The sequence below is a fragment of the Oenanthe melanoleuca genome, chromosome 12, assembly GCF_029582105.1.
Source record: "Oenanthe melanoleuca isolate GR-GAL-2019-014 chromosome 12, OMel1.0, whole genome shotgun sequence".
NCBI lineage: Eukaryota > Metazoa > Chordata > Aves > Passeriformes > Muscicapidae > Oenanthe > Oenanthe melanoleuca.
Window position 1 is genome coordinate 11,659,670 of NC_079346.1, and position 204,234 is coordinate 11,863,903.

The 204,234-nt window shown below is 37.6% G+C and overlaps 8 protein-coding genes across 10 annotated transcripts; 6 read left to right on the top strand and 2 right to left on the bottom strand.

Moving 5' to 3' along the window:
* Positions 1 to 6,413: 6,413 nt before the first annotated feature.
* DENND6A (DENN domain containing 6A) lies at positions 6,414 to 29,384 on the top strand. Of its 2 annotated transcripts, none has more exons than XM_056501986.1 (20): positions 6,414 to 7,362; positions 10,104 to 10,142; positions 10,247 to 10,289; positions 12,967 to 13,079; positions 14,076 to 14,156; positions 14,525 to 14,630; positions 15,721 to 15,800; positions 17,244 to 17,306; positions 17,949 to 18,004; positions 18,348 to 18,470; positions 19,054 to 19,149; positions 21,181 to 21,275; positions 22,972 to 23,037; positions 23,127 to 23,191; positions 23,832 to 23,921; positions 24,614 to 24,667; positions 24,751 to 24,860; positions 25,409 to 25,511; positions 26,953 to 27,027; positions 27,500 to 29,384. In XM_056501986.1, the coding sequence occupies exons 1-20, from the start codon at positions 7,051 to 7,053 to the stop codon at positions 27,629 to 27,631; spliced, it is 1,902 nt and encodes a 633-aa protein (XP_056357961.1). In that variant the 5' UTR covers positions 6,414 to 7,050; the 3' UTR covers positions 27,632 to 29,384. The 2 variants fall into 2 exon arrangements, with proteins under 2 accessions (XP_056357961.1, XP_056357962.1); XM_056501987.1 differs by having other exon boundaries at positions 25,409 to 25,522; positions 27,500 to 27,588.
* Positions 29,385 to 30,805: 1,421 nt separating this feature from the next.
* On the top strand, positions 30,806 to 41,545 carry ARF4 (ADP ribosylation factor 4). Its single transcript, XM_056501988.1, has 6 exons — positions 30,806 to 31,239; positions 37,193 to 37,273; positions 37,751 to 37,860; positions 38,997 to 39,068; positions 39,583 to 39,708; positions 40,589 to 41,545. The coding sequence occupies exons 1-6, from the start codon at positions 31,173 to 31,175 to the stop codon at positions 40,673 to 40,675; spliced, it is 543 nt and encodes a 180-aa protein (XP_056357963.1). The 5' UTR covers positions 30,806 to 31,172; the 3' UTR covers positions 40,676 to 41,545.
* Positions 41,546 to 46,687: 5,142 nt separating this feature from the next.
* Positions 46,688 to 51,357, bottom strand: PDE12 (phosphodiesterase 12). The gene is made up of 3 exons (XM_056501990.1): positions 50,081 to 51,357; positions 48,982 to 49,060; positions 46,688 to 48,294 (listed from the first exon to the last, which is right to left on the bottom strand). The coding sequence occupies exons 1-3, from the start codon at positions 51,317 to 51,319 to the stop codon at positions 47,852 to 47,854; spliced, it is 1,761 nt and encodes a 586-aa protein (XP_056357965.1). The 5' UTR covers positions 51,320 to 51,357; the 3' UTR covers positions 46,688 to 47,851.
* Positions 51,358 to 51,468: 111 nt separating this feature from the next.
* Positions 51,469 to 108,153, top strand: DNAH12 (dynein axonemal heavy chain 12). The gene is made up of 75 exons (XM_056501989.1): positions 51,469 to 51,706; positions 52,141 to 52,215; positions 52,931 to 53,094; positions 53,313 to 53,403; positions 53,677 to 53,703; positions 54,618 to 54,807; positions 55,583 to 55,661; positions 56,492 to 56,650; positions 57,333 to 57,528; positions 57,949 to 58,137; positions 58,939 to 59,089; positions 59,201 to 59,292; positions 59,504 to 59,682; positions 60,925 to 61,060; positions 61,828 to 61,953; positions 63,632 to 63,766; positions 64,627 to 64,820; positions 65,773 to 65,986; positions 66,519 to 66,704; positions 67,060 to 67,260; positions 68,311 to 68,505; positions 68,721 to 68,842; positions 68,987 to 69,269; positions 69,805 to 69,924; positions 70,298 to 70,454; positions 70,676 to 70,848; positions 71,067 to 71,219; positions 71,628 to 71,867; positions 72,325 to 72,570; positions 72,871 to 72,990; positions 73,675 to 73,784; positions 74,406 to 74,589; positions 75,330 to 75,470; positions 76,384 to 76,467; positions 76,551 to 76,739; positions 77,374 to 77,493; positions 78,259 to 78,447; positions 79,083 to 79,234; positions 79,762 to 79,900; positions 79,988 to 80,154; positions 81,220 to 81,475; positions 81,667 to 81,966; positions 82,657 to 82,835; positions 84,368 to 84,560; positions 84,649 to 84,810; positions 86,121 to 86,315; positions 87,072 to 87,205; positions 87,443 to 87,605; positions 88,056 to 88,136; positions 89,196 to 89,372; positions 89,743 to 89,874; positions 90,276 to 90,365; positions 91,349 to 91,489; positions 91,623 to 91,864; positions 92,204 to 92,351; positions 93,220 to 93,365; positions 93,783 to 93,997; positions 94,891 to 95,083; positions 95,855 to 96,047; positions 96,485 to 96,657; positions 97,144 to 97,284; positions 98,410 to 98,568; positions 98,693 to 98,837; positions 99,673 to 99,823; positions 100,071 to 100,324; positions 100,875 to 101,015; positions 101,755 to 101,892; positions 102,733 to 102,966; positions 103,377 to 103,562; positions 104,072 to 104,175; positions 105,170 to 105,374; positions 105,556 to 105,693; positions 106,167 to 106,258; positions 106,570 to 106,637; positions 107,462 to 108,153. Exons 3-75 carry the CDS (start codon positions 52,931 to 52,933, stop codon positions 107,650 to 107,652), a joined length of 11,853 nt encoding a protein of 3,950 aa, XP_056357964.1. The 5' UTR covers positions 51,469 to 51,706; positions 52,141 to 52,215; the 3' UTR covers positions 107,653 to 108,153.
* Positions 108,154 to 109,379: 1,226 nt separating this feature from the next.
* ASB14 (ankyrin repeat and SOCS box containing 14) lies at positions 109,380 to 120,027 on the top strand. The gene is made up of 9 exons (XM_056501564.1): positions 109,380 to 109,636; positions 110,166 to 110,216; positions 110,586 to 110,722; positions 110,819 to 110,977; positions 112,693 to 112,938; positions 113,608 to 113,779; positions 114,643 to 115,186; positions 115,966 to 116,119; positions 116,214 to 120,027. Exons 1-9 carry the CDS (start codon positions 109,509 to 109,511, stop codon positions 116,405 to 116,407), a joined length of 1,785 nt encoding a protein of 594 aa, XP_056357539.1. The 5' UTR covers positions 109,380 to 109,508; the 3' UTR covers positions 116,408 to 120,027.
* A 1,230-nt stretch (positions 120,028 to 121,257) lies between these two features.
* On the bottom strand, positions 121,258 to 142,584 carry APPL1 (adaptor protein, phosphotyrosine interacting with PH domain and leucine zipper 1). Its single transcript, XM_056501563.1, has 22 exons — positions 142,466 to 142,584; positions 138,223 to 138,321; positions 137,700 to 137,759; positions 136,912 to 136,983; positions 136,064 to 136,151; positions 134,448 to 134,489; positions 133,618 to 133,676; positions 133,033 to 133,179; positions 131,543 to 131,625; positions 131,282 to 131,440; positions 130,343 to 130,531; positions 129,824 to 129,866; positions 129,144 to 129,200; positions 128,524 to 128,615; positions 127,778 to 127,960; positions 125,313 to 125,362; positions 124,732 to 124,906; positions 124,593 to 124,629; positions 123,135 to 123,281; positions 122,849 to 122,899; positions 122,406 to 122,495; positions 121,258 to 122,201 (listed from the first exon to the last, which is right to left on the bottom strand). The coding sequence occupies exons 1-22, from the start codon at positions 142,517 to 142,519 to the stop codon at positions 122,052 to 122,054; spliced, it is 2,127 nt and encodes a 708-aa protein (XP_056357538.1). The 5' UTR covers positions 142,520 to 142,584; the 3' UTR covers positions 121,258 to 122,051.
* Positions 142,585 to 142,713: 129 nt separating this feature from the next.
* Positions 142,714 to 149,264, top strand: HESX1 (HESX homeobox 1). 2 transcript variants are annotated; one of them, XM_056501555.1, is made up of 6 exons: positions 142,714 to 142,823; positions 144,654 to 144,732; positions 146,966 to 147,241; positions 147,350 to 147,555; positions 147,858 to 147,959; positions 148,816 to 149,264. In XM_056501555.1, the coding sequence occupies exons 3-6, from the start codon at positions 147,028 to 147,030 to the stop codon at positions 148,912 to 148,914; spliced, it is 621 nt and encodes a 206-aa protein (XP_056357530.1). In that variant the 5' UTR covers positions 142,714 to 142,823; positions 144,654 to 144,732; positions 146,966 to 147,027; the 3' UTR covers positions 148,915 to 149,264. The 2 variants fall into 2 exon arrangements, with proteins under 2 accessions (XP_056357530.1, XP_056357529.1); XM_056501554.1 differs by having other exon boundaries at positions 142,756 to 142,823; positions 144,654 to 144,755.
* A 10,822-nt stretch (positions 149,265 to 160,086) lies between these two features.
* Positions 160,087 to 200,831, top strand: IL17RD (interleukin 17 receptor D). Its single transcript, XM_056501852.1, has 13 exons — positions 160,087 to 160,312; positions 181,329 to 181,386; positions 184,493 to 184,618; positions 186,423 to 186,541; positions 187,208 to 187,328; positions 188,362 to 188,406; positions 188,501 to 188,652; positions 189,023 to 189,088; positions 189,950 to 190,004; positions 190,930 to 191,040; positions 192,658 to 192,842; positions 194,028 to 194,964; positions 197,200 to 200,831. Exons 1-13 carry the CDS (start codon positions 160,187 to 160,189, stop codon positions 197,313 to 197,315), a joined length of 2,217 nt encoding a protein of 738 aa, XP_056357827.1. The 5' UTR covers positions 160,087 to 160,186; the 3' UTR covers positions 197,316 to 200,831.
* Positions 200,832 to 204,234: the final 3,403 nt, after the last annotated feature.

Consider the following 204,234-nt stretch of genomic DNA (forward strand, 5'->3'; position numbering starts at 1 on the left):
GCCACCAGCCGCGGGAAGTTTCCTCCAACCTGCGGGGCCCAAAACAAACCGGGTCAGGCGCGTCCCTCAGCGCGTCCCCCCACGCCTACCTCGGCTCCGCGAGCGGCACGGGTGAGCCCCGCTCCCCCTTACCTTGCGCGCAGCCGCCGCCATAGCGTCTGGAGCCCTTCCCGGTGTGGCCGCGGCGGCGGGGCCGGGGCAGGGCGGGGCCGGGGGCGGGCAGCGTGCGCACCGGCGGGCCCCGCGCGTGCGCCGTGCTGGCGGTGAGGCTGCGGCACGGGCGGGCCCCGCCCCGCTCCGGGCGCGCGGGGAGGGGGCGGCGGGAGAGGCCGGGAGGGGAGAGGGGCGAGGGAGAGGGGCTGGCTGCTGTTCCTCCTGCAAGGGCACGGCTGGGACGTGCTAGCTCGGGGCAGCTCCCTGAGGTGAGTGAGCCCTGGCCCCGTGCCCTTGTTTGCCCTCGCTGTTCTCAGCTCTGGGAGGGAGGGGGCGAGCGCGGCCTGTCAGCCCGTATAAATAAGAGGGAGGGAACGGCCTGAAGTTGTGTCAGGGGAGGTTTAGGTTGGATTTTAGAAGGCTTTTCACCCAGAAGGTGTTCGAGCACTGGAATAGGCTCCCCAGGGAAGGGGTCCTGGCCGCAAGAGTGCCACTTCACACACCTTTTGTACAACGCTCTCACACACACGGTGGGATTCCTGGGCACCCTGTGCAGGGCCAGGAGTTGGGTTCGATGACCTGATTCCAAGTCAGAATGTTCTGCGGTTCTGTGAAAGTGTGGAGCTCAGAGGAGGAGCTGAGGTGACACGTTCTCAGCAGAGCTTGCATGAGAACTGCAGGAGCCTCCTGAACATCCTCCTGATCTCCCTGTGTGCGTCTGGTCGTTTTATGATCCCAGATTAAAGCCTGGGGAGCCGCAGTGCGGTTTGATGTGTCCTGGGGCGGGAGGAATGCTGGCCATGTTTGCCATGTCTCGTTGCAGGTTGGCAGCTGGAGCAGGGGCACTCCTGGAGCAACGGCTGCAGGGACAGGACTGAGGTGGGGTCACTGGTGCTGTCTTCCTTCACTACACCATGGAGCATCATCCAAGGTCACATTTTTGCCTGTTTTCTAAGAGCCGAGGAAAGGTCACTTGTCAAGGTCATATGGTAGGCTGGTGCCGAACGAGTCTCTCCAGTTCAAATACATTTTTAATTCCGTCATTCCCTGTAAAGCAAACATGGAAATTGTTGATATAAGATAGATGCTGGGGTCGTGCCAGCACTATAATTACCCTGTGACAGGGTGTTAGGATTAAGGATATGGGAGATGGCAGAAAGAGCTGGCTGCCGTGGAGGACAGGAGTGGAGCTGGGCCAGGCACTTCAGCAGTGATGAGGGGAAAAGCAGCGATCAAGGTAAGGCAGTGCAGTGTATGACACAAAGCATGATTGGTGCGTCCTTAGTTGTAGCACAGGGCTGTCTTCATTTATTTTCTCTTTTTTTTTTTGACTGCACTGTGATTTGGGGAAGGGAGGTTGATTCACAACAGACTAGTTTTCTTTCAACAATCCAGTGACAAAAATATGGCAAAATCAAGCTGTAGCATTTGTGTTTGAAACAGAGAAATGAAATCCAAGATTAAAGACGGGTCTGATTTTGTGAAGACAAAAACAAACTACTGATAGGAGGAATGTTTAGAACTGCTTATCCGTAGTTTTAATTCTCCTGACAGGGAAAAAAATATACCTGGCACATCACTTCATGCGTTTCATCAGCTTATGAAACGACTCTGATAAATGTAATAATAATTTGCTTTTACTAATTTTTTTAATAAGTAGAAATTCAGTGTTGCTGTTGCTTATAGCACACAAGGTGCCATAACTAATCAAAGGGAGAAGGAAAAGTATAAAAAGAAGATGGAGAAAGTGAGAATAAATTTAGGTCCATTAGGAGTTACATTTGAGGGAATGAGTTCCAAGAGTAGAACTAACTGAGAGCGCTTCGGAATTTCAAAGTGTAAAAAGTGGGGACAAAGGGTACTACAGGTGTTGGAATGAAAAGAATGTTTCTGAGAGCACTTTTTATATTTTTGTGTGCGTGTTTCATGGAGAAAGGAGTCTGGGAGTAAAATTTGAGATTAAAAAAGTCCAATACCATACATGGAGCCTAAGAGAATCAGGTAAAATAATAAACTGAGCAGTGGATACCTTTTTCTGATGTTCTAAGTATTTATAATAACGTAATAATAATATAAGTGTGTAACTTAAACTGTAAGCCACTGGCATATGTTTTCCTGAACCCTTCTCCATTCCCTGGAGAAATCCCACTCTGACAGTTTCATGGGGAAGCAATGGTATGTGCCAGCTGCCTTTCTAGATCTCTTTGGCACTGCCAAATGGCTCACGTAACAACTGAGCTGTACCCACTGCTCATCGAGGACATTAATTCGACCCTTCCTTCTCTGCTTGAGTGCCAGCTCTCAGTGGAGCTCTGTGGGTGTAGTTATGCCTCAGGCTTTTTAACTCCTTTTTCAAATTGCTTGATGAGTTCAGAAGTTATCGGGACAAAGTCATAGGCTAAGATGAAAATACAGAAAGCAGTTGCATTCTGAAATGAGAGTACCATTTTGGTATGGGTATTTTATGAGGTGTCTGCTGCTTGCCAGAAAGTGTCCATCCCAGAAGTGTGGAAAGCAACAGGTGGGTGAGGAGTTTTGTGTGAAGTGCTCGCTGCTGTGCTGTGCTGTGCCCAGAGAAGGAGGAGGAGGAGGAGGAGAAAGAGGAGGAGGAGGAGGAGGGAGGAAGTGTCAGCTCCTGCTTCGATTGTGCAAACGCTGTCACACAGCTGAAGCAGGCAGAGCACCTCGCAGCCATGTTGGGTAAGGGCAGCAGGAGCCAACTGTGTCCACCCTTTTTCTGGGCAGGAAGTCCATGAGAATGTTACGATAGCCATCATAGCTGAGGGCAGAAAGAGCCTGCTCCATGGCCATCTTGGATAAGGGAAAGGGAGGGGGGACTGTCTGTCACATTTGTCCCTAAAGAGCTGGTGGCTGTTTCAGAAGATGAAATGCAGCTGAGATAGTTCATGTGCATACCTGAAAAATATCTGGGTTTTGACTTGAGTCTGTCGAATGACTTAATGACTTGATGAAAAATGAGATCTTTTGCTGAAGAAAGCCTATCGTGAATTCTGAGCTAACTGTAACTGGCTGAGAAAGAAAAACACTGAGCGGTATTATAGGCAACTCAGTGCCAGATTTCTGACTACTGTGCAATGATGATCTAAAAGGCTTCCAAAATAATGAATATCTATCAGACTGAGTTTTCAGTGCAGAGGTATGAACCAGTTACTTGGAGGGTGATGCTGATTCCAGAGAAATTGTTGCATTTGAAATGACTGAGGCATGCTGTATAGCAAAAGTTCCATTTCTAGTGTAAAAAATTAAGATGCAAACTGATAATGAAAGCAGAATAAACAGGTAAGGAGAAAGTTGGAGATACAGTTTTCTACTGCATTCTCATCCCCGAAAACTCATTCATCAACAATTTATCCAATCAGTTTTGTACTGATTTTCAGAAATACAACAAATTCCTTGCCTAATTGCCATACCACATTTAAAAAATGACAGTCTAAGAAGGCATTTACTGCTATATAGAGCAGTGTGGAAATGTAAAGCAACATTTGAACTGTTACTTACACCCTTATGTATCTTGTGCAAAACAAACTTGCCTCAGAAGCAGCTTCTAAAATATTCTGAACCAAGCTGTCAAAAAGTTAGGAATGCTTTCAGAGAAGTTTTCTCCAGTATTAAAAAAATTGATTCTAATTATCACCCCAGATTTAGTGAAGGGATTACACTTTTTTATTTTAATGCTATTATTGTTCTTTTAGTTTCAGACTTATTTTCTGTTCGTGATCTTTTAACTCACTGACTGGTTATGTAAAGAACAATTGCATTATCTTTCAGCATTAATTTTAAAATAATAAGCAACAATACCAGTTTAATCCTCTCTTGTCAGGTAGGTTCTCCATTTATTCCATTTTCTTTCAGATCCTTCCCTGCTCCTATTTCTGGTTTGCATTAAAAAAAAGATACTTGAATCCAGTGTACAAATGAGTGTCTTACCAATGTAAAATTTACATTAATGTAATATATGTAGTAAGCATATATTGAATGTTCTATTCCATTTACATTATATAATAAATATGAATAGTTTATACAATTATTTAAAACATATTATTTATATGCTGTATATCCTATTTGTTTATATATACAATATACATTGCATAGCATGTTGATAATATATGTATTTGGTATATATACATAAGTATAATGTAACATGCTTACCATTAATACATGTTATACTAATGTATAGCTAATTTTACATGCAATGTTTTCTCATTTCAAATTAAATCAGGCAAATTGAAATAACTGGTATTTTCACTGCTTTATCATTTTAGCCAGTCCTTCTTTGCTTTTCCATTAATATATCAATTTAACAGTCAATATTAATATTGACTTTTTGAAATGTTTGATGTTTTCTGTGGCTGTTTGAAAAATGGAAAAGATGCTTTAACAATAATTATGAAATTTTGTGTGTGTGTTTTTTTAACAGAATATATTTATTAGACCAAATATAATTATAAAATACTGCTTTAAACTGAAATCACAAGGCGGGGGATGGAGGGGAGGATGAGATGAGCAGATGATGTTTATGCAGTTCTTTGGTGTTACTCTGTGGATGTGAGCAGTCTGCACAGTCACTCCCTGCTGAAGCTGATGGAACCTGGCCAGCCAGCAGCCAACACAACATTTGCTGCTACCTGATAGAAACCATCCTGCTGAGAGATGCAGGACAGAGCCATGGAGATCACAGCTGTAGGAGCAAGATAGAGATGGAAGAAAGCAAGGAGCAGTTGTGGATCTTTAGAACCCAGCTGTCCCACACAGGCATTTTCTCATTTTTATTCCAGCAACTGACATCACAGGGCATGCTTTTTCTAGAAGTCTTTTTTGTCTAAACTCTTCCAGATATTAACAGATGACTGTATTTCTGCAAAACAAGGCAGAGTTCCTGGAGTTTTGCAAGGGCGCATCCCATATTCAGAGCCTTAGTGTTTTATGAGGCTTTATTACAAGTTGCAGAAAAATGCTCTCAGTTAGTAGGTTCCCAGCTCTGAAGTCTATCTTTTGTCCTGCATTGATACTTCTTGAGGAAGAAAGCAGTCTCAGATGTTTCTAAATGTTACAATACATGCAGAGATATTTTTCTTTCTCAACTGAAGAAGATAGTCACATTTTATCAAAATTAAAATGTATTTTAAATGGCTAGCTGAAAATCTTTTCTGAAGCAGTGTTTCCCTAGTTACTGGGAATATCTCCAGTAGGTAAGAATCCTTTCTTCTGTACTTTTTTTACCAGAGATTATGTCTCTATTCTCTTAACTTTCTCCTGCCAAAAGATTATTTGTTAAGCATCCACTGGCATTAATTTACTGTTTAACAAAATGAGCAGAGCATATCACTCTTACTAATTACTTTATTCTTATTATTTTGCATAGATACAGATATACCTTTTATTCACATAAAAACTTAAAAAGAAGGACATGCATGATAATAGATAAATATATTGGTTTGCCCATAAAAATATAAACAAGAGGAATAAGCACGAATATAAACAATGGAAGGCTTATAAGAAGCAGTGACATGGAATCTTCTCTTAAACCAAGTGCTAAAAGCTTTTGGCCTGGCCATTTCAGTTTTTAAATGCAAACAGCAAATGGAACTCCACTGAGACCCATTGTGTTGAGTTGAACTTGATTAAGCTCAGTCTTAGTCATGTCTTTTTTTTAGAGAGTAATCTTCTACAGAATTCAGGAGTTAAGTACTTGAAAAATCTATGAGTCTTGCATGGTATCACTATAAAATATTTCAAGCAGCTGGAGACAGCGAGAACCTTCCCATAGAGCCCTGCCCAAAGCTGCACACTGCAGAGCCCCATTCCTATCTCAATTTGTATCTAACATTCTCTTTGTTTCTAATGGCTTATGATAACTGAAGGCTGCTGTATCTCAAATTATTACCATGATAATTTTGTGTGTTATAATTTCGTCTGAGTTATGTTTGTTCATCTTTTGTCTAGAAAATTACTCCAATGATCAAAGCATACTTTAATTTCTTGCAGTTTGTTTTTGATAGATAAACAAATGTTTATGGCCCTTAAGGAAACAGTGCATCTAAGGAGTCATACATTTTCTTTTAAGTATGTATGGATGGATTATCTTGGTTTTAATATGTGCAACTCCTGTTCTGCAGAAAAAATAGCATGCAGTGATTCAGGTAGCAGCCGATCTATACCTACTGCTGCTGAAACTGTTCTAATGGTAGTCAACCAAACGTCTGGCGTGAGTAATTAAATTTAAAACAGGTCAGAAGTTTGAGGGGAGGTGCATGCATGATACTTTGTTTTTAATTTTTTCTTTTGTTAAATTAAGTAGCTATTAGCGCTTTTAACTCTACAAAATGTTTCATAATGAACTATAAATAGCTGTTGGACTGTGCTAAAAGAATATTTGAAAGCTCTTACATTATTAAAGAGCTTGGGCTTTGGCTAAGGCACTAAAAGAGGGTTTAAGAGATTTGGATGCTTTTTTTATTATCCCAGTTTCCTGTGAGGGTGAAGCTGTCCAGCCATCAGCCAGAGGGGTTTTTCCGTGTCCCTCCTGTGCCGTGCTCAGCGGTGCATAGGACACGATGGAGACGCGCCCGGCAATTACTTGGCGGCCGCCTCGGCCCCCAGCAGGTGCGGTCACTGACCTGTAAAGAGGAAAAGAAAGCCGAGTGATCCGCTGCCTGCAGAGGCGCCCTCGCGAGCGCCCCGCTAAGCATCGCTGGGGCGGGTTCCCGGGCCGGGTGCGGCGTGTGCAGCCCCGGCAGAGGAGCCGCTGTCCCGGCCCGCCCGTCTCCGCCCGCCCGGTGCCCGTCTGGAGGGACCGGGCCGGGCCGGGCCGACCGCACCACATCCCTTCCCCGGCGGGCCGCGGGGCGGCGCTCCCTCCCCACACTCCCCGCAGGAATGGTTTGGCCTCCCCTCGGTGCCCGCTTGGCCCCTCCCACTCCGAGCAGCTCCGGGGGGAGCGGGCGGAGCGACGCGAGTCAGCTGACTCCGTGCGGCGGGGCCGGGGTCGGGGCCATGTCGCGGCGGGAGCGGGGCCCGGAGCCGGAGACAGGGCCGGGCGGTGCCGAGGCGGCTGCGGAGGATGCGGAGCCTGCGGAGCCAGAGAGTCCCGACCAGTGTCTGTCGCTGCTGCCCTGGGACCGCTTCTCAGCCTGGCTGCACTGCGTGTGCGTGGTGGGCTTCGACCTGGAGCTGGGCCAGGCCGTGGAGGTACGTGCGGCGGCGGGCGGGAGCACCGCTCGCCCGCGGGCTGCGGCGGGGCCGCGCCGGAATCGGGCGCTTCCTCTGGCCCCGGTGTTGCACAGAGGCGGGGGAAGCTCGGCCGTGCTTGAGGAAACGTGGTTGTGCGGAGCCCCAGAGCGGGGCAGTGCCCTGGGGAACCGGCTCGACTGTCCCGGGTGAGGCTGGTGGTTTTCGGGCAGCTCTTCTCATGGTGCTGCTTGTGCTGTCAGTGGGCGCTTTTAAATGGTTTGCATTGCGTCTCGAGATCGGCGTGAAGTATATGCTTTCTTTGCATACAAATAGCGCTGATTTCTGTCGCATCTAGGTATTTAAAAGTGTGATAATAAGGAGAATGTGAGTGATCTTCCTAATTAACAATTTTCCCCAGGTAGCTGAGGTGTGCGAAAATGTTCTTTATGGGTTTATAGCGTTTTCCTTCTGCACAAGCTGGATGCCGGTCCTTGTCAGTGTCACAGCTACGGCTGCGGCTCCCAGCTGTGCCCTCTGTGCAACATGCAGGGGCAGCTGTGGCACTGCTTTGGGAACACACGGACAGCTGTGGAACTGCTTTGGGAATGCACTGAGAGCACGGGCAGGGACAGCTGTGGCACTGCTTTGGGAACGCACGGACAGCTGTGACACTGCTTTGGGAATGCACTGAGAGCACGGGCAGGGACAGCTGTGGCACTGCTTTGGGAACGCACGGGCAGGGACAGCTGTGACACTGCTTTGGGAATGCACTGAGTGCACGGGCAGGGACAGCTGTGGCACTGCTTTGGGGATGCACTGAGAGCACGGGCAGGGACAGCTGTGGCGCTGCTCTGGGGATGCACGGGGAGCTCGCAGTGCTGGGAAACAGAGAATTACCGTTCAGATCAGTTTCACATCCAGTTTCACCCTGTTCATGTGACTGTGCAGCAAACTCCTTGGTCTGCACGGAAAGTGTCTTTTTCTATGTCTTGGCTTAAAGTAGTGCCAGCATAAGTGCATGGCAGACTGGCCTAAGATTCACCCAATCCTGCTATTGTAATATGTAAAACACATAACTGTTGGCCACAGAGAAATGCAGATAAAACCCCGGCATACTGTGCTAATTATTTGAATTCTCTTCCCTTGATGTTATAGGGTGATATCAACAACAAAGACAAGTGTTTCTGTATAACCTGTGGCTTGTGCAGCTGTTGTGGCTGAGGGAAGCACAGCCTCTGTCCTGGCTGCAGACTCCTCAGTTGACAGTTATGTTAGTTTAACTGAGTGCATGAAATGAGATTTGAAATGTCTACAGAGCTAAGGCCTGGTGTTTTTTGTTTGTTTGTTTTTCCAGTATGTAGCTGCAGGAAGAATAATTAGCTTCAGTTTATGTAAGAATTCTGGGAAGAAACACCTGCTAGCAAGGAGAATGAGTATGAATTCAAGTCTGTATGCCAATCTTCTGATTAAATGTGGATAATTTCAGCATCATTCAGCTACTGAAAGAGTTACATTTAGTGTACAGCTCCTTAGCATAAGATAGCAGAGGGAAGTATTAAGAGTTGAAAAGAGATCTTGATGGGTTACTATACGCAGGATGCAGGTGGTCCACTTGTCTGCTTTCAGCTTCAGTTGCACTAATAATGTCTTATACAGCTGGACATAGGAGACTGAGGGGGAAAAACGCGCTGGAGGACAGAAAGGTGCTTCATCAGAGATCAGCCAGTGGGGCATTTGTTGTTTTCTATAGAGTAGGATAGTGTTATCTTTTTAGGAGATGCATTTAATTTCATTTAGTAGAACAAGATTAAATGAGATAATGGGATGTTAGCTGTATGGTAAGATGAGGACTCTCCGTGAAGCTACTGTTCCTGCATTGAACTTCTGCTTTTCAACCAGGTCCCATCTTTGGAAGCCCTGAAACCTTCTTTAAAACATAATCCTGGAATTTGTGTCAAATTTCCTTTGTTTATAAGCTAGCCACCCATTTCAGGAGTTTTGGAGTGGGTTGTTTTGAGGGCCTTTTTAGGTGAAAGTTAGATGTCTGAGGTTTGTCCTCTTTCCTGTTTATTCTATTGCCACTTGCTTGCACAATCACTGATTTCGCACATTCTTTCTTTTTTGAAATAATGATGCTTCTGCATCTTATGTTGTGTTGCATCGTTTTTGATTTCTATATTGTGAAACTTACTACATGATCTATTTTTTATCTGTAAGTACAAAAAGCCATGACCTTGAGTTTACTCCTTGAGCTTCCATGGTTGTCATTAGGGACTAGTGTTCATCCTCCAAGAGCTGGTAATTATATAGATTCTGTTTTGTGGTTGAATTTTGGTTACTCCAGCCTAACTTTCGATTTCAACAGATTTCAGACAATAGTGTATGTTTGCTTTAAATGTAATTGTCTACTGCATTTTGCATGTACAAGTTAAATCTAAAAGATGTAATCTTGCTCTTCTTTGAGACCTTTTGAACCAAAAACCTCAAGTACTCTGAACATACGCTTTGAATATACCTTTTCAAATGAATGTGTGTGGTCTCTAACTGGCATCCAAAATACCTCGTAAAGATGGGTGATCAAGAAAGCTTAAAAGCATATGAAGGTAAGAACTGAGACATAATATTAGTAGCTTACAATTGAAAATGCCCTAAAGCTAGGAAGGTGTTTGATCATTGAATTGTTAAAATATTTGATGGACACTTACTGCTTATACCCAGTTTATTTTCAAATAAAATAATACTGTTCTTTTTTCCTGTAGGTGATATATCCTCCACATTCCAAACTCACAGATAAAGAGGTAAGTCATAGTTGCTATATATAATTTGGTTTTAGCTTAGGAAATATTTATATATTATATCTCAGGAAATGTAACAGCTCTCTTTTCTTTTTCCTACCCTTTAGAAAACCAATATTTGCTATTTGTCTTTTCCAGATTCTAATTCAGGTAAGTGCTTTCTTCACTCTGTAGTCATCTGTTGTTGGACTAAACTGTGTTAAAGAATTTGACAGGATGTATTCTGGGCTTTAGATCAAATATGTATTTATATATATTAATTATTATTGCAGTAAAGAAATGTTCCAGCTAAGGTTAAATATAAAACTGCAACTGTCTGCATTGCAGTAAGGTCTGAGGATTCTTCTCTGGTTTATGTAAGTGTGTAGGACCTTCCAGATGACATTTGTGCAGACATTTCAGAATACTTGGCAAGTAAAGAATGAACATCCTAATCTTGCTCTTTAAACAAAATAATAGTTTTGTCACTATAGAGAGGAGAGCAGGCATGGAATTTGAAGGATTTAATAAAGCAAATGGAAGTGCATGGAACCCTCTTGTCATAAAGGACTAAATGTATATTTTCCAAGTCCATAACAGTGAAACTGGCTTTTAAATTCAAAAGCATTTAGAAAGAACAGTTGTAAAGGGAAAACCTCAGCTGTCTTCTCCATTTTTGCTGTGCCTGTAGCTATGTGTGGTCCTGCTTGTTAAATTATTCTTGAATCTAAACTTCTGCTTTTCTGCTGCCAAAGAGAAATTTGGACATGTGGCTGATAGGTTGGACCACCTGCAAAAAGAAATGGCAGAAGTTCAGACACTTCTTTTCACATTTATTTCTATGCAAAAGTCAAAACATGCAGGACCAGCATTGTGCCTGTAACTGCATAGACTCTGTGCTTTTGGATGCTCTGCAGTATGACAACTTGGATAGAGGGTAATGCAGATGTGTGCTTGCAATGTATGTGAGCTCTCTCTTATGTAATTTTACAAAGTATTTTGGCTAGTTTTTCTTCTTGGTCTAAATGTCACTAAAATTAAGATATTTTCTCTGTTCTTGCTATTCTGTATATAAATAGAGGCACAGCTTTTCTTTGTGTTACTGAAATATGAGTTAACTGTATCTTCTAGTTACTCTCACTGTTAATGGTTATAAATATATTTAGTCTTTAAAAGGTATCTTGAAGGTACAAAATCATGTATAGGAAAAATATTGCTTTCTTAATTTTTGGAGTATTTTTTCAAATAAGGGTGTAGTAAAGTCATTTCAGGCAGAAAAGGTATATGTGAGGAGGTTTTACTTTCAGCAGGGAAAATCTCCACTTTTTTGCTTTTTATAATGTCTCTATTAAGAACTGTTGGTTCTTGATCATTCTTGGTAGGCTTTAGTTTCAAATGATGTAAGGGAATAACCTGTGTAAAACCTGCCTTTCACAGGGCTGGAAGTGAATCCTATCTGTTAGGATTTATTTTTTTATCACAGGCCTTAGCATAAAAAGAAAAGCTTTATGTAATATAGCAGTGAAGGAAGCTAGCTTGCAGCTAAATTTGTGGTCAGTCCATCCCAGGTTTTCATGGCTCAAAAGGTTAATTCAACATTTTTCTCTTATTACTACAAAGAGATATTATTCCAGTACTTGTAGCTGTGAATTTAGAGGAGAAAATGGATTTAATTGGCTACTAGAAGACTTGTTGTGGTTTTAAGCTGAATTTTGCAGTACTCTTATCTTTAAAATAATGCTTTTACCTTCTCTGCATGGATAGCTGAAGAAAAAATAAACATTTACCAATCTTTTCTGGAAGAGCTTGTTAAATAACAAGACATCATATTCTGAATGATATTTCAACATATTAGTGATTAAGAGTAATTTAGGTCTTCTGTATGTCAGTTTTTATAATAGTTTGTGAGGGTTATTTTCCTTTGGATGAAGGGAACGAGCTTTGAAAAGTTGAAGCAAATATTTCATGCTGTGTTATTGGCATGTGCTGTGTTTTTTCTTATAATTGCATCTGTATTGGTGAGTACTTGTTCCCTGTTTGAATTGAATGGTTCCACCACACCATGTTTTACTACTTTTGGTTTTGTCTCGGTGCATTGAGGGTTTGACTGCAGGTTCAAGGGGTTCTGAGACTGAGACCAGGGTGCTCTGGCCATGTCAGTGTTATTCTGCCAGTGCATCTGGCTGAGGGGTTGGGCTGTCTGCTTGCTGTAGCAGCAGAATGTGTGTGACTAAGGGATGAAAGGAACTTTCAAGTCTGGTGAAATTCCCTGGAGAATTAGTTACATTTTTCTTTAAGAAATTAATTTTGATAGAAACGAAGGGAAACTTTGCTCCTTGGGGATATTACTGGGAAGTCCTACTCAATTTCACTCAGTTTTCAGCAATTAGCTTTGCAGCTTTCAAAATGATAAATCCTAGACCTGCCTGTGGAATTAGAGATCAGCATAATGCACTCCTACAAAGTGACCTCTGTATGAACTGTATGGTGTCAAAATAAAGAGGCAAGGTGCAGCCATGTAGCAGAGGACTGACGTAGCTAAGATGATCAAAACTATAGAGGCATGCCAATGAAATGGGTACTGGCAGTAGGAGAAGAGCCATTTCACCTGTTGGAGGACGTGATAGTCACTGCAAGGCAGTGACTCTTTCCTTATTGCAGACAGTATATTTACTGTTGCCAAAGACGCCAAATTTTTGACTTATAAATATATAAATGTTCACAAGAGCAATGCAAGATAAATGAACCAAAACTCTGATATCTCTTTGACTGTAAGCAAGGGCTCATGTTAAACAAGGCTCAAACTCAGATTACTGTCTGTTTGTTGTTTATCTCTTCCTCCATGTAGGTTGTCTTGGGGACACACAATTTTGTTTTAGATTCCGACGGTCTCCTGGAAGGAAAGTCTCATTGTGTTGTTTTCTGGACCAATTGGATAGAGATCTACCAGTTTACTTAAAGGTTGGAAATGGGAAAAAATAAAGTTAAATTCCTTTTGGGTAATGTTAATTTATGGGCCTTCACCTTTAAATATAATGTTTGAAAAGAAACATCTCTGAACTGGATGTCCTGAAAATAAAAACTTACGTTTGTTATAGCATGTTACTATAATAATAATAATAATAGTAATAATAATAATAGGTTTCATTAACTATTCTTCATTTTATTAGTATGAATTTTGGATTACAAGGAATTAAATTAAAGCCCAGATCTATTTCATTATTGACTAGAAACCTGTAGATCAAATTCTAAGAACCATTACTGTTGTGGAAGTATGAAGTGCTTTATAACTCTAAAAATTCCAACCAACTTGGGCTGTCTCAGTTACCACCCTTCACTTTTTGAAGACGGAGCAGTTACCTGAAAGAGATGGTGGCCAAAAGTTGTTCTCATCATGTCTGTAGTGAATATTGAGGCCTCTGGGAGCCGAATTTTCAAACTCAATTTAGTTCTGTTTATGTGGCAAAAACTTGAATTCCTGATTGCAGGAAGGATGAAGCTGATGTCTTTTCTTTGAAATGTGAGAGCCTACTTCCTTAATATTCCAAGAATATTTTGTAAAACTAATACATTGAAAGACTAGGTTTTATCTCTCCAAGTAAGGGCTTTAAGATTTTTAACCACTAAAATCTTTTTAGTGCTACTTTGCAGAATTATAAAAGTTGATTTATTCCTCAAGAAATTATTTCTATTTTTGGTTTCACAGTGTGTCAGGAGAATGTAGGTATAAAAATAGTAAAGCCAGAAAGCACAGCTGTTTCCCCACGCTGATGTTTTCTCTTTGAAGTACTTACTAAAAAATATAATGCTAATAGACACAGTAATCCTTCTAGTTTATTGTATCTAATCAACTTTGGAGCTCACAGGGGAATAGGGCTTTTAAACTGTATGTTGAATGCTTCAAAAAGGAGGGCAGTAACTGGTGGTTGCATTGAATTTTTTTCCTTTCTTTTGCAGAAAGATTCAGCATATTACTATGGCTATGTGTATTTCAGACAAGTTCGAGACAAATCATTAAAAAGAGGCTATTTCCAGAAGGTAATTTCAGTTCTTTTAGGAAATTATTAATTTGGAAATTAATTATTTTTCAGTGACTGCAGAGGAACAGGAAAACTGTTTTGCTCTCTAATTAAATTATTTGTTAATTTATAGTAAATTGGTCAAATTTTACATCAGCTATGCTATATTCTAGCTCTGCTGTCAGAAGAGATAGTTTTGTGTCTATGTTTAAAAACAAAAAGTTGGGAAGTTTTGGGAGTTGTTTGTTGGTAGTTTTCCTGTAGTCAGGTGTGTGGTTGGCTTGCATGTGTGAGAAAAGTCCCACTTGGTGTTGTCTGAGAGTAAGAGGTGCAGTAGAACTGAGGGAGTGTTGACTTGAAAATCTGTTCTGTTGCTCTTCCTTCCAGTCGCTGGTCCTCATCAGCAAGCTGCCTTATGTCCATCTCTTTCGTACCATGCTTAAGCAAATAGCACCAGAATATTTTGAAAAAAGTGAAGCTTTCCTGGAAGCAGGTAGTGGTCCTATAATGTTGAAGTCTTACATCATCACATACTTCTTCTGGAGAAATAAACAACACTGTCATATTCTAGTTTGTGGTTTTGTCCTCTTGCAGGGTAGAGGATTGAAATTTTAGCAAACTGGCTTGACTTCTAGATCACTGAGCAGAGCTAATTGAATTCTGGATCTTCCCAGGGAGAGTTTGAGGTCCCTCCTGAAACACATCTAGGGTTGTGTGTATTTCAGGACCAGCTGTTGAGCACAAGAAGTTCATGGCAATCCTTAGTTTGCACTCTTCACCACCCAAGTCCTTTTGGCCAGTCTGACAACTTTTGCTAAGCAGCTGTACAATTGCCTTCTTGCTGGAGGTTTGGTTTCTTTGTGTGTGTGATTTGTTTGTTTTTTGACCAAATGGAAAAAGTGACAGAGCTGCACTGGTAACAGGTGCCTCAGCCTTACTGCAGAGCTGAAAGAGCTGCAGAAGGACAAATAGAAAAGTTATTTGCTCTTTGCCTGGAAGAATTCTGTCTTGTGTACTGTGCCTGCCCCATACAACTTTCATGCTTTTGTGTTTTCACTGGGCAACAATTTGTGTAAACCATGAAAAAATTGTGTTTTTTCAATCACCTGTTTTCTTGAGGAGTTGTATTATGAGCAAAATAAGCTCTGCAGAAACTATGAAAATTATGTATTATATTCATAATGGTTTACAAGAAAATGCTGGAAAGCTTTCTAGCCAAGCTACAAACCAGCTTTTTCCTTAACTGCTAGTGTTTATTGGTTCTGTAGTAGCCAATAGAGGTGTTCTGTTCACAATTTTTTTATACTGTCATGTTTTCTCAGATAACATTTCCTCAACTCTTTTTAAGTCTTGTTGCTACAAAAAATGGAACACCAGAGAACACTTTTCTTGAAAGGAAAATGTTTATAGTTCTAATGGAATATTACATAATGTCTAAAAGGCTGTAAAACTTGATTAGTGTGATCAAGAGACAGATGGAACTGCTGTGGAATATTAGCACCAATTAGAAGTTGCAGTGTGCACAAAGGTGACTCTGTGATCATGGTTTATAGCTTGCAGAAACTGTCGTATTTTTCTTTCAGTTTGTAGTGACATTGATCATTGGCCACCACCAGTTCCAGGGAAAGTACTGCAGTTGCCTATTATGGGTCTTATAATGAAGGTAAGAAGTCCTGCACTTGTTCTACTCTGAGGATGTTTTCCCCAACTTTTACTATACAGTTCCTCACTGCCTTGTGCCTTGTTTTCATTGTCCTAATCTTCCAAACAGGAGTAGATGTTTACAGCACTCAGAGTGAAGGTCTGGGACATCTTGATTAGGTGCTTTGATTGATGGGAGGAGGGGAAGATCTTTTATAGTGCTTAGGTTAATATTTAATTTAAGTAGCTACTAAAAAGTGATGTTTCAGTACAACTACTAGTTGCAGTGTCTGTATTATTCCTCTGGAATTCACATTCTAGGAGACTTCAGTGCTAATTATATCTGTCAAATCAAATATAAAGTAGCACTTGAAAATACTGAGAATTAAATTTCAGTCAAGCAAATAAAAAATATTGATGAATATCATTCTCATTCCTGGAAGTTGACAGTAAAGATCTTTTTTGTCCCACACACCAGAAATAATTGTTTGTGCTGGTTATATTTTTCAATGGCAGTGAAATATGTCTGAAGAAAGCTATTAAAGAAATTGTATCTAGTGCATAGGGAAGAACTTTAGAGTTTAAACAGTGGTTAAGAACTGGACCTCCGGGAGTTGTATTAATTTCATAATCCATATGAAATGCATAAATGGATTTGATGAAATCAGAGGTTACAGCCAGAAGTACCTTCTCAGCAGATACTCTCAAGTTTATGGAAAGACATGTGTGCATCACCAGGGAGAGAAAGAAGTTTCTGAAGCTATTCTAAAAGCAAAAATTTAATAAAATGGTTCTGGGTGCTGGGTGATAAGGAGTGTCAGATATGTCGTTTGGGTATTGCTTGCATTTACCTTATCAATAATTCTTACCCATGAGAACTGAAATTGTATTCCTAAACCAAGTAAAGCCATAATTACTGCTCCATAATTATTGTCCCTGGTTTTTTACACTGCTTGGAAGGTTTTAAGTGTTGTGTGTGAATCACATCCATTTGTGCATACCAGCTTCCAGTATGATTACATTTGTAGTACTCAAGACTTACAGATGCAAACTGCAAGGCCAGAGAAGCATACTTATGCTCAGACTATTTGAATTGTATCTCACTTGCTGGAACATTTTGATGTTTTAGGAGAGAATTTTTTCTAAAAGTAATTCTGTAGCATCTTAAACCCTTAAGACCTTATTTCAGATCATTTTTTCCAACATTTAGAGGTATTTTTATTGAAATTACAGTAACAGTTTTTACTTACTTTATCGATAGTCTCTTTTTAAACCGGAGTATTATTTTCATATTCTATTATTCAATTTGCAATTGTAAATTCTGTAGGTGGAAGTTCTGTAGCGTAAATAAGTATCTTGTTGCAGTAGATCCTCTGGAAGGATTACTAATTGTCTCTAAGTCAGCATTTTAAGTGTCTGCTGGATTCAATACAAGGGAAAATAAATCTTTCTTTTTCTTTCCAAGTTGCGGATTCCAACATATCGTGACAAGCCTGGAACAGCACCGATAGTACAGAATATGCACCAGGTAGTGATTAGATACTGATATTGTGTATAGCCACAAAAGACAAAGCCAGAGATCTGCTTTCATTCTTTAAACTTGTTAGAAAAGATTGGTAGCAAATCATCATATACTATGATAATAATGAAATCCACAGTCTTTGAAACTTTGAGTGGAGCAGTCCAGATTTGGATTATTCATAGAGGCTCTTCTAACCTAGTTACACTGAGCAGGGAGAGATATCCAGGTCCTGGGAGAAGATAGTTGGCTGACAAAATTACTAACCTGAGCATCCTTTTAATATTTGCATAGTTTGGGTTTTTTTGAGGATGAATTCAGAATTAAAAGTCTAGAGCCATAGAAGATGTTTATAAAACAAATCTGTCTGTGTCTTCATGTGCAGTTGTTCAAAACAGCTTCAGTATTTTATATATTCTCTGGACTGAAAGCCACATGTCTTTAAGTGGGAGGGGGTGTGTGTGTGTCTTGGGAGATGTCTTGCTCATAGAACACAAAGGTAGTTGTGGAGATAATGTACTATATATTGCAGCAGTACATAAATAATTAGACTATATACTGTCTACTGTCTGTAAGCATTTAAGGGAAACCATTTCATTTAATACCTAGGTGTTCTGATGACTAAAAACCAAGCATTGCGATGTCTTTTAGGCAGATGCTCTGATCTCCATGGCTTTACCGACTGTTCATGAAGTAGATCTTTTCAGGTAGGAGTTTGGACTGATTAATTCCTAGTTGTGAACTCACACATGTTTTTTGATTTGTAAGAGTTCCTTAACATGTCTCATGGCTTGTAAGCTAACATTTATCAGTGTTTGTTTTAATATTCTTTTTCTGTAGGGTTTGCCAAAACACAGTTTAGACAATATACAGGCTGAAACTGTAATAAATAAGCAAGTTCATTAAATGTTCCATTTTAAAGGGGAATTTCATGTTTTTCAAATTACTATTAGAATACTATCACAAACTTCTTTTTTATGCCTTTATTAACCAGCAGAAATACATATTTTATGATGTCAAATGTATTAAAATACCTCAATCTGGTTTTAGGTGTTTCTGTCCAGTGTTCTTTCACATTCAGATGCTTTGGGAGCTGGTGCTGCTGGGAGAACCACTTGTTGTGATGGCACCATCACCAGCAGAGTCTTCAGAAACTGTGTTGGCCCTTGTTAGGTAAATGTAGTAGAGCTTTCTAACTAGGACTAAGGGAGTCAGTGTAAGATTCCAGCTGAGTGGACATTCATTTGGTCTGAGTGTCATAAAATATTACAAATTTTAGATTGCTTGTGTTGATGTCTTGGGTTTTAGCTTTTATATTTGTCAGAATCTCTGCTGCTTAGTGTGTAACTCTGAAACTTCATATTAGATGTTAGTAAGTTCACTTCACAGAGTAGTTAGACAAAACAATTCCTTTCTAGCTAGAGAATCAAGGACAACTGGTACCTAAAAGGCATAAACAATGGTGAGGGAAAGGGGGAAAGCCAGAGGGCTGTGGTTGGATAATTGACCCCAATATGTAAATGAACCAAAACTTAAGAGTAAAAACTCATGATTGGGATCCATCTTGGATTTGATTTGGGTGCAGCCCCAGCCGGGCTCCTGCACTGCCCAAAGTGTATCCTTTCAATAAATACCTATTTTATTCGTTTTGCTCTGTCTATCCTCTGTTCCAGGTCAGCCTTTCCAGGCAACAGTGTCTTTCATGAAAGTTTGCACTGAATACATAAACCAAGCTCATCCTTCTTGTCCCTTGCAGCTGTATTTCACCACTGAAGTACTGCAGTGATTTCAGGCCATACTTCACCATCCATGACAGTGAATTCAAGGAATACACAACTCGCACACAAGCCCCGTAAGTAAATCCAACTCTCTGGAGAAGATGTTGCTCAATGCGACTCATAACCATAAATTTGTATTGAAATGCTGTTTAACTATTCTGGATTTCTATCACTAGAGAATTATGTTTAGACTTTTTTTTTTTAAAGGTTTATCTTGCAGAGTGCAGCAATTAGCTGATTTAAGTTTTCATTCCAGTTAGATAGGACAAAGAAGTTATGAAACAATGCCACAATTAAACTAGGCTTGAGTTTCATAAGATACTTCTCTACAGAATAAGTCAAATGGCAAATGGGAAACCAAGAATAGTTCCTGCTTTTCCATAAGGGTTTGTCTGTGCAACAGCAGCCCCAGAGTAGCTCCTTGGGAAATTCTTCCATAATTGATTTAATTTTTAATTAATTGCTAAACAAAGTGACTTGTAGAATTCAACATCCATACAGCTATTTTGTAAAGCTAAGTCAGTTGGTGTCCTAGTTGAGACAATTTAAAAATCAAATATCTCTTCACTAAATCTATTAGGTTATTAATGTAAATAAGTCTGAAATTAAGCTTATTTTTTCAAGAGTGTGAATGTCCAAAACAAGTGATGTTTCAAACTGCTCTAAGGACACATTTTCCCCCTTTTATTTTTTTTAAATCCTGCTCTTATTTTGAGAGCATACACCTCCAGTATTTCTTAATAGATATTATTTAATTGCAGCTTGATTTCAGAATGGAGTGCATGTATTAGATTCACTGATCTTTAATAGATAAATGTCTTCTAGTGTCCAAAAAGGCAAAGGTTGTTGATTTGGATTTTTTGTTTGCTTTGTTGGTTTTTTTTACTGTAGTTTTCCTCTCAATGGATGTATTGCCAGAGATAGAGCAGTGGAGAAACACATAAACATTGGCAATATGATTTAGACTGCGTTCCATGGGAATGGTTATGCAGTATGTAATTTAGTTTCTAAAAATAATTCCAGGAAGAATTTGGTTAAACTTTAGTAACCCATGTTTCAAAATTCCATCCACTCCTCTGTAGCAAAATAGAAAGGTTGGTCACTACATGGATTATGTTTGAAATAGAGCTGAAATTGCCCTGAGTTTCTTAGGAGAAACAAAAAGTTGGAAAGATTGGAAATAGGTTTTTAAAACCATGGCTTAAGAAGATGAAGAATCCAAATGATGCAGATTCTGTGAATTTTATTATCTTAGTAAGAGGGGAGCAGGGGAACTTATGGGTAGTGTACAGAAAGTGTTAAATTTTGGGATTTTTAAGACCAGTCTAACAAAATGATTATAACCTATTTTTAAGATAGCAGTTTCAGTGAGGCTTACTGCTATATTCCTTAGCTGGTGTTTGTAAAATGGATGGCAACCACAATATTGAAAAATATGTTAATATCTCATCATATCAGTGCTATAAATCCCAAATTTTGCAGCACTGTAGCAGCAGCACTGTGCTTTTAGTGCCTCTTGTTCCCTGTGTGCCGCTGTGCACCCCCAAGCCAGGTGCCAAGCACAGAGCAGGCAGAAAAACTGGCAGAGTGTGAGCTGGGGCACAGTGCTCTTAATGTGCTTGTGCTGCATCACTTGATAACTGCTGCTTAAAGCAAGTGGGTTATTAAGTGTCTCATTTTCTTAATGACATGCGCATTCAAGTACTGAGAGTTTGTTATAATCAAACCTTGAAAAGTAGCAGTTTGTTTTTCAAATATGGGTCAGATTCCTCCTCATTAATAAAAACAAACAAAAAATCAACACATCACAAAACCCTAATAACAGACACTGCTATTCTCACCATTGCAAGTGGGCAGAATTTAGCCAAGTCTAAGCAGATTATTTCATTTTTATTCTTCACTGTTGTTTGTGCTTTAAGATGCCTCAGTCTTATTTTCTAAAACATGGAAACTCTGCTAAACATGTGTGTTATGTGCAATTTAAAATGTGACTCTTAAATACCAAAGGAAAATAATTTCAAGCTAAGAATTTAAGTTGACCTTTTGTATTTTTTAAGGCAGAAGCTCTTGATGTCATATTTTAAACATTGCTATTACTTTTCTAGGCCATCTGTCATTCTAGGGGTGACAAATCCCTTTTTTGCTAAAACACTTCAGCACTGGCCTCACATTATCCGAATTGGAGATATCAAACTTCCAGGTAAAATAAAAGTGTTTTCTACAATCCTGTGCATAGGGATCTAAATGTGTGCTTATTTATTTACAAACATATGTAATTATGTTCTATTTTGTTTAATGCTAACTAAATTTTCCTGGATGTAAAACTGTCTAGTGAAATAGAATCTTGACTGCTCTGTCTTGTCTTTTCAAATCTAGTATCTTAAATGCAAAAGACAGTAATACTCATTAGTAAAAATGTTCTGCCTTTCACAGAGTCCTGATTTCGTATCTCTACCAATACGATATAAAAATAGGACATACATATTACTGATGTTAATTTTAGTATGAGTAGAATGCAATAAATCAGTCACAGACAGCACAGAATATAAGACCCACGTGAAAGCCATGTTTGAATGTTACAGTAATCTAAAAAGTTGTTGACATATTATCAAAATCATGTTTATAATCTGGCAGTATTCCAGTAATTACTAATTGTTCAGTCTGGATGATTTCCTTATATGATTGAGTAGAATTTTCACGTAATGTTTGGATAATATGTCTGTTGCCACCACTCTAATTATTGTATGTAATTCCTGAATGTGGCTGTTTGCTGCTACAGGTTCACTAAGCTGTTCTGACAGTGGGAATGCATAAACATGCAATTAAGATCCAACACATAAAATTAATTTTTGTAGAAGTTATTTTTAACTTCTGAGTACAGTGAATTAATTAAGGATTGCGTACGGTGTTCAATATAATTAGGCAAAGTTTTGCTTTACTTTAAAATGCCATGTCTGTCTATGGTCAGAATACCTGTGGTGGCTTAGAGCAGTGTGGGGAAGAGTTACTTTGTTGCTGTATAGCTAATGTTTGGAAAGTAGAATCTTAATTAAACTCTGAAAAGCCATATAAACAGGTCACCTTCAAATCTGATATTCGGTTTCAAGTATGAAATTCTACTTTTGATGTAGCTATGGGAAATGCTTAGTCAGGAAGTTGTAGAGATGTATCTGTCTGACCTGTCTCTAAAAATTTATATTTTATTTCTTTAGGGACAAAGAGGGTTCTGATTATTTTTTGTTAGGTTTTTTTTTCTTTGTTTTCCCCTGTGGTTCCAAGAGCAATTTAACTGTTACTGAGCATCCAAATAGATTTAGAAGGAAGGTTCTGCTAAGACTGCAAGACTGTGAACAGGTTTTAGGGTCTTCTGGTTGGAGCAGGATAAATAGAGAAAATAAAACAAAAGCCCTTAGTATGGCCTATGACAAAGGAGACTTAAATTCATTTTCTTACAATACTTAATCCTTGGCTACTATTTTATTTTCTTCTATACAATTTTTAGTTATGCCAAGATACCAAAGATTTGTTCCCAAAAGCATTTATACTAAGGAGGACAAAGGAAAATTAAATAAAAATATGAAATTAAGAAAATTGTTATTCTCTGCTCTATATCTGTATGTTACTTGACTGCTTAGATTCAAAAGATCATCTTTTGGCTGGTCTTGTTTGTGAGGTTTTTTTGGTTCACATTTTGCTAGTTTAGGTTTTTGTTGGTTTTCAGGTTGTTTTTTTTGTTTTCAACAAGGAATGCTTATGTGAAGTGAAAAGTCTATTTGCTGTTATCCATGTGCTTGCTGAGTGTTTCTAGATATATACTTGGATTCTTGTCAATGTTTCTAATGTTTCTTACAATATTAGATAGTCGTCAAGTAAGGTGGCTTTGTATCTTTTGGCAGGTGAAGTTCCAAAGCAGGTGAAAGTGAAAAAACTGAAGAACCTAAAAACTTTGGACTCCAAACCTGGTAATAACTCCAGAGTTAAATGGACAGTGTTTTCATTTTAAAAGGCATACCTTGTTTCTCCTTTAGCTATATGGTGCTTTTTTCTTTAGGTGTTTATACCTCTTACAAGCCATACTTGAACAAAGATGAAGAAATCGTTAAGCAGTTGCAAAAGGTAATGGTGCAGGTCACTTTTTAATGGTAGCTGGTTTGTGTATTTTGTGTACTGTAGTACAGTGGCTTCATATAAGGCTGCACTTCGTGTAATCCAAATAAAACTGGATTCTGATTCCTTTGCACCAGTTCATAACAAAATAGATGTACCTACACCCTCATTGTAGAAGGGCTGCTGCCTTGTTAGCAGCTTCTATAACCATATGAATGGTGGACCTCAATAAGTTAGCTTAATAATTTAGAGAATTAAGGGTATTTTATCTGTTTATCTCTGAGGTTTTCCATCCTCTGCTACCCCCACTGTGGTCTCTTTGGTCAAAAGTCTCACACATGAGGTGTGTAAGAATCAGAGCTTCCAGATTTTAACTGATTTGAAAACACTTCCTTATAGAAACATTTCTTTCCTTGAGTTTCTTTTCATGAAAATAAAAAAAATTAGTAATTGCAAAGACAAATATCTGTACAAAAGAACTTGATGCTATTGCTTTCCTTCCCTGGCTCAGGGCAGGAAGTGCTGTGTGTGGGCACATGGCAGATGAATACAGATTCATAATAAATATTCATAAAAAGTAAGCTCACCACAACTATCTACATACTTTGGAGTAACAGACTAACTGTTTTGTTGTTTTGGGTTTTTTAAGGGAGTACAACAGAAACGTCCCACAGAAGCACAGAGTGTGATCCTTCGGCGGTATTTCTTGGAATTGACGGAAAGTTTCATTATTCCATTAGTGAGTTCTTAGACTAATGGAGTTTTTACATAAGTAATGAGGAGTAGTTTTTCTGGAATTACCCTAAGTCCAGTAGCTCTCCAGTGTATCCTGGAATCAAGCCTTGCTCAAGCATTGGGCCCAGCTGGTGAGGCACAGCTGCCTCCTGCTGTCACACCTGACACTTGGTACTGGCCCCACTCCCTGTGCCTTGGACACCTGGGGCTCTGGCCAAGCCTTGCTAGAGCAGAGATGGCCACAACTCAGACAGTCTTCTGTGGGTTAATTCTAACTCTAATCTTTGAGTAAACGACTCTGGAAATCTCTCCCAAACACTTGATACAAAGTGTGGTTACTGTTTGGAATCACCTACAATACCAAGGTACCTGTGGACTGTTTCCAAAGAAAAGAGAGCTCGTTTACCAGTGGCTTAAGTTCAGGATATAGATATTCTATGTGTGCATTTGCTTCCTGTCCTTCTTTGCCTCATGTCTTTCTTGAACTTTACTGGCTTAATTTCTGGAGTTGGGAAATACAGTCTTTATAAGATAAGCTCCTTCTTGTCTTCTCATGTGGTAAATAAGCACAACTCCACCCTGTACTAACACTGGGAAGAGAAAATGCTGTGGTCACAAGCTATAAGTAAACACACATGTGGACTGCCTATCTTTCATGCTGGTTATGCAAACAACCTTTCCTTTTCCTTGCCCCAGGAACGTTATGTGGCAAGCCTAATGCCTTTGCAGAAATGCATATCACCTTGGAAGGTAAGGAAGTCTAATTTGAATGAGCTGGAAATTGGTAATTAGAGAAATTAAGGTCTGCTAATTTTTTTTTTTTCTTTCGGTAGAGCCCACCACAGCTGAGGCAGTTTAGCCAAGACGATTTCATGAAGACATTGGAAAAAGCAGGACCACAGCTCACCTCAGGTTTAAAGGGAGATTGGATAGGACTTTACAGGTAATTCTTCCATCAGCATAAAAAATTATGTAAATAAAACAGATCAGTAACATTAATGATGTTTTTTCCTGTGGAAACTTACAATCAAGATTGATTTGAATAACACTTTCTTTTGGAATATATGTTTTAATAGAAATTGATAGTGCTAAGCATACTTGCTTAATCTCTTTCTCTGATAAAATTACAGGTTTCTGTAGATCAGTGTTATTTGTAGTTTTATTTCTGGTTCTAGCTTGATTCCTCCTTCCAATCAAACACAAAAATTAGGCTATTTCAAACTGAGCCTTGATTCTTTTTTCCTAAAATTCCATAATCTTTTTTGTGTTTCAAACACGTTCTTCACATTTTTTTCTCAATCCTTGTCTTTTAATTAATAGAAGTGCCTGTTAATCTCTACTTTAGAACATTACATCTCTTTAAAAGTATATAGAGAAAGAGTTCTAATATTTTACTCAATCTGAAATATAATTACATATGATGATGTAGAAAACACTGTTACCAAATAGTACTTAAAATATAAAATGTATTTTTCTTTGGTGTTTTACCAGGCATTTTTTGAAATCACCAAACTTTGATGGTTGGTTTAGGAGCCGGCAGAAAGAAATGACACAGAAGTTAGAGGCCCTTCATTTAGAAGCACTCTGTAATGAGGTTAGAAAAATGTATGCTTATGATTTATTTATCATCTTGTAATAAAAATACATTCTCCCACAAGTACTTTACTCTGTTTTCATAGGTCATATGTGAAATTGTTGGCAGTTTTGTAAATCTTGATCTAGAAAAACATGATTTTGTTAAACGTACAAGCTAGAACTAACACAGAGAACAATATGAAATACAGTTCAGTTGTCATAACAACTGTCATGGCTTGTAAAACCTACCTTTAGTACTTTTTGTTTTGTTGTCCAGTTTAAAATAAAGTACATGCACACCCCAAGAAAAGCTTTTTCCTCTTACTTGACAGTATTATTCTGTTCAGCTTCCATCCTTGGCATCCTTGACAACATATTTTCAGTTACAAGATGGTTTGTGGCTTTAAAGGTAAAAATTTAGCAAATTTGACATTCTAATTGACAGCTAATTACATATATTTAGTAAATAAGCCTACAACTGATCCATAGTAATGGAAAGCTTAGAAGTGAAGTCTGTTTATTGCCACATAACTATTCTGATACTGTGAGATCCATTCCTTAATGAAGAAGCCAAAGTGGGTATCAATATAATTTGAGTTGGAACAACTGATAGAAAAAGGAATTGCAAGAGGACAACATGTTGTACAGCCAGAGAGGGAATAGTAAGAACAAAGACAAAGTAAGGCAACACCACAACTTTAAAACAAACAAACAAAATTGCTCTGGTTATTTCTCAAAAGCTATTTGTTTTTATCATTTGCCTTGTCAATTCCCAAACAGTACAAATGTAGCAAATCCAAACAGATTATTCAAATAGAGCAGAACAAATAATTTGCAGGTCAGTTATACAGCTTAGACTCTATCCAACTGTATTTGACACTAACTTAAAAGGAAATGTCTTACAAATTTATTACCGATTCTGCTCCTTTATTGTTTTTTCTTTTGATCCACAAAATAAATGCTTCTTTGTACATGAACAAATTTCTTTCACAGGTGAGTGAAAAGGGGGCAGGGGAGCAGAACTTGTGTAAGAAAATTCACTAGACTGTATCTTACTAGTTATCAGCTGTGATCTCCTTTAACGCCCTAGAAACAGTAAGCACTGCCCTGAACTACTTTAATACTGCATTGTGCTGGCAGTTCTGATTTGGTAATCATTCACTGCCATCTGGCATTGTAGATCTCAAACTAAGCCTGTTTGGCAGGATTTTTTTCCTCTTTAATTTATTTGTATTGTGTTTCTGTGCAAGTTTGCTGTTATGTGAAGTACTGAGCAAACATGCAAATAAAGCAGATTTTGCAGTTTACAGTAAAGATAGTGCATCAGTAAAATGAGGTTAGCAAATGGCATAGGAATAAGGAAAATACCTATTCTGAACATCAGGTATAGATTAAGATCTCTTTTGAAAATTTCATATGTAACCATAAATAATTCAATGCCTGATTTTTTTTATTTTTAGAACTTGGTTTTCTGGAGTCAGAAGCATACTGAGGTAGAAACAGTGGATCTTGTCTTAAAGTTAAAAAATAAACTGGTAAGTAACTGAATTGAACGTAACTTAGCTACATAAAAGCATTATATAGTTGGTTTTGCAAGTACATAAATGAAAATATTCGTCATTATGTAGGCAGTTTAAAGAGTCAATTCATTCAGGCTTTAAAAACAAAAACAGTCAATTTCAGCCATGCCTGAAAAGTTATTTGGCTTCCCAATATCATCTGACTGTGCTGGAAGCATTGTATTGCTGGGAGTTTTTTTAATTAGTTTGAACTCTTTGACTGATCTGAATTCCCAGGGAAGAAGACAAAATTTTGTTGTTATTTTTGAAAGTCCAAATCAGTGTTGTTTTCACTGTTGTGTGGTGGCTGAGGAAACCTGCTGTTGTCCAAATTCCTACTCAATCAGCAAATGAAAAATTCATTTTCCAGATTTTCTAATACATGACTGATATTTTTAAAGGTAAATTGCATTTTTAGTACAAATCATGTTTTCTGGTACCTTTGCAGTTACAGGCTGACAGAGAACATCTTCCTGTGAAAACTGACACGCTGAAAAAGCTGCAGACACACATCAATGATATTATACTGGCACTGCCAGATGACTTACAGGACATCTTGCTCAAAACTGGCACAACATGATTCCTACAGGGCTTTTTTGGTGCCAAAAACCAAAAGGCAAGTAGTCTCAAAGAAGACAGTGGCTTACCAAGTTTGGAACACAGCTCTAAACCAGTACATTAACACTACAAATGGACTGTACTAATAGCAAAGCCCACTATAGCATTTTCACTGCTTTTTCCACTTCAATACCAATGCAACTAAAGGGATTCTTGTGTCTAATACCTTCTGAAATAAGTGCTCTTAAAGAATAATCTGTGGGCATATGAAGCTGTGCCACAGTATAGGACTACAGTGCAGTGCTGGCATTGCAGAATGTTTTCCAATTGGTGCTGCTATACCAGTCCTACTCAGGGGTAGGCAATATTGATCCTGTACTGTCCTGTTGATGTAGTATCTGATTCTTTTTCTTTGTTTTTTACTTTTAGTTTTTAGCTAGTGGTAAGTCCAACTGACATATTGGTGATTTGGTCAGAATGCCTTATAATTTGAGGTATTTTACTGGTAAATCACAGCTTTTAAAAATGTTTCAGGAACAACTGAAATTATCAGATCCATTCTTAACTTTCTGCATTTCTCCTTCTTACCATCTTTACAAAATGATACTGATTTAGCATTTTTAAAGATGAAGAAAAGGCAGCTGACAAAAATTTCCTGAAGGGAAGTCTCTTCCACTCAATGTCAGTTATCAGGGTGCTCTTACATGCCTTAAAGTGATTGTATACTAATATATGATTTTAAACTGCTGATATCCAGGATTTCAACTAGATGACTTATATAAATGCAAGCATGCATGTTCATCACAGGAAATAAACACTGTGGTGTTCTAACAGGGATTTTAAAATCAGTGATTTTGGTAGAGTTAGCTAATACACAATCTCTTTCAGTTGGAGATCATACCAGTCAGCTCCAGTTAAATTTTTTAACTTTATTATTTTTAGCTTACCCAGTCAGGTGTTTGAGTAGGTGATGAGGCTGGAGGGAGAAAATGTTGGCTTCAGCTGAAAAATGCCTCTAGACAGGTCAGACTGACAAAAAAAAGATTGTAGCATTAAATTATGCTCAATATGTGCATACAGCAGACATGCATAAAGACTAATTTCCTTTTGCATATTAAGCAAAATGAATGGAATGTTTCATCTTCTTGAACAAGTTTCAGTGATATATAATAACTCAGCTGCTCCACATGCAGTGTTGTACTTTGACCAGTTTCAAGTAGAGTAAACATAATGCTATAGTGTACACACAGCATATACTTTTATATGTCAAGTGGATCACAATTATTTAAAAAAACCAAACCACTCTGCTTTTAAGTGCTTGGATAGAATTTTTTTTTTCTTTTTAAATCTTATGACATAATCCTGCTATAAGAATATGCTTTTGTATAACAAATATTTCATACCATCTTTCTAAAAATATCTTATTTAGATATAAAGTGTCACAACAGTATTTTTATGAAAATAATGTATTTTAATACATGTTTTGTATACAATAACTCATGACCAAAAGTTTAATGTATCTATTATGTTACTGAAACTATACCACTTCAGCATTAATTGCTAACTTGCAAATTTTTTTTTCTTTTTGCACACCCTGATGAAAAGAATTTCTAATACAGAAATTGTTAAGTGGCCATTCATACCCTAAATTATCTTAACTATTTAACCTGGAGCACTGTCATTTCTTGGAACCATGTAAACTGGTAACAACTATGATAACTAGCACATGACTGCAAAATGTATTTTTTTAAACAAAAATAAAGAGTTTGATTTTTAATTTTTTTTCTTTGGAAGTTATTTGACATAGATGATGGGTGTGTTTGGTTTGCTTGGTTTTTCCCCTCTCCTGTGTAAGCAAAGCTGTTGAGCTTGCAAAGACTGCTACTTGATGAAGCTGTACCCCTGAGTTGGCCAGAAATGTGGTGGAGTGCTGTTGTAGTTTGCTTATGCATCATGGTTGGAATATGACAAGAGCTGCAGGATCCTCAGCAAAGCAAATGGCAGGGCCTGGATTCTAAAGCAAATAAAGAACTGAAATAGGGGAATGTATCTATTAACAATGCAGATACACTAAGAATAGGCCAGCTTGGAGATCCAGAAAGTAACTGTCCTCAAGCACAGGGAAGCTTAACTTTTCTAGCCTCAAAAAAAGAAGTGTAAATACTGAATGCTCTGAACAGAAGATTAGGTAAATATTGGAAACCTAGAACTAGACTGCTTAGATCACAGCTTCCTGATTGTTTTTGTGGTTGATCAGGATCATATGAACATCTTAGGCATAAAGTAGATTTAAGGTATGATTTATTTCATTTATATAAATATATATTTCCCTCTTAATTTACACCAGGTTTTGGGTTCAGAAGAGCATAATTTAGAATTAGAATAAGGTTTTAAACATGATATGTAAGAAGACTTGTGGATGCCCCATCCCTGGAAGTGTTCAAGGTGGGGTTGGACAGGGCATTGCGTCCCTAGTCTGATGGAAGGTCTTTGTCTATGCCGGGGGGGTGGAATGAGATGATCCAGCCCTTCCAATGCCCAAACCATTTTATGATTCTATGAAAAAAACAGCCTCAGTTGTCTGACTTAGTAGCCAGATGTTAGGATCTGGTTCAGGACTATGATAATAAGGATAATTAAAGAAAAACATCGTTAGTAAAGGATAAGTAAATACCTTCTGTTCATAGAACGTTGACCGTAGCTTGGTTCAGTTTTACTGTGTGTAGTGCTCCCTGCCCAGCAGCGAGAGCGGTGCTGCAGCTTCGGGCCTCTGGGGAGGGTCAGGGCGGGGTGAGAACAGGGCCCTGCTGTGACCGGGCTGCCTAGTAATTACTGTAGTGCTGGAGATATATATATATATAATTAATAATAGTATTGTAATGTGTCACAGTGCTGTCTTTTGTTGGTTTGTTTCGGTTTGGTTTTTAGAGATTTGGGAGGGCTTGTTTGGGGATTATTTTTATTAAATGTGCTTTTCGCTGGTGGGGTTTGCATTTGGAGGATTGGTTTCACCAGTCTCTCCGTGCGTGCGGGCAGCGGGAGCTGTTTGCCGTCCCCCCCCCGCCCGGCGGCTGAGAGCGGAGCGTTACCGCGGCTGCCACCTGTCCCCACGGCCAGGGCGGGGCCGGCCGCACCCGGCGTGCCCCGCGCGACCCGGAAGCTGTGCGGGGCGGGTTGGTGCGCCCGCCTACATCCCCCGGCGTGCCCCGCGGCGGCGGCAAATGAGCGAGGCGCGCATAGCGGCGCAGCGCATGCCGGGAGTCGTAGTCCCCGCCTCGCCGGGGCCGTGTGGCGGAGGGTGGTGCCGCGGCCGGGGGATGTGGCGAGCGTGACGTGATCGTGTCCGCGTTGGAGCCGGGGCGGCCGCGGGGAGCGTGACGTGGCAGAGACCGAGCGAGGTCCCCGGTCATAAAGCACCCGCCGCCGCCGCCGCCGCCGCCGCCGCCGCCGGGCACCCCTCGCTCGCGGAGGGATCCGTGCGCGCACACCGGCCGGGCCGCGCTCCCTCCCGCCCTCCTTCCCTCAGCGCTCCCCTGCCGCCGCCCAGCGCCGCCGAAGCCGCCATGGGCCTCACCATCTCCTCGCTCTTCTCGCGCCTCTTCGGCAAGAAGCAGATGCGCATCCTTATGGGTGAGGACCACCGCGGAGCCTGGACCGGCCGGGGCCCGGGGAGAGGAGGCCGCGGGTCGCGGCGGGGGAATCGCCCTGTCCCGGGCTGCGGGGCGCGGACACCGCGCTGTGCCCGTCCCATAGGCTGGGTGGCGGTGGGGGGGGGGTCGTTGGGAGAGCGGTGGGGAGGGGAGGGGATGGGATGCGGATCGGGCTGTATTTGCCCTTTCTTTTCTCCCGCCGTGTGCCCGTTCTCCTCCCTGCCTCGCCCGCCGCCCCCCGGTCCTGCCGGGCACGGCGAGGCCGAGCCCCATTCCCGCAGCTTCGCCGGGTCGCGCGCGGAACAAAGATGGAATTGCGGCCGGGCAGGGCCGGTGTCCCCGGGCGGGCGAGCCCCGCGGCCCGGCCGTGCCCTCCTGCCCCGGCACTGCGGCTCCGCCAGCAGGATGTGACAAAGCCTGGTGTGTGCAACACCAGGGGCGTAAGAACTGCCGTATAATGGCCGATTTTCAGCAGCTGTAGGGAGCTATAGTGTCTGTATCTTGGCTCTTGTGAAAGGGCGTTTCGGTATAGCTTCTATGGGCATTAGTTTTGTGCCTCGTGTACAAACCGATAAAACTCTCTAGACAGCTCTTACTGTGCTTGCTTAGTCTTACTGTCTGCCCCCATAATTATTTACTTTTAATATCCATTTATTTTTAAATTATCTGTTCCCGTGATACGGGATAGGAATTCCTGTATAGGAATTGAAGCCAGTGGCTCTTGATGATTCTCACTTTCAGATTATAGTTCAAAAGGTCAAAGCCAGCACATACTGCATTGGTATTTCCTCCTCCGCTTTGAGTTCTTCCTTGCCTTCTTCCACCCACCTACCCACCCCTGCAAACTTTATGTACAAACAGTCCTTAGCCTCTAAATTTTTCTCAAATTCTGTTACCAAAGTGAATGGAATTTGGTTCATGGCCGTTGACTGTAGTAGTTTGTCCTAAGGAGCTAAATAAAATGCTCATTTGGAGATAGTCAGCAAGGGGAGCAGGTTCTAACTGTGAAACTTCCTGGCACACATCAACCCCTAATGCTGCCTAGATATGTACAGCAGACACAGTAGTACAGCTTTTTAAAATTATAATCTTTCAGGTTCTCCATATATTTTGTGGTGGCAAAGTTCGTTTTTGCATACCCAGTAATTTTTATTGTGTCTTATCTGTTTGAAATTAGAGACTCTCATCCGTTACAAAATAATCCTGGTAATTTTAGTCTTCAAGACAACTTGGTACATGTGCTGGTTTCAAGGAGGTGATTTAGTTGTCTCCCTAACAGCCAGACTCTTCATATGACTCTTAATGAATGAAGTCAAATCTTCAAGTGAGCTTGGCTGTAGGATGAGACAGTGTCTGTGGTATTTGTAGTTCTGTTACTTTTTGCAAAGTACTGAGAGCAGGAAAGTGATGTCATACAGATCTAAACTGCTTGCAAGGCTCTTCATTGGCAGGAAATCAGGTCAAATTTAGGTTAGACATGGCTTTGGAACGTGCACTTTGTAGCAGCTGGTTCAAATGAGCTTACTTTTATATTTCTTACAAAATTCTATTTTAAGACCTTGTATTAAAATGCACAGCTGGATCAGAGCACAGTACAGCACTGTATTTTTTAGGTAGTATAGGAGAGTAGAACTTGGGATATGTTGTGGTGAGAGCATGTTAGAAGACATAAACTGGATGTTTAGAAAGAGAATGTTACATTGAATATGACATAATTTGTGTATAACTGTAACACTAAAAATCTCATCATAGCATTGTACATCGTATATCGGCACTTTGAGGAGAGATGTCTGAATGAATACTGGGATAGAATTAGAACTTTTCCTCAGGATTATAATATTCAGTGTATGGTTTAAAAATGGTGCTATTCAAGCCCAAACATTTAAATTTCTGTATATAGAACACCAATTAAGAAATAACTTTATGGGGTAAAGTACTTAGGGGAAAAATATTATGTGAATTGATATCAACAGTTAATTAATTTGTAATTCTGACTTCGTCACAGCTTTCTTCTGTTTCTGCAGACTTGAAGATAAATTAGAATTAATTTAGCTCCTAAAACAGACTTTGTGTTTATTGAGTTCTGCAGAATGTAACTATTTCTCATCAGGGACCATTACCAACAGCACTCACTTATTTTTTACGTTCTCAAATTCCGTTTATGATAAGAAGAGGATATTTAATGTTATACTGTTACTTAACTATTTTTTTCCAACTATACACTTGTGTAACTAAGTATTTTTCAAAAATATTAAGTTACTATTTGGAAGAATGGTAGAATCTTCTAGAATAGAAGAATCTTCTATGAAAAGAAGATTCACATATTTTCTTTATAAATAGGCACAACATGATGGAAAAGAAAGAGCTATGGGATACGGTGTCTGAAAGTCAGGTTAGGTGACTGGGGCATTAAGAGTAGAAACACTGAGTCTTAACCCTGCATGTGAAACTACCCTGTCTGAGAAACTCTTCACTGATGTTTTTTGTCCTTGAAAAACAAGATACCAATTCACTGTGCACTCCTCAGTATCATAATTTAGTGCTCTGTCTTGGTGTAGTTGTCCAAGTGTTATATTAACTGCTCAGGAGGTTCAAATGCAAAGGTAATTATTAAATACATTTGGTGGAAAATGTCAGATTCTTAGGGAGTTGTGTCACTGTAACAGATAATAATCATTTAGCTGTTTTTTTATTTGGGCAGGTGTTGTTTTAGACAACTGTTGGTTTGCATGCTGTGCATATAGCTTTTATGAAGTTTTGTGCTGTAGTAACAGAGGCAGCTTGATATTCAGCCACCAGTGATCAAAGTTGGAAGTTGGTTAATGAAGGATGGATGTGGTCAAGGATGATGCTCCTAGGGACAAGTGGACTTTAAGCTTGACATTTAGAAACACAACTGACAGACTTGACTAAAACACTCTTTAAGAGGAGTAAAGGGCTTAGAACCACAGCGATTTTAGCAGAGCCTAAAAGCATTGTAGGTATTTTTTTCTCCAGCTAGAGGAAGAGGGTGTTTGATTCAATTTAGAGGTGTATGGTTGCAAGTACAGGTTTGTGCTTTCCATTTTTACTTTTTTTTGTGATCTTGGTGCTTTGCAGTACAATTGCTTAACTTTATACCCTTCACAGGGTCTCTTACATCTTGGTCTTGACAATGGTCATTCAGGCAGTAGAGTCAGTGAAAATGTAGAATTGGAAATTCACTTTGTTTTGGGATTTAAGATGTGGCTTTTAATCTTGGTGAAGTTTATGATGTGGCAGTAGCTCATAGGTTTACATTTAGTGTTCCTGTTCAAATGTAAACGTGTTTATTCTTGGATCGCTAAAAGCAATAGTTATACTTCCTGCCAGCTCAAAAGATGAAATGTGATTTAGTGCTCTGAAATTTTTTTAAAGGGTGGTAAATTGCAAATTGGAGTAAGAAATATGAATGGAGGTTATGCTTTTCATTACTTGCATCTTTAGACTTTGTAACATTTGCAGTTTGGCCAAAAGAGGCAGGGGTTTTTGGGAATAGGGTCACGGGGCTTTGCATAAGGCCCTTCCCTCAGTTAAGCTGCATCAAGTGTGAAGTGAGAAGAGGAAAACACTTACCCATAACCCCATAACTCAGCCTGCCTCAGTGCAAAGTCCAACAGCTTAATCAAGAGTTGTGGGTAAGAGTGGATTTAAGCAAAGTCTGGGCTTTGTGTGCTTACATAGGCACTGTAGCCTTCTACAGCACGACTGAGGTGCACAAGGATAGAGTGGGTAACTGGGGCAATATTTTTGTAATATAGGAAGTAGTTTAAAAATGTTGACTAGTTTCTAATTTCTTAACTCTGATCCATGTCTTCAAATGGATCTCGATACCCTGTATACATTCTTTGGAATAAGATTAGCTTTTTTCTTTGTCTTTATCTGTGTTATTAGTATAAACCTCAAATACACTCAAATAGTTTGTGCAGACAATGGCATCTTTCTTACATTGTTAATTTTAACAGCTCTTGTATTGATAATGGAGTAATTTTTTTGGTGGGGAGCAATAAGAGAAGAGTTTGGAGTAGCTGTAACTCTAATTGGTTCACTAAATTATCTTATTATTAATTTACTGGGAAAACACCCTATCATACATGTACAGGCATGATATGTTCTTATGAAGATCTATGCGTCCTAAAAGTGCTTACTTGAGGTTGAGCAGTGTGAAAATAGTGTTGGGCTTCAAGCCTTGTGCTGTGAAAAACATTGTGTTTTTGAGGGTTCTGAAGTCTGCTTAGAGAGTTTTGTAACGTGACCTGACACTTAACTGCTGTGGGGAAAATTGTGGCATTTACAAGTTTCATGACTTGAAAGTTCTTGTGTAACTTCTGCTGCACTGTGGCTTTTTTTGTTCATGCTTGTGTGTGGTTCTGAAGGAGACCAACACTTAAACAATAGCAAACTCAAACCCCTTAAATTTCATTTTGAGCATTTTGGGAGTGAAGGAGCTTTGGTTTTGATAGTAGATTCCCACCCCACCCCCTTTCTTTCATACATGCTGGCATGACATTAGGAATTAATTTTTTGGTTTTTTTATGTGCAGTGACATCACCTAAGAAACTGCATTGGTATGTTTAATCCTGTGCACTGTTAGAATATAGGACAATTATAGATAGGGTTTTTTTAATTAGTTTGCTGCAACAGCAGTTTGTTTCTTGAGAAGAAGGAGGTTTTTCAAGAGTTCGGTTTCATTCTGAATGAGCAGGTAATTTTGAATCCTGTTTTTTTGCAGTGCTGCGGAAACAGTTGTATTATTAATAGGCAAGTCACCAAACCACTTAGAACTTAATATATTGCAGTTGCAGAGTAGGAAGTTAACTCAGAATGCTTAAGAGTGTGTGTTATCCTTATAAAATGAGGATAGCATTTGGTTTCTTGCAAAAGTTTTGATTACTTCTTTTGATGGGGGTGTTTTTGTTTGGGAAAAAAGATAGATATTTTGTGCTGTTTAGTACCTATTGTTTATGGAGGTGCTTGTGTGCTAGGTATTGGGTTCTAATTTAAAGAATTCTCTTTTGCGATATATTTATGTGTTCTAAAATGCTTGACAATAAGCAGTTTCACAAACAGTTTTAGAAAACTACAATGTACACTTGCCATGTTGGTGATGTGTTAAAAAAAAAGTCTTTTAGGCTTCATTTTATTATACTTTATTTCTGAAGAATCCCATTTTTACCACATAGCTTACATTGAAAAACAGCAAGCTTAAGCAAATTTAAGTGCAGAAGGTCTTCTGTAACGACCCAACAGTTATTAGGAGGAGACTCCTAATGGAGGCATCTTAGTGGATCTGTATGGAAATGATATCCTGGAGAAGACCCACAGCCCTTGTGTGTAGTGTAGAGGGATGATGAGAAATTCCTGATATATGTGGTTTTGTGAGTGCTAAAGAAATGTTTTAGCAAAGGGAGGAAAAGTCTGGAATAAGAGACAAGACGTGTCTTTCATGTATAGTGCCAGCTTCAGCTGGACCATGTGCCTGTGAAGCTGAGTTTTGCAGTTTGAGTAAGAGGCCTTCTCCAGCTTAGTGAAGTAACAAATGTGTTACCAGTTAGAAACTGTGTGCTGCTTGTAGATTGTTGCTCTTAAAGTCTTCCTGATGGAAGAAGCTTTCAATGTGAATGATTAAGCTTAATTGACACAAATACTAAGGAGATTACTAGAAACTTGTGAGCTTGTAGGTTGTGAATGGAAGTGTCTTTCTTAGCTTGTTTTCTTCATGACTAGTTCTCTCTCACTGCTGGGTAGAAGAGACGGGGAAAAACATACAGTAGTTTATCAGCAATGAGTTAAGAGTGCTTACAAAGCTGTTCTCAGTGAAAAACCCCTAGTACTCTGCATGTAAAATGACATTTTTTAAATTAGCAAGTTGTAGTTTAGTTTGTGAACTAAAGCAATTTTTCTTTTCTTTCTAGTTGGTTTGGATGCTGCTGGTAAGACAACCATTCTTTATAAACTGAAACTAGGAGAAATTGTCACCACAATTCCCACTATTGGTAAGATCAGCAGTTCTTCCATCTTTAATCCTATTACTCTAAACCTGATAGGCCTCTGAAGGGTGCAGGGATTTGCTGTCTTTGCAGTTAGAATAAGAATCAAGACAAACATGAATTGTCTGGTACCTGCCATAACATAACTTGACAGACATCCAGACCAGAATCCTACTACTGACTGTGGCCAGTAGCAGATGCTCAAGAGGACAGGAACCAGATCAGTAGCACCAATTCCTCCAAACACCATGAGCCTCAGAGTTTGTGCCTGAAATATTTGCTCAGCCATTTGGACTTGGATTTAAGTGATTCATGTTTTTTCCCCCTTCAGTCAATTTTCTTCCTGATTTACCAGTTCAGTATTGATATGCCATTTTATACGTATTTGGGAGAAGTGTACCTTAGGAAGTATCTAACATGGTTAGAATTGTGTTTTAACACTAGAATCAACGATTTCTAATTACTAAACTCCTTCATTTTTAGGTTTTAATGTGGAGACGGTAGAATATAAAAACATTTGTTTCACAGTTTGGGATGTTGGTGGTCAAGATAAAATTAGACCTCTTTGGAGGCATTATTTCCAAAACACACAGGTAAGAGTACTCAAATGGCAATAGTTCAAGACCTATTTTGTAAAGCCTCATTGTGTTTTGTAGAGTACATATGGAAAGTTGTTTTCTTTCTTTCAGAAAGGCTCTGCACTACTTCCTGCAACTTCTGAGGGTATCCAGATTTTATTTTAGTTGAAGCTAGTTTGTTCCCCTGAAGGCTTCAAATCTAGTTGTGAGTGTAGCTTCTCAAGGATCAAGTCCTTTAGGGTCTACCAGTGTTCTGTAATGTGCCAGAGCAATTGGTTTGTTGTGAGGAATTCTTAAAGTGTATAGCTTTTACTATGCTTTATCAGTGTTTTTAGTAAGCTGAGCATCTAAAATATGGTAAAACATATTGTTACCAGTTGATTGAAAAGTGCCAGCTTCACACTGATGTGACTGCAGTCAGTTTTTGGGACATAGATGTGATACCTTTGGCTCTCAAGTAGTGAGGTAAGTTGCTTATTAGTGTCAGAAAACTTCTGGAGTGAGTTTGCTTGGAGTTTTTTTGTGTTGACTATAGAATTATTTCCATTATATATGTGTCCAGCATGATTCATATGATGGATGCAGAAAAATACAGGGGTCTGGATTGACAAAAGGGACTTTGTTCCACCATAATACTGTGAATAGAGTAATACTTAATTTCAGTTCCTTATTCTTGTCCTGTTACTAAATACTTCTAAAAAATACTTGGCTTTCCTTGAAGAGAATGATAAAAGCAAGGTTTTCAGATCGAAAGGTTAAGATTAAATTGTGTAAGAAGAACACTTGAATAGCTGAGATGCCATTAGAAGTACTGTTTGATGCAAAATTTTTTTAACAAATTCAGGCATTGCTTTAAGGGTGTGGGTTTTTTCAGTGAAATATGAGATGGTGAAGCATTTGTGATTTTCAATACACAGTGAGTGAAAGGGGAGGGGAAGGGTTAGTTTATCTAATTTTGCTGCCCTATTTTAAAGTTGAGACTTAGCTAGTTGTTCAGACACACATCATGCATTGTTTAAACATAAATTTATTTTAAATCTGTCCCCTTTCTTAGGTAAGCAATCACAATATTCAATATGAGTATTTTGGCTGTTTTAAAATGGTGCTGCACATTTACAATGGCTTTTTCAAATCTGCTTAACTTTCTGCAGGGCCTCATTTTTGTGGTAGACAGCAATGACAGAGAGAGAATCCAAGAAGCAGCAGAAGAGCTGCAGAAAATGGTAAATATCAATATCTTCTGAAGTATCATTGTTAGACTGACTTGTCCTGTTTTTTAAATGTTTGTCAGGCTCCCTAAGAGATTTAGGATTTTAAAGTTTTAGGGAGTCTGTACAGTGCATATTGTATTCAGCTGGTAATTCTGGGTCACATAGTGCACCGAGTTGTAATTTCCACTCTGTAGAGAACTAATAATGTGTCAGAACTTTTCATTCATGAAACCTTGATAGAAATGCAGCAGAGAAAGATTTTTGGAAGAACAGATTGGTATAGAGAATATTTCGTCAGCAAGGTGCCCATAAATTTAAACTTTTAAAATTGAAAGGTGGCTTCCTTAATTGCAGGAGCTCTGTTGTATACTGGTTAAGTTTCACTCAATATGTGCTAGTGACTTCAGGAGCAAAAATGAAAATATTTACAACCCTTAAGTCAGTATTTAGATTTTGTTAGTGTTTGTTGAAGTAACTGACTTACTTAACTGAGGCTATTTAATAATGTGCCTGTTTTTTCTGTTAGCTTCAGGAGGATGAGCTGCGAGATGCAGTGCTGCTTCTGTTCGCAAACAAACAGGATCTGCCAAATGCCATGGCAATCAGTGAAATGACAGATAAACTAGGCCTTCAGTCTCTGCGTAACAGAACTGTAAGTGCTAAACTTTCTGACTGATGAACTCTTTTCTCCCTCTCTTATATATCATAAACATAAAGTTCCTCTAAGAGAAAGGGTAGTTTTCACCTCTTTCTGTAGAAAGATGCACACACCTGCTGTTAAACTTTATAATGCATAATTCAGGTCTTTGTTCAAAATGAGTGATTTAGAAGTATAATCCAGTGCATTCAGCTGTTAGAGGTGTTTCATTTCTTACCTTTTTCTGAAAACTTTCAGACACTCCAGTATGTCATTGAAATACAGACATCCAGCATTTCACAAAGTATGTGATGGGTTTTCCTGTTTTCTCAGTATTCTGGGAGAACAAATGCATTCTGCATTCCCACCTCCAGGAGGAAATTACGTAGCTTCTGAAGCATTAGATTCTATCTGCTCAAGCTTTAGACACAAGTTTGCTTCACATTAACCTTCCCACCTTTTGTCATCTGAGTGTCTTTGTTGACACACTAAGATCCTGACCATAGAAGCTGTTTCAGAGGTCCATGTAGATAATTCCATCTTCACTTCCTGAAGAGCGGTCTTTCAGAGACAAGAAGTAGTTTTCAGCATATAAACCAAATATAAGTTCTGTATTTGTTTTTTGATCCCTTAAACTATGTTGTAGCCTTTACGAGGCCCACACTTGAGTCTCTGGATAATGTCTGAACCTCCTGTACACTACATGTACTTCTCAAAATTTTTAAAAGTACCATTTGTTCAGTCTTGACTCTACTTAGGACACAAAACAGTATTTAAAGAACACTGTTATAACACACAATTATAACAACACTAAAGAGTGACTATCACATACTGTCTTAACTTAGCTTGCATTTTGTCAGTATTTAAATATAATTTTTGTGTTCTGTATTAACAGTGGTATGTCCAGGCTACCTGTGCTACGCAAGGAACTGGTCTGTATGAGGGACTTGACTGGCTGTCAAATGAACTCTCAAAACGCTAATTCCAACTGGATGACACTTTCACCAGGGACATGTTTGATATAAGTGGTCTAGGCTTGTTACAACAAAATTAGTTTGCATCTTGGTTATTACAGTATCTGGAACTGATATTTGGGCAGGATATTACAGCGTTTCAACTTGTTTTGTTGCCAATTATTGTTTACCGAGCTACATGTTGCAAAGGTAGCAATATGCTTGGGTAAAAAATCTCCTTAACTTGGAAAAAAGTGTATCTTCTGATTTTATTCCCCTTGTTAGCCTAAATGCCTGAATATAGTTATTGTGACATCTTTAAGATCTGTTTTGAATACTCTTTGAGCCCAAATAAATTAATGTTTTAATTTTTTTTCCTCCCGCTACTCTTAGTTTACTGATGCCCTGTTTCATTCCTCAGACAGTCTGCTGATTTAAAAATGTAGCATTCCGTATATATTTATTTCTCTCCCTTGCCAAAAAGATTTCCTAATACTGCTTGTTCCAAGCCAAGGAAATGCTCTAAAACACTATACAAATCTACTGCACTGAGGAATATTTTATTAATCCTTGGGTTCTGTCAGCCCTACTTGCCTTTGTGTGAATTGGATTTGATGGGTAGAATAGTTCTGTGCTGGTTGCGAAGAGCTCATGTTGAGGTTGTTTTTAATATTCAGCAGATTGTCTTCCTTTATATTGTATCTTTTTTTTTTATGTTGCATGTTGCTTTTTGGTATCAGCCTGACTATTTTTGCCCAGTGTATAATAGTTCTGCTGAAGTTTTACTGTTTGTTGGTGAACATATCTTCATAAGGAAATTTTGGAAAATTCATCGAACTCAATGGATTAGTTTCTTCATAACCCACTTGGAATTATTCCTAATAAAATGATAAAATGTATAGTTCTGTGTATGCTCTTCTTGATTCCTGAAATAGTTGAATGCAAATTTTCACTTTTTCTTTCGCCATATACTGAGCTTTCCTGCAGCTTGAATATGAACACCAGTCTCAGATTTTCACTTGTTTGGAGCTGTGTAGAGTAGGACATGGAAGGGAGGCAACCAAGTTGTATACAGTGCAGTAGAGTAGCTGTCATCGGGGCTTACATAATTCTGTAATGTCTTTTGAAGTTGTAAATCTAAAATTCTTTCAAGATGTCCAGATATGAAAATACTAACAGTTAAAAAATTGTAATAAAACAAATTTGAACTGCCTGAAAAGCATGCATGTCTGTTTAATAGTTTCATCTTCATGTTAAAACCTACATGGGTCCCAGCAGGAGAGTCACACGTTCTATTGGTGGCTAGCTGGGAAGGTAACCTGAGTGCTTTAATGGGGATGTAGCAAATATTATAATAATGCTAATAATTGCCCCCAAAAATCATCTCTATACAACTGCTACTGTCTGTTTTCATTTCTGTCCCCTTACACCTTGGTAGTTCAAAAGGCGTAAATTAGTATGTGTTTTAAGGCTGCTACTAATGGGTAGTTTTGAATCTCTTTTTCTCTTGCCTGTGTGCTGTATAGAAACAAATACTGTTCAACCCTCCAATTAAAATATGCTGTCCTATTGATTGGATGTCTTTAGGAACCCACATCATGATTCTGTTGCAGTTTCAGGCTAAGTGCTTCTTATTTTCCACCCAGGTCGGTTACCCTTGAGACAAGAAATCCCAGTGACAAGGTCTGGTAAATTCAAGCTAGTTTTGCTTCAGAACACCTTCCTGGGCGGCTTCTGCTGTAAGTGAGGTTTAAGTTCTTAGGAGCTGCTGTTACTATGAGCTAAGCAGGGAACATTCCAGAGTTTTTGAATCCAGTTCTTGAATGTCTTCAATGTGTAACAGAAACCCAGGAGACAGTGTAAGGTGAGAACGGTTTTGCCTGCACGTTTAATGAATTGCTGATTACTTATTAATCAAAGCTGATATACCCATGCATTTGATCAGTAGGTGTTTATGTGCACATTTCTAGCAATGCAGTTCCTTGAATTAAACCTTAAAAGGTACACCTTGTTCGGAAGAGACAGCTTGTCCCTATTACAAGTTGGTTTTTGCAGTCCCAGTAGGTTAAAATAAACAATGCTTGTTACACAGTTAGAGGCAGTCTTTAAATGAAACAGTAGATACTTAAATTAGGTTTATTACCATGAAGGAAACATTCTGCTTGGTAGAGATTTAATTATTTAAATTACTAAGTGTTCAGGTTTAGGTGAACTCCGAGACACTGTGCTTTTCAGTTGCAGCATGTGTATATGAAGCTCATCTTTCAGAGTCATCACATTTGGGTTTTTGCATCAGTAGGTGTAATTCTGCTATAAAATGAATAATTCCTCAAAGTCAGAAAGTAATGAATATCTTGAGCCTCATTAAAGAGTAATGGACTCTGCATAAGGGTTAAGGCTACAGCTTGCACTGACATGCAGTAAGACAAAGTTAATGTTGTATATTGGTTACAATGTACTATACAGCCCTGTTCTTCAGAGAAAGATGAAATTCCATGAACGTGTAATTTTCTCAAGTCTGTTAAGAGTTTAGGTACTAACATGGTTTGTCATTTCCCTATCAGAAGTCAAATACCTGAGCTGAGCTGCTATCCCTGAAGTTCAAAATCTTGAACAAGCATGAGACTGCTAAAAATGTGTCCCTCATTCACAGTAGTGACAGGAAATCCTGAGTTCCAGTGACTGAAATTTCTCTTTGCGTACATTAACTTCTATATTCAAACAAATGGGTATGTTCTAGTGCACTGGGGAGTCAGTCAAGTGATATTTGTGTACAGGAGGCTTTATTTCAGTGTGTCAGATGGCCAGCTTAACTACTGAGAGCAAAATACTGAAGATGTGTGGGCTTTCTTTTATTTGACCATGGTGACAAAATTTATTTCTTGAATATTAAATACATGCATGATTTTACTTTTTTTCATTGCTTACAAGAATAGCCCAGGTTGTGTAAAACATTTGGATTTTGCCGGTAATGAAAATTCAGAGCCCAGTTATTAGTCCCTTGTTACTCTAAGAAATCTTTCTATAAACATCTGGACAAAAGCAGTTTGAGTGCAATATGATGAAATTTTGCACACCACCAAGGGTTTTTCCCACCTTAGTCAAGAATGAGGACTTAAGAAATTACGTTCCATATGCTGCCATTGGATTTATGAATAAAGCTGAGCTGCCAAAATGGAAATGTTTAAGGCCTTTCCTCTTACTGGGTAGGAGTCGGAAGACTTGAAACAAATTTTCTGTCTATGCCAAGAGTATGAGAAACAAGGCAGCTACACAATTTGACATGTTGAAAGCTCAGATGCCTTAGCATACTGGGTATTTTTCCACTTGGTTTTTTCATACCATTTTTCTCCACCCTTTTCTTCATCCTTCTCTCAATCATATTTGGCATCCCTGCTTGCTTTATCATCATACTTTACTTAATGCTTGAATTATATCTTTAAAATATAGCAATGGTACAAGAGATGTGCGAGAATTCAGTTACTGTCACAGGAAGAGAGCTCTTTGTCTGGAGCAGATATGGTCAGGGGAAATAATAATAGGAGTTCCAAGTTGCCATACCAGTCTGAAGGATCTGGCAGACCTTGGTTGATTTTGTATGTATCAAATACACAGGTAAACATTTCGCAATACCCAGAGCCTAAAAATGAGCCGAGTCTGCTGCCTCAAGAAGGTAAATGTTTTGTGTGCCCTTAGTTCTGTAATGTTCTTGTGAGTGATGAATTTGTCCACAGCAGGAGCCACTACGAAAGAAGAAACTTCTCCCTCCTAAGACAGCATCCAGGCAGGAGGCAGCACTGAGATGTGAAATTAAAGTAGAAGGCAGAGATTTTCCTTAAGAGGTGGTCTGGGAAAGTAGAGTAACAAAAACAAAGAAATCCCACATACAGTTACAAAGATGCAAAGCAAATACTACCCAGGTTTTTGTTGTGAAGGACATGGAGCTTTTCCAGTTCCTGGATGAGGAACAAGTACAGGTGAGTTTAGGTTTATGAAATGGAATGGAGACAAGTTGAGTGAGATTTGTTCTAGTGTAGGTTCTGGATGTAATTTAGAGAGGAAGAATTAATTGCTGGGCAAGGTCCAGAGGTGTAGGGGGAGCCAAAATGGGAGTTAAAATCAACATATGTGCAGTAGGAAGCACCATCTGTTTCCTTACACAGATGAAAATGCAGCTTGGGAGTAGGGGGGCTCTGGGCCAAAGGTATACCTAAGGGTTCTTTCACCCCAAAAAACTCAGGTTTTTTGAATTGTGCCTTTCCTAATCTAGACCCTAGCGCTGCATTCTCATTCCAGATGTGTGACAGGTTCCTGACACGTTGCTGCAATTGGCAGCCTCTGCTGCTGCAGTTTCCTAATTAAATGGAGGATACTGAGTCTGGAGATTGCCCAGCATCAGCTTACTGGGCTGAATTTCTCCTAAACCTAGTAAAGGAATATCTGCCATGTGCAAAGGCCTGTTTCAGTGCCGTGTTTGTCCTCACCACTTGCTTCCTGCACATTCCAGCTTCCCTGTGCCCTCCCTCTCCCCAGTCTGCAGGGAGACAGAGGCAGCAGCCCAAGTGCCAGCATAGCAAGCAGGAGGGAGCTGCTGTTTCTCTGAAGTGAGGCAGAGCACTAGGCAAGTCTGTTCTCTGAGCAGCTCCATCTTCTGGTTCCAGGGACAAGTTACAGACTTTTTAATGGTTTGGGTTTGGAAAAGACAAAGTAACCCAGTTGCAATGAATTGATACATAAAAATGAGGAAAAAAAACGTTCTTTGAGTTATAAGGGGAGCTCAATTACCCTATATACATAGTACAGTCTCACTTCCAAACTTCAAAATAGCAATCTTACTGTTCTAAGTGACTGAGACATTTCTCTTGCCAGCTAACAAACCTGCATTACTCAGTGGAGTATTTTTTCCCCTCATTGTTTTTTCAGAGCTGGCAATTTGTAGGCCTCTGTATTTCTTAACTCAGTTGTAATACTGTAATTTTCACTGTTTTCCCTGGTGTTGTTACTCAATTTTTTTCTTTAACAGATCTTCCAATTAATTTTTCTGCCCTTTTAGGATGCCATATGGTTGCAAATGTTACATCTTCAGGTATGTGTTTCCTCATTTACTAAATCAGTAAAAATTATTTGCCCAGAGGTCTTATGTTTTGATGTGTCATTGTTATGTTTTGAGGTGGATCTGCTGGAGCAGGTTAAGGTCTTGCTTCAAGCTTTCATCACCTCTTTCTACCCATCTCCAAGCCTGTATCTGTTCTTTGGGCACAAGTGGCTTTAAGGTGACTAAGTTCAGGACATAGAGATCCACTAAAATGATAATACAAACAAGAGAACTAAAGGTATTTTTAACAGGATCACATCCCGGTTTTAGTTTGGTGTGGCATGAACAGGAACAAGGAGACAATTCACAGGTAGTAGAGCAGAGAGAAGGTTAACTATGTTGCTGAAAAGCAGCTGCTTTCAAAGGACATTTACATGAGCTCTTTAGCAACATAGGCCTCTACAGACTCAGAACAGTGGAATTTGTCTATTTCCCTTTATTTGTAATGAAATACTGGATGGTTCATGAGATTTGTCTTCTCACATGATGCTGTTTGAGACACATTTGGAGATTTATGGGCCTGTATCATTTTAGTCATGTATGATCTCTGAAGGTAAACCTGCCTTTAGGGCTTTGTGACTGCAGCTACCACCATCATGTTAGATGCCCAGCCACTACACCAGTAAAACACAGCAGCAATTGTATTAGAAATAAAAGAGCAAATACTTAAAAGATTCTGCACACCACAACCCTTCACAGCATAGCAAAGGCTATGGCAAGAGACAGCACTAGCAACCCTCAGAAATATCCCACCTGAAAGTGACTTCCTGGTTTGAGTAGTGTTTAAACAGTTGAGTGAATCCCAGGTACAGCTACAGAGCACTAGAATGCAGGGGAGGTGAGCAGGTGTGCAAGTAGAGATTACACAGCTTTTATCAACCCCGGCAGACTTGTTCTGCCATGAAAGACACCAGTAACTAGAAAAAAAACCCCAAACTGACAACAGTGACAGACAACTGATAAAGGGAGTTTTATTAGGTGAAAGAGGAAGATCCAGTGAATGGTTTCCAAATGCTTTTTGTTTCCTATGGACTAAAGATGCAGGGCAAGAAGCTTGTTTAATTCAACCCACTCCAACACATTCAGTGAAGGTATGGGTAAAATACACTTCCCTGTATCCTACAAAATAGGGCAAACTAGGCTATTCCTAGAAAGAAAAAATGCATGTAAAAACACTTAAAAATTAAGGCTGTCTTTGTATGCAAGAGAGCATCAAAATACAACCATTGTGATAAAGGTTTGCAAGTCGTTTGTGTTTCTTTGAAAAGATCTAGGCACAGATAACAAATGTACCACACTGTTCTGTATCTCTCCCCACCTGGAAACAGATGATATTGATAAATATCCCTCCCACCCAAAGCTGGTTGTCCTGAACTCCAGTTTCTTTTATGGTGATGACTCAAACCAGAGGAGCATATGTTCAAAGTAGATGCTGTTTCTTCAGGTAGTCCAGTTTCACAAGGTGTTAACACTGTCCTCATCACCCATGTTATATGGGCAGACAAATTGCTTCCAAGTAAATTATAATCTTGAATTTAACATGGTTGATTATTGACAGAAAGTCTATTCACTGATAATTAAGAACATCTTTTCAGAAAGTTGGTAGGTACAAGTACATTGTTCATGCAACTTACTAGAGGTTGTGCCGTAGTAATGGTAAGTGAACAAGACAATTTACAGACTTAAATTATCATTACATTAATTGAAGTGCAGTCAGCTGAATCCATTTGGGTTTGGGTTCTGTGTTTATTTCTGAATTAAACAGGGTTCAACTTGTACAGTCTTACAAATAATTTTAAATTCCCATTTTTTTTAACAAAATAATTCTTAATCGTTTAAAAATACCACTAAAAAGGTATATAACCAAATTTTCAAAACCCTGTCTTCAATATATTTTTTCCCATTAGCATATAAAATAGGGGGAAATGGTCATGCAAATATTCTGTGTTTGTGACAATATTCAGTAAAGTCATAAAACACATGAACTCTTCATTAATCATTTTGGCTTTCCTTTTAGTAGGGTACAAGTCAGGATCTAACCTCAGTTTCCCAGCAGTACATTAAATTAAATTTATTTGAAAACCTCCAAAAGCACCATCCCAGAGCTACTCTATTTCCACTTCAAGTCACATATTAGTGCTATATGATCAGAAGGATGTGAAACACTTGGTAAAGCCTGATGGGTTGTTATTTCTTCGTGACTTGGCAATGGAATAACTTGTTCAACCTCTAGAGCATTTCCGTCAATGAAAATGTAGTCCAGACATCCATGAAACCCACCGACATAGTTTGTATAAGCAGGTTCTCCACAAGCACTTAGCAGTTTGAAAGGATGGCTTAGAGACATACTGCACCTTTCTTCCTCCCCATTTGAGACCCAGTCTTCATGATCTTCAGCAATGCCACCAGTGCTGATGAAACTGTAAGTTCCTGACGAGGGTGTGCTATTAAAATCTCCACAGAATATGACTGGGATACTGGGATACAAGTCACAGGCTACGTGCTTGATGTGAGACATGGCTACAGCGATTTGGATCAGACGGATGTTCCCACCTACGGACATAAACAAGTATTATTTCAAATAATGCAAAACAGCATTACTCATCTAAGAATATATAGCTCTGAAACAGCAATCCTGAATTTTAGAATAGTTTTCATGAATTAAGAAGCCTTTAAAGTTTTTGACTATGAAAGTTTTTGAGTGACAGACAATTTCAACTTAAACTCGCCCATGCAAGAACGCTGAAGCTTCAACATTCATATACAGCAGTTTTACATTTCATGGCAACCATCCTAAAAATATTCCCCAAAAGGTACAGAACCAAAAGAAAACTAACTGAGAAGAGAAGAATCTCTCCTAACAGTTTCTGGAGCCCAATCTTGTTGCCCTCCTGGCAGTACCCTGGGAGAGCTCCATGTTCAACAGGCCTGGGAAACCATAAGCACACACAAAGCTCTCTCTATTTTATGGTCTGTTTTTTGGGTGAATTGTGTGTAATGTGACTTGCCTTGCTTTCAGCTGGATTCTATTAACTCCCAGGCACACTAGAAAAATAAATACATAAACGGACCTAGGAGTCTGGCTTGATTTCATCTAGATAAGAAGTAAGGCAGGAAACCTTCAGTTGCACAAGAAAAGGCTATAGCTGCAAAAGAATGGTGGGAAATCTATTCTCACAAGGAAGAGGAAAAACCTTTCCAAACCCAGTTATCCTACATGCAGGCATGTGCCAAAATTACCTTTGGGGTGCCAGTATAGGTGGGTATTTGCTACACAAAGCTTCCTGGAAGGATCAGTTGTAGACTGAAGAACTGAAACCTTTAAGAGAAAAAGCAGCCTTTGTTAAGTCTTAAATAGATAGGTTATATATTTTAAAATGCACTATTTAGCTTTTGCCTTTGTGGTAATCCAGTTCAAAGAATCTGATGCTTATAACCAATAAACTCAATTTAGGAGGTGTACTTTTCATTAATCTTCCTTAAAAGCTGGGTATCAAACAAAATATTACCACTACATCATTTAACGAACATTCTTTTGACTTGTGTCTGGTTTGGCCATATTTTTTCACAAGACAGAGTTCAGGCGATACCATTCTAAAATACTTTTATTTTGTATTCCCTCTCTGCAACAGAGCTGGAGCTGCATCTCTGCTTTTAGCAAGCAAATGTAGCACTCCATAACTGTTGAACAAAATTGAACAAAAATTTGGAGGTGATTTCAGTTATTAAAGAAGTCCTGTTAGTCCAACTCAGTTCATAAGCAAGAAACTTTTAGCAGTTTTTCTGCAATTCTTTATACAGCCTTCTATCTCACACACTTTTACTTGCACAACAGCTCCGTGGGTAGACCCTCTGGCATCAGGAAGCTTACACACCTGTCCAACCTTATTTGTCTCCCTCCTGTCACTTGCTAAAGAGGCATTACAAAGCATACTCAACTAACCTACTTAAAACTGTTTTGTAAAATATATTCTGACATATAAAAGTAGTCAAAAACTGACTGCCAATACCACCAGCCAGGAATCACTACGTTGCCCAGAATCTCAACAGCTGTCTCCATTTTAAAGCAAAATAATACTGCCTTTTTTTAAACCAATTTGGTAATTCCATTTATGCAGTTCAGTAAGACCTCAATGTTTTGTTCTTGTTCCTAAGTTGATTTTCTGCTTTATCCATTACCTCACATAACAGAGAACATAGTTCCATGTTTCAAATTCTTAATCCCTCATCTCCCTTCTGCTGCTTGAGGCCCAACAACGCTGGCCCAGCCGCATCTAGAGATAGTGGGAGGACGAGAAAAGAAAAAAGAGGGGAAAGAGAAGAAGGCATGTCAAAGTACCTGCAGCACAGACGATCTCTGCAGCACCTTCTCCTGCACCAGGGGGTACTTGGCCAGCTGCTCGCACAGCTCCTTGTGCAGCGGCTCTGAGAGCAGAGCTTCGCTGAAAGCGATATCGTGCTGGCTGAGTAGGCTGAACTTGTCTCTGCGATAGAAAGTGGCCAGGCCTTCGTGCTGCTTCTCCTTAATCCTGAACAGCCCCTCCAGTCCAAAAGCATCTAGCGCCGGGGCCAAGCTGTCCAGGAAGACAGATTTATCCACCTCTTGCAAGCAGATAAGGTCGGCGCTGTAGCCCGCCAGCTCCTTCTTGAGCAGGTTCTGGCGGTAGTCGATCTCCAGGGCGTAGGGAGCGCAGTAGGGGTAGAGCACGGTGCGGGAGAACTCCGTCTGTGCGTACGTGTCGGCCAGGATGTTGTAGGAGACGGCGCGGACGGAGCCGTGGCCGCAAACCTTCTTGGTGTACAGGTGCCGGGAGTCGAAGGTGCAGGCGCCGGGCCCGGCCTCCACGGGGCCGCTGCTCTCCACCTCGCGGGCCGGGCCGTAGCGCTGCTCCCCGTCCCCGGGCGTGCATTGCAGCTTCAGCCGCAGCCCCACCAGCGCGTTCGACGGCGTGAACACGCGCTCGGCCGCCGCCGTCTCCACCCAGGCCTCCCCAGCCGCCTCCCCGCCTCCCGCGGGGCGCTGCTCGCGGAACCAGCGGAACAGGCAGTGCTGCGGCGCGGCGAACTCGGTGCTCACCTTGGGGCACACGGGGAAGCCGGCGAGGAGCGAGCGCGGCAGGCGGAGCTCGGTGAGCGCGGGCGGGTTGCGCTCCACGCGGTACCGCGCGTCCCCGATGTGCAGCACGGCGCCGTCCTGCCAGGCAGCCGCGTTCGGCACCTCCTCCGCCACCGCCGCGCCGTCGCGGGAGAACAGCCGCACGGCCGGCACCGCCGCCTCGCCCTCCGCGCCCTCCTCCGCCCGCGCCTTCTTGCTCTTCTTGCCCGCCTTGCCGTGGCCCTTAGCAGCATTGGTGGCGATGCGCGCCAGCGCCCGCCCCAGCGGCTCCGCCTGGTCGCGCTGCATGTGCCGCGCACTGCCGTCGGGCAGCACGAACCGCAGGCTCAGCTTGGGCTCGGACGGCACGCAGCGCACCACGGCGCGCTCCATGGCGGCGGGCGGGCGGCCGCCACCGCCGTGCGGGGGTGCGGCGGGGGAGCCGCGGAGGCTCCGGAGGGCGGAGCGGAGCCGACGCCACATGGACCCGGCAGCGCTGCGGCTTCCGCGGGGCGCGGCCGGAACCGCCGGGTGGGGCGGGGCTGTGCCGTCGCCGCGCGCGACGGGGGCGGGGCAACGGCCGGGACGGAGCTGCCGCTGCCGTCAGCGCGAGCGAGACAAGGGGCGGGGCCGCGCGGGAGGCGGGAAGCGGGCGGGCGCGCGCCGCTGGTCGTGAGGCAGCGCCACCTCCCGGTGCGCTCTGCACTGCTCCGGGCTGTGCTCGCTCCGGTGCCTTCGCTCCGGTATCCGCGCCCCTCGCCCCGCCGTTAACCCGCCGACACGGCGTGAGTGGGGCCCACCGGAGAAGCAGCGGGTTCGGTTCCCTCAGCAGCCAAACCTCCTCCCCTCAGCGCAGCTTTCTGGCAACAGGTGTGCGAGGCGCTCGTGGGCCTGCCCCGTAACGCCCCGATGCTAATTGCCGATGGATAAATCCTTTAACGTCAAGGGTTTGTGTTCTGTTCGTGAAAAAACAGTTTATGTCTGGGTTGAGGCCTCACGCTGAATAGTCCCGGGCTGTGAGAGCCATGCTTGGAGAGTGCCCAAGACTTTGGAAAACACACATAAAATTCCCTCCCGCTGCTCCCGCAGCCTCTGCGTGTGGGGCTCTGCCCACACAGACACAAAATCAGGGTTTAAAGTCTCTTTTGTCAAATGTGGGCAAGTGTGTAGCAAATCTGTGAAGTTCCATAAAATTTCCATTTATAGTTGTACAAAACCCAGAAACCCAGCAACTGCCACCTGATTCTTGAGGGTATTATATTTATAGTTTCTCAAGCATTCTTGCTGTGATCTGCTTGGTGCAGGCAGAGGCTGGAGCAGACTGGACTTTCTGACTCGCTCGGGTTGTACCAACCCTGTGGCAGACCGGGACGGTAAAGGTAAGGTTTTCTTTTTTCTTTTAGTTTTGGCACTGCTCTAGGCAGGGAGAGCCCCGCCCTCTGCTCCGGGGTAACCGCGCGCCTGTCCCGAGCCGGGCCCGGGGCTCTGGGAGCGCTGAGGGGGCGCCGGGAAACGGCGATATTGTCCCGGCCGTCCGTAGCTGAGCTTTGTGTCCTTTGGTGCATCCACCACCGCCCGGTTTGGTGCGTTTTCAGGATGTCGCACTGATTTAGGAGGTGGCTTTGGCTTTCTGCTCCCCTGTGGGGAGCTGTTGAAATGCAGTGGTGAGTTTGTGCATCGAGTTTCCAGGGGAACCAGACCAAGTCTTTGGAATAGTTCTACTCAGACAATCAAGCAGCCATAGAAGAGTAAGTCTTTTAGTTGAGCCTTAGCCCAATCGCAGAACACAAATTTGTTGGATTTTTTTTCTTTCTTTCTTCCTTCCTTTCTTTTTTTTTTTTTTTTTTTTTTTTTTTTTTTTTTTTTTTTTTTCTTATGGCAAGCTCTGTATGTACATGCTCTCCCTTGAACTTTGCCATTGTATCATATAAACTGTTCTCTTCTTTGAAAGCTCAGCTGTCATACCTACACTGTGGCATACCTGCGGTGACCTCATTTTAAGCCTTACGTCCATTCAACTTAATAGTTGCATGTGTTAAACTCCTTTGTGGAGGGGGATTGTATTCTAGAATTTTGGTTTTGTTATCGTTTTAGATGGAGCACTCAGATGAAAAAACTTCCAATAAACGGACTTTGAGAACTTTGTTTCGTCCTGCTGCTTTACCTTCACCAGTCATATCTGAAACATCACCATCACAGAAGAAACTATTGGCATACCACAGAGACAAGGAGCAGCAAGAGATCATTAATCAGTTATTGTGAGTTTCATGTAGTTCAAGACATGTTGAAATTCAAGTGAAAGAGACATTACACATTTGACAAATAATGGTGTCTGTTTAATATAATTATAGTGGGATTAAGTGATCAAGGAGTTGGTAATTATGAAAAAATAGGTTGCATCAATTAAAGTGTTAGTGTTATTTTTACTATATTATTTGTAGTTTTTCTGCACTTCTGATGCTGTGATTTACTTTAGAATTGATCGAGCTCTTGAAGTCTATTACATAACCATGGAAGAAACAGAGGAGAGAGGTGCTGCACCTCCTATCACAGAACTGCATTCCACTGTGAGAAAGCATTTCTTTATTAAATCTTGCCTATTAAGTTCTTTTTTATTTGGATATTTATTTTCCTTGTTAGAATTTACTTCAAGATACTTGTTTTGCTCCTCAGTAATTCATAATTGTATTTGTATACTCAGGTAATCCAATTGAAATGTATGCCTGTATATCTACAGAATAAAGTCTTTGTTTAGGAATAATATTTGCTAAATTGTATATTTCCAGTATTTTTGTTTGTATGTTCCTCTTATATAACAATTTTCCTTTTTTTTAATGCAGATGGATGATAAAGAAAGTCAACTAAAAGTGAGTTCAATTCTTACATTTGCTTTTTTTGGTGTAGAGAGTGAATGGTCCCTATTCAGAGAAGCTGAGTATGTTATGCAGAATTATTGTTACTAAACAAGAAAAAGTAGTTTTGGTGGGGGAAATGGAATAGGAGCAAAATAGGAACCTTGTTTTGTGATCCTGTAGAGGGAAAGTATTTTTCTTTTTTAGAAAGTGCATCTATCAAGAATTAAGTTAACCTAAGTTAAAGATCATTACTTAGGAAAAAACGTAACAGCTTCAGGATTTTTTCAGTTGAGGTCACAGGTTGTACCTTAGCCTGTAGGAAAAGTAGTCTTTGACATTGTTCCCTTAGTTTGAAGAACATGCACTAAACTTCAAATTTGTGTATAGCTTTTAAAATAAGACTTCATCTCTGAGAGCCAGTTGGAACTCAAATTGCCTAAGGTAACACAAATTTTGCCCAGCTGTTGTTAGGTCAACTCTGTAGACTGTGGAGATTTTATAATAAAACTGTCGATCACAAGCAGAAATACCTTTTTATATTTGGCCAAGACCTAGACCTTTTATGAAGGATGATTGTCCACACTTTTTGCCAGATAAATGTTTGTCCAAAGAACAATAACCTTAACCTTGAATTATTTTATTGTTAGCCATAAACTTCAGCAGAGAACCAAGGAAAATGTTATACTGACAAGTACAATATTTTATATTTAAACATTAAGACAGAGAGACCATGCTACCAACCACAGAGCAGCTTTCAGGGTATTAGTCAGTGAATACTGAAAATATTAGACTAAATACCCTACCCTTAAGGAAATTAAGAAATTTTGAAATTAAGAAACTATGAATAAAAAGAGACTTTTGCCAAGCCTAACACAGAAATACATACATAGGTAGTTATTAGACCTCTGAAACTCTTGTCCTTCCAGGCAGACTACTTCTTTTTGAAGAAATGTGTGCAGAGAAATCCCATGATTCCCATCCAGCAGCAGTGGCTCAGGTCCATGCTTGCCATGGTGCCACAGTCACTTATGGAGGGCAAAGAGAGAGAGCTGCTCACTGAAGAACTTTTAAAGGAGGTAGTAAGAGATTATGAAACGAGCATACAAAGATGTGTGTGTAAGTACTATAAATTACTCAGCACTTATATTACTTTTAGTGTATAAAGTTCCATATTCACTGCTGAAAATAATTTTTCTGGTTTGTTCTTTCAGCCAGGCAGGATCTTTGTAATTAACTACCGATTTAGCTTTTCCTGCCTCATCAAATGGGTGTTGGCCATAAAGTTTAAGGCAAAACTTGCTTGTTTTATTTGAACCAATAAAAAGTTAACCAGCTGAAAGTATAGTTCAAGCAAAGACAAAGACAGCTGCAGACCTCATGTCAAAAAGGTTGTTGCTGATGATGTTATTTCATTATGTCTTTAACCTAGCTAGTTAATTTGAAGCAAGAATCTATTGCTCTTTACTGTTAAAGTCATTCTTTCTCCCTCTTCAGGAACAGCAGCTTTTTAAAGCTATTTATTCACAAACACATTCATGAGTTTTCTCATGGTGCATTTGTTGAATGGGGAAGCTCACGATAAAAATCTACAAAGATAATTACTGTTTTCAAACATGACTCATACAACTCAAATTTTAAAACCTTTTAAAAAGAGTACTGAACTGGAATTTTGGAAGTGCTTTCCCTTGAAATCATGTATTTATTTACATTTGTAGTATCTAGAATCTGAAATTGAGCCCAGTTTTGTTAATATTTTAGTGAGTGGCTGATCTTTTTAAAAATGTAGATTAAAAAAGAAACAGTTTAACATTGGACTAACTTCTTCATAATGTCATCAGTGGCATTGAATATAGCCTAATTTTCTTCTCATATTCCTGCATTTTTTTCTTAGTGAGAAGAGTTCTTATTAAACCAGACATAAAAGAACTTGATGCATTGGAAGAGGAGGCACCTTTGCCTTCATTACCTCTGTGAGTGGATTAAGTTAGCAAATAACCTACTGGCAAAACAACTGAGTTACATGAGGGGCCATTCTTGTTGAGCATGTAGACAGAGTTACGGCACAAGATTAATTCTGGAGCCCCTTACTGGGACATTTTTAAATCTCTGTAGAGGATCTTGCATTTGAACATCCCTGAATGCTCCACAAAGTTTTAGCACTGACTGTTTTATTACAGTTGTTACAGTTACGTAGAGCAGCACTCATGACCATGAATTAAACCTGGCTCTGAGTGCCCAGACACCAAAGTCACAGTGCAGCTGCCTCTGGAATGAACTGTGTGTGCATGGAGCAGTTTTCTGGCAGATAGCAGCATTATACAGTACTTTGACAAACTAAAACTGTATATAGTGCCAAGAATTTATGTGATTTTGATTTTATGAGATGAAACCTTGAAAGGCAAATCTATTATGCCCTCATGGAAAAGGAGTTCAGGTAGATAGGCTAGAAGTACTCAAATTGCATAATTTGCTGATGCATCAGAGTGTGTACTATGAAAATCTGTTGATAAATGCTTCCTGATGGTAGTTGGTGAAGTTAGGAATTTACCTTGAATGGCCTTCTGTAAGAGGTGGTCTTAAAATACCATGGAGGATAAAGCATGTTTTATCAGAGTATCTATGACTTCCACTGCATGGTAGTGAGAACATGTGTGTGGCATTTAATAACTATTCACACTAGAGAATAATCTTTTGGATACTACCTTTATATATAAAGTATTTTATTCAGGTAGTGCTTGAGCTCTTAATGTTTGTTTGTGTATTTGTTTTGGTTGGTTTTTTAATGGTTTCTCTTTTTTAGAGGCCTGGATTTTTCTAGCACATGGCATGACAGTTACATCAAAGCAAAAATGCGAATCGCTTCCACCTTGTATATTTTTCACCCCACAATGAAAACTCTACTGGATTTTGGTTATACAGCATTCTTTAACTTTCTTGTAGTAGATTTCTCTGGTTCCAGGTAAGGTCTGTTCTGCTGAATTATTGACCCATATAGGTTTTCGAAGCTGGAAAAGGTGAGCTTGTTCAGTTCTATTATTTATCATAGAAAATTTATTTGATGCACCATTTTAATGTACTGTGATTATGTTACTCTGTGTTATGACATATTATGACTTTTCTTCTCTCTGTTACATATTTTATTGTTGTTACTAAGTTGTTGGTGATATCAGACCTTTTTTTTGTATTTTGCCTTTAATTATTTAAATTTCTCCCCATTATTCACTTATTCTTAATGCTTAATTCCCATAGAAATCTGTTTAAAGTAGTATTTGAAAAATGAACTTCTAGCAGTATTATCATCTGTAGGGAATTCTATGCTAACCCTGAAGATCTGACTTCTTGCCGATTTTCAGCAGTTGAATTTTCTGTTTAACCTTGGAAATTTAAATTTTCATAGTTTTCAAAAAGAAAATTTTCAGAATATTTTTCCTCATTATTTTTTTCTGGCAATTGTTCTGTAAATCTTGGAGTTTGAGGCAGGCTTTTTCTTTCTTTTTAGTCTACTGAAGCAATGCTTAAGTTCCTACTGTTCTTTCTGCTAAAGACTGGATTTGTAATACAAAAGTTTCTATTGTTACCTTACTCCGTGTTTAGTTTGTTTCAATTTTGTGTCTAAAGTTGCCTGTAACTTACTTTTCTAGATTGAAAGGACCAGTTGACTGTAAATCATTTAAAACTGAAGCATCTCTAAGGTGTTCCAAAGCAGAAGATGAGATAATGGGTACGTGGTACCAACGAGTTTTTGGTCTCTTTACTCAGTCAGAGGCCTTGGATGGTGTCAAATTGGATCAGCTTGAGTCTTTTTGTAACTGTGTGGCTGTGCTTTTGTCTAATCAGGTAAATATCTTTCCTCCCTGTGATGAGCTTATTAGGATTAAAACATTATTTGCTTTGTAGAAAAATAATGGGACAGTAGTCTAATCAAATAATTGTAATTTGAAAAAAATCAGTCGGAGGAAAATGTATTCAAGATATTTCATTTCTACATACATGTATTAGTAATGGTCTTACTTTTGTAGCAAAAATAAATACATGGATATATTGATAAATTTACACATTCATTAGTTTTCATCATTTTAAGGGTTGGGACTAATACCCACTGGAGATACTAAAAAAAAAATCACACTTCTTCAGTTATCCATGAATCAGGCCAAAAGTACTAAAATGAATGAAAATCTTGCCTGGCTTACTGGATGGATGGAAAATGGATTGGGCCTTTTTTATGTCAACTAATAGGTGGTCTATGTTATTCCCTAGGTGAAAGAATTGTTGCAAAGAACAACTGAAGTTTTTGTGAAACTTTTTGATCCTGAAGACAGAAGTCGTCTGCCTTTATTTAAGATGGACTTGACATTTGATGAAAATAGAATGGAGTTTTATCCAAGCTTACAAGACTTAGAAGAAGCAATTCTGTTTGTAGTTGATTGTATAGGACAGACTCTGCAGGTGCGCTTTTGTCTTTATTTAAATATGTAATTGTTATGATGTTCAGTATGTGAAAATACTTGTGATTTAGGGGTCTGACCCTGGCAATTGGATCAGAAGGCAACTTTTATTTATTTTCCATGATCATTGTACAGGTCACATCATGAATTTTGATGCCCAGCAGCACTCCAGGCTCTGAAGTAATTTTGTAATTCCTTGTTTATAAAAAATTGGTGCACCTGCTATTGATTGTTTTTGTCTGGTCTTTGGGTCTGCAATTATAATAATAACTTCTTTAATTATATGTGTGATGATTTACAATAAATTTGCATTAAAGTTAAGATCTCCAGAGAAAGACAAGGAAAATTAGAGCTGATATTCCTTTTCTTTCTAAAATAAAGAAAATACTCTAATCTGTAATATATACAACATCAAAAGATTGATGTCTTGGGAACCTGTCTGTTATTCCAGGGAAGAGAGCCTTTATGGAGGCTTTAGATGTGGACTGAGTATTGGTCACTAGTTACATGTGACGGTACTTTCCGAGAAGTGTTTTGGGGTTGGTTTTCTGTATTTGCATGTATGACATAATTTAATTTTATGCAAGGTTGGATTATTTTTTTCCCCTTACATATTTCCAGGTCAACTTTTTGCTTCAGGAAAAGTCATTCTACATGTGTATGAAGCATATTAACTTGGTCGTGGTTAGGGTCTCATACTTTTGTGATCATGTCTTCTACAGATTGCAACTTACTTTTAAAGTATATGTATCCTAGCACCACTTTCTAAAATGTAAATAATCAACACTTGCTCTACTTTTAGAATATCCAAACAGTACGTGCTTGTCTAACGGGAGGCACTGCAACTGTGGATACTGAGCTTCCTGCTCACATTGCACAATGGGCCAAATCCACTCTGAAAAAATCTATCAGAGACAACTTAGAAGGCCCAAAGGAACATTTTAAAGGTTATGGTAAGTGACAGAAGAGTGTGTAAATAGCTGTGTCACCTCTTTGTAATAAGTAACTTGCTGTATGGCATATATGCATTTTAGTAATATAAATACATTGTAATTGAATTGTAGTTGAAAGTTATGGCTGGCTTGTAGATGGAACTGCAGAGGAACGGATAAACAGATTTCTAGCAGAACAACCCAGTTTTGATGAGTACACTACTGTAAGTTTTAATTCTACATTTTATAAATAATTTTTACTATACATACAGCAATAATGAAAATGTAACCAAGAATTACAGGTGCTTAGCCTTTAGCTAAAAGCTATGGACTACCTAAAATGTGACTGATTTTTCCCCTAAAAATTTATGGTAAATAGAAGAAAGTGTTACTTTTCTGTTGTTCTTTTCTGTTACTTTTTCTGTTTTTCTGAAGTTCATAGGTGAATTTTTCACCCTCAAAAAGGAAATCATGAGTTTGCCAGAGGTGATTTATTTCCCTATGGTCTGTTTGAATTGTGAGGATTTAAAGCAAGGTTTGGCTAATTGTGCAAACAACTTTGCAAAAATGCTAATGGAAAAAATATATACAGATTACAGAGAGGAAAATCAAAGGTAAGTAGAATTTTTCTGCTTGTGAATGTTCTATGTGTTAAATGCATAGTAGAAACCTGTAGATGAAATGCAAATATACCATACTTTATTTACTGAAGGTTCTTGGCTAACTAACAATATAATGCACTTTACACCACTTGTTGCATTTTTCTGCTGTTTTAGTTTCAAAAAGAGGTAGGAGAAAGTATTAGTATAGACTTGGATAACGGAGGAGCTAAAAGATCAAAGATCCAAGAACTTTATTACTGTTCTTGATTTTTAAGTGTGAATTATAGTGTTACTACACTGTCAAAGAAACAGCTCTCTTATTACCTGATAGGTACCTCAGCAGGGCTGCTCTCTAGCCATTCCTCCCCTTTTGTATTTGTGCTGGGTGTTACTCCATCCTGGGTGCAGAATCTCCACCTTCCATCCCTTTCATCATAGTTAAATGTTTAATTCTGCAAGGTGTCACATCCTTCAACGGAGTCAGCAGCACCTCACATTTGTAGGATGAGCAAACTTGCTGATGGTGCATTCAACTCTTGCATCCGAGTCATTGTTAAATACAATGAACAGAACTGGTCCAGAAGTGAATCCTGAGGCATGCTGCTGGTAACAGTCACCAGCCATTTGCAAAGGGCTTGCTACAGCCCTTTGAGCTCTGCACTTCACCATTTCTTCACCCAGCACACCATAAACATACTCATCCCACACCTGGACAACTTGGCTAGAAAGATTCTGTGAAGAACAGTATCAAAAACCTTATTAAAACTGAGAAAAATTTTATCCACCCTCCCTTTATCCTCTGCATGGGTGAACTTACAGGATATCAATTTAGTTAATCAGGAGGTTAATTTGCAGGTATGGATTAAATAATGAGGAAACTAGTTAAAGTGAACAATTTTGGCCAAGTTTTATAGTGATTCCACATTACCAAAGTGAGACAATATTTACTAAGAAAGTGTTTGTGTGTACACTAATGATAGTTAGAAAGTTATTTTCATAACAACAGGTTACTAAAGCATTTATTTCAGAAGAATACCCCAAAATTCCAACAAAGCAATTATTGCAAGTCAGAAGCCAGTATTTGTCTAGACTGGCATGGTCGTATTGCTCTTCTAGTTTCATAAATAATGCACTTTGTGAGTGGAGAATACTTAAAAGAAGTAATTTGAATTTTTAATTACATTAAAGCTGAACTGGAAGCCAGTCAAACTAAAAACTTAAAATGTTGGTATTTTATGTAAAATAAAACTATAGGATTTGCAGCGAATTTGAAGCCATTAAGGAAAGTGCATTAAAAGTTCCTGAGTCAACAGAAGAAATGGTAGAAATAATAGATTACATAAAGATAGTCAAAACCCAAGATTTTCCGGACCTGGTGCGGAGGAGCAAGGTAAAAGGCTATCCTTTGATTCTTGATATTTTATTAGACATGCTGGCCTATACAAATAGAGAATTCATTCCAGAGTGCAGACTTTTTTCTGCCAGTGTGAATAAACTCAGTGTTACTTCAGGCAGGATTAGGAAGTCCAGCTCATTCTTTGCCATATGCCTTTGCTTTATGTTCCCATTCCTCTGTGTTCTGCAAGTCCATGAGGAAATGCAGCTTTTAATAAATCACTCCATTTATTGTTTGTACCTGAAGACTTACTTCAGGACTGCTTAAAGATCTATTTGTGAAAGTGTAACAGACAAGTATAAAGAACATTTTATGTGTAAAAACAGTCAACAGACTTTGAACACATGAGAAACAATTTACTCATTGAGCAGAATATAGGTTATGTTACATTAGGAGTAGTTTGTGTGTGTGTGAATATGTATCAGATTTTCTGTTATGGTAATAGGTCTATAAACAGAACATGTTATGTTTATATGTGCAGAAATTAAATTCTGTTTATTTTTAATAACATTAGGATTTCTGCATATGGATTCACAGTTCACAGGAATCATATTGAGAAACAAGCTCATGATCAGGGCAGGGATTTGAAAAATGTTTCACATACTTTTTGGAAGTTAATATTCAACTGGCTGAAGCAGCTCTGAATTCTGAAAAGTTCATGAAATGTAGATTTTTATTTTGTCTTTGTAGATAATATTATCCTGCCCGATATTTTAAACAGACTTATCATACCCGAAGTTTTGTGGAATCTCTCTTTGTAGGAGTGCTGTCGGCAAATGAGTTACTTGATAGATGTTTTTCCATTTGCTCCTGAAGACATCGAACTAAATACACGGGCAATATTATGGCCAAAGAAGATTACTCTCATTTTTAAAGAGCATGATGCTGTAAGAGCATTTTCTTAGTTTATGGTATATTTTGGCTTGTGAGACTTCTCGCTTTAATTGAGCTATTTATTTCCTCAGCGGACGAATGTATATACATATATAACGTGAATCATACTAATTTAGATGTAATTGAAATACATTTTTCCAGATTTTTGTAACAAAAGTGGGCTTTTTGTGACTAATTTTTAAAACTGTCACTGTAACTTTAGAGCTTCAGCAAGCCTTATTATCCTAATATGCTTGTGGTCAGTACTAGGTAATACATGGGCAGATGAAAATTCACTACACTGTACTTGTCTGGTACTGAAAATATAACTGTCAGGCCCTTAAAAAGATTGAGTGTTTGAACAGCAAGTTATTTAGTTAAAATGGTATTTTGTTCTGTCAGTAAAAGAGCAGTGGAAACAATGTTTTCTAGCAATCATCAATAGAAAATATGCAATATCTCATTTTCTCTGTATGACTGTAGATTACTTTTCTTCCACTGTCTGTATTGATCTTGCTTAGCATGCTTTGTCTCTGACACAAGTCAAGCCTTTTATGTTCTCTTGCCTCTCTGTAGTAATTTAGTATAGATTTAATAACATCTTCTAAAATTTTTAATGAATTAATTAATAACATTTTTTAAAAGTCAATATCTTTTAAATAGTACAAGTAAGGATTCCTGCTTTACTTAGTTTTGTTTAGACACTGAGGCATATGTCAAGGGTAGTAAGTATGCCTGTGACTGGAAAGATACCCAGCTTGGGAGACTGCTGTCTGTAAAATACTTTGTTTGCCTGTTATCCCCATGCAAGCAAAGTATTCTTTTAATCCCAAAAGGAAATCGGTAACATTAATTTTCTACTTCTACACAGAGAGTCCATGATGCTTTTTCTAGCTCCTTTTCATGAAAATGGTAGTACAGAGTGAGTCTCACTACTTAGTGAGAATCCCTCAGCAGTGGGACCCTGTAGCTGGCTGTCAAGTGACTTATATTGTGCCAGAGGTTGAGACAAGGGAAGTTTAACATCAAGTTTTCATGTGTCTGTATAGTTGCATTCTATACTCTCAGATATGAGCCTATTCTTATTCTAATGCAAAAGGAAAAGGCTGTTTCCTCTTTTGGTGAAATTCTGCTTGTCTGCTTCACAAATTTTGCGTGGTAGTAGGTGTCCTTGTCTTAGGAGATCTCTCTCCTGATTGATTTTTTTTGTTGGTACCTTAAAACAAGCCCTTGAGTGCGCAGACCCAGTGCTTTGAGGTGGTCTTATGTTCTAAAATTTCTGTGTTTTACAGTTACAAGTACATGTGGGATAACATTGGTTTTCAACCATTGTAGGTGTCCTTTTTGGCAGTAAAATACTGAATCCTAAAAATGAGAATATCTGGGTTTTTTTCTGTAATGCTTTACTTTCTGGTTTCTGATTCCTGAAGGAGGACTCGAAGGCAATCCTAACTGCTATGATTATTGAGATGAGGAGTCCATGCTAGCATATAGAGGTTGCACACCCTGAAGTTGGACATAGGAAGAAGAAAAAATTTCAGTTGTTCCAAGGATAATCATTTATCTGTATTGTTAGTTTTCTGTCTGTTTGCACTAACTGTTTAGATGGTAATATGTATGCTAATCATTGAAAGGACTTACAACCACCTTTGCATTGCTTTTTTTGTCAATAAAAAATCAATTCTTTTGTAGCTGATTGAACAGTCTAAAGCTGAAAGAGAACAAGAAGTGCAACAGAAATATGATAACCTGCATGCTGAATTAGAAAAGCTTTATGATTCTGTGACAGAATTAGAAGAATACTCACAACTGGATTGCATGCAACAGGTTTGATTAATAGTATAAAATCAGTAGAAGTGTTTTATGTGTTTAATACAGAGGGATCATGTAAAAAATTGTAATTAGAAGTAATCAGTTTAAAAATGTGAATTAAAACATTTATTATCCTCTTGCCACAGTGAACAAGCTCGGTCTCCCTCCCATTTTTGTTTTTCATTGGCAATTAACATTTTGTTTAGAGGAAAGTTTGCTATAAAGTTGTGCTTGAATTAGCTGATCGATAACAACAACAGCAGTTCAGAAAGAGTGTTTGCACCCATGAAAATAATTTATTCATTTACCCTCTTCACCACAAATCAATTAATGCAAAACCAGCACAGGTAGCAATTTGATATTTTTTTCATGCAAACTTCTAAACTTCATTGTTATGCTAGTGAAGAGCAGACCACTGGCTCCAAAACTTTGTGGATTTCTAGCAGTATTTTTTAGTTTTCAGAGCATATCTCGTGCTTTAATTGGAGGATATTTCATAGTAAGAAATGTTGATTTTTGAAAAAGCAAAACATCTGAAAACACAAAACAGAAATCCTAAGCTAATAAATCCTGGTTACCGATATGATATGCCTTGTACGTAAAAAAGTGTGTGCCTGCCTCCTAGAATAGTGAGTTTTAAAGCACAAACGTTTTGAAAATACTCTAAAGTTCAGTAATGAGAACCAATTTTATTTTTCATAATGTTCATCTGGATTCTTCATAGTTTTTGTACTCATCAATAAGCAGACAAGTTTTTAAATCATGTTTTCTAAAATTTTAATGTGAAAGCTTATATTTTGGTATCTTATTTTGATAGCTGTTTTGATTGTTGTTAATTTGGTTATTTCTCAAGACATACTATTATTTGATTTCAGTATGTGACTGACGTGAGGACTTTACAGAAAACAATACAAGACACTGATGAAATACTAGCTGCTCTTAATCAAGAAGAGACTCTGCTCGGATGGAAACCAAGTGAATTCCCAGTCCTCAACAACTTAAAAACTGGGATAGAACCATACCAGAAACTCTTTAATCTTATACTGAGATGGCAGCGAACAGAAAGAAGGTAATTCAGCTCTAAATGCTATTAGAGGAAGGGTGAGAAAAATGCTTGTGCTGGTCTTGTTCACATCAGATGTAGAATATGGATTGGTTTTCTTGATAAAATGTGTTACTAGCAAGCAAACTAAAAGGCTAATTATAACACATATGAGGCGTGCTATTTTTAATTCAGCTAGGAAAAATGTTCATTTGTTTTTATTTTTAAAATGTAATCATGTAATCATTGGACTTCCTAAGCTGGAAGGGACCCATAAAGATCTTGAAGTCCAAGTCCTGGTGTTGAACTGGACAGCCCCAGGAATCACACCATGTGCCTTAGAGCACAGGAGTGTATCTCAGACTGGATTCTAATTCTAATTGGTCATGCTGGTGGAGCCTGTAGTAAGACAAGCTCTGTGAAAGAAATGTATCAAGAAGAAAGATTGTGTTATGAGTCATTTTGTGTTCCAGAAAAGGAAGAAGTTCAGCTAAAGAGCTCATCATCTGCATGTAACCAAAACTGGTTTTAACCTAGCGGATGTCCAAAATGGTGGGTTCAAATGGTTGTGTTGGTTAGATCATACCATAAAAATTGTACTCTGTGTATAAATTAAGGGAGATTGTTTATCATTTCATTCCTTCTTCAGAAGTTATAATGTGCTATGTCTGGAAGTGTGGGGGCTTTGAAATTACAAGATGAAATGTGTTTTCAAATGTCGTATGGTGACCTCTGTCTAGAGTTTAACTTAAATATTTGTCTGTTCATGCAGTTACTCAGTTTCAGTATGTGTCTGACTTAAGAGAATTATAAAAATACACAAAAGAGTGTGATTGAGCCACTTTTAGTTGGGCATTAGAATTCTGGAAAGAAAAACAATAATATGGAAGAAGAGCTTTGCTTTAATTTAAATAGCTATTCATGTGTTGCAAAAGAATGTGATAGTTATTCTGCTTTGTGACCTTATGTTTTTTGTCAGATGGATGGATGGGACCTTTTTGGAACTAGATGGGGAAAGTATGGAGGCTGAGGTTGATGAATTTTACAGAGAAATGTACAAACTCTTAAGACTCTTCCAACAAAAGCAAAAAAAAGCGCTAACAGAGAAAAGGCCAGCGAGACACAAAGCTGTAACGGGTAATGCAACTCTTACAATGTGTTCTTCAGTTCTGGATCAAATTAAAGAATTTAAGGTAAGAAAACTTGAGGAATACTAATATCTGATACTGAGGGACAAATGCTACATTCAGGACTCGGTACATGTAGATGATGCAGTGTCAGAGATAAAGAGACTATTCTGAATCCAAGTTTCCAGATTGTACTGTCCCATTTATTTTAATAAAATTGGATTTAATTTTTTTTTTCATAGTTTTTGGAATTGTAATGAGTGAGCACATACGAGAGAAAAGTCATTTTTTGATGCAGAAAAACATTTAAGGCTGTAGTTGGGAATTTTGAAATGGGACTCTGTTATGTTAATAGAAGCAAAATTTAGCATCACTGAAAAATTATACTTAACCATTTTTTATATTTTTTCTTCAGTACTTAATATAATTATTTAGAAAGGAAATTGATAACTGAATGGAGCCATCTGTACTTTTTGGAAAAACTTTTCATGTCTTCTGCTACTGTAGCAGAATTTTAGATTCATGTGAACAATTATTTAAAAACTAAGAAATAATGTATATGATGATATTTGCCTTATAAACGTCTTTTCTGAATTAGGAGCATATTCCCACTGTGATTGTCTTCTGTAACCCTGGCATGAGAGAACGTCACTGGCAGCAGATGTCAGATATAGTAGGATACGACATAACACCAGATGCTGGAACTACCTTGAGAAAAGTTTTAAAGCAGAATCTATCCTCTTACTTGGATCAGTTTTCACCAATAAGTGTGGCTGCAAGCAAGGTAAGCACAGAGATTTGATAGTGACAAATATGACATCAGGTGTCTTAGTGAATACTTTTATGACTTATTAGCATTATTTGTCTTTGCTATTATGCAACAGAAGAGATTTGGTGACACTTTGGCCCATTATATGTTAATAATGAGTGTAAGCATTTGTATCTCATGTGACATCATCAGTATTTCCCAGGTGTGCTGCGTTCTGTGTGCAGGAAAAGGATATACTGAGGAAAAATAATAAGTAGATAATTTGTGCTAGAGCTAAATAGCTTATTCAGCTAGATATGATTATATATTGAATTAGAGAGTTGGAAAAAAATATTCAGTGACTAGACCAAGCTATTTTCTTTCTAAATAGGAATTTTCCTTGGAGAAAGCAATGAATACCATGAAGGAAACCTGGGATTCGATTTCCTTCACCACAAATATGTATCGTGAGACTGGTATTCATATTCTATCTTCAGTGGATGATATTCAGGCTCTTCTTGATGATCAGATTATGAAAACTCAGACAATGAGAGGATCACCTTTCATTAAACCATTTGACAGCGAAATAAGGGTACAATGAATACTTTTTCAACCCTTTTTATTTGTAGGATAGCTGTAGTGCAATAGTATAGTGGTTGTATTACAACTTTATTGTTTGAATTGTTAATGAAATGCTTTGATTTTTCAGCAAGAATCTTTTGAGTTTGTATGAGTCATAGTTACCTTATTTCGGTTTTGGAATTCTCTTTTCCATTCAGATTCAAGTGCAACCAAGAGACAATTATTTTTTCTCATATTTTGGAAAATCACTATTTCCATTAACCTTGCTTCTTAATAACTGGAAATAATGTTTCTATTATTGCTAATAAGAACATTTTTTTATTTATTGAGTTTTGGACTCAAATTTTGAACTATAGTATTTTCCTCAGAGTAAAGGAACAACTTGATGGCTGGGAGAATATTTTTTAATCAGGCTTCAGAGCAATGATGACAGTGCTTTACACCTGCTTTTTGAATTTCAGGACTAGAGTAGTCTTTGTGGTGCTAACACCACAGCTATTGACAGGACAGAAGCTGGTGGAATTGCTTTGCAGTTAGGCTCCCGAATTTGTTATTGGTTTATGTGGGAAATGCTCAGGCTCAAGCAGGCTCAGGCTTACACTTTACAGGCAGTTTGCTCCAGTGATATCTGCTATTGTCCTAGCAACAGGATGCTGGACTTGCTGGATCTGTCCTATGAGCTGTGTTGGCTTTTCTGGTATTGGGTCCCTGCTGCCATTCAGCTGCAAGAACCCTTGCTGTGGGGAGATGAAACAGAATTTATCACTGGTAGCCTCCTGGCTATTGCTTAACAATTAAGTTGTTGAAAGTTCATAGCACTAAAGTGATAAATACATTTTGGAAATTTATTTCCAAGTAAGTAAAAATTTCTGCTTTGGCCATCTGTATATGTGGAAGAACTTATACTCCTAAATATTTTTCTTTCATTTTGTATATGGTAGACATTTTCTTTTTCTCTTTGGGAGCTGGAATACTGCAATGTCTGCCTTTACTGAATTTGTTGTCTCTAACACTATTTGCTTGGAAATGTCAAGTTAATATTCTTTAAACATTTATTAAGGAATGGGAAAGCCGCTTGATTCAAATTCAGGAGAATATTGATGAGTGGCTGAAAGTGCAGGTACAGTGGCTGTATTTGGAACCCATCTTTTCTTCTGAGGATATTATGCAACAGATGCCAGAAGAGGGGCGGCAGTTTCAGACTGTGGATAGGCTTTGGAGAGAGGTTATGGAGTTTTGTGCTGAAGACCCGAAGGTAAGGGAAATATCCATTACTAACAGGAAACAAACTTCTCTTGCCATTTTTTTTGGATGGAGGGGATTCTTAGTTTTCAGAATATATACAGTGAACTATAATTTCGGTTCCCCAGGCTTTCTAGAAACAAAGTTATGTTGTTCCTTATTTGATTAATTTCTACTGTTTCAAATCCTCATTTATAACTGACAGCTTGCACATGTTTGTTGTTACAGGTTCTTGCTGCTACTTCCTTGCCAGGATTAAAAGAGAAGCTTCAGACTTGTAATGAACTTCTTGACAAAATCATGAAAGGGCTTAATGCTTACCTTGAAAAAAAGCGTCTCTTCTTTCCCCGGTATGATGAGCTTTGGTTATTTAAACCCCACAGATTCTAAGTAGGGTTTTTTTGTTGTGAATAAGATCAATCTTACCAATAGCTTGATAATGCAGTTGTTTTTTCTTTTTTTTTTTTTTTTTTTTTTTTGCCTAATTTTTTTAGCTTCTTTTTCTTGTCTAATGATGAAATGCTGGAGATTCTGTCAGAGACTAAGGATCCTCTTAGAGTTCAGCCTCATTTGAAGAAGTGTTTTGAAGGCATTGCTAAGCTGGACTTCCTTCGGAATTTGGATATTAAAGGAATGTATAGTTCTGAAGGCGAGCGTGTGCAACTGATTTCAAACATTTCTACTTCGGAAGCTCGAGGTGCAGTGGAGAAGTGGTTAATTCAAGTAGAAGATATTATGCTGAAGACTGTACGTGATGTAATTGCCAGATCAAGAACGGTATGGGGTTTGTGATAATTTAAGAACTGAAGCTTTAAGAACTGAACCTGCCTTTCTTTTATGTCTTTCTCTTGGCTTTCTAAAATTCTTCCTCAACACAGGAGTTGATGAAGTTATGTGGTCAGGACCAAGTTAACATGACTTATATTTATAGGCCAGTAATATACATTGGAGTTTAGTTTTAATAAGATGCAAGTAATTTTCCTTTAACACTGAATATAAATTTTTCTAAAAGTTTCACAGCAGTACTATTTTACAGGATATATCACCTGATGTAATAGTTCAGGTTTCTTAAGAATTAGAAATGGAACACTTGTAATATGCTTGATTCCTTTCAAAAGAATCATTAGACAGAAAATGTTTCTTTAAACCTAAAGGGAAAAGAGCATTTAAAACTCCATTTGGACCTTGCAAATAGGAAAATAGTGTTCTTCTGCAAGGAATATTAGTAGGATCACATTACAAATATATACGTATTACATTGTAATATATATTCCCAGACACTCTGTTTGTATGATATATGTAACTCTTCCAGGCATATCTAGAGACTGAGAGAAAGCGCTGGGTTCTGGAGTGGCCTGGCCAAGTAGTGTTGTGTGTGTCTCAAATGTACTGGACAAGTGAGGTACATGAAGTTCTTCACAATGGACCCAAGGTACTGTGTAATGCCTAATTTAAAAATATCTTAGTTCTTCATTTCAGCTGATGTGTTTTGCTTAATCAGTTTTTTGTAATTAAAATTTGAAAAATGATGAGTGTGTGTGTTTGACATGAATTCATGTACATTAATTTATGTACAGTGGTTTGTACTTTCCATTCAAATACTTGAATTTTTTTTTTTAGAGCAATCATAACTTTGCAACATAAATGCATAACTGTGGATAAGAGAGAAGTTGATGCAAAACCACGACAATATAAAAGAGTAGCTTAATAAGCAACTGCTGTTAAGATATCTAATCAACATGAAGAAGTCTGGAACACTTGAAACTGTGATATAACCAGTTTCAAAATTACCTTTTGTCTCCTAGGGCTTAAAGGATTATTATGATACACTTCAGCTTCAACTTAATGATATTGTAGAGCTGGTAAGAGGAAAACTATCAAAGCAAACCAGGATTACACTGGGTGCCTTGGTTACTATTGATGTTCATGCTAGAGATGTCATCAAGGAAATGATTGGAAGTGGTAATTATATTTTAAGACATTTTTCTTAACACATAGTTAATGAAAAATCATTAACCAATCAGATTTTACTGCCTAAAACAGTACAGTACCAAGATGGGTTTGTGAGTATTTGGCTACAAGCATCAACATTAGTAATTTCAAGGCTGTTTTATATTTAATTGTAATAGAAAATCCAGCTATCTACAACATCTTTTACGATTGCTGTCAACTCTGTTTGCCAGGGGTGCAGAGTGAAACAGACTTTCAGTGGCTGGCACAGCTGCGCTATTATTGGCAGAATGAGAACGTTCGTGTGTGCATCATTAACTGCAATGTGAAATACGCCTACGAGTACCTCGGGAACTCCCCACGCCTGGTGATCACTCCTCTCACTGACAGGTGTTACCGCACCCTGGTATGAGCTTCCTCCTGGGGTACTCACATTGTATTTGCTGTGCTATGGTATTGCTTGCACCCTTCAGTGCAGCCATCCTTTTAGGGTTTAAGGTTTTTGTCAGACTGCTATTTCTGCTAGAATGAGGTTTCTAATTTTTACGGAATATTAAACATGAAAATCACTCATAATAGCAAATCTGTACAAAAAAATTTCCATAAACTATTTCTGTGCTTTAGATTGGAGCCTTTTATTTAAACCTTGGTGGTGCCCCAGAGGGTCCAGCAGGAACGGGTAAAACGGAGACCACCAAAGATTTGGCTAAAGCTCTTGCTGTTCAGTGTGTTGTCTTTAACTGCTCTGATGGCCTTGATTACCTGGCAATGGGAAAGGTAAAGAGAAAATAAATATATGTTGTATTTTATCTTTAGCATGAAAATTTTAAGATCACTATTTTGCAGACACAAATAACTGTGGCACCTGCGGTCTGCTACACTTGGATGCTATATGCTGTTCTCTTCATGTTTCATTTCTGTGTTTTATGAAAGCCTATCAGGATGTTAAATAAAGCATGAAAGAAACAAGAGTTCATGGGATTGGGATCTGATATAGCTTGCTTTAGAATAAAAAACTTTGTTTATTACTATGTCACTGATCTATGGTCTAAACTGAGGTTTAAGCGTTATTATTGTAATTGTATTTTTTAAATATAATTAAATTTCCATCTTTATAGACTTAGTTTCTATTGAATCTTCTAAGGCCCTGTTAGCAATATTATTGGTTTCTTTCTTCATTTGCAGTTTTTCAAGGGTTTGGCTTCATCAGGTGCCTGGGCATGTTTTGATGAATTCAATCGCATTGAACTGGAAGTGCTGTCTGTAGTGGCACAGCAGATCCTTTGCATCCAAAGAGCCATACAGATAAAGCTAGAAACATTTGTTTTTGAAGGAACTGAGCTGAAGCTTAACCCCAACTGTTTTATAGCAATTACTATGAATCCAGGTTATGCAGGACGCTCTGAACTTCCAGATAATCTGAAGGTAAAATAATAAGATAGAAGCGTCTGTGATCTTTGTGATGGCTGTTTTGATGGGATGTGCTGTTTCCATGAGGAGGCTTTGCTAACTGAAAGCAGAGATGGTGCAGCATAAGGAGCACACCAACTGCAGATTGCTGAAAGAAGGGAAGTGCATTCTCTCACCTGCTGCGGACCGCATTTTCCTTCATTACTGCTGGATGTATCTGTGCAAGGGGCAAAGTGCATTCTTGAGACAGTGCTGAGGGAAAAGAGCTGAGGGGGACCGTGTCTTTTCTGCACTGCATTGTAGGTCAAGATGGGTATTGGTGGTAGCTTGCTTAGGTTAACTTCGTAGGGAGTCATAAGCTGCAAATATTGATAATTCTGTTTTATGATAGGATGAATACTATGAAAGTTCAGAATTGCTTTCCATTCCTAAATTCATTATTTAAAGATATTTCTTTGGGTATGTATTTCAGGTTCTTTTCCGAACAGTAGCGATGATGGTTCCAAACTATGCTCTGATAGCCGAAATTTCCCTCTATTCTTACGGATTTTTGAATGCTAAGTCACTGTCAGTGAAGATAGTCATGACCTACAGGCTTTGTTCAGAGCAGCTTTCCTCTCAGTATCACTATGACTATGGCATGCGGGCAGTCAAAGCTGTGCTGGTGGCTGCGGGGAATCTGAAGTTAAAATTTCCCACAGAAGATGAAGATATATTGGTGAGTTCCTGAGGGAATATTTGTTTAAGGAGTTTCATAAATACATGCAGTTCTGAGTTCTGAGAGCAGTTCCAGCATATCTTGTCATATCACTGATCCATGTTTTGTGAAACGAAGATAATAAAATACATGCTGCATTTTCCAGAGCTGTGCTGATGATTGCACAATTGGGCTTAACTTCTTATCAAAGGCCCCATTTAATTAATTCATCTTTGTTACATACTAGATTATTTTCATCGCTGAACACTTTATGCTCTGTCTCTAAATAAGAACGGTAAAATGCGTATTTGTTTCTTCTAGCTTCTTAGATCAATTAAAGATGTGAATGAGCCCAAATTTTTGTCACATGATATACCTCTGTTCATGGGTATAACCAGTGATTTATTTCCTGGAATCAATCTTCCTGAGGCAGACTACAATGTAAGTACTCTTCTGATTTTTCCTTGGTCATGATCATTGTTAATTGTTTTGTGGTGATTTCCTTTTTAATCAGGTGCAATTAATGCAGTGAGGTATTTCAAGATAAGCAAAATTGCTGAATGTTTGCAATGAAACTTTGTAGCAAAGAGAATTCTTTTATGTGTTCTGAATACTATCCACATCTGAGTTCCCTTACATTCAGGAGGGCGTATTACAGATTGGGAATTGACCTGTACATTTACCAGGTTTTAGGCTTTCTGATTTCTTTCCTAATTTTTGGACATAATTAAGTGAGATTAAGGTTTTGGCTTGTATTTTACTATTAGCAACACTTGAAGCAATCTTTGTAGGAGAATGGTTGCAAAGGATGAGTATGTTGGAAAAACAAAGTTGGATTAATTTTTAAGTTTTCAGTAAATACTACAATTGTGAAAAAAGTGCATGGTTCTGAAGCACACTGTTGGTTTCCTGAGGGTGATTCGCCTTCTCCTTAAGATAAGAATTGTAGTTAAATCCTAAATTGGGAATTTTTTCCTCCAGGAAGTTTGCTATGTTCGGACTAATAATATTTCAGTTATTAATTAATTTGAAACCCTTTTTGATGAGTATGAACTCTTCTGTTGTTGTGCGGGACAGTAATTTAAATCGTAGCAAAAATAAGATTATGATTTGTTTTGATTTTAGGATTTTCTGGAATGCTGTAATGAATGTTGCACTCAACATAATGTCCAACCTGTACCAACTTTTATGCAGAAAATTGTACAGACATATGAAATGATGATTGTTAGACATGGGTAAGCTTCTCATCACTGCACTATCTGTTGTAATTCTGACTTATACTGTAGCAGTTATTTATATGAAGTTATAAAAGGCTTTGAGGGTAGCATAATACTCCTCTTTGTTCCAGTCATCCTTGGAACAGCTGATTACTGATATTGCTTTTGCATGTCCCAAAATTCTTGTGCATATATGTCTGAGGAATTGTATTCTTCCTGATATTAAAAGCACATGATTTTAGGTGCTGATATTATTATGGTGAAAACTTAGGATGGTAAAAGCTTATTTGTATTAAAATATTAGTTGTAAGATCTGTGCCATTTTATTCCTAGCTTTTATTGCATAATAGCAACTGTGTGCAGGAAATATATACAATATGACATTAGCCATATGATGGTTAATATTCAGCACATTGATTAATATTTTCCATAAGATCGTGCAGTTTGCCTGTGCAAATAAGTTGGGTTTGTGGAATAGATTTTTTTTATATTCAAAGAAAATTTACTTGCTTCACTTTTTGAAAATTAGGTGAAAATTAGCTTTAAGCATATGTTTGATACTGTTGCTCCTCATATGATCTGTAAAAGTCTAAATTGCAAGATAAAATTATTAATAGTAGGATTTTTTCCATCTAACAGTTTCATGCTGGTGGGGGAGCCATTTTCTGGCAAGACCAAAGTTCTACATGTGCTGGCAGATACACTGTCTCTTATGAAAGAGCGTGGTTATGGTGAGGAAGAAAAAGTCATTTATAGAACTGTGAATCCAAAATCAATCACTATGGGCCAGCTTTTTGGGCAGTTTGATCTGATATCCCATGAGGTAATGTATGTTTAAAAAATAATGTTTCCTGTATATTATGTTTCTTGTTATTATGGATAGTAAACTCTTCATAATTCATAATTTTATGACTTTAAACATGGATGAGAACACAATTGTAAACTTTGCTTTAACTAATAATTTTGTGGCCTGTTTTTAATTAGGATATAAAAAATGCAGTACTATGTGTGCCTGCAGTTATATAGGTTTAAATATGCAAAAACCCCACAATACTTTTTTGAAGGTCATTGACTTCTTAAAGTCACATCCATGCTGGGAATTCATATCAAATATAATTGTATTAATTTTTCCACCTTTTCTTAAGTAGTATAATCAAAGTAATGCAGAAACTCTCTAGAAAAATCTATGAACTCATGGATTCCCAAGTGTGAATCTTAGGTTTGGAGAAGGAACGATATGAAGTTGTAAATGTGAAATAGTGAAACATAGGGTGACTCTGGAGAAAAACAGATGAAAGGCAGGGCAGAAGTGCTTTCTAAGTTTCAGTAAATTGCATTGCTGGTCTTTTTCGTATTTTTTCAAGTGAAATTATTTTTTTTTAATTTGCTGTTTTAAGACCCTTAGTGGAACTCCAAAGTTACATGCTGCTCTCTGCAGCACAGGAGGAGAACAGTTAAAAGTGAGGGCTAATGGAAAGCAAAGGGAAGGGTTTCTGTGGCTGGCAGCTCAGGCTGAGCTCTGTTCTGTGTCTCACTCCCCATGGCCATGTCCTCCCTGGTCAGTGGACAGACGGGGTTGTCGCTACGACCTTCAGGGAATTCGCGTTGTCCGAGACCCCCGAGCGCAAGTGGGTCATCTTCGACGGCCCCATCGATACTCTGTGGATAGAGAGCATGAACACCGTTCTGGATGACAACAAAAAGGTACCAGTCAGGGAAAAAATGCCTGAATAAAATTGTGACCTTTTGAAAATATTCTACATATAAAACCACAAATACAAACTGCAGTGCCTGACTTTTGAAAAGAGCAAGTGCAAGATGGAGTTGGTGACAAATTGTGAGCTTTTTTTTTTTTTTTTAGTTGTTTTTGATTGGTTTGTTTTTTGTTTTGTTTGTTTGTATTGGAGTCATAATCACAATATCAACTCATTGCTGAAAGACATCAATTATACAGTATTTCCTTAATGCCATAATGTAGTTTTCAAACATAAATAACTGACTTTTAAATGTCAGAAATTACAATTAATTATATATTATAAACTTCATTATTTCTAAGACTGAGCAAAGACATATATTTCAAGACAATCCCGAAACACAAAGGGTTGCATTTTGAAAACAATGGCTTCTGAAGTCAAAATTATAACACCACTGTTGTAAATGGGCCCTAGTTATCTCAAAGCAAGTATAAAAATTAGAGACAATATTTGAACTTTTAAGTTCTGGATGATAATGTCTCAAAATACTCAAACTGAACTCTTACTGTAGTATGAAAGGGTAGTGTCTCCAGCTGGAATGCTTCAGTATTAGCAGCAATAGCTGCAGGTATCTTTTGTCTTTTCTTCTTGCTGTCTTTTCTTTATCCTCTCATATGCAAGATTGATTGAAGTAATGAACTTACTGGTAGATTACTTTAGAGTACTATAGTTTAAGTGGAGAATCCAGCTAAAGCTTGATGAGAATCTATTGCTACAAGTGGTTAAACATTTTATCTAATTGACCTTACCTTTGATTTTACTTGATTTTGCCTATTTTCATATAGAACTCCTATGTTTTAGGAAGTGTAATGTAATACTAATATTTTTTTCTAATCTTGCATATTATTTTTTCATCTTTCAAGCTTTGTTTGATGAGCGGGGAAGTCATCCAGATGTCTCCTGAGATGACTCTTATTTTTGAAACAATGGATCTTTCACAGGCATCAGTAAGTTTTGTATTTAATGAAAATATAAACCAATATTCGGTCTATAAAATGCACAATAAAATGAATTTACCATTTCTCCTTAGCCTGCTACGGTCAGTCGTTGTGGCATGATTTATTTGGAACCTTCTCAGCTGGGCTGGAGGCCAATTGTTACCTCTTGGCTGAGTAAACTGCCTGAGCCTCTGAACTCAGAGGAACATCAAAATCTTCTGCAGGGACTTTTTGATTGGTTGGTACCACCTGCATTAAGAGTCCGTCAGAAACAGTGCAAGGTATTTTTTGCCATTTTTTCCTGCAGTAGTTAGTGGCCGCTTCCAATCTGTTACCCTTGGCCGGAGGTGACTGTTCTCTCATGACAAGCACAGTTTAGAATGAATATGCTGCTCCTAGACCAGTGTGGAGAGTTAAAATGAGAATGTCAGCTAAGGCTTGAAATTTGATTATAGTTTTCATTTTCTTATTTTCAAAAGTAAAGTAAGTATTTAAATACTGATTAAAAATTCTTCCCAAGAGAATTTTGTACTTTTCTTTAAAGGTGCCATGTTGTATATGGAAATACTTTTTTAAATTTTAGGGGAAAAGTGTAGTTCCTTGCAAGCTCAATGTGTTATTGCTTAGAATTTTGCTCGTGTTTTGCTGTAGTTACTTCTGTGGGTTTTGTTTTGGTTTAGGATGTTTAATTGTAGTGTTCACTTGGTAGCCATAAACATGGTTAACAAGCTAAAGGTCTTGGCATTTCAATGACTGAGGAGACCAAATGATCTTTCATGTAAAAGTCAGTGTAAGCCTTGCCTCCTAAGATGTGTTCAGGATTAGCTAGTGATCTAATTGTTTTAGTATTTTGTCTCCAAAAGATAAATTAACAGAGCACCCAAAGTATGACATCCAACCTTTTGAATTTCTTAGGAACTAGTACCTACAAGTGAGATCAATGTTGTGGTAGCTCTCACACGGATTTTTGAAATGTTGATCTGTCCAGCTGTGCAAGAAGATCCCACCAACAAAAGCATCCGTTCCTGGATTATGGTTGGTTTTTTAACATGGAGTGAAATGTATATTTGTTCCTCTATATGTTGGTTTTCTAAACAATTTTACTAATCCAAGTAACTTTTATTTATGAATAAGAGACAAGCGAAACAATTTTACTACCTCCTTGCTCTCTCTCCCCATACTCTGGAGGTACCTAGATGAGGTGAAATTCTTACAAGTGACAAATATGATTAAAAATTTTATTCTTTACAATTAAATGGGATAGTGTTTTTATTAAATGTGTTTTTTAAGTAACCAAGAAGCTAGCTAAAGCAAAGGGTCTTCTTTCTCTTAAAGGAAATAAATATTCACACAACACAGATTGGCTGTTTGTTTGAGCAAAATTTTTATGTAAGAGGGTTTTCTGACAGTTATATCAGTTGGATCCTCTGTCTGACTTTATACGATTATTCTTATGAAAAACTGAAGAAAATAGAAAGTGAAAGTAGTTATTTAAAATTAAATTAGATCCTGGTTTGTCATTAGAACTTTTCTCAGGCTTTGTCACGTAACATACTGCTGTATGTAATGGCCTTTATTTTATGTTTTCTCTCTCTCTCTCCTTCTATCCTTGAGTAAGGTTGTGTGCTCTGTCTACAGTCAGATTTTTAAATCTTTTTAGGCCAGAGGTATTCAAGGGCAATTGCTAGCATCTCTTTGCTTAATAATATTTTTTAGAATTATGTTTGTTAATCATACTGTACAACGTTCATGTAATGTGGCAATATATAAGACAGTTACTAATTTTCTTTGCCTTTGCAGGGATGTTTTGCTTTTGCCACAATCTGGTCCATTGGTGGAACTTGTGATGGTGACAGCAGGACAATCTTTGATAATTTCTTGAGGGAAACTTTGTCTGGGACATCTGAAACAAATCCATTACCAGAAAATTTGGGGAAATGGGAGTGTCCCTTAGAAGAGAAAGGCTTGGTCTATGACTACGTGTATGAGGTAGGATTGGCTTCTGCATCCACTAAATAGATTCTTGAAGTCCATAATAGAAGGAAAATTCTGCCAGGTGAGTATTTTAACTTTACGAAGCCCGTTGAATGTTTTAGATTGTTGGTTGGATTAAATCCCAGAATACATTTTTCATTTCGTTTCCAAATACCAGTGTACTGACCAATTATTTAATAAGATACTAAGATGTACATTTCAGTTATTTGTAATATAGCCACTGTTTATTTCTTCTGTAAGTCAAGCTCAGTTGACAGATTCAAATCTGCTTTTATAGAGAACTGTTCAGAAAGAAAAGAGAATATTAAGCCTATAGGTAGTTTGTGTCACAATTTTTGTATATAGTGCCTATTAGACTTCTTTCTTCTCATTTTTTGTTGTGGTTTTCTGCATGTGTAGTTTTTTGTTTGTTTTCACTGAACAAAGTTTTTAAGAAAACAAAGGATTCTAAATTTTCATATGTGCTTTAATTCTTAATTAATGAGTCAAAGCAAACTTAATGTGTGAACTTTTCAAAAATCAAATATTCATTCATTTATTAAAATCCTTTAATTTTTCAAAAGTGAAGTAGTAGAGAAAACCCTTCACATGTATAACACCAATCTGTCTACATCTGTCTTTCTTCCTAGCTCAAAGGGAAAGTAGGTTGGAATCACTGGAATGAATTTATTGAACAAATCAGTTACAGTGATGAAAATGTGAAGATTCAAGATATTATAGTCCCAACTATGGATACAGTTCGCTACACCTATTTGCTAGACCTGTTCATTACCCATGGAAAGTAAGTTGCTTCACTACAAATTTCTGAAGTGAAATTTGATCATAGGTGGAAATATCTCTTATTCTTTCCTTTGAGTTCATTGTTTTTTATCAAACCCTCAGTTTATGTGGCATTTTAAAACAGACATTTGCTACAAACAAAAAAATTAGCTTAAAAGTCTGGTTTTAGTTTTTTTTGTGAAACCTTATTATAGTCTTACTTTAGTATAGTCTGATGATGCTCTTAGGACAGCCCAGAAATTGTTGCACCCTCTTTCTACCTTGGCAATTAAATACATATTTTAGGATTTTTTTTTCTTTGATTAATATAATCAAAATCAGTTATATTAGCCATGGTGTGAGCATAAAAGAGAATGAAATTAAAATAGCCTCAGGTTCCAAGGCTGAGAGCTTTATGGAGTTTGAATTAATGAAAGGCCTATCAGGAGAAATTTAACTCCTCTGTGTGTTCATATACTCCAACACCAGTAGAATGATGGAATGAAAAATGTTTCTTTCTCCTTCCATTTTATTGTTGTCTTTGTGAAGGCCACTGCTTCTAGTGGGACCAACAGGAACTGGGAAATCTGTGTATGTCAAGGACAAGTTAATGAACAATTTGGAAAAGGAGCGCTACTTCCCCTTCTTCATTAATTTTTCAGCTCGAACCAGTGCCAATCAGACTCAGGTTAGTAGAACAGGTAATTTTTGTCTCAGGGAGATTGTGGACATGAATATGTAGTCTGTGTTCTGAATGATCCTGTTTGCATTGCAGAACATAATTATGGCTAGGCTGGACAAGAGGCGCAAAGGAGTTTTTGGCCCTCCAATGGGAAAAAAGTGCATTGTTTTTGTAGATGATATGAATATGCCAGCTTTGGAGAAGTATGGAGCACAGCCTCCTATAGAACTTCTAAGACAGTTCTGTGACCATGGATTTTGGTAATTATTTGAAATACAAGTGAAATTTTTTTGTTGCTGTGTTTGCTGTTAGACTTATTTATTCCCTTGAATTTTATTTTCAAAACTCTTTTGAAGTGGTTTGTAAATGTTAAGGTAGATTTAGTTTATATAAAAATACATTATTTAAAGTTTAAGTACTTGTATATTATTCTCTAAGGACTTCTCAGGAAATTCACAAATTCATTTTGAGTATTTTAGAATGTTCTATTGCTGAACTTCAACAGAGTTAGTATACGTTAAATAAAATTATTAGTTTACAACTTTATTATTTAATTTGTTTTCTAGTGCAGTTTCTTGTTCTTTTTGCTTTCTCTTCCTCCCTGGAGTGAGTTGGCAGTTTTCTGTACATATCTATATCTATATATGTGCAGTTATATAAAACTTCTGATTTTGTTACTTATGTTGGTTACCCCTATTATCTGTGTTTCTATTACTCACTAATTTTTTTTAACAAGATCTTAGAATGTTTTTTTAAAATTCAGAGGGAAATCAGATCTGATAGTAGACATGAAATAAGTTGAAAGTCTTCCCTGCTTTTGAGGTTTTTGGTTTTGCTTATATTGGAAAATTGGAACAGGTGATTCCCTGAGTCTGGATCATTCTATGATTCCAGGCAGTCCTCAAGTACAGCTACTCTTGTGATTCCAGGCACTGCTCAAACATCTGTTGTTCTTGAGTAGAGATAATATATCTTGACAGGTTATGGGTTTTAATACTCAAAATTTCATGTCAGGTTTTACAGAATGCAATTTAAACAAATAATCTTTCCATCAGGCCAGAAAATGACGTGTTGAGATTAACTGGTACACAATTAAAGGACTAATTGTTTTTTTTTGTTTTGTTTTTTTAGGGAGGAGGGGTTGTTTGTTTTTAAAAAGATAAAATGTATAGAAATATATTATATTACATGATGCCTACTATGTTTTTATATATTTTTAAATACTTTTGTTTTGAGTGCAGAGAGTGGTCTGTCATAAATACATCTAAAGTGTAACAAATGTGTTGTATCTGTATTTAAGTGTCACATGGCATTTCATTTTGAAGGTATGATTTTAAGGACACCTCTAAAATCAGCCTTGTTGACATCCAGTTAGTGGCTGCCATGGGGCCTCCAGGGGGTGGAAGGAATCCTGTCACCCCTCGGTTCCTGCGACACTTCAATGTTTGCACCATCAACTCTTTCAGTGATGAAACAATGATCCGCATCTTCTCTACTGTAGTAGCTCTTTACCTAAGGATTAATGCGTTTTCTCTTGACTTCTACACAACTGGAAATCAAATTGTCACTGCCACTTTAGAGGTAAGAGGCAAATACCTTACTGGAAGTTCCTTCAATATATTCAATGAAGTTCCTTTGGCTCTACAAAAATGTAGTGTGGAAGGGATTTTTTTGAGAAATAACATTTTTATAAGGCATTTAGGAATTATGATAATAATACAGTCAGTGTTACTTTTCTTTATTTTGTTGTTCTCTGTTGTTTTTATCTGAAGGTGTATAAGAAAGCCATCAAAAATCTTTTGCCCACACCAGCCAAATCTCATTATACCTTCAACCTGCGTGACTTTTCCCGGGTTATCCATGGCTGTTTGCTCATTAAGAAAAGTGCAGTTGAAAACAAGCATGTGATGATTCGGCTGTTTGTACACGAGGTGTTTCGTGTCTTCTACGACCGCCTGGTGGAAGATGATGACAGAGCCTGGTTGTTCGATCTAGTGAAAGATATTGTGAAAGACCATTTCAAAGAAACATTCGATAAAGTTTTTGCACACCTGAAGGAAGGAAAATCACCAGTGAGTATCATGTTCAGCCTGTTGCAAAATAGTTTTATTGAAAATTTAGGACACAAAAGTTCATATAGGTAAAATTTTGATTCAAATGCACGTGAAAGTTTGAGTTGAATTTAGCAAAATGTCTTCGTGAGGAAAAAAAGTGGAACTTAAAATCGGGAGGGTTTAACTGTTGTACGTAAGCATTCTTTTCAAAAAATATTACATTTAAAATGTGAGTAAACTTACTACTTTTCCTTAAAAGAAATTTATACATCTGCATCCTGTCATTGTTATTAAAATTTAGTATCCAAAATTCTGTACAATTGTTTCATATTTTATGCCTTGTCTTCATTTTTTTCTTGTTTGTTTTTTTATGGCATTTGTAATTTCTCTCATGTATAGAAGAAATAACTTTGTGGTCTTAGTTGTTAATTTCATAATATACATATGTATGATTTCGGTGTAATCTGAAGGTCATGGTTATGAGACTGTTAGGGACTATTTGAGCCAATTGTTTTCCAAGAACAAATTAAGAATAAGTGTACAGTTCAATGCAGGAAGCATAATTTTGAGGGGGTTATTGTCTGTGTGTCAAAATATTGTGTCTGGGGTATTTGTCTGAATTCTCCTTTTTTTTTCTAAAATTCCAGTGAAGAATATATTCATTAAATATTAAACTTTACTTCATAATTTGTTGAATATTTGCCATAGGTAACAGAAGAAAACATGAGAAGTTTGTGTTTTGGTGACTACATGGTTCCAGAACTTGAGGGAGATGAAAGACTTTATGTTGAGGTTCCAAGCATTGAGGAGTTCAGTTATGTTGTGGAGCAGTGTCTGGATGAATATAACCAAACTCAGAAAACAAGAATGAACCTTGTTGTTTTCAGGTGTTTATGATCTGTTTTATAAAGAGCTTTAAGCGGTAGTTGATAATTCAGTATATTCAATTTTATGGACTGTGTTTTTTTATATATCTCCTCCATTTTATGTATCCTTAAAAGGGTTAGTGGTGTTACACCTTTTTTTTTCTCTTATGCTTCTCTTTTTTCTTTCTAAAAGTAGATAATGAGAAGCTTTTCTCCTTAGGGGCTTTGAATACTTTCCTTAGTTGTTATGGAAACATTGTGCACTGAGTAGTGTAGGTGCTGTACTTCTCCTAGGCCTCTGTCACTGGGTGTCACTGGTCTTTCTTTCCCAAGGACATCCCAAGCATCCTGAGAGGGAGATGTTCACAATCATAGCTGTCTGTCTGCTCTGTTGTTATGTAGCACAGCCATGCACCCAGCTGGTGCTGCAGCTAATCCTGTAAAATTTTAGATTCTGCAGGCCCTTATTGTTACCTTAACTTGTGATCATGCAGAGCTACAACTGAGAGAGATTAGGAGGTCAAACTGCTTCCCCCTCCCTTTGCTAGAGATTACCACCTCTTCATATTTGCCAGGGTGACTTGACACGTAGATACTTTGTGAAGGTGATTAGGGTTACTTTAAACAGTTCTAACAGCAGCTTATTTTAGTCTAGGTCAGTTTGCTGAGCTGGATTTCTGAGTGCCTATATGTATAGCTAGGCTCTCAGTTTGAAGAGCTGGCAGCCTCTGATCAGAGGCCATTTCCTGGGTGTAGAAGCAATATTCCAGTGACCTCACTGAACAGCAGCCAGGAGAGCACATTTGATTGCACCTTAGAGTTTGATCTCATGGATAACATCTGAATTTGTTTCTTTCATTTTTCTAACTAGTAAAAATAAACAAAAATTTATCTTTCCTGAAATGTTTGAAAGTTTTTTTTGAGACTACTTATAATAGCTGCTCTGCTTGCTTTAATTACCCCATGCCCTGTGCTTAAGCAGATGATCTCCTATAAGCCTTGCTTCATTTCTGAGATAAATCATGCCTGAGTTTTGACAAGGCCTCTCAGTAATGTGCAGATACTTCATCCTAAGGATGTTCCAATGTCAATTCCACATATAAGTTATAAAACACTGTTAGTGGTAAAGGAAAGGGGGATGTTTGTTGATATAAGCCATGTCCCCCAGTGATTGCTTTGAAAAGATACTTAAATTGCTGTTTTTCAAGAAAGTTAAAATTGGTACTACTGCTGTTATTTTCAAGTAGAGAATTAATGTATTTCTTTTCCTTTCACATATTTATCATTATAGTGCTCCTGTTCTTACCTCTGCATGCTCTTTCTAGCAATTTGTAGTAATTTAGCTAAATACTGATATTTGCATAATAGAAGAATTGTAAGTTTTACCTTATTTTGTAGTTCATGCCCCTCTCTTTCTTCCTCTCTACCCCACTCCACCCTGCATTCAGGAATTTGTTTCGGAGCTGCTACTCCTCGATTTGTCTCACAGGTTTATAGGTGCACAGATGCACATGTATTCCTGCTCTCTGGTAACAAGCACGTTCCCTATGCAGGTACATGCTGGAACATCTGTCTCGGTTAAGCCGCATCCTGAAGCAGTCAGGGGGGAATGCTCTGCTGGTCGGAATGGGAGGAAGTGGGCGCCAGTCTCTGACTCGCCTGGCAGCCTTCATGGCAAGAATGTGTGTCTTTCAACCAGAGATTTCTAAGACCTATGGTACAAATGAGTGGAGAGAAGACCTGAAAGTGAGTATTAATAACCTGCCTACATTTTGACTTAATTTCGAGGAAGGATGTTTTGGAATATACAGTTTTAACTGTCTTGCTTTTTCAGAGACTTCTGAGGAGTGCAGGTGTTAAAGGCTTGAAAACTGTATTTCTAATCACAGACACACAAATTAAAGAAGAAAGCTTTTTAGAAGATATTGACAGTGTCCTCAACACGGGGGAGGTTCCCAATATTTTTGCAGCAGATGAAAAACAAGAAATCATAGAGGTATCTTTAGAAACTTCCTTTAATTTCACCTCCCTTTTGCTAAATTCAGTGTGAAATGTGGCTTTTGGACATTTGCACTTAATTCTGTGTCTTCTTTTTGAGATCTTAGATAAATCAGCTTAGTGAACTTATGGAGTAGTTCATGCCAACTACAGGCTTTAATTTTGACTTAGCACTCTGTTCACAAATGCATTAAGTTGAGGATGTAGAGATCTTGTATTTTTCACCAATAATCTGTGGCCATAGTTATTTTTGTAGTGTATTGTGTAGGACAAGATTGTGAATCATAATGTTTTCTTTGATCAGTGAAATGCAAAGATGTGACATTTTTATTGGAACATGTGGTTTGCCTTTGTCAATAGACTCCTACTCTCTGGGGCACTAGGGCATTGCTAGACAGAATTTCATCGTACTGACACTTCTATTCAGAGACAGGGTGGGCAAAGGTGCTGCATGAATTTAGGCTTAGAAGTAAAGATGCAATGTACTCAGGCAAATTAAAAACAAAATTAACTAAAATCAGACTTGGATTTTCACAATAGCAGTCCCAATTTGGGAGGGAGGGTCATCAATCTTTGTATGCATCAAGTTGGAAACTTAATGTTAGCAAGCAATATTTGGAACTGTACGCTGTGCTTTCTTCCTATCTCTGTGATGTTTTTACTGAATTAACTAGATATGCTTCTAGTTGACTTTCAAAGTGGTTATTAGTACACACACAGATGTTCTTTATTAAAATATCTGTATCACTTTATAGATGTTACTACTGGTTTTTCTTGCACTGAAGTTATGGAGCATGTTGATACCTGGATTCATGTATTTTTCAAAGAAGTTATTTATAATTCTTATGATCTTTCTATTTCATTCTTACCAGGTATATAGTGACAATCTTAAAATAATATGCTCTTTTCCAATTCTGCAGTTCATGTGAACATATTCAGTGGGTGTATGCTGGATCTTGGTTGCTATCCACAATGTGCCAGCTGGAGCAAAGTTGGTTTTTACTCACTTAAATCTGCTTCCTCCAAAGAATTCTTCTTTTACTCTATTGTCATGATCTACTCTCAGTTGCTCAGAGCAGCAGATGATAATTTCTGGAATGATTTGTCAGGGTCACAGATAAGTAGTGCAGTCCTGTTCTCAGACAGTATTTACTACTTGCTCTGGTTTTCTACTTTATTTTTCCTGTTTCATTTCCACTAAGAAATTAATTTCCTGGTGATGCTACCATTAATAGGATTGCTATAGGATTTCAGATGTACTTAATGAGAATTTATATAACATTTTTTATTGTATATGTTATTCCTAAGGGTGTTCGTGCAGTAGTTCAGGCTGGTGATAAAGGTGAAGAACTCAGTCCCTTGGCCTTGTATGCACTTTTTGTGAACTTGTGCAAAGAGAATCTCCATATTGTGGTGGCATTCAGCCCAATCGGAGATGCTTTCCGCAATCGTCTGAGACAGTTTCCATCACTCATCAACTGCTGTACTATTGATTGGTTCCAGGTATGGGAAAATATGTATATTATTTCCTCAAAAATCTGTTTCAGTTCTCTAACACTCTTAAGTGCCATTAGATTTTTCTTTTGTCTTCATTGTAGAACTACTCCGTGTTTTTCAAAATTTTAAAACTACATAAGCCTTTTCTATAATATTTTGGGAGCTCTTTGGTGTGTGATCTCAACATTTCTACATCTAAATAAAGTTGAATTTTGTTGCTACACATTTCTGAAGTACAGATAGTCTTGGCAATTTGTAATTTTATTACATAATGTGTATGTTCTAAAGGACTAGAGAAATAATTTCATTGTGACTGTAAAATTACCTTAATTGTGGCTTCCTGTTAAGCAGGTCATCTATTGTGGGAATGACTAGCAAATACAAATCCTATTGTTCATCAGTAGATCTTTTATAGCAGAATAAAACTTGGAGAAACAGTATTGATGTAAGCAGTATTGCTCTCAATAAAGCACAGTTAACTCTATGGCTTGGCCCAGTGCTGATGTCAGTTAATTTTTCTACGAAAGTATGAACAGATACAGAACTTTTTGGATGTATATCTTTGAGCTAGAAGATCAACCAGGAGTTGCCAGAAAAGATTGCATGGGTGGTGACCTTGCTGCCTGAGCTAACCAACCCTTTTATCAGTTCATTGTTCTTGAGACACAGTTGGGTGGTTTCAATGGTAAAAACTGATTTTTACATTTGAAAATTGACAAGAGTTGAATTTTACAAATTCTTTCCTCTTCACTTCTCCCTCAGCCATGGCCTGAAGATGCCCTTGAACGTGTGGCTAGTAAGTTCTTAGAAACACTTCAGCTCTCAGACACTGAGCGTCAAGGAGTTGTGCCCATCTGTAAATACTTTCATACTTCAGTTTTGCAACTCTCTGAAAGGTCAGTCTATGGCTTTTGCAAACAATCATAAGGTAATAAGTGACTGAGTTTCAATGCTACTCATTTATATATTAAAATTTACACAGCTATTTGCCTTCATAATAATTATGTGAACTCCTTGAAATTGTTAATGCTTATCAGTTACATAACTTTGTTAACAATAAACTAAAAAAAAAAAAAAATCTAAAAATAAATCAAAATTTAAAGTTACTCTTTCTTTTTTTACTTTTTAAATAGGTATTTACGAAGTCTGGGACGGTATAATTATGTTACTCCTACTTCTTATCTTGAGCTTATTGCTGCATTTCAGAGACTTCTTACTGAGAAAAGAGACAGTGTAATGAAAGCCAAGAAGAAATATGTGAATGGGCTAGATAAACTAGCTTTTGCTGAGTCACAGGTGAGTTACAACAAATACGGAACTGAAAATAGAAAATATTTGTCAAATGCAGGTCTTTTTCTGGAGAGGTCAGTCAAAAGTGGTACTTCAAATTTTATTTAGCTCAGTCTTCAACTGTAAAACTAACAAATGTTTTTTTGCTTTTTATTTTCTACAATCACAGAACTTGTGCTAGAGCCACACATCTCTGAGCATATATTGTTGAGTAGTATACAAACAGAGCTGTCATTTCTTTGGTGGTTAACAGGTGACTGTAAGTGAACATAGTTCTTAAAATTAGACATTGATGTAGGAGATAAAATAAGTCTTCGAAATGTTTTGATTTGAAACTGAATGCTACATTCTTCTATCAATAAATTAGTCACTAGGTAAGATCTAGGTCTTAAAGAAATTGTTGGAAATTGTGCCTGACCCTTCTGGATCCCACCTGATTCTCTTGTATATGCATAGGTTGGTAGGATGAAAGTAGAATTAATTGAGCTGCAGCCCAAACTGGAAGAGGCTAAAGTGGAAAATGCAAGCATGATGCAGGTAGAGTTATACAAATACAGCTTTGTGGCTTTTAATGTAAGCATGTGTCTTATTTCATTGATGTTGGGCTTTCAGAAAGTAAGAGTTTTATTGAGGTTTTTGAGCTCATTTCTTGTTTAAAAAGGTTTCCAGTATTCTGAAATGGGTTATTTATGTTTATATCCTTAGAACAGAAAGAAAATTTCTTTATATAAAATACAGTCTCTGGGTATATAGTCGTTGCCTAAGCTCCATGCTGAAGGATGTTAGAGGAGCTTTCATGCTAATAGTGATTAAATCAGATTTCCCAAGTTGATTCACAAACATTGTGAAAACCTCAAATAGTTTTTTCATATGACTAGATATGACAAAACACACAAGAACAGTTTTGCACAGTCTGTCTTTGCCTGCAGAGTGTTTATATGCTTGATTTATCAAAGGATCCTAAACGCAGTTAATTTCGTGGGAATTTAGTGATTTAGGATCAAAAATCTTGGGTGTTTTGAAAATTCCAGTATATGAAAAGACACACATACTTATTTAGTATGTGACTGTTGCATCACCAAAAAAGCACTATTTAATTAACATGTTATGCACTTGTTTCTGATTCCTAGCTGTTTTTACAGATACAGTGATATCTCTTCTATCTCTAAGAAAACTGAATGTCACTCCCCTAGAACTGCAAAGGGAGTTGGATAAAGGCTTATCTCTGAAAAGAAAATAAATTTCATAGTCAATGTTATAGACTATGAAGCTAAAACTGCCTGTTAAACTCATCCATTTTAGTTACAGCGTGATGCACAAACATGAGGAGCTTCTTGTCTCCTGAACTTCAAACATATTTTGAATAGCTGTTATTGAGAGTAATCTGATGTCATGCAGTTCATCTACTCCATGATGGTGTTGCAATATGCTAAGAAATTATTCCCTTAACATAAATTGAAATTATGTTAACATATTAAGAAACTTCAATGTTCTCTTTGTATTTGACAGTATTCTAAAAGTTCTAGTAGGTGATTTCAGTTTATTTGATCACTCATGGCACAATATAAATAAAGCCCACTCATGGCTTTTCTTTAGATTATAGAAGTAGAATCTGCTGAAGTAGAAGAAAAAAGAAAAATTGTAAAAGTGGATGAAGAAATAGCTACAGAAAAAGCTAATGAGGCTCAGGCACTGAAAAATGAATGTGAGAGTGACCTGGCAGAGGCATTACCTGTCATGGAGGCTGCAATTGGTGCTCTTGACACTTTGAAGGCAAGCTAATCTGAATTTCAGCATTTGAAAGTGTTATTTAACTCTCTAAAAAGAAGTAGGAATTTAGAAGAATATGAGATCTCTTAGATGACACAGCAGTGTATCAAATCTGACCTGGAATATTTAAAACATGATTTTATTTAATCATTAGTTTACAATTTATTAGTATTAATTTAATTTTTATTTCCTCTTCACAGGGAATATTAATAGATATTGTTACTTGTGATGGTACCATTGTATCATCCCTTCTTAAAGTCCTCTATTACCACTTAATGTTTATTAGTAATGGTGTTATAATTCCTCTTTTTTCTGTCAGTTCATTTATTGAGTGCTGTTACAGGCATAATACTTAATGTATTTTTTGTTTTAGCCTTCTGATATAGCAGTTGTCAAAACAATGAAAAATCCTCCATCTGGTGTCAAACTTGTCATGGCTGCTGTCTGTGTCATAAGAGAAACAAAACCTGAAAGAATTCCAGATCCTTCAGGATCTGGAGGCAAGGTAAAATGGCAGACAATAGTAATAAAAATAGTAATTAAAAATGTAATTCATGTTCTTCTCAACACTTATGCAAGAAACAATATAACCCAAACTTCATTACCCACGATTTTACTGAAAACTTTCAGAATTCTTTATTTTCCAAATTTTGTAATGCACCAGATTTAATTTGCTTTGTGCATTTCTTGAGAATAGATAATACATAAGTTCCCTGAGACACTGTTTACTTTTTGGCTTAAAGTATGATTGGAAGGAAATGTTTGGTTTGACAGACTTTATGGTTTATTGGCATGACAGGGATATACTATATGAAATATCCATGAGTTTTAATTAAAATGAGGTTTGTAATTTTTTGTATGTTTATTTTTTAAGGCCTAAAATATATTTCCTACTATGTTTTGTAGATTTTGGATTACTGGACTGCAAGCCAAAAAATGCTTGGCAACATTAATTTCTTAAAGGATTTGAAAGCCTGTTCCGAGAAACCCATTCCAGTAAGGCTTTTTCAGTAATTTTTACTGTGTTGACACTTCCTTGCAGGGAAAAAAAAATGAAATGAGAACATACTCTGTTGGAGACATAATTTTTCCAAATCAATCAGTTTCTTCTGAGCCTGTGTCCTTTTAGCCTCATTTCACATATTCTGTTTTGGGAGTTGATTAGGGTTTTTTGGTGGAATCAATTGACATTTGATCCATGTCCAGCCTTCCTATGCCTTTTTGTTTTGCTAGTTTTACTGGATGAACTATTCAGCATAATAAACTTTTTATAATTGGCTGCCCATTACTGCCTTTCTTGACATCTTTTTCTAATTGTACTTTTGTGATTAAATGAAAGTATGACTGATGACAAAATGGGTAATATTTTGTTGATGATACTGGCAGATATACAATAAATGCAGAAATGTACTAGCTGTATAACCTTTCAAATATGATAATTTCTCCCAAAGGTCTTGGTATCCAAGAGTGTGATTCTTGCCCTTTGCCGAATTAATTGTAAATTGAATGTGCTTTGTCCTTTATAGAATATGCTTTGCCCTTTATAAACTGATCCCCAAAATAGGCACAAGCAACTACATTTTGTATTACATTAGGAGAACTGCATTTTTATAGTGACCCCCAAAGTTGTGTATTGAGAGAAAGATAACAAATAATGGAATTGGTGTGTTTTACACAAAGGGCTGTATAAATTAAGGCTTCTATGTGTCTGTAATGCTCTTAGCACTTAGGGAGCTGCCACGTGGAAGATTCAGCAAATGCATGATTAGAAAGCATAAGGATAGAATTAGAATGAAAACAGAAAAAGAGTATGAAATATGATAGGAAGATCAAAACAATCACATGAGCAGTGATTTCTACAACAATTAATACGGAATAGTTCTTTCTTATTTCATTGTGTAGAGAAGTGGCAATGAATTTGTTCAATTTTGAAGTGTCAGCCATGAGATCTGATGGGCTCTAATGCTTTTGTTATCCAGGAAGCTGTCATGCAGAAGATTAGGACTGAGTACCTGACTAATCCAGAGTTTGATCCACAAGTGGTGGCTAAAGCTTCCTCGGCAGCGGAGGGTTTGTGCAAATGGATTAAGGGAATGGAAGTATTTCACAGGGTATCAAAGGTGTGGTTTTAATCCTTGCTCCTTGGTGCTATGGCATCTTCCTTTGCTCTGTGTATTCACCCTAGGCTTTGTAATTAATAATAAAGTACAAAAACATACTAAAAGCATTTGTGTATTGGTTGTAATTGAATAGGAGATTGAACCCAAAAAAGAACGTTTAAAAGTGGCAGAGGAGTCCTTGGCAGTCACAATGGAACTGTTGAATCAGAAGAGAGGAGAACTTGCAGCAGTTGAAGGCCGCTTGGCTGCTTTGGAGAAAACCTTTGCTGAAAAGACGGAAGAAAAGGCTCGTTTAGAATTCCAGGTTGATCTGTGTGCAAAAAAACTGGAACGAGCAGAGAAGTTGATTGGAGGCCTTGGTGGAGAGAAAACAAGGTCAGGTTAAAGTTCAAATGTCAGATAAAACAACCACTGTAGAAATAGAACTTGAAATTCCATTCTCTAAGCTTTCATGCTGTATTTCATTCTGAGGACTGTCACATTAGAGAATGTCTTACACCTTGAAATATTCCTAATTGTTTGTAATGTAAAAATATGGGCAGCAACACTGGGAGAATTGTAGAGGAAATCTCTTCAAAATGAGAATAGAATACATGAATGAGATTTTCATATTTTTCACCTATTCTTACCTAAGATGAACAAAAACAAGTTGATTTTTAACATCAATATCATTAATGTGGAGGTTTCAGCATGACTTTTTTCTGCTTGTCATAGATGGAATCAAGCTGCATGTGATCTTCAAGAGGAATATGATAATCTGACAGGAGATACTCTGATATCAGCAGGTGTAATAGCATATCTGGGAGCTTTTACTGCTGGATTTCGACAAGAATGTACCAAAGATTGGAGTAAACTGTGCGAGGTTAGAGGGTTATCTTAGAGTTAAATAAATGTTTTGGTTTTTTGAGACTGCTGTAAAAGGCTTCAAAAATCCTTTGTAATTTATTTTATATTAGTCTAGTAAACCTCGTGGGTAAACCAATGGGATCAGTTCTGCAGATCAAATATTTTGTAGAATTGAATTTAATTAAATCAGTGAATTTACTCCACACTTACACTTTACTCCACGATAGCATAATCAGAAACTAGAGACCATAATTCATTTTGTAAGGCTTGATTGTTACTGAAGTAAAATCTCATTGTTTTCTGTATTTTGCCTTTAAATGAAAGAAAATTAAAATGCAGTTATGTGTAATGTAAAACATTCTATAACTTACACTAACAAATATTTGTATGTTAATTGGATGGTTGTTTTTGTGGTTTGCAAAGGGACACTTCCAACATACTTATATGAATGCCATAATTCATAAATTAAGTGATTTGGAATAACTTTAAAATGCATTAAACAGTAGCAAATCAGCACTGGATTGCTACACTGAGTTAATGGAAGATTAGGAAGATAGGTATTTCCAACTGTGTATTAGTTTCTTAAGTCATAACTTTATGTAACAAACCTCCCACATTATGGATGTACCAAAAACTGGACAAATCTTACAAAATATGAAGAGAGAGTAAATATTTAGTGGGGAAGTGTAGTTAATTATTGAAATTATAGTTTTATTTTCCCCAGGAGTTTTACTTTACTTATATACATATACTTATACATTACCTATTTCAGTCTCTTAAAATGCACATTGTCATTTTTGGATTGAAGTGGCATTTAATAAAGATCTAAAGAAACACAGAATAAAGAAAAATATTTATTTTGTTGGTTTTTTCCCCCCTTTCAGGAGAAAGAAATCCCTTGTTCTGAGAATTTCTCTTTGAGCAAGAATCTTGGTGACCCAATAAAAATAAGAGCCTGGAATATTGCTGGTTTGCCAACTGATGTATTTTCTATAGACAATGGGGTCATTGTTGACAATTCAAGACGTTGGTAGGTGACAAAAAGGTTTAATTTTCAAATCCAAACAAGTTCCCACTTTTAAAAAAAGAGTATATCTGGAAACAATGTAGCTTCTGTAGAGCAATATAATAATAATAATATGCAATATAAAAAAGGAGTGGAATCTTTATATTGCAGTGGGGAGGTAGAACAATATTTCACAAGAATTCTGCATGCTGGTTGTTTTATGAAAAATATTAAACATCTTTTGCAACTTTTAAAGCTATTTCTGCTATTACTTTTCAAATTATCATAAAACACCTATGCATCCATTATTCACGGATACCTTAAAATAATGTAGTTTAATTCTGTCACTTTTTCTTGATAGTCTGATACAGAAACATGTAAATAGTTTAAAATTTTGAAAAATACCTGCAAACACTGAGAAAACTGTCCTGTATTTTCTAGGCCATTAATGATTGATCCTCAAGGTCAAGCAAATAAATGGATCAAGAATTTTGAGAAGGACAACCGTCTGAATGTTATCAAGATCAGTGACACAGATTATATGAGAACTGTGGAGAACTGCATTCAGTTTGGGACTCCCCTACTGCTAGAAAATGTTGGAGAAGAGCTAGACCCATCTCTTGAACCTTTGCTGCTTAAACAGACATTTAAACAAGGTACAGCAGAATTAATTTAGGTCCCTGAAACAGGGAACATGAATGTTCAGTTTCTAGTCTCTGGCACCACCTGATGTTTTTCATATTGCTCTCTTCTTGCCTTGATTCTGCCTCTGGTAAGAGAGGGGTAATTGCACAGCAGCCTGAACTTCTACTTTTTAATAAATGTCATTCCTGCCTATCATGATAATAGTTTTATATGCAAACCTTCACCAGACCACTATAGGAGACTAAAGAAGTTCAGTAAAGGAAGCATTGTCAGTGAAATTGTTTTGCTTTTTCATTTGTTTTAGTCTAATAATAACATTTGCTAAATTTTGCAGAAATCAAGGTAAGCTATCAAGGCATTTTGCTTAAGGCATAGTTTACACTGTACTTAGCAAGTAGCTATGAATTTGGTTTTCAACTTTTCCTCCTGTTAGATGATAGAAAAGTGCACATAAAAAAAGATATGTTTTACCTTTCTTCTTATCTAGTTTGTCTTTACTGGTTTTCATGTCCAGAATGAAAAACAAAAGGAAAGTAAAGCTCTAACACTTTTTTTTTCTTTGTGGTTTCCTCTTTCAGACAAGTAATTCAAGGAAAGAGTAGTGTGTAAGAAGAGAATATTTGGGAATAATTCCACACCTCTCTGTTGCCATCTCTAGTTTTTGTATATGGAAATTGGAAGTATAGTAGTGATTGAATTGATTTGATTTCAGCTGCTAAGAGTGATAAGTGGCCCCATTGAAGTCTGTGAGAATTTTTCAGACTATCAGATTTATTTACTCATTTTTCCTTCTCAGGAAATTTGTCATTGATGAGAAGTTTGCTGTTATTTAATGACACAAGTATTTTTGATATTAATAATTAGAGTAGATAAGTTTTCTTCATGTTTCTCTTTTTAACTTTAGGAGGTATTGACTGTATCAGGCTTGGTGAGAACATTATTGAGTATTCCAGTGATTTCAAGTTTTTTATTACCACAAAACTAAGAAATCCACACTATATGCCTGAACTTGCTACAAAAGTTTTACTACTCAATTTTATGATAACACCAGAAGGACTTGAAGACCAGCTGCTAGGTATTGTTGTAGCAGAAGAAAGGTAAGTCTCTATGGTAAACAGCCATTAAAGGTTTTTATGGCATAATTCTGGGGAAATGATAAATTAATTTATTGCCTAGAAAAATGGATGTTGCATGGTGTAAATGTTGCTCAGTAACAGCTTTAAGCTAAAAATTTATTATTTAAAAAGTTTATTAGTAAAGTGTTAGGGGTAAGTGCCCACAAGTTAATATAGCAGATGTGAATTCATTGTTTTTTCATGGCAATTTTCTCCTGTAATATTCCATGAATGTTAGAAAGCTGTGTAAATATTATTTGAAGTTTAAATCATTACTGTTATTTTTTCAATGTGACTGAACTGCCAGACAAAGGTGCAGAAGTAAGAGGATTTCATTTTAATATTATATTAATTAAATGCGAAATACCTCTGAAGCTGATTATGGAATGTATCTGAGCTCTCACAGAGGCACAGAGAAGTGGTGTCTGGGCTGGACAGACTTGTGTCTGCAATTGGGGTAAAGTATTTGCTAACAGAAATGTTTTCAGCAATAAACTGGCTCTGCAAATCACATGGTGGTGGTTTTTTTTCGGGCAGCAGGGGTACAATAAAGGAAAAGTAGGATGCACTGCCATTTGCAAAATACTAAGATGTTAGAGATTAGACCATCATTTCCAAATACTTAGTAGAAGTCATGCAAAGAGATCAAATAACTTCCTGTAGGAAGAGGGAGGAATTTTCATGGACATCCTTTGCAGCCAGTGCGAGATGAGCATTGACTCATTTTTGAGTTTTTGTATTTTTCTTCATTAGGCCAGATTTAGAAGAGGAAAGAAATGCTCTCATTGTTCAGTCCGCAGCCAATAAAAAGAATCTACAAGAAATTGAGAAGAAAATTTTAGAAACTTTAGAGTCATCTGAAGGTGATATTTTGGAAGACGAGACTGCCATCCAGGTCTTGGATTCTGCCAAAGTCATGGCTAATGAGATCACAAGAAAACAGCAGGTATGCAGCGTCATATGTGTGCTTCCCTCAATAGTACTGAGAAATTAAATGTAAAAATTTGCAGCCAGCAGGAGGTCTCTGATTTGGATGCATAGCACAAGGAGCAAATTCTATGCTTGTGAAATGGGAAGATAAATAAAGTTGGATCTGTTCTAGAATCTTCACTGGTAGTTTATTCAGTCTTTAAAATGTTTTCAAGTATGTGTATCTGTAGTGCAGGTAAATAGATCAGGCAGTACTTGAGTAGGGCCAAGTGCTTGTTTTACCTACTGGGGTAGTGCCTGCTGGAGCAGAGAAGTTGCGTTACTCTGTGTGCTGTTGCTCTGTTGCTGTATGGAACCATTCTGGAAGTGTTAGTGAGTAGTAGTATTTGTGTAGAATGTGAAGAGTATTAGACTCTGAGAAGCTGTTGTTTCTCCCCTGCCGTGGACGTGTAGATCGCAGAGAAGACGGAGCTGAAGATCGCGGAGTCGCGCGAGGCGTACCGGCCCGTGGCACAGCACTCAGCCGTGCTGTTCTTCAGCATCGCTGACCTGGCCAACATCGACCCCATGTACCAGTACTCCCTCAGCTGGTTTGTCAATCTCTACATCAGCTCCATTCATGACAGGTAAACTGGGCCTGGCTGCAGAAAATAAGGGTTTCATTCTCTTCTTATGAATTGGAAACAATTTGGCCTCTTAAAAGCAGGCTTTTGAAGGAAAATAGGATTAATTAATTAATTAAGTGTTCTTTTTAGTTATTGTTAAATTGTGAACTGTTGGCATGTGCTACATTTAAGTATTTTTAAAGGTGGGGCTTAGTGTGAAGTCAGGTTCTTAAATAGGCTCTGTTTTGAAGACTGAGTGCCACCATTGAACTGTGGTAAATTGATTTCAGCTTATTATTTTGCTTGGGACTTATAAAAGTGCTACAGTCTTTTAAAAAGTCAGGGAGTATGGTTGAAATTTTGGGGGAACTGGCACCTAAGTCCTTTGTGGAGCCTGTGGATCTAATATAAATCGTCCACAACCCTAAATAGATGAGATTTCTTAACGGATTATCTATGTTATTCAATTTAAAGTCTTAGTTTATGACTTCTTTTTTTTTTATATAGCAATAAATCCAAAATTTTGAAGAAGCGACTTCAGTATCTAAATGATCACTTCACCTACAATCTGTACTGCCAAGTCTGTCGTTCGCTGTTTGAAACAGACAAGCTGCTCTTCTCGTTTTTGCTGTGTTGTAATCTGCTCATGTAAGCTCATTTTTGTGAAGTCTCTTACTAACAGAAACTAATGATTTTATCATGGAAGCAAGTACTGATGAGATGGAATATTCTTGTGCACATTGATAATAATGCCTTTGGAGTAAGGTCATGAATACTTCCTGCTTTCTTAGATGTGTAATATTAACAAATGGAAGAGTCTGTGAGTGCATGTATCACTACTACAGGACACATTATGAAAAAAAAAAGTGTGCCCATTTGTCAATGGTTCTGTCAATGATAAATCTATCTTTAAAGGATCTGGGTAGTGTTACATAGCATCCTTATGTCAAAAACAATTCCTTTTATTTAAGAAAACATTTTAGAATGAAAACTTAAGCGGCAATGTGTAATGCCAACAGCTTCTACGTTTTTGTCTTTTTCATTTTTTTTCTTCCCTGTCTGTTACCCTTTTGTGTAGCATCATGAGATCTCAGATGCAGTCTTCTCCTTTCCACAAACTTTTTAGTTTTCTCTTCCTAATTTTGTGTGAATACATCATGAAAGGAATGATACGTTCAAAATTGCACAACCATAATATGCATACTTAATTAATTGCAGTGTGTACTCATCTGTACATGATGTTCTTCCTGGGCCAATTTGTAAGGGTACTGTAATTGTAGAACATATTATTTTCTGCAAAACCTTTAAAAATCAGGAATAATTGCACTTAATATATATATATATATATATATATATATATATGTAGGTATTAGGAATGAGTTCTTCACTAAAAACTTTGTCAAGCCTGGTACAGGCTGCTCAGGGCAGGGGTGGAATCACCATCCCTGGAGGTTTTTAAAAGCCATGTAGATGTGACACACATGTGGGACATAGGTTAGTGATAGCTTGGTACTGTTGGGTTAATGGTTGGACTTGACCTCAAAGGTCTTTTCCAACCTAAATGATTAATTGATTCTAAGATTTACCTCTTTAAACCCTTTAGTCTTAATAATTTTTATCATGCAGTTTTTAAATAATATATAATATTGAGATCTGATCTCAGCTCTTACTGCAGTAGAAGAATTCTTAATGGGCAGTGAAGTCTAATGAATTTAAAACTACTATTTGTATTATTAAAATTTTATCTCAATTACTGCTTTTTTTTTCATTAAGGGCTGATAATGAAATAGAACAACAAGAGTTTATGTTCTTGCTGACTGGAGGTGTGGGTCTCAAGAATGAGCACAAGAATCCAGATCCATCTTGGCTATCAGATAAGAGCTGGGATGAATTATGTCGTGCAAGTGAAATCCCAGCTATGAATAGACTGAGGTATGGTAAAATACTGATGTGAATTGGCCTTAATTGGTTTTGACCAATACATTTGTGTTTGCCTTTGATAAACATTTAAAAATGACTCCAGGTATTCATAGTACTTGTGGTTTTTTTTCTCTAGGAGTCATGTCTCTGAAAATATAGGTGAATGGCAAAAAATGTATGATAGCAAAGAGCCTCACAACTTTCCATTACCAGAAGAGTGGAACGATACATTAACTGAATTACAGAAGATGATAGTTCTTCGGTGCTTAAGACCAGACAAGGTAAAATTATCTGTTATGGCATGTTTATAGACTGTGCCATACCTTGTAGCATAGTTTGCCCTTCCTGTTCCATTAATTAATCTGTTCTTCATCTTATTTATTAAGAAAGAAAATACTATTTTATTTTTCAAGTGACCAATATAAACACCACAAGCATCATCTGAAATCTTTCTTTCTGATGTGATTTAATGAATCTTTTTGAGGATTCTCATTGTTCTAGTTCTCTATTTTTTCATGGAATATTTATTCCTGGTGCACCCAATATACTTAAGGACAGGACATATTAGCCTGAAAAAATACACAGGTTATCTAATACCATGTGCTTTCATGCAAATGACTGTTAAGGCAAAAAGAAATAAATTGTGTTGATTCAAATGACAAAGATGAACTTTTAACAAATTCTGCCTTTGCTGCACTTAACAAATTGTATTGCATATTCTTTAGGAACTATCAGTGTTAGAATTTAAGGCACATTGCATTTGCTCCCTTGAATTAATTAAAAATTATTACCTTAATATTTCCTAAGGGTGAATGTGCTTATCCTCCACATCAGGAAAAGCCTGAATCAAAGTCTTAACGTTATTTAATATTATTTATATAAGGTATGTTATTCTTTATTTTCTAAAAACATTATTGTTCTGCTTGTAAGGAAGATTTAAGGGGAAGGTGTCAACAAGAGGTGAAACCTTTTTTTCTGGATTGGTCTGCAAGACTGGTCTCAAATCTCTGCAAATCAGAGAAGTTTCTGCAGGCTTGGGAATTTGGCGTGAAGACAGTGTCAGATGTGCAATTATGTCTATGTTAATAGTTTTTATTTACTTTTTTTTTTTACCAGATTGGTCCAGCTATAACAACATTTGTTACTGAGAAACTGGGAAAGAAATTTGTAGAGCCACCTCCTTTTGATCTAGCAAAAAGTTACTTAGATTCAACTGCTACAGTCCCTTTAATATTTGTGCTGTCTCCAGGAGCAGATCCCATGTCTAGTAAGTAAACACAGAAAGAGAAAATAAGGACCTCAAATTCCTTTTCAATACACAGAGAGGATTATTTTGCACTTTCTGCAAGTGGATTTGAGTGCATTATGTCAGACTGGTGGAATTCTGTGCCCTTTCAAAATGGGAAGTTGTATGTACATGTAAACAAAATAATAATAGAAGTTTTTCAATTTTTTTTTTTGACATAACTTCCTTTTAATGTATGAGTGCTAAAATCTTATGCTTTCTGTTCAAGGCCTCCTGAAATTGGCAAATGACAGAGACATGGTAGGAGATAAGTTTCAGTCCATCTCATTAGGACAAGGACAAGGACCAATAGCTACAAAAATGATTCAAACAGGAATGGAAGAAGGAACATGGGTTTGTTTACAAAATTGTCATTTAGCTGTCTCCTGGATGCCAATGCTGGAGAAAATATGTGAGGAGCTTGACAGTGAAAAATGTCATCCAGAATTCAGACTTTGGCTTACAAGTTACCCTTCACCAAAGGTATATACGTGGCCCCATAATCTCTGTTTCGGGAAAGGGAAAGTTGATGGCATTTTTAGGGAATTTTTGTATACCTGAATGAGCTGATAATACAAAGCTTCTCTGAAATGCAATGAGGCTTTGAAGAAATAATTTAACAAAGAAAGGACATTTTAAAAATAATTATAAAAATTATAATATCAAGCTTCCTTTGTAATATTTTGATACTGTGATTTGCAATATTTTGTGTATTACGCAATGGAACTACAAATCTGTCAACATGTATAATTAAGAAGGTTTTTTTGCTGTCACATAAATTCAAAAATTTAGTCTTGCATTTGACTTACGAAGTCTTGAATACCAAGACAACATTTTAAAATACAGATTTGTTATTTACAGCAGAGTCTTACTTTCTTGATGTCTTGGAGAAATTTTAATAAGCTGTTGCCCTTTAAAATATAATTTCTTGCAGATAGTTGTTTATGTTAAAAAAACCAGAATAATAGTATATTGTTAATATAGGATCTATTCCACCCTTTCTGAATGCAGTTTTACTATTTTTAATTTCTAGTTTCCAGTAACCATTCTGCAGAATGGAGTGAAGATGACAAATGAACCTCCGACTGGTCTCCGTTTAAACCTACTTCAGTCATTTCTTTCTGATCCTATTTCTGATCCTGAATTCTTTGCTGGATGCCCTGGAAAGGAGCTGGTAATGTGCCTATCTCTTGAGTGAATAATTACGAGCTAAAATTTTTACTGTCTTTTTACTGTGAATTTAAATTTTGCAGTGATAAATATCATTAGTTGAGAATTACCTCTGCCAGGTAATTTAATGTAGCATTATTTTAAATGGTTTCTTAGGCTTTATTAAATCCCTTACCTGCTACAAACACATAGTAAACAATGTACATGGACTCTGAACATTGATTAGAAGGGCATGTCTGTCATTATTGAGATGATAAGCACTAAGAAGATCTTTTCTTGCTACCAGGGACCAAATACTACAGTGCCCATATATCTTATTGATATCTGGTGAACAACTTAGCTAATCATTACCTGTGAAGGAAGTGAAAAACAGTGGGATCAGAGATATGAGTTATCAATATACATAGGTGTGACTGCACCTAAGGCCTTGCTTTAAAAATACATTTGTATTTTTTGTTTGTCTAATGAACCTTAAAAATAAATACCTGGTGCTATTGGAATTCTTATGAAGTCAGTTGCCCTGTACATTAAAGAATATCATGGTACTTGAGGACCTGGCTAAATGTGCTTGCATATGGGGCACTGTGTGTACTTGTTCCCAAAAACCACAAGGTATTTAGTGGTGGCCTGGATTTATACCTGGGTGGGGAGAGGTAACCCAAGGGTGCTCACTACACAAGCTGCACACTAATATGAGGTTATAGGTTAGTTAATAATACATTTTGCTTTTGTTTTTCTCAAAGATATGGGAGAAACTACTCTTTGGAGTTTGTTTCTTCCATGCTCTTGTTCAGGAGAGAAGGAAGTTTGGGCCCCTCGGTTGGAATATACCCTATGGATTTAATGAGTCTGACTTGCGAATCAGTATCAGACAGCTGCAGGTAAAATCACTGATTACCTCCTAAACTCTGATCTTGCAAAGCAAGGAGCAATACACTGAAATTACCTCAAATGTTCATAGATAATCAGGACTTCAGCTGTAAAGGCAAGGAGTGTCAATCATATAAATATTTTCAAAATTGCAGATGACATAAAAAGTTTCGATTTTTACAGACATGTGGAATGTAATGAATATATGTGTATTATAAAAGTTGAATGTATTATTACAAGACCTTACTCTTCTTTAAGTAGCACATATCAATGATAGTTACCTATTGGAATAGCTAGTAGGGGGAATTTTTTTTTTACATGTTTATTGGTAGTTAACAGAACCTCAGACTATTCTCCTTCCCCAAGATGAGATGGTGAACAGTCCTTGATCTAGAACCCTTTATAGGCACTCTGTAAAAAAGTCAGGAGAGTTAAAACTGAATTACAGAAGTTGAGGCGGAAGATTTGAAAAAGTTACCAAGAAGTTAATGAATGAGATTGGAGGAAAATTAAAAGATAAATTAAGTGAAATGCATTTTTATTTCTGGTGCAGAAAAGTGTCCATCTACAAAGTTTGAACTGTATAAACCATCCACTTACAAATAATTCAGGAATGACTTGGATGATTGAGTAATTTTGATATTCATAAGAGTCTTTCAACTCGTCTTGATTTTAAACAATAATTTTTACCTGAAAATAAGATTTCTGAATTTGGATTCCCAGCACTTGGGAAGCAAACTCCATAAACTGCAGTTTACACATGCTATAGCTTCCAGCCTTTTATCTGTTAGGTCACATTGTTGTTTAGCAGATACTGCAAGTCTCTGGAATTGCTCCTATTTCTGTTTCAGTTATTCATCAATGAGTACAGCCATGTTCCTTTTGAAGCTGTCTCTTACCTGACTGGTGAGTGTAACTATGGAGGTCGAGTGACAGATGACTGGGACAGACGTTTGCTGCTGACAATGCTGGATGACTTCTACAACCCAGATATAATTGAAAATCCTCGTTACACTTTTTCTCCCAGTGGCAACTATTATGCTCCACCCAAAGGCACATATGAGGAGTACATTGAATTTATTAAGGTAAAAAGTAGCAACAAGATTTTGCACTGTTACAATAATGTGCTGAGAAAGATATCCTTCAAGGCTTAAAGAGGTAGTTTTGCAGCACAATTAATTGTGTGCTCAGGTTCTTGCCTGGCATCCTTGTATGATCCTTGCCATGATCTCAAATATTTTGGAGAGGGAATTAATGAGTAGATAGGAGGATGTGTAGCATAGATAATTGAAAATTCCTTGGAAATTTGTTTTTTTATATGAGAGGTGGTGGCTCTATCAGCAGTAATTATGACTGCAAGTACCTGCCACTAAGGTCCTCACTCACCTGCAGTTGAAGTCAGTTGTAGTTTTTCACTCGACTTCTTAAAGAAACCTTGAAGATTCCTTCTGCTTTATGTCACCCAAACATTTTTTTATTTTTTTTTTTATCCTAGAATCTTCCCTTTACTCAGCACCCAGAGGTATTTGGCTTGCATGAAAATGTGGATATTGCAAAAGATCTTCAGCAAACTAAGACCATCTTTGAATCTCTGCTTTTAACACAAGGAGGAGGCACTCAGGGGACTTCTGGGGGTGGTGACAGCACTCTTTATGCAATTGCAGATGATATTCTTAGCAAGGTATTGTATTATACAAATTACTTCAATTTGTCTTTGTACAAAGCAGAATTTCCTTTACTAGAATCTTCACTGTAAAGTAGATTTCATGTTGAAAGAAAAGCGTTCTGAAAGGAATTTAGTGCAACGTGAAAGTAAGAACTTGTGTGGCTGTAACAGACCACAGCTATATTTCAGTTGAAAGAAATTTTATTAAATAGGAAGAAGACAGGAGAAAGAGAGAGAACTTGAAAGAACACTTGATTAATTCACATGAACAAATTTAAAATAAATAAATAAAAACATATTCATAAATTTTCATTATATTAAAAATTCCAGGTGTTTTTTAAGAAAATGAGCATTAAAATCCCTCAAATTTTTATTTAGATTGAACTAATGAATCTTGTATTACTAAGATACTAATCAGAAAGTTTAGTGGTTTGTATTGCTCTGCAAATTTTCACATTTTCATGCCTTTAATGTATAATCATAACGATGTATGGAATTATTTCCCAATGTATTGTCATTTACAGCTTCCAAAGGATTTTGACATTGAAAGTTGCCTAATTAAATATCCTGTGAGATATGAAGAAAGTATGAACACTGTGCTGGTGCAAGAAATGGAAAGATTTAACCAGTAAGAATGTTCTCTTTTAATACATTTACCAGAAATCATTACAAATCATATTCTGTAAGCTCTGTGTTGTGTGAATTTTTTTTTTCTTCCCTTCTGATTGCCTGCAGTGATATCTGCAGTCCTAACACACTTGCTTCTTGTGGAGAGTCAGATTGTAGGATTGATGTCAGGAAAAATGAAGTGGCAATATTAAGTGAAAGAGAAAAGAAGGGAGTATGAGGAAGTACTGGGAAAAGAGAATGCAAACTATATATATATATTTTTTTTTAACTTCACTTTCCTTTTCACCATCTTTACCCTCATTGTATTTTATTTTCCTCATATTTCTGACCTGTAGGGTAAAGGAGTTAGAGATTCTACATGCACAGTTATAGTTTATGAAATGTTTTCTGTAATTGAGATTTTTTTTTTGTTTCTTAATTTTCTCATGTGCTTCTGCTTGAGTTTTTTTTTAACTGCATTTATTTTTCTCTTTGGGTCCTCAGTCTCTTTTTTGACTTTGTTTCCTAATTTTCTTTCTTATCTTCGTCTGCCTGTCCATTCCTTCTCTCTGGTTTTTCTCTATCCTCCTTATTTCCTATTTGTCTCTTTGTATCTCCTGCTTAATTTTCTCACAAGTGCTCTCTGGCCTTAAGTCTCCAAGTTATCCTTATTGTACACCCTATCCACCTCTTCTTTTGCAATCTAAACCTTTTTCCTTCATCTAGTATATAGTGAATACATTTGGCATTCCAAATTTGCCCTCTTACCAAACAATACAGGGTATCAGAGATAACAAAAGAATTTATTACTGTTCCTAGTCTTAAATAAATCTGCACTAATGCACAAATCCATGACTTTACAGATGTGGCTTCTTGTGCAGACTGTAAAAAAAGCTGTAAAAATTCTATAGATGCCTCCATAATTCACTTATTTTATTTTTTTTCCAGTGACATAGTTATATTTAACAAATCATGCAGAATGTGTGAAAATTCTTTTGTTTTTTTAATTCTAGTTTAATCCGAACTATTCGCATTACTCTAATTAACCTGAAGAAAGCCATTAAAGGACTGGTTGTTATGGATGCTGCCCTGGAGGCTCTGTCTGGCAGTCTCCTTGTTGGAAAAGTTCCTGAGAAGTGGGCAGAGCATTCATACCCAAGTCTAAAACCATTAGGGAGCTATATTGTCGATTTGCTAGCAAGGCTGAAGTTTTTACAGGTAATGTACAATAGGCAGTGCTGCCAGTTGTTCAATCTACTTTTCCATATAATTTGTCTTTATTGGGAAAGAAGTGAAAGGCTTCATTTAGATTTTCTGAGTACAATTATGTAGAAAATAGTCAGAGAGTATGGGATTCCTCTCTTTGTGGTTGTTCAATGTATTGCTTTACTCTCTCCAGGATTGGTATGAATTAGGGAAGCCTGCTGTTTTTTGGCTGTCAGGATTCTATTTTACTCAAGCCTTCCTAACTGGAGCCATGCAAAACTATGCTAGGAAGCACAGGATCCCTATTGACCTTCTAGGATATGAATTTGAGGTATGGATAAACTATAAATTAGTATTTTATTAATCTGAGTCCTGATGTTGTGGTAAAATATAGTAAATAAATCCAAACTGGAAGGTTAATTTTGCAACTGACTGCAGTCTGAGGACATATATTTGGTAAGACTGGCAGGCTAAATAACCTCTGTAGAAGAGGTATTCTCAAAGTGATTAAAAGCAATTCTATCACTGGACCCAGAACTCCACTCAAGAAAACAGCCTATTTAGTGTATATTTTTCTGTGTGATTAAAGCCTCATTTTATAACCTACAAGAAAGATAATTAGCAAACCTAGAGAACAGCAGAGAAGTCTGCTGTCTCTACAGATATGTATAAAAGTAGCACTGAAAGGAAGGGTTACTATATTATCCTCAGTTTGGTCTGGTCTGAAAATAGACAATTGGCATAATAGCTCAAAAATGAAAGAGCTGTGAGAGTTTAATGACTTGAAACACTTATTTCCTGCAGGTTATTCCTCAGGATACTGCTGATACTGCACCAGAGGACGGTGTTTACATCCATGGGTTATTTTTAGATGGAGCTCGCTGGGACAGGAACAGGTCAGTAGCCAAGTGCTTTACTGTGGTTCTGGAAAGCTTTTTGCAGTGCTCAAACAAGACTGGTTTAAATAATTTAAGTGATACTTTTCATATTATTAAAATAACATACCAAATTAAGTACTCTTTCTTGCTTGGAAAATGAAGAACAAAAAATGGAAAAAACAAACAAACAAGCAAGTAGCAACCAAAAATGTTCCCAAACCCCTGAAGCCACAACTAGTTTGCATATGTGGCTCTGTGTGTGCACTTGTTCCCATGGCAAAAACCCTTTCTCCAAAAAAAAAAAAAAAAAAATTCCTTTCTCTTTCCAGGGGAATGTTAACTGAGCAGTATCCCAAAGTGCTCTTTGATGCCATGCCAATCATTTGGATAAAGCCAAGTGAGTATGGTTTCTCTGATGTGTGAGCTATTCTTCAAGAAATTGTAACAGTGGTTTCCTTTTTTTACTGAAGATCACTGAGGAGAGTTTTGACTGACTGACAGAGACTGAGTGTTTTACCTTATGTGATTTAACAGGGTTTGCTCAGGTTATTTTAAGCTCTGTGATAGCTGTCCTTCAAACTAGTAAGATAATTTCCACAACTCTTGTTTTCTTTGATTGAGAGGAGTAAATCCCTGTTTTTATTTATGTACAAAATCAGAACTTGCTACTGCAACTGTTGCAATTTCAGCATTAGTAAACAGACAGTATTAAAATTTGCCACTTTCTCTGCTTGTGCCTTCTCTTGAGGTTGGATGAATTTGTTCAGAACTGTGTGAATTTATGCTTTGCACAAGTTCCATGCCAGCAATCTGGGCATACAAAGAGTTCCTGCAGCTTTCTGTTCTTGGATCTCAGATGACTTGAATTGCAGTTAGATTCTCTGGCAACTAGACCAGTATTCTTGTGGAGCTGTGAAAAACTCATGTATAAGCTGTGTATTAAACTAGGTAACCATTCAGATTTTAATGTGTCTTTGAGTAGTACAAAGCTGGTACAATCACAGGAAGGCACCAAGTCCTGAAAATAAATTTTAGCTAAATTAGCTGGGTTTAAGAACAAAACAAAACAAAAAAGATAATTTTATTTTGTTGCTCAGAAAGCAATTCTGCGTTTTTATTGACCTTTAAAGGTGTTACTGTAAATGCTTAACACTTGCATGTAGAATTTGTTTCCACTAATAGATCTGCTGAATGTAATGCATTATTTGGGGTTTTTTGAAGCTGTAAAATCGGACATAAAGAAGACTACTGCCTACGTTTGCCCACTCTACAAGACAAGTGAGCGCAAAGGGGTCCTGTCCACTACTGGGCATTCCACAAACTTCGTCATTGCTTTGAGGCTCAACACAGACCAACCAGTCCAGCACTGGATCAAGAGAGGTGTAGCCTTGCTGTGCCAGCTGGATGACTGACTGTGGATTCACATACAGACTTCACAACGTCTTGTTCTCTTTGCTGGCTTACAGAGGAAGTGGGATTTAGTGTGTAAAAGAAACATCTGGAGGTTTTAGTGTTGTAGGAGGGCATACAAATACTTTTTGACCCTCAAGCTTTTGTATTAAGTATGTATTATTAATATGACCATCTTTACAATCTGTGAGCAGTACAACTAGGATTTTAGCCCTTGGTGATATTATTAAAATGTGAACATCTTTTTTGTGCATTAGTTGAATATCACAAAATATATTTTAATGGGAAATGAAAGTAGTCTGTGGTTTCTGACAGAAACATTGCAGGTAATAAACTTGATTCTGCACTTTTGTTTTCTTTAAAAATAATTTTAAAACATTACTCAAGCATTCTTTCTACATCTCCTCTAGCAAAGAATGGTTTCCACCTTGCATTCAGATACAGGCATAATCTGTTCTGTATATGGATCCCTCTATCAAATACAGTAAGAATAACTGAAGCACATAAAGGTCCACTCCATCCTACCATCACTATTGCAACTGAGCATGTGTCTCTCACTTCCCTGCTTATTGGGTGTTGAATCAGTATTAGTCTGTCTTTCTGTAGCTGCTTTTCCCTTTAAAAATTCTATTTTTCAATTGCTTTTCTATTTATATTTATGTGAATTACGATTAAGTAATCAGGAACATGTAGTAATTTTAATAGGTGTTTTGCTTGATTATTTTTTGGTTTTGTTTACTTTTATTGTTTCAGGGTTTGTTTTTTTTCTGCTGTCTCACTCTTAAGCAAGCTCCTAAGACCACCTTCAGTTTGCTCTCCTAGGACAGCACTAAAGAATTTTCTTTTTATAATATTATACTTACTGCTATAGTTCTGAAATTCTTATTCCAAAAATCAGAAGTATTTTTACAAGGAAACTGGTCATTTAATTCCTTCTTTTGTTGGCACCACTTATCAGGTCAGATTATTAAACATAACTGACGTGTGTGAGAGAAACGTGGAGAAAGTCCCAGAGTATCTTATGATCGGGTATTTATAGTGAGCTATTAATGGACATTGGCTCTGCAGAGATTGTTTACAATCCTGAAAATGTCACTTTCAACTTAATAATCGCTTCTTCAAAGGCTGAGATTTTTCCCTCTTCCAGAAGGTGAGTAAACCCAGTATATTTTCTCAATTCTTAGCAAAATTAGTAGGATTTTTAGGAAAAAGTAGTCTAGATTTAGAATATTGAGCCAAGGTAGAATCAATTACTAACAGTTTCTTGCTGTGTATGTTGCTAATATATTTCTCTTTTTTGCTACATATGCAATTACAGAGCAAGGCTTTGCAATCACACATTAGGTGGATCAGGTGACAAATTAAATTACGCAGATTTGCTGTGAATTACTGCTGCCCAACTTTAAGATGTTTCTAGAATTATTCCAAGCTTTGTAGTTGGCATGTTAACAACTTTCTTAAATTTCCTGTGCTCATTCATTTTGCCAAGTTATTTATTAGCTTTCAGTTTTATTTATTTATTTTATTTTATCTTGCCCTGTAGTTTTGTTTTCTTTTGTTTTTTCAGGGCAGCTCTCTTGAAAGACAGAAGGGGAAGTTTTGGTAAGGTAAAGCAAATGAAAGGTTAGAGCCCAACAGAGCATGTGGGATCTCGAATATGCCAAGAACAGCATGACTGCTTAAGCATATAGCAGGTTTTTTTAACTGTTTATTTTAAACTATGTTTCATTTCTCTTGATACTGACACAGTGATTGCTATTTCTATGACTCCAGATTTAACCTGAAGATTTAACGTGTCTGCTTCGAATTAAAAAGCAGTGTTTCCATACAGAAGTGATCCATGTTGTGCTGATTTGCCATGAATAATTCTGTGTATATGATTGATGGTGATTCTGATGAGGAAATCTCTACCCAGCGAGCTATTCAGGAAAGCTTACAAGATAGGCATAAACTTGAAACAGGTGGCAGTGCAACAGAGATTGAAAGGTAATAAATTATTATTTCTTTTTTGGGTACTTTCTTGGCATTATTGTAAGCATTTAGTAGACCTTATTTTCCTTTGTAACTCCATATGCTATATTGTGCTGACCTTGTCTCATAGATACTGGAAAGCACTAGTAGCTCACTTGTTCTGAATTCTCCCTGAAAAAGTATATGCATTTCCTGGAAAATATGGAATGTATGAAACTTTCAGGTGATGTTTTACATTAATATGTAAATTATTATAAGGCTTTGTGAAGAAGATCAGTAGGTAATGTAAAAGTAGATTGGTATGAGAGCTTCTCCTCATGTTAGCATTTAATTGTTGGCCTTTGTATGAAAAATGCACTATTTACAGTGTCAGGGAAAGACCAACAAAAAAAGTGTTTCAATGTGTTAAACCCTCACAAAACCAATGCAACTTAGAGAAATCTAACATACTGTCTAAATTAGAGTATTTAAAGTAAGATATAATTATATCCTTAGCTTCATAAGAATTTTTACTTCTCATCTTATTCTTGTTCTGTTTATGTAGTTTCCAGTGTACTACAAGTAAAGAACATGGGCAGATCATTGCAGCGATTCGGACAGTTAAGTACAAATACACCACACTAAGCCTATACCCCTGGGAATGGCTGAGCAATGCCTACATTTTAGGGGTTTAGTCACCTGATTTAAGTGCTGCTTTTGTTTATATAATCTTGGGAGCAGTAAGGAAACTAAAAACAAGACATCACAAAGCTAGTTTATTAGATGGGATCATGGAAATGGGATGGGTTTAAGTGTCATCCCTTTCAGAAATTCCAGTGCTTCATCTCTTAAAATTAGGGGGAAATTCCAGGCCTTTCCTTTAAAATTGTCAAGATATATTTGTGTGATAAATGGTGCTCAATGTATTAGTTGCCTGAATTTTGTCTCATGATGAGTAATGGGATATGTGTCTCTGTTAAAATATCACAGGCCAAGAGGAGGCCTTGAAGAAGCTGGTGAGGCACAGTTCTGCTTTTGAAGAAGCAGATCAGCATGGCTGGCTTCCTGTGCATGAAGCTGCAGCACAGCTAAATAAGAACATCCTTGAAATAACTTTAAAAGGTACAAAGTCCTTCTAGTTTTCCAACAAAAAGTTTTACAAAATAGAGTTTGATGAATCATCCAACTTCAAACGTGTTCTGCTTTTCTGTATTTCAGCCTCCCGTGACATTACGTGGGAACAGTCCACTCTGCAAGGGGAAACACCTCTCTTGGTGGCAGTAAGAAATTGTTTTGTGGACAATGTCCACTTTCTCCTGCTCAATGGCTGCAATCCCAATGTTAAAAATGAAGAGGGAGATTCTCCTTTAGTAATAGGTGAATACTGTTTTTAGGGGTGGAGAGGTGAGGGAATGAGGTGAGGATATAGTTACACATTTTAGGTTTCAATTTTTTACTTAAATGTCTAAAATATTTTGCTATAAGGAGAAAAAAAAGAAGTTAATCTCAGCACTGAATGTGTCTGTCCCTGTCGGGTTCTGTCAGATGATAAAAAGCTTTCTCCATGAAGTGCAGAATGTCATCCTCTCTTTTCCTTGGCATCATTTCTGCAGTGGTGCCAAGTAGTGAGTCCTTCTGCTTCTTCATGCCATTACTGCCCTTCATGTCTGCAGGCATAGAACTTTCATGTTCTCTGCCCACATATCTCCTTCATTGCATCAGCCTTTTTCTCCAAAACCCATGGTAATTGTAGCAAACCAGCCTGATTTATCTGCAGTATGTGGAGTGCTAAGCAGTGTTTATCCCTATTTAGACATTACCAGCATTAGCCCAAGGTCGACAAGTGAAGAAGACAGGCTGACATTCTCAGTTCACTTCTCTTTAATATTTTGTCATTTAGGAATAAGGTCCCATACTTGCTATAGTCCTAGTATAGTCTAAGCCTACAATCTTTGTGTAAATGCCACTTTTAATTTGATCATGCACAAGAAATGCAATTCATTATTTCTAAAGAACTATATTTTGCCAGAATGTTTTTCAAAAATGTTCTGTGTCCATTTCCTTTGCTTCCCTCAGTCTGGGCTATGATGACTTCATTCTTCCTGAATCCTACCCAAAAAAAAGGAAAGTGTCTTCCCATTATCTAGATTCTAAAGGAGCACTCTTAAGTTTCTTGGATGATCCCATATATTGGAAGGGTGGATTCTTTTTCCAAACTATTGTTAAAGGAGGAGATAAAGGCTTACCAATCATGTGTAGGACCCTCAGTCTATATTTGCAAAATGCATGCAGCTTCAAGTCAGGGCCATCTGCCTAAAAAAATATATGGAACTCCTAGATACTTTTGAAGTGCACGACATTAAAATGCACCATCCCCCAAAAAGGAGATGCATGGGATTTGTCTAAAGTAGCTGTGTAGGTTACTACAGATAATGGGACATCACAGTTTCTATCACAGGGGCTGTCACTGGTGTTCAAGCAGCTGTGGCATATGAAGCTGCTCAGCCCAATCTGTCTTGCTGAAGGACACTCACTATCCTGCACAGCCTGGAAGATCAAAAAGAGAAGGAAGGAAGGGTGTTGCCTAATCATTCCATCCACTGGAGCTAATGCAAATTTCTCTTTTAAGATCCTTGCTGACTTAAGAGTTCAGGCTTATTAAATTAAGAAGGCATATGAAAGAGTAATTATAAGCTTTGTTTCATATTGTGGTAATGTTCGTGGAGATTAAACAGAGCCCTGGTGGTAGCTCCTGAATACCAAGGCCCTGGGTGTGGTCTCCATCTAGTGGCAAGGAAAGCTGTGTTCTATTCCATTACCAAATGCAACAGAGAGAAAAAAATCTAAAGAAGAAAAAGTGATTGCCACGAAATTACTCATTTACATACTTAGTGCTGTCCTGGAAACAAAGAACAGACTTGCTGGTGAGTTACACCTTTCAGTGTAGGGTGACATTTCTCATTGCATAAGTAGCACTGTCAGGAACAGCTTTCCTGGGCTGCCATGTAACAGAATAGCATTGAACAACAATCCTGTCTGATGCTTTGCATGGAATAACAATCCTGTCTGATGCTCTGCTTGTCGTCCTACAGCAATTAAACTTGATTCCTATGACATTGCCTCTGTGTTGCTGCGATGCGGTGCCAGAGTGAATTTGCGCTGTGTCCATGAGAGAACTGCTCTGCATGAGGCAGCCAGACTGGGCAGGAAGGATCTGGTACAGCTTCTCCTGGATGCTGGAGCAGATCCTGACCCCCGCAGTGGATATGGGCTCACACCTCTAGCACTGGCTGCACAGATGGGACATACAGAAATTATGGAGCTCTTACTGCAAAAAGGTGAGACTTTATTATATAGGACTTTATAGGAAGAGAAGGCTTCAGATACGCCTTCAGAAACAGCAGCAGAAGTAGATCACCTTACTAGAGAAAATTAAATGCCATCTGCAATGAGGGTTGTGATGTAGTGAAGGCTTGATAAATATAAATTAATATTAATATTTTAGTGAGTACTTATAATTGTTTTTTAAAAACTCTATTATTTTCTCATGTGGACAGGTCACCCTAGGGCACACTTGACAAGATATTTATTGTGGGGAATTTTACCTTATAGTTCAGCAGCACTTGAACTGAATTGCATGAACTCTTTGGATACTGGGTGCTCTCATGTTTACAGTTACACCTGCCTGGACTTTGTAAAGTAAAAGAATTGAAATTCACTGTTTGTAAGCCAAAAGCAATCAAAACAGATGAATAGGAACCAAACCTTGTGCTGGTGCAGTTCTAGGAACAATTCTTACTGTGTTCAAAGCAATTTGGACCTTCTTGTTCCCAGGATTACATAAATACATCTAAGATCAAGGATCCAACATTAAGATTTATGGCCACAGTGGTTCTATTTGATGCAAAATAGAATTAAAAATACCATATCACTTGGGGATTGGATATATTAATTACAGCTGGATATTTACAGTGATTACTGTGAAAATCCTTGCTCCTTCTTTGCAGGTGCAGATGTTCTTTCACAGGCAAAGGACTGTGCTTCTATATTGTTTGAAGCAGCAGGAGGAGGAAATCCAGATTCTGTGAGTCTTTTACTAGAATATGGGGCTGATGCCAATGTACCAAAGCACTCGGGTCATTTGCCAATCCACAGAGCTGCATATAGAGGACATTTTCTGTGAGTTAATATACTTAAAAAAATCAAATAATAGTGACACCAGAAATATTAATTTCACCTTATTCAAATCAAGCAGAAAATCTGTAGTTTTTTACAAGGAATTATTTTTGACTGTGTAAATATGTGTGTTCTGTGTCTGAATGTAAGAGACCAATCAAGATAAAATCTTCATGATTTTAGGAGTTCCATCTTAATCCCTATAATATTCCCCCATTTGTCCCAAGTAGTAACACTGTCCAGTCTGATGCTGAGGTTCCTGGGACATTGTCACTCTCTTTGGGTCAATGTCTCATCTTCCCCCACTAGAGAAATGTGAATGGTGAATATACTAAATAGACAGACTTAGAGAGTAAGATTTATCCCTATATTAAAGAGAGTAAGACTCCTGGAAAATATTTATGCTGAAATCACAACTAACAAATGAGAAACAAGCACCTGAGTATTCTTATTTTCTGTATTGATATTTTCTGTATATTAATTGTTATATTTAAACTTAGATGTATATATTCATGTTATACATATTCTATTAATTCCCTAATCCCTATAGGTTAAGCTGTGCTTTCAACATTCAGTAAAAATTTCTATTGGGAAGAAATCATTAATTCCTATAGCAAGGAATGGGTTGATCGTGAATATAATAATATTTTATGTGTAGTAGGTGTAAAGTCAGTATCCATTGCTGGCTAACAATTTCATTGTTAGCAATTCAAGTCAATGCAAGCCATTGTACTGACTTGGTATATTAAGACTATTCTAAGAGTCATGATGAATTCTGAAGCCCAACAACACAGAGAATTTCAAAGATTACTTAGGTGAACCAAAATGTTTAAGGTTCTGAGATGCTTCTGATTTTAATTTTTCAGAGCTCTAAAATATTTAGTTCCAGTGACTGATTTTGCTGCCATTAAAGAAAGTGGGATAAGTCCAGTTCACTCAGCAGCAGCAGGAGCACATCCTCAGTGCCTGGAGTTTCTCCTCCAGTCGGGTTTTGATGCCAATTTTATGCTGGCTCAGAGAGTTCGCAAAGGCTACGACGACCACCGGAAATCAGCCCTGTACTTCGCTGTTTCCAACGGGGATATCTGCTCAACACAGCTGCTGCTCAACGCTGGAGCCCTGACTAACCAGGATCCCATCAACTGCCTCCAAATAGCCCTGAGAATGGGCAACTACGAGCTAATGAACCTGCTGCTCCGCCACGGGGCCAACGTCAACTACTTCTGCCGCGTGAACACCACGCATTTCCCCTCGGCGCTGCAGTACGCGCTCAAAGACGAGGTCATGCTGCGGATGCTGCTGAGCTACGGCTACGACGTGCAGCGCTGCTTCGACTGCCGGCGCGGCAGCGGGGCCCACGCCCAGAACGTGACCGACGGCTGGACCTCCACCGTTATCAAAGACACCATGGTACGTGTCACACTGCTACCAGGGGCCTTCCGAAAACTAATGGAAAGGGGCTTAATGCACTGACTGAAAAAGAAGTTTTGAAGACAGTTTACACATAAAGAGAGGAATAGACAAGGCTTTAAAATTAAACAGATGTTGTTATGAAGCCTGGTTCATGACAGCAAATGATTGTAAACAGTAATTTTGAATTTTGAAAATATAGCTGATGATATACTAATGATCAGTATGGAACTGGCTCTCAGTAAGGAAGGGCAGTGCTGCCCATGCTGTGAAAGCAGAGATTTGCAGGCTGGCTCTCTGCATTGTCCTGTACCAGAACACCAAGACTGGAAGGCTGTTGAAAGGACCACTGGAGCTGGTGGAATAAGCACTGTGCAGAAATTAGCAAACCCGAAGAGCTTCCTGGAGGCACTCATCAGTGTCATTGTTTCACAGTTTGTAAAGTCCATTTGAACCTAATAAACCCTTCTTTAACGTAAAGATAAGGAGATGATGCATGCACTGGGCTGGTGGATCCCCCTGTTAAGCACCTGGGACACAAGTCTAAATTCCACTTAAGAGTGGTAGCACTTCTTTTTAAGCACCAAGTCCCCAAAAGACATAGCTGCTTAAGTTCATTTTTGGATCTAGTACAAAATAACCATCTCTCAGATTTTTAGATCCTACTAGTGAGGCTTAGGCAAGCTGTGGCAAATTCTAAAACCCTGCTCAAGGAAGTTAATTGTTCTTATCCTCAGAGACAGAAGTAATTTACTGCAGTATTGAATGTTTTGTTTCAGTTTTGTGAAGTGATAACCTTGTCCTGGCTGAAGCACGTGTCTGGGAAAGTAGTGCGAGTTATGTTAGATTATGTTGATCACGTTAAGATTTGCTGGAAGCTTGAAGCTGTTCTCAAAGAACAGGAACTCTGGCCAGACATCCATTTCATTTTAAGTAAGTATCTGATAATGTTTTTAAGGAAAACAAGCTGGTTTGGCATTGGGGCCTTTTGGGTTGGTAGCATTTTAATCTTGCTTCTCCGTTCTAGCAAATCCTCGCTCTCTGAAGCACCTTTGCCGTCTGAAGATCCGGGCATGCATGGGACGGCTGCGCCTCCGCTGTCCTGTCTTCATGACCTTCCTCCCACTGCCAAACTGCTTGAAAGACTACATCCTCTACAAGGAATATGACCTTTATGGACAGGAAAACTTCACAGGCATCTACAACCTCAACTGTGCATAAATATTAATCCTGTTCTTTGAAGGGAATGTAATGTGGATAAGACTGTTAGGATTCCTCCTTTTGGGATTTTCTCTCCTCTGTATATTAAGGAATGCCAGCACTCTCCCCTCAGCCCCTGAAGAAAATGGCAAGAACCCCAAAACGTGAGTATTGGTGATGCCATTCTAAGGATCTACTGGACTATGACCTGGAAGTTATTGCAACAGTATTTTAAATGCTTAGTTTGACAAGTTAAAGAAGTTTAGAATACAGGGCTGCAGGCCTTGTGTTATGGCTAAGTTAAAGCTTATCATATCAAATACCACTACCCCCATTCCAGGGTTAAACTCAGGGTTTAGTTAAAGGTCAGGGATTTGACTAAAACCAGGAAGGAATGTAGTTTTCTCTTGTACTTCTTCCCTTCTCTTCACAAGCTTTTATTTGTGAAGTCCTACAGTGAAGTTCTAATGAACAGCTTAAGTAATTCTTCTCTTCACCCAATAAAGCAATCCCCAATTCTAGGCAATGAAATTGGGATCAAGCTTGAGAAACCTCTGCTTGTCACAGCAGGTAATGTGACAAACCAATGTTTCAACAAGGTGGCATTTCTGAAAGCTGTTAGTTCTGCAGCTCCTTCTCAGGTACTGGTATGTCTCCATGTCTCACCATGAACTTGGACTAGTCTCACTAGAACTGTGTTTTCCTTACACAGTGCTGTCCAAAGCCATGCTTGCAACTTTTGGAGTTTCTCTCTATAGAGGTGGAGCTTAAACTTTTGGAGCCCTGTCATTTTAGGAAGTCTTGCAGAAGTCTTAGACTACAGCATGCCTGTTCCCGCTAAAAATACTGCAAATATCAGTTCCTATTTTAGAAGAAAAGAAGTTCATCAACACATTTGGTTTTAGTAGTATTTATTCCTTCATAATCAAGTAAGCATAGATGTTTTTTTTCTAGTTATACATGCATCTTTATCACAGAAGTTACATAATTCAAAAGTCTGCTTTTCCCCAGAAAAATCTACAAACCTTATAAAATACAAATTTAACCATAATGTGGTTATGGCCCATGGTTTTTTTACATGGTGTTTATCCCATAATAAACTAACTCAGCCTGTGAAGATATGTCCAGTGCCCATGGTAGTGGTTGTGCTGGTAGAGCCTCTGCACCCGGCTTGTTCTGCAGAGCCCTCACTGCCCTGTCCCTGCACCACCATGGGCCCTGCCCAGCCAGCTGCCACAGCTCCTGCTCATCTTCAGCCTCTGATTGTTGCAAAAATAAATTTAGAGCATTCCCAAGTGTAACAACTTCCTCTGAGATTATCTGGCTAATACTATAAAAATTAAGAGAACTGAGCTACACTTGACAATGACTTCTGCATGTCAGAAATGGAAGGGAACACATCCTGTCACCAATAATGCTACTTCCTGAAAGTCAGTGTGATGAAGAATGCAGGAAGCTTTTGCTTTTTTGCAGAAAGTTACTATAGCTAAGATTTTATTTAAAATATAGAATGCTGACTGGAACCCTGCACAATAGGGTTACTATCCATATTTCCAAGATTATGACACAACAATCAGAGTTGACATAAATATGCCATTGGTTGTTCTTAATATAGCTATTCAGAGAAAATGTGCAAGTCTGTCTCAAACACTGCAAAAATTCACTTACACTTCACCAGAACAGACCAATCCAGAACACCATCATAAGAATTTGACCACTCCACTCTATTATAAAAATGACCAGAAAGATTGTACAAAATCCTCGGCTTGCAATATAAACTTCAATAGGAATACAAGTGCATTCACAATGATACACTGACTTACTGGTGTCATGACAACTTAGATACCACTGTGGCAGGGAAAAAAATGTCAACTTAGTGCTTACTTAAAAACAAAAAGCCTTGGGGACTAATTGCCTTGCAAGAATTTTTGTAATATAGAGCAAGAGAAAGAATATAAAGTATCAGGTTTTGCTGTTACACCAGACATTATCTCTACTAAATTCACTAAGCAGTGGCAGTTTTCTTTCTCTAGGTGAACTATTTCCTAAATAACAAGAGACTATATTATAGCATAGTTTTCACCATTGGCTTGTCCCAAATGCTGTGCTAATTAATCAGAATTTACCTTAATTCTGAATTTACCTTAATTAATTTATCCTAATTAATCAGAATTTACCTCTGTTTTAAGTATAGAGAGAATTTACCTTAAACAGTCACATTTATTTCTTTATATTCATCAATTACAGCTTCATAAATTGCATCAGCTGTTTCACAATTTTCAGCTCTGGGTTTACATCCATATGAAGAGGAAATCTGACAGCCCTCTAGAAGGGGACTGTTTCTTAACTCTGAAATATTACTTTACTGTTAGATAGTAAATTGTCTTGATACAATTTCAAATTCAAACAGATTAAGGAAGTAAGACTATGACATGCAACTGACTCTTCACCACCTGATCATATCCAGTTAGATATGTTTAAGCAGTACATGACTTTGACCTTGTCCTCTGGTTCAGACTTGGCCAAATCTAGCAGTGACCACAGAGGAGTGCCAGCTATCGTCTGTAATGCAGTAAAATGCACACCCATAAGCACACCTGATGTATTTGTATATTCATGCCGTTACATACATATAGAATGTATGTAGCTTGAAACAGCTGACAGCAAGACTGGCTTGGTCTGCAGTGTGTAGATCTACACAGTGTAACAAGCTTCATATCACCTTATTTAAGGGATAAAAGTCTGGCAGTAATTATGAGGCTGCAATTAGCAACATAACAAGTTAGTCCTGAACAATAGTGCTAATTCAGTACCTACATGAAGTCACTTCAGAATCATGGACTTGAAAGAATATTTTCAGGAGTGACTGAAGTGATAGTAGATGCACATGAAGCAAACTACAGCTTCAGCCAAAAGTGATTGAAAAATCAGTTTGTGAATAGAAGGCAAAAGGAAATAATAAACAAGAGAGTTTATTTAACATCCTGTAAATTAGGAAAGGAAACCATCCAGTATTTTAGTTACAATAATAAAATACGCTGGTGGTAAAATACTACCACAGCAGTTCCCAGCAGACCATGAGGTGTTCCCACTAAAGTTATATACTCTCAAGGAAAATACCAAACATCATTCTGATTTTTTTTCAATAAAGCTGTTTTCTAGTAGTTCTAAACCTTAAAGGAAAAAAGATACCAAATAGCTTTTCCTTTTGGGAAGAAAGACATGGATAAAACCTCAGCAGCTGTTTTTGCCTTGAGATAGTTCTAATTACAACCTGTGTGATCCTCCCTAGACAAAGCTCAGTAATTCTCACCCCCCTGCTATTCAATCATCATTCCTGTCTGACTTCCCCCGCTCTGCTGACATACTCTTTGCTCTTGCAGCTTTCATCATCAACCATCCCACATGCCTGCTCATTTTACACCAATGAAATGCCCCTAAATAAGCAAACAAACACCCCCTACATTTCATTCATGCATATCAAACTTTTAGTGGTTAAGATGAGAATCATCCAAAGTAAGTGAAATGTAATTCCTACTCTGTTTTAGAAAGCTACATTTAATGGCATATATGGAAAGTCTGAAAAGCAAATGTGATATTATGTGATAGAAAACAAGTATCAGTTAGCAAAAACAAACAAACATGAACTGGAATAATTTGCAGAGACAAACAGCCTTGCTACTCTCTGTAAGCCTTGATTTAAGCACAAGAGAAAAAAATTGGATTTGGTGCCTCTCTGTACATTTTTGTTGACAATAATAAAAATAGTCTCTTAAAAATGGGAGCTGAGAATGGAAGCCTAGATATGAAATAAAAATGCCACTGTCTTTTAAAATAAGCCTCAGTTTGCTGTGGTCCATGTGGCACTGTGCCAGCCAAATCCAGCCACAGGGCAATACTATGTAACCTAACTGGGCAACAGCAAAAGCAGGTATTTCTACAAGTGACTGGCTACTCTGGGGATGAATAATGTACTGGAACAGGACCTGGTAACTAACTAAGGAAGAGAACCTGGCAGCTCCCTGTTCCTCAAGCTCCCCCCACTCCTTTTTCAAGGCAGAGCCCTTTGGTGGCTGCTCAAGGCACTGCTGCCCTTCTCTCCTGTCACAGGAGCTGAAGCCACCAACTCCTGCACACCCAGTCACATTTCCAGCACAAGGGCAGGAGGAGGCTGCCAGCTTAGGCAATGCAGGGCACTCCCCTGAGTTAGCAGAGCCCTCTGTGCACCTACAGCCATCCAGAAGACACGACCTGAGATTGCTCACTTATTTTATCAGCACTGAGCAACTCCAACTAGGAAGGGCTGGGCCACCACCAGCTGCCAAGGAGATACTCTGAAAATTGCTTCCATTCCTGAACACCAGAAATGCCCTGCAATGAACTGTAAATCACTCATAACTGTTATAATATAACTGGAATATATAAGTATATTCTTTTCTCTCTACATATCTCTTATTTTCATGCCACTATTAGAGAGCTATCTTCTGTTCCTCTGGATTTTAATATTTATAGGAATTAGTGCAAAAATAAATATTTCTCTTCAAACAAGATTTCTCTTCTGGATCAAAAAGTGAATGCACATCTAATACTATACAAAATAAATATTACACAGGGTATGGAATATGGAGTGCAGATTACAAGCTGTAAACAGACACTTTGAAAATGATTTCCAGAATTGACTCCAGGATGTAGGATTAGTGTCATCTCTTACTTCAAAACTGGTAAATTCTGTTTGCAAAATCATAGAAAGACTAAAGAGCCTCAACTGATCTAGTGTACTAGCAGCAAGGCATTTACATATGCAGAAGATTTTTCATATGACGGAATTCAATATATTCCTGCAACTCTAAGCATGTTTTATAAAAATGAACTCAAAGGTTTACAGCTTTTTATTCCAAGTACTGGGCAAAATCCAAGAACATGGCACTTGTGCTACAAGGCTATATACATTACTCTTATAATTTGATGAAGAATGCTTTTCCATATGCAGCAAAATTCAATTGCATCTCATCAGTGCTTATCTAGGTCAGACAGTATCTTTTTCTCCTGTTAAAAGAAGATTTTGGTGTTGTATTCACAAAAAAAGAAAAAAAAATCGGGACAGTATCATAATGTGCAAAATGAAACAAAAAAGATCCTTTTGTTTAGAACTATTGCACATCTCACTGATGTTAATGGGGATTCTTCTTCCTATATCTAAGAACAGGTATGTGCAACAAACTGGGTAAAGCTTAGCACTGTCTTATTTGGACATCCACTTTTGTTTCCAGCAAGGTGTTCTCCATACTGCAGTGTAAAGAACAAATTTCAGTGGTACTGTGAAAGCCAATGACTTTTCAGTTTTCCTTCCAAAGCAGTCAGTTGAACAAAAAGTGGGGAAAACCCCCACATTTTTTTCCATACTGCAGAGAAGCCTTGAGAAAACATGTATTTGTAATAAACATGGCAGCATCACCATGCTTCATCTGGCATACAAGAGAAATTATACTGACAGGAAATGGAAATCATTTGACTGAGAAAGAAAAGTCAAGGCGTAATAGGGTCTATACATTGTGAAGTCTTTTCTATAACACGACAGACCCTCCACCTACATTTCACCTCTTGTAGAACTTGTGCCATTTCACCAGATATATTCATGATTCCAATTTTAATGAAGCAGGCAATGTTAGGCTTCAGATTCTCTCTTCTTCTTTCCATCTTCTCCTAAATCACTGTCTTCTGACTGACTGCTGCTAAGGACTACAAACTGTCCTTCCGTGCTGCTCTGGTTGGATCTGCTGGAAGCTGCTATCAACCGGCTCTGCTCCTCCAAGTCCTACGTTGGGAAGGGGGTTGGAAATCAAAAAAAGAGTATTACCCTCAAAGCCATCTGCAATAGACACAGGATACCATTATTACAATTTCTAAATGATCTCTCAATACTATCAGTGGACAGCTTTGGACTGGACAGCTTTGGACAAAACTGCAAAAGAAAGTAAGTAGAAAAAAACTAATATTAAGAAATAATGACGAAAGGTACCTTCTCAATTTGCTTTTGTTTATTCAGTTCTTTTTGCTGTTTCTCTTTGACTCTGTCTATTTCTTTCTGCTTTTCTGAGGCTTTTCGATCCTAAAGGGCAAAAATGTAAATAAAGTCAGTAACAACAGCTTGAGACGTTTGAGACACCACTGATTGATATGAGCTTGCTCAAGTCTGTGACATCACTGCTTTAATTATTCTGCTTTTGAAGGACTGGTATGGTTGTTAAAAGTAGCAAAATTAATCCTATATTGAATATTGTTACACAGTAGATATTGGTCAGTCTTTTCATGTGAATTTAAATTATAGGAAAAAAAAATCCCTTAAAATACACAATGGTATTGCTGCATCTAGAAGCATCTTGCAGAATGCAATCTATTATACATATTAAGTATACCCTTCCTTCCATTCCCAAGCATCCTTTGCCCCAAAAAGAGTCTTACCAGTTCTGCATGAAAAGCTATCTGTTTGGCCAGTCCAACAGAGTCACAAATCTAAATACAAAATAGATAGGAAACAATTAAAAATGCCTTTAAATTTAAGCCAGCATCCCAAATTAGATACAACAGCACATTAAAGCATTTTCAGGCACTTAAAATGACAGGTTTAACTTTTTCAGTAAAAAATATAAAAAATATTTTCATAAAAAATGCCTTAGACACCTTGAATGGATCTAGCATCTTGGAATCCATATTCACAACTAATACAAGTCACAACCATCACCAATACCTTTTCCCCTTCATTATTTGATTCAAATATATAGCAGATGGAAGTCTGGCGGCTCTCCACTCTCCCTCCTGAGGTTCTAAGCACAAATCCAAACAGACGCTTATTCTCCTGGTGTGTAGCATACAGCACTACATTGGGCAAAGGAAACTGCCAAAAGGATCAGATATGGAAAGATTAAAACTGATTCCAAATACTTGCCACACAAGGTTTCAATACACTGCACGTTAATTAATGAACAAACACAGCACAAGAAGTTACCTGACCAAATGTAATTACGAAACACAAACAGATTAGACAGCAAGGACTAAATTATTTCAAAGACAAGCAAATGTCAAAAAGCACACTCCAGGTAAGAAAAAGGGACCACATTTGCTGTGTGAGTCTGTCATCTTCCTAAAAGTGGATATACTCCTGTTTTATTTTGTTTTAATCATTCATTACAGTTACATTTGTGACTAAGCTTTCAATATTTAGTTCCATGTAAAGGCACTACTTCTCAAAAACCTTCACTGCAATTAGTTCAGCTCTCTTAATTAAATAAGCAAGGAAAAAAAACCCCAACTCATACAAATCACATACTCTCATTAGTTTGTTACAAGAAAACTGTTTTCCATTCTCATCCCTAAAAGAGGCTGGACTTCAAATTATCTTTTTAAGTTTCAAACAAACTTAAAAATTCTCAGAGTCCCTACCACAGCTGCTATAAACTAACAGGATGAGTTTTTCCTAGGATTAGATGTTTGCATTTAGCATATGGGACACACTCAGTTGATGTACCCCACCTGTAAAAGGTGACAGCTTTGGAGCATTTTGAACCTAATGTCAAACTTTAAATATCAAGATATGCTCAAAATTTTCTTTTATGAAAAGGAAAGCAATTCAGAGCCTCCAAAAACCAGTGTTTTTAAAAACACAAAAAAAATTAGATGACAGACCATTAATTGTGCATAAAAAAGGAAAAAGGCAGTAGTTTTGAAGTATGAAAAATAAAGACTGCTATTATGAAAGAATTAAATTGGTCTTATTTGATAGCCTAACAAGATCTTTATAAAAAAAATACACTTGAAAGGAGTAAGTAAGAAGAAAAACAAGAAATCAGAAACCATTGAATACCCTCAAGGCAATTTTGTATTAAATACAAAACCCCAAAACAAAACAGAGAAACCAAAAAGCAAACAAAGCCTCTTGGACTTGAGAATTAATGTGATTCCATCATTACTGTTCTCTCTTTACTATTCTACCCTCTCAGATCACAGGGGGAAGGGAGTCTCAAAAGCCAATATGACTTATTGAAATCACTCCCCTAAACCTGATTTGCATCTAAATGTCTGAACTGGAAATTTGGCTGAAATATCATGCTATCACTGATTTTTGCTATCATCTAAAAATAATATTTTACTTTAAAAAGTAAAAGAATGACATTGCTGGGTATTTATCTTAAAATGGAAAGTTACTTACTCGTAGTCTTGTAACTTGTGTCTGTGGATCAATTAACCTAAAAATTTGTTTTTAAAGACAAACCAGAAAGTAAATTTTACCAAAGTGAAAGAAGATAATTCTGTAAATAAACATCAGTAGAAGTCAGAAACAAACTTACTTTAAACAGTCACAAGTGACTAACAAGTGTGATTCTGTCATCCTGAAAACGTTATGGATGGCACGAGCTGCGAGTATTTGACGCATTGTTTCATAAACAACATCTGGGCTTTCATCAGACTTCACTTCCATAGAGCCAAGAAATCTTACAATAAATAACTGATGAAGAATTGAATCTAAGAACAAAGAAAATTATTTAAAAAAACCCAAAAAACCAAAAAAACAAAAAAGCCAAACTCAATTTTGGTTTTTCCATTCAAAATCAAAGTTGGCTGCAGTCAGGAAAACTCCAAAGTCCTCCTAACTTGGAAAGAGATGGCTCCTACTTTAGCAATTAGAGGTGCAGTTACTACACAGCACATCACACATCTTTTCATTTGGTTAATAAATACCAAAGATGCAATGAATCATTTTTACAGTAGATTTTCAGACAGATTTAACTTGACTTATCAAATACCTTGCAATGTAACTAAGCATTTTTAAAATGGTGTTAAATTAGAAGAGAGACACTAGAGATTAAAACAGAACTGTAATTGTCAAAATTTATTTTTATTTTGCACTGAAATGAAACTTTTGTTTTACCTTCTGTTTCAGGTTTTGAGCCTCCAGATTCACCAAAAGGATTTGTGCGTCTATTAAAAAATGAAAACATTAAACAGGAGTCAGATTTCAGGAACCGTGCATGGATAGTGCAGTAGTCTCATGCTGTGTCAAATACCAACATATAATGAGTTCACAAATTTGTAATCTGGAGGAATAATGTATCATGAATCATAAGGAGAAGCAATTTTACCAGGAGTGACACATAATTTGCTGTATTTGAGGACTCACATTATGGGAAAACACCAGATATTATTGTCCTATTGCTGCCATGGAAAGTTTTGCTCACTTTTTTTTTTTTTTTTATGTATATTTGAATTAAGCCCAAATCAAAACTCTGATAATATTTGAAAAGGTGTAGTTTTAGGGGATGAAATTTCACAAAACAGCCTCAGGAAGCACAGCCAAAAGCCAGACCTTTTCAGTACTCCACAGGAGCACCCACTTCTCATCACTGTCAAGGTGCTGAATTACTTACTCAAGAGAAGCCCTGGGTTTGCTTCAAATGCAGCTTTTTCAAAACATCACTGGGGTTTTACTCCTAGAGGGTCAAGAGAAATGTGGCTATTTCTGGCTCTCAGAGACAGAATTACTATCAGTTACAGAGAAAAGTGAAAATACTCTAGGCTTCCAAGTCTGCATTTTTCAAAAACAGTAAAGGAATGAGCACAGGAAACGCGGATACTTTATTTAAAATTGTAGAGGAAATTACCTGTTCTCTGTGGCTGATTGGTAGCTGAAAAGCTATTGGCAAGGGCTCAATATAGTTCAAATTAGGTTTATTATGGGATTAGTGAAAGTGTCACCTTGAGAGTTAGTGTTCTAAAAGCAAATTTCAGAACTATGAGAAAAATACTGTTCAGTCACACATACTGACTGCCAGTTTATTTTATCAATTATCAGAAGTGTTTTAACTAACTGATGTCTGGTTTAAAGTAATAAAATTTTTCTAAATTGAAGCCAAGATGGCATTGCTACAATGTTTAGATAACATGGACTCAATCAAGAACCATCCATTAAATGCTGACCTCTGTAATGACAGTAAAAGGAAATTCTTTCTACTAGCATCTTCTATTGCTCAGAACTTTTCTTGTCGTTTCATATTAAACTGGAACAGTAAAAGCAAAATCTCACAGATCTCTCAAAAGGCAAAAATAAAATTTAAATATATGTCATCAGTATCGGAAACCAAGAAAAGTACTTTCTTAATAACAAACATATTACCTATCTGTACAAACACTGCATTTCTTTATTGAAGGTAATGGTTAACTGAAAATACAGAGCTCAACTCTGTAACTTCTGCTATGAAAAATACTATTTTCTAGTCTAGAATTAAAACTGATGACATCACAGAATATTCTGAGTTGGAAGGGACCCCCAAGGATCATTGAGTCCAACTCTCCAGTGAATCGCCCATACAGGGATTGAATCCACAGCCTTGGTGTTACTGGCACCTTGCTCTGACCAACTGAGCTAGACCAGGCTACTGTAACAGGAATTCAGACTTAATTCAGTCTTAAACTTTCCACTTCCTGCAATACAGTTCAAGTCTATTTTAAAATCAGTGTAATCTGAAGTATCTAGTAGGCCACCTGCTTATCCTGCTATACCAAACAACAAAAAAACAAATTGTTGAAAAAAGGAAAAAAAATAGTTGTGTATATATAATTTCAATTCTTACATCTGTGAGATGCAATTCAAAATTCAAGTGTTTTCCTAGAGGCAGGGGGATATAACACATTTTTGTGAAAAGTGTCACAAATTAGTTTTCATATCTTTGGCTGTTTTTGCTGGTTCTGCAACTACATTTTCTTAATATCTGAATTCAATAGATATAGCTCTAGAAATGCAGTGATGATTTACAAGTCTTTGGTTTTTAGCACATCTCCCACTCAAATATAATAACAAGTAGGAGAAAACGTTTTTACGTTTTGGATGAACTCTTATATGATTTTAACTTGTCTGTATGTGAAATTACTCTAGAAGCCTAGACCATTTTCACTCACCTTTCAGCTTAAGAGGAGTCATCGTATGCCATCATCACCTGGAGTTAGGGCTACCAAATTTCTCTTGAGTTTCCAAGAGGAAATAACCCAAGCTGCTGGGTGAGCAAGCAATAGGAAAGGAAAATACTTTGTGAAACCAAAAGTTTAAAATAAATCAATAAATAAAAGCATTGGCTATTAAAACAAGAAAAGCTGCTGCAAAATAGAAAACTACACCTTGACTCTAGTGATGTAATTAAGCCTTTTTTTTACAATTCCATTCAACAGTTTAACAAATTGTTTTGCTTCACTGGCCACTGCAAAATTTGTGACATCAGTCAGGGAAAAGGCAATGTGTGTGCTGGAGCTGCATCTTAAATGTGGTTTTCTTGTTTGGTTTTTTTTTTTTTAATTAGTAACATTAATTTAGGGATTTTTTCCCCTTCTCTCCACATTTCCTACCTGCCCGATTGCCCTGATGATTTTGCTTGGCCAGGCAGATCTTCACTGACTGGAGATATTATGTCAAATTGGATGGGAGTGTCAGGGGCAACGAGGGAATCCAAGGAAAGTGCTGAGAGAGCTGTTGAGTCAGATCCCAGTGACCCTGTGCTGCTGGTACGAGCTGCAGGAGGACGAGATTGTCTACAACAAAATCAAAATGGCAAAGTTAGACTATGTGAGCTCAGCTTGCTTGATAATGAATTAAACCATAGGGTTTAATTAACCAATACAATATTCCAGAGCTTAGATGTAAAACAAAACAAAAACTAAAGACTGAAGATTGGGGTATAGCAAACAAATCCATGTACCTAATCAAATTTAAGTTAAAGTTACTGCCTCCATTAATAATTGCATCAGATTGTTTTAACATCAATATATAATCACATATTAAGTATAATACAGTCTGAGGAATGCTTCCAGGAGTTGGACACATGAAGAAAAATCTCATCATGAAATCATACAACAGAACAGTTATGATGAAACCAACCAAAGTGTCCACCAGCTGGCATTGGGATTACTTGTAACAATGGATGCTCAACAGTGCTTCAGCAGTGAGAGGTGTGTTCAGGAAATTTTCCTCTGATCCATCAAAGATTTAGTTCTGACCACAGAAACCTCTATAGGCTATTTTTTCCCCCTGGAACTTTACCCAGGATTTTGTTTTTCTAAGTACACCTCAGATGGCCTCTGGTTAGTTCACTTACACAGCTGGCCTCATACTCTCGTGCCTCTGCTGAAAGGAAGGGGAGGGAGTGACAGCCTCCAGAGCTGACTGGTTCACACGGGCAGCAATTTCCTGCAGCAGAGATGGGAAAAAATACTGAAAACAGTCTTCGCAAAATAAACTTTCAGATGTGATTTATATGCAACTGGGAGATGTTATAAACTCAACTCTTCATGAGAATCTTGCATTCTCACATTTTTTTCCAGCATGCCTGCAGCATTTTCTTCTAACTTCAAACACATATCCTGATGTTAACTTTCCCAATTCAAATGAGTATGTTTGCCTTACAAAACTGCCAATGCTAATAAAAGGCAGCAATAGAGAAAAGTTCCAGTGATAATTCTGGCAAAATAAGCAAATGTAGCCAGGAAAACCAAAAGAAAAATCTTATTTGAGAAATGCAGCCCTCAACTGTGAGCTAACACCCATGAAGACACACTTGATATAGAGATACATGCTCTATTATAAAACAGTTTTGATTGGGCCAATCCCCTAATTTAATAGGCAAAAATCATTAAGTAAGTTTGCATCAATGTAAATTTATTCTATAAATATAAGTGTTAACATATTACTGATAACTATACATTTTAGTAAAATTACCTCGGGATTTTCACTTAGATATATCTGCTTAGATATGTTGTTTATGGTGCATATCCACTGAAAAAGAGGAAGAAAAAAGAAAACAAATTAATTTTCCATGTTTTCTAAACAAACTTGATTGAATATCTGAGTTGCTAGTTTCAGCACTTTTTCTACTTTCTTTGTACATTCAGGGTGCCAAATATTCTGCACATCCAGCTTGTCATTAAATTCACTGCCACCGGCAGACTGCACCTTGCACTTTCAGATATTATTCACAAAAATTATTTTAGTCATATTAAAACTCAACTAAAGAAAGCTTAACTCACAATTCTAAGGAATTTTTTAAAAACCTCATCAGGATTCTCTGTTCTTTATTCTGTGCTGCAGATGACATTGTTTCCTCAAGACATTATAAAAATTCAGTTTGGCTTTTGTGGAATTTGCTCATTTCTTACATCTGCAAGCTAGAATCTGCTTCCTGGAAAAACCATTTGCTCCTGTTCTTGGCTTTTCTACTTTTATCTCAAGGAGGAAACTAACAGGAACACTAAGATAAATAAACAAGGTGTTACTAACAAAGACAATTTATTAATAAGTAGAAACAGAAAAAATATGCAGTATCCAGCTATGGTTAGGAAAGTATTCTTTCTGTGCAGCAGAAAATCACTAGCCTCCATGCACACCTCCTATAAGCTTACCTCTTCATAATCTTTTTTACTTTCTGCCTGTAAGATTGAAGACCTGAAAGAGGAAAATGGAAAACACAGTTTTGTGTATTTAAAATGGCTCACAAATACAGTCAGTCAAGAAATTATTTTTTCATATTTACACACTGAACAACAAGTTATGAAAGGCTGAAGATTGTGCTTAGTGCAGTCAACACTTAATTAGGATGGGAAGGAATCTATGCTTTCCTTTCAACAGGAAACAAAAGAGCACCACAATTCTGTGTCCATGCAATACTTAAGTATTCAGAAAATGCAACAATACGTGATTGTCAACTGATTACCATACTCTTATTCTGAAATACTACTCAGCTACATTAGAGTTTATAAACAAAAATCCACTTAACACAGTTAAAAGGACATCCCAGATTTTGCTTCTAAATATGCACAAAATATATCAAGCTAACATCTGGCCAAAGGCAGACCATCTCTCTGTTTCTAATTAGTGAGTTCAGTATTTCTTACAAGAAACAGCAACGTAAGACCACTCACTTCTTGCCATCAAAAGACGTTATCTGAAAACAGTATCTTCTGTCCTCACAGTCCACAGCCATGACAGAGCAATTGTCTATGTCCATGACAAGTCCCCCAGCCACGTCACCTCTTGCCTGGCTCATCAGATTTCCACCTTGAGTGAAGTAAAACTGTCTCTCCCAACTGGAAGACACCAGCCCTGTCTTACTAAGAGATAAAAAGAAGTCCTCAGTTAGCCTCCCTTTCTGCTCAGAAACACTATAATATTAGCTGCTGCAATTGTGTTCTAATACAGAAATTCATGCCTCATGCAGTAAGTATTTTACTTCACCTGTTGTTGTAATCAACTTCTTTTTTTAATTCCTTTGAGCTTATTATATAAATTACAGTTAAAAAATCTAAATGTTACAACTTATTTTTAACAGCTCTGAAAAACAGCTGTTGGACTTCTTTAGAGTCATAGCTCCCTCCTGTGGACAACGAGCTACTGCTGCATGGAATCCAGAAGCTCTTTCCAAAGGTATTTTGGTTAACAGTGTTTTGCCTTGTTTAGATCAAAATTATGATGTTTTATTAGTAACTTGAATCCCAAAGCTTTAACAGACATTTCCAGAATAATCCGGATAGATGGAATCTTGTTACTTCCCAGGTAGGATACAGAAAAATTACACTCTCAAGCCTTTTTTAACACACTGTGAAAATTCAGGCAAAATTCCACCAAAATCAGGATAATTATACTTTGCATACTTTGAATGACATTATGTCAATGTAGCAAATGAATTTAATACTAATTAGGTGAATAAGTCCAAAGAAAGAAACAGAATAGCTCTTATGTGACTTATTCAACTAAATTTCTAAAATCAGCACAGCTAACACCTAAAATAAATTTCATCTTCTTTAGCTTTCCTTTCCCAAAATTAAATACTCTGGAATTTTTAAATAACAAGTTACTCTTACTTTCTTGCATTGAGATAGCCAGCCTTCCGTGTTAGATTCCTATGAGCAGGAAATTTTGTAGGATCAGGATCAGGCAAATACAGTGGATCACTGGCTACTTCCAAGTCCTCTATTGTTTGTTGCATGTTTTCTACTTCACAATCCATTTCCCTGCGAACACTAAGATTAAAAAAAGTGCTGTTAACAAAGATAATTTATTAATAAGTAGAAACAGAAAAAATAATCTTGATACAAGTTCAAAATTCAGCGAAGCCAACTTACTTTTGTACACTTGTGCCAATATTGGTCAAAAATTCTTCCAGTTGCTCTGTAAGATTTTCTGAACCCATTTTAAAAAAGCTTATCTTTAAAAAAAAGGAGGAAAAGGGAGATTTTAGTGATTAATAGAACTACATTAACAATGAACAGATGAAGTCATAGGTTAAAGTTTCTCAGAGAAGTCTGTTTTCATCCCTCATTCCCACCAAAGCCTCTTACAAAAAGCAGCAGAATGTGTGTTTGTGGCTGCAGGTGAAGGCTGCTGCTGGCACTGCAGTGGGATTTGTGATCACAAGGACATGAACAAAGCTGCCTGGAGGAAATATAGAAACACAGGAACTGCCCTGGAAAAACTCCCAAGGTCTCTCTGTCCTTTTTCAAGCCCACCATTCTGCTCACTGTTCTTTTTTGGGGATCATAAGAGAGAATGAGAGGATTTGTCCAGGGCCATACATAGGGAACTAACAGCAATATGGATTTTAAGCACAGGGTACTCCATAGCGGGACAGAAAATCTGTCACAGCTAAGTTGAGGTTAGCTGTGAGAAATCTCAGAACAGGAAGCCCCAGTACATGGCCCTGCCCTTCCGTTTCTTAGATTCAGCAGAAAGCTCCACCTCAGCAACAGGTAGCACTTACTTTACTGCACAAAACATGCAGAACTTGGTCTTACATACAAGCTGCAAAGTTTTGAAAGAAAGCAAGAGTTCTTGCCTTTGGAAAGCTTTCAGACAGCATGTAGAAGTTAATTTCTACTCAGGTCACTGTAGCAGTGCCAGATGCTGGAAAGCTTGACTTGCAAAAAAAACCCCAAAGCCCATGCTTAATGACATACTTCCAAAAATACAAATTAAGTCTGTCCAAATATCTTTATGACGGTTGTATTTTCTGTTGCACCCATCCTCAAGTAAACCAGTCATGAACTTATTAATCAAAACCAAACCAATGTTTTTTAGCATTCTGGCTCTTCCACAGCCTTGACTGAATACAGTAGTTATGTGGCCTTTGATGATTATCTCATTCCTATGGCAGCTGTTCTGAAATGAGTTTAACTGTCTCCATGTTACTTGCCAAGAAGGTTAACTTCTTTGTGGATTTGCATGAAAGCATGAAGAGCTGATTAGCTCTTCCATTTCATGGAATCAAGTGCCCAGCAGTGAAAATCTAGGCATTACATCAAATCTAGCCAGCTGGGTTTTGAGTGAAAATTAACCATTATATTTGTCACCAAGACTTTGCTAAGAGACACTCTGATGGCAGTGAGAGCATCTCATGAAGAGACTCCTGCAGTGAGTGGGCAATGAGCAGTGCTAACTGATGGCAACATCAGGGCAGCAGCTGTAGAAACTCAGAGAAGTGGATGGGTGGGGTCTTTTTCTCCATTTCCTTCCTTGGACTGCAGAAGAGGGCTTGCAATGGATTTATGTACATCAAACTTCATGAAGTACTTATACATCTTCTTTCAGACCTACAGCTTTCAGAATCTGAAATTACCTGAGCTTGCATGTATCCTAGCAAGGGTTCTAGCAGAGAAATTTTCTTTTTGTACTGGAGAGTATTTAATGCACAGAAATAATGCATCATAGTCTGATGCTGTTTTTTCCTTGAAGTATATACATCTTCTGTAACTTCAGCTTTGATCTGAAGAGACACAGACAAGGGGAGGGGAAAAAAAAAGAATGTTCGAGACTTGACATTGATCACATGCCTTCTGGACAGCCACAGTCATGTTCTACCCTCTATCACCAGCTTCTACATATTTTGTTTTGCAATTCTGCTTCTCTAATTTAAACATGACATAGTGAAAAACAAATACAGCATTATTTTTACCTGGAAAGTGTGGTTATTTCTTCACAAAAACAAACTGAATATGATATCACAATATTATTCCTAAAGTACTATCAGTGTTACAGGACAGTCATGTATGGGTGAAACCTGCTTTTCTGTCTAGACTGCTAAAACAAACTATCAAATGCCACACAGAACCTGCCATACACTGTGTTCCATCATAAATAGATATAAGATGAAAATTATTTATCTTCTCTAAAAATCTTTATATTAAGATTTTGTTTTACAAACCTTTTCATTTTCCTTTCTTTTTGACAACCGACTGTATCTGGTAATGGCAGCATCATGGTCTAAGCAATCAAGAGAGAATTTATGATTACTTTCATAAATTAATGACTTATGAAACAGCGTAGAAAACCTTTTAAATCAGTGTTACATAGCTGAATGCAAAGTTTTGTCATATTAACACCTTGAGGAATTGTTCTTGTCTGTTTATAATCCCTTCACTGCAACAAATACTTGGGCTGAAGAAAAATTCTAACGAGATGCAAACGTTGACAAATTGTTACAAGGTTCCTAAACATCAAGTATTTTTCAAAGAAGAACTGTACATAAAGTAGAGAAACCTCACATTATGAAAACCTGTATCTAACCTTTTTTGCTTTCAAAAAAATGAAACAATTTTCACTGAGAAATAGAATCTTATTTAAATAGTAAGTTCTCTACATGGATATATTAGAGGCAGCTAAAAAAATAACTTCTGAAAATAGGAAAGAGAACCATGAAATTCACTTTAGGAAGGTAAATTTTTTAATTGAAAAAACTTACTTTAAGAAGCAAGCTAGCATCTTACTCTTTTTGTAATTTTGGTAGCATAATCATATATACACTTAAGGTGCTGTAAAAAAACCCTTTCAATTTGCCTTAATGCTTCAGAACACACAGCAGGGATTTACAAGTGAACCAGGGAAAGTTGAGTGCCTAAGTATCACTCAGAATAATTACACCTTAATTAGTTACTTGAACACTATAGGCTTAACTCCAATAGTTAAGTACAAATAATAATCGACAATAATACTGTTGTCTTGTAATATTGATAATATTAAGTACTTCACACTTACCATTGCTTGCAATTTGGAAAACTTCTTTCAGAGTTAATATCTCTAAAAAAACAACATATCACAATTTAAATCAGTTGTTATTAATGTAACAGTCATGTATTACAGTTTCTCATGTAATGTTCCACTACAGAGCAATTGCAGGTAACTCCTTGTACCATACTGAGCTACCAGCACAGGCACTACATGGCCAGGCAAGTCTGCTCCTACCTGGGGCCTGAGGATCGATTCTGTGCTTACCAATTGAAAAAAAAAAAAAAAAAAATAAAAAACAGTACTGTAATACTGTAAGGAGGAATTTCTTTTTCAAAAGTCTTTGAAAGTCATCATCAATACAAATGTATCACCTGTAGTTCCAATCTGGGTTCTGGTTTGAGCTGGGAAAATGGAAGCACAGGACATGGGAAGTACCAAAGCCCAGAACACACTGGGACTCCTCCTAGCTACAATCAGCCAAGTTCCAGCTGGTTATTGTCTCACTGTGTCAGGAACTGGAACCAGCACAATACCTTACACCTGTTCTGGTCTTGGTTGTGGTTTGTGCCATATTACAATACAAACCAGCAAAGAGCCATGGGCAACTTTATGGTAAAGCAAATACAAGAAAACTGTCCAGGAAGTGCCTATGAAGTCAGTGAAGAAGTGTAGGGTCATTACAAACTACAACAGCTGGTGGCTAAATCTTCCAGTGAGAAAATTTAATTTGTGATTATTGCCTCAGGGATGCCTCTTTAGTGAATACTACAGGAGATTTTTCAGGTCCTGAAAAGTAATATCAGCCTTGGGATAGTCATGATCCTTTGCTCAAAAAAAGCCCCTAACAAACCATAATCTTTTCAATCCTTAATTTTGCTGTGAATTATTGCCAAAGAAGTATTTTCCAAGATTTGTGAAGAGTTAGAAGACTTATGAAGACTTGTAATTTTTAGTTCACTTTAGACTTCAGATATTTATATCTTAGATATACCCACTCTAGAATGTTCACAATAGGGATATTTAAGTTACTCGAGGTTTAACTCTTATAATTTCTACCTGGAAGCCCATTTGCCACAGCAGTCTGTAATGTACATGTGCTCTAATTACACATTATATGTTATTTTAAACCAGGAACAATTATTACAAAAATAAGAAGCTGGAAGCACTTTATGTATACACATAAGCAGCCACCTGTACTACCAGCAGGGTCGAATAACCACATTACTAAATCTTAATATAGTAAGTACTACAACTTTGGCACTTTGCCTTTTGAGCTTAGTCCAGCAATTACATTGATGTTATGATCTGATATACAAATCTTTCCTGAAAATGCAAATTATCTGAAAATTATTCTTTCCTAACATTCTTGAGTAGCTGCTAATTGTTCGTCTTGAATAGATGATAAGTGCTTCCCTAATAGAAGTAAATTTTTGTTGAAACAATAATAATGTTAAGTTCAACTGTAATACACTCATGAATAGAAATAACTTACTTTTCTTTTAAAATAGGGAGATGCATACTTTTGAGAGCTAAAAAAATAATTGGTGTATTTTATTTAGTGAAACAAGAGCTATGAATATCAAATCCTATGTTTTTATTGTTGCTGCTATTGATAAAAAACAGTATTTGGTCAAATTCTCTACCTTTTAGATCCCTTTCTTTAAACTGGGTAATAGGAAACATCATTGCATCTGCAAGCTGAGTTGAAAGTACTGCATGGCAAGAGCTGAGCTGAAAAAGACAAAAGAAGAAAATCTTAAGAAAGCAGTGCTGAGACCAAATCAAATCACAATAGGTGGACATCAATGTCACTCGAAGATGACATGTACAACTCAAACACATTTTTGCATGTTCCTTTTTTTTGCTGCTACTTCTTTCTAGGTTCCATATCTTATCATCAGCTTTCTACAGAAAACCTTTAGAGTTTAGTTTCTGTCTGAACTTCCAAGTTACTGGATCCAAAATCAGCCTCATTCATCCTGACTAGTCAGTTTATTTCTCCAGTTTCTCTCTAGCTATGTCATAGCCCATCTTTCACAGCTCACAGAGGTAAAGCAAAATGGGATCCTCCTCCTAAAATGCTGTTTAAGTGAGGAGAGGAATCACAGCAAAAGTCCTGATTCAGCTCTTAATGGTGCTCAGTTGTGTGACCTAATAGAGACAGCAGGAGGGTCCTCTGATAGTCAGGTACCCGAAATTAGGCAACACAGATACCCTCATATACATAGTTGCAATCTACCACTGTGTAATGGTTTTGGCTCTATCTCTAGTAATTAAACCACATTTTTTTCTCAGCAGTATATCCTCATTTTGGTGAATTCATTCTTTATCTTAAGGTTACATAACTTTAAATAGATGCTGCAATACACCATTAATTGTTACCTTGTTGACAAATTAATGCCATTTCTGTACTTCCTGGTTTAAAAAAGGAGTAATTAGGCAGTTAAAGTCTGTACCTGACAGCATTAGCAAAGCATATACAAGCACTTACCTCATCAATCACTTTTGCAAATTGCTGCAGAGTGGAAGTCATGACTTCATCATCTCCCCCGAGCGGAAAACGCTGAAAAGGCACAAAGAGTTATACTGTTTGCAGTCTTTTCTGCCATTCACAAAACCGGATTAATCATCTCTGAGTATATCAAGTATCCTATTATTTTAAAATATTACACAGTTAAGATACACTGAAGCAGTTCACCTCATTAGGTGGAAAAGGAGAATAGGGAGCAGCAGCCTCTTAAAAGAAGCAAATTTTTGTTTTTAACATTTTTACCTTTAGAAAAGGGGACCCAGCACCAAAGCTACAAACAGAGAGCCTTTCATATTACAGGTTAGAAGGGAAGAAAGTTATGGATTCCACAGTCTGTGCTTTCAGAGATGGAATTATGCTCACTGAGTAAATGATGGTTGTAATGTGGAGATTGCAATGCAATCTGTTCTCTTTGTGGCTATTGATATTTAAGCACTTAAGGGTAAATAGGTTTATAAAGTAAAAACAAAACAGAATTGCCCTAAGCAATTCTCAAAAAACTAATCCAAAAGTAAAATATTTCAGAAGCTATTAATATCTTTCATGGTAAGAGGAACTTGATTCTGGTTTGGTTGGAAGAACTACAATAAAGACAGTAGATTCTTCTGGCAACAATTTGAACCACCAACCACAGCAGTTAATTTTATCTGGACCAAACCTAAATATATTCTACACTGTGCTGAGGGAGATAAAAGACTACAAAAATACACAGTCCTGGCCACACACAGACAACATGATTTATCCAGTACCTGTTTCTCATATTCCTTCAGAAGCTTTGAAGTCAGATGAGTTGCTGCACTTAATTCATTCTGATTAAAAAAAGGAAACGTGAAAATCAATAACAAGTCTAACAGTTAAAGTATATATAAATCTCAAATGTTTAGAAAAACATAGAAAATAGATTCTGGCATAAAAGTGAAGCTATTTCTAGATGAGTGAAACAGCAATATATTGTGGGTAAAAAAATAACCTCCCACTTGATACAGACTACTATACACATAGATCATTCTAGTGTGTACAACATTTTAGAAATACTTGGGAAATACACTGGAGTTACTTGGAGCACTTGTCATAAGAAATTCTGTTGCAAAAAGAATCACAAGAATTTAGTCTTTACCACTCCCTAGCATTCTTACTTTATTTCACTTCTACGTTTAAAGAATATGGAAGTTAAAGAAAAGCATATTGCTCATCATAATGTCAAAAAAACCAAGAAATACGAAATCTGGCTCCAAAGCTTTATAATGCATTCAAGAATTTTATTAACACTACCTGAGCATCATATATTCTGTGCATGGCTTGAAACAATTGATTGATGTAATTGGATATTGCAGCAGCATCTTCTTCAAATACTCCCAGCAAAGAGCGGGTCTGTAACAATCAAACAGCCAAAACAGGAACATGAAAAGTTAGAAGAGAAGAATTTAAATATAATGGAATTTCAGACTTAAACACCATTATTTCAAGTTTCATTACTGAAAATTTTATAAACCTTCCAATACTCTTTAAAGGAATGCTACCTGTTGCATGCCAAAGAATCTTAAAAATATCCAAGCTCAGCCTTTACTCCTGCTGTCAGCCTCTCTCCAGGTTAATACGCTTTCAGAAAGGAAAGGGCTAAGGGAGATGGACAACTGTTAAATGCTGAAACTGTGGGCAACTACAGGGCTCCCTATGGTACATCCCTAAGGAGTAGGGTAAAGATTACTGGTATTAAACAGCTTGCCAGGTACACACGTTTCCTCTGCAGTGAGATCCAAATAAAGGCTGTGACTGTCCCATATTGTCCAACCTGAACACAGGCAATTGCTGGTTGTGTTTGGACCTATAATTTATCTGTGGAATAACCATCAATTCTCTGATCAAAAGGTTGAGGAACTGCACCAAACCAAAACTAACAATGCAACCTGTGTCTGATTGTCCTCAACATACATGCTTCTCACCACTGAAAGCCAGTGAAAAGATCTGTCCTTGTGTCCTCACCCCAGCCTGTCAGTCTGTCTGTTTTTTAGCTGGTGTCACCCATAAGCCTGATGATTCCTGTGTCCAACTGCACTGCCTGCATCACTCATGGTGCTTAACAACATCCACTTCAAAAATCAACCTCTTTTATAATTGGCCACCTATTAGACTAAAATGCTCCTTCTGTAAGCCCAACTATCCAGCCAGTTTTTCCACTCAGGTCAGTCCATACCTCTCCCTTTTGGCAAGAAGAATGTTGCCAGACCATGTCAGAATCCTTGCCTAAGTCAGGGTGACTGACATCCCCTGCTCTCCCTTCTGCCCAAATGACTGACTCGATAAGAAGGCAATCAGGTTGCTCAGGTGTAATTTGCCTGCAAGCTTAAATGAGATGCTGACTGCATGTTCTTGCATCCTTTTTGCACTTGGAAGTAAGGTTATTCCTCACCATGAGGATTTTTGAGTAGCTTCCTTCCACCAAGACAAAAAATCCCCAAGGGGGAAAAGCAGAGGATGTACCAGAAACTCTGCACAGGCTACACTGGCTTTTCTGAAAACACTGGTTGGGATGCTTGGTTGTAGAAATAAGAGCAATGCTTTCAAAAGCCACAAAGAAAATACTTGAGCAATGTTTCTGCAAAAGGACCATGCTTTGTTTCTAGGTTTACACAAAAATTAATGTCCAGACAGAACACTGAAAGAATCATAAGCACATAATTGTTTTTTTCCCCAAACTTTGATTGGTAAACACTTGAAATTGGAAATTCTATTTTTTAGTTTTTCCTAGGCTGTCTTAAAATTACTGAAGTCTTTATCCATCTTCTCTTTGAAGCATAAAGGTGTTTTTCAGCTATTTCTGATTTTTTGCTTTTAATGATAATCAAAGAATACATATTAAACCAATACAAATTAAATTATTTAACAATTCTTTTGATGTAAAATGCTTTCATCTAAATTGCATTAGATGCCTGGCTGTATCACAACTACTGTCATGCTATATAATGTCTAAAAGATATTTAAATATTAAAAATTACAATCAAACAGCATAATCAACACAATAAATAGCTTTAATGCTGTTTCTAGTTTATAAAACAAGTGGAAGGAGGTGGAGAACTCAAATCTTTGCCAGGTGTGGCAACATGTGTCTACCTAACAGCCTTGATTCGTCCATTAGACACACACGGAAGAATGCAAAAGAAAAAATTAGATGGTGCCATAACCAATGAATTACATACTCATGACCTTTAAACCTCAGCTTGTAATTTTAAGAGAGTACTAAATATGGTTTCTGGATTACACTTACTTTTAAAACTGAACATTGGAAAAGAAAAGTCTATGTTTTATTTTTAAAATGTCAGTTATTGATGTTTAGCTGTCAAAATAATATCATACTGATGGAAAATTAACCTGAAACTGTAAATAAGTTACGGCAGAGTTCTGCTTAGCAGAAAATTGGAGCAATTGCTTACTTATGTTTTTAATAAAACTCTGCATCATTTTGCATGTTCTTTAGGATTCTTTCTACCCATGATTGTGAGCAAGCAAACAGGAAAGGACCAGGGAGAGGCTGCAAGAAGAAACCCCCGGTTAGAAATCAGCGTTAAGCCTTCTATGCCATCAGATGGAGGGCACTGCAAGTGACAGGAGACAGAGCCTGTGCTACCAGTCTCTTGGCTTTTTGTGCCAAGAATGCAAATGACTGTGAGCAGAAACTCTCTCTAAATACACAGTGAGTATGTGTGTAATATATGTCCTAAGTTAATACGTAAATTGCAGTGTTTTGCATAGCAAAAGACTAGGTAAACTTGGAGTTTGGTTTAGGCCTGACAAGCACAGTGGTTAGATTTTTATCCTAGGACAACAGGAAATGAATGGTTTGGACATTTTTCAAAAGCCTTTCCTTCCCTCAGACACAGAATAAGTTTGATATGATGTTTATATATCTACAGTCAGTGTGTAAAACACGAACTCCAGGCCACAGTGCAGCACTACACAATGACCCGGGCTGATGAGCTTTTCAATATTCCAGCATCAATGTATCAAAGTCATGAAAATTCCTAACAGAGGGTTCTGCTTTTCCAAGCAACATTTGTTGCCATTTCCACTGCATTGATTTCAAGTAACAGAAATTAAGTAATGTAACAAATGGACTAAACTAACAGAAAACCACTGAGTTCTTACTACAAAAACTGGTTCCCAGAATTCACCTGAAATATTAAATTGATTGAAAGATGGAAATTTTCTACCTAAAACAGAAGACGATATTGGCAAATCCAATTACTTAAGCATCTCAAACACATTGAGATGAATTAGGCTTTGCTTGCCTGTAAACAAAAAACCTCACATGGAAGATTCTAGAATTAAAATTCCAATAAGTTGCATTTTTTTATGTGCTTCCCAAATATCCTCAGATCATCCTAAGTTCATGTTGCATTTGACATTTCCTATAAATACAAATAGCTCTGACTTCCTTATTCTAAGAACAGACTTCCAAGAAATAATTTTAAAATCAGTATTATTATAAGACTTTAAAAATGCTTTCCTCTTCATGAGATGACAGCAGGTTTGGCCTCTGGACCAGAACTCACATTAGAGGCCAGATCTCATCTCACATCCAGCATTTGATCTATTTGGGGCACTGTCCTTTGGAAAGCAATGATTGCTTTTCTGCATGGCCTTCTCTTGCCTTTCTTAAGAAGTCCATCCATTTGATATAGAATTCTTAAAATGACTGGTTTTTTAGGCGCCAAATTGCCCCTTTCAACAAGTGAAAGTTTATCTTCCTATGACCAAGGAATTAAAACTACCAACGCACAGGCTATTGCAATGTAGGACATCCTGCTCACTACGTAAACCATGCATGAAAACAAGCATCTTAATTCAAAAGGCTGCCATAAAAGCAAATACATTGCAAACTTCTTGTCCACATCTAAGAAGCACAGTTCAAGGACTTGCTGTTGCTACTGCCAGCAAGAGAAACCAGAGCAATTGAATAAAGCATTTGCTACTTCGGAAAGAAACTCCAGTGCACTACAGAGCATCGCTGACACAGATCAGGCAGCAGCAACGCAAAAGAAGAACGGGAGCAAGGAGAGGCCTCCGGGCACCATGTGCCTCCCACCTACTCTTCGCACCAACCTCACCCAGCACCTGCTTTTCATACGGGTCTATCGAACCTTAATGCACCTTTGTGAAAAACAAAGAGGAAAAATCGTTTTGAGAAGGCAACACGGGTTTTGCGGTCACGAGGTGCCCTGACGGAGCTGCCGCAGCGCCCGCAGCGCCGGGCCCGAGCCGCGGCCCCCTCCCGGCCCGCAGCACTGCCGGCAGCGGCGGCGGCGCCGCGGAGCTCCGGCCGGGCGTTCGCAGGGCACGGCCGGGCCGGAAAGCCCGAGCCGAGACTGTCGGAGCGCCGCGGGGCCGTGCAGGCAGCGTCCCCCACCCTTACGGCCACCGCCGCGGCTCTCCCGGGGCCGCGAGCGACAGGGAAGCAGCGCTGGGCCCGGCGAGCAGGGGGCTGGGCCTGCTGCAGTCTCCGCCGAGGCTGTCTCACCTGCGGACTGTCCTCCAGCGTCTCCTCGATGGGCAGTTTGTCGATGCCGGGCATGGCGGCGGCCGCGCTGAGCCCCCGCGGCTCCGCTCCCCCCGCGCCGGCCCGGCCGAACCCGACCCGCGCCCGCCCCGCCCGCCGCGCTCCGGACGTCCCGCCCCCTCCGCGGCTTCCCCATTGGCCCGCCCGCCCCCTCTGCCCGGCTGCCATTGGCTGGCGGCCCCGCCCGTTCGCGCGCAGCCGCGGCGGCTGAGGGCGGGATCTGTCCCGCGCGGCCCCTCAGGGCGGAGGCTCCGGAACCGGCTCGGGAGCGGCTCCGTGTGGGGACCGGGGCGAAGCAGCAGGGCCGCGTCTCGCTGAGGTGACTGCCCGGCAGTGCGGGTCATGGCTTCAAGCGAAGTGTCCTCCCAGCCCTGTCTGCCTGTGCCCTGGGGGTTGCTGCGTCTCCTTATGGACAATTATCTTGGGGGCTGCTCCACAGCGAGGGTGGCCTGTTGGGTCCCTGACGTTATAGAGCATCTTTGGCGCTCTTGTCATGTTGTCTGGAGCATCCCTTTTGGCAAATCCCCTCTTATTCCTGCCATGTGGAAGCCAGTCATTTCTACTGTGCTTGCTTCCTCTGTGCAGACAGGAGGCCTTCAGCTGAGACAGGAGAGATTCTGATTAGATATTAGAAAAAAGTACCTTTGCTCTGTTAGACTGAATAAGTGGTGCTATTGCCGGTAAATTTAGAATGCTTAAAACTACTATGAGGGCTCACTGGAATCAAAACAGATAATTGGTTGGACTTGTGAACTGATTCAGCTCTGAAATTACTTAGAATTGTAGAATCCCAAAGGTTAGAAAAGACCTCTAAGATCATTGAGATCGTGTTGTGTTCACCACTAAACCGTGTGCCCAAGAGCCACATCCTCACGTCTTCTGACCACTTCCAGGGATGGTGGTTGGCAGTGCCTTATCACCCTGCCCAAAAAAAAAAGCTTTTCTCAATGTCCAATCTAAACCTTTCCTGGCACAACTTGAGGCTGTTTCCTCTGATCCTGTCACTTGTTACAGAAGAAGAGATTGGCCCCCAACTGGCTCAAGCTCCCAACCTCCTTTCAGGTAGTTTTAGAGAGCAAGACTTGGTACAAGACTTGGTAGATTTTATGATAGCTTTTAGCTGGGGAAAAAAAAAAAAAAAAAAAAAAAAAAAGCTGTTTCCTTGTTGATTTTGCCTTTTTGGGACCAGGTAAATTCAGTCTAAGACCAGATTAGAAAGTGCATGAAGTTATTCAGCAGAGCAAATGATTAATGATTGTGCAGTCTTGCTATGGAGACCGTTCTTTATGTTGTATCAGGTTATGATTTACCTTTAAAAACAGATAAAAGACAGGGCTGGTGTGCTAAATTGCAAACAATTAAAGATTTTTGAGATTTTTTTTTTTTGTTTGTTTGTTGGTTTAGGGTTTTTGTTGGTTGGTGGAAATTTTTTTTTGGTTTTGCTCTTTTGTTGTTGTGTTCTTTTGTTTTTCCCTGTAGGGAGTGGTGAAGAAATTTCTAAGTTAATACTGTTCAGTCAATAAAATTACCAGCTCAGCTGGTGATTCACCTGACTGAAGCAAGTCACAGCACCTCTCCCATCCCCTGTCAATAGGGGTAATAATTCAGAGTTATCTTACAAGGTGTTTTAAAGTCTAAGTCTTGTATCTGCAACCATGTGACAGGACATTAACCTTGGTTCATGACCTATAAATATATGTGCTTTCTGGTTTTGAGACAGTTAACTTATGACCAAGCTTTACAACAGTCTCCTGTAAGAAATTAGTCTGTTTTATATTGTATGATCATTTTCCCAGCGGAATTCAGGAAGGTAGTAACTTTAAGTGGATTAGATTTAGGTAGCTTTGTGAATTTACAGCTGTAAGTGGCAAAGCAAAAGTTTTACTTGAGCTACTAATTTGACTGCAAACAAATGTGATAGTAATGAATTGAAGAATCCCTCTGCTTCCTCTAGTGTGGTTTTAGTGTTACACTATTTTCAGCATTGTAGACCTTTTTTTTAGTGTGTGAGGGTTTTTTTATTGTTTGGGCTTTTTGATTTGTATGGCTTGTTTTTTTGTTTGGTTTGTTTTGTTTTAGTTTTTTCTGCAAATAACTACTAAGAGGCCTTAAAAATGTGAGGAGCTAACACTTGGCACTTTGTCAATAGGGACAAGAGCAGTGAACAGATCTTTAGAGGATGCTAGATGTGTGCACTGATGGAAAGAACATTTTGCCTCTGCTGGAGGGTAAGAGAAGCTGTATGGATAAGGTAGGCTTTAATTGCAGTGTGTCCCACTTTTTAACACACTGGTTCTCATACTTTTGCTAGTGACAGCCTTGGATTAACCTTGAATTTACCTGCATTCACTCAATCTCCCTCTGTCAAAATAGCTTTTACTTCAACCAAGAAATAGCTAACTGCTTTTGTCTTGTGAAAATCAGTTACCATTTTGAGGTGTTCTTGCTTTTAAAAAATTTGGGAATTTTGAACTTGACTTTGAATATAACACTTGTTATTAATGTTAAAAACATGTTTGAAAGAGAGCTTTAGGCAACATGACTTCTGAGGTGATGAAATACTGGTAGGTAAAGAGGTTGTGGGAAAGGTGAAGTGAAAGGTGAGTTTTTGGAGTGTGATAAGTAAGCAAGAAAGATAATACATACCATTTATACTTTTCTAAAAAGCTGAAAAAATATATTGCCCAGGCTCTAGTGAACGTTGACCCAGCAGTGGAGTAGCAGTGGGTGAGAAGAGCAAAAGGCAGCAAGAGTAAGAACTGGGGCTTCAGGCCAGAGCTCCCAAGAGCTCTCAGTGTGGTCCCCTCAGCTGGTGTAAACAGTCTTGAAGGCTTCCCATCTCTGAAGAGCCAGAGCTTCATCTACTAAAGAGATGAACTCCACTGTCCCTGGGCAAAAACCAGTGGTGCAAAGTCTGAAAGGGAGATTACTTTGCTGCCTCATCAAGTATGTGATTCTGTAAGAGGATTGGATTTGCATATCCAAGGAGCAGTGAGTTTTCCTATTATTGATTACTTAGGAATCCCAACTTAGTGTTTGCTGTGTTGCTCTAATTGCTTCTACCAATGTATTTAGTTAAAAGTCTTCAGGTAATTTCAAGTGCGTTGCAAGGTAGTATTGGTCAATACTAATGGGCCAAAACAATGAAATACAGTTTTCAAGAGAAGGATTAAGGTCTATAAATGGTGACTGTAGTTTGCAAGTCAACATTGCAGGTGGATGCATGCTGCTTCAAGATCTCTTGATATATGTGAGAAGTGTCCTTGGTAATGTCACTTCTGGAATTGTCACCCTTTTAACAGTTTCGTTTGACAAAAATCTTACTGTACAACACAAAATCAGGCCAGTAGGAGGGGTAACTTTTCCTTCTGAAATAAAAATATTGTTTTCATTTTTGCTTGTTATTTTTGGACAAATCCTGATTTTATAGTGTCTCTGCATAAATTCCTCCTTTTCTTGTCCTGAACCAAAAGCTGTTTTTGAGCATGTGATGTAAACTGCTGAGTGACTGACCAATGAACTCGAATATAAAAATGTTATAGTTGGTTTTTGTCCTTTGTAATGGGTGAAATCAGAATTCTGTCAGACTTCAAGCCCCATTACAAAGCCTTTATCTCCTTTCTTCCCATGACTCAGGATTTTTTTGTGATTCTAAGTGTTGGCTCTGTAGGATTTAAATATACTTCTGTTTGCTATAAACCTACAAGAAAAATGATGCTTTTAAACGTGTAAATTTGAGTGTACTGCTTCTATTACTCGAATTTTTGCTTTTCTGTAGTGAAGTTATCAGGAAATTTCACATCTGGTGTGTTTGAAAAAAGGCTGCAACGAAATTATTTTAATAAGAAAAATGAATGCATGAATTATTTAAAATAGTTGGTGCAACTGTTCCTATTAACTAATCCAGGCACTTGGAAGGCAATTACACTGAGCTTTGACAACACTGCCAACCCACTGCACAGTGCCTTATGCCAAAAGCTATTGTTGTTTTATTGACCACGTTCACCATTACATATGCATATGAAAAAACAGAGGCATTTTCATCGGGATTACCCTAATAGCATTAAGAGATTATTTTTTAAATTTCCTTGGAAGGAAATTCACTTAAATGAGATTACTTATTACTTGACTGGTTTCCTATCATGCTTCCATGTTTAGGTAAGTGGAGTCCATTAGCGTATAAAGTTTTTTAAAAAATTGATTTTATACATTAATGATTTTAAATAAAAGAGAAGTACTATATTTGTGCACAGCTTCTTTTGAGAAAGTTAAGTCGATGCTCTGGTTAGGAGAGATAACACTTTTTGTCCCCCTTGGTGGCCCCCCTAGTGTCACCATTAGTTGCTAATTACTTGCAAACAAATAAACAATTAACTCCTCGTGCCTCTTGGTGGGAGAGTTTTCATTGACATGCTAAAACTTTCTAATAAAAGATTTTAATTAATGACGTTGCAAATCCAGCCCCCTTGTCAACATAGCTATAAGGAGGGTTTGTGGAGAAATGCAAGTGCAGTGCCCCTGCTATGCTGGCTGAGGGTGAAGGCATGGCTAGCCCCTCGCTGTGTGCTGCCACCACGGCGGCCTCTCCGGATCTGCACAAGGTGCCCGGCTTTGGAGAGAGTAAAACCGCACAGTGCTCCTTTTCAATTGAGAGTATATTGGGACTGGAGCAGAAAAAAGATGGCATTCCAGCTGGGAAACCTCACAGACCCTGGATGGATGCATGCACCAGCTTGGGTAAGTCAGTCTACTCTGTAACCTCTTAAGCTTTTATCCTTTAGAAATTCTGTCATGTTTCTACAGCAAACCAGTAAATTGAAGCTCTCCTTTTCTTGCTTTTTCTAGTTTTAGGTGATGACAGTAATCCCCATCTGCAAATCCCTGTTGTTTGCTATGAAAATCCATTATTTCATGGTAGAAGTGATCCAGTCCAAGAGGAAAAAGTTTTGAAATGTGAAAAATATTTTTCAGTCACTGAAAGGCTGTCTTTCAAACGAGAATTGAGCTGGTACCGGGGTAGAAGACCAAGAACTGCATTCACTAGAAACCAGGTAGGGCTTTCCTTAGCATTTAACAAATGAGTAACAATGTAGTTTAGTAAAATGTTGGAAGAAACCTCTAACAGCTGCTAAGTTCAGCGTAGTGTACATCTGCAGAGAGAAATGTAATCAGGAACTAGTGTAAGTTAACAGGAATGTTGCTAATTTCACAGATCTGTGTTTATGCATGAATTGTGCAAACACTGATCAGGAGTCTCCTGTTGAACAAACTAAGCTGTTGTTTTATTTATTTTATGTATTACTGCTATGAGCATAGTGTTAACTATTCAACAAGTATATTTTAATCTCCTCAGATTGAAGTCTTGGAGAGTGTTTTTAAGATGAACTCCTACCCTGGCATTGATATTAGAGAAGAGTTAGCTCGCAAATTAGATTTAGATGAAGACAGGATCCAGGTAATTAAAATTTTATTTGAACTTTTCTTTAATTCTAGCTATATGTACTCTCAGGCTTTATATGTAAGTAGTTTGATATCAGTAATGAGAATGTTAATATCTCAATTTAAATCAATGTATATACATTAAACATGCCTTCAATGATTTGAAATTAATCTCTAGTTATTATGTACAGAACTTGATAATTTCCTTAAAATAATTTTTATATTTTGTCACCATATTTGAAAATTAAATTTGAAATAGGTATGGACATAATTTCTGTGACTGCCTACGTATTTGTGAGACTGCCAGCAGAGCATAGATGTGTTAAACCAGTGTTTAAACCTCGTTAAGTCTTTATCTGGCCAAAAGGAAAATCTACTCAGGGATGTTAGTTACTGATTTCCAAGTAGTTCAATGTGATAAGAGGCATACTGTAAACATGAGAATTTGGGCTTCACTTCGTTGTTTATCAGGCTTTTGTTGCAAGTATTATATTTGGCTTGATGGGAAAATTGATACTGCAAATAGTTAAGCAGCTGAAGAAATAGCACTATAAGACATCTGTGAATTCCAGATGTTTGGGATCTTCCAGGATCTGATTCTGTCACTGAATTTATTGCCAGTTTTTGTATTAATTACAGTGAAGCTGATCTCACTTTTCAGGTAACCTGGGGATATTATTTTCTTTGTTTGTGGTGTTAAAATTACAGGTAGCTACATGCTGGCACCTGCAGATTTAAAATTTATATTGAACTTGCGAAATGCCTTCGTCACATAAAATATTGTCATGCTATGTGAATACTTTTAAGTTTCAAATATTATTCTCCTTCCACTCCTTTATTTTTGAAAAGGATCTCTTCTCTTTCCATTTTAGATCTGGTTCCAGAACCGTCGTGCAAAGCTGAAAAGATCACACAGAGAATCTCAGTTTCTAATGGTGAAAAATACTTTCACCTCCAGCCTGCTAGAGTAGAAGGAAGGATGGCTTGCTGTTAAAGTACTAGTACAGAAAATGAAGAATTATTCATAACCTGTGTTAAGTAATGATATAGTAATTATGATTTTTTGCCCAGATTTGAAAATTTATTATAATTTTCATTCAAATAAACTGTAAATACTTGAAGTATTATAATAATCGACTTTTTGTGGAAAAAGTGAACTTTTCCTATATATTTGAGTAAGTATTTTCAGAGATTTTGAGATATTTTTGAAGTTTAAAACAAAGCAAACCCTAAGTTGCACAAGAATTTCATCTACTATGAATTACTGCAGATGACTTAGCAAAGCTTTATGGTTTTAGAAGAATGCTGTTTCAAGTCGGAAATAAACCATATGCAAAATAGATTTTGCTACTGGAGACACTTTGTCACATTGGAGTTTAAATAGCTTATTTATAAAGAATATGATAGTTTTCATAAAGAACATAATTTTTAGAAAAAGATGTTTCCAATGAAAGGAATAGTATTCAACTGACTTCAGTTGTAACAATTGCTCAGTTAAAAGAATCTGACAATGATAATATTTTTATTTAATTTTAGTTAATTTAGGTTATTTGCCTATTTAATTCTTTAAATTGGTTATCTCCTCTCTGGTCAGTATAAGAGTTCCAGTTATGGAAGTTGACCTATTATCTTTTAATGACAGAATGTAGCATTTCATGGGATCAGATCAGTGGGGACCAGACCAGATATTCACATTATTGCCATTAATTTTAGGGTGTTAAATTAATTTTTATCAAACAGTACATGAAAGTTAATTATCTTCCTATTTGATATTGAGCCTGAAGTCAAGGAGAGCCATATATGAAAAAAAACCCACCCAACTCTTCATGGCCACACTGTAGTAAGTGCATTGTAAGTACAGGTTTATGCTGTTCTTTGTTCAGCACAGCTTTGAGCACAACCCTCAGGTGCTGGTGGCCTTCAGTGAGGCTCCAACCCGTGTTTCTTGCTAGTCATAAATTCTATATTATCTCATGAAAAGACACAGTATTGCTCTTCCTTTCTTCGTGCTTGTATCCATATCTGTTGTACAATAGAATGAAAGGTAAGTTGAGAAAATGGGTGATAGACAAAAATCATTTTATGTAGTCTTATACTAGGAAAAGCTAAAGGGAGGGATGATCTGACAGTCCTTACTCAGTATTTTGAATTATAGTTTTAACTATGAGAGTTTAAATAAAAAACATTTCTATATTTTCTGAAAAATATCACTGAACAACTCTATTACTTTAGACCTGGGTGACAGATATTGGCCCTTCCATGTTTTTAACTCCGTTGCCTTCACTTTTATGCAGAATCCTAAAAATCTTGAATTGTTTGGCTTTGCTCCTGGAAATCTTATTTTAATATGGAAATAACAAACTTTTATCTGATATTGAAACATTATTTTTTTTGTGCTTTATTTGATTTGGGAAATAACATTCCTAACTGAATTTTGTTGTATCCTGCATTCCAAAATACTTAGGAGAGCCACAATTGAAGCAGTTTAGATGGAGCCAGATCCATTAGGAATAGTTTTTAGAGAAATTGAAATCTCAATTCAGATACTTGCCTGATCTGGTAAAGGCAAAGACAGTATTGGGAATGCATTCATTTATTTTGTTTTTCTTCACCCCTCAAAATGTATATTGCCCATAGCTTAACCTTACTGGAGGTAATCTGAAACTATTGTCTACTTTGCTTCTGGAAACAAAGTTTCTAGCAGCAGCAGATTAGACTAATCTGTACAGATTGGTTGCTTAAGAACCTTACTCTATTATCTGGCAAATACCTAAATACACCTAATGTCTGCTCTAATGGAACTTGTCTCAAGTGACGGAAGTCTGACAGAGCAATTTAAGAGAAACAGTAGAACAGTAGCAGAATAATAATAGCACCAGTCCTGGTATCCTGCTCTCCATTAGCAAATGTTACCAGCAGGATCTTTAGTGTGACGTACTAGGAGTGTCCCACACAGTACTAAGGGGAAAAGAATTTAAAAGCAGAGTTGCATTATTTGCTTCATTTGGCTTAGCTTGTTCTTCCCAGAGTAAAGGAATCAACAAGTCAAAAAAGCACCTCTCACTTTACATTTATACCTTCTTTGACCAGCATGGGTTTAAATTGTGCCCATCGCTTTCTCAAATACAGCTGGATTTTTTTCCACTTTGAAAAGTATTAGTCTGGACTTTCACAGGGTGTTTGTCCTTTCGTTGCTGGCAATATATGGGGCTCTCTTGGCAATGTATGGGACAGGAAAGGGCTACACACAAAATATGGAAACCAGTCTATCTGTTTTGGGCACCCAAAGTTGATATTGATGGGGCCAGCAGTATTTTCAGGAGAATTCCAGAAAGAATGAAGTGTTGCTTTGCATGGCACGGTGTTATCACTGAAGTTTTGCTTTCTTAGATTGACAAGCAGGTTGGAAAATGAATCGTACTTTTTGATTTTAGAAACAGCAATAAATTTGATTTCTTCTAATACCTGTTTTTTTTTGCAGGGCACTGTTTATTAAGCAAGGTAAGAACATGATCAAAAATGCTTAGGGATATACAGGCTTTGGTGTAGCTGGGTGTGATTGCCAATGACTTTCATACCCCTAGGTATGTTTTATATTTGATCCCATGGATGTGCTGTGGGGCTGGTATTAGAGTGACACAGTAAGTACTCCATTGCTTGTGCCTTAAAATAGTAAAAAGAATAAAAGAGAGTGAAAGTATAGGTTTTGTAAGTGTGTTTTGATCCATGTTGGTAATCAGTGGGTGCAAAGTTCAGCATCTTGAGCAAACAGAATATGTTGTGGAATCACACAGGTAGCAAGTAGGGCTTTTGATATTAAATTTCAAACAGGGTCATCTGGCTTGAGATGTTGTGAGGATGTGTATGTGTGACCAGTAAAACTGATACAACATCTAGACTTAAAGAGAAATAAGTATTCCTTCTTTCTGCATTTATGTTCCAGGATCTTTTTCTCCTGGCTCCTAAACCTCTGCCACTAGGATGGCCTGAGAACACCATGAGTATAGTCTGTCACTCTTTTCCTTAATCTTGTGCAATTTGGAGGTAAAAGGACAGAATTAGGCAGGTGGTATATGATAGTGCCCTTCATTAAAAATTATCTATGTCATTAATCTTGTTATTAATCACTATAAAATGTTGGGACTTTGCAATTTTTAAATTGTTTATGTTTCAAACTCGTTATCTCATTGTGACCTTTAAAAAAAAAAAAGATCCATAACCTTGCATCAACTCAATTGTACGTTCTTTTTCTCTGATCCTTTCTTGCTGTCTTAGAACCGAGTTTTTATTTTACCTGTCCATGACATTTTACTACTTCTAAGGTTTTAACTGCCTGACCACAATTTCTAGGTTCTTGTCTAAAGGGACATTTTCTTGTCTGTATAACCAAATTATGTTTTATATATTAAACTGAAATTATAAAATCTATTTTAATGATAGATTTAATACTTTTAATCTTTAGAATTTTATTGTATGGACCATATACTCCAAAGTATCTTGGTATTCAGTTTCCATGAATGATGCCATATTAAGGAAATTAAGATAGCAGGTAACGTATTCTGCACTAAAAATTTCTGGCTATGTATTTGGCTTTTTCATATAAAGACAGGCTTTAAAGTCATAAATTTTGAAACAGTTTTATTCTGTAGTCGAACTGCCTAGAAAAGTGCTGTGCTGCTTCTTCCCTCTAGTGGCTGGGTTTGGTAATGGCAGTCCCAAGAGTTCCGGGGATTTCATTGCGCGCTCTGCAGCGGGGCTGAGGTCACGGGATGCCCGCAGGGGACTGACTGATCCTTCCAATTGCACAATATTTGTTACCGAACTTATGTTCTGCACGCATACAAATGCTCCATGTCAGGCCTGATTTTCCAAAGCTCTGAGTGCTCAATATTGAACAGAACTTAGTGATGGGTGTGTGCTTGATATTTTTGATACTCTGAGCAGCCAACCTTTTAAAATCTTGCCTCTAAATGAATACATGCTGCTGTCGTGACTATGTCTGTAAGACTGCCCAGCATTGTCAGTTTATGGTAAGAGAATATTTTCACATTCCAGAAAGGAATTCTAAGGAAGAATTTCTTCACAGAAAGGGTTATTAAACATTGGAACAGGCTGCCCGTGGAGATGCTGAAATTGCCAAGAAACCACTGGATGTGGCATGAAGCAATGGTCTGCTTCATAGTGTGATGATTGGTCAAAGATTGGACTCTATCTTAGAGGTCTTTTCTAAGCTAAATGATTCTGTGAAAGCTTTTGACAAATTATTCTTCAGTTCTAAAATAACCCCACTCATTATGGTGCAAAACAGAATGACTTCTGGTACAACATCTACTCATATAATTCTTCTGTGATAATAAATACAGTGTTGTCAATGCAAATACTTGCCAGGCAGAAACACTGCCACCAGATTTCCATGTTTCATTGTTTCATCACATTAGAAGGATAAGAAATTTGCACTGTTTAAACACTGTATATTTCTTAACCATTCTTAGTGCTTTTCAAAGCATTCAGTCAGACCAAAATATGTAAAAATATGATAGTATCCATCTGTCATTCTTTGAATATTTTTAGGATTCTCTAACTTCAGAGTTGCATCTCATTGTGTGCTATGGGATGTGGCTATCTGACAATATTTCTGCAATTTGCTCTAATTCATTTTGGCAGAGAAAGGAAGTCAGAGGGAAGCATTCTCAGGAGGCATCAGCACTGCCCTTAGAATGCTGAGACTTTTGTAAAATTTAGGTTGGTTACATGGAAAATCTTTTCTTGGGGATGTTTTTGCTTAAATTAAAAAAAGCTGATTCAGTCTTTTCCTTCTTTCCTCTGTGAACACATGATTCTGGGCAGTTAGTTTTATCACAATTTATAGTTTAGAAGAACTGGTATTTTCAGTGGTTTTTACTATTATAATCTAATTAGAAAAAAATAGCATTAATGTATTGTAAGTTACCCTATTAGCAAGCTTTAACTTTCCATGGAGTCTTAACAAATCTTGTTCTCTACATTTCAGTCTGTTATTATCTGTATATTTATCTTACTCTTTCCAAAAATAAGCAGCTAACTCAATCCTGATATCCAACTGCTTCAAATTTGTGTTTTAAAATAATATGCCAGACTGTAGAGAAAAAGAACCATGAGTTTGTTTTTTGGAGAGGTAGAGCTGCCAGCAACAATTGACATTCCTAACAGGGCCCTTCCTCTGGTTTTCTTAGCCCAGTCATGTAGAATTGCTGTTCATTCTTTCATAAATCTGTTATAAAGTGTTTTAAAATTACACTAGAATATTTTGGGGAATATCAATCATATAAACAACAAAAATAAAGCAATTTCCATATGTCTCCAGCCTTTGTACTTTCTTTTGTTTGTGTTTTTCCCTTTGTGGGAGTAGAATGAGGTGCTATTGACAAAGGGCTTTCCAGTCTTCTTCCACACTGGTTGCACAATAGTCAGATTCTTCCAATCATGTTTCTATTGTTCTGCAGTTGTATCTGTTACAAGTGTCTCTATGCAATTTAATTGCAAAAAAAATCAGAACATTTTCTTTAGCCTTAATTACCTTTAGCTTTTGGCCTCAAATAACAAATGATGTCATCCCAAAGTGCTTGAGCAAATAGCTCTCCCTCAGTTAAATAGGAAAGGGTTTAAGGCAGGTTATGCTCAGTGAGGGGTCCCTTAGTGTGCTAGGATTAATTTTGCAGACATTGCAACAGGATGCTGTTGAATTGTACAATAGACTGTTAAATCAGGTTAGGTTGTTCTCCCACCCCACCTCCCTCTCCTGTATTTCCCTGCAGAAGGAAAATGACAGGCTGTCTGCATAGGAAGCATTGTGCTGCAGTAAGAAAGGGTTGAGAGTAGAATTAAAACTGGAAACTTTTGTAAAGACATTACTTCATTATAATTTCTGGCATTTATTCAAACTGCATTGTGAGGATCTTGGTTTGCATTTTTAATAGCTGCTTGAGATAAAATCTCTATGTTGCAGAAATACATTATTTTAAAATTGAACATTACAAATTATTCACTTGTTGTTAAAGAATAAAACATGGATGACTTTGGGGATACAGTTGTTGGTTCAGAATAGTTTTAGTTCAACAGAATTTTTATTGAAAAATGATTAATCCATGCAATTTGAAATTTTCTTTGCGTCATAAATCTACTTTTCTTTAAAAGTGCAGTTTCATATTACACCTAATCCAGTGTAACAGAAGACTGCTGCTGAAAGATGCAGTCCTGCCCTGCTCCCTCAGAACCAACATGTGGCCACAGGGTGAGTCACTTTGGTGTGCTTTTGGAACAGGGAAGAGTGTGCTAGTGGCACATCACTAAGTTGAATAATCTTAGAGAACTTCCTCAATTATATTCATATGAATAAACAGATAAAAAACTAAACGGAAATACAGAAAATTGACATTTGACTACAAACATTTTCTTACAGTAGAAGAAGGAGCCCTCTGTACAATATAGGGAACTGTGAGGTCTGGAGAGGCGTAACATTATATGAAGATTTGCATCCATGGATCACTGACAAATTGTTAATTTGATGGTGATCAGAAGTAATTTTCATATAATAGCTGTTTGGTTTAGTTCAGTCATTTCCTTTTCACTGTAACATACTCCTACATCTGATGCTGACTTGAGACTCTAGGAATACAGGACTTAAACTTCTCTGGTCATTAAGTGCAATTTCCTGTAGAAGAGATTAAGTCATCCAGAGGGGTTATAAGACCATTCACTCCCTTCTCTCTGAACTCTGCAAGCCTCAAAACATCCCCAAATATCTGGAGACAGACTTGAGATTTTTGAGAAAAATCTCAAACATGACACTGTGACAGAAAAAAAGTGAGCAGGAGAGAAACATCCCTGCTGGTACACTCTGTGGGATTCTGGAAGCTCTGGCTTAGTCAGCAGGGAGGACTGGATGTTCAGTTTCAGGACCTGTTGCAAAGCATCTGGATATATAAATGGTGGCTGCCAGTGAAATAGAATTCATGCATCTAATTCCACTTTCCCATCTGGACACAGCAGCAGCTACTCCAGAAGTGCCAATAAATGTGTGGCCACAGCAGGAGGCAGCTGACTGCCAGGACAGCCTGCAGGGTGCTCTTTGCCATCCTGAGAGAGAAGCAGCCACTGGAGTGGAATTGTTCTGGAGGCTTGCACCCACTGGTACCATCTGGATGACCTTAGCAAATAGAGTATGTCTCTACAGAAACCAGCAAATTAAAATCAAAGAATGTTTCACACAGGGGCCTTGCCCTGTTTTACTGAGACACAGAGTCTTTCCTGACTCCAAATCTAATTATTGGTTTAGCCCTGAGCATGTGTTCAAGACATAAAAGCAGGCATCTTTATGACTTGGTGCTTAAGTTTCCCCATCTATAAAATGAGACAGTAGGACAGATTTTTCTTTGAGAACTCTGTGATTCATGAATTTTGTCACATTTCTCTAGGCATAATGATTTAACAGTTGCCTTGGAACAAGATGGGTATTCATAACAATTGATAGATTTGATTCAAATTTCATTTCAATTTTATGGCTTGAGGTTGATTTCTTATCAGTTGATTACCTTTCATTTGAGCCTGGCTAAATCATTTGAAACTATGGCATTGTTATAATACAGAAGATTCCATGGAAATAGAACTTTTGTGACCCTGACACAGGTGGGAATTTTCATGCCCTTGCTGGGAGTGTCCACATCCATTTCACACTTGTTAGATTTGTTCTTAAGGTTTGATCCTGGAAGATGGTTCTTCCTCTATTTTATGCTTGGTGCTCATCCCATAGATAAACCTTCCCCATGGAAGTGGGGCAATTTTATGCAGATATGTACTTGAAAAAGATCTGATTTTCTGTCTTCAGGTATCTGCCAGATGAAGTTTCAGAAGACCCCCACATTGAGGGATTTCTGTTCTGGAATCTCTTTTAGCACATTGTCTGCTTGGTTCACTACATCTCATCTTCATTTCCTAACAGTGGGCAGCGTGTGTCTGTAAACAGGAGTTATTGACTCATTGCAATAGTCATGATTGTCTGCCAGCCTGATGCATGCTTTCTGCCCCAAAGTGAGCTGTTTGAATGATTTCTTTTGCAGCCAAGGTCAGTCTCTCTTGGGTGAGAATTCAGTGCTAGAAATATGAACTATGGATGGAGCATACAGCTTCCAAGTTCAAGAATAAATTTTTGCTGAGCAATAGAAAGATTTGATAGGGAATTTTTAACCATATTATCATAAATTTTTGGTACATGGGTTTTCATGTTTTTATAGGAATTGCTGAGTTCTCACTGTCTCCTCCATCTGGGAACAGCTGCTCAGAAAGGGGAAGAGAAAAAAAAAAGATTTTAGCTTTAAGCAAGAAGGGAGAGTGGCAACCAAATCCAGCTGTAGAATGCAGGATATTGATACCCATGACTTTTGGATATTATGCATTCTATACTACTCAGAAACAAGAGACTGTTGTAAAAAGGACAAAAGAACCTATAGACAAGCAGAGCCCCCACAGCCACTTTTGCCCTTCCATGAGCTTGCAGCAGTTTAGAGACTCCAGTTAGAAACATTAACTGCAGTTGTTTGATTCCTTTCTCTCCACTACTGTTTTCCAATAAAGATTTCAGTAGCAGTTATTCTAAATGGATCCGAAGCAATGCAATACTTCTGTATTCAGCCAGTGCACTCACAGGAAAAGTTGGACATGGGGCAGTAAGGAGGAATTGTTTTGCAGATGTGTCATTTTGTAATTAGCTGGGGCTGAACTGTTGGGAAGGAGGTATTAATGCTGGTTTTGTCAGATGACATCTTTGCTTTGTGCTGCTAGGTTTGAGGTGTCAGTAAATATGACCAATCATTTTGTTGCTTTCTGGATACTGCCAGTGTAACCTGTGGCAGCTGTGATTTCTTCAGTTATTCTGCGACTAAGGCATTGGCACAATTCGTTGTGTGTCTGTTTTTGTTGAAAATATCATAGGCTAATACATCAATAGCTCAAATAATGGTAATTTTGTCCTCACTTAAAAATTACGGCTTCTCCAGCAGTCTAAAACTCAATTAATGGAAAAAGCCAAGCCGTTTTCCTCATGGTTTAGAAGATTTAATTGCAGATCAGTGGCATTATGTTCAACAGGGAATCCTTGCTTGTCATAGGTGGTTATAGGAAGCAGAGGTATTTACTGACCTGTAAATGAACTGTACATATGTCTTTCTTTCTTTAGCCATGATGCTGTGGTATTTTATGTCCTTTGTAATTCATTCAAACATAAAAGGACTAGTTATTTACAGGTTTTATGCAGCCTGACTTGATTTGAAATAAAAATGCTCATATAGTTTTCAAGTGTTAGATCACTTCTGACTAATGCAAGCAGAAAGTAAAGCAAGAATACCCAGATAGAAGTGTGTGGTGTACAGTGAGAAAATGTGCTAAACTTCCATTTTGGCCTGGATGTACTTGACCATCAAAAAAATCTCATCATAAAATCAGTGGAATTCCACCTAGAGACTTAATATTACCTTTTTCAGAACTCCAGCCTGCAGGGGCAATGGAGATCAAAAGTAAGAACCTTTTGATCCCAGAGCTGCAAACAACTAATCTCAAACTTTCCCAAAAAAAAGTTTAATGAAAAAAATGTAATTCCTGTTCATGTCACAATGAAGGACTATAGCCATCCTAAAGTCACAAACCTGTTTTCAAAGGTAACTGTGAGTGCCAGGGTTGTGATCCATCAACTTAAACAAGCAGTTTAAGAAAGCTTTTATTGTACTATTTTCACCACTAGTCACAAAGGATGGAAAACCTATGATAGGTGTAAAACCAATAGTAGTTAAAAATTACCAGCTGGTTGTGTTTCCTTTCAACTGATTGCCTTAGTGGTGATTTTACGTACAATTTTAATCCAAACTGTAATGTCTTTTATAAAATACTGATGTGTTTGTCTGTTTCACTAGGATGATGTTTATGTCCAGGATCAATCATAGCAAACAGAACGCACTAGAATCAAGGTTTTCAAAATAACAGGAGTTAAGCAATACGTAAAAGTGATGTATGACAAGGTCCTGGGCTATCTCATCTAAAAGTGAACTTAGGGCTGCTTTGAGCAGAGGGTTAGGCCTGGTGATCTCTGAGGTCTCTTCCAAGCTGAATTGTCCTGTGCCTTCAAAGGAACCTTGAGCTGCTCTATCTCTTGTATGACTTTGAGGCAAAGGGGTGGAAATTGATGTAACTTACTGATATATTAGACCACCTTGCATTTGATATTTATCAGAAATGTGATTTATTTTATTTTAAAGAAAAGTGTTTTCATCAAAGCATGTAATATCAGAATTAATTCCAGTTGAAAAAGCTGAAATATTTATTGCAACAAACAACTTCTTTTGCATTTTCTGCAATTTAAAATTTCATGATAGTATATTCTTTCAGCTTGTCTTCCTTAATTAAAAAGTAATTAGAGAGTAGCTGTGGAAGCTGGTGGTGTTTAGCCTGGAGAAGAGGAGGCTTAGACCTTATCACCATTTACAGCTATCTGAAAGGAGGTTGGAGCCTGTGGGGTCTCTTCTCCCAGGCTTTAACAGGACAAGAAGACACAGGCTTAAACTGTGCCGGGGAGGTTGAGGTTGGACACTGTGAGGAATTTCTTCACAGTAGGGGTGATTAGACTTCGGAATGGACTGCCCAGGGGGATGGAGGAATCAGTGTCCCTTGAAAGTGTTTAAGGAAAGATTGGACATGGCACTTGATCTCAGGGGTGTTTTCCAAGCTAATTGATTCTGTGATTCTGTAATCCGTGAAATCATGTCAAAGATCTATGACTGATCTTCCTTGATACCTCTCTTCCTTGCAATGTAGAGAGTGGATCAGGAATATGGTACAGCACCGCGGAACGGAGATGGGAATTCGGCCAGGTGCTGGCTAGACCCCTTTACTTACAGGAAGGCAGCAGCAGCAGCAGCAGCCCACCTCAGTCCCGGGGAACGGGGGCCCGTAAAGTGAGGGCTCCCGGGAAGGGAAGGGTGCAGAGCAGAGCAGCCGGAGGGGATTCCGCTCCCTCCCATTGTTGCCGTTTGCCAGGACTGGAGCGGGGCGGGGGCGGCGGGGCCGGGGCTCGGGCGAACCCCCCGCCCCCGGGCCGGGCGCGCATGCACACAGAGGCACAGAGTCAGACACCCGGGCAGAGCGACAGACCGACACACCGGCACACACCGGCGGCAGCACTGCCGGCCCTGCCCCGCCGCCGCGGGCTCGCTGCGCACCATGGCCCCGCGGCTGCAGCTCGGCCCCCTGCTCCTCGCCCTCGCCGCCTGTCTCGGCGCTGCCCGGCTCGGTGCCGGAGCAGCCGGCGGCATGAGGGGCCCGGCGGCCGAGGCGTGCGCAGGGAGGGTGAGTAGAGCGGAGCGGAGCCGGGCCGCGCTTGCGGGAGATGCGCGGAGTTCCGCGGGCTCTGCAGCCGCTCCGGGCGTGCGGGAGGGAACGAGAGAGAGAGGGAGCGGCTGCCCTGGGGGCACTTCTGCAACAAATAACGCTGCCCCGGGGCTCTGCATCTGGAAGTTAATTGCGGCCGGGAGAGAGGGTGGCATTTCCCGGCCAGGGATATTTATTGGTTTCTCGCCGAGGGGGGAGGCAGCTCGGAGCCGGCGAGTGTGAAGAAGTCACTCAACAGGTCCTTTACCACCAGCGCTCTCCACTTCCCGAGCCGACCTGCATAAAAGCGATCGCGGGGCTTTGTTATTTTAATGATTCGAGGCCGGCTTGGGGTTTTAGCTCCGGGCCTGATCATTATACAGAGGATGTAGGAAATTTACGGGAGGGGGAAGAGGGGAGGAAGGTGATAAACGTTTTGTTACTGGTCTCTGCCTTTTGTTCCTGTTTCTGGTGTGTTTTGCTGTCAGACTTTGCTCGATTGATTCTCATACTGTTTTTCTTTTTAATTTTTAAAAAATACACTTTTAGTAACTTTCGAGTTGTGTGTTTTGGTTTGTTCCTTTCCTTTCTCGTGATGTCTGGTTACAGGTTTAGTTGAAGCGTGGTGATCCGGGAACGCTGGAGGGAACACAACTGACTTTCATTGATTTTCCTTTTTGTTAGACTGTCACTAAGGATTTTCTTGGTTTCAGATCAGGTCCTTTGAGAACGTTGCTGAAACACAGAGTTCAGAAGTTTGTAGGGCATAGTTTTGAAAGGCGAAAGCATCGGGAAATACGTAAAAGAAGAGCGTGAAAAAAAACAAACTTCAAACTATGATAAAGTTTAAGATCTAAACCTTTGTGTTGGATGGAATAGTTACAGGTTTAGATTTCCCTGTTAAGTCTTTTTAACAGAGTTAGCAGTAAAATATTTTGGCTCAGTACATCTATTGTGTGTTTCACCACGGGCAGGGTACTCCACAGGCTCATAAGACCACTGTATATTTGTGTCAAGTTTTGCATCTTGTATTAAGTAAATTATCACTATTACAAGTCATAGTACTTGACTTGTAATGGACTTGAATTAATGTATATTGACGTTTATAGAAATATGCTGATGCAGTTTGTTCTGGGTTTGTTTTTTCACTTACATAATTAATGTCATTGTGTGTTGAACAGGAATCTACCACAATATAATTATTTTTATTCAATGATTTTGACTTACTTTTAGATCAGCAAAACTTACACTCTATCCAATTAGCATAACCCTCCTTTGTCTTTATTGCTCACAACTAATGTACCATTTTAGCTTATAAAATATTTGTAAGAGTTGCTGGTTTTATTGTATTTTCAGCTTCAAGTTCAGACTTCCCTAGCCAATTTATTAGATTCCTTGTCTTACTGTGTAGTTATAATTTTGTGGTCTGATTTTGTAATACCATCCTTGCACATGACTGCCTCTGTAATGCAGGCAGGACAACATTTATTAGAGTAATGACTGCAGGATGGTCCCCATTGTCTCAGTTATGTGGTATTTATCTTGGGCTGCATGTAAGTTTTGAGTAGACTTGACATACTATTAAATGACTGATGGCCCCTCTAACACATTGTCTGCTCTGGAGCAGGGCTGCCTTTGAAGTAGTACCCTGTAGGAAGTAAAGAGACTATTTGCTCTATTAAAATTCCTTGGTATTTCCTCTGTTTAACCACAGGCCACTTCCCCTCTGCCACTCTAAACACTGCAGGGACACTGACTGATTGAAAAGACACAAGCCCTAAGTAATTGTATCCTATTCAAATAGTTATTCTTATTGCAGGTTATTTATAAGTAGTCTCTAATTAATGTATATTAAGGGCATGAATAAATCCTAACATTTTAATAGAGAAAGTAAAAATCTCTAGTTTGTATTAAATGAAGTGGTTGAACTGAGGTAATTCTCAAGGGCATAAGTAATCTAAAAATATATAATTTAACTTTTAATGGTTGCTCAAGGAGAAATAAAATGTAGCTACTTGGGTTTGTATGTGCATTTAGAAGCATGCACATTGACTATTTTCCTCCACTTAAATGTGGATTGCAGTTCTCTATGGTGAATCTTTTTTTCATCATTTGGATGTTATTTCTGAGAATCTGTGTTCCATTTTTCTCCATACACACAGAGTTAATATACATGCATGCACATGTAATGCACAAGTTTCTTTCACTGTACCAAATACAGTTTGAAGCATCCTCAATATTTTGTAGCAGTAAAAAAGTGACTAAATGAGAGCATATTACTGGACTATGGTGAAAAGAATTTGATGAGGAAATATTTGTTGGCTTTATTCATAGCTCCTGAAATTGTTAATACCTAACGTTTTCAAAACTAAAAACAAAATCACATTCTAGATGTGATTTTTTGTTTGTTTTACAACTTCCATTAAAAATATATTTATAACCTGTATTATTCATCCTCTCTGGTAATACACTGGCATTTGTCTTGCAAACTCTACGTATGTCTAGCAGGAAAGCAATTAATACCAGGACAAGTAACTTAACATTACCGTGACTAAGAACTATCAGATTTCAGTAGGTTTAGGATTGTAGAATTTGGATTGACTTTGCTTGGTGTAGGATTCCTTTCACTGATGTTTAATAGAAATTTTGATATATTCCAACGCTTAATATTATTTCACATTAAGGTAGATGTTTGCTTAAAGTAGAATAGTATTGCAAAGTATTTTTCCATATGGATCATCTTAGGACCTCATATGCATACCTTTATCCAGAAAAAAAGTAGTTCAGAGAAGGGCCTGTTTTAATCTAGAATAAGTGTGTCCACATAGGGAGCTATTCTGGAAAAGTAGCTCCTGAATTTTTCTCATGCTGTAAACAAGCCACGAGGTGCACAGAGAAGACAGACCTGTGATCTGAGGATGATTTGAATATATTTCAGATTCATTTATTCAGTGTTAAACACATGAGCAACTTTACTCAAGTTGTTTTGTAGATTCTAATGGGACTACACACATGAGTAATTTTTTTCATATGTTTAATTCCTCTGAAGTTCCTGGCACTGAACCGTGTTCAGTATAAAGCTTAAATTTAATGTGACTGCATGATGAGGAAGAATAAACAACCCAGCATTTTACCAGCCCTCCCCTCCTTGTTAGCACAGAGTTGTACCTTCCTTTGCTCTGCTAAGCAAAGCTTCTCAGGCAGACTGGAGGGCTCTGTTCCCGTGCATTCTCCCTGAAACTCCCTGTGTCCCTTTCTGTGCTCTTTATGTAAGGAACTTTTTATTTCCTTTCCACTTCAGAGCAGGGGCACTGAAGATTTCCTACTGCTCCACTATTTGGAGCTCTGCCTGCCTCATTATTCTTTAGGCTCATGCTGCTATGTCCCTACATTTATCTCCTCAAGTATACCAAAGTAGACTTATGCTGCTCCACAGTTAGGAATCTGCCAGGCACAGAGCTAGGCCATACAGAAATACTTTTCCCAGCTAAGATCATGTCTTGGGAACTTTATTTTGGAGGAAAAATACCCTGTAAAATGGTAAGAAATTACCAAAGTTTAAATTTCTTCCTTCTATTTCATGTTATTTTCTAGCAGCTAAAAATCCCAGTTTTTCTCTTGCAGAGTATTTAAAAAATTTAAAAGGTGCTAGGCAGAAGACAGACCTGAGATGGAGCATGGTGGAAGATGTTAATGTTTTCCATCAGGGTGTACTTTAATCTATAGACAGTTCCAGAGCTGCCTTAAAGCTCTGCAGACCAGATGCCAGCAGTTCACTACCTCCCATTTTTTGGGAATTTATAGAATCAATAGATTCCTCTCTGGCGTCCAGAACAATGTGATAGCATTTCAGAATTGATGAGATGTGTCACTTAGAGCTTCCTGAGTTCTGTGGTTAAATACAATGCAACATGTCGAGTGCAAGGCTTTGCAAGCATGGTCAGTCATGCAGGTTGGCATCTCTCCTTTAGCTTAGTTTGGCTTCTGGGTCCCTCCAGGGTTTGTTTTGGGGTTTTCTTTTGAATTTAATTTATTGAGTAACCCAGCAGAGAATGAGACCCCATTCCTACTCTAGTGTCAAAAGGTGTTGATAACCATCTGCCTATTTAAATGAATTTAAAAATGCACAAAGTAGCATAAATATGTTCATTTTTAAAGGAGCAGGTGACTGTTTCCTCAGGAACTGTGAGGCTGTACAGTTTGATGCTGTGTTTTCAGAATGAGCATTCAAATACATGACCTAGGTGAAAAAATATGGAAACATATGTTTATGTAATTGAAATTAACTCTCAGTATTAACAACAAAATTGTGTATTTCCTTATGTGTTTGCATGAAACTGGGCAATCTGAATATGATGGTAATTCATCAGCTGATGACTTCACAGGGCTTCTGCAGTTGAAGTCGCTTGGGACTGTTACAGATTTGATTTCATCTCTAAAGTGTCCCTTACTTTAGATACTGACCTCCACTCCCTATCTTACTTCCCCTCAAAATCTGCTTTTGAGTAAGTACAAGTGTAGAAACTGCTGTATCAGGCTTGTTAATTTAAAATCTTGAGACATTTATTTAAGAACAAGTTCTGCTTTAATGGATTAATACTTTATAGTCCACTAGTGAAAGGATGTTAAGCTGTCATGATTAGATGATACTAGCTTTTCTTTTGTTAATTATTTGTTAATATTTATATAACATGGATGTTACTTACTTAAAACTGCAACATTTAAAGGGTGTTTAATAAGGACCGGCTGTCTTTTCCAACAGATCAGTCTAAAGATGATGAAACAAAGCTTTGATGTGAACTTGCCTGCTTAATTATGCTCCAAAGCTGAATTTTACCCATAAATTTAGCATGTGTTTTTAGAAGTAAACAAGAGGAGTGTGAAGTATTGCTACAGAACTGTTAAGCTTGAATGCTGTTTTTAGTTTTTAAAAGTAAAAGTTTTTTCAAGTATATTGCTTTGATTTTATATTTACTGCTACCAGTATAATGAGGGGTATTTGAAATACATTTTTTCTAAATGTTTAGGTTAGTTCTGATGTTCCTATAGCCTTTTTTACATTGTTGTTTTTATATTTAAAAATTAATATCATGCATTAATATATCACACTTAGGAAAAACCACATAAAAGTAGTATGACTTACTTGAATGCTTATTTTTTATATCCTTATCTCTATATGAATTATAAAAAAGGATTGAATGTAAGTGTAAGTTACAGCAAAATAATGTTAGGTCAGTACATCTGAAGTACTTAATTTTAGGTTATGGTGATGTGAGACTTTATTTAAGGGTCAAAATTTAAGTGCAGACTTGAAAAACTATTTTATTCTTTTATGCATATAGTATTTTATAATTGTTTCACTGTCCTGTTTGTCCTCCCAACTCTCCTCAAAAGCAGTGGCACATCCTGACACCCAATATTTCTATGTGATATTATCATGAAAACTTTGACCATATATATAAAAGTAAAGTAGTGAACACAGGCATATGCCAGTAATGAATAGGCTCATTGCAATATTCATACAACAGAAACACAGGTATTATCACTCTGGTTAGCCAGCCAAACCAGGATATAAATGTGTATTTTTACATGCTTCAACTTGTTTCTCTTAGTAAATTGTACTTTCAATGTCATGTCTAAGACACCGTTTATGGAATTTAAAGACACATTGTTCTCCTGTCACCTCTCATCTCTGCATGGAAGAGTCCAAGAGTGTGAGGAAAATAAAGTGTGCAGGTTGGGATTTGTTCTCCCAAAGTTTGATTTGATTATTAAGAATACTTAAAGCTTGGATTAGAGTTCTATCAGGCATCAGCACATGTTCCAGGAGATACTGTATTCTCTGAAATTCTTTCACTTGAAGGATGTTACAATATTTTGTCACTATTGGCTTTGAAGAAGTGTTCCAGACATTCTGTTTTTATTATTCCTCCTTGGGCTGTTATTCAGCAAGACAGTAAATCTGTTTTTTGAGGCACATCAGCCATACTCCAATAAGCCCAAATAAATGGGAGAGAGCTTTGTTCTAGGAGGTTCCATGTACCTCAGGTATCACCTGAAAGCATAAACTCTGAGATGTGTGTTCTGGTTGATTGTGGAGAACCAGAGCTGTGTGTCCGTGACTAATCTGAATCAAATTTGTACCTCTTGGTGCTCAGCACACAGCAGTGCCTGTTCAGTGCTGCCCTGTGTGCACCTGGTGCACCTTTTGAGTCTCTCCCACTCCTTCTCCTTCTCCTCCTCCTCCTCCTCCTCCTCCTCGTCGTTCCCCTTCCCCTTCCCACTGCAGCAGTGCCGAGGGCAGTGCAGGCTCTTGCAGAGCAGTGCTGCTGGAATCTTCTTCTCCAGCCTTTGTATTCAGAGGATCTCACACTGGAGGCAGAGCTGGGTCTGTGCTGAGCCCTGGGTTCACAGGACAATGGGGGGCTCCTGAGGAGTGTGTGGAGTTCAAAGGGCTCCAGCTAAATGTGTGTACCGGGCCATGATGGCTGTGAAAGGTGGGTTTTACAGCAGGACAGCATCAATCAGACCTTGAGGCTGCTGTCTGGAGAACATGATCTGCAGATCTGCTTGGAGCTGCATATTCTGGGCTTTAGGTTTCCAAATGATTGGTCTGTAATGATCTATTCATATGGTCCTTTATCTCACAAAATTGTGTGTAATAACCATTTCTATACTCCCTGTTATATGGCCCTGCTGGATTTTCCTCATGGTTGGTGGGCAGACTTGGATTTTAATTTCTGACCTTGCCTATGTTCTTCACTCTTATATCAGTGGGAGTGACTAGGTATTTCTGATCTTACTTCTGACTACATTCAAATCCAACCAAGCAATCAATGACTTCCCTGACTTTTTTTGTATACGGCTGTGGGAAAATTCCTGGTTGGCTGGCTATGAATTAATGAAAATCCTTAGAGTGCTTCACTAATGATAGCTCCTGTGGCTTTAAAAATGCTATTCCCTTTTTTTAATTTGAGAGGGGTCACAGAGGTTTACAGAAACTAAGAAAAGAAAACATCTGGTTGTGCTCTGTAGATGACTGCTTTTGTGTGAAGAAAAGTTATGGCATCGCCTCAGCATCAAACACATTCAAGGTGATCCTTTCTGAGAACCCTTTGCAAGAGCCCTCTTTGCTCAAACTGTGTTTTCTAATTAACTTTGCTTTGTATTTTCAAATGGAGGATTCGAGTTCTCCATGGGAATCCCAAACTCATTGTTGCTTAAAGTTCACCCTACCTTTATAAAATTTATTTTCCTGAGTTTTGTAATTATAGAATAACAATATTTCCATATATTTTCTAATATTTTCTTTTAAAAGCTATGGAACTCCAAGAAGAGCAGACTACTGGGTTGGATTCTGAAATTCATGAAAGGAAATTTGTTCTGTGTTTGCTTATCTATACTGAGGTTTCAGTTATCTGTATGTAAAATACTGAAGAGTAATCTGGTTTGTGAAAATCCCATCTTTAAAACCTTAATTTTGCAGGCTAAAAGAGAATGTTTTTTTTTCCCCCAAATAATGCAGATTAAAATTATATGTGAAGTTAGCTCAAAGAAAAGCATAATATGAGAATGTTTAGGTCCAAACAGTTACTCTTTTAAAGTGTTAAAATTATAAGTTATCAGCTGCTCAGGAAAAAATCTGTAATTCCAGGTGTGACTGGCCTGGAATCAGAAAGCATTAAAAAATACAACTTTAGAAACTTGGAATGGTCACACGTTCTTTATATATTGCACAGTGATTTAAGCAAACTCCAAGCAGGCCTCTGTCATCTGCTTATAGAAACAACACCCCAATCCGTTTTCCTTTCAAGCATGGAAAACTAAGGGATTTCTTTCTGGTTTTATTGGGCTGTTTTGTTTAAAGATCTAAAACCCTACCTATTAAAATCAGTGGCAGCACTTTGGCTTCCGTTTTGATGGGGTTTTCCTTCATTCTTCAGATGGCTTGATGACTTCATGAGAGCTGGGCAGTGCAAGCCTGTCCTGGTCCTGGGTGCTGCTTTGTGTCTGTGGGGATGTTACTGCCTGGTGATGGAGGTCACAATTCCCAGTTCACATCACTTCCCTGGTGCATCCCATGTGGGGAGGGTTTGGGTTTGGGTGGTGTCCTCAGCAGGGCAGTGCTGCACAGAGCCACCCTAATGGGGAGCCAGGAGCTGAGCAGCAGGAGTAGGACTGGGCACAGCTGGCCCATAGCTGGGCAGTGGCTGGCAGAGCAGTGTCTGCTTCTTAGGCTTTGTTGATTATTGCTGTCTTCAGTCTCACTGAATATTGTGTTGGTGTATACTGGAATAACCCATGTATTGTGTTCCTGTGGAGTGGGGAGTGTGCTGTGAAGTATCTTTGTTTATCCCAGAGGAATAACTTCCTGGATTCCAACCATAATGATTCTGGGATTTTTCTCCTCCTCAAATGTACCAGAGTAAGTTTGGTTACAGCTGCCCAGCTACTGATCAGTTCCATTCTTTTCCTCTGTCTGAGCTGTTAAGGTGCCAGTCTGTGTCTTGTCTCACAGCCCTGCCTGCTCTGCTTTCTACTCCTCCAGTTTCTGTGGAAATCAGTTTTGTGTACCTGTCTGGGCTTGTCCCAGTTGTAGGCAGTAGTAACAAAATGGATGGAAGTTGAAACTGGCAAATTGTGCAATTTTTGCTGAACATAGAGGGTGCTCTGTCTGGATGAACTTTAAATACGGTGTGGGAAGAGGCATTGCTGGATCACACACTTTTTTGGCCAAGTTTTCAAGCTTGGCCTTGAAGTTTGAGAGATACAGGGTGTAAATGGGTGGTTTAAACTTCACTCTCTTAAATCTGAGCAGTCCCTTAAAAGCTTGGAGTGGGATTCTGAAAAAGAATTGATTGCCTTAACTCCTATTAACTTTTAAATGGGAGTTGTTTACTTTTGTGGCTCAGGGGTGTAGATATGTTTTATATTGACTCAGCAGTGAAGCTGGTTAGTGAAATTCTCACTCCCATCTGTTTCCTTCCACTTTGGTGTTTGCCCTCCCCTCCTCATGTGCTTTAATGCACCTATTTGTGAGCTGCAATGTAAGTCACATTTTTAAAGCAGATTGAATTGAAAGTATCCCTAATTTTTTTTGTTTGGTTTGGTTTTCCGCTTTTCACAACTGCAGTAATTTCAATGACATGGATAAAATGAGGTGTCCAGGCATTTATGTTAAGTATGTATTCAGAAACAGTGAACAGCAAGGAGGCAGAGGAGCTGGACAGGGGAATCAGGAAATCCCCAGGCTAATTTTGTGTTTAGGCCCAGTGTTCCATGTTGCTATTCAGATGCTTTTGACATTTCCACCTTTAAGTTGTGTTAATTTTGATACTCTTAAAGGTATCTCACCAAAGAGTTTGAGGTTAGTATAATGAGCATATAAATTATTCAACATTTTTCATTGAGTGTTTTTTAACAGTGAGGTTTTCACGAGCAAGATGATAATGTTTCAGAAATCACTTCAGCATCTGTTGAAGTGCAGCCAACTCCTTAGTGGAATACAGAGCTCACAGTAATGCTATCCAACCCTTCCTGCCAGGAAATGAAGAGTAGTGTATTCATTTGTAACCCAAGGGGGGCACTCCACCATCCAGCCTATAGTTTGTGAATGCAATTTGGACATGTTACCACTAACATTACAGAAAGACCCAGTGGATCTTATTAACTCTATTTCTTGTTTTGCTCTGAAGACAGCATCTCTTACTAATACAGGGTCTATGAGCAAATTTGTGTAGTTAGGGAGTGCAGTTAAGTATTATTCCCTATTATAAGGAGCTTTCATTTTGTTTACTCTGTCAAAATTTTATCTGAGATCTCCTGGCACTGTTCACAAAGCAAGTGTTAACAGTCCCAAAAGGAGAAAAGGCCAGATGTATAGCCTGATCCTTTAGTTATGAAAGAATATCTAGGATTTTGCTTTTTCTGTTGTTTAATACAAAAAGTTTAGCTAAGATGCTTTTCAAAGAGCCAGTAAAATGATTTGTTGCATAGTTACAGCTTTGCTTTAATGTTTAATTCTCTATTTTGAGCAAATTATGTTGGTGGTGTTTAATTAGCTGAATTTACCTTCTTACAGGAGGAATAGATTAATTATCAAAAGAGTTGAAATAAGAAACAAAAAGAAAAAACAAACACCTAACTCAGCTAAACCCTTAACAGGTGAAAAGTTATTTTTCCATGCTTCTTCAGAACATCAAAGGAAACAAAACCTTTATCTTTTATTCATTAGCTAGGAATAATGCAAGTTGGGATAGCTTAGGTTTCTCTTTATAGTTGCATTTGTAAGAGTAATTCACTAATCATGCCATTCACTTTTGGGGTTCTTTTTCATTAAAGACCACTGGCCGTGAAATGTCATGCAGAGGTTTGAAAATGGGACATTCAGCTCACTAAAGAATGAGCTGCAACGACAGAAGTTTCTTTTTATTACCTTTTGGCAGTAAATGTAAGAATCAAAGCTCCAAATAAGTGATAGAATAACATCCAATATCATCTAACAATGCTGGTAGCTGCGGATGATGACTGCTCAGTGTAACCACATTGCATTTGGTTTACATCATTTAGTTATTATTTATTATATTCCATTCAACCACTGAAGTTCCAGCGTACAAACTCCAGTAGTTTATCTACGTGCTTGTCTGTGACTCAGATTTCTAGGTGTGATTCCTCCCTCTTCTCCCACTCTGGTTAGGTTTTACTGCAACAACAAAAAAAATTGTTTCCATGTTTGTATTTTACTGTTATATCCAAGTAGTATTCCTGTTAAAAGCTATCATTTCTACTGGAAGTGAAACTTTATGATCTTTGGATCTACTTCTCAATTTACTACAATAATGTGATTGTATTTTACTTACTCTTCAATGTTTTAGGATTGGCTATATATATGTTCAATGTAATGTTGATAGAAAGAAGTCAAGTGAAAGTTTGTGAGAAACACAGGTTCAATTTTACTTTTTAATCTGTGTATTTAAATGCTATCTTAAAACTTATATTGCATTCTGACTTCTTAAATAAGATGAATGCCAGAAGACAACTTGTTCATTTTTGTTCTGTAAAGAGACTTCATTTCTTAGAAGTGACTACTTCCTGCAAAAAAAAATCAGTTAGAGTGTGTGTATCTTTAAAAATAAAAGGTTAAACAAATAGGGTAAATGCTTTTCCAGGCATTTTTAAATTCAGATGAAATTTTGTCATAATTCGATCAAAGTCACATAACCTGTGGCTCTGTTTTTGTTACACATGCTGATGGTCTGTGGATAACATTACATTTTTTCAGCATGAAACTGAACACTTCAAATCCCTAAAGCAGGCTCAAATTTATGGTTAATAAAAGAATATATTGTACTGGATGTCATCTGTTATATCACTCTGGGAACAGAAACTGGCAGTGAGTGGACAGGAAATATTTCCATTTCAAATCACTTCAGTCTATGGTCTAGGGTGAACGTGTCTGATTTCAGGAATATCACTGTGAATATCCATGTAATAGAAATATTTAAGGAGAGTATAAGCTTTTTAAAATATGTTTTTTTGCTTTATAGTATTTTATGAGCAGATACTGCTTATTAATGTCACGTATTTTCTTTATTTCAGTCTTGATCCCTTAACCTTTTCAGGGCAGAAGGAGCAGTAGAAATGTGTATTCAGGTACCTCTGCATGCCAAGTAAGCAGCAATTTGATGAGTTGCTGTGCAGTGGCCAAACTGCCTCAAAGTCTCAGAGCTTTGTTTGTAATTGGTTGGGTTTTTAAGAGTGTGAATTCCTATGTGTTGGTTGGGTTCTTCCAGCTCAATGCATTTCTTCAGGTTGTCTCCTCTTCAAATGTATTATAAGGTGTGAGATCCATGGACTGTAACTTTATTAATGGAAACTTCAAGCAGTCAAGTTGAAATTTTGGTATGTTTTTCATGTGTTAAGTAGTACTTAAACAGCTCTATGTTTTGAAGTATTTAAAGCATTTCAAATAACTACATTTTAAATGAACATGTTTGCCCAAGGAACATGAAAACCAGCAGAAAAAAAGATTTAATTTTTTTATCTTTATCATTATTGAATGGCATCCTGTTAAGGAAACAAGCCTTAATAGGGTGAAAGTTTATTACTTAATTTGTGCAGTTTGGAAAAGTTTTATTATCTGAGGTGTAGGCTAAAAATGATTAATTAAATCTTTATGTAAAAAGAAAGCACTTCTAACTTTTGAAGACAAGAAAAGTTTAATCCAAGGATTCATTGTGAAACCTGTTAGTTACTGTGAGTATAATTGAAGGACATGAACTGAGAGCTGCCTCTAGTGTGCCGTTGTTACTTGTGCAGCTCATGTGCTTGATGTAGGATTCTAGAAGGATTTTTTTTATTTCTATGTTTTTATAATTTAATGAGATGGGTGAAATGGCAGTTTAGGATACCCCCCTCCTTTCAGGTTCCTCTGACTTGTAAGGACAGTGTGGAATGAGTCTGGATCTTATTGGTGCTGCTTGTGTGGAAACCAGAAGTATTTCTTTAGTGCAGCACAGCAGGGGTATTTTTCCTGAGGCTAAATTGACTTTGTACCTTTCCTGCATCTTGTCAGAGTAGCCATGGCAGAACAGATCCATATGTCAAGCCTGCATTTGTACTTCAGACATTTGATTTTTAGGGTTCTTGTAATTTTTCCCACAGGATGATTTCCTGTTATTATATTAGTCAGTATTGAAATTTATAATTTCAAAAAAATTGTTTTGAATGAAAAATTAGATGTTCTCAAGATATAGATTTTCATTGCCATGGGTTTGTGGTTTTTTTTAGTCAGATAATTCAATTTTAACCAATAATGCAAGAACAAATAGAGTTCCAAGGTTCTAGAAAAAGATTTGGAATTAAAATCTTCCAGGAGCTTAAATAGTAGTTAAGTAAATGGCACCAATGAAGCAATTTAAAGCCCAAGCAGATTGTAGTACAGGTTGTGTGAGTCTTTTAGCAGATAGCACATTTCATGTCAAGTACTGTATTAATTAGTCTGAAAAGAGCAGTTTTGAACTGGCCATGTACCGTACAGATAGGATGTGTAACCTTTGCTTTGGCCAACTTTCAAAAGCACTTAACATGCAATACTTAGGAAAAATGGATCTCTTAAAGTGTTTAACTTGATCAAGTATGTTGTAAAGTGGATTATCCATAGGGTGTGATTTTCAGTAGTGGAAACTGAATGCAATCAGACTGGAGTTTCAGTACCATTTCAAACCTTAAAGCTCTGTTTTAAATATTGTGTCTAAATTCCCTTTCATAGTAGTTAAACAGTGCCTGGGACTTGATAGCACAGAATGCTTAAAGAGTTTGCCAGTATAGATATACGTAAAACACACATATTTCCCTGATTTTTTTTCCAACCGTAAAATCCAGTAATACTTAGTGCTTTTTTAATTAAACTTCTGAAGATAGATGAGCACACAGGAAAATTGGAATGTATTCTGTCTATTCTTCATCATATTTTTCATTGTGAGAAGCCTCAACAATCCAATGGCAGAAACAATTCAGTGTGAAGGAGTGGTTGAATCACAGAGTGAACTTTATTCAAGGTTGGTGGTTCTCAGAAACATTCTCGTGAATGTTTCCTCAGAAAACTCTGTTTTGGATGGCTTTATTTTGTTGTATTCAAATTCTTGGGGTTGATTATTTGGTGGAGCTTTTACTTCTGCCTCTAAGTGGGGGAGCTCCAGTTTGCCTGCAGAGATGGGCCGGTATAGTTGGAATATTTTACTTTTACTTCTTCCAAGTGTCTTTCAGGTAAGCAGGAAGTGTTTGTGCAGCTTTGTGTATATTTCTGACAATTCCAAATGGATTTTTTTGGCTGCAGATATGGTGGCTTTACTCCATAGAGGGCAACCAGGGGTGTAAAAATTCCCAGGCAGCCAAAGCTTTAAATCTGCAGCCACCAGCTGTATCTGCCTGTGTCTCTGAAGTTGAGCCATGTACATCAGTACACAGCAACACTGGACCTTCTCATCCTCTCCGTTCAATGTATTACTTCTTCAGCTGTGGAGTAATTTTCATCTTCTCTGTGTACCTGGACTAGACAGAGGCTTTGAGAAGAAATTATTTCCTAGAAGTGTGTAGTTCAGCAGTAAGAATCACGCTTGGCAGAGATTTTGGGGAGATGGGAGTAACAAAGTGTAGCAGCAGAAGAACCAATGCATGTCTATAACCCAGCTGCAGGAAAGGCAGCACTGAGGCTTGGGTCTGCCTGCAGGGAGCAGCTTCTGCAGCTTGTCCATAACTGAGGGCAGGGAAGAAAGGGAGGAGTACTTGATTTCTTCCTAGGATTTTTAGGGAAAGGTAATTTGTTTTATTTGCACAGTTGATGTACAAGAACATTCACTTCTAACCCAAAAGTATTTTTAGTCATTGTGTTTGACACAATGGCCCCTCCATTTTTCTGGTTTGTTTTTTTCTGCTCATCCACAGTAAAAAAGTCTGGAACAGTCATCGTGCTGGTGTGTTCTGAAACTGCAGCAATCTTCCCCTCACTTCTGATGAGCAGACTGTATAACATGGCTGTGTATGGAATAAATACAGCACTTCTTGTGTCCCTCCCGATGGTGAACTTACCTATTTCTTTACATTGCTACTGAGTAGATGCCTATCACATTTCAATTCCTGGCTTCTCATTGCCCAAGGCCCTTTTAGTTCTGTAGCTCACAACTTTGGGAGGAGATGCTTTTAAGGAAAATTGTTTTTTTGCTTCACCTCCTGTAAAAACAAGTTTCATGTGAAGTGTTACAAACATGGAATGGTAAATGATCCTTTAAACCTAGAACATGGGGGTTTGGCAAGTAAATCATTGGTTATTCCTGGGCTAGAACCATACTTCTTATGAATTCAGTTTTAAATTCTCATGGATGAGTGTGTGTTTCTAAACAATTGTGTGTTTCTAAATCCCTAAGAAAAGGTTTGTATGTCCAAAATAATTGTGTTATTTCAGAGGGAGGGATTAAGATGGAAGAATTCCAAATTCTATCTACTTTAAAAGTTTTATGAGTTCTGTGGCACTTTAATCAGTGCAGTTATTGCTGAATTACCTAGCCACCATATCCCCCTGAGCCAAGCCTTTGGTCTATTTATATGTTTATCCTACAAAACCAATGTACATTAATATTCTTTTCAGTCATGGTCTCTTGTGAGTATGTAATGCTTTCTGTCCTTGTGCCTGTATGTTTCATTCATGTAAGTAAGAACTAAAGAGAACTTTCTAAGAACATTAATTTCATATTTTCTGACGACAAACTCTCAAAGAATTTCAGTGACTTTCAAATAGTACAGGAGAAGTATCTGGGAGGAAACATTGAATACACTGAAACAAAATAGATGTGCTGTGTCAAATTTTTCACATTCCAACATTTATGTGATCTTCTGCTTTAAAGATTTCCTTGCAAGCAGCTGTTCTTACCATTTTCAGAAGTTAACAATTGGATAAACTCACCCTGTACTGCAAATAGAGTATTTGTAATCTGCTTACTCTGAGGTCGTTTGCAATGAATATGTCCAACATTGTAATAAATTTGAGATTAGAATTAGAATTTTCTGTAGGTCAAGCAGTTATGAATAAAGCAGTTAATGTCCATTTGATCACAGTTTCCTGGGGGATTTTTTAAAATGTGTGTATGCACTTTGGCATTATATTGAGAAATGAAGAGTAAAAAACCCACCCTGAATTAGTCATAATTACGAATTGTGTTCTGGCTGAAGCTTGAAACTGAACCTATGAAGTCAGTGCTAGTTACTTTTACAGATTTTCTATTCCTTTGGATGAAACATGAAATCAAACAAAGAGCTTGTGCTAGGAGTCTCCAGACTGAAAGGTAGGAATCTGGCTGCAAAACATTGATCTGACAGTATGATGTGCAGTGTGTTAAGCAGTAAACATCCACTACAGGTTTCATTAATTTCTTCTCCATTATTTCAGATATATGTTATTCTGTTTGTTGTTTAGAGCACAAGTTAGTGTTTCTCAAACTAATTTGTTCTTGGTTTCCTCTAAAAGCAGCTTTATCATTTGTAGCCCCCTTCCTTCCCAGTCATAATCACTGCTCCTGCACCTGTCTTGGCATTGCTTTTTCTCCCCCTTCCCAAACACCTCTTCTTTTCTCGGAATTCTCCTGCCAGGGGTCATGTCCCACAGTTAAGAGAACACTGCTTTGGCTACAGACTTTTGGCTTTTGTCCAAGTATCTTGAGACCAGCACATTTCAGTATTGTTTGTGGGAAATGGGCTGTGTTTGAAAATATTTATTCTGTTAACTTCTGGAGGATTTTGTTTGTTTTTAGAAAGCTTTTAATTTACCAAACATTATATGCACAAGAATGTTGGAAAAAATAAACTGTGTCAGTGCAAACAATAGAAAACTTCTTAGGCAAACTTTCAAATTGCATGAGAGAAATCAGAGCTGATACTGATTCTGTGCCTTGCTTTGCTGCATTAAATTCCTGAGTTTGACTCAGAGATTTAAGATTTTCACGGTAGGTGGTGAACAGTATAGATTAAATTTGCTTCCTTTGTTGTTAAGTTGTGCTCCCAAGAACTGCCTGTTCCTTAAAGGAACCAGTTCCCATAATTTCAGTGAACAGCTGCATGGAACAGTGCTGCATCTGAGGAGTTGTGCTGTAAATATTTCTTGTAGTGCTGGACTGTTACAATGGTTTCTCACTTCTCTGTCACACAGCCTGATGTAAGACAACCTTCCACTCTGCCTTTTTAAAGTAGAAACTAAACCAGGCAGGAACAAGGCATGTTAAAAAGGCATTTTTACTGGTTTAGTAGATTTTCTATTTTCTTCTGTTCAGGTGGGATATGCTGTGGCTCATGCTCTTCAGCCAGTGTGTTTCACATCAAAAATCCCCAAAGACCCCATGAAATGAGTATCCATGAATACCTTTCAGGACCACCTCCTTCCCTGGTTGGATTTAAGCCAGCAGCTGTTCAATTCAATTTTTTTTTTTTAATAGGAGGACATTGAGAAAACCATACCTAGTTGGAATGGCAGAAGGATTATTCAGACAAAATGTAATTATAAGATGTAGGAGGTCAACCATAAATAAAACCATGGATAATGTCATTGAGATTTAATGATCACAGAAAGTCAGGACAATTGAAGGGGATTATGAATTGCTTGTGTTTGGTTTAGGAAAATAAGTATTACATGTTGTTCCAAGTAAATTTTATCTCACAGATTCTTACTTAAAATGGCTTTTTTTTTTTTTCTCCATTAATTCATTTTAATTCACTTAAATTAACGCTTATTTCTTCAGTGTCACTGAGATGGTTTTTTAATTGCTATTCCCATAATTCGTGCATGCAGTGCAGGAACATATATATATGTATATATATATATATATAAAGAGGTAAATCTGAACAAAATTCATGGTTGCAGTTGTCAGCCACACCAAGTTTGTAAGTAGTAACAGTACAAGCCCATCTACCTAGGGCTTAGAATTCATTTTGCAGTCAATGAAGTACACACAATTTATATGGCAAACACCAACATGGATTATGTATTTTGTTATATTCTCTTGAAAGCAGTTCAAAATGAAGACGTCTAAATAATACAGATAATTCATCATTTTATTGATGACTCTCGAAATAGAAAATGTTTTTACTTGGTTGAAAGCATCAATAAAGCTTTAAAACAAGAAGAGCAGATGTCAAATATAAAGCCCTTGTTTTTCTGAGCAATGAGTATGGTAAACATTGATTATTCATCTTGATGCTAGAGTTCAAAAACAATTGTCCCTTCAGTTTGCCTCATGGGAGTGTGAAATTAGGACCATGTGTGCATTGATGAACAACATATGAAAGATGAATCATGATTGCTGTTTTGGTCTGCTGCACAAGGCTGTGCTTGAGGGGTAGTGATTTCCTACCTCCTTTACCAGATTGCTGTAATTAGTGCTAGCATCTCTCTCTGTTTCCCAGTATTTATGTTCAAGTGGCTGCCTGAAATTGGCTTACTTGAATGAGTGTGTTTGCTCAACAGAAGAATGTTAGAGTATATTTCAATATTGTTTGTAATAAGGATTAGTTATGGAACTATTCTGAAATCACCCATCCATTTCTATCACCAATGCTATCTCTGGCAGGAATTGCCAGATACAAAAAATAGATGTTTCTTTCAAGAAAAGAACATAAAAAGAAGAGGGAAAAGTTCAATAAAATCAAACAGATTTTTAATTTCATTCAGTTGTATTTAATTTATGCCTCTGGCAGCAGACATTAGTTAAATTTAACTTCTCTTGGCGAGGCACAATTAGTTCCTGTGGTTACAAATTTCATTTTAGCTTTATTTCTGGATATATTATCCTAACTTTGTTCCTCTCTGGCCTAGTAATGGGTGAAAAAGTTGTCATAAGTGCATTTCATTACTGAGCTTTTAATATAAATGAGGGTTGGGTATTAGAAATTAAAAACAAAGAGGTTGTCATATAGTAGTTTTTGTCTTTTATTAATTTTCGTGCTCTTTCATGTTGAAAGAGGGGTGTTTAAAATGAAATGCTTTGAACATCCAGATGAGCTGGCTTCATTCTTCAGGAGATGATGGGTATTGGTCTTATTTAGATTTGTGCTGACTTAGGATATCTGAGGATCTTAACCTTAATTATTCAGGCTGTTTATACGGATTGAGGAACAGATCCAACATTGGTTGTTGTGATTTGAGGTGTGTGATGTGTGATGGAGATTCTTCCTGGCTTGCTTGCCCAACACAGATACAGGATTTGGATTTTAGCTTAAAACGTTTTCTGTTGAGTTCTGTGCTTTGAGCTTACATAATGTGATATTTAATGTGGCTAATGCCTCCTCTGCTCCCCCACCTTTTTGACAAATAAAATTATTTGTAATTTAATTTGTGTTCATTTCAACTTTGATTATCTGTTCAAAGATCAGTGGTCTAGAGTTCTTCAGAAAAGATGTTTTGGCTGTTTTCTTTCCTGTGTATTTCTTCTCAGTCCACATGTAAAGAAGTATGTAGACCACAGGGATTTTGTAGGCAAAGGTCCAGGACACAAAGGCTTGCTTTCTAGTAAAGTTCAAAATAAATTAAACAAATGGAAATTCAACAAATGTTCATGGTTAATTAATGATAGAATCACAGAATGGTCTGAGTTGGAAGGAACTTTGAAGATCATCTAATTCCAGCCCCCTGCCATGGCAGGGACAATTAGCTAAGAATTTAGAGCCCTGAGGCCATAACATTAGTATTTATAGTTTTGAAGTAAGGTGCTCTAAACACCTCCTAAGGTGCTCTCTCCTAGCTATAAGCCACCTAAATAGCACAATTACTTTAATTCAAAACCAAGGGAATGCTTCCTGGAGGAATATATTTTTAAATTCACAGCAGTAAGTACTTGAGGGATAATACTACAGCTAAGCACGATGACATTATCTGAGTAGCTTACATGTTTTAACTTGTAACTATTATAACAATTACTTAGTTCAATACTTAGGTGTGACCCTAATTCTCTCACTAATTATTGCAGCTTTTTTTGTACCTTTTCTACATTTGGGAGCAAATTTTTGCCACTAGTAAGTCTTATGTGATGCATAAGTTCAGCAGAGTTTGGCTTATGTTTCTTTGTTTCTAAATTATCAATGTTTGTGGTATATTTATGTATGCTTATACTGTTACATATTTTATGTCACCATAATCCCAGTAGAAATGCAATTAAAGGAGAAGTGTTGCCTTTTTATTTTAATGTAGCATATAAAATCCTATCTAATGAATTAAAATACATGTGCTAATTTTCTGTGGAGTTTGGTAAAACTTATGTTTCCCAAAACTTCAGCTCTAGGACAAAAGGCAGATAAGTATCAATTGATTTGATGGTTAATTTCCTTTTATAAAAGTATTTACTTTTTTGTGATTTTTAAAATCAAATAAATCATGTATTTGTTTTGCTGTAAGTTAAATGATATTTATAAAGATTAGAGAAACAGAAAGTGAGTCAGACTAAAACAGCTATTAATAGAAAAGTTATAACTCAAAAGAATGACTCCTTCCTGTTCCAGGAAGCTTTTTTGTAAAACAGCTGGTTCAATGCCAAACTAAATCAAACTTAAACAATTAAAAGCCACCTAAGAAGAAAGTGAGATGGCAAATTTAACTTGTAACAATACTATAAAAGTCTGCATTGCTTTCATCCTTTAGGAAGTGATTTAGTTTTTTTTTAACTTGACAACTCTTACCTTGTTTTCCTTTGTGCATACCTGGGTCTGTGGAGAGACACACAGGGAGTGCTCAGGCATGATTCTGACATCTAACTGCTGCAGTAATGCTGATTTTTGCTGTTTGCATTGTAGCAGTGAACCCAGATACAATTCTATCTAAATGGGTGATATTTTTTTTGAAGCTAATGGTAAATATAATGTATTTTCCCTTTCAGGGAATGATGATGCATCATAAGAACCACCATTCTAGTTTTCACTTGTGAGGGTGATGCTACATTTTGTGTTGCAAAATAATTTCAGTGCTTTCTGAAGGGGAAGGTTTTGCATGTCTGAGGGCCAAAGTTCTTTTCTGTAAGTAGAGAGCAGACAGTAGACTCATCAGCCTGGATTTCTCCCTGGCAGAGCAGTTCTCTGGTTGGTCTTCAGTTGGCAGTATCTGCCTTAAGAACATTTAATAAAAGAAAAGGGTGTCTGAGGTAGTATAATGGGTTTCTGCAATGTCACTCTCTTGGAACTTCTGATACTCTTTTTCACAGATGTGGAGTGGAAAGGAGCTCCTCTCCCTCCTCTCCTCCTCTCCAATTTGATTTGTCATTAAACCTTGATTTAAGGTATGTTTTTTGTACATACAGAACTCACTGAGATGGTTGGGAATATGGAAGTTTGAAATATCACATAATTTTCTACCAAAAAAAACTTCTATGATTCCCATCTACTGGGCAGATCATACTAATTCAATCACAATTTCATGTCTTCATGCAAATACTACATTCAGAGTTTCTCTGTTTTTTCTCTACAGGGGCTGTCATCAGTCACAAAGAACAATGGACTAGTCAATATCACCTTTAAATATGACAGTAAGTTGAAAATCTGCACTATATTCACAGGAATCAAGGACTCCATCACAGTTGTCAGTATATAGCAACATCTCTTAAAATGGCTCTAATGGCATAAGCTCTTCAATAGTGACATAATTTTCAAATCTTGAAATTTGTGTCTGCTGTGTCTGGTATATCTTCTTCTATGTCTCACTGATAATAAAACTATCTAGCAATTTGTAGTAGTTCTTCTTTCAGGTTGGCCTACATAGTTTTCCCAGTATTTGACTGGAACATTATAGAAAATTATTTTATTCTGTGAAAAATACAGTCACTGAAAGGTTCAGTACACACAACGACATAGGAGAGGATTATTATGAGCTTTATGCAGCTTCTCTCTGATGTGTAATTTTGGGTGAAAAATTACATATTTTGTGTAATAAATGTGTAGTTTGTATGCAGGTAATATATTTTTAAAAAATGTCTTTGCAAGGGTTAATATTGAATATTGAATAGCATCTCTTCATTTAGCTGAATCAGTGGGAACTTTTCATTAGCTGCAGTCTTCAAGGCCCAGGCCAATGGATCACTGCTGTTTATGTTTGCAGTACAGATGGTTTCAGAGCTGTAGCAGATGTGTGTTCTGCAACTAAACTGAGAACAAAGTGATCTCTGGCATAGTAACTGTGATAAACAGGTTGCAGCAGTAATACTTCAGACCTCTTCAAACATCTGCTAAATGGCTGTATCTTATTGTTGGGGGTTGTTTTAGATGTTTTATCATCTTTCCTGTCTAGTTGTCAAAGCAGGACTGCTAACTACATAAAAATTTTATCTTTATGTAAGCAGCTAGTGGCCATCATCAATATAAATTCAATGTACAGTCAAGATAAGGTCCTAATTTACATTAAAACAATGTTTGTTTTAATGCCAGTGCAAGTCATAGGTGTTTTTTTCTGCCTACCCGAAGAAATTACCTCAGATGCAGAATGTTGGTAGTTTCATCATTGAGAGCATGCATCAGGAAATCTAACAACAGTAATTTGTTCCATTCTGACCATCCTTTTGTTCCTCTGTTTTTATTTCTGAATTTGCAATCCTTCACTGTGAATTTCTTTTGTTAATTTTTTAAATCTAATTTGATCTTAATACTTAAAATGAGCAAATTTTAATTGTGTTAGATTGTACAAGATGTAAATGGCCTCTACAAAAGAAATATGATTCTTTCTTTTTATCTACATAAAGAAAACTAGGAAATGGTACCAGTCAGAACAGAGATCCCCAAGTTTAATTAACACAATGAGTCTGTTTAAATCTCAGTATGTGTCATGTTTTTTTCCATTAATTCTGGCACTAGAAACTGTGTTTAACCAAGGAGAAGTATTAATTCACAATTCTGCTGGCACTGTGTGCTTTCTGGACAAAGGAGTTATTTGAGTTCTGCAGCACTAGGAAAAGATTTTGGTGATACGAAGACTAAAGAGCTCACATGGTATGGAAATATGTATTTGCCTTTAATAAGCCAGCACAAAAGAGAATTTGGCTTGCTGGCTGTGGTTTAAAGGCTCTTACTTTACCACAGAGCAACTCTAGGAAACTCTTTTATGCTAAATTAGTTGGTTAAATTATTTATTCAGCTGAAAAATAAATGTCAGTATTTTTTAGTACGTCACTTGTGTTCAAGTAAAAGAAGTGATTTCATAAAAAGTGTTATTTTTCCATGCTGTTTTCTTCCTAAAACTGTTGTTCTTTATAACTGTGAATCAGTGACTTGCAGTCAAACTTCAGGCATTTGTGCTGTATTCCATTTTGGCAAATTGTCTTTTGACCATAAAATTCTAGTAACCAGGATCCAAAATCTTGGGCTTGCTATTAATTAGATCCAGACCATGCAAAAACCAGTTACTTCAAACTTTCCATTGAAAGAGATCCTCTCTCCTCCTAAGAGGAAGTTCATGCTGCCGCTGAGATCAGTCATAGCAACTGAATTCTACAAACACTGGAGTCAGAACCAACCTCCCAGCTTTTGTAAAAGGCAGAGTTGTACAGGGTGTTCTATTCTTATGTCTGTGACAGAAAAGACCCCTTGCCATGGTTATTCAAAGTAAAAAGCCATTTTCTAAATCTCCTTTACAGTTAATAATTTTTCTTTCCTTGCCTTCAAGATCACACCTCTGAATTAAATTCAAATTTCCTGTACTGGTGTATCATGGCACTTGATTTTTCATGTTGCTTTTCTACAAGCTCTGTATAGCTGAATATATAGCATATAAATGATCTCAGGTTTTTTAAATTAATCATCAGTCAGTAACATACAATCTACTGATCATTTTCTTCTGGATTTTGTTGGTTTCACTAGTTCAGAAACAGAATGTTTGTTTTTGCACACCCATCTTCTTGTACACTGTACTCCAGAGCTAGTGAATTCCCTGCCTGCTACTTCTCTTCCTGCCACAAAATATGAGCCTAAATATTGTAAAGCTTTAGAAGTTATAACATTTGGGGTTGTTTTCTTCTTTTGAAAACAAAAAGACAATGTAAAGTTCAACAACAAACTCAGCAATCTTTTTTTATATTTTGTTTTCTTAATTAAAGCTAAAGCTGTGGTGCAGTAATTTTTGGGAATACACTGTACTTTGTGAGGATAGCAAGGCAAAACCAGTCCTGAGTGAATCCAGTGGCAATGAAGTGGTCTGTAGGGATGTGGCTGCAGAATGGAAGGCAGAGATGAGATGGATTTAGGCAGTAGGGTCTTTGTGGTCAGAATCAGGCAGTACTGTGGTTAAAAGCACTTCTTGAGCAGTTCTCAAGCTTCACATGGTTTATTGTTCTCATATGTGCCTGATCATTCACCAGCATTCTCTTTCTTTGAGCAGTCTTCATATTATTTTGAGCAACTACAAGGGGAAAAAAGGATTTTGAGAGTCCCAGTACATGTGATGTGGTACAGGTTATACTGGTGATATAAACTGGTAATATCCTTAGGAGTCCTGTGAACTCTGGCTCAGAGAAAAAAACGTCATCTAGATTTACTTATAGAAAATAATGCACTGTTAGTTTTACTTTGCTCAGTCTTGAAGGCTGTTAGGGAATTTATGTCAGCTAGAATGTTTTTCTTAAAGTGTTTGTTTGACCATATTTTTAGACTGCACTCCTTACTTGAGTTCGGTGGGAAGACACATGATTGGAGATGTGCAGAACATCACTATCAGTCAGTTTGCATGCCAGGAGCAGGTGGCTGTGATGATTCTTTGGACAGCAAATGCCATTGGTAAGTTCTAGAGGGAAATGGACTCATTGATCATGGGTTTGGTGATAACTTCCTGCTCATAGGTATTAAGTTAAATAATTAAACTATGCTTGGAATCATTGATGCCAACTGCCTAAGAAGAAAGGAATTCTTAACACCTTTACAAAACTATTTTTTCTGGCTTGCTTCAAAAACACCCTTAAAACTAGGATGTTCTCTGCAGCCTTTAAATACACTGCTTTTTTCTATGCCAGTTTACTGAATTCCTGCTCTTTAGAATTGTGAAACTGTCTGGTTTCATTTTCTGCCCTAAGGCTTTGGTGCATTTCAGTGTTATTGATTGAGTGTAATTCCTAATAAACTCAAAGGTTCTTTAAAATGCAAATTGTCTTACAGGTGGAAAACATTGTCTAATCACAGCTATACAAACTTTAATGTGTTTCCTTGCCAGGACTGGTGATTAAGAGTATTCCTTAATTACTTCAGTTCACTGAAAGTATCTTGTTGCCCACTAGAGCAGTAGTGTCCAAAACTGAGGATATGCAGAAATCCATTTCCTCTGATAAACTTATTTCTGGGCTTTAAAAGAATATGTGAAAATTCCTCTGAATTCTGCAGGACTGTGCAGTTGAAGGCATTTAGTAATCTTCAGCTGCAGACTGGATCAATCAAACATCCATAGGAAACAAAGCCTGGTGTTCTTGTAATCACCAGAGGTTAATCCTTTGGACAGTTTGAGGACAGAGCTGCTGTTCAGACATCTCGGGTAACATGGAACTGGACACCTTCTCTTTCAGGGTCTTTGTGTAAGGACAAATAGTGCTTTTGTTCCACAGAATGCTAAGAACACGATTGGCAACACTTTATCTTCTACAAATTTATAAAACATTAATCAAAACACACAAGCCTGGGAAACTAGTGAACCAGAGGAGGTGGTGGAAAATGTGGAAATGATACATTTCAGATTTTATTTTTTGGGTTGACAAGCATAGCATAAACTGGAATGAGTCCATTTTGATTTATCTAGTATTTAGCTTACAAAAGCTGTGTCATTGATACATTGATGTGTAATGCTGTAGAAGAGATGCAATTAGATGGAGTAGTGAGAGTTCAAGAGCTGTACAGTGCCTTTGATACCTGAGCCACAAAACTGTCACAGAGTAAAACTGCCATTTTCCTGGGATATTCACATCACTGTGACTCAGTTTAGTTGTATCATTAAGTAATTCTGTGATGAGAATATTGTAAAGACACTGTGCTGAGATAAGTTCTAGTAGAGTAACTTGAACAAAATGGGTGTAGTTCTGGCAGCAGTTATGAATAACTGGAAGTATACATGCACTGGAATAAATTCCATTCCATTTAAGTCAAGTTTTCTGTACTTACTGTACTGCAGCTAAAGAAGCTGTAGCAATTGTTACCATTTTAATCTGGTAATCTCAGAGATGACAGTAGAATTTATAAAGGAACATTTCTATAATTCTCCATCAAAAATATTATATTTGATTGTTAAAATGGAAATGTGAAGTTACTATAAAGTATTTCTGAAGGTGAAGAAGGTACTGGTAACTTACATTGCAGTGGTAATTTGGAAGCCCAAGATGAGATATGGGCCCCTCTGTTCCAAGCATTACACAAGTATGCTAGATAGGAAAGATGGAATATGCAGAACTGACATACAGCAACAGGTTTTAAATACAAACATTTCATATGACTGGTATGTTTTATTTTTAAAGACAAATTAAATATAATCAAATTATATTACAATACCACATTATACATTTTGAAATATTCATCTTCTGTTTAAATTCCTTGCTTTTTGTAGGGGTTGAATACCTGAAGGGATTTCGAGTAATACTTGAGGAGTTAAAATCAGAGGGAAGACAATGCCAGCAGATGGTTTTAAAAGATCCAAAGCAGCTCAGCCCCAATTTTAAACGAACAGTAAGTGCTTTGTTTCAGGAAAAGTTTCAGTGTTGTTTCACTGTATGAGTAGTCTTGAAAGTGTTTGTCATCCTAGAGTGGTTTGGGTCATTAAAGGTCATCCAGTTCCAACCCATCTGCCATGGGCAGGGACACCTCTCACTATCCCAGCTTGTTCCAAGCCCATCCAACCTGGCCTGGAACACGTGGAGGGATGGGGCACTCACACCTTCTCTGGGCAACCTGTGCCAGGGCCTCACTTCCTTCACACTGAAGAATTTCTTCCCAATATCTAATCCAACCCTACCCTCTTTCAGTTTGAAGCCATTCCCCCTTGTCCTATTGCTCCAAGCCCTTGTGGAAAAGTTGGTTGGTTCCCAAAAGTATTATTGGTGAAATTAATGATAGTTGTTGCTTTAGAGACAGATCTTGTTTCTTTTGATAGAAACTTTCCTGAAGTTGCAAACTGTCATTTTGGTGAGTGGAGTACAGATGCACATCTGTAATAGTCTACATCCAACTATGTATTGAGATTCCTCATGTCAGTTTGGAATAAGAGGGGTAGAGAAAGGATTCTTAATTTATTAATTTCTGCCCTTGATTGCAAAATTGTGGGCTTGTTTTGAAAATACTTTCAGCTATGATAGTTGATTTTAAAAAGATGTTGCAATCTTGTATTTTTTGTAGGGGATGGAGTCCCAGGCCTTTTTAAACTTGAAGTTTGAAACAGATTATTTTGTAAAGATTGTTCCTTTTCCTTCCATTAAAAATGAAAGTAATTATCACCCATTTTTCTTCCGAACTAGATGTAAGTATTGCATACAATATAATGTTCCATATAATATAGTCTTGCATTTTATATAAATATTGCATGTCATCTCTTCAGTGGGCCTCCCCTCCCCTCCACATTTTGTTTTTCCAACAAAGGAATGTCATGGATGATGATGTTGGATGAGTCTGGATTATGTAGTTACTGACATTGTTGTGGAAGGAAGATCTGAGTGTTAAGCAGAAAGAATTTGCATGCCATAGATAAATCTGTGGTGTGTGATCATGAGTGTTAGGCAGCAACCAGAAGAAAAGTCTCAGGTAGGCCTGAGATTGTCTCAGGTTTGCTTAGAGCAGGCTTGTTCCCATGTTTCTCAGTTAACTCTTGATGGTTTGCTCCTCTCTGGACATTGTGAAGAAGGGCAGGTTGTTTTTTGCTTTTGAGATGACAATTTAAAAACAGCTATCTAAAGACCGATGTAGAGGAGGACATCTAAAATTAGATAGCAGGAGATCAAGCTGAATTTCTCACAATTACTTAGCAATTCTCACTGGAGGTAGAGAGAAGAAATTTGAATAAGCTCCTCAATGCTCACATAGTATGGTGAGAAACTACAAGTACCCTTTGAGGTGAACTGTTGATATTTGTCTTGCTAAGGGGTTTTTTCCCTATAAAAATTGCTTAAGGTATTTTCATGTCTGTCTGTTAATGCAGACCACTCTACCATTGGTAGTAGTACTCAGCATACTTATTCTGAGTAAATATATTTAAGAGTAGTTTTAACTTCCTATCCTGTTGTGCTATGCCAGGTGTTATCCTTTTTGTCCCACTAAGAAATGTGATATTCAAATTAATGGATCTCTGTTTATCATATAAAGATGAGGAGGGACTTGAAATCATAACAAAGGAGTTAAGTTTGCAAAATGCATTTAATCCAGGCATATTGGAGTCTGGGGGAGAAGTGCGGGTATTCAAAATGATGAACTCTCTATTTTTGCCCTTGTTCTTTTTCTGTTTAAATATCATAGCAGTTTGATACTGTATAATTAATGATTGTTCTGTATATTTGTAGCATGTGAATTGTTGCTACAGCCAGAAAACCTTGTCTGCAAACCTTGTAAGTAAAATGTAATATTTCTATATATTAATCTTCAAAAAAGTTACTGTACTTGAAGAGTTATTTTGTGATTCATTAATATCTCCTCTGACAGACTGGAAGCCAAGGAATGTGAATGTTACCCAGCAAGGTTTTAACATGCAAGTGTCTTTTGATCATGCTCCTCACAACTTTGGGTTTAGGTACTACTTTCTTCACTACAAACTGAAGCATGAAGGGCTGTTTAAGCAAAAGACCTGCAAACAGGTATGTGGCTCTTAAAAGCACAAAACCTATTAATGTGAGGTGTTCTAAGGACTTGCAGAAACTTGAAAAACTTAATATAAAATGGTATCAGTTTTAAGATTGTAAAGCTATTAGGAACTCTTTATGTAAATAACAACTGTGCTGTGATAGCACTCATCAGTCAAAAGCAGGCTTGAGGACTCCATTGGACCTGGATGGTACAAGTTAGTTCTGCAGGCAGACAATTGTGTAAGTGGATGGACAGACTTAGTTTTGCTGGTTTAAGGTGTGTTAATACAAGAGTGAACTGCTATGTCTAAATCAATGTGAATTCTTTATTAGGTGTTAAAAGTATGTGAGTTGCTTGCAAAGTATTCTCTTTTTGATGTAGGAGCAGAACACAGACACTACAAGTTGTATTCTTCAGAATGTGTCTCCAGGGGATTATATCATTGAGGTAGGATTTCTAAACAGTCTTTATACAACACCTAAGTGAATATGTTAATGGAAAAATGGATTAAAATTCAATATTTCAAATCATACTGGTAGAATTGAACTTGAGGTATACTTACTGAAGTAACTTGGGCAAGTAAATTTTATAGAATGATGCCTTTTTTGGGCTCACCTAGAAACAGAGGCCAGAGAAAGCTAGAAGAATAAGAGTGGGTATATTTAATGGAGAGCCTTCTGGTATATTAAGAGCAGATGAAGCTTCCCCAGTGGGCTACACCCAAAATAGACTATGGTCATGAGTTTTTTCTGACAGATATAAGTTTCGTCCATTTACATATCGGGATTAATCCTCCAATTACAGCTTCAGGTAATGAAGTCACATTCCCCCTGTTTGCTCCTCCCCAATTCACTTGTGTTTGTACTTTTCAGGGCCTGAGGCTGCAGGGTGTCTTTGAGTTACAGACCCAGAGGGATTCTATTGTCTGACCAAAATGTGAAGACAGTTAACTAACACTTTATATGGAGTTTAGAGTTATGTAGTAATGCAGTACAGGATTTGAAAAATACAAAGGCTAAAATCTTAAGGCATCGGAATGTTCTTGACCTGTTTGCTTCCCTGAGTGCACAGCACTTTGATCTGTGCCTTAAACTGAAATTGTGGGCATGCCTAATTCCTAGATTTTTTTTTTTTTTTTTTTTTTTTTTTAATTGGAATTCTGTTTCTTGGTCAATTTTTATTACACTAGTTTGTGCTGCTCTGTAGTTTTAACTATTTGAACAGTAATTTTCTTCACGTCTGGTCATAAGAGCTGTTACAGTTATTTTCATATTGCAGAAAATAAAATTAATCTTTTACTTTTCCAAGCTGGTAGATGACACTAATACAACAAGGAAAACGATGCACTATGCACTAAAACCAGGTATGAATTCTATTTTTTAAACAATATACAATATTTACTGTATTAATTTAGATTCAGTTTTAATTATGTTGGAAATAAGTCTCTATTTGACCTTTGTCTTAATCTAGACCACTGAGACAATTGTGCTGTGCTTTTTTGACCTAATGAAAGATGAGTAGAGATGCACACTTGAGCATACACATGTGCATCTCTCTACATGTATATTTAGTGGAGTTTAGATTCAATCCATCATTGGAAATCTTTGTGGGAAAGTGGCTGTTGTTGTATATGTGGATATGAGGAATGATAACCTTAATTGCATACAACTGAGAGTGCAGTAGTGTGGAGATAGTATAATGACACAGTGGGAGCAGCCTGAACACATCACCTGTGTCCTTCAGCCCTGGTACCAGACCAAGCAGTCTGGAGAACTTGTCAGGTGAATGTTTCACATGCCCATGGGTCACACCTGTTTTAGAGATGCTAAGCAGGGATTTCAGAGTGTAACTGCAGCCTCGGGAGAGCCACAGATGGAGGCAGTGAATAAAATGCACTGAATCCTAATGCATATGGCTAAGGGTGATCTCTGCAGGAAGGCAGTTCTTTCTTAGTGGCCCATTCAGCACCTGGAACAAAAACGTGTCATATCCAAATGACCACTGCATATCTCATCAAAATTATTTGCCACAGGGTTGTTCTCCTGGGGCTGATGTGAATTGCAGCTCTTGTTACTTGCGAGAGTCACTCTGATGCTGTGGCAGTGGGGCAGCCACCATAAAACCGAATTTGAAATGGAGCAGAACACAATATTTGAGCCTACTGTATCTTCAGCACTTACCTAATTATAGAGTACTGCAGCAGTTTTGCACTCCCAGTGTGAAGATTTGTTTGGATAATTGCAGTACAGCTTATTTGCATGTGTCTAGTTCTGCTTTCTTTTTCCAAGTGCACTCCCCGTGGGCTGGCCCGATCAGAGCCATTGCCATCACTGTCCCTTTGGTTGTCATCTCTGCGTTTGCCACGCTTTTCACAGTGATGTGCCGCAAGAAACAGCAAGGTAGGAGGCTGTATTCAGTACCAAGTTTCATTTAGAGATAGGCTTTTGCAACCAAAACTGTCTTAATTGATGGTTAACTCCAGAAATACCTTTATCTGAAAACCTTTCTTCTCTATTTCTCTGTCCTTCCTCCCCTCAGCCATTTGTGTATTGAAACTTGTAGCAAATGCTTAATCAGTGTTTGATGGTAATTGTTTGCCTAGACAGTATTGTATCACAGATCAAGATTTCACTGTAGGGAGAACAAAAGCAAGATTGGAAAATACTTTTTATTTAATGTTTCTTTTCCTTTAAGAAAGTACTACGTGATCATGTAGATTACAAACAGATTTGTAAATGGATATGTTTTAAACATTGCCTTATTTTACTCAGAAATATCTAATTCATATTTAATTTAGATCAGAAGGAAAGTAAAGCCATGTGATGCCAATACAATTCACAGTGCTGTCTGGAATATTATCTGTAGCTGCTATTCCAGATTTGCTCGCTTTCTTGGAAGTTGCCTTTACTTTTTATTCTAAACCATCTTCCTAAATTTACTCTAAGTCCTGCTTGCAGATGTTTTTAGATTCCATCCCTCCTTGCCGACTTCTCTGTATCCAGGAGCTGGCAAGCAACATTTGATACTTTTTAAATGTTAAAAATACCTTGGCTTTTTATATTGAAATTACAGAATCATGTGGTTTCATGAATAATGGAATAAGAGATTACTTCTCCAAACCTCACATATCTGTATTATCCACCTGAATTTTGGCACTGAGATATACTGCAAGTGATATATGCCAGCTGGGTAAAATCCTTTTACCTTCTGGTCTTCTGTAGTTATCCCTTTGCTCACAGCTAGCACAGTTCCAACAAAAAAAAACCCAGACAAATCACTGAGGATTTGTCTACAGAGAGAGTTGTTCCAGAATAGTTATTCCTGATGAATTGTTCTGAATTGAATCCCTAGATGGGTATTTGTATTTTGAAATACTCATACTTTATTCCAAGTTAGCTTAATCAGCTGTAGAACTAGATTGAATTTGTCTGGAATAAGGCCAGACTATCATGTTCCAGCATAAAAGCATCTATGCAAGAAAAGAAACACTAATAGCTATTTTGGTTTAAATTAATCATATCTTAATTCAAATAAATGAAAATCTTGTATGATATCCTGAAAGGGTCTGTGGACCTGGAGTTTAATATTCTTACCTGGCTTATGTTGTGGTTTTGGGTCTATTTTTTTAACCAGAGACTTTGTTAGACAGGAAACCCTTGAAGATGATACATCTTTAGGCTTATAGTATTTGAACAGAGATTTGAAGACTGTTGAAGCTGAATAAGGGTGAAACAACCTCATTCTGTCTATAAAATAAACCTGCCTTGTGTTTTCTGAGTTGGACAGAAATTGCTGCATGTTTAACTTTGAAAGCGTATTCCATGTGCAGCAACTCTTAAGCTGGATAAATAGTGTGTGAACAACTTTTCTTTTTCAAGATGGAAAGGAGAGGGAAATCTTTAGGAAAAAAGCCCCAAACATTATTGTATGCATTAGTAAGGAGGCTACAAAAGTAATAAAAACCTGAAACAAAATCCAGCTTTATAGTGTGAACTCTCTTTTCTCTTGCACTTTAGAAAATATATATTCCCATCTAGATGAGGAGAGCTCAGAATCTTCAGCATATGCTGCAGGTCTCCACGTGGAAAGACTTCGTCCCCGGCCAAAAGTGTTCATCTGCTATTCCAGTAAAGATTGCCAGAAACACATTAATGTCATCCAGTGCTTTGCTTATTTTCTTCAGGACTTTTGTGGCTGTGAGGTAATTCAACATTTTATATGTAAACAACTTTTCCTTAATTGAAGCAGCACTCCCAAAATTCTGTGCTTGAAAAGTAGGTATTTTAGTCACTCCTTTCCACAGAGATTGCCAGTCTTTCACTTTTCAGCTGGAAAAAGGCAGGACAGTTTGTAGTCTCTTTGTGCTGTGTTTCTCCTCCCGTCCCTGGGATACGAACAGGATGAGCTGGATCTGGGTTTCATTACAGCAACTCTGCTCTCTGCTGACCAAACACAGAAACACAACCAAGGCCTTGTGTGTTTGGTGGATGGTCACAACTTTTTAATCTGTTTAAAATAGTTCAGGATAAACTAATTTATAAGTGACTTGCTTGAAACCCCTTTTAGAGATGCACTTTATCCCTACTATACTGCTCCTCTTTGGAGTAGTGTTGAGATGAGCTCTTACTGCTCTAACCATGGTCTCAGGCTTGAAAGGAGATTTTATAAGTGGTTTTGATGTGAGTCTATTTGGCAAGTTTTTTACATCTGTTTTTTTTCTCTTATCCTACTAGTCATTCTTCCTGTGAGATGAAGCATTGTGTCCCTCATCTTGGTGTACACAAGCATTTCAGATAATGCAGAATGGCCAGAAAGCTTGACAAAGTAGAAAATAAAATAACTCCTAGGATAAACTTTTCAGAGCTTTCTCATCAGATAAACCTGCTGCTGTTTTGCATCCTAACTGGAAGGTCCTGATATTATAGGCACTAATTATGTTTCTATCTAGATATGAAAATTCTTGGCATCACACTTCATTAATATGCAAGGATGATAAGTGAATGTGGCACTTCAGGGCACAGGTTAGTGGTAGACTTGGCAGGGTTGGGTAAATGATTGGACTTGACCTTACAAGTCTTTTTCAATCTAAACCTGTGATTCTGTTAGTCCTGCTGCATGCAGCACTTTATGGACCCATACATACAAGGGTAAATTATTTGAGGCAAGCACAATTGTTTATTGTGGATTGATGATACCACATTTGATTACATAAGTTAATTGTAATTTACTTGATCCAGCCACATTTTCCATGCTCTTTTTATTCCCCCCAAAATATTGCTATGTATCAAATCCATAGTGCTTTTTTTTAAGGACCTGGTTGAGTTTATATATATATAAAATTTATTATCAACCAGGTTTTTTTTTTTTTTTTTTTTTTCTTTTCTAGGTGGCTTTAGATTTGTGGGAAGATCTGAAAAACTGTAAAGAAGATCAGAAGGAGTGGCTTATTAAAAACATAAATGAATCCCAGTTTATCATCATTGTGTGTTCCAAGGGAATGAAATACTTTGTTGAAAAAAAGAACTGGAAGCACAGAGGAGTAGCCAAAGATGCAGGAAAAGGAGAACCCTTTCTCTTTGCTGTGTTGACTGTTGCAGAGAAGCTTCGTCAGGCAAAGCAGAATTCAGCTGAGCTCTGCAAGTTCATTGCAGTCTACTTTGATTACTCCTGTGAGGGAGACATCCCTGCTATTCTGGATCTAAGCACAAAGTACAAACTCATGGACAATCTCCCCCAGCTCTATTCACACTTACACTCCAGAGATCTTAGTGTACAGGATTCAGAGGTGTTTCCTGTTAACATTAGTAAAAGGAATTATTTCAGGAGCAAATCTGGGAGGTCCCTTTATGTTGCTATTTGCAATATGCATCAATTCATTGATCAGGAACCAGATTGGTTTGAGAAACAATTTATTCCCTTCCCTCCACCTTCTTTACACTACTCAGAGCCTGTCATGGAAAAATTTGATTCAGGCTTGGTTTTAAATGACTTGGTGAATAAACAGATGATGGATGGTGATTTTTACCTGAAAACAGATCTAAACATTTCAGTGGGGAATTCAGACTCTCACTGTATAATTCAGCACTTAAACCTTGGAGAAGATGTAGAAACTCAGGACATTCAAGGTGGTGGCAGCTCTGTCCTTCAGCCATTGTTACATGTTGTTAAAGCTTCAAATCTGAAAGACATGCCTCGAGATTCTGGAATCTATGATTCATCTGTTCCTTCATCTGAATTATCTTTACCTTTAATGGAAGGACTATTGACAGACCAAATGGAAACGTCTTCCATTACAGAAAGTGTTTCTTCATCATCAGGTTTAGGTAAGATACAGCAGTGTTTCTAAACTTATATTCAGTTACTGTGGATATTTCTGCCATCTCCAAATAGGTAAGATAATATGTGAGGAGCCATATAGAAGGCTGCAGAGAAAGGTAAACATTGTATAAAGATGGTAAAAAAAGTAGAGTAATTTCAGAAAAATTAATCTTTTTTAAACTTATAGTGTATGGAAGAAATCTTAACTAGGTAGGATTTCACTAAAATTCCATTAATAAGTCACTGCTCATTAATTGACCTATTCTTGGAGAGAGAGCTTCTTCCTTACAGGGACTCCTTGGCAGCTGGGATTTCAGCTGACAGCTGTGGTGTAATCCAGAGGGTAAGATGGTGAAGCATTCTCACAGACAGCCATAAATCTAAACCTGACATCCTATTTTGCTCCACATACTGGATCCTTTAGGGATATTGTCTGTACTCTGGTTAACTCAAGTTTCAGAATGACATCAGGCTTCTCACCAGATACGGGGCTCAGGAATGAACAAATGGGTTTCAGTGGAGTAATTTAAATGCTTGGAAGACACTCTCCAGAACAGATACCCAGTTCAGATGCCTTCAGTTAGAAGGTGTAAATTTTGCCTCAGGCTGTATAAAATAACTGGTCTAACCTTAGTGGTTACAAGATATTGAACTGGCATCACAACTATCTCAGTGTGGAATGTTCCAGCAATTGTATTGATATGACAGAACTGCTCTTTGCTGAGATTTTCCTTAAGCAGCTACAACAAGTGAATTTTAAAGGTTGTATACTGTTCTGCTTTCTGGAATGAGTGTTGACAGTGTGTTAACTAGACTATTCTCTTGGGTAAATGAATTTTTTATTTTTATTAAGATAATTCATAACTAATGTCTGATGCAAGAATTATCTTGGAGGAAGAGAATACAAATGCTGCTTTACAGATATAGCACCTATATTTATCAGTTAGATAGTCTATGTGACTAAATTGTTAAAATCTGAAAATATTTCAGGTGGAAAAAATACACATTTACTGAATTAATTAAGCCACAATTACTCTGTTTTCAAAATTAAAACTAAATTTTTTAGTTTCCTACCATCTTCTAACTTAGCCTTTTCTCACATTTGTGGGGAAAATTACAGATGATCTCTGTAAAGGTTATAGTGAAATTAGGATGCTAGTTTAAAATGTATGGCGTGCCTGTAAGAATGCTTTTCCAGTGTTCCCCTCCTGATTCAATTACTGAGCTGTCAGCTGGGTATCCCAGCTGCAAGGAGGCACTGGAAGAAAGAGGCAGTCTTTCCAGTAATTAATTCTCAAGTCACATACCCTCTTGTTAATATGCTTCAGCTGTGGAGGTTAAACATTACAGCTCTTGCTGATAGAGTTGGATCTTAACACTGATGTTCCAATGTCTTGAGAAACTGCAATAATTTCTGCCATTTTCCCATTTACTGGCCTCATCCAGAAGCACCATCCTGACTGAGTCTACCCCAAACCTCCCTCACCCAAAGCACAGTCCTGATCAGTTACAGGGTACAAAGGAGATAGGATCTTTAACTGAGCATCATCTGCATTTTACAGTGCAACCCATTAAATTTATTTATTGTCCCAGACATAGAAAACAATTTTAGCCCTAATATTTTTATGCATGCTCTGAGAGATAGACATGTTCAAATTATTGCTCTGTATTCACCCTAATTTTCAGATTTTTACTTATTTTACCTGTTATTTGGTCAGAAAGATGTGAATAAAGATGTAAATAAATAAATAAATGTCATGCTTCTGACATTCAGCATCTCAAAAGAAGGTCTTCCCTTTTTTCCTTAAACGACAGTTTGATATAATCTTGATATAATTGATAAAAATCCTAAATCCCATATTTTATAATCCTTTCTATCTTTCAGTGCAGTTTCTGGCAGACTACAGGTTTGCAAAGTAACCATTGTCAAAGAGATCATCATATTTAGCATCCTCAACTGGAGTTCAAAGCAGTTTAATTTTGAGGAAGTACCAGCAACCAAACCTTTACTAGGTCCATTCACTAATAAGGTCTTCCCTAAGAGTTCCTGCTTTGGAAGAGAATCAGGATTGTATTTCTGGATAATATTTTGCTGAGCCTCAGGAGTGTGTGACAAGATGGTGCAGAGGCATTTCATAAGTTTTCTTTGTGTTGTTTTTGAAATGTTGACTGAGTAAAAAAATCACTATTTCAATTCATGGACTTCTCTTTTTTTAAATTTTTTTTTTTCCCTTTTACAGGGGAAGAAGAACCTCCTGTAATGACTGCTACAAAATTCTTAGTGCCTGGAATATGTAAAGCAGAACTTCATTGCCACATCCACACTGATGAACTGCAGGCAATTGCTCCTTTATAATACATTACAAAGTTGTTATGCATTGCCACTTTATCCACAGCCTCTGTTTGTGCTTAAACTACCACACTGTCTCAGCACCAAATCTACTTGAAGGAACAAACAGCCCCTGAAAAAGATCTGTTATTCCATTTTTTGTGGCCAGTAAACTTGAATCTGTTGGTCTTTTTATAAAAACTCTTTCATGATTTGAAAAATGTAGCATGGGAAAACAGAAGAACATACATTTAAAATTATTCCTGTTATAATTTAAATGTCATGATATTACACTGTTTACAGATGCCATAATGAAAATTTACTATTTTTTGCTAGGAATGACTTCGCAACTGGACATAAGATAGCTTGGAACATTAAGCCTTAGTAAATTTTGTAGTCCAGCCTCTAGTTTTAAGTGCTGATGTACTTGATGGCAGGAGTGTTTTAGTGAATGAGAACAGGATTGTTTTCAAAAGGAAGATAAAATGCCAAAGGTGAGATCAAGAAATTCTCTGTCAGAAGCACTAATTTTCTTTTCAAAAGAGAATTATTTGAAAAGTAATTTGAAAAGAAATTTCTTGGAGCACTCTTCCTCAGTCTCTTTTTCCCAGATGTTAATGTGTCTCAGTATTTAATTTCAGTGCATGTCTCTCCCTTCTACCTTAATCTCCCGACTCTCCTCCACAGTCTGGCTGTGGTGACTCACAAACAGCAGCACACTGAAGGATCATTCTTAAAATAGACAAAAATACAGGTCTTCCATATTCTGAATGATACCATGGAAACAAAGTTTCCTATTTTCTTCCTGAAGGGCTAATATAAAGAATAAAGAGATGGGAAAAAGAAGACCATATTTTATATTGAAGATATTCTAGCTTTGTTCAGCCATGAGAGGAGTATGGGGGACACGGTGCTACAAAACCACCTGGGGTAAAACAAGCAGTTAACAGGCAGGAATACTTTGTCTTAAGCCAAGCAGTAAGCAGAAGCCAGAGAGTTACCATCACTTAGTGATTAAGATTGTGTACTGTCACTGGTGTTATATTAAGGAAAAATGCAAAAACTACCACTGGCCATGTTTATCTACTGACACAGAGCACACATGTCCTGTTTCCTGCAGTGACCAGGTGGGTAAATCTTCATCCAAAATGTCCCTCCTGTTTCCAAGGAGCATCTTTTCTGAAGTTAAACACATCTATGTAACTGCAATTCCAGACATTGTTACAGTAAGCATGGGAACAGCAGATACTAAAGGACACCTTACCAATGTGCCTTTGCTCATTCTGGTCACAGAGTCATATTCTATTTTGTTTAACCTGTATTCACATTCCACTAGCAGGAGGTTACTTTAAAGAGAATTAAGGGAGAACTCAAATACCTCAAATATTCTCTTAGTTTTAATAGAAGAGGATTAGACATTTTTAACTGTTACATTTTATTATCCATTTTAATAGCATGAGATAGAACTATTAAGTGATGATTTTGGCTGAGTAACTGTAAAGCTCATGGGTTGTTTTCTTGGGTTGTTTTTGTTTTATTTTGGGTTTCTTTGTGTCAGTTTATATTTAATCATTGGAATTTCCAGACTTGAGATTGTTATCACAGATGGAGTAAGAAAGTGCTGTAACAATTATTTATAACCGTTAATGGCAGAACTCTGACATGCTTTGCAGTTGTAATATGGGATTCTGTGATCATTTGGATCAGCATGTGTTGGATCTGGAGAGCCTTGTCCATTAATGGAATGTTCCTTACCTTCTCTGCTTTCTGACTGGAAAACTTTAAAACTTGCAATATCTAAGTAAGTTTAGGTAATTTTAAACACACAGTGAATCATCTGTGCCTTTGATGATTTTTTTTTAAGGCTGTGCCTTGGGACTTATTGAAGGCAAAATTCTCCATCTTTTCCCATTGCTTGAAGGTCAGGCTAGGCAGAATCATTTAGAGGTAAATGCTCCTCCACTAAATCCAGCTATGAGGGATATTGATTTGGTGCAATTCTTGTTATTTTACTGGAGAAAGGGTTTGGATTGAATAAGACAAGGCAGAAAGGTGACACAGTCTGTGTGCTGAAGATCTGCTGTGCACAGAAATGCCAAAGCTGCACAACACGAGAAGGAGGAGGAGGAGGCAATTTCTCAGCAGTGAGCTGGTAAAGGTAATGCTGCTTTCATCCATAGGAAGTGCCAGTTCAGTTAGTTTTATTTAATGCTGGGCTAAAGATAGGGAATATTTCCTTGTCCCATTAAATTTGGTGGCAGAGTTGGTATTACATAATGAAATTGAGTTTTCATCTGAGCTCTAAGAAAGCTGAGTGTTGAAAAGGGATCAAGGCAGTTGCACAAAGAATTACTTGTCATTAGTGGTTTTTTTTAATTTGTTCAAAATTTGCTGTACAATCTTGCAAAACTTATTTGTTAATTATGAAAAGTCTATGCAGATGGCAGTCAAATCTAGGGGTGGGAGGGAAGAAAAATTCCTTTATTACTTCTTAGCTTAAGATGGAAGCAGCATATTGTATGTACTCAGAAGAAAGGCAATATAATTCAGTGAAAATATAGATTAGGATGGCCCACACCTGAAGTTTACAAAAGTAAGAGAAGTAATACTTAATCTAACTTAGTATAGCTTTTTTACAAAGCCACAGTTTTTAAAACAATTAGATACTGTGTATTTTGAGATGCTGGAAGGACATAGTACTGAGTTAGCAAGAGTTCTTTATGCTGAGAATAGCAGCAAAACTCCTTGTAAAATTATTTTTTTAAAGATATGTTAACACACATACTAGAGGTCAGCTTACTACTGTTTTCAAGTGTTAGTAAATTCTAAATATGTTAATCGTGAAAGGTTCCCTTTAATTTTTGCTACACTCAAGTGTGTGGACATTGGAAGTTTTATAGTGTATTTTCTGGGAGGGTGAAAAAAAATTGGAAAGCTGAAGGCTCAAGATGTGACAGCATGTTCAGCATTTTGAGTGAGGAGTACAGTTGTTGCCATAATTTGTACCTGTCCAGGGACACATCAACTGTTGAAAATAGAATGCACCTGACATTTGCAGAAATAATGTTTTATCATACTTTAATTTAGAAGTTAAATACCAAAATAAAATATTTTTTGTTCCATTTCACTCATTGGGCTTTTCTTACACTATTAAAAAGAAATGGCTTAAAAGTGCAAAGGTTTTTTCCTGCACACTTTGAGTGCAGCTCGACACAACCCACAAGCAGTCAGACCTGCTAACTGCTGTGCATGCCCTACAGCTGGGAGAGAGCAGCTAGTTTGATGGGGCTTTATTATAGTCAAGCAACTCTAAGAAATTTTAACTTCTAAAACTTCTGTATGGGATGGACTGGGTTGGATTTTATTTTATTTTTTAATAAAATTGCCTTAATACAATTTTTTGTAATTGTTTTCCTATATCCTCCCTGAAGGTCTCCTAGCAGTAGTACATGGTTGTTATGCATGCCAAGTGAAACAATTCATGTCCACAAAACTGTAATAACCTGGTCTGGATTCATTTTGTCAAACAGGATAAATACTTAAGATTTCTATGTGTTTTTTTTTTCATCCAGCTGATTTCTAAGCAGTGTTCCAGTCAGTGAACCCTGCAAACGTAATTTTAGGGGTAAGCCTTGAAACCACTCTGATTCCTTATGTTGCTCAGGTAAATGAAGGGAATTTAGTTATATACTGTTAGATATAATAATTCATAATATAATAGACTTAATAGTTATAATCCATGCAAGAAGAAATCAACATCTAGAGAATTTTCTTCATCACGTAATAAAAAGACTTAAAGCTGTAACAGTCAAGGCTGATTTACAAAAATCAATCTTTCTTCCAGATTCTCCTGGTAGAGTCACAGGCCTTGGCAATAGATGGCAGATTGAAGTAGGTGAGTGAGTGGATGGAATGCTGCCCTGTTGGGCTGCTGATTTAGTTGGAATTCTAACTATTTAGTTGCTACTGATGTGTAAATAGATCTGCTTGAAGAGAGGCAGTTTTGTTGATTATATAAGTCAGGTAAGTTTGTGTTAGCGCAGTCCATCAATTTGACATTTTTTCTCCACAGGGTAAGTGTGTGTCTGTGGTTTCACATAATTCTAAACTCTCTGACACATCTGCTCCCTGTGCAAGCCCTGTATTAATCCTTTAACTGTAAATCAACATCAAATTGCTCATGAAACCTGCTCTGAATTTTTGTAATAGCCAGCCAGGTTTATGAGGAGATTTTACTCACCCTAAAATACTTTGCTGTAATCATAATGCAGTTTCCTAGGAACACAACATTTCTTCCATTTCTTAGTTAGATTTCTTGATAGCCATAGAACCCTGGATTATACCAAGGGCTTGGGAAACTGATACAGTCTTTTTTTCCCATTTTAAACTAAATTAAATTTTAGAAGCTGTCTTTCATTGGAATACTGACTACTTCCAATAACTGCAAACCACAAGTTCTTCATTACCTTTGACACTAAAGTAAAAATGCAGATCAAACCTAAAAATAGAAGTCACCTTCTTCATGGTTAAAAAAAATATTTCTAAGCCGATTAGAGAGGATTAAACTTGTTAGATTGGATGCCTTGCATAGTAAAAGGGAAAATTAAACTCTTGGAGAATGGGCTTGTTTATTTTTTTTTCACATTGTTGCCAAACGAAGTTGTGTTTTAAAGAAAAAAAAGTTCCCAGAAGGATTTTACATTGAGGAAACCAGTGCCAGGAATATTTTCAGGGCAGCAAGTTACTGTCTGGTGAAAATAATTTCAGGTGCAAGTTGTAGAACTATAATCATGATATAAAATTGTTTTTTAGCATCATTCTTTAGGCCTCTCCAGAAGGCAGTGGCCACACCCTTTTTAGTAATGCTTTGTTTCTCAGGTGATTCAACCAATCTCAATGGGTCTGGTTATGAAATCAGATCCTAATGATGGGAGTGGGGCATAGATCAGACAGATTTTTCTTTATAAGTGCACAGCTGGTCACATACAGGCCATGAGCAAATGTTACTGTCCTCATGTTACATGAGAACTGGGTAGGAACTAGGTAAAGTACAGGAAATAGATCACTTGGGAACAGAGGTGGGCTGGTGTCAGCTGAAGGTAGAACACAGGGATTCTTGTCTTGTCTTGAGCCATAATAGTGATTCTTCGAGCAGTCTGTGACCTGTCAGTGTATTTGGTTAGAGATTATTGCTGCAGCTTTGGCATTTTACAGTAACTTGTGTGATGGAGCCACAGGGCACTGGTTATGTCCCAGAGTTCTGTAGCAAATCACCTACTGATGGAGCATGGTGTGGAACTGAGAGTGGCACAGCAGGAACTGCAGGAGAAGGAAGTGTTGGATTTGGGGCAGACATCAAGTGATGTTTTATTTCCTCTACAACACCCCCCAGAGACCTGAAGTGTGAGATCCCTCAAGGCAGACTCTGCAGGGGCCTGTTTCAGCCCCAGAGCACTCCTGGGTGCTATTCCTCTGCAACTGCATTGCTTGATGAGAACCTGGTTTGCAAGAATGACTCCTTTATAATTTTGATGAAAATCTGGAGCGATTTAATTGCTGACAGTTACATCATACTTATTTCAAAATAATTAAAAGTGAGAATAGAATTAGATCTACTTGTCTTTAGCAATGTCTAATAGAGGGGATGTACCCGTAAAGCTGTGAGTCATCAACAGAAAGGAAACTGTCTGCTCTTTATTGTAGCTTTTGCAAGCATGCCAAGGTGTGTTTAGGTGTTAGGAAGGAAGTCACCATCTCTTTGCTGAAGAGTTGGACAATGCTCAGCTACTGAGGGTGGAGTGGGAATACCACTCCTGACAGTGAATCAGGAAAACAGGGCAGGATTTTTTTTCCTGAACTTTTCCCTCTTTGCTTAGACTGCTTCCAAACCTGAGAAATACCACTGCATTTATTTGAGTATTCATGTTTTTACCCTTGAATAGGCTTGCTAAACATTCTTTTAAAAACACAGTGATATCTGACTGTTACACTTTTAAAGATAATGTTTTGGACCAAAGTAATAATACATTTAACAGTTAAATTTTATATTTTGCATACTAAAGAAAATTCCATTCATGCTGTAATTTTAAAATGCTGAACAAACAACAATTACAAATTACATTATATAATATATAGTCTTTAAACCCAGGAAATACAAATTAGTAATTACTGAAAAGTGTTCAGTCTCCCTGGACAATGCTTTTAGTTGATGTGTTTGAGCAGATTCCACTTTGTTATATAATTATACATGTTACATCAACTAATTGTTCATTCCCTGTGTGCATAAGTAAGTGGAAATTTTGTGGACACAAAAAATACTCTACAAGTTAAAGGTCTCTAAACAGACCATCTCTTTCCATTTCCTGATAATGAATATCAAATTAAGCTTTAAAGCAGGGGTCTGGAACTGCTGCTTTCCATGACAGACCTGGTAAGTCCTGGATAAAAAATGGACATGCACTTACAGCCTGTGCATCCCTGCTTTTTGCCAAAGCAGGGGGTGGGATGTCTGTTTTCCACTTACCTTGGCTGCAGCTATGACAAAGGCTCAGTGTTTCAGGAACCCATCAGAAATTATCAGATTGAGCAACCTCACAGATTTCTCCATTCTGCTAAAATATATACATGCTGCTGGGAGCCCAGGTTTTGCCCATAACCTGGTGCTGCTTAAATAAATCCCTGACTTTGCCATAGGGCAAGAGAAGTGCCAAGTCTCCACACACCTGTGTAATTTAAGAGCAGAAAAACTCCTGCTGTAAACTACAAGGTAAAACTATTATGGCATCTTGATGGCCAGTTGAATTGTCCCTAGTTTAAAATAATTCACCTTAAGAACCAGTTTCTTTAAATATGATTTTAATTCCAGAATGTTTTCATACAGTGTGGAGTTAAGAGATTGCTTTAGTATTCCAACCTGAAGAAATGACATGGAATTAGAGACCTTTAC

Excerpts from the sequence above, each read along its gene's own strand:
- ASB14 (XM_056501564.1), top strand. The coding sequence starts at position 109,509 with ATGAATAATTCTGTGTATATGATTGATGGTGATTCTGATGAGGAAATC. Across the intron at positions 110,723-110,818 it reads CCTTGAAATAACTTTAAAAG|CCTCCCGTGACATTACGTGG; the intron begins GTACAAAGTCCT and ends TCTGTATTTCAG. Across the intron at positions 110,978-112,692 it reads AGATTCTCCTTTAGTAATAG|CAATTAAACTTGATTCCTAT; the intron begins GTGAATACTGTT and ends GTCGTCCTACAG.
- DNAH12 (XM_056501989.1), top strand. The coding sequence starts at position 52,931 with ATGGAGCACTCAGATGAAAAAACTTCCAATAAACGGACTTTGAGAACT. Across the intron at positions 70,455-70,675 it reads CAAGGAAATGATTGGAAGTG|GGGTGCAGAGTGAAACAGAC; the intron begins GTAATTATATTT and ends TCTGTTTGCCAG. Across the intron at positions 86,316-87,071 it reads GTACTATTGATTGGTTCCAG|CCATGGCCTGAAGATGCCCT; the intron begins GTATGGGAAAAT and ends CTTCTCCCTCAG.
- IL17RD (XM_056501852.1), top strand. The coding sequence starts at position 160,187 with ATGGCCCCGCGGCTGCAGCTCGGCCCCCTGCTCCTCGCCCTCGCCGCC. Across the intron at positions 190,005-190,929 it reads GCACTATGCACTAAAACCAG|TGCACTCCCCGTGGGCTGGC; the intron begins GTATGAATTCTA and ends TCTTTTTCCAAG. Across the intron at positions 192,843-194,027 it reads AGGACTTTTGTGGCTGTGAG|GTGGCTTTAGATTTGTGGGA; the intron begins GTAATTCAACAT and ends TTTCTTTTCTAG.
- DENND6A (XM_056501986.1), top strand. The coding sequence starts at position 7,051 with ATGGTTTGGCCTCCCCTCGGTGCCCGCTTGGCCCCTCCCACTCCGAGC. Across the intron at positions 7,363-10,103 it reads AGCTGGGCCAGGCCGTGGAG|GTGATATATCCTCCACATTC; the intron begins GTACGTGCGGCG and ends TTTTTCCTGTAG. Across the intron at positions 23,038-23,126 it reads AACTTTGGACTCCAAACCTG|GTGTTTATACCTCTTACAAG; the intron begins GTAATAACTCCA and ends TTTTTTCTTTAG.
- APPL1 (XM_056501563.1), bottom strand. The coding sequence starts at position 142,519 with ATGCCCGGCATCGACAAACTGCCCATCGAGGAGACGCTGGAGGACAGT. Across the intron at positions 136,152-136,911 it reads TTGCAAAAGTGATTGATGAG|CTCAGCTCTTGCCATGCAGT; the intron begins GTAAGTGCTTGT and ends TGTCTTTTTCAG. Across the intron at positions 129,201-129,823 it reads GTAAAAAAGATTATGAAGAG|TGGATATGCACCATAAACAA; the intron begins GTAAGCTTATAG and ends CCTCTTTTTCAG.
- HESX1 (XM_056501555.1), top strand. The coding sequence starts at position 147,028 with ATGCTGGCTGAGGGTGAAGGCATGGCTAGCCCCTCGCTGTGTGCTGCC. Across the intron at positions 147,242-147,349 it reads GGATGCATGCACCAGCTTGG|TTTTAGGTGATGACAGTAAT; the intron begins GTAAGTCAGTCT and ends TGCTTTTTCTAG. Across the intron at positions 147,556-147,857 it reads CTGCATTCACTAGAAACCAG|ATTGAAGTCTTGGAGAGTGT; the intron begins GTAGGGCTTTCC and ends TAATCTCCTCAG.
- ARF4 (XM_056501988.1), top strand. The coding sequence starts at position 31,173 with ATGGGCCTCACCATCTCCTCGCTCTTCTCGCGCCTCTTCGGCAAGAAG. Across the intron at positions 31,240-37,192 it reads GCAGATGCGCATCCTTATGG|TTGGTTTGGATGCTGCTGGT; the intron begins GTGAGGACCACC and ends TTTTCTTTCTAG. Across the intron at positions 37,861-38,996 it reads ATTATTTCCAAAACACACAG|GGCCTCATTTTTGTGGTAGA; the intron begins GTAAGAGTACTC and ends AACTTTCTGCAG.
- PDE12 (XM_056501990.1), bottom strand. The coding sequence starts at position 51,319 with ATGTGGCGTCGGCTCCGCTCCGCCCTCCGGAGCCTCCGCGGCTCCCCC. Across the intron at positions 49,061-50,080 it reads AGAGATCGTCTGTGCTGCAG|GTTTCAGTTCTTCAGTCTAC; the intron begins GTACTTTGACAT and ends TTTCTCTTAAAG. Across the intron at positions 48,295-48,981 it reads CCTATACTGGCACCCCAAAG|GTGGGAACATCCGTCTGATC; the intron begins GTAATTTTGGCA and ends TTATGTCCGTAG.